Raw genomic sequence first — 288,358 nt, 5'->3', positions numbered from 1 at the left:
GAGTCTGCGTAAGGTTATTCGAAACGTCCAGTCTGTTTCATCCTATTCGTTCTTTGACTGGCCCTTGACTTCACCTAAATGATATCTTGCAATTCCTCATGTGACAGCTCCACTATCTTTTGAAATTAAACCGTAATTTTGCTGTTAAACGTGCATTGGACTCAAGATTGCTGGCGATAAGCAGCTTCAGCGTGACTTTTTTTTTAGTTTAGAGCGAAATAGCGTGATAAACTTGTCAAAGCGATCCTCGTCGCCAGGTTAGCAGATTCCTGCAGCCACACTCCTCACTTCATTTGCAAAACAGCTCTGTTATTTGGGACAGGTGAAAACTGACGCACATCCGATCCAGTAGTTCTTACACCCTTCGGGTCGTCCATGCCATTGGGTGGTTCGCCATGGCCCGAGACAAAGAACGGAAGTTGTTCGATTTCAACGTAACGATCGCTTTAGTGCGCGGCGAAATATACCTCTTAATAATAATAATAATAATAATAATAATAATAATAATAATAATAATAATAATAATAATAATAATAATATAACTTATTATTATATTAATAATATATAATAATAATATAATAACTTATTATTATTATTATTATTATTATTATTATTATTATTATTATCGAACTATTGTAGTTGGATTTGTTGAAGGTTTTGCCGCTGTTGACGTCAAAATATGCGAGTGCTTTGTCATGAGTGGACCTTTAAAATACCCACTCGTACACTGCTCAATTCAGATATTTTAACGCCTAGCGCCATTCTATCCTTCTTCCAGGCATTTTTTTTTTATGCGTTCATGGTGCAGGCTCCATCCACTCTTCTTGACACTCATATAGTGTTTTGTTTTTTGTCAGAGCAGTTATAACAAATATTTTAGCGTTATGGTAGAACACCAGCTTATCCCGCCGACGATCTGGGTTTGATCGTCACTCGATCTGAGCAGGATAATTTTGGTATTTATTTTATTTGCATCTTCCTCAATATTTTCGGTGATGGACTAGATGATTTTTCGCGAACAACCAACGACGCCCACTTCTACACCAATGCCGATGCCGGAATTTCTGCGAAATGACATTGTTAACGCCGTCACGTTAACAAAATATCCAGATTGGCTACATTATTCGGGTAGTTAGCATTTATTTCCTGAGGAACGGATGTGCAGCCTTAGTTAATTAATTCATATTCGCGCTGCTAATATCTGCTCCACAGGTTAGTTTAAAGCGTCCACCTTGGCGAGGCACTCAGCTGAAGTTGGAAGCCTGCCAGCGTACGCACGTTTCGTGAATAATAGGAAGTTTTTCATTCTGAGAAATCTGTGTGGATTTCCTTGTAGATTTGTGCTGCAAGTTGGTTGTCCACAGGTTTCAGTTGCGTGTCCCTTTACTCACATTGCTGGATTTCACGGGACTTATTTGCCCTAGCCTTGGTCCAACGTCCAATAACCATAGACAAAAAAAAAACGGACATTCATTAGGATGATGGACGTTTAAAATGCAATTTCACTCTCGAAAGCGTTGTTTGTGCAGAAATGACACCAGTTTCTCAGCCTAAACTTGATGCTACAAAAGTGGCCCCGTATCTGCATGTTAATCTGCAAATGTCGTCGAAAGACGATAGTCTTGCGTGTGGAGAGAGTCAACAAAACATTGTTCTGCGCAAGAAAATTGGTTAATGGTATTCTGGAGGCGCTGCGTTAGAGTGCCTCGAGCGTGGAGCGGAGGCGAACGAGCGCATCAAGTCACGTCACACGTGAGACATGAGCGCCATCTGGCAGTTTTCTTGGAAAATGAAGTGCGTGGCTCTGAGACAGGTGTGCGCGCCCGTCTCAGAGGTGATAAGGCGTAGAGCGCAAGGTGATGGGTAAGTGCCACCGCCGTCTCGTCTTAGCAAAGCGTTGGAAACACTCGCCTTTTCGTGCAAGCGTTGCATGGTCAGCGCAGCGTGTTAAGCGCTATGGTTCTTGAAATTACTAATGTATGTCTTTTCTAGTAAAAGACGCACATGCAGAATATATACGTGTTCTTATGGTGCCCAAGACATGCGTAATAATTGTTTTTCATTTGACAATTGCACAAATATGAACGCTAAACCTTGAGCAACATTGGTGGGCGCTGCGAATGGGGTCGGCCGTTTCAAGTACTTGGTGCTTTTAATAGTATCCAAATAGACAACTGCACAGACAGACAGACGTCTTTAAAAAACAGGCTTGCTGCCTGCCACAGGGCGTGAGGTCAACGTCCTTCACACAAGGTATTCTTTATTGAATGATTACTTCGTTTAGCCCGAAGCCACTGTAATAGGGGGACTGGCATGGGAACTTGTGGTGCTCCACTTCCACTATGCTTTGCGGTCATGAAATAGAGAGCCAATCATTTCGTACCAACACGGAATCTCTACGTGACGTATATAGGACCGCAAGACGTTGGACACAGTACTGCTCGCTGCCCAGCCCCAATGCATATGTCACTGCACCATCATGAAGCGCCACGTGCACAAAGTAAGGTTATACGGGTGGAGTTCGTACGTTTCGGGTTTATTATATTTAGGTCAGCATATTATTTGTTTGAATGCCTCTAGGAGAGTGAGAAAAAATTGCCCCAACAATAGTTATGTTTGAAGAACCTGGAAATGAATTGAGATATATTTAAAACTTCATCAGACCTCATCTTTTGCCATGTCTCCTCGATGACATTCTGGCTCTCTTCTCAGTATTCATTGCATCATGACTTGTGCGCGCCGTTTTTCTATCTTATCGTTGAACATCAAGAAAGATGCACTGTATATTTATATCTGGCTGCCATAACATTAAAAAAAACATGATTCCTCCGTTATAAGAATAGGTAAAACTCGAAAGTAAAGCTATATCCTTACAGAAGTAGCTCAATGTTTACTGCATACATTATTATAAGTGGGCTTCCACATGTCCATTGGTGTTTGAAAGCTATAGCACCATTTAGCTTGGATGCATCCACATTGACGCTTTATCATATATCTTCAACCCATTGCTAACGTCCAGCATTGGTGATTACACAAGCCTTTGTGGTGAGCACGTGGCTGCGGCGGCTGCTTTTTCGATTGGAAACGAAATTGTTCGAGGCCCGTGTACGTAAAATTTGGCGCACGTTGAACACCAGGAGGTCAAAATTTTTGGAGCCCTCCACTACGGTGTCTCTCATAGTCACATTGTAGTTTTTGGAACGTTAAACCGCGCATATTATTATTATCATCGAACCCTCGTGGTCATAGATGCTTGTGGTAGCTGTAGTAGTTAATGGTGAGAGCGGAAGCAGAGAAAGCAATGTGACAGTCACAAGAGCTTCACAGATTGGACGGCGAACTTGGGCTAAGGTAGCCTACTCGCGGCATGTTGAAGTTATGGGACACTTTCTGCCCAACCAGATGCAAACGCAACGGGCCGTGTCATTCCACTGACCAGCCGCGATTGTTCGCAGGGCGAGCGTAAATTAGGAAAGTGGAGTTAGAAGCCTGCGGGCGTCACAGAGATATTTTTGTTATAGACGAATGTCATGAGCGGTGCCGATGCTTAGGGTAAGGTCACCGCTTGTAGGTGTGTTAAGGCACGTACAAAATTGCACTTTTCCAAACGGAAACGTGCCGAATGGCACTGGTGCTTAAAAATGACTCGTCGATTGAAGCAATTGTGGATGTCACGGTCAAAAGGCATTACTGCACTTTACGAAGAATGCTTCGAGAAGACAGGAGTAGATATAAAAAGCGTATAAGTAATACTAGCAAAGTATGTGTCCATTGCGCAGTGGATAGCGTTGCCCGCCATCTGTCATCACGGACCCAGAGGTCACGGGTTTGATTTCTGTTTACGGAAATGTTTTCCTTTGTCTTCTTATGGTGGGTATTTTTCGGCGCCATTTTCGTAGTGAAAATACGTCACGTAATTCTGGGTGGACACCAGCATGAAACATTTCCGTGTTTAAAAACATATTGTAGATTTCGCAGTGCATTACTCAGCCAAGCCTTCCTGCAGCCATGTACACCACCTTCGAGTGACAACACGGAGGACATACGAAAAATCCTCTCTCTCTTTCCACTTGTTTCATCTTTCCTCCTCCTCCTCTTAAAGCATTTGCTTCGCGTTTAGTCAATAATGTTAGCAAATAAGGTGCTCTAATTGTATACACCTGTCCGATTAGGCAGAAAAATGCCACGCACGTGCAGTGCGACGGGTGGCAGCGTGGAGAACGCCCACAAAATTTGGTCCCTCACCACTAACGGACTGCCTATCATCGTCCCACAGTACAAAGCAGCTAATGTCATGAGGGCTTTATACGATGTGCCGAGATGACGAAAAGTCTTCGGCGGGACACCCACTATCGTAATTTCAACGATGTATATACGCGACCCCGTAATTTGCACGCAATAAAGTCATCGTCCTCAGTTCCCGCGCGTTGAAACCGTGCGAACGTGCGTGCAGGTGGTGTGTACACAGTGAATGCCTCGCGTTTGTTCGACTACAAAGCGCTGCCACACAACTCCCGGTCCTCGGCGACGGCCGCGAGAAGACTTCTTGCGGATGGGAAAAGAACGGTCACGCATACCGCGCCGGTCAAGGGACACCCGACCTTTGGTCGCAGAGCGAGAACGCCGACCCCGACAATCTAGCCGGAACGTTGTGGACGCAGGTGACACGGTTATATGCGACGCGTACAGTAGTTGCGTGCAATATACTTCTACCACTAAGAACCCCACTTCGTCCTAACGGAAGTGAACAACGTTCGAAGGCGCTCAAATGTTACTGGTACTTGTTTATCATTAATGCATAGTAGTTTTTGTCACCTGTGTAAACCGCGCTGTAGGTACAGAAAATGAAAGAGCTCATAGCGGTCGGCTTCAATTTTGAAGAAACAAAGAAATCTGAACAGGCACATCAGGCTCTAGAAGTTCGTTCAGACATCCTGTGCTTAACGACTTGTAGTGTGTTATGTGATGTGACTACATTATTCCAAAGGACGACAGACAAAGAAACCTGGGACCGACTTATTTCATCACCCGTTTTTTTTTTAATCATGCAAAAATGTTTATCATAAAGAAGCATAAATTCTCTTTACGCCCTTTGTAATGAATGTAACTGGTACTTTATAATATGATCATGGTGTTTTCTTAACGTCCATACTAGGGAACGTAAAATGTGTAAATGCTGTTTCTATACCCAGCTCTCCATTGCAAACAGCGCTCTTTTGTATTTCGGTTTGAGTCATTCCTGAAATAGCGATTTCTTTTTTTTTTCTGGCGCGGCTTATCCCCAAATGTTTGTTGTTTCATTTCCTCCATTACTACAGAAGCATTACCTAGAGAAAGAAAGCCGCCTCTGCAGAGATAGCGGCGCATCTTTGGCAACGCAGCACGCAAATGTAACCAGACCAAGTGGCTAGATGCGGGGAAGACATTTCTCGCGCTTCGCTCGCACCAATTAGAGAGGGTTCCCACGACGAGCGGTTGGCTTGGCTACGCGCTGCCCCCATCGTCACGGTGGCAATGGCGGCGGCAGTCCCGCCATTGAGTGAGGCGACCCAAGGGTTCAATTGTTTCTTCGGCTTTCCATTGTGCCGCGCAGTCCGCGCACGGCAGTGGAATATCCGCGCGTCGACGCACGCCAGCGTGCGCACGCAACCAGCGGGGCCGAACCACGTGCGGAACAACAACGACGTTTTGTGTGGTCCCACGGCGACCACGATGCAACCTTCCGCTGGAATCCGCACGCCACTTCTGAGAGTGACTTAGGATTATCGCGTCAACTGCCGGGGTGGCGTTGCTGTTGTGGATTCCTGTGCCATAAGCGAACTGGAAAATAGAGACTGCCCATGTGTTGTAAAAGACAGAGGGGCTTGAACAAGTCTTCACAGAGGACAGATGAGTTCTTTTGTTCTCTGACACTGCAGACAGGACGTAAATATACACGCGGATGGGTAGAAGCAGTTTTTTGTAAGAATAAACCTACTTTTGCTCAAAAGTACCATCGGTGGTTCAAATGCTTAGCCGGGTAGCTAAACTACCGGTATCGGGTTTGATTTATGGCACGACAGTCGCATTATGACGAAGCGGAATACGAAAGCGGTCATGCATCTTTGAGTTACATGTTAACAAAACCCGGAAACCCGAGATCATTCCGAAATCACCCGCAATCCATGTCAGTTCGCACACGCAAAATTTCCCGTTTTGATGTTGCTATAAACATGTAAGACCCACGAGAACACAGCACTGTGCCAACGCAAAATCATTACAAAAATACTTGAGGGTGTGCTTGGTTTCGCGAGCGCATTTACATTGAATAAAAATGCATTTCCCATATCTACTTATAACGTGTTCAGTGCAAATATTTTCATTCATAATAAAATAATGTATTCTACAAAAGGAAAGCACCATCACATCGCTACTTATTCATTACCGTCGCAAGTATATTAGATAGGTTCAAAGGCTTCAGGTCCGGATGTCTTTAAACCGCAGTGGTTCATTAGTTTCACTGTATTGTGGAGTAAGCCATCTGGATTTCGGACGTCTGTGGTTATGTGGTGTACCGGAGAATTCAAAAGCTCCCAGGCTTTGGTGCAATATGATTCCATAGAACAGTGGCCTGAGAACATTTGATCATCCCTGAACGTCCGAAGCTGAAACCACACGAATTTTTTTTGTCCTTGTGTTGAACACTGGCCATATTGAGGTGCTGCAATATGGCCAGTATTCAACCCTACCACCTATCGTGGTGAGCAGCAAGACATGCCGAAGATATACAAGGAAGCAGGCTGAGCACAGTAGTAGCGTCAGGTGTAGTGACAATACAGCAAGTTCTGTTCGCTCAAGGGAGCAACACTTTCCGTATACACGAACTGACGTGCAGTCCACGCCACGGCTTCGACTGCAGTGCCATCGCCTATGCTGCGTCATATCTTTCTTACTTATTATGCTTTCGTAACTAAACAAGAGCAACGACCAACTCGACAGCCTCTACAGCGCCATCCACAAGCCGAAGACAAAACGCGGACAAGATAAACGCGCGACCGTTGAGCAACGAAAGAGTACTCCGCGACGCGAAGACCCGTGAGGGACTCGCGTATGACGCAACGAGGCAGAAAACGATTACGCATTCTGCGTTGCGAGCGGGGCATGAGTACGAGCGCATTTTCTTAAAGGCAGGCTTCTGCACCATAGCCATGCACCACCACTTGACCAACCGAAGAGAGTCGTGAGTTCGTGGGAAACACCCATCAGCGTGCATGCGAGTCGCTGCTTTGTCACGAGAACGCAACTGCGCCACTGTTTGGCGGTCCGAGTTCACTGAAGCCGTCGTTGTTATGCGGGCGACTATTAGACCAATGGCTTTTCGATGTGTCATGCTTCCTGTTGCATGCAAGTGCACGAGAAGAACGTTTGCAGTGAAACTCCAAGGTTCATCGAAGTGCCAACACGTATTTCTCGTAAGGTAATTGATAAGAGATGAGGAGTCAGTGAACAAGAGACATCACTGACGGAAATGTTCCGACGAGCTGACATATATGTACGCCTTGGACACTGGCTCTTGGACCTTCGAGTACTTTTCATAAAAAATTCAAGGCTTAGTGTTCTTCTGCGAATCCGCCTTGTCATGAGTAAATTAACATACAGCTTGGGGTGCAGCATATGACGACCAAGTAGGGCTCGCAATGAGTTGAACCTTAATGGCATTTAGTTATTATTTGGTGATGAATAAACGATGAGAGAAAGTGAGCGTGATGTCTTTGGCGAAACACCAATACATCGATGGGTCAAAAAAAGATACACGTCCGCTGTAGTCAGGCTGTCCGTCTGTCCAATGACCACGTCGGGGTTATCGAGGGGGTTTCTCTTAACCTCAATGAGTCGGCTCACAAGGATGCGCGGGGCTTTACCGACCACGCTACCCTCGGATAAGACGACTTTTACCCCGGACACAAGGACGCACCTAGCACTCACAATGAAATCACTAAATTCCTTCACTTGGAGAGCAGAGTCTTCCCGCCACCTCATTTTAAGCTAAACAGGCCGCAGGCGGTCACGCTAAGAATCCTGCTAACTAACTCGTACCCAAATCCGGTGACCGTCAATAGGATATATATGGACATTTACCCCAATAGCTCTTGCCCAGCCGGTGGCGAGGCTGCCGCTTCATGCCATATGCTTTGGGAGTGTGGGTCGTTGGGCCCTATAGGTTCACCAAGGAAGAGTGCAATGCGCTGCTATGAAGTCCCGCCCATGAAGCCCAAATCCTGGCAGGCCAGACTTGCCCGTGATCGCGCCGGCAGGCCAGACTTGCCCGTGCCCTGCGGTCGTGGGATTAGCCAGGTGCGCGTTTTATTGCGTTTTGCTGGACCCAATAAAAGTTTCTTCTCTCTCTCTCTCTGCGTGCTACGCGCGTATCGGCCCCAGTTACAGCCATTACTTACAGTTCTACACAGTGCGTAGCTTATGCAGTAGGCAGATTGATGCGCCCCCGACACGCACTCGTAACCTGGTCTTATGCTTTCCGAGATGGCACTGGTGAGTCAACTGGTGACCCTAGACTGGGCGCATCGAGCCGCCTTGGCCAGTGGGGCTCTAGAGGTCGGCGCTGACCAGGATTAACCAGGCAATATCTTCACGCCATAAAGTTTTTCTTCCAACTGTATTCGTCTTTGGGGCCTCGTCATGGTTGCGTCAGCCACTGCTACACGAATGAAAAAAAAAAGCATATACAGGGATAATACCTTGCTCAGCAAAGTGTTCTGATCTATATCTACTACGTTCGCCTCAGTGCAATATTCTCTAATTATGCTGGAACAGATATGCATATGCGTGCACAGGGTCAAGATAAATCGCTTCACAATGAATGAAAAAATTAAAGTGAAGCCTGCGATGACGTGCTCCTCACAGTGGCCTGTCTTCGTACACTAGATTTCCAGGAATAAAGATAAGTAAACAGTTGTTGGAGTGCAATACCAGTGGTCTTTAGAAGCCATTGTGGCTATAACTTGCGCGGCTAAAACTTTGCTCGTTAAGTTTTAATTGTACATGTGCGATCGAATAGGCGTATGAAAAAAGAATGCTTTTTGCCCCCCCCCGGTATGAAAGCGGTGCCCCCCCCCCCCATGTGCACACGTCAATGCATACACTTCTACGTTAGTTATAACCCTCTGTTGGTACTCTTTCTTCAGCATTTTTTCACTAACTCAGTAATGAGTAACGCAACCACGCATCGTTCCCTGCTCTGCCAAGCTATTTAATATTTCCGCTTCATTCATACCCTCGGTCTCTCTTTGCGAACGAATTGTAAAGGTCAGTGTCCTTGCCTCCACTGTGTTATATTCGATCAATAACCAGATGAGACTTTTTTTTTTAGACTAGCTGACACTGTCAACGTAACGTGAACGCGCAAGAGTTCTAACGTAAACGCACAGGACATTTTTTTTTCCTTTTTTATTCCGTACAGTTTGAGCACTTTTCGTAATTACGCAATCTTTGTACCACTTACTGAATACCTACCAAACCAACGGACTGATCAATTCATTATGTTTTCAAGACCACTGTTTTTTCATAACTTGGTGCTTTGCTTTTTTTTATAACTTGGTACTTCATTACTAGTAACACAGCGTCAAATAAGAGGACACAAACATCAAATTGTAGCTGTTACAAAATATTTTATTACTTAAAATGGAGATAGTCTGGCGAGAAGCAGCATCACGGTGTTGAAGACATCGACTCAACATACCGTTTCAGCATTAACCAGCTCCAGTGCAGCTGTTGTGGGAACGTGACTGGTTTCTTTCTTCATTCTAAATTATTCATATGTCCTACTCTCCTGCATAGGTGCGATAGTGTCAATAGGTAACGTGTCGCATCATCACGGAAAAGCGAGCAAGATTCCGGAAGAGGCGCCTCGATCGCTCGTAGGCGACCCAGACCTGGGCATGCCCACCACCATTACGTTAAGCCCTTTTCAAAACTTCTACGCGCCGAATACTGGCGTGCTGTAAAATCGTTTCTGTCGTTTAAGGGCGACCGCATAAAACTGCCCCTTAACGAGCGTAGGCCGACTGGAAAAGCGTTCACTCGATGGTGATCTGGCTTAAGAAAGCAGCGCCACAAAAGCAAGTTTACACTCGAAGGACCTGGAAGAGGGCGTCAAGAGGGTACAGCGCGCACAACGCGAACCCGTTGAGCGGTCCGTCCTCATTAGCGCCTCTCCCCCATGCACTGCCTCTCTTTTCGTAGCGCCTTCCGTGCAGGCGGGAGTCGCCTCTTCCGAGTGCCGAACGAGGGTGGCATCCATTGTGTCGAAACAATGGCGCCGCTCTGTTGCGCCCGCCGAGTGCACACGTAGTACTCGAGCCCCGTTAAGACGGGCGTGGGCGAAAGGAAAAGTTTCGCGCGGCCTTGTGACCACCACCACGGCGGACGGCCAGCTCTTCCGCCGTGCAACTTTCCCTGGGAAGCGATTGCGCAAGACGGCCGCGAAACGCCGCACGAACGACAGTGACTCGGTTAACGACGCGTGACGTGATCGGGCTGGACATCGGCCGGCTTTCGACGTAATCTAATGGTTCTACACGCCCACGTGCCCTCGCAGATGAGGCGGGAGAAAAAGGAGGCTCCACATTTCAACCAGCTTACGCGGGTCTGTTCAAAATGTAGTGCTATTTTGCCGCAGAAAAGAAAGTAAGCTCTAAGCGAGAGAGAGAGAGAGAGAGCTCTTTATTGAAAAGCAGAGAATTTGGCCGGCCTGTGTACATCACCAACTTGCTACTCTGCGTGGGGAAGGGGATTGGGGACTTAAAGACAAGAAGAGAGAGAAAAGAAATGTTGAAATATTCAAATGGAAAGTGAAAAAGTAAAAATATATATGTATACAGACATTTTTTGTCTCTTGGGTGGGGACGGGGGCTGACAGAATGACTTATTACGAGTTTTAAAGATGCCCCTACGTTTTGTCTAGCTGACCTATATTGTCTAAATACGTGAATAAAAGTTTCATCGCACGCCTCTGTTGCGTGATGGTGGGGAATGGGCCCAAGACACAATCAACTGATAAAGTTCGAGTTTACAGATGAATGCAGTGTTCATGGAGCGCACGCTCGGCACTCGAACAAAATAGGTTTTACTGTTTCTATGGAGCCACAGTTATTGCAGCGTGGACTTTTTACTTGACCGAAGCGGTACCATAAGTTGTTTCAATAAGCCCTGTTCAGCCGCAAACTATGCTTGAGAGTTTCCAGGTGTCGAGGGATTCAGGATGCGAGTCTAGTTCTTAGATGTGGGTCGATGGAGTAAAGTAAAGCATAACGATACTTCGGGAGGTTCCAGAGCCTCTTTTTTTCTTCGGAAGCAAGCCTTTTAGCCAGCTTGGGAACATCTGATTTAGTGAAATATGTTTGCCTGTACTTTTGCTTTAGAAGTCCTTTGGAGGCCGCTTCATCTGATTTTTCATTGGCCAGTATACCGCAATGAGCTGGTATTCATTGAATTGTGATAGTGTGACCTGCAGTAATAGCCAAATGCTGTAGGTACGCTATATCGAATGACATTGAGTGATAATTTGCTTTTATTAAGAGGGTGAACAGTATTTGTACTGCTTCCTTGGGTCGATGAAGATCCCCCGTCGGTTCGGCGTTTGACGCAGGATGTAGAAGACTGCTTCTTTAAATTCATCATGTTCTGCTATCGTTGATGATGTCCGGCGTTGTAGCTGATAAGATCCGATTTCCTGGAGAGGGTACACAGAGCCCATATGCCGGAACCTCCTGAGTAGTTGAGGCATCAGGATAAATATGAGAATGCTGAGTGTAATGCTGGGCTAAGTGGAAGATAGTAGCCTGCAGCAGTGTGGTCTGTGCACTACGTCTCTTCGTTTCATTGATTCCTGGTACACAGGGTTTAATTTCAAGAGAATAAAGCATCCAGGGAGTAAATCTTGGGAGCATAACTTCTTTGGCTGTCTAATAGCAGTAAGTTGCTCCATTTGTACAGCTTGGCCGAATGCTGAATTGGAGTAGGTGAGATTTGCGCGGTACAGAAAATTCTTTTTCCCATGTAAGACGTGGCGGCAATGAGAGCGCAGTATTTCTTGAGTGCAGATGACATCTAGATGGAGACATCCTGCTTCCGCTACAGTTCCCGAGGTTGATGGCTCTTCAGAAGACCTAGACAGATTTGTAGGCAATTCTTTCGTGCAGCTTCTAAAGTTCTCTTGTTTCCTGGTTTTAATCGGTGAATAATTCGAGGCAATAATTCGAGGTTCCTTGGATATACGCTTTCTCAAGCAGGACCATTGATCGGCACTTACATTGCCATCGTGTTCCCGCCATGAATTTCAAGAGTTGTGGTGCTGCAGCGAGTCGCTCAAAGTTTCTTCACCTGAGGAGACCAGGAAAGACTTTTCTCGATGACTACGCCAAGAAATCGCTGATACTGTACATAAGTCAGTGGCCGGTCAGCGAGGAGAAGCGGATACTTGGTCATTTTATTTCTCGTGAAAGCGATTGCTGTGCTCTTTTCTGGAGAAAGAAAACCCCGGGGAGCCATATACGTGGAGAGGTTCCGTTTGATAGCCTTTGTTTGAAAGCCTTTGTTTGATAACAAAACTCGAACTTGAAGCACACCAGGTACAGATATCATCGGCGTAAATTGTGATGTGTGCTCCTCACGGCAATATTTTTGTTATATGTATCAGGGTGATGTTGAGAAGGAGTAAACTGGGCATTGCACCCTGGTGTGTGCCCTTCTCTACTGCATAGAACTGTTTGGGACCATTTGGAGTGCACATTTATATCTTCCGTTATTTCAAATAGCTCTCAATTCATTTATGCAGTCTTCCTCCAAGGCCAAGGCTGACCATGTCTGCAAGAATGGCATGGTTAAAGACGGAGCCAAAGGCTGCTTTGATGTCGAGGAATATAGCTATTTGGGTGCGTCCAGCAAAGAGGTCCTCTTCAAGTGAAGAGACGAGGGTGATGACATTATCGATAGCTGTTCTGTCTTGGCTGAATCCATTCATTTCTTGGAAAAGTTTGTCGTGGCTTTCTAGAATTCAAGTCAGTTGTTTATGAACCATCCGCAATAAGCTTGCCAACGCGACTCGGCAGGTCGATGGGCCGGAAAGAGGCGTAGGTAGTTGGCTGCTTTGCAGGTTCCAAAATGGCCACTATTTTAGTGAGTTTCGATTTTGCGGGAACCTCGCCAGACAGCCATGAAGAATTATAACAATCATGAGTCATAGGCGGGAGGTGTCGGGTAACTTTGCGATGGCTTCATAGCTTATTACGTCGTGACCGGATGATGCGTGCATGTTTGATTCGCTGATTACGGTGTTCAGTTCTTCAATTGTGAAAGGCAATACTAGTGGTGGCACTGTCTCTCGTGAGTAGTAAGACTTGTTCTCTGCGGAAGAGCTTCAGGGCATTGATTCTGATGATGAATGTGTGCAGTATCCATCTGACAGCTCTTTGGGGGATTTCCGTTCTTGGAGGCAAAGTGCGGCGAAAGGGTGAAGCTGTTGAAGTGGCGTGCGCATACCTCTAAAGAGCCGCCAGAATTTGGCTACCGGTTGACGAACATGTAGTGTGTAGCAGAAGTCGTGCCATATTTGCCAGCTACGTTTATCCGGGTAACATTGAATATGACGCTGCGTCCGTCAGCAGGCTGGAAGGTCTTAAAGACACCTTGCGTGTAATACTTTCCTTTCAGCTTGCCTGCGAATAGCACACAGTTTATAAAACTGATCATCATTTGGCGGAAACCTGTCATTATTAGCTGAAACGCGTGCGCATGCTCTTAGGCAATGAGACATTGTAGTGAGTAGTTCTTCATCCTTGGTGGCAGCAGTGATACATTTACTAGCGGAGATTTTGTATACATCCCAATCTGTAGATCTTGTAACTAATTTCTTTGAGAACATCTTCGCATCAACAGCTGATATCATGACTGGGTAGTGATCACTCCCACGTGTTTCAAGTCGGTGCACCAGTGAAAGTTGCGGGAAGCTGAACTGGTTGCGAAGGTCACGTCGATGCTTATGCAAGTCGAAAAGCCGTGTAGACATGTGATACTGCCGTCATTCAGAGGTTCAATGGAATGTTTTGAAAGTAGTTCTGCGAGCTTGCCTCTTCATGCACAAGTGTCAGATGCCCCATATTTCATTGTCAGCATTGAAGTCTCCACAAATAATTTGTGGAGAAGGTGTCCTTGAAATGAATTTTTCAAGTCCTGAAGTGTCGAAAGGCTTGCCTGCAGCTCCAGGTAGACTCCAATGAGGGTGTATTATGGTTTACCTATTACTGTGATGGCACACACATATTCATTATTGTGGGGTGGGATGTCATCTCGGAAGCCGGAATATCTCTGCGAATGCCTATGAGTAGTCTGTTGACATTATCAAGTTGTTTTGAACGATGAAAATAATACCCGTTCATTCTGAGATGTGGTCCGACTCGTGATTCAGAGATGACGATGAAAGGGAATAGGTAGCTGTCAGAAATCAGAAATCTTTGAGCGAAGCCCGCAAGCGTTCCACTGGAATATGGTGCATGTGCAAAATATTTCATGGATTGTCGGTTCAGGTGGTGATGTCGTTGGGGGCGCCATGATTGCTACTGTGAAGAAATGCGCCCCTGCAGTGCGTATAGGACGTCGACACTACAAGCTCCATTGCAAGAATGCTTATACCTCTGCAATACTTCTTGGTGAGCGATTTGCGTGGACAAGGGCTGTGACGGCTGCAAACAACATAGGAATCACTATGCGTGTGACATCTTGGTCGCTGTTTCTCTGTTGCTGTCTCTTGCAGATCTCCTTGTCGTGTTGAGGCGACTGAGACTGGTGACGGTAGAGCTGGCTTGGTGGGTCTTGTGAGGCACGTTGTGACGATTTTGATGAAGGCGAAAAGCCCATAGTTTTCCCACGTTTCTTTTTAGTGACATCTGTGTACGTGTTACCAGATGTCTTCTGGATTTGTGGTGCTTGTTTCCAGGAGACGTCTATTATAATCGCGAATACCACATATGTGTTAGGCGGTGGTTCGTTCCACCTTGGTGATTTCCCTTGTGCATTATCCAACGTGCGTGCGAGTGTAGCAGCCTTCTTTTTAATGCATCCCCCATATGAAACAGGGTTAGGACCACCACACTTTGCACATTGGGTTGTGCTCATGAGGTGAATTCTTTGTGCGAGTGAGACCCAGCACACACTTTGCAGCGCACCGGGCTTATGCAGTGTCTCAATATGTAACCATGCCTTTGACACTTGTAACACTAGATTGATATGTGGGGTTCAACGTCCCGAAACCACCATACGATTATGAGAGACGCCGTAGTGGAAGGCTCCGGATATTTCGACTAGCAGGGTTCTTTTTAACGTGCACCCAAATCTGAACACACGGGCCTAAAAAATTTCCGCCTTCATCAGAAATGCAGCTGCCAAAGCCGGGATTTGATCTCGTGACCTGCGGGTCAGCAGCCGAGTACCTTGGCCACTAGACCACCGTGGCGGGGCACACTTGTAACACTGTGCAGCTGCCCCAACGTACTCGGCAACCAGGTAACTACAAAAATCCAGTGTAACTCTTTTGGATAGTAGTGAATCCTTGCCAAATTTCAAAATGACAGATCGACGACGTACTTCTTTGACTTGTCCTACCTCCTCGAGTGTGAAGGTGGTGAGCCTCCTCACTAAAACGACCCCTTGATTCCACAGATAGTCTTGTAGTTCTTCATTTGAGTAGCTCAGAGGGACATCTAGCATTTTTTCGTAGGTCTCCGTGTATGAGTACGGAACACGGGCTACTACAGCTACGCCAGCCAGTTCAGTCACAGTAAGCAAACGGTTTGCAGCGCGAAGTGTCGACACTGTAACCACTAAGCTTCCATCCTTGTTGAGGTGATGGTTGAGAACTTTCTCTTGAGCCAACGTTACAATGTTAGGGTTCACCTTCCATAAGCTTCCTTCTTCCACGGTAGGTTAAACGACAACAGGAATGCCAGTACCTCTTTTTTTGAAGCAAGGGCGCTTGCTTCGTATTGCCACGTTCCATTTCCCAAGTTTTTGTTTTTTTTTAGGATTTAACTGTTTATTTGGGCGAACCTGTGCCCGGTAAACTGAAAGTCCAATTACAGCAGCAGTCTCAACGCGTTATGGATACAGTACTGGCAGGATTGAAGTGGCAGACTTGCCTTGTGTACTTGGACGACGTCGTCGTGTTTTCCTCGAGTTTCGACGAGCATTTTCGGCGCCTTGAAGCTGTACTTCAAGCCATCAAGACTTCCGGACTCACACTGAAGCCACAAAAGTGCAGATTTGCGTATGAGGAGCTCTTGTTTCTGGGGCACGTTATCAGCAAGTCTGGAGTTCATCCCGATCCACGGAAAACAGCCGCCATCGCCGACTTCCCGCCGCCCACTGACAAGAAAGCCGTGCGCCGATTTCTGGGCCTGTGTGCCTATTATAGGCGGTTCGTGAAAAACTTCGCCCGCATCGCCGATCCTCTCACTAACCTTACCAAGGCCGACGTGGAGTTTAAGTGGGGAACGCCGCAGGAACACGCTTTCCAGGAGCTTAAACATCGCCTCCAGACGCCTCCGTTACTTGCCCATTTCGACGAATTCGCCGAGACAGAAATACATACTGACGCAAGCAGCGTAGGTCTTGGCGCCATTCTTGTGCAGAGGGCTGACGGACTTGAAAGGGTTATTAGTTACGCCAGCCGATCGCTATCCAAAGCAGAAGCAAATTATTCCACAACAGAAAAGGAGTGCCTCGCCATCATCTGGGCTACGTCGAAATTTCGCCCCTACCTCTACGGCAGGCCCTTCAAAGTTGTGAGCGACCACCACGCATTGTGTTGGCTAGCCACCTTGAAGGACCCCTCAGGTCGCCTCGCACGATGGAGCCTGAGACTTCAAGAATATGACATTACTGTCATTTACAAGTCCGGCAAAAAACACTCCGACGCCGACTGTCTCTCTCGTGCGCCTGTCGACCAACCGCTACCCGACGACCCGGATGACGACTACTTCTTAGGAACGATAACTACCGACGACTTCGCTGAACGACAGAGGGCCGACCCGGAACTTAAGGCCCTAATAGAATACCTCGAAGGCAGGACCGCCGAAGTCCCGAAGATATTCAAGCGCGCACTTGCGTCGTTCTTTCTACGAAACGGTCTTCTACAAAAGAAAAACTTTTCACCGCTTCGAGCTAAGTACCTTCTTGTGGTGCCTTCAGCTCTGCGACCAGAACTCCTGCAGGCCCTTCACGACGATCCGACGGCAGGGCACCTCGGTGTTTCTCGCACGCTCGCGAAGATACAAGAAAGGTACTACTGGCCACGTCTTACCACCGACGTCACTCGTTATGTGAGAACATGCCGGGACTGTCAGCGACGCAAGACACCGCCGACAAGGCCAGCGGGACTTCTGCAGCCAATTGATCCACCTTGCTGACCTTTCCAGCAGATTGGTATGGACCTACTGGGGCCGTTCCCGACGTCGGCTTTCGGAAACAAGTGGATCGTGGTAGCTACCGACTACCTCACCCGCTACGCCGAGACAAAAGCCCTGCCAAAAGGCAGTGCATCCGAAGTAGCTAAATTCTTCGTCGAAAATATCGTCCTACGTCACGGCGCGCCAGAGGTCCTTATCACCGACAGAGGAACGGCATTCACTGCCGACTTAACTCAAGCAATCTTGGCATACAGCCAAACAAACCACCGCCGGACGACGGCGTACCACCCACAGACCAACGGCCTCACCGAGCGGCTTAACAAGACGATCGCCGACATGCTGTCAATGTACGTCGATGTCGAACACAAGACGTGGGACGCCATTCTTCCGTATGTGACCTTCGCATACAACACGGCAGTGCAGGAGACGACGCAGATATCGCCATACAAATTGGTCTACGGAAGGAGCCCGGTAACGACGCTCGATGCCATGTTGCCCAACGTCACCGACGAAGAAAACCTCGATGTGAGCGAGTACCTTCAACGCGCCGAAGAAGCCCGACAACTTGCGCGTCTCCGTATCAAGAATCAACAGACGACCGACAGCCACCGTTACAACCTTCGACGACGCTTCGTGGAATACCAGCCCGGTGAACGTGTTTGGGTGTGGACGCCGATACGCCGACGTGGACTAAGTGAAAAGCTTCTGCGACGGTACTTCGGACCGTACAGGGTGGTTCGACGTCTCGGCCCACTTGATTACGAGGTTGTCCCCGACGGCATCACGAACTCTCATCGACGCCGATCGCGACCTGACGTCGTCCATGTCGCACGCCTCAAGCCGTTTCATGCGCGTTAACAAACTGAAACAGTGTTTTTTTGTATTATTGTTGTATCGTAATTTATTCATTGTACTTTCTTGCATTATTATTGTACTTTCATCTTTAGTTAAAGCATCGGGACGATGCCTTTTTTCAGAGGGGGGCAATGCCACGTTCCATTTCCCAAGTTTTTGTTATCGTCCGAAAACACCGCACGATTCTCAGCGCAAACCGCGCCTGCAGTTTTCTAGAAGGTTCCGGACTGTACTAGATCATTTCGATAAGATCACGCCCACTGTGCGAACGGTACAGATTGTTCTGGAACCTACCCCACCGCCAGCGATAACGCTAGAACATTCGACGGCAAGAGTATAAATGCCGACGCGCTTCGCCGCTTGTGAGTTGTTGATCGAAGGCCGACGCTCCGTTCGCCGCTATCAGTCCGAGACTGCTATCTGTGCGAGACTGCTGCTGTAATTGGACTTTCAGTTTACCGGGCACAGGTTCGCCCAAATAAACAGTTAAATCCTAACACGAAGTCTCCTGTCTTCGGCCACGTCACGACCCCGTGACAGTATCCTCTCCATTTTCCTCCGAAGAATCGGAGCTGTCCTGCTCATAGGGCCGTTGCTTGTTTACAAGGACATGGTCTGTAGTTCTCTCTACGGAGCTGCAGGAGTAGTGCCTGCCACCACCGCCATAGATGTGGCACCGAGTGCATTTGGCGGTGATGTTCCGTGTTGTGGTGGGTATGGTGCAGTGTGCCTAGCAGTCCGCCTCACGTGTTTCTCCAGATGTACGGGAGCGTCCCGGTCGTTACCGGTGGAGTACGAAGCTCAACAGAGCGATAAGAGCTGTCAGACTAAGGAGAATAAAAAAAAGGAAGTCGCCTAACACAGTCAATGCATATGAACTTCTTCGTCTTCTTCGAGCTCAGTTTTAGAGTTGAAATATCCCATTAGGGACATGCTTACTGAGTGGTGGTATCACCTATCTGGTAGAACAATTGGTAATGTCTTCAAATAGCGATCAGTGTTGGTCTGCTATGCCGCATACTGTTATCTAAATGGGTCACTTAACAGCAGATAAGCGCTCCACTTAGTATTTGCATGAGCGCAGGTTAGAAAAAGTTTTTCGGTAAATTCGTAAAGATTTGTTCAGATGGTTCGGAGCCAAGGTCCTATGAACCATCCATTTATACTAAATTTCTGGATTAACATTTGTACGGTAGTTTATGCTTTTTGTTCAACTTCTAGCTGTCGTAAAAGCCCACATGTTCACTTTTCTAAGTTTCTAAGCTGATGCTAGACTCTTTGTTACGTAGTTTTTCTTTTTAGGTTGCTTGCAGGTCACTGTTGGGGTTGGCCTATTGTTTCTAGGTTTTGTTACACTTGATAATTGTGCCCAACTTCAGAAGCCATGCCCGATTTCGCGCAGCTTCACCATTTTGGAATTTCCTCCTTTCGTTTTGTCTCTGTTTCTTTCTCTTCATTTTTTTCTTTCTCTTTCCTTTGCTTATCTCTTTCTTTCCCGTGTTTCACATATTCCACTTCACCGTGCAGAGTTTACGTTTGATTGATTGATTGATTCATTCATTGATTGATATGTGAGGTTTAACGTCCCAAAACCACCATATGATTATGAGAGACGCCATAGTGAAGGGCTCGGAAATTTAGACCACCTGGTGTTCTTTAACCTGCACCTAAATCTGAGCACACGGGCTTACAACATTTCCGCCTCTTTCGGAAATGCAGCCGCTACAGCCGGGATTCAATCCCGCTACCTGCGGGTCAGCCGCCGAGTACTTAGCCACTAGACCACCGCGGCGGCGTGGAGTTTACGTTTAACGTTCGTCCCTGCAGTGCTCGGTAGTGGCGCTTGCCATAGTTTCCTATTTCAGCAACGCATGTAAGCAGCTGTGAATGTTTGCACAACAAAGCCCGAATTTTCGATAGGTTACACACCATCACTGTAAAGAGAATAAAGAGAGAGTGCCCTAGTTAACGATGATGATAGGTTTTCGTACCCGTACACACCAATGTTCCAGCGGCTGGATTATACAGCATAGCCGTTACAACGTGTAGGCTTCGCCCACATCCAGTTATGAAGGAATATTAACTACGGCGTTATTTGTAAGTTACGTTTATGTCGTGAGACAAACTAAAGTAATGCAAAAGCTAATTTATTTTACAAGACACGATTTTTGCTAAGTTAGTAGAAACCAAAAAAGCAAAACAAAATCTTTAAACCCTGCAGCCTGTCTTCTCTAGCAGTAGCCTTTTGCCCACTACACTGTTATGACAAATTTTTGTATTTGTTTATAACTATTTATTTTACATGAACTGAAGCAGCTACCTGCTTGCAAAATATTGGTTCTGTAATATACCGGCATTGAGTCACCTTTTTTTAGCCTCTTTCACGTTTGACATCCCCACCGGCATGGTCCAAAATCTATAGTGTCCAGTGATCACGTATCACTTCTGTTGTGCTTCCTCTTCTAACATGGACAAAGGTAGATAAAAAAGACTGCGCCAAAAAGAAGCAAAAGCATTCCGCTTAGCTCTTCTCGTATTGAAAGCTTATGGCTGTCATCACTGTCGTCCAAGAGGGCCGGAACCCCACAAAGGAGCATCCTATGACGTGATGCATGAGACGTGAAAAAGCAGCTTACGCCAGCGTGATGTGAAGTGTACAAAAATAGGCCTTCATCAGAATGAAAACGCCGTTATAAACCAGGAAACTTGGCCGGCCTCGTTAACTGCATGCAGACAGGGTCTACTTTCTCTCCACAAATGTAGGCGAAGTACCCGTACCAATAGCAATGAAAATGAAACGGTCGCGTATTTCCCCGAGTAACCTGCTGACTTCTAGAGAAGATATAAATTTACGGAAGCAGCGCTTGACAAGTTACGGATTCCCACAGCGAGAGGTGTGCCTTAGTCGTGACTACGGGAAAAAGTAGGATTGAGACATACATCTTTCGAATGACGCTACGTGGTTGCTGCTGTCAGTACCGGAATAATGCGCTTCTCAAAGTTTTTAAAGCCCTGAAATGTAGGCCGGAAGCAACGTAGTACTTTTTTTAGGTTTTTGCCTTTTTTTAGTTGCATTTGGGCTATTTTGAGAATATGTGAGCTTAGGCGGTAGTCAGCAACAGCGCTCTACTTTAGTAGATTTCTAGGCTTGGTATCGCTGTTACATAAGCAGTTGAGAGGTGTTGGCTGCAGTACCACATTACTGTAACAGCTATTGTCGACCTCATACGTACATGTATACTTATGCGCACGACATGTTTCAGTGATACGCACTCCGGGTGATGATGACTTTGAAAGCTTGTTCAGTTTATAGCGTGAAAGAGACGAAATCGAAGTGCAAAATTAATTCACTGGCGAAGAAATATTACTGCTCATGATTATTCTTGCACTTAGCGGCTAAACATCAGGTGAGTAAGAGTGGGTGGGGTACTTGAAGTAAAGTTTGATGTAACCTGGTTGCGAAGGCCGCAGTTGCGCTTGCTCTTACCTACCGAGAACCCGACTTCGGAAGCTATGGGAACACGCAGCAGATGCTGTATTATTCTGTAACACACCATTCTTTGAAGACCGAACGACAAGTCGTGTCGAAGGCATTACAGTGTTCGCCGCGCTCGCAGACCACATAGCTGGCTTCCAGTTCGCCCAGGAACGCGCACGTCAGCAACAACGCAAACGGAAGCCGTCAACAGTCGCGATCTTGGCCGCTGTCATTTGTCTGGCGCGTATAAAGGGCGACGGGTCGACCTGACCACGCCGAAAGTCGAAAACCCTGCTTCACGCTTTCTCACCGCCTTTTTTTTTTTTTTTGCGCTGGCCGTTCCTGCAAAGACCCACCCACGGAGATCAGCCTTTCATCGCGTTCCTGAGTGGCCGACAGTTTCACGATCTCTTGCTGCTTGCTGCCTCGCGTGACCTACACACCCTTTTGGCCTGCACCGGATGGGATGGAACTGAAAGCGTGGTCAGCCTGATTGTGCCTGGTTCCTTTCTGTGAATAAAATAGGGAAAGTACGAAGCAGCAATAGAGAAGCGAGATCAAAGTGAAATATACCGACGAAATCGCCCAGGCAAAGTTCGCCCAGCCACTTCTGTTGCGCGCAGCCAAAGCATTGTCGCACTCTTGCATTGAACGGAGCACACTTTATTGCCGCTCACGCACGCTCGACAAAGAGAGCAGGTGCGACGTAGTGAGCCCATGGTTCTTTATATCTTCTTTTTTTTTTCCTTCCTGTTCAATACGCCTTCTCTCACTCTTCCTTTCTACGTTATTTAAGTTGAGTGGCGGAATCCTTACTAAAGAGCAATTTGTATCAATTTGGTGCCGTAATTACAAATTGACACAACAGGATCAACTCGGATCCTATCACTGCCTCTCATCTGTTTTTTTATATGGTCCACGAAGAGTGTCTGCTGCCGCGGATACTGTAAGCAAAAAGGCAAAACCTACTAGCTTAGCTCAGTCATTAAAGCGTCTTTAGTAGGCATTCTGTTAAATTGCCTTTCAGCGAACGTGCCTTTGGCGTGCTTGCAGCAAGAATGGCAGGTGTCCTACCCCTCGAACTCCATTGTTCTAAAATGCGACTCCACGTCGCTGGAAGTGAAACGGTAAGCTTTTCCGAGGTCACCGGCAGCAACAATGGAACCAGGTTTACATACGGCTGCACCAGCTTGGATTCCAGTAGGTAACAGCAAGGACCAGAAGCTGGCGTTGTATTCCAGAGTAAGCGCAAGTACGGAAAGCAATGCGTCTCTGCGTTGAAGAAACGGAAGCATTGTGTAACCCGAGCTGCCAAGCCAACCTCGCCCAGTGTCCCGGAAGTTCGCATTGTTATACCAATGGCGCCTTGTTTCATGTACTCAAAAATAAAGAGCGTGCGAATCAGATCCAAGAACTGTATACAGTTGGGAACAATATATCACTTTTACTGCCATTTTTGACAACAGCAATTACCATCCAAGCGCCATCATCCGAATGGTTGCGTCATACACACAATCAGAAACGGTTTCGAAGCGAATTCTCTAAACGGTTCCAATCTGCAGAACCGAAAAACAATTTTTATTGTTTGTTACCATTAAGCCATCACTGTACCTTACGGAGGTTCTCGAATTATAGCGCAGAATGTTATTGAAGAACATTGATACTGTGGAGAAAGGGCACTCACTTCGTCCACAGTGCCACCATGGTCAGTGATTTTAGCACTGCCATGCACCCTGGCATAAAGGGACACTTGATGCCAATTGAAATACGTTTTGTAAATTGTTCTCTTATTATCATACAGTGGCACATTTACCACATTACTCTGCTTACCGAACAGTGATAAAAAAGAAAGTCCAACACGACGAACAAGTGACGGTTCCGAAAGAAACCTCATGGAGTCAATCAATGTCAACGCATTGGCCATGTGCCGTGAATCCGACGGGCGTGCGCTGGGAATCGCCGTGTGACCAATGCGAAAAGCGGCCTCCGCCCAGCGGCGAAGGGCAGCCCTGTGGCGGCAATGAAGACAAACACCGGTTGTTTTCCCACGCAGCCGCTTTCGCTCCAGAGGCTGACCAGATGCCGGCGCCTTTGTACCGGCGTGGTTGCAGGGGCAGTGCCCGACCGTCTCGTAGAGGCATGCATACCACCGCTACGACGACCTCGGCATCGAGCCTTTGCAACGTTGCGCGTGAAGTGTGCTTTTAATGATTTACATCGTCGACGCCGCGTCTCGTCAGCATGAACCGTCACCACTCACTGGCCATTATCGTTGGGATCTGGGTGTCCAGAGGCCAATGAGTCAGTCACTGCTGCTTCATATTGCACGCGAATTGTAGTAATGGCTTCAGACATTAGCAACCAAGAATAGATTTTTTTTTTGCTGGTGGTTGACGTGTACGCTGTCACAACGACGGTAATGCAGACCAGTCTACCAATCTCTTAATGACATAAGACACTAAACAGAAAACACGGCAAGCGGGGTCATTTCGCAATTATACATATGGGTGTGTAGTATGCACTATGGACTTGTGAGCTCACTCGATCTCATTAACACCGATTATTATAGCAAAGACCTCGCGTACGTACACGACTACCATGAAGTGACCGGTCGCGAGGGGCCTTTAGGACAGCAAAGCGATTTCTCTTCTGTAGCCGCCCACTCCTGCGAGTCTGTGTAGCTACCTTGCTGAGTCTGTCATCAGTGCGATATCAGAACATCGCCTTCATGGGCTAAACGTTATTTCACGTGATTACGGCAGGGCGAGCATACGTGAAAAGGACAGTAAATACGGAAGATCGTCGAAAAGTGCGCCTTCGTGTTCACGATATGCAGTCGCGCTTGCCCATTTTGATAGGCCACCGAAAGTTGATCCATGATTGGCAGTCACGTACAACGGTCGACTTCAGGCCGGAAAAAATGACTAAATAAGCTCTTTAAACACAAAAGAAGAAACTAATACATTCTATCGGTGTTTCTTATATATTCACCGCGTTTACACGGTACATCGACGCGCTCAAGTAAACTATACGTTCAAGCGCCTACCTTTTGGATGCCTTTTCAACGAACGCTTCCTGGGAGCGTCAATAATCACGAAAGCCCCAAGTAAATATGCGTGACTTCCCTCCCATATATCTAAAAAAACGCACATATGCACTGGCATGCCCGATTTCGCTGCGTCTACTAGCTAGGCTATATGCATTCTTGTGCTATCGTCAGATCTCGAAAGCTACTTTGCCGGGCGCCAATAGTGTCTTCCGGATACCAACTGCACGTAAAGACGATGCCACAGTTCCGGCATTCTCAGTAGGTCGAAATTACTCCTTTGTTACGCAGACACCCCACTGTGGAGGATTATATTCGCCACGTTGCCCTGCTCAGTAGCGTGACGAGGGGTGCCCGAGTTAATCACGGATCGACAGAGGGGGAAGCGTAGCTCCCGCCCCCCCCCCCCCCCTCGAGTGCTGTTGAAATATTCAAAGGAGTTCACGGACACTGCATACTGCTTGCTTTAAGGTTTGTGGCCCACTGTAGAGGCAATAGCACCGCAGCTCATTTTCTTTTCTCATTTTCCTACGCTTATTTCGTTCTTCGCTTTCTCTCCCATCTTTCTTCCCCATTCTCGCTTTCCTTAGTGCAGGGTAGCAAACCGGATGCTCCAATTTCTCGTTAACCTCCCTGCCTTTCCCTCACTTTATTCCCTCTCTTGTGCCACCAAGATGACACATACTTACCTCAGAACAATCTTTCTAAAGCCTGTCAAGTAAACCAAAATTTCTCCAACCACTAGGGGCTACCCTCATTACAGACACTTCGCTACAACAATAAAGTTGAGTGTAGTCTCTCTTTTTTTAAAAAAATGTCAAATGTCAACGATGCATATTACTGCTTGAAAAAACCCCAGCGTATCCCACATCTACGAACAACAGTGTTTAGAACAACGTATGAGCAATTCAAAGCATTATATACACGCCGCAATAGATCAGTGGTTGAGCAGTCTCTAGATTATAAAAAAATGTGTTTCGGAAGCATTTCACGGAGAGTTTTATTGTACACGTGTGTTAAGAAATGTTCTTCGACAATTTAGAGCACTTAATACTCTGCTATTTGAGAGCATTTAGCCGCCCCATTCAATGAAGGCAATGTTCATATAATGTGTTTAGAAAAAGTTAACAATTTAGAGCATTACGTAGTACTACTATGGGAAAGTGTGAACCCGTCCCGTGGGCCTCACACTCAGTGAGGCCGTGTTTACAAAAACATCACAGCATATCCACGGAGTGAATGATGATGAGTGGGGTGAAGTGTCCATCTGTCTGTCTGTCTGTGCGTCTGTCTGTGCGTCTGTCTGTGCGTCTGTCTGTCTGTCTGTCTGTGCGTTTGTCTGTGGGTGTGTCTGTGCGTGTGTCTGTGCGTCTGTCTGTGCGTCTGTCTGTCTGTCCATCTGTGCCTCTGTCTGCCTGTGCGTGTCTGTGCGCCTGTCTGTGCGTCTGTGCCTCTGCCTGTCTGTGCGTCTGTGCGTCTGTCTGTCTGTGCGTCTGTCTGTGCGTCTGTATGTGCGTCTGTACGTCTGTCTGTCTGTCTGTCTGTCTGTCTGTCTGTCTGTCTGTCTGTCTGTCTGTCTGTGCGTCTGTCTGTCTGCCGGTCAGTCTGTCTGTCTGTGTCTGTCTTTGCGTCTGTCTGTGTGTCTGTGTGTCTGTCTGTGTGTCCGTGTGTCTGTCTGTGTGTCCGTGTGTCTGTCTGTGTGCCCGAGTGTCTGTCCATCTATGTGCCTGTCCGTACAAGCGTTCGTCCATGCATCAGTAGATCTGTGCATCCGTCTGCCTGCCTGCCTGCCTGCCTGCCTGCCTGCCTGCCTGCCTGTCCATCCGTCCGTTCGTCCGTCTGTCTGTCTGTCTGTGCGTCTGCCTGTGTGTCCGTGTGTCTGTCCATCCGTGTGTCTGTCCGTCCAAGCGTTCGTCCATGCATCAGTCCATGCATCATTCTATCCGTCTGTCTGTCGGTCTGGCTGTCTGTCTGTCTGTCTGTTCGTCTGATACTGCCGGTTACGCCTGACGCAGAACAAGATTAGAGAGAGAGGAGCTTCGCCCCTAAAATTATGCCGTGAGCTCGCTCACGGTGTTATGTCACTTGTGGCATAACTTGACGCGCACTGAACTTTTAAGCTGAGAAACGTCTGCACAGATGTTTAGAACAAATGAACGACGATTTAGAGTAAGATGTACTCTACTATGAGAGGTCAATAGTGTGCTCAGAATAAGAGTTGAATGATTAACGGTAGCCCCGCCGCGGTGGTCTAGTGGCTAAGGTACTCGGCTGCTGACCCGCAGGTCGCGGGTTCGAATCCCGGCTGCGGCGGCTGCATTTACGATGGAGACGGAAATGTTGTAGGCCCGTGTGCTAAGATTTGGGTGCCCGTTAAAGAACCCTAGGTGGTCGAAATTTCCGGAGCCCACCATTACGGCGTCTCTCATAATCATATTATTGCGGTACAGCGCGAACCAAAGGCAGATAAACGTTGGCACAGTGACTCTCAGCAGCCGAACAGCAAGATCACCTTCTTTATCTTCGATCAGCCAGAGCTCCACTACCTGGTGTCCGCCAAATCCCCTTATCGTCGTTTTGGTCCACCAGTACACACGCGTCATTTCCCCCCTCATTGAGCATCGCCCCGATGCTAAACCAGTAGCGCACTTTTTTGTCTATTCTTTAAGAAGTGTCTTGCGCAGTCACTACCTTTCATAGGGCTTCATGCGCACAACGTGAACTCGTTCAGGACGGTGCTGGCGAAGCCTCGTACTATATGAACTGTCGGGGACGACCTCATAAGTAACATCACTCAGTCATCACAGTACTAGATATGGCCCAAAGTATCTCCTTAGGAGCTTTGCAGAGAGTCCTCGTTTTTGTATGGGCGTCCATACCCATACTCTGTCGCCGGTCTGGTAAACGACTGTTCTGCGGTGAGAATTGTAGCGGCTCGCGTCGTACTCTTGTTGTTGCTGAATTCGCAGGCGTGCAAGTTGCCTTGCTTCTTTCGCTCGTTCTGTAAACATCTCGGCGTCCGGTTCGATGTCGTCGCATTCGTGCGCTAGCATCGCATCTAACATGGTTCGTACTTCCTTTCCGTGAATTAAGCTGAACGGGGTCATCCGGGTTGTTTCTTGCTTGGCAGTGTTGTATGCAAACGTAATATATGGCAAAATTTTGTCCCAATTTTTGTGTTCGACGTCTACGTACATTAAAAGCATGTCTTCAATTGTTTTGTTCAGACGCTCTGTAAGCCCGTTCGTTTGCGGGTGTTAGGCGGTGGTCTTACAATGGGTTGTTCCACTCAGCATGAGGACTTGATCCAAAAGAGCTGCCGTAAATGCGGTTCCTCTGTCTGTGATTACGACGCTTGGTGCACTATGCCGCCGGACAACGTTCTCGATGAAAAATTGTGCCACTTCCGCGGCTGTACCTCTCTGGATAGCCTTTGTTTCAGCATAACGGTTAAGGTAATCAGTCGCGACAATAACCCAGCGTGTTCCAGCAGTAGAAGTAGGAAGTGGGCCCAAAATATCCACGCCAATCTGGTCGAATGGTGTTCTTGGGACCTGCACGGGTCGCAGGAGGCCAGCTGGTTTAGTCGGCGTTGACTTCCGTCGCTGGCAGTCGAGGCAAGTACGAACATGGTGTTTTGTGGCTATGGTCAGTCTTGGCCAGAAGTAGCGCTGCCGTATTCTGGCCAACGTTCTTGTGTAACCTAAGTGGCTTGAAGTCACCTCGTTGTGGCATGTTTCGAGTACTTCGGAGCGAAGGGCTGCTTGGATGTCGAGCAAATACGCAGATCCTGTCGAAGAGAAGTTTCTTTTGTATAGTGCTCCACCCCATAAGCAAAATGATGACAGTGCTCTTACGAAAACAGTTGGTGCCTTCTGAGATTTTTCCCTTCAGGTAATTAATTAGCGCAAGTAACTCAGGGTCGCCACGATGTTGCTGTGCAATAGAGGTTGAGTCAAGCACACCAAGAAATGCTGTTTCCTCCTCATCGGATAGAGTTGCCGATTCAATGGGTGAGCAGGATAGACACTCGGCGTCCATATGGCGGTTTCCTGACTTGTGTACGACAGTCATGTCGTACTCCTGCAGCCTGAGACTCCAACGCGCTAATCTCCCGGTAGGATCTTTAAGATTTGTCAACCAACACAGCGAATGGTGGTCGCTAATGACTTTGAAAGGGCGGCCGTATAAATACGGGTGAAATTTTGTGACCGCCCATACCACGGCGAGGCATTCCTTCTCAGTCGTGGAGTAATTAGTCTCGGCACGTGTTAGTGTTCGGCTTCCATAGACGATTACTCTTTCTGTGCCGTCTTGCAGCTGCACAAGCACAGCTCCCAAACCAACATTGCTGGCATCAGTGTGTAGCATCGTTGGGGCTTTCTCATCAAAGTGGGCAAGCACTGGAGGCGTCGGTAGTCACTGGCGGAGGTTCTTGAAAACAGCTTCCTCTTCGTTGCTCCATTGGAAAGCAACGTCTTCTCTCTAGAGGCGGGTTTAACGGTGATGCGATGCGTGCGAGTTCTGCGATGAATCGCCTATAATACGCACATAGTCCGAAGAATTGTCTGACAACCTTCTTATCAGTCGGCATCGGAAACTGTGCAACAGCTGCGATCTTTTCAGGATCAGGATGAACGCCTGTGTGACTGACAACGTGGCCAAGAAATTGCAGCTCTTCATAGCAAAAGTGGAATTTTCAGGCTTCAACGTCAAGCTCGCGGACCGTATGGCTTGTAAAACTGCCTCAAGTTTTTTAAGGTGCTGGTCAAATGTTGCGGCGAAAACTACGACATCATCAAGGTAGACCAAGCAGGTTTTCCACTTCAACCCAGAAAGTATGGTATCCATAAGTCTTTGAAAGGTAGCAGGCACTGAACATAAACCAAAGGGCAAGACTTTAAATTCATATAAGCCATCTGGTGTCCCAAAAGCAGTCTTCTCGCGGTCTCTTGGGTCTACATCGATTTGCCAATACCCCCTCCTTAAGTCAATCGATGAAAAGTAACGAGCATGTCGAAGTCTGTCGAGAGAGTCATCTATACGAGGAAGTGGATACACATCTTTCTTTGTCACCTGATTGACTTTTCGGTAATCTGCACAGAAGCGCAGGCTATACCGTCTTTTTTCTAACGAGGACTACAGGTGACGCCCAGGGGCTTTTTCAAGGCTGAATGACGTCGTCTTCTAGCATTTTGTCGACTTTCTCTTGTATCACTTCGCGTTCCTTTGCAGCCACGCGATAGGGGTTTTGGTGAATTGGTCTCGCCATGTCCTCGGTAATTATCCGATGCTTGGTTAGAGGCGTGCGGCCAACTCTTGATGTTGTCGAAAAGCAGTCTTTGAATTCGGCCAGTAGCTCAAGAAGCCTCTTTCGCTCGTTCTTAGGCAAAGTAGTGCTAACGTCGAGAACTGGTGTTGAATCAAGTTTTGGTGCCTCGTCGACTACTGCCAAGCAGCCTTCTGCGTCTGTGATATCGTCGAAGTAAGCGTCGGCCATGCCTTTTGAAAGGTGCCGGCGCTCATCACTAAAATTTGTCAGAAGCAAGTCCGTGCATCCAGCGGCGACACTGACGATACCTCTTGCGACGGAAATGCCATGTGTGAGGAAGAGCGAGGTTATTCGGTCTGCTACTCCACCGCCATCAAACTGGACAGCGGCTGCCGCAGAAACAAGCGTGCATGACCGAGGAGGGAGAACCACATCGTCATCACTTAGACGCGATTGGTTTGGTCGCGCCTGTGTACAATCAGGTTCGCCCGAACTGTTGCGGAATGTAATCAAACTGTCTGGGATATTTATGACGGCGCCGTATCCTCGTAAGAAGTCCATACCATAATTAGATCCTTGCAGCATGCGGCGAGAACGACGAACGACGCAACGAAAGAAGAACCTCCTATGTCAATTCCCGCTGTGCATCTTCCAGAGGGCATCAATAACTGACCAGCTGCCGTCCTTATTTGAGGGCCTGTCCACGGCGTCTTCACTTTCTTGAGGCAGATGGCGAGGTCCTGACTGATAATAGAAAAGTCGGCACCGTTGTCGACTAAGGCTGTTACTTTCTGGCCGTCAAGAAAAACGCTAAGGTCGGCGGTCACAATGTCGTCGCTCTCATGTCTTGTCGGATTTACAGCGTCATGTAATGGGGGCTTCTCATCATCATCTTCATGGCCAGCAACCTTACCCCCAGAGATCGCCGCCCTCAGTTTCCCCGGCGCGGGCTGGGTGACCTTCTTGCGTTAAGGTCCGCGGAGGTACGTCGGTGTGACGAAGGTGAATGAGCGGGAGAAGGAGAGCGGGATTCACGCCCCAAACCTGGCTGGCGGGTAGGTATTGCCTCCTCGTCAGAGGTGTGGTATTCGTAAAAGTGAGAACGGGCTCCATGGAAAGAGGCATCCTCCCGGCGTGGTATGTGTTCTTCGTTCGCTCGTCGATCGTCAGACCATGTTCGAAGAGGGCGGAACGAATCACTGCGGTGCCAGCAATGATGGCCAATATGACCTGCACCTCCGCAGTTAAAGCATAGTGGACGTTGATCTATTGTGCGCCATGCATCTGTTCTTCGGAGCGGTGGACGTCTGAGCCTCCCTTCTTGCGACGATTTCCATGGTGCTGCTGTGGACGCCTGGTGGTACGTCGGTTGGCTCGGCGGTCGGCTCAGGGTCTGCTCTTGCGGCAGTGACCAAGGGGCCGTCGGCACTGGGTGATATGGCGGTGATGTACCAGATGGTGAACGTGCAGAGCGTCGGTGTAGCTCATGGAACGGTGCTCGCCACCAGGACCAGCGGTAGAAAATGCGTGGCGGATTTCGTCGCGTACCAGTTCAGCGACGGACGCAACGGGGGTTTGAGCAACTGGAGTCCGGAACTTTTGCAGTTCTTCGCGAATTATCTCCCTAATGAGGTCTCGCAGGGAGCTTTGATCCTCAGGTATGGTGGCAGCATTGATTGGGGCGCTGCTAGACATTCGGTGATACTGCCTGCATCGTTGATGAAGGGCCCGCTCGATAGCCGTAGCCTCCTTGATAAAATCAACTACGTTACTTGGAGGGTGGCGCAGTAGCCCCGCGAGAAGTTGCTCCTTAACGCCGCGCGTGAGGTAGGTCAACTTCCTATCTTCACTCATGTTCGGGTCAGCTCGACGAAAAAGACGAGTCATATCTTCAGCAAACACAGTAACGCTTTCATTGAGTTTTTGAACCCGAAGCTCCAACAGCTGCTTCGCACGGTCGCGTCGATCGACATCGGTGAACGTATCGACAAGCTGCTGTCGGAAGTCGCCCCAAGTCAACAAACTAGCTTTTCTGATCTCGTACCAAATTTTCGCACCGCCGTCAAGGTAGACATAGGCGCGTGAGAAATTTTCTTGTTTAGGCCACAGATTAATCTTGGCGACACGCTCATAGTGCTCAAGCCAGTCGTCCACGTCTTCACGGGTGCCGCCACTAAAGTTATCGGGAACCAGCGGTTGAACGATGGTTACCTGTGAAAGCTGTGTCGGCGGGGGGCCTTGGGGCACCGGTTGCGGACTGGCGTTGGCCATTTGGAGAGGTAATCGGCACCTGCGAGGTTCCGTGGAAGGAGTGAACTCTGGAGCGAGGCCTATCAGCCGCCGACTGCACCAGTGCACGAGAGTTGCAATGGGTGACAATGCATCCGAGCTAGATGTACGGCTCCCAGTGGGAGTATGGAGAATTAGGTAGGGTTGCGCCCCAGCCCTTCCACCAGTGTCGCGGTACAGCGCGAACCAAAGGCAGATAAACGTTGGCATAGTGACTCTCAGCAGCCGAACAGCAAGATCACCTTCTTTATCTTCGATCAGCCAGAGCTCCACTACCTGGTGTCCGCCAAATCCCCTTATCGTCGTTTTGGTCCACCAGTACACACGCGTCAATATGGTGGTTTCGGAACGTTAAACCCCACAAATCAATCAATCAATCAATTATGATTTAGAGTACCCAATACTGTACTACGGGAGAGCTACTTAAAACAAATGCTCGACGATTCAGAGTACGATGTACTGGGAGAGTAAAAAAGGGAAGTTTCTTGTACACTTAATTTGCGTGTTCAGAAAATTTTATTAACAATTTACAGTACTTGGGACTCAACTATGGACGAGCATAAAGCCGTATCGTGGGTATATAGCCATGTAGGAGACAATGTCAGATGGAGAAAGATTTATTTTCTGCCAAACCGAACAGACAATATTTTAGAAAGGTACATTTCAGCTGAAGAACCGGGAATCTTCCAGAGATAATACAACACCTATTGTCAAAACGGATCACAAACTATGCACCAAATGCTTTCTGTTGGCTTATCTCAACACAGGAACACACAGGACAAATATCTTTCCTAAAAAATAAATATTACCACTTGCTATACATATACAAAAACACAGTCCAACACATCATATTGTACGTCTATGTCAAAGGCCACGTCAGAGAGATTTGTTAAAAGTGCAAGACGTGCGGCGTTTTCCACATGCCACTTTTCACGCTTTTGACATGCGATGGCCAGATCAACTGATAACGCTAACGTATTGCCTTTCATATTTACAGTGTCTGAATTTTATTGGGGTACCCAGCAGTGTTTTCGCCGCTACGTAGGATTCTTATCAGATACCCTTCCATCGCGAATACAAGAGAAAGAAATGTGCTAATCGATAACTAGATTTAGACAAATTTCGCACGCAAGGAGTCCTCAAAAGGAAAATGGAGTGAGGAGACCAACTCTACACAAAACTTCCATGGTTGGGTAGTTGAGCCAGGTGTTTATTAACACATAGTTCTAATCATGGGGTCTCAAGAAAAAGATGTTTAAACCACCTTGGTTCAAATCAAGGAGGCTAATATTTCTATATAGGCACCCGGCAATGCAGTTTACGGGATCTGATGGTAGCGCCAGAACACACAGCCTAGCAAGTAGGCGCAGCAAAATCAAATCTCCCAATGCGTAGCCTAGCGAGTAGACGCAGCAAAACTGGACTTCCACGTGCATATTCTTTTCTTTTTTAGTTGCTAGCAGGGGGGTTAAGGCTGGTTATGTAAGTGCCAAAGACGCGTTCTTTGAAAACGTGCCAAAAAGGGCACTGACACTTCAGCGTCTTAATGTGTTCAGTGAGAGTTTCATTTTCTTGGTATCCCTGGTGGTCGGTACCAACAATGCTGAGGCGTCCCAAAAAGCTTCTTCGCACCCTCTGGTTTACTGTCGGGTGCCTATAGCAAAATATGTTCGCGCCCTTAACCTGCATTACTTCCATTTTCTTAGTCAGCTGCATCTCGCAAGCACCCAAACACATTTTAGCAGTGAAGTTTTTGAAGCTCTAGGTAAAACGAATGACCTCAAACAATATCATTATTATAAACGACTAGGTACCACAGAAATTTGGCACATTCCACTACTCGCAGTTTGTCCACCAAAAATGTATAAGCGAACACTTAGTCCACCAAATATATACCTGCATAGTGACGGTTACCTATGCAGGTATATTGCCTTTCTAGGTGACCCCGAGTACGTAAAAGCAGAGAACACTAGGTGACCAGAAAGGCAACGGCGGCTGCGAGCAGAGCTTGGAGCGATTAACGCCTTACGCCAACGACGACGTGCACGTACATCTATGAGAGGTGCGAACGCTCGGTTTCAGCGTGACTTTCAGTCTCTTGAGCTTCGACATCTTTGTTTTTTTTATGACTCTCCAGGGCTTACCTCAAACCTCATTGCGATCATAAGTAGCCTAGAAACAACCTAACTTTGCCTGGCAACAACCTAAAGAAGCAGCCAGGTTAGACTGCAGAGTCGTCCTGTTTCGCTGTTTCAAACCTTGCACGAGTTGATGCAAGCATCGTCGTCTTTTGGGGGAGGGGGGGTGGAGGGGGGGGGGTTAGAAAGAGGGGGTAACGATTTAGAGCACAAGGCACTCTACTATGGGAGAGCTTAAAGCCGTCCCGTGACACTCAAGCCATAATCGACGAGAAAGCCACAACCATGGTTTGTGCACTGTGCTAGGTGGAGGGGCGAAGCTCTTTAAAGCGGCAACCGTTCGTCCCTCGTAGTAGTAGTCGTAGTGTGTAACCAGTCTCAAACTTTGACCTCCAAGGTGGTGCCGGTGAGAGATTTCTTCTGTGCGTTGTTGAACAGTAGAAGATAGTGCTCAGTGTACATGCCAATGGCTGCTAAAGGGGAATGAGAGACAGGAGAATTCGGCTTTTAGTTAACGCGCACGCTGCGAATTTTTAATTGTTCAACAACGCACAGAAGACAAGAAAGGGTTGCTACGCTATACTCGCTGGGCGCCACCTCCTAGGTTTTAGAAAGGTTTAGCGAGCGTTGGGCCGCAGTGCCATGAATATAGTGAACTAGTATATACCATGAACCGAGGTGGTTAAAGGTGGGAAGTAGACACGAAGCGCAAGCCTTAAGAAAGTGTGTGTGTGCCTCCTCTCGTTCAGTCCTTGGAATGTCCGTTGGATGGTGGTGCTTCTATATGAGGAATGTATGATGAAAATATGAGAGATGGTAGTACTTGGAGTGTTGAATAGGTGGACCAACGGACACTAAGACAGATGCATGAACGGACGCACTGATGGCTGCACGGACGGATGGACGCATGGACGGACGCAAGAGCGGATGCATGGACGAAAGTAGGGACGGACGCACAGATGAACGTGCGGACGCACGAACAGACGCACGCACGGACGGGCGGATGGACGCACGGGCGGCCACACAGACGCACGCATAGATGGACGGAAGCAAGAACGAATGAACGGACGGATGCTTCGCCCCACTATCTGACATTCACTCTGTAGATATGCTGTCATTTTTTAGTCTAACATTTTTTGCGTAAGCCGTAACCGAGAGAAGAAGAGGCGAGAAAAAAAGGAAGGCAGTATCTCTCGAACAGTATAATAAACGGCGCTGACTCACAGAAATACATACAAACTGCAGTTGAGTGAGGCCAATCTAGATGGCACGGTGTTATGCCTGCGAGTCCGCAGCGAACGTCCATGCCTCGGCAAAAGGAAATCTGTGTCAAGGCCGGCACGCGAGCCAGCCTGACGCGATCAACAACTCAACGGCGTCATCACGCGACGGCGCCTTTCTGGCGCGCACGTGCAGTGAGTCACCTCAGCCCGCGAGCCCATCGAGTAAACAACCAGCGCCTTCCTGTCTGGCGGGTCTGACGCAATGCCTGGTGACGTCACTCGTCCTTAAGTGCAGCCACCTGCAGCGCAGCCTCTCCAGATTCGATGAGAAATAATGACGTGTCCCAGCGGCGACCCCATTGGAGGATTCCGATCTCACGACCAGCGGCGATTCTGGTTGGCCATTTCGTTATTCAAGGAATCCACCCGGTGCATATAAAAGAAGCCCTGCGGCGCGTCGCGAGCAGCAGACCAGTTGGAGAGCAGTCATGTGCGAGAGCAGACATGTGTGTCAGAGAAGAGAGCTATGTGATAGAGAGTTGAGCTGTGTGTCAGAGAAGAGAGCTATATGAAAGAGAGTTGAGCTATGTGTTAGCAGATCCATTTGAGAGCAGACCTATGTGTTAGAGAGGAGAGCTCGGCTCTTCGGGTCTCTAAGTTGTTGGCCCCAGTGCCGAATTTGTAACGCCTCTGTATATATGCTGTACATAAACCTTGTTTAGCTCACCGTCGTCTCGTCCGCTAGTCCATCAGCTCTGCGCAGAAGCAGTCGCGAGCTGAGAAACCTACGCTACCAAACGGCTGGTGACCTTCCCGGCGGAGTTCGAAGCAGTGGCGCCTTCGGGACCGTGTTGGCGTCGCCGTCGTTCGTTACAACGGGTACCGCTACTCTTAGATTGGTTGCTGTGTGGGTTGTGCCTGGGCGCGCGAGGAAGGAGTGGCTCTCTGTCTCCTGGATCGCCGCCGTACTTGACGGATCGTTGGTGGGGCATGGACGAACCAGAGCGGCTCGCTCACGTCGCCTCGATGGTGGGGCATGGACGAGGCGTAGCGGAGGGCCTCGCCGGGTTATCGACAGACATATATATATATATATATATATATATATATATATATATATATATATATATATATATATATATATATATATATATATATATATATATATATTTATATATATATATATATGTATATATATATATATATGTGTGTGTGTGTGTGTGTGTGTGTGTGTGTGTGTGGCGATGGCGTAGTGGTTAGCGCATCCGCCTCGCTTGCAAGAGGTCCGTGGTTCAAATCCCGGTACCGCGCAGTTACGAACCGGAATAAAAAAAATGCGTGTGTTGACGGAACTGCATTAAGAGGCCTGGGGTGCGACCTCACCGGCAAATACCACCGAGAACGCACTCCCCCACCAGAGAAGGATTGGCCACCCTGGTGCAGTATCTGGCCACTACCTCCCACATGCTTACGTCAAATAACTCACGGCCCTCAGTCCCCAGAAGCTGCGAAGCAACTGACCACGGCGGTGGTCAGATCTGCAACGCAGCAGAGGGTGCTAAGAATCTCTGGATCCGGACAGGCCGCCATTGGAACCTGAACTTGGCAACGTTTAACGCTAGAACCTTATCTAGTGAGGGAAGTCTAGCTGTACTATTCGAGGAGTTAGAGAGTGTTAAATGGGATATAATAGGGCTCAGTGAGGTTAGGAGGACAGATGAGGCCTATATGGTGCTACAGAATGGGCACGTCCTTTGCTACAGGGGCTTGGCAGACAGAAGAGAACTGGGAGTGGGGTGCCTAATTCACAGAAACATAGCTGGCAACATAGAAGAATACTATAGCATAAATGAAAGGGTGGTAGGTATCGTAATTAAACTGAGTAAAAGATACAAGATGAAGGTAGTACAGGCTTACGCGCCTACATCCAGCCATGATGACGCTTCAGTTGAAAGCTTCTATGAAGACGTGGAATCGGCAATGAGTAAGGTAAAAACACAGTATACTATAGTGATGGGCGACTTTAATGCAAAGGTAGGGAAGAAGCAGGCTGGAGACCAGGCAGTAGGAGATTATGGCATCGGTACTAGAAACGCCATAGGAGAGCTACTAGTAGAATTCGCAGAATGCAATAATTTACGGATTTTGAATACCTTCTACCGAAAACGAGAAAACCGCAAGTTGACATGGAGTAGCCCTAATGGCGAAAATAAGAACGAAATAGACTCTATAATGAGTGCACACCCTGGAATCGTGCAGGATGTGGAAGTGATTGGCAAAGTACGATGCAGTGACCATAGAATGGTACGGTCTCGAATTCGCCTAGACTTGAAGAAGGAACGACAGAAACTGACACGCAAGAAGCCAATCAATCAGCTAGCACTGAGAGGGAAAGTACAGGAATTCAGAGTGTCGCTGCAGAACAGGTACTCGGCTCTTAGTGAGGAAACCAACCTTAGCGTAGATACAATGAATGATAATCTGACGAGTATCATTACGGAGTGTGCAGTGGAAGTTAGAGGCAGGGTAGTAAGACAGGACACTGGCAAGCTTTCCCAGGAAACGAAGAACCTAATTAAGAAGCGTCAAATCATGAAAGTGTCAACTACAACAGACAAAAAAGAACTGGCAGAGCTTTCGAAGTTGATTAATAGACGTAAGGTATGCGATGTAAGAAGGTATAACATGGAGAGAATCAAACACGCTCTGAAAAACGGAGGAAGCGTCAAAGCAGTGAAGAGGAAACTTGGGATAGGCAAAAGTAGGATGTATGCACTAAAGGACAAAGAAGGCAAAATAACTACCAATATGGATAGGATAGTTAAAATAGCGGAGGAGTTTTACAGAGATCTATACAGTAGCCGAGACAACCACGACCTTAATTCTATAAGAACTAGCAGTAACCCAGATGACACCCCACCAGTAATGATAGAAGAAGTCAGAAAAGCTTTGGAGAGCATGCAAAGAGGCAAAGCTGCTGGTGAGGATCAGGTAACAACAGATCTGCTGAAAGATGGAGGACAGATTGTGTTAGGAAAACTAGCCACCCTGTTTACGAGGTGTCTCCTGACGGGAAGAGTAGCAGAGTCTTGGAAGAACGCTAACATCATCTTAATACATAAGAAAGGAGATGACAAGGACTTGAAGAATGACAGGCCGATCAGCTTGCTCTCTGTAGTGTACAAGCTATTTACAAAGGTAATTCCTAACAGAGTAAAGAAAACATTAGAATTCAATCAACCAAAGGAACAAGCAGGATTTCGAACAGGCTACTCAACAATTGACCACATTCATACTATCAATCAGGTAATAGAGAAATGCTCAGAGTATAACCAACCACTATACATAGCCTTCATAGATTACGAGAAGGCGTTCGATTCAGTAGAAATATCAGCCGTCATGCAAACACTGCGGAATCAGGGCGTAGATGAAGTATATATAAACATTCTGGAAGAAATCTACAGGGGATCAACTGCTACCATAGTGCTTCATAAAGAAAGCAACAGAATACCAATCAAGAAGGGTGTAAGGCAGGGGGACACAATTTCCCCAATGCTATTTACCGCGTGCTTACAGGAGGTTTTCAGAAGCTTAGAATGGGAACAGTTAGGGATAAGAGTCAATGGAGAATACCTTAGTAACCTGCGCTTCGCCGATGACATTGCATTGCTGAGTAACTCAGGGGACGAATTGCAACTCATGATTACAGAGTTAGACAAGGAGAGCAGAAAGGTGGATCTTAAAATTAATCTGCAGAAAACGAAAGTAATGTACAACAACCTCGGCAAGGAGCAGCGCTTCGAGATAGGTAATAGTGCACTTGAAGTTGTAAAAGACTATGTCTACTTAGGGCAGGTAATAACCGCAGAGCCGAACCACGAGATTGAAGTCACTAGAAGAATAAGAATGGGGTGGAGCACATTCGGCAAGCACTCTCAAATTATGACAAGTAGATTGCCACTATCCCTCAAGAGGAAGGTATATAACTGCTGTATCTTGCCGGTACTTAGCTACGGAGCAGAAACCTGGAGACTTACAAAGAGGGTTCAGCTTAAATTGAGGATGACGCAGCGAGCAATGGAAAGAAAAATGGTAGGTGTAACTTTAAGAGACAAGAAGAGAGCAGAGTGGATTAGGGAACAAACGGGGGTTAAGGATATCATAGCTGAAATCAAGAAGAAGAAATGGACATGGGCAGGGCATGTAGCGCGTAGACAGGATAACCGCTGGTCATTAAGGGTAACTCACTGGATTCCCAGAGAAGGGAAGCGGGTTAGGGGGAGACAGAAGATTAGGTGGGCAGATGAGATTAAGAAGTTTGCGGGTATAAAATGGCAGCAGCAAGCACAGGACCGGGTTAACTGGCGGAACATGGGAGAGGCCTTTGTCCTGCAATGGACGTAGTCAGGCTGATGATGATGATGATGATGATGTTGATGATGATGATATAAATATATAGATAGATATATAGAAATAGAGACAGACAGACAGATAGATAGATAGATAGATAGATAGATAGATAGATAGATAGATAGATAGATAGATAGATAGATAGATAGATAGATAGATAGATAGATAGATAGATAGATAGATAGATAGATAGATAGATAGATAGATAGATAGATAGATAGATAGATAGATAGATAGATTTGTGGAGTTTAACGTCCCAAAACCACCATTTGATTATGAGAGACGCCGTAGTGGAGGGCTCCGGAAATTTTCACCACCTGGGGTTCTTTACCGTGCACCCAAATCTGAGCACACGGGCCTCCAACATTTCCGCCTCCACCGAAAATGTAGCCGCCGAAGCCGGGAATCAAACCCGCGACCTGCGGGTCAGCAGCCGAGTACCTTAGCCACTAGACCACCGCGGCGGGGCCACAGACAGACAGACAGACAGACAGACAGACAGACAGACAGACAGACAGACAGACAGACAGACAGACAGACAGACAGACAGACAGACAGACAGACAGACAGACAGACAGACAGACAGACAGACAGACAGACAGACAGACAGACAGACAGACAGACAGACAGACAGACAGACAGACAGACAGACAGACAGACAGACAGACAGACAGACAGACAGATAGATAGATAGATAGATAGATAGATAGATAGATAGATAGATAGATAGATAGATAGATAGATAGATAGATAGATAGATAGATAGATAGATAGATAGATAGATAGATAGATAGATAGATAGATAGATAGATAGATAGATAGATAGATAGATAGATAGATAGATAGATAGATAGATAGATAGATAGATAGATAGATAGATAGATAGATAGATAGATAGATAGATAGATAGATAGATAGATAGATAGATAGATAGATAGATAGATAGATAGATAGATAGATAGATAGATAGATAGATAGATAGATAGATAGATAGATAGATAGATAGATAGATAGATAGATAGATAGATAGGCAGGCGGGCAGACACACGCAGAGGCAGACAGACACGCACACACTAAGGCTGACACACAGACGAACGGACGGGTGGACGGATGAACGCTTCCCCCAAATCATCATCCTTCACTCTCCGGATATGCTGTGAATTTATTCTTTTTCTCCTGCAAAAAAAAAGTTTTGCGAAGGTGGAATTTTTTTAATTTGTTTACAGGGGCGTACCAACTCTGTCGCAAGGGGGGAAGGGGGGGGGGGCCAACTTACTTTACTCGTCAGCGGGGATATATACATATAATCAAGAGAGAGAACTTCATCGACGCGCTCACACTTTGATATGAATTCGCATACACAGAGGTGACACGACGCGCTTTCTTAGATACCACGAAGTTCAATGGCGCCCTTAGCGCGATTTTCGCGTTCAATATGCAACGCTCATCTTGCTAACACGCCTCTTTCTCTGATTATGCTTTGGCGGTTAACATCTACATACACCACAATAGCTTGTTCGAATAATTTATCATGGATGTTAGTCGTCAGGATGGAGATGTACAATACGTCAACGAGGATACATACGCAATGAAGGGGGCTATAGCTGCGAAACACCAAAACATACGTTCGGCAATTCTTCCTTTATAAATGTACAGTAAACATTTATGCACCCCTGTGAAGGTGCGTTTCACTTTCGCGTTATACGCCGATTCCCGTGACGGGAGGTATCAATCATGTTTTTCCAACGAATGACTGCTGCTATATTTTTTATAATAAGTATTCCACTTTCTTGCATATATTCGGCCCTGTGTGTACTACAATTCGCCTTCTTTCTTAATAGTCTGAACACTGTTTCTAGAGTGTTCAAATATTAATAATACTGCTATTGTTATATATATATAATAATTTATTATCAACTTCTCCTACCTTTACTTTAGAAATGTATAATTTGTGGTTTTAGAGGCGTACTACACTGTTTACATTGGTATTAACATTTCCTAAGGGGCCCCCATGCACGTGCATGAATACGCATGGGCATGGGGGCAAAGTTTTGCTTCAAAAGAACTGAATGTGGGTGAGTATAACATTAAACTATCCCTATCCCTCGTTGCTTCCTTTTAAATGGACGTTATCTGTATATGATTGCTGTAAACAGTCTATGTCATGCACACAGCACCAGCTCGTTACGCGAGGCAACAAGTGACGAGAAAATGATCCTTCGCGTAATGACCACTTATGCTCGACTACGTAAGTTATAACAGCATGAACTATTTTCGATGCGGCATGTACCTTGCCATGTGGTCTTCGGCGTTTAAAATTTTCCGAGTGGCACAAAATTGCCTGCTTCTAACGTGACATCACGAAGCCGGAGAGCATGTCTTCCTATATGTAATTCGAATAGACTAGCTTCCAATCACTTAAGTATCAGCTGGCGAGATGAATTATGAGTATTATAAAATATTGCCATTTGCAACATAACGGTGCTTAGTAGTTTGTGCGCGTATACATCTCTGCATGTGAGCTCATACTTGCTGAGAGAAAGAGGAATAGAGAGATATAAGCAGCGCTGCGCGTGTGTGCTTCTTTGCTGCTCGAGGTGTATTTAGAGCTGTAAAAGACAATTCAATTTGAGTGAAACCAACTGGCCCGACTCTTTGACTAAGCCTCCATAGTGCTAAAAAGGAGAGCTCGTGCTTGAACCCCCCGCCCAGCTAATACGCTTTTGTGTGTACAAACCTCCATATCGTCTTTACATGCCCTCATATATTTGTGGGCATTTTTTTTCTTGGCAATGAAGGGATACCTATGGGGGTTGAACCTTTGCACAGGTACTCCTACACGAAGTGTACCACTATGAAAAGCAATGGCTGTGCAGGATAAATGAATCATTGATATGTGGGGTTTAACGTCCCAAAATCACCATATCATTATAAAAGACGCCGTAGTGGAGGGCTCCGGAAATTTTGACCACCTGGGTTTCTTTAACGTGCACCCAAATCTGAGCACACGGGCCTACAGCATTTCCGCCTCCATCGGAAATGCAGCCACCGCCGCCACTGGGATTTGATCCCTTGACCTTCGGATCAGCAGCCGAGTACCTTAGCCCCTAGACCACCGCGGTGGGGCAGGCTGCGCAGGATAAACGCTGCATAGCATTTGATTTGTGTGATCAGGCTACCATTAGTCAGCAAAGTTTGTCGCAGATTTCTTAGGCGAATAGAAAGAAGCATTAAAAGACAAAATGAGTCCGACGCTTACGTGACGAGGCCGAAGGTGTTTAGCACTTGAAGGTCGCGTAAGAGGCGAGACTTTTTCATGCGTTCAGAAACGCGAAGTAAAGGTGCAAAAACTAAACAAATACAAATATCTTTCATACTTATACAGCATCCCGTGTCAGAGTGTTTCATATAGAAAACGAAGGTATTTTGTTAGTTTTTTTTTTAGTTCTGTTACTACGAAAACATAGACGCATTCCGGGGGCTACATTTACTAGCGTAGTGTTGACTTGGCTTTGTCCGTTTCGCTTCATTTATATGAAAAGGTGTCTGCGAGTAGAGGTCTTATTTTATCACCCCAAACTATTTCAGTGAAGCTTTTAGGTCGGGCTCTCCTATAACATTTTAATCGTGCCGTCGTGTTTTTCAAGAGGCATACCGAAATTCGCGAAAAACAGCATACTCTTTTCTAGTGTGCATGTGCCATAAAGACAGCCGAAAGCCATGACAAAATTATCTTTCTTTTGAAAGCCTAGCCATGTAAACCAAACGTTCAGCAGATGTCAGGAGCCTACTATACCTTTTTTACTTTGTTTTTATCACCACTGGGATGAATTTATGGCGATGAGGTATTTTCCCTCTGCTAGCGTGCGTGTGTGGCCGAGTAGGTAAAATACTTGGCTATGATTCGAAGTCGAATACTGCCAGGAGAATCATTTCGTTTTGTGCAATATTTCTACATGGCGGTTCTTTTTAAATGCGAGAAGGACACATAAAAAGTTGTCCCATTAGTCTTCACACACAAAAAAATCTTGTACACTTCAAGTGCCTCCCATTCTATTCTATCGATTATCATTCAAAATCACTAAAACTTTGAGTATAACAGGGCAAAATGATGATATAAGTTCATAATGTAGGCCTTAATGTCAGGAACTCTTAAACTTCAGCGGTGCTTTCTAACGTTTTTTTTTTTTTTTCTAAATTTCAAGTATATGGTTCTGCTTGTAATTTCACCTCCAAAGAAAAGCGGGCGCTATAGCTGGAAATTCAATTCCGCAGCCGAGCTTTTACATATGCTAAAGTTTTACGTGCACATCTACTCTCAAGCACAAAACCATCGAATACAGCAGTTAGCTTCATAACAACAATAAAAAAAGGGGTTGACGTATAATTCATGCGTTCAAACGCAGCAAACTTATTATAAGGTGGGCATAGTTTCTCTAATATATGCGACGATGCTTCCAAGTGTCCTAGTGCGAAGATTGCGCCCACACACAAAGCCAAAGCAGACAACGGGCCGTATGGTGTAGTGATCTGTATTGGGCAACTCCGGCGAGCAACACCTTTCGCGCCCACCAGCGATTACCATGCACAAAACAACGCCGAGGTATCATGTATCTTCATAACAATACGGCGAAGGTCCTTCGGTGACATGTGCTCTATTAACCGGTCTGTTGTGTGTTGTGTACACGCCCTCGAGACAGAAGAAACGGCGTTCTCCATTCAATGCAGCCGTGTGAACAATGAGAACGGATAGGGCAAACGTCTTGGCGATTCTTGTCGCATCGCCGGAAACGACCGGCACTCCTCCCTTATCGCTGACATCCGGAGACCTATCCAAACGCCCACCCCTGGTTTAGCGAATAATATTGCAGGGACTACGCGGGTGAAGGCATGTAGGGAACAACAAAGCCCCTCGTTCGAAGGCCATGTAAATCAAAAGACAGTTCTCCTACAATCTGCGATTCGCTGTTTGTGGTGTGCGTGTGCGTGTGCGTGTGTGCGTGTGCGTGTGCGTGTGCGTGTGCGCGCGCGCGTTTCCTTTTTTTATCTTCTCCCTGGCTACGATGCAACTCTAAGAGCGGAGAACAATACATAAGCCTTAAGAGTGTTCTTTTAATGTCGGTATATCAAACACCTTCAAATAACTATGTAGCATAACTAAATCAGACGACTCAGTCATAATAATGAACCGTGTAAGCCACAAGTTTAGGGAAACTTCTGCCAAAAAAATAAATATCAAGTGTCCTTCCTTCCTCGTCGTTCACATTTTTTCATGAATTGTGAAACAAGAAGCTTGACAATGAACAAAAAAATACAAGTCACAGTAGCCTTTAAGTACCCGCAATCAGTAGTCTTCGCACAATTAATGACAATATTCTTCGTATATTGCTTCCACATTGTTTTTCTCGCAAGTCACCATATGCACTTATTTTTTTTAATAAAACAGCAGTTCAGTCTAAAATACTGCTCTTCGATTGCGTTAGTAGCACTCCAGTTCTCATTGAGCGGTTTCTGCATATGCCAAGGTGATAAATCAGAATAAATAGACGTCATTCTTTGCCTTACGAGGTACACATTAAAAAAAATTGTCGGCAGATCCACGAGGTGAATGATGATGAGATTGAACGAAGCTCCTTGAAGTAATACCACGAAATTTTCTTCCGTTAATTCGCCTGGTGATATGCGCTCTTCCTCGCCGCTTCCCATTGTCGAAAGTTTTCAAGATCTGCTTCACGACGTTGACATGCTGCCTCGGCCTCTCGTTCCCGTACAGAAGGATCTTGCCGACGCTGACGTGCCGCTGCAGCTTCTTGTTCACGTACAGCGGGATCTTGCCGACGCTGCCTTGCTGATGTGGCTCCTTGTTCCCGTGCACCAGGATCTGCCGACGCTACCTTGCTGATGTGGCCTCTCGTTCCCGTACGGAAGGCTCTTGCTGACGCTGACGTGCCACTGCAGCTTCTTGATCAGGTACGGCGGTATCTTGCCGACGCTGTCTTGCTGATGTGGCTTCTTGTTCCCGTACAGCAGGATCTTGGCGGCGACGTCGCGCAGCTCCCGGCGCCCTTCTGCCTCGCGTGCTCTCACTTCAGGGTCCTGTCTGCGAGCGAGCGCCGCCACTGCCCTGCGCACCCGCCTTTCGGCGTGCTTATTCATACGAGCACACACCGACGGCAACGAGCATCAGCAACTACAAACCTGTATGAATATGGTTTTGATTATAAAACCATTGCTTTAGAAAACACCTGGCGTCTTTCGTTAAGCAGCTGGCGTCTTTCTTTTGTTTTGCTTTAGAAACATGTGGCGTCTTTTCGTTTTGCTTTTAGAAAACATCTGGCGTCTTTCGCTGGTTTATTTCATAAATCAATGGCGTTTTGAACAAAATTTTTTTATTGTTTAATCACGCACAGGAGAAATCTCACCAGGCACTAACTACCTTGGAGGTAAACAATGGCTGCTACTGGGAATGAGATACAGCAGAAGTCGGCTTTTAACACTTCTGCTTCTACTAACGTTTCCTACTGGAACATGCCAATTGCTGCTAATGGGGAATGAGAGACAGAATAATTGGGCTTTTTGTTAACGCGCAAGCTGCGAATTTTTTTATTGTTCAACAACGCACAGGAGAAATCTCCCACCGGCACCACCTTGGAGGTCAAAGCGTAAGGCTGGTTACACACTTCGACTACGACTACGACTACGAGGGACTAACGGGTGTCGCTGTAAGGAGCTTCGCCCCTAAAAATATTGAAATCGCAAGCTGTAGTTGTGACGCTGCGGCAAAAGACCGAGATATCATGTGCCACTTTAATGGTTAGTCATTCCTTGTTTCATAATAGCAATTATCTTTGCGATTGACATGTTAGTGCCTCTAATTTTCGGGGACCTATACTAGAAAAAAAAAGTTGCATTGTCGATAGCAGCACTGACTGATGATTCCCTAATAAAATACGAAAGCATAGTGTTTCCACTAATAAATAATGTCTAAACCCGAAGTGCTTCAATAATCTCTTCCTACAAGCTCACTGATGAATTATTGTCCAAACTTATTAGAGCTGTCAACATTTTCGTTCTCACAGAGTGTTAACATGTGCGAGTTGCTTTAACTCGCCACGGTGGTCTAGTGGCTAAGGCACTCAGCTGCTGACCCGCAGGTCGCGGGATTGAATACCGGCCGCGGTAGCCACCTTTTCGATGGAGACGAAAATGCTCGAAGCCCGTGTGCTTCTATTTAGGTGCATGTTAAATAACCCCAAGTGATACTGATTTCCGGATCCCTCCACTCCGGCATCTCTCATATTCATATGATGGTTTTGGGATGTTAAACCCCAGGAAAGGAGAAACAAAAAGAGGAAAGACAGGGAGGTTAACCGGATGAGCGTCCTGTTTGCTACCCTGCACTGGAGATGGGGGGATGGGAATTGAAAAAGAGAAGAGGATGAGAGCACTTCGCGCACTAAGATGTACAGTCAGTCAGTCACTGAGGCCGGAATTATTCTTATGACGAGTTGGTTTAGGTGAATATGCGTTTTTGATGAGAAGAGATTGTACGAGCTCATATTTATTTCCAGCCCTATTACGTTATTTTTCATCGTTAAATTCACCATTGAATTAACACTCCTTCTCCGTGAACTCCTCGTTGATGTACAGATGTACGTTATTTCAAGTAGAATGGAAGTAGATGCATGGAGCGTGAGCGCGCTTCCTGTTGCGCGTGCCATCTTGCGGGATTTACAGGAGGCAGGCACATCGCCAGGCCTTGTAGCTTTTTCGCCGGTTCTCGAGGAAAATTTTGCCTCTTTTGAAGCTTTTTACCTGAAATAAACATGAACATCAACTATTTCGCTACACCATTATGAAAGTGACAAAAGTAGGGCTCTATCGATATCATAAATTGATAAACATTACCTGCACTTCAGATTATTATTTTTATGGTACTGTTATTATCAGAGAGTGCACGCTGTCTGACTGATTTCATGAACGCGAGTGTTTTGACGGATCATTCCCACTGCTCGCCATACGAACATGTATTTTTCTTCGCAACAATTACGGTAGACTAAGTTAAGTGGTAGTGAGAGGTAGTGAGAGACAACAGCCAGGTATAATTGCTCACGATCAGTTTGTTAGCTTGTTCGCTTCTCGTCATACCCGGTACCCTTAGACACGTGCGTAGATAAAGGCAAAACGATAGTAGCGTAGAAGGAGATGCACTGGCGCCTAGTTTGTCTTGGTATACAGCCAGCGCGACGAGCGAATACTTGCAATGAAGTGGTAACCACAACGTGCGCACAGTATGCAGTGCGCAAGTACAAGATGAGTGCAGCTTAGTCGTCAGGACACGCTTCGCCCTGCACTTGACAGAACGAAGAGCATCGCGTGGAACTGTTCCAGCCGGCGCTTCTTCCCCCCCACCTTATTTCCGGGCGGTCCTCCGTGTGAGGCAAGCGAAACTCGCGGCAGGTCCGCTCAGCGCCCGGCGCACAAAGCAAATACCGCGCGCTGACGCCTCGGAGGAAGGAAGCCGCAACGCAGAAGAGGAGGAGGTGCGATGACCATCCGGGCCGCCGCGAAGAAAGTGAGCTTCGGTCGTCCAACGTGACGAGTCCAGGCTGCCAGCGACTTCGCGCGATGAGTGACCCCCCCCCCCCCCTTCCTTTCTTACCGCGCTCTCCACGATGATCTCAACAAAGCGCTCGACGTGCGAATAACTGTATGCCAGATGCGGGGAGGGATGGCAGAAAGAGGGAAAGGGAAGGGGTGTTTTCCTTCGAACTAGGGCAGGTCCAGTGGTCCACTCGCTGCTATAAAACCCGGGCCCCTTCCCACCGGACGTCACACGGACAGACATATACACCCACTCCTGTAACCCCTGTGAGCGATCGCGATATTTCTTCGGAAGGACCCCCGCCAGTCGTCGGCGACTTGACGCATTCAACGGAAGTAAGGATCCCGCCAAAGAGGAGCTCCACGATGTACACAAAGGTGAGCAACGGCAACGTCGGTGACCGTATACTCACGGCTGCGCATGGATTATGATTCGTCCTCCTCTCGTGGATACCTGCGGACTGTAATGGCGCCGATGATCAAGCTGCATGCGTGAAGGGCAATGCTCGGCGAACGCTACAAAATTTTGAGTGATACTATATGGCCTAAACTGGAGAGCCAATTCAAATATACGACTAAGGCTATGTATGAATTATACGTTAACAATTGAAGTTAAGCTGAGATAAAATTTGGAAGGCAAATTATGCTGTTGAGGGGCGAGTCCATTGGGGATTGGTACAAGCCACGGCAGCCTAATGGGGTTCTGTAAAAATAGGAAAATGGTAGTCTAGTGTCGAATAAAAGACGTGGATTACAATTTGAATTGTTGACAGTTGTACATCTAATGACTCTCACTTTGGGATACTGCAGAAATCTTGTTACGATAGGAAAAGGGAGACCTAACAAATTCATTGTTGTAGTGGCATTTGATTTTCGCTCAACTGCAGACATTTTACAAAGAACTACTCTGAGGAGCCCAAATTATTCGTGGAATGTGTATAATTTATCAGTAGGTGTAATCTCGAACAGATGCAAGGGTGTCGAATATGCATGATGGGCGCTTGCCTCTATTAATAACACTCGTGCAGTAAGACTAAACGGAATAAATGACAAATGAAGCATTTCTTAGCTGATTGGAAGTTGTTTTTATCAGCGTACCAGTGTTGAATTTCAAGTATATCATCATACTCATATTAATGTTCGACGTCCCTTGCGACTGTAACTACACATACCGTGAGTAATCTTCCTAGAGGGTCACGCAGACGTTCCGCGCAGTACGAAGGAAGCTCTGAATCGAGGACTGCTACTCACCAAATCTCGAAGAAGAGATTCCTGTTTATTCTATATATTCAATAAATACGCTGAACCAAACACACAAATAAGGGAGGCAACGAGGAACACCGTACGAGTATCGTCATTTTTTCTTTCATAATTAAAGCTCAAGCAAGCCTAGATGAGGTGAAGAAACGACCAAGCTTGAAAATACAGAGAAACTGAGAAGGCTGCATTCAATGACCCGTGTGAAAATCCGGATCAAAGCTCCAAGGCTTGTCCCGGAGTTAACTATGTTAAAGCCAAGTCCTCGCAAGGGTAATCCTGCCTGGTTTCGCGTCTTGTAATCGTTCCTCGCCACTTCGCATCTTGTGTGCCATAACTGATTGCGATCCACAGTACATTCAGACAATATTCAGATGTGCAAAAGTGAACAGCATCGAAGTTAGCGCTAAATGTTCCCAAGCTAGTTCAAATCTTTTCACACGCGTGCTGTGCCTCACACTTATTCTAGGTAAACAAATCTTGCACTATTGGTCGGCACACTTCGTTGGTGTACTGTTACTTAAACTTGAGAGCTTGATCAAGAACGTTTTTCTGCGCCTATGAAAGGTCTCGTGCTTAAACAGGAAGTATATCATCCGGTATTCGTGGCAAGCAAAGCGATGAACTATACTAACCTATCAGCTGTCGTTAAATATTTCTTACCATGAATTTTAGTATGAAGCAACCACTTATTGCATAAATGCTAATTAGAGAATTTTGCATGGTGAAGTTACACACAAAATACCTGCGAATTGATTCTCACGTTTAATTTTTATCTCTTTTACCTCTTGATCACAATTATTTTATACGAATGAATATATCTATAAATATCCGTACTACTATCTACATATTTCAAACAATTAATTCGAGCGCAAACACATGGCACAATCACTCACACACACCCAGTCTTCTAACACGCACAGCACTGAATTGGGCAGTTTTTAAATCATTTTCATTATTATTTATTCACTTAATTATTTACCTTATTTTATGATTTTATTATTTGTTTATTTATTTATTTACTATTTATTAACGAAGCTCACAAAATAAATTTTGAAATGTTCTACCCACCAGCCCAACAACAGGTTCTGTTACTATATACATAGCTTACTTTTTTCACGTTGACTCAGTGAACAACTGAAAACGTTCCGTACACAAACAAAATTTACATTGCTGATGGCACCAAACCATGTATTCTTGCGTTACTTACAAGCCATGTTTCTAAAAGTCTTCTCTGTGGAGACATGACTTGGGATCTTGTAATGAAAAAAAAAAAACTATATGTCGCTATATAATACAAGCGCTAGACCAGATACCGTGAGTTCAAGTTGGACACAAATGTGGGCGGGTAAATGTTTTCTTGCAGCGTGTATGAACTGCTCTAAACAAACTGTTCTGTGGTCCGTTGCCTTGTTGTTTTGTTCATTTGTTTGAGATTACATGTTGTTCATTTAGTTGTTGTTTTGGGGGGCAGGGGGAAAAACCATTTTTTCCGCTGCAGAACTTCTCCACGGCAAGTCAATTAAAACAGAAGATAACTCCAGTATCGCAATACGCAATAATTTACTATAATGTATCAGTATGATGTCATATGATGTTAATATGAACAATCGTATCGATATGATATCATAGGACATTACATACTGCACAAGTGTGGTGACTTCTATACGAAAACCTTTTCACGCTCCGCCAGTGGAGCAGAAGTAAATGACGAAGGACTGAGCTGCAATATCTTTGAAACAATGCGGATTCGCAATTCTTCATTTGAAACTCACGAGAGACGTTTTCTTCACAAAGGGTGACTTTTGTAAACTCCCCTTACATTTATTAAGGTTAAAGCCTTAGCTGGCCTGTGAAGCGCAAGAAGTGGCCGCCGGTATAGGCAACGTCATTGTTATTACGACAGCTGCAGAAATTCACATGATCAGAAAACACGTCCGATGACGCCAGTGGGTGCCATCATTATGAAGTCACATAACGCGGCCTCTCCAGATGATGTCACACGGTGATGTGATTATACGCCATCAACGCGTGCTTATAGCTAAGCCAATCCAGAAAGTAGGGAAAAACTATGCTGAGTGCAGAAAACTTCCCAGGCGGGAAAGGGGGGCTAGTTTAGGATTATGATAACAACACTTTATTGCTTGGAAGGACTCCGCAGGTAAGGCCGAAGCCCTCCTGTAGAGCCTAATGACTGCAGTGGCTCTAGGGGCATCATTTACCTCCCTAGTTCCCTAAAGCTTTGTCTAATGCACCTATGAGAAAAAGAAGACGAAGATAATTTTCGCCTTCTAGTCGTCTTAGTTTAAGGCATAAGGCATCACGCGGCTTCTTTACTTTGTTGACCTGCCCAATTTAGGCGTACACTAACTAAGCAAGCTGCGAAAGCTGCGCGATGGAGTTTATTCGAAGCTCTGATGAGGGGTTAACAAAAGCCATTGAATGAATAGTCAAGTGGTCGTGGCGCTACTTCCGCGTCCTTTGTCACGGCTTCCGCTACGTAGAAACCGCAAGGCGCGTACAATATGCTAGGTCTTGCCTACAGCTATATCTGTATGCTTGAAAGCAAGTATTGTTAGCAACGTTCTTCTTTTATCTCTATTAGTGAACAAAGACACAAAGACACAGTACCAGTTTTCAACTCTTACGTGACAGTTTCTACTAGACCAGTGGTTAGTATTACGAACAGTGGTATTGCAGAGTGATTCTTTGTATACATTTTGCTCTCATTAGCAGTCTGCCACTGGTCGAAATTTCTGGGCAGTGACATTGATGATGAATGAAGATGAATACTGGCAGCAAAAAGATTATAAAATATTGCGGTACTTTTAAACTAACAGTGCCAAGCTTGAACAAAGAGTGGAACTGTATCGTCAGGCCTGGCACTGCTAGTGCGAAGGTTTTGGGACTTTATACTCCACATATCATCAATCAACCTTTCCACCATTGACGCATAGCACATACCCGCCTGACACATACCCGCCTGACACATACCCGCATAACACGGTCCGTATATGCAGATATGGGCCACAGGTGACATAGTATATATGAACCCACAAATAGCGAATATAAACTGGAAGTTGTCACGCGAAAGCGGTTACACGTGACGAGAAAGTCCAGTGGACTAACCAATCTTGATGAATGGAAGGAATAGAAGTACACTTACAGCCTTAATGTGACCCACCCATGCTGCCTGATCGTCAAGTATTCCACCATAGAGCCAAGCCAGTGCTTCAGAATTCTTTGAGAAAAATCGATGTGGCTCAACTCAGTTATGCATGGCTGTGCATAGCGAGTGGTGCAGTTAATCCTATCGGACCTATTTGGTTGGACGTCAGCCACAGCTTTCCGGGCACAGCCTGCCATATGAAATGGCTCGCAGGCTGCGTGTGACGAACTCATGTGGACGCTCAATTAAATCTGTCTATTGTTCACTTTGGTTAACTAAATATGTCTATTGTTCTCTTTAGTGTATGGTTACGCCTCTCGAGGCGTGCTGCTCATTCTTCATCTGTCTGCTCAGCTCGCTGCCTCCTCTTGGTTCCGACGACGAAGCCTCGCTTCTTTCCGTCTATCCGGCTCACATTACATATCTCCCGACGACTCGCTTTCAACTGCAAACGAGTTAGCAAAGGGACTGCGCTGGCTCCTCCTCTGACGTCTTGCCAGATGACACGCTCGCCATTTCGCTCAGTCACCGGCGACATCGAAACGGCGGGAATACAGCCAATGTAGCTCTTGCCTCAAGACACCCAACGCATGCATCTTGTTGCGGCAACGCCGGTTATGGGGGCAGTGTTGACCAGCCGCTTTATTAACATTGTAACAAACATACCCGATATGGTCACGTTTTGCTCAATTACGCCGACGAATAATCCTTGTCACGTATTAGTACATTATCCGTCCTTAGCGTACACTTCCATCTTTGTTTAAACTTGTATTTTTGCTTTGAGGTAAGTGCCGAAGTTATGTCGGCCCATTAGTTACTCATTATCCGCCATAGTACTCAACATGTCTCAGAACACGCACAGCATGCAAGACCAGTACTTGCGCCCAAATATTGAATTTACACGCCGTGACATCAAACCACCCTGCAGAGAAGCTCAGCTAAGCTGTTTCCCACAATACGTTGTATCTGCCGATGTTCTTTCTTTCTTTATTTCTTTCTCTGTTTATTTCTTTCTTTCTTCAACACGAAAGTGTTTCTTGCCGGGGTCCACTAAGGCTCCGCTGACGTTTTTCTGTCAAGGATATGACGTACAATTTATGATAAGAGGTTTGAAAGAAAAATGATTGCTAAAGTATTCCGTACAAATGGTTAACCAGTGACAGTTGTAACTTTGCGGCGCCGGTGTTTGTCTGTAGGTTCAAGCCGATATGGCACTGAAGCCTTCCGCAATTATTAGTTATATTTTCATGCTTCTTAATTAGGTTAGACGCCCTTTCGCCTTGGGTTTATCACAGTGTTTATTTCACGTGCTGTACATTGGGCCTCACATGACCACGATAATGAAGGAGTGCATTAAGCTTGAACCTTCCCATTGATGGCAATGGGGAATTTCAAGGCGGCAGCTGTTGCATGACCAAATGGAAAGATAGACGCCAATGGGAAAGTTAAAAAATTAATATCTGTCTTAAAACAAAAAAATAATAATAATTGCCTTATGAAAAAACTGCTTATTTGCTTTTTATTTAGGTATAAAAGTAAGTTTTCTTAATTGGACTACCACATGGTGGGAATGGCGTATCAATTAGTCAAAAATGACGATTTTCGCAAATTGTAATTTTTCTCATAAACTTTAGTAGACTGAAAGGTCTAAAATTATTTTTTCCTCAAAATACACCTTCTGTGGAGTAAGTATTCACTACTCAGATAGTAATGCAAAGTGCAAGTGAATGTGGCAGAAAAATTGCCCTAATTGGGCTTCTAACACCTTACACAAGCAGCTTTACTTAACATGTAGACTAAATTTGGTATAAAAACAAAGAGCGGTACTTCTAAAATAAAATTTTCCACAAACAACACCCCAAATGACATTCGAGAAAGTTCAGAAGGCAGCGACGTGACCAAAAAGATTTTTCTCTGTGAAATATTCTATCAGTTCACTGTCTTCAATGCAGTTAATCAGCCATTTTTTAGAATACATTCAAAATGGACAACAAAATGGCTAGGACGTTTGGCGTGGGTTAGCCCAGCTCCAAAAAATTAAGGAAGCAGTGGTGCCAAGTCTGAAGGAATTGCGGACCTGCCCCGCCCTATTAAAGACTATACTTTCACTAGGAGACCTTCGACGCCAAAATTTCGACCTGTCTGTTCGTTCGCCGTAACGATTCCACAAACGGCACTATGCGGTACCCCAAGCGGCCTACCGCCTGCAATATTGCTCAAGTTTCAGCGTTCATACTTGTGCGATTGCCAATTAAAAAGCAATTATTGCGCATACCCGAGGCACCAAAACAACACGTCTATACATTGCATGTGCGGCGTTATACTAGCGAAGGCACATTCAAGTAATTCTAAGGACCATTGCGTTTATCACGCTGCGCTAACAGTGCACTGCGATGCTCAAAAAGGCAAGTGTTTCGAACGCTTTGCTAAGACGACGCGGTGGTGGCGCCTGCCCGTCGCTTTGCGTTCTACACCTTCTCGCCGCCGAGACAGGCGCGCATCTTTCTCCGTGGTTGCGCACGCCTTCCTTCGTTTTCGAAGATAACTGCCAGATAGCGCTCGTGCCTAACGTGCTTCGATGCGCACGTTCGCCTTCGCTCCACGGATCGAAACTCTCTAACGCTGCGCTTCAAGAAAACAATTCACTGATTTTCTCACGCACAACATCAAATAAGTGTTTTGTTCACTCTCTCCACACGCAAAACTATCGTCTTTCGACGACATTTCACTGAAACATGCAGATACGGGGCCAATTTTTTGTTTCTATTTGGTTTTTTTCTTTCTGTCTTTTCCTCCTCCCTTTCTTTCACATTCTGTTTAACTTGACTGCGTTTTCTTTCCATTGTTTCTACTTATTTCTATCATCACGGTGCTTGAAGAACAAACTTATCTTGGAGAGGAAGCACGCTTGAACTTTCATTCTACATGTACGTGTGCCTGCATTGTTATCGTAACCTATAGGCGCTCCAAGAACAGGACTTTTCTATCGCTCGAATGAGGGCTACAATGGCTATACTATTGTCTTTTCGCCTGCGTTACGCCAATCTACGACAGCATACTACGGTGTGAGCATATGTCAGCATATGGCAGCCCAGCCCCTAAATTGCTCCGCCATTAAATGTCACGTGGTTTCTTATGCATTCACCTGAGACAACTCGAAGGCAAAAGCCATCTTTGTTTTCTTCACAGACGATTGTACTGATCGCATCCCGGAGATCTCGGCATTATTACGTAACTTTAAATTGCCTCCGAGATTGGTACAAGAAGGGACAATGTTATAGAACTACGACATCATGTAACGTCACGTTATGATGCCACACGCCACATGGCGATGACATAGTTGCATCACTCGTGCTCATGCCACCAACACCGGCTGTCACTTTTTTTAAGTTTGTTGAGGCATCCAAGGCTGCTCTATTAGTAGGCATTGTTCAGCTTACAAACGCCTGGACGATAACCTTGAATGTCTCAACAGGTACAATACTTTCACGGCAGTTTTGCAAATAAAGCTGCTCATTGCTCGTTGTTTATAACAGCAGCTACTGAACGTCTGAGATGTAGCAGTTTCCAATTAGAAGCTCGAGAGTGATCTAAAGAGGCTGGTGTTAATGTTCACTCTGCTTTGCAGCTTATCCTTCTGTGCATGGCAGCAGGTGCTTATGCCGGCGGACGCTTCGGTTTCCACCATGGAGGATTCGGAGGACCCGTCTTTGCCGCCGCAGCTGCGCCTGTGGTCGCTAAGGTCGGCCTCGCCGAGCCTGTATATGTAAGCATTGTCTATTACGCTTTCTTGACTAGTCTAAGCATCAAAGCTTTCATCTCTACGAGCCTTTATTCAGTGTCAAAACAAGTTCAATACCAATTTCTATCAGCAGTTGGCTCGTCGTGAATCAATCTGAACCAAAAAGGAAACTGGGTTCCGATTAGGAAGTTGTTAACAAGTATGAGCCCCATCTTATCTCGCTTTACACTCACTTGGATAGGGATATTTTAACTCGTGATAAAATAAGAGTGCATGTTTAAATCAAGCATCTATGAGAGATACAAGCTTCCGTGTTTAATAAAGTCATCCGGTTCGTGACAACGGAGCGGGTTCTCGTTGTGACATCGAGAAGTGATGATATCGGTGATCAAAAATACGTGCCTTAAGAGCTCAGTTCACAAACAGCTTTCTCAGTGACTCTGTTCACTTCAGAAAAAGGACACGTGTTTCCTGAGCGTCTTCAGCAAGATCCATAAAATAAGGATGACACAAGGAATAACGGAAGTTCTTATAAAATGGATAATCCATGATTGGCTTCTTTATCACTTGGCCTACGTGCCCGACATAAAATGAGAGTGAATGAATGAAACAATTTCCATTTACTAGGAAGTACTAATTGTCTGCGCACTCTCAGAGTTCATAAACAGCAAAGTTATGTGGAGGCTATACTTATAGCGATATAGCTGCAGACTTTGCGGCACTGTACCAATTGCTTACTGTTAACAGCTGAAGCAGGCACCCGTGCGTTGTTATAAAAAATGTGGAGAGATGTATGTGGCACTTTCTTGATTATAACTTCCCTGTTTTTACTTCACTGCACATTACTATCTTCGAATAACGGGCTATTTTTACGGAGCAGGGAGATGAGCATAAATACGTTCTTTATTACCCTCGTGTCTCATGCAGCCAAGAAAAAACTTCCGTAAATTACGCAAGAAAAGGCCATTGAAACGCAAAGAGCTCCTTTCACACAAACTTCGGCTTGGTGAATGTGTCATCGTTCAGAGCGAAAATTCAGCGTTGTCCTGGGTGGGGAATACAAGATAGATGAAAATGGACGTTTAAAAAAAATTCTGTGTCCCTTATGTGTTTGCATAGCACGACTCAAAGGTGAAGGCCATATTTTTCTTCTCAGTCGATGTACTTACCCCCGATGTAATACGTTTGGAACATATAAGTACATTTAGACGTCACAGACTCGCCGATATAATGCGAGTGGTGCGGGCAATACGTGTTATGCAGTAAAACGTCTAGCTTGCTTAAAAATTCTTTTGAACTAGCTGCTGCTGAAAGGCGGTCTGTTTTTACTGTACATGTTTAGTGGCAGTCTCTGCATAGAAAACACTTCTGCAGACCAAGTTTTCAGTGCATTAGCTGAGGTGGGCCGAAGCTCTCGAATTTCAAATTCTTCACTAATGCTCAGTAAAAATGTTGCAGCCTGCACGTCGCTCGCTTGGCGGCCTGGTCAGTAAAGTAGATGTAGGAAGTAGTTAAAACTCACTCTTCCACGTTCTCCCGCCAAGGCAGGCGTCGACTGACGTCTGCATGGGATTAGGCGCTGGCAGTGGTGTTGATGAGCCTGTGAGCGTCCTTAACGAGGGGAGCGCAGTCGGAGACGACGTCGTCGACACCTCAACTGTGCACAGCTGCCACCACGTGGCTTATCGGCAGTAAGGCAAAGAAAAGAGCTTATTCAGAGTTGCAAGCGATATAAATGCATTAGGAACACAGTGACGTTAACATCGCATGTTAGTGGTGGGGGGGGTATCAGGATGATAGACCAATGTGGCTACACCACGGTGTTCGAATTTACTGTGAGGTGTGTCTGTGTGTCATTGCGCACCATGCCACTTCTTTTCAACACGAGGAGTAACGATTCTTATTTTCTGTTTTCTTTCTCGCATGAATATAGAGCAGTAGCAGCTATGTTTATTTATTTATTTATTAGAATACCCTCAGGGCCCGTAGGGCATTACAGAGGGGGTGGGTACAACATTTATAACACACAAGAAAAAAAAGAAAAAATAAAGAAACAAGTGTCAGATGCGCAAATCAGGAAGGCAACATAAGTCAACTAAAAATGTATAAGTAAGAATTCAAGCACATACAAGACAAAGATAGATAATGGAAACTGCGTATAGTTACAAGCATTGCTGAGAAATTGCAGTCTTGAATAACAAAGGGTCTGTTATTGTTACAACGGAAGAGGGAAGGTGGTTCCAATCGGCGGCTGTTTTCGGTAAGAAGGCTGCTGAAAAGAATTTGGTGCAGCAAAACGGAATGGCAACCTTATGCTGGTGATCAATGCGCGATGAGTGGTATGACGGTTGTGAAATGAGGTCTCGCTTCATTGATGGATTGTGAAAAAATATCTTATGAAAAAAATGCAGTCGCGCCAGTTTCCTCCGGACAGTTAAATTGGGTAGGTCAAGGTTAGATTTCATTTCTGATATGCTAGCAGTACGGGAATAATTGGAACAAATGAACCGAACTGAGCGGTTCTGAACAGATTCTGACGCGTTAATTAAATTTCGCTGCACGGGATCCCATATAGCGGACGCGTACTCAAGCTTTGGGCGAATTAGTGATCGGTATAATAGAATTTTGAATGTTAGTGCCATTGCGCTGCCAACTAAGCAATCGATGCTTCTTCCGTTCCCTTTCAGCCTCCACAACCGTACACATTCGGCTACGATACTGTGGACGAGTATGGCAACAAGCAGTTCCGTAACGAGCAGAGTGACTCGAACAATGTGAAGACTGGCTCGTACGGATACACGGACGCGAACGGTCTGTACCGACGGGTAAACTACGTCGCCGACGCTCACGGCTTCCGCACCACAATCGAAACCAATGAGCCCGGAACAAAGGCAGGCGCCAGTGCCGATGCGGTCTACAATGCCAACCCAGTGGTCAGTGGTCCCGTGGTCAAGGCCGCGGCCGCCTACCTGGCGCCCACGTACGCCAAGCTCACAGTTCCGGCATACGCGTTCGCCGGACACCACCATGGCTATGGATCGCGCTACTAGATTACTAGATTTTGCACGGTACCAGGCTCCACGTACGAAATACAGAGCGAGATAGAAGGAAGGTGTTGTGTGTAGAACTGTAGCATTAGTAGCGCTCCCACTGAAGACCACAAGCATCCTGGATGGGTCAGAATTGATCGTTCATTCGTCTGTTCAGCGGAGGTCGTGAAACGGGGGTTATCGTTTGTTCTCTGCTGCGTGTGACGTTTTGTAAACTGCCAGAGTAGAATGAAAGAGGCCTTTCATTTAGCAGCCGGACACTTTCTTTCAGAGTGCCACTGGGTCCGCGGCCATGCGCTTTGACGAAACAACCACTACTATTTATAGAAATTATGCTAAACCACTCTGTAGTTGCCACGGTAGTGCAGCCACTAGATAGTTAATAAGATCTAGTGTAAAATCTCAGCGTGTGGTACAAAACTGAGAATATCCCCGTTCTTGGTTTTCACGTGATTGTCACGTCATTTAAAGAAAGCTTCCTGGGGAAATAAACTGAACAGTACGCATGACTACGAAATAAGCATTACAATGACAAAGCAATGTTCTAGGTTACCAGGCTGTATGTAAGGTACAATACTCCGATTGACAGGGTATAGCAACGAATGACTGTTTCACACAATACCAACAACGTTCCTCGAGATGAGCAAGTGAATGTAAAGAAAAAAAAGAAAGAACAGGTGGACAATAAAATGAACAGAAAAAAAGGCGTGTGTCATAGACGCTACTAGTTCTACAGATTTACAACCATTTTTAACCATCTGGCTCTGTGTAGCTGGCCTTGTCAAATTAAGCCTTGTTTCGCTTTGTCATAGCCATATGCGACAGTATTCGCCCCGCATATGGGTACTGTACCAAAGTGGGTCGCTTGGCCACGAGCTTTCACAATATTCAGCGCTTTCAGTCACGTATGTCGCCTGGTGTTTTGGTCGGCACATTTTTATCTTCTGATCTTTTTTTTTTATTATGTGCGCTCTTTCATCATAATCACCACGCTTATATCGCATCTTTAGACTGGCCACTCTATGACAGTCTTTTCGGTCGGTGGTCCTTGAGAACCAAACTGTTCTGACAAATTCACAATTGAACATAAAAGTATATATTGCATGTAGTTGCATTGTTCTTTTTACTGTAGGCATTAGGAAGGATGCAACATTGACATATTGATGAGAAGTCTTGAGTTACCGGCACTACCTCGTAAAGATGCCTACGTAAACGGGGACATCTGTTATTTGGCTTCGCGGGACATTACTACCGCATATTTCTAGTGGGAACTTTATTGTCGCTTAACCATGAGTAGCATTTCTTCGGCTGAAATTATTTATCGAGGTAACATAATGAGACACGTTGCACGTTGAAGTGATTGTGCATTTCTTACGACTAATGAACACTGCACTAGGTAGGCATTTCGTAGCGACGCCTTTGCCAGTGTTTGCGCTTTTTCGTGCTTTTCGCGCATGGCCGATGGTCAAAGCGACGGTCGGACCGCGTTATTGATGGTTGGATATGACCGTGAGCGGTGGATGAAAAGACTAGCACAGAATTCAACTTGAGGCATCACTACCAAGTACCCAGAAAACTGGTTGTATTACGCAGGGATTCTCTTCTTTCGATTATATTATTTAATTAGCACGTAGCGCGGCAGCTGCGTAGCACCACCGCTAATAATGACGACGCCATGCAAGCGAAAAAACGAATGACAAGAAAATAGGAGGAAAATGAAAGCATTCCTTAAATAATACGGCTCCTGCTTAACCACTAGCTTGTCTACGGATCAGCCGTGTTTTAGTAAGATTGTCGTTATTAGGAATCGGGTAGTGCCAAAGCCTATGTGGACATGGATGCTTTAGAAGGCTGCAGGCGACACACAATCTTGTGTAGTTTTGGACATACCGCTTCTCTTCAAAGTTCAAAATGCAACTTTAGCCTCCAGTAAAATGTGTACAAAGGCTCTGTCTGTCAGATGTGACTTTCTGGTGGTGGGTTCCTTTGTTACGCACCGTATATCTATACCACATTTATTTGAGACAAGTATGCGGAAGCAGCAATGTCACTACTCGCACATCGCTTCCACTTGTGGCAGCTCTAGAAGTTCTACATGTGCATTGAGTTGACCTGACGTATGTGCTTCAACAGCTGATGATACTCACATAAGCTTCTACGGATATTTCTTTTGATATTCGATATTGCATGTGTGAAAACTTTCATCAATCTTTTGGATGTGTCCTGGTAATTCCAATGAATCTTTCTTTGAGAGGGTCAAGTACAGCTCATTTATTTGCATTTATAAAGCACTTTGTGATATCACTGACTCATAACCAATTCACTCGAAAACATTTCGTTTTCTTTTTTTATAAGAACTTCGGTGCACTCGTAAACGTTCATGTGAGGCATTCACAAGGAAGCAAGAGGTTTAGAAAAATGAAAACTTATTTCAACACCAGTTAAGATAAAGATATAAAAACTTTTGAAGTATATTTCACTCTGTTTATATATGATGGTAACATTTGGTGCTTGGGACGATGTAGAATTGAAGTGTTCTTTCATTTTCTAGAGTTATACCAAAGTAGCTTTCATTTCTCTTTGTCCAAGGGTTTTTTTTCGTTGTGTTTGTGTTCTTTGTTACGTGTTTCTTTCCTAATCCTTGTACGTGTCCTAGTCCTTGTTGACGTTCTTTATGTTTTCGCTTTGTGTTGTTGCGGTATGCAGGTGGATAAATTGCATTTAAAAGGCTCGCAAAGCAAGCCTAGGTGCATTGGCGCAAGAACGCTGCGAATATTCATTGTTTGATACGTCAGCTTTATTGCAATAAAAATGCTGGTATTTCCGTTTCTGCTTTCTAATGTCTGGTCAAACTTATTGATTTTATGAATGGTTGTGACAAAAAGAATAATGAAAAGTGGCATGCCTGCGCGGAGCACGCAGCACAGCCACAGCAAAAGTTAGAGGAGTGGCCATTCTAGGGAATATTGTAAATTCTCTTGAGACGACTACTACACAAGTATAGTTGCAAGGTATACTCACCACTACGCCATGTAAATCAGAATAATTTGGCGAAATATAGAGAGAAGCACCCACTTCATCCTTCTTCGGAGAAGCGAGGTAGCTGCTAGCATACAAATCTCCAAGGAATTATATATATGCACATTGTTGATGCTGTGATGAATGGCAATGAAGAATTGTGACTGAGCCTTTTGTAATGGGCGGGAAGCTTGTGAACACCCAATCGATGAGCAACAAACATTGTTCGACACGTGGTAGTTTTTTTTCCGGCTTTTTTGCCATGATATCAGGGCATTTATTAACGCGATGTCTTGTCATACATGACGCCTTTATACGGATATTTTGAAAAAAGTTTCAAGCATCGGGGTGAGTTTGTGGCGGAATACTCGACCACCACGTAGTGAGATTGGATTCAAGTTCCGTTCGTTTCTGGATATGTGTTTTAGAAGAAATCGTTGACGATTTAGGGAGCACTATAAGCTCTAGTAACCATACACAACTGTCACGCCATCATTTCGCACTTAGAGGCACCAGCGACCGTAGAGGCAACGTCGGCGGTGGCGTACAACTATACGCCACCAAAACTGGCTGTTATGATCTCATAACAGCTTCGCTGCAAAAATAAATGAATAAATAAATATATAAAAAAAACCCTTCCGAAAGGAATAAACACCTCTATGCAAAAACTTAGCTCGCTCTTCGACCAGTAGCGAAGTGTAAAGCGGCAGTACTCGTGACAAGAAATGTAGCTAATCCGGAAAAAAAAAACTCGCTTCATTAATCGATGGCTATGATTTGCAATGCTTGTTGCAAATTTCCTTACTCCTGCCCTTTGCCTCGACTGAAGTCACGTCACGATTACTGCCTAAAGACAGTAGGTAGCCTGAAGAATGAGGTGGATGACAAAAGGCGTAAGAATTAGAGGCCGAATTCAGGAAGGTTCTTTTGTTAGGATGGAATTTTCTTCTAATTTATCGGCGTCCTTCGATAACACTTTCCAGTTTTTCGTTAGATAGTGTGCATTGAGTATCGGGAGCTCCCTTTTGGTATGTAAGCTTTGGTATGTAAAGTTATCGTAACGATTCGAGACAGTGATATCCCGTGAGGGAAAAATGCCAAACTATGCTTCCATACGAATTGTTGCTCTTCCAGCAGCAGCACACGTCAGCGCTTTCTTGTTATTTGTTTCCTGAAGAAAACGGGCAGTGTGCGTGGGTGTGCGTGTGTACGAGCGAGAGAACGAAAGGCAGAGTGCGGAACAGATCCAGCAACTCACGTCATGGGGGGGGGGGGGGTCACCGTAAATAACACTGGAGAGGGAGGGCGTGGTCATGACTTTCACGTTTAGTAGCAGAAAAAACACTTTCATAGCATACATACTGATAATGCCTGCTCACAGTGGCTTCACTAATATGCACTAATTCATGATAGGAGAAGCACTGAAATGAGGAGGGAGGGGGTGCTGCTGGCGCCCAGCTTGGGGGTAAGGGCAATCGCCCTACCACCCCCCACCCTCTGGATCTGCCACAGGGTTGCGTAGAGTTTCGATAGCGAAGTTCACGATTTTTTTCGTTGTCAGTCAGTACCATGACTGTGCGCACTTTTCTTGATGCGGTTCAAATCGAGAAGCGTAAGATCTTCCGCTGCCTAGTGGCGAAAACGGGAAGCTGCATGGCAATTCAGTGCATGCATTGGCTACAAGGTGGCACTCACTATGCCGTCATCTTTACTGCAATGAGATTTCGTACTGAGGATCCCAAGGCGGTTATAGTTATAGTATGACCTTCTTGGAGGATCCCATGCCTCACCCGTATTCTGGTGCGGAACATGAAATAAATATTTTATTATCACTGTCATGCCTTCTGTATTCACTTGTTTTTTTTTGTATAATCAATTTATTAACACCAGGAGTCTCGGGCATCACAAGTGTGTGCAAGAATTCACTATCTTACGTCCCACTGGCCTCTAAGAGCAAAAATAAACAAAAAACAAAAGACGAGATTACCGTAGTTTTCTGAGCGTCATCTTTGCTACCAATCACACCTTCGTTTCAGTATCGTTGTAGATACTACCCAAATGAATGTTTTATTAGCACTATTTGCTACAATTCAATGGCGTAGTCAGAAATTTTTATTAGGGGGGATAGGAAGTAAGGGGATTAAATCATGAAACAAAAACAAGCGCACCGACGGGAGCACTTCATTAAGTTATATATATACAAGAAATGAAGTTATTTCGGAAAATTTTCGTAGTAGAGGATGAGTTGGAAGTCCCCATGCCTCTTGGCTACGCCATTGCTCTTTATTAGGCCAAATACGTTCCAAAAAAGTTTATGCCATACTTGGCTGTTTCACTACTTGTTTAAAATAACGAGTCGTGGGAAATTGAGCCCATGGGCTCATTTCCTTTTAACATTGTTGAAAATGTGTGTTATGCGCACACTTTACATCCTACAAGATCTAGAGCCAACTCGTCCACCGACAACGTTTATTGGAACGTTATTATGTTACTTACCTAGAAATGAGATGTCATGAAAGTTTATTCAACTCAGGGGTATTGCTACGTCAAATTTGCTTGGGCTAAGCATAAACTGAGTGTTCGATATCAATGTAGATGATCCCTGCATACACAAACAGTAAAAGTAGCTGCTCTCAGTGATTCCTATTCTTCTTTGTTGAATCGATGGAAGGGACCTCACACACGTGACCGGCATAGGAACCACCGGGACTCGTTTATGTTTTATTAACAAGATGAAATTTTGGCAAAAGTAGCAATGAAAAACAAGTTCTCAAACTACAGCCACTCAATCATCGAACATACGAACATTTTACCAAAAAGACAGTTGTGCAGAGCAACGTTGAACTTAAAGCAATCGAGTTATAAGTACTAGTGGCTTGAATCTACTTCCACATAATATTTTCACGCAACCAGCTTAGCCACCGTAGTAATGATATAGGAAAGCTCATCACCACCTTGTCACGCTTTCTTCACACTATATAGGGTTTCATGTTTCCGGATTGGTTTGAAATACTCTGATAAACACTCCCCGGTTAAATTATGTCAACTCCGATTTCAACGACCAGTTGATATGGCCATGTTCCATTCTTTATCGAAAAAGCATGGTGTGAGTGGTCAATTGGTGCGTGGGGTGGGTTAGGCTAATATAAACTCTACCTCACGTACCATGCAGTCTTGCGAGCGCTGTCATAACTGTACCAGCCTGATGGGCCTCTTATATACAGCAGCATTTTTCAAAGCCAAAATTTGGCGGCACACACCATACCTGATCGAGTAGTCAAATATATATCGGGAATACCTACATGAGGTCGCTGTGGACATTGTGACGATCCTAAAGTCATTCGATGAAAGAGCACCTTATTTTCATCCCCGTCGACAAGTCACCACAAATCCGCAGGCGTCCAGCAGTGGCGGTGCTACAACCACATACAACGACGAGCTACCTGGGCATTGAAACCTCATGGTAGACTTCCAAGTGTAGTTGAGCAGTGTAATGTAGTCTCAATTGGCATGTTGGTACAAACCTCTGGTCACGCGGTTGGAAACGCCTCAGCCGAAGTTGCTGTGCTGTGCTCTGATTCGAATCTCCGAATAAACAATCGAGAAGAGCACCCTTTTAACAGTGACTCCTTAGTAAAGTGTCTTAGAAAAACTTGTAGCTGGGCCAGTTGCTGCATAACATTGAGAAAAACTTTGTCGCCTAACGATCACTCCCTTTTCTTGTGTTGTTCTTTCCGCTGGCGGTGGTTCTTAGGTGGCTGGGCCTTTTTCAGAGCTGGTAAAGCATGTAGATGCACAAAGTAGATGTTTTCGTAGAAGTGTATTTGTGCTTGTGCGAATGGATATTTTGGCTTTTAAACCATGCAGACAACTTAAATACCCTTAATGTGTTTTGATGTTATCGTGTTCAAACGTTATTTTTTGTAGAATTAGGAATAATGCGAAATTTTTAAGAGCTCAAAATTTTTATAGATGTGCATAGCACAAGGAACAGATTCCCAATAATGCCAATTTATCGACAAAAAAGTAAACTCCAATCCTAAAAACATCCTCGAAAAAAAAATTATCTCCAAAAACACCGAATGTTAACATTATCCTATTTTCTAACGATTCGTTTTTTTTTTACTTTTTTCTTTAAAGGAGCAGTGGCACGAATTTCACACTCAATATGCGGCATTCATTTGACTGCTTAGTATGCATACGTTTTCTTGTCGTTTTTTTTTTTTTTTTTGTGTAGCGAAGTATGAATCGCGTATGTCTCGTAGAACCTATTCTATTTCGAGTGCAAGGAGCGTTCAATGCTCAGCCGGGTGTTGCCGGTCATGAGACAACGAGAGTATTTTGACGCGTTCAGCAAGCCTAGGCCACGATCATGTAAGATACAAACACCGTGGCCACAACTCAGGCATCGAGTGATGATGAGCCTGGCGGCGACACCTGGCTGCATAGTGACGGCTTCGCTTGCTTTATTTTGCTTGGTTCGTGCAGCGCGTTTGCGTGAATCCTGCGTTTTCCTTGTGCCTACGGTCATCGCGGTCATAGCGATCTACGGTCATCGCGACCAAGTGACACGCACGCAGCGTCCATGTGTTTTATCAGACAGCGTGGGACAAGCATGAGTCTCCAGCTCCCTCGTCGCTACTCGGTCCGGCGTCGATTGCAGAATCACTGCTCAGAAGAGGATCGAACCGAAAATGACCATGCCGTGAATTACCGCGATTCCGTATTCCTCTGTGCTATCGTGGCTAGTGAACAGTGCTCGCAGCTGCGACGGCAATGGCGGTGGCGATGGCATGCCTACGCACGTGCGCGCCGAGCCAATGCTACCTAGATTTCAAGGCCTGCTCTGCTCACTGCCACCGTGACGTCATGCGCCTTGACCGAGTGTACACGTGTGGGAGGCTGTGAAGCCACTGCAACCATCGTCTTTTGGGAAAAGATAAAACGTTCTTGGCCAGTTTTACATGAAGTACATGCATGCAACAGCTTCAATTCGCCGTTTTAGGGGTGAGGCTCTTTATGTCGTGGATCGTGCATCTACGATGTATGTAGCAGTAGTAGGAGTCGCAATGGTAGGTAGTCACCTCACGTTTAGTCCTTCAATACGCACCAGCCCTCCTTTCCATTTATAAACAAATTGATCGCAATTGTTACTATGAGCCCACGGTGCTATGAGCAAATAGCGAGATCTTTACCGACCCTCAAGAAGAAACGCCTCTCGCCCCACCCATTTATTGCTTCCTTTTGATGTGTTTGGAAAGTGAACTGAGGCACCTAATTGATTTCATTGATATATGGGGTTCAACGCGGCTTTAAGATTCCAAATCCACCATATTATTATGAAAGACGCCGTAGCGGAGGCTTCGAAGATTTCGACCACCTGGGGTTCTTTAACGTGCACCCAAATCTGAGCAGACGGGCCCAGCATTTTCGCCTCCTTTCAACATGCAGCCGCCACAGCCGGGATTCGATCCCACGACCTGCGGGTCAGCAACCGAGTACTTTAGCCAGTAGACCACCACGGTGGGTCAACAGAACTTCAAACACTCCTTTTGCTGCGCTTGTGAAGTCGCTTAAGTGGAGCGTGCAGGTGTCTGCTTCGTTGCGCCGTCGTTTTGCAGCCCCGCCAACCGCGTCTCGACAAACGCCCTCGTCAAAAACGCGAATTATACACAGTTCCAGATACTGTCTCGCGACGATACGTTATCGCGAGGAAGAGCGCCAGCGACACTCAGGTAAAGGTGTGTAATATCAAGGCTTTCGCAAACAAGTCAGAAACACACAATACATGATTTTACAAAAATAACCAAACGTGCTAAAAGAGATGCTTTTAAGAGAACGCAAAAGCAAGTGTACTACATATACATACACACACATACCTTCGAATCACGGAGAGAAGGCATATGAATGTCATCCCCATGAACGGCAGGCTCTCAGTTCATTTTCAACTCGTCCTTTGGGAACAAAAACACTCGAACTTTCGGCACATTCTCAATACTGGTGACAGTTGAGCCCGCAGCGCTGCCCCACTGCGAGATTGCCAGTGTACACTACGCGAACAGTCACTGAAAGTAGCACATTACATCACCACGCAGCCCTTCGAGGACGCTGAAAACCACGGTCCTCTTTGTGCTGTCACCCGAAGGAACACCAGCACTCTACGATAGGCTTCACAGGCTTAGCAATCCTGCTACCTCGGAAGGCAAGAGCATGCATGCGCACTTCTACTCGGCACGAGACAAGCGCCGAAACTGAGTGACGTCACAGGCCGTGCCCGGAGTAGTGAGCAGGCCTGAATTATTTTTCTAGGCGGCACTGGTCCAGCAGACTAAATGACAACTGAAACTGGCGTCACCATTTCGTGTGGCCACGAGATCAAATGAGGCTGGACTGCGGGAGGTGACCGCTTGGCACCGCTAGCATCGCTAAAAATCGGCGGTCTTTGCACCTGTTTTGAATTTGGTTCAATACTGGTCATACTAATCAATGTTGCATATGTTAATTTGTCCCCCTGTTGCATATTTAGTACGGAATCATTACTAGGAGATCGATAACTATGCGTTGATGCAATAAACGTGACATGTACCATGTTAATGTCCCTACTCCTTTAATATTGATAGCCGATCACGCTTATTCACAATTACCGGAAACACGAGCTACGTGTTACACCCAAGTAAAGTGCAAAAAAAAAGGAATGAAAAAGAAAATGTTTGACGCTTGAACGGCCTCTCATGTATTCTAGTCTTGTCAATAAGCTCTTTATTGTGGCCCTTGTGCATTGGAGGGCTTCAAGACAACCGCACACACTAATTTATAAATTTATAAAAACATGGCACTGTCATCTGGCCGTTTACCTAACCATCGTTCCCACCCTTTTGCTCACCGAATGCATCATTTCCATTCTTAATTAAGCGTTCACACACTCACTGGCATAATCGGTACCTCATTTCGAAATGATGAGTTCTAATTTCGTCCAATGAGCCTGTCGTAAAACACGTGACCCAACTCCTATATTTATGATATGTTCATATATGAGAACACTTACGGCGAACCTAATTAAATTATAATCCGCCACTGGCTCAAGTCTTGGGTTCTATCCTCGCCGTAGCTGCCACATCTAGAAGTGCTAGAATACCGCGAACTATGCGATTTTGGTACAGGTTCCAGCCGCTATTTTGCAACTATGCAGGGTTCTTTTCCTTGGATTCATTCGGTATAGCCTGCCTGTGTTAACCAACGCAAGTAAAAGCAGTGTACGAATGATTCTAAGCACTCAGGCTCAAGCACTCCGGATTTGTCAGGCTTATTTCAAAGTGCATCAACAGTGGCTACTAACGCCAATGCAAGGCACCACCTCATCAACACCCACATTGGTGTTGCAGTGCAGTACACATATACGACACCTTGCTCGAAATTTTCTCCTCAACCTATAGCCTCTCTACCAGCAACCAACCACGCACATCTTACTGCCAAACAGTGACCGCACATGGTGAACCGATCCCAACTACTTCATTCTCCCTTGCCGCTAGACCTGTGACTCCTCCATGGGGCCTCGCTCAACCAAATATTAACATTACCATACCTGGCGTCCAAAAAAAAGCCGATTTGCCGTCACCAACTCTCAAGCAGCTCACAGTACTTCCCTTGTACGAAAAATACCAGGACTCCACACACGTATACACTGACGGATTGGTTCTGCCGAATAACTCATCCGGTGCAGTCACGATAACAAGGTTGGTCACGATGATTAAATTCAAGACACCTCACACAACAGCATAAATGGCAGCAGAATCGGCAGCCTTTCGTACCGCATTACGATTTGTCTTTAAAGCGGCCTTGCAGTATCTACTATCAGCCTTACGCCAGGGACCACACGAGCAGTTGGTACTAGAAATGGCAGAGGTAGTACGCTACCTAACTGAGAAAGGGCACCAAATCACGTTTCAGTGGTTACCTAGTCACTGCGGAATCATGGGCAATGAAGGGGCCAATCATGCTGCCCAATCAGCCCACACGAAAGACAATTAACTGCTACTACCGCTTTTTAGGACCGATGCTGCACGGAAAATATGCTGGCTTGCTCATCAACAAATCACGTCACCATGAAATCAGCCGCACTTCGAGCATGTCCGACTGTACTCGCTTGACCCTACGTTAAGTGTTGATGTACTGTCGAGGCTTGTCTGAGCAGACGCGACCCTATTATGCAGGCTGTGTTTCGGCGTTGCGTTTACCAACGCCTACGCTTTCCGCATCGAGATGGCCGACACCACAGCCTTTGTTTGGCCCCTGTGGCAACGAAGAAACCATCCGACATATCTTTTGTGACTACTTATACAGTATAGCAGACAGGGACTACGCCTTCGCAATGAGCTCAGCAAATTAGATAATCAACCTCTGTCGGAGGATATAATTTTACAATATCGCCAGAATGCAACATCACGGAAGAAGGCCTAGCAAGCGCTACTGCCCTTTTTGCGATCGACCAGTCTTTCTAAACGGTTGTAAGCAAAAAGCCCTTCCTTTGTTTGTGTGTGTGGTTTATTTTTATTTTCTCCTGGGAGCACATGTCTTTTTTATCTTTTTTTCTATATCTCTCTACACCTTCTTCCTTCCTGGACAGCAAACCGGAAGCCAATATATGGTTACCCTCCCAGCTTTCCTCTTAATTCTCTCTCTGTCTTTCTGGTATAAGTTGAAAGAGCCTCTAATAAACAACCTCTGCAAAAATAGGAAGAACGAACGCATTATTCCCTCCCAGCGTTTCCAGCCTTTTCGGCAGAATTCGCCACGCCAGCTATTGGCTCACTGACTTCAGGATGAAATAAAGTCACGATTAGTCGACAAGGGGGATATCTATTGTGAATTTTCTCTTACCCTGCCTGGCCGTACATTCGCATGCCCGTTCTGCCTTGCCTCAGATGACTATCGCGTGCAATAAGGTGATTTCACTTTCTTTTCAGTGTTTCGAGTGCGCTTGCGCAGATAGTAACGTGTAGTGAAAAACCGTGAAATCCTGACCAGCTCAACGCTTTTTGCTGACTTTTAACATGTTGTACGAGGAAACAAGCAGCGAGCATGAGATAGCGCTTGTGCGCATGGGAGAGGCTAGAGACAAACTACGATTGATTGTTTGATTATTTGATTGATTGATTGATTGATTGATATGTGGGGTTTAATGTCCCAAAATCACCATATGATTATGAGAGACGCCGTAGTCGAGGACTCCGGAAATTCTGACCACCTGGGGTTCTTTGACGTGCACCCAGATTTGAGCACACGGGCCTACATCATTTCCGCCTTCATAGGAAATGCAGCCGCCACAGCCGGGATTCGATCCCGTGACTTGCGGGCCAGCAGCCGAGTACCTTAGCTACTATAGAACACCGCGGTGGGGCAGACAAACTATAGTCTCACCTTTCAAGTTCGTGTGGTTTGGGGGCGCTCTAAGGGGCACTCGACGGCAGAAGTATCTACAGCCCTTGGATTCCTATGAGGCGCTTCTGAATTATGTCGTGCCTTTCGCGCGTGAAACCCCAGATATTATGAGAAATAGGCCGTAAAAATCGTGTTTAAGGAAGAAACGTCAGAAAAAATAAACGTGTGTGAATAAAGGTTGTTGATGCCCACTCCACGTACTCCTAATAGATTGTTTTTGAAAGTGACGGAGCTATTTCGTAGAACGACTGTCTGGTACTTTCGAAGTACCAAAGGTAGGTCAAAGCGGGAATGAACCAAGTCTCAGACACTAATCGGGAGTGAACTATAACTTAGCAACTCCATTGCAAATTATTGGTTAGTTGTTGTAAACAACTGCCATATCTCTCCGGGGTAATCAATTTTAGATTGATGATAACGAATATTTCAACAGCACAAAGTAAAATATATAATGCGCTAGGAACCGTTAATGGATGACACTTGAAGCGGGAGTTCGTTTTTGGTTGAGAAATATGTGTATTTTACCACGTAAATCTCTCATTCATACATGCTGGCAGTATAATTGCCAAAAAAATTAAACAAACCTTAGGCTACGGGGCGTTCTCAACGCTTTGTAATTTTGGGTCACTGCAAGGAAAAAAACACACAAAAGAACCAGGAGGCGGGACGTTTGCACGCAAATTCTACCATGTAATTTTTAAACCTTGTCATACGATAATAATTCAAATATATTCAAGCAAAGAATCACTGAGAATAGTACTATAGAGTCAGGTCTGGCACCTGGTTTTCACTCAGTACCTCTCTGCGTTTCATAAACTACAATTATGGTTATGTACATTCAACTTTCACGCAGGTAATGATACTGCGTTTCAAAGGATCCATACATTTTTGTAGAGCTAGTTGTTTCAGTCCGTCAATTTGCCTATATTAAAAAGTGCCACTCCTGGACATTTACGAGCCCTCTTGCGTTTCGGGTAATTTATTAATAATAAATGACACTATTTTGGGTATTATAATTGGGGCATTGGTGTGGGCTTGCAGTAAATCAATTTCCCTGACATTGATGTACCTTTCCTCTCCAGCAAACAGAAACAAGGTTCATATGGCACAACATGAATTGAGGTTTATTGAAACAACAATGCCGCATCGTTTGAGCGAACATTTCACGCAGACTGTTACCGATGAGACCAATCACAACACAATGGCACGCAGACTCAGGTGGGCCTTGTTGTACCAGCACAAAGCACGCCAGAAAAAAACAAAACGAAAATCCCACACATGCAAAGCATAACGATCGAGAAACAGCCCGCTGACAGAACCACGCACCAGAGCATGAATATTTACAAGCGACGTCACCGGCGACCACGCACCACAGGCACTCAGTCGCGCAAATTACCCCGCCCATTCCATTGGAGGTACCTCTTGTACCTCGAAGCCACACCGGTCATGGCGATGTCGTACGACTGTGGTCGCTCGAATGGGCGGATCACGTCCTGTGCGTTAACGTACGTCACGCCCACGGGAATTCCGTGCTTCTGGGTAACTTCACCCGAATCCTCAGTCCCCTTCTTTGAGCTCAGTGTCGGGAACTGGCGAATGGACTTGTAAAGAGGGACCGCATTCGGCACGGCCTGGTTTGAGTACGATGGTCGGGGATAGTGTGCGTAGCCCTGTGCTCCATATTTGTCAGCGTAATTATGTATCCTCTGCTGCTCCGGATAGTACACGAAGTCGGCAATGCCCGCATCGGGCACTCCCTGGTGATCCTGGACCGGAACTGCATCCTGTCGACTGTAGTCTGAGGGAGCGTAACCAGAGCCGGACAGTCGTTTCGAGTCGAACGACGGGTAGGTGCCAGTGGCGATGTCGATGGCTGGCACTGGAGCCGCGGTTCTGGAAAGTTCGTACTCGCCGGCATCCGATACGTGGAAGGCAGGCACGGCAGCTACGGCGGGTCTAGCCCCTACACCCCCCGCAGTATGGACGGGGTAAACGGGAAACGTATCGTGTTGAGTAAAAGCAGGCACAGCTGAGACCGCAGGTCGAGCGGGCATGGCGCCTACGCGATCGGCGACCGTGTTAGGTTTTGCCGGAGGTGAGGTGGCCTCATCGACGACCTTCGCGGGTGGCATCTCGGCCGTTATGCGGACGCTGGCGGGCTCCTGGTTGGTGGTACCTGGCTCGTTGGTCTTGATCCAAGCCCTGAAACCTTTCTTGTCGGCCACGTACTCCACGTGGCGGTACACACCGTTCGCGTCCTGGTAGCCGTAGGAGCCCCTGCGGTTATTTCTCACGTCGCTCTGCTCGCTGTGATGTTGTGAGTTGCCATCAGAGTCCCTAATCTGGTACGAGAAGTGGTACGATTGCTGCCGCGTCAGTGGCATATTTCCCTGCGGGAAGAATTCGAAAATCACCTGAAGTAATTCACAGAAGTCTTGGCGTTTAGGTATGCTACTAGAAAGCAAGATAAAAATATCGGGGAAGAAATTCTAAAGGACTAGAGCAAACTCTTCAATGAAGTGTTTGTTATAAAAATGAGAAGACCACAAATGAGAAAATTGTATACGTGTGTTGAGCCTTTCCTTGCTTGTCTTTTTTGATTATTCAAGCCTAATTATCCTGTGACAAAGCAATTGTTTCGTTTTGTTTCATTTTAGCTACATTTGGTTGAGACCCGACTCGGTAGTGAATTCACGTCAAACTCCGTGTGTTATTTTAATGTTGCAAAATTATTTCTGTGGGAGATGTGTCTACGCACAGTTACTCGTGACTACCAAGTGCAGAAAATAATTTCGTGTATTTGCGCTCAAAATGAAATGAACGTATAATAAAACAACATGACTTCATTCGCTGACTTCCAAACATTCTCTTATCAATGTGTTGTGATATGTGCGAATAGGTGTGTTTTTGCATATGTGTGATCGATTGTTCTATTTTCCATACACTGCTTTGTATGTTTTCCTTTAAGATATGGGCTCAACTTTCACTCAAGGGCTAAGTAATAGTCGACGTTATGCTTGTGCGCCAACATCTCTTTATATAATAAATTAATAAAAATATCTAAATATGCCCATATTTTGGCAACATGCGATCAGATAAAGTGATCTATAACGTTGTGGGATACATTTGTTTTTGATAGCAGCAAGAGGCACTTGAAGCAGCTCGTTTGAGCTAAGTTTAAGGGATATTGAAGAAAAAGTGAAATTTAAAACCGTTGTAAGTAAAATCAATAGATAATATAAAGTATTACTCTCTCCCTAAGTTTCCATGTTCACGAGTGATATTCGGAAATTTCAGGAGGTGAGTCACCGATAAAACGTATGACCTAAAACTGGAGGCATCATTTGATTCCTTCCGAATCTTGTAGCCAGTGTGAATTAGGTGCTTTGATATCTGTGTTGACTTTTAATACTCGACTATGTTCGTTCATACATTTCTTCGGCACGTGCTTTTAACTATTAATCGTTTTGAATACCCGAGTAAGTAGCACCGCACCACACGTCATGCATCGTCTCGCGAAGTGCGACACGTCTGAAATAAAGAATAGTACAAAAATATCTGGGGTTTTGCGTCCAAAACTACGATATAAAAATGAGAGACGCCGCATGGTGTTCTCTAACGTTTACTTACATCGCACAGTACACACGGGACTCTACCGTTTCGCCTCCATCAAAACACGACCACCACTGCCGGGATCGAATCCGTTACCCTTGGGTCAGCAGCAGAGCACCGTATACCCACTGCTCTACCTAGGCGGATTGGAAAACGAAATATATCGGCATACATCTCAACCAAGTAAACATAAAGGCGTAAATCTAGTTTGCCACGGCATTTTATGGGCCATGAACACTATGTTCGTCGTATGAACATCATGAATACTGATGGATTCCTAGAAGGTAACGCTTTGCCCAACTGCGTCAGAAAAAGGGAAAGACAATGTGAAGCCTGTTCTAATTATCGCGCTCTCGGATCTTGCCAGATACGCTAGCGCAATGACGGCTCACACATTTGTGTCAAGAAAGACAAATTTCTTCAACACTTCTATCGGATGAAGGGTGTGGTGCAGCGACAGGCGCGACAAAGGAAGAAGAGAGCCGCTTCGCTCGTGATGCGCGAGCAACGTGATGATCAGAACGTTCTAGCTCTAAGACCCGCTGGGCGCGTCACCCACAACCGCTTTGGTCTTTCTCTTCTCCCGCGTCCCAATAATAAGCTGCGACCACGGCATGGCCTCATCCGGCACCGTCCCGTCTCGTTCCTCTACAAGAGTATAGTCACTGAACGTTAGGCGCTTTCGCTGCCAAGGCTTCGGTTTCCACATCCCAAACAGCATTCCGCTGGGACTTTGATTGCGTGAAATCGTTGATAGAAACACGGCCTGTACAGTACACATGAAGATTTGCCTCAGCCACCCAACGGTACGGCTACGGCCATATTGCTCTGCATCTATGAAGCAACGTAGGGCAAGGTAAGACCTGTACGCGAGGGACGCACAAGTGAAACAACGATCAATCTCGCTGGCGCGAAGTCGCCCTTCACGTCACGGTTCAAGGCACCCTGTCAAAATATTGTGATGAGTGCAAGGCAGACAAAGATTCAGATCTGTGGCCTTCCGCGATGCTTTTGACAGGTGCCAGGCTGAATATGCTTTCACTTTCACGCTACTATGTGTGAGACTCAGAATACTTGACCCACATAGCCGCATTCAAAGCCTTAGCTGCGCTGCATTGACAATACGCCATTAAAAGACCTTTCAATGGTGAAGTGCGGAAAGCGTAACAATGATGCCTATAGTAATAGCTTTTCATTCCTTTGAAGGTGTTAGCGTATTCATATGTCTTTCGTTTCTACTAAATTAGCTCTATTTGCATCACATTATGCCATGTCTCAACTGCTTTCATCGAGGTGACGTGTAATGTTGTGGGCAGATTGCCTACTTATTCACATAGAAATATGAGCAATGTCCAGCTAGCCGAGTGTAAAATTATATTCCGGTTGTGGAAGCAGGACTGCGCGCCAAGGAACAGTACAGTGCTAGCTATCAAGAATCGAAACATATAATGAGTAAGCTTTTAACCACAGCCACGCTACTTAAAGAACGTTTTTGGGATGATGCTTGTTTCTACGCATGATTGTAGTTTGAGGTATCTGAGCGAACATTGTGAGCGACGACTAAATTGTCAACAAGTGGCTGTAATCCGACTGTAGGTGCTTAGTCAAATATTTTCACAATGAAACGGATGCTGTATTTGCGCTAAGGCACTTGGATCGCAACACACTCGAAGTTGGCCTTTTATGTGACGAACGAAAATCCTTGATCGAGGGACTTCGCTTCAGCTCTTCGGAATGCTAAGAACGAAATGATGCAGACAATTATGATACTGGTAACAGAGCCAGCTGCACTGGCAATAGCCACACCGGCAATAGCCTGGCAGCACTGGTAATAGCACTGGCAATAACCATACTTTGCACGCGCAGCAGCCAGGATGTCGAAGCATTGCCAGTGGTTTTTTTTTTTCTTTTTTTATGTCTAGCTGCTCTTTGTCGAACCATTATTGAATGCTTAGTCCTGTTGTTTTTTACATCATTTGTAGATGCGCGCTGTAGTCTAGTAGCGATTTTTCGCTGCAGGAGTACCCTATACTGTGATGGTGTCTTTATTCCACCTTGTTTTCCTTTCAGCCTCCTTATCTCTTAAGCTATTCCACCTTTCTTCTTTAAGAGTAATGCAGCAAGCCGAAATTTTTGTTATGGTTAATATACTTTCACTTCCTGTCTTTCTGCGTCACTATCGATTTCTTTGTCTCTATCTTTTTCTCCTCTCGGCCGTAACCAACTTGAGATTACAGGGTTAAGCCTTTTTAAAAGACTAAGTACGTCTTGGCATCTGAGAACCAAGATGCCATTCAGACGACCAGCAGAAGTGTTTTACTAATTCTGGGTCCCGAAACTGGTGCAGTATGAGGACGTTGCGAACAGAATGCAAGGTATATCTGCCCGGTTTCTTCGTGATTACAGTTACAACAGATGTATAGTAAAATAGTAGCTCAAAGTTGTGTTCAGAGTCTGCAAGGCTCCATAATACACGGTGAGCTTCAAGACAACTTATGATCAGTTAAGTATTCTGAGTAAGGTTAAAGGTACCGTTATGTTTTCCCCCTTTACGTAACATTTTGCAGTTTGCCACAAGCGCCCTAATGAGATCCGATGAATCAGTGTCAGTCACTAAAGCGGCTTGGCAAAAATGTTTGTGTTTCGTTCGTTTGAAATGATGTGTGTTCATGCTAAAGACACATCGCCCGATGATATAGTGAATATATGGGCCTTCTGCGGATATCGTACGTTTTCCATCATGTCGTCCATGTCGTCTTCCTGTGTCGGCACATCGTCCTGTGGATTCTTCTCGTCTTCGAAGGCCGGGGCCGCGTGCACTGCCGGAATGCCCGAATTGGAATCCTCATCAAGCGGCTCGTACGGCCGCAACGCCCGGGCTCCATGGGCGCATAGGAGTGAAGTGAGGAACAGCATCTGCAGTCAGAAGATAACATCAGAGAAAAACGTTGTCGTATAAAGGCTAACAAAATCCACACACTACAACGACATCTTACGGCCAGTAACCAAAACATGTTGCCAAGCTCAGTAACGTGTACTGCCCGCGAAGTGTTACGCGGAAGGTTTGCCGAGCCTAAAAAATGCTATGGTACCATCAGAAAACATTTGAGCAGTGATCTTAAACCAAGATATTACACGATCAAAGATGTCTTGAAGCTATGGCATTGTAACTTAGCGGGAAACATACAACACGTAGTGTGAGCTGTACTGACACGATTGCTTTAAAGCGCTCGTTCGCAGAAATTCAGCGCTCTGGGTCGGCGACGGCATCCTTAGTCAGGATCAAAAAATTATGGTTCCTCGTGATTGAAAATTTGAAGTAGATACAAATAAATATATATTAAAAGACTTCGGTTCGATTGGAATCAGGAAATATAAGGATACAGAATTGCAGATATCGAAACTGCGACCCTTTGGCAGCATGGCACCACGCCTTTAGAAAAACGACCACAATTAATACGCCCTGTAGCAAACCAACGACGAGGTATTGTTGAGTAATCACCTACAATTCATTTGTATTCGTTAAAATTGGCGTATTTTGGAAACATCAAACTAAATTATACACCTTGCAGCCCTTCTAAACCAAATTTAAGAGACAGAAATTCAAACGCTATCAGAGGGCAGCATTTATTTATTTATTTGTTTATTTATTTAAATAATTAAAATTTATTTATTTATTTATTTATTTATTTATTTATTTATTTATTCATTTATTCACTACTGCAGAACCAAGGACCAAGCAGGGTGGGAGTACAAATACAGATATAAGTAAAATAGCAGTTTCAAACTTAAACAATAAAGGGCGAAGAAGGTTGTCTGGTAGGGCGATTCATTCATCACAAGTATTAGAAAGGCAGTTCTATTCACATATGGGGGAAACTTAAGTAGGTCTGTGCGAGCAAAATATGGGGTCAAGTCTTTTGGGTGTTGGTGCCGGGGGGGTAAAGGGAGGTTAACCAGGCACATGCCCGGTTTGCTACCCTACGCTGGGGGAATAGGAAGGGGGCATAAAGACGAGAGAGAGAGAGAGAGAGAGAGGAAAGAGAAGAGAAAGAGAGAGAGAAAAAAAAAGGAGGATTGTCAGTCAATCGGCGCGTATGCAGTGGTGGCACTACATAAAAGTTAAAGGTGGTCACATAGGCCTGTAGTCGTCAAAAAGCACAAGACAGCTTTGCCTGCTTTTTAAGCCGACGAAAGGCGATGACGCTGTTCCAGTAGCATCTGCACAGAGAGTGGCCGATCGTCCAATTGTCGCAATGCATCCGAAAGCTTCTGTCTTTCAGAGGCAAATCGAGGGCTGGTGCCGGGTGGGCCGGCTACTTAGGGGTGTAAAATACGGGGATGAATCTAGAGCTACTTTTTGTTCAAAAGTTAATCAAGGAATTCTAATCTAGCTTTTTGGATAGTTATGTGGGGTTTAACGTCCCAAAACCACCATATGATTATGAGAGACGCTGTAGTGGAGGGCTCCTGAAATTTCGACCACCTGGGGTTCTTTAACGTGCACCCAAACCTGAGCACACGGGCCCACAACTTTTCCGCCTCCATCGAAAATACAGCCGCCACAGCCGGGCTTTGATTCCACGATCTGCGGGTCAGCAGCCGAGTACCTTAGTCACTAGAACACCACAGCGAGGCCTAGTCTAGCTTTTTGTCTTCGCGTCTGCAATTAGGGAATGTTGTTGGCTAGCATTAAATCTGAGGGTGAGTCTAACTTGGAGTACTTGTTGAATATAAATCTAACAGCTTTTATCTGAATGCGCTCAAGAGTGTATATATTACGTTTTGTATAAGGGTCCCATAATATGCTCGCGTACTCTAGTTTTGGTCGCACAAGGGCAGCGTAACAAAGTAGTTTATTATTCGTAGGATCACTTCTAAGTTTATGTTTAGGCAGACATAGTTCGCGAAAGGGAGATGAACTAACATTATAAATATGGAGATTCCAAGATAAGTTGGAAGTGAGTGTTACACCAAGGTATTTGTAGGAGTTCACTTGTTGTAGTGGTGAAGACCCTAATATGTATGTATATGATTGTGGATTCTTTTTGCGAGTCACTGGAAGGCAAACACATTTGCTCGCGTTGAGGCACATTCCCCATTTGTTACTCCATTCATATATCTTGCAAAGACTAGTGCTCAGATTGTTGTAATCATTAGTGGAACATATTTGTTTGAACAAAACGCAATCATCTGCAAATAATCTCATTTCTACACTAGGATCAATAACATCAACAACATCATTGATATACAATAGAAATAGCAAAGGGCCTAACCAACTGCCCTGTAGTACGCCCGACGTGACCGGAAGACAGTCCGAATATTGGCCCCCTACCTCAACCTACTGTCCGCGAATATTTAAATACGCAGAAATTCAATAGACAAATACTTCAGGTATACCTATTGTTCTAAGTTTGCAAATGAGGTCACTATGCAGAACTTTATTGAAGGCTTTGCCATAATCTAGGAAGAGCATATCTATCCTACCGTGTTTATCGATGCTTAACGAAAGAGAGTGAAACAGTGTGACGAGTTTAGTAACGGTAGATAATTCTTTCCGAAATCATGTTGATCCTTGGTTAATATAGATCCATCTTCAAGAAACTTGGTCATAATGGTAGCCATGATGTCTTCGATTATTTTGCAACATTGTAAAGTTAGTAAGATCGGACGATAATTCTCTAGTACTAAGCGGTCGTTTTTTGAAGGGGGAAGCTACTTAAAACAGCACCCGTTCGTCCCTCGTAGTAGTCGTAGTCGTAGTCGTAGTCGTAGTCGTTGTGTGTAACCACTCTTACGTTTTGACCTGCAAGGTGGTGCCGGTGGGAAATTTCTCCTGTGCGTTGTTGAACAATAAAAACTTCGCAGCGTGCGCGTTAATTAAAAGCTGTATTCTCCTGTCTCTCATTCCCCATTAGCAGCCATTTACATGTACATTGAGCACTATCTGACATGAAAGGGTTGCTACGTTATACTCGCTGGACGTAACCTCCTTGGTTTTAGAAGATTTAGCAAGTGTTGAGCCGCAGTGCCACGAATACAGTGAACTAGTGTATACCATGAAGTCGAGGTGGCTAAAGGTGGGAAGTAAACACAAAGCGAAAGCCGTCGAAAGTGTGCGTGTGTTACCTCTCGTTTAGTCTTTGGAATGTCCGCCGGATGGCGGTGCTTCTATATGGGGAATATATGATGAAAAGATGCGAGATGGTCGTACTTGGAGTGTTGAATAGATAGACCAACGCACACAGACATGCATGGACGGACGCATGGACGGATTATATATATATATATATATATATATATATATATATATATATATATATATATATATATAGGAGGAACACTGAAGATGATTTTACCAGTGCCCTTAAATATTCGATGTAGAGACGAAGGAGAAAATTGTGGTTCTCGAGCTCCGTGAATGTTTTTTCTGGGCTAATAGCGTGACCAAAAAATGAAAAGTGTAACCTCGATAGATATGAATCTGTTAGGCAGACATTGTCGCTGAGGACTTTAGTGTCAACATAAGCAATGCTCACTGCAGCTTTCGTGAACCAGTTTTTTGTCATGATCTGTCCCAACTGTCATATGCACGAAGGAAACAAAATGTCACTGAAGCGAAAGGTCACGTCCTGAAGCAGAGCTCCATAACCCCGCGACCATAGGCGACGGCGAGGTCACGTCGAGTCATTAGCGCACGATTTGAGAATTATAGACGACACCCTCTTGTTGGACGAAAGAATGCCGAAAGGCGGGTACCGGATACACACCGGTCTGACAGGCGTTAGGTGTCGACGGATGACGAAATTCTTCCTACGTACATTATGACGCAACAGTCAACAATCGATGCCAATTTGTTCCGGTTGTATAGCGAAGCGCAGCACGTAAACCTGTCAGTCAAAATAAGGGTAACACTAAACATCTTCCTCTCCTGGCAGTGCTACAGTTCAAGGACTACACCTGATATATTCAAATTGAAAATTAAACTTCCCGATGGCAGGGCCAGGTCAGAGGGCTTCGGTCACGCCCAAGATCCAACCACCTACACTCCTACAACATAAACAAAGGTCTCAAGCATCGCCAGCTGGGCAGTGTTATGCAAGAGTACCTTGTAAAGTTTACTGCTTGAATGACATATCATTGCTCCAGTGACAGATGTCACGACCATTTTTCTTTTCGGCATGCCTATAGAGTGGCTCCACTTGCACGTACTTTAAAGGATTCCCTAACTTTTCGCTGTTAAAGAAGGCCAGCTTGTCCTTCTCTGTGTACACCGTTGTAAAGTATAAGGCTCGTACGCTGCAGTTTTCTTCACATGTCTGATTTATTTGTCACTTCTTGTTTGATTCACCAGTTAAAAATTCGACTGCTAAACTGCCGCTTGTGAGTGTGTTACACTCACTGCCTCACTTATTGATTGATTACACTCACTTATTGATTGATTGATTTGTGGGGTTTAACGTCCCAAAACCACTATATGAATATGAGAGACGCCGTAGTGGAGGACTCCAGAAATTTCGACCACCTGGGGTTTTTTAACGTGCACCCGAATCAGAGCACACGGTTCTACAACATTTCCGCCTCCATCGAAAATGCAGCCGGCGCAGCCGGGATTTGAACCCGCGACCTACGGGTCAGCAGCCGAGTACCTTAGCCACTAGACCACCGCGGTGGGGCAACACTGACTACTTAGCTCCTACAATCACGTCGTTTGGTGGTTTCTCAAATTTTGCTCAATTTGAATATGGAATTTCTGAATTCGTGCTACATTACGTTCTACGTTTTGTTCTTTGTTGTTCTCTATATGTGCGAAGCGGGGCGGGGGAGAGGACTTCTTTCTGCCTCTGTGTCCTGGTGTATTTCTTAGAGTTGCGAAACCAACCTCCGCGAACATCGCCAAATCACACGCTCCAAAGGAAGGTTCGGGACTTTCTATCGAATTTGGCACCGCGAAACAGGCCCCTTAATTTTATGGCTTTTCATTCCTGGCAAGCGCACTCCTTGTAGCTGCACTTCCGCAAACATCACTTGTTCTACGGGTCATAACAGTCCGCAATCACAACATAGTAGTAACACTTTACGTGCCGCTACTTTAAAAAAAAAAATTCCCACTGAAGTATGGCTAGGCCTCCGAGTTGTGCCCACGATAGCGAACTGCAGAAGCCATAGCAGGCCACCCGCCAGTCTTACAAGGTGTGTTGCGTAGGGCCGTCGAGCTGTGGGCGTCAGGCGTGGGAACAGCTATCGGCGCCCCATCGGCTCCTATCGAGGCCGGAAGATGTGTGCGCAGAAGAGGGTGGACGTGACGGTGGCCGGTCGATCCAACAAGTGGAAGACAAGAAACGGGTTCACCCTCTGCTAGTCACTGTCCTCGCTTGGCAGCCATTTTCACTTCGGCCTGTTGCCCAAGAGCGTGTCATTCGTACGGTATTTGGGCTCCACCATATAAAAGCATAAAGGTGGCGAAGAAAACAATGAATTACGCCTGCTGCTAAAGCTGTATCAATACAGTATCTTGGTATTTCTTCCCAATGTTTCGCAGTGGAAGCATATAGGGGAGCACATTCCATTCAATCAATTAGGGGAGGAAAAACGAGTACGATGTGTCCTTATTTCAATAGCTCTAATTGCAATTAGTAATACCCAATGCGGCTATGAAATAGATCATTTTCGACGGGATTTCTTGTGCAATATAATCTGGCAGGTCGGAGGTTCAGTGTTTTTTTTTTTTTTTAAGGCAACAGTCCTTATCGCGAGATCACTTTGAAAGGGTCCCACAAGACACACCACTGATAGGTCCGTCAATTAAAAGAACAAAAATGCTGCTTCGTAGCGCTACCAAACAAAAACAAATCTCATTCTGAAAATTAATTATTGGATCTGAGCTATAACTAACGACATATGTTGAGTTCGTTGCATTTTAAAAAAATGTCAAGCTAGCTGAAAAGTTTTTTTGACTGGCTGGTTTTCCGAACGTTTAAGCCTACCATGCTTTATGGACCATTCTCGGGTGATGGTATGTACAGAGACAAAACAACGCACAACCCTTTCCCTTGGCGACAGAAACTCTACCTGTATTTTGTGCACTCGCTTAAGACGACTAGAAGATGAAAGCTATCTACTTGTTCTTCTCAGTCAGTGCAATGATCCTCTCTCGACACTCTCCCAAATCTTTCCGCCCCGAACATGCTTTGCATTGCCTCCAGCGTTGAAGCCACTGTGAATTTTGTGCACCTGACCCGGTGTATTACTGCCCTGCATGATTGGCCCATTTTTACCAAGTGACAATGTCATGTAATGACGCCGAGATGACGTCACAAATTTTCGCTGTTTGTTACGGCATGTGGACGTCCTCGCACTGTATCTTTTTTTGCGTAAGTCGAGTTGACACCAGCGTTAATTTTTTCTTTGAATGAGCTATCTAGCATTTTCATCTTCATAAATAAGTAAATGCAAAGGCAGGCTATTAAAGGTGACAAGCATTGCATGAAAGGACGAAAAGGGGTTCACGCGATACATAATTCCTTCACTATCTCACACACCGGTTCTCGGAAGAGTGGTGCGACCGCAGTCATTGAACCTGACCACGATCGCTGCGGCTGAAATTCATGGGCACCGCTCAACCGGTTCATGCTACCTGTTCCGGTATAGCCAGTCCCGCCATCAATAACCGTGAACTTTGGGGACGCGCCTCTGTGACGCCGCTCTTTGTGACACCGCGCACATCGTTGTGTATTCACGGTCGACTGCACCGCATTACTTTCGCAACACCGCCATCCTCCGTAACAAATGGGAAACATGAATAGATAGCCCGATAGCTTCGATTCACTGCGGTTGAACGAACGGGGGAAGGTGCATCGATAGAGCTTATGTTTATTCACGATGCTTGCATGGCGTCTCGTTTACGAGCCTTCCGCTCGTTCATTGAACCAGCGACCCCCTAATACGCGTTTGCTGAACAGTTTGCAGCCACTGCCTCGATGAAAAAAAAGTGCAATGACCAGCAAGCCTTGCTTTCGAGTTCAAGGTGCTATTTACCATAACAACGAAGGTTCGTAACGAAACAAATAAAAAGGCTTACTCTGTTTTCAAACAGCAACTACCCTAGGGAAAATAGTGCACAGTAACACATATTTCATCTTCCGCGATTTATTGAAAATAAAATGGCGTGTTATTTGTACTTTCACTTTGTCCATCATTAATAAATGTGTCAATTGAATGAAAATTGTGCATTCGAATTACGATAGTGACTATAAAAGTATTAAAAGTGCCCAGCCATCACACTAGACAAATCAGCAATATGGAAATTTTTTGCATACAAATTTCTTCAATGCGTATATAAAACTTTCTTTCGATGTGCATTCGACAAGTTCAGGACAATGTCATTCTCACAAGCTTTGCCTTGTATGACCAAACAGCCACGCACGTACGGTCAAAGCGAAGTTGAAGCACGTGCGTTTTATGGTCATGTGACCAAAATACTTGCGAACATTAGAGCCAGCTGTTTGTAAGAGAACCCTTGTGCAACGTAAAAAAATAACCAGCAAGATGCTGGTTGGTTTACGGGGTTTTACATACTAGAGCGAGTGAGGCTGCGAAAGAAGTCATGACAAAGAGCTCCGTATAATTTCGACCACCTGGCGTTCTTTAACGTACGCTGCCATCGCACAGTCTACGGACTTCTAGCATTTCGTCTCCATTGATATACTTGAGACGAGATTGAACACGAGTTTTTCTGATCAGAATTCAAGCACCTTTAACAGCTGAACCACCGCGACGACTGCAACAGAACGCAGAGCATGGCCGAGAGTTTTGTCCAACAAGTACAGACCTAACTATCAACGCTATCACCACGCTACGTAAGAGTCGTCGTATCTTCTGAAGGAAGCAACACGCGCGAACTTCACATTTCTCACCCGTCTCATTTCCTCCTTGCCGGAATCGAACGCGTTACGTACGGGTTAAAGCTCCCCAAGAGCATCTCGCACAAAAGGTGCGCCAGCAACCGGTGTTACCCGCGTTCGCCACACTATGGTCCTCTTCCTCGGTCGAAAGAGGATACGAAACGTGATGAGAGATCCTCGCTTGGTGAAAAATAAAATACAATAAAAGGTGAAGATGCACGGGGGGCTGTTTGGCGGCACTGAATGGTATAAGCGGTGGTGCTGAACCGGGATGCGGAGACATCGAAGTCTCTCAGCGAGGCGCACAACACTGACGAGGAAGGGGGGGAATATGCCGCCGTTGATACTGCGCGGCCGTGGATCATTATTATGAGCGGCACGTTCCTCTGACACTTCCATCGGGTGCGCGCCTTCGAAACCACCGAAGGGGTCCAGGAAGCGCGGTTCGTGGGGATACCTCACCGAGCGTGGTTTTTCTTGCCTTCCCGCACGACTCGCTTCAATAGAGAACTACCAGAAAGAGGAACAGCAAAACAACGCCGCCGCTCCTTTAGCCCGTAAAAATGCCGAGAATCATTGGAAAGAAAAAGAAGGTGCAGAGGAACATCAGTCCCATTCTTCTTCTTTCTTCCGCTTCGATAATGGCCTCCTTTTCTATGGAAGGCCAAGTCTACGTATAGAGGGAAGACGACACCGGCACGTGGACAAACTGTGACTCTGGATTCATTTATTGGCCACCAAAACCGGGAAGGCACGCCAGACTGTGGCTTCAGAAATTTCGAAAAAAAAAGAAAGAAGTACTAAACATGGGGAAGATTCTTTTCGTTGGCGTTGTTGTTGCTGCTGCTACTGTTCTTATATTGCCATAAACTTTGGCATTGAAGGATGTCTCTGCATTTTAAGGAAAGTAACGCCGAATGCCCTAAATTTGCGACATTTGCCATTCTGGTTTTGTTTCTGAGGATTCATCAATATGTGGGGTTTAACGTCCCAAAACTACCATATGATTATGAGAGACGCCGCAGTGGAACACTCCAGCAGTTTCGACCACATGGGACTCTTTACCATGCACCCAAATCTGACCACATGGGCCTACAACATTTTCGCCTCCATTGAAAATGCAGCTGCCGCTGCTGCGATTCGATCCCGCAACCTGTAGGACCGAGTGCCTTAGCCACTAGACCACTGCGGGGGGGGGGGGGGGGTAGCTTGTTTCTCAAGAGCCTTGGGGGCACTGACCTCACGTATAACATTTGTGAACGTCTTTTTGAATGTTGTCATCCCATCTCCTATCGTTAACTTGAGATTTGCATGATCGTAGAGCGTTTATGTGATGATTATATTACACTCAGCCCAAAAAATACACAAGTAACGTGTAATTGTACAAATGAACAAAAATAGCCCACTCTGTTCACCCTACGGAAATCGTTGTAATAGTTTCACTCCAGTTTCAGCAGCAGTGCTAACTTTGACGTAATCTCAAAATAAAGGCCATTCTCTAAGAGTGATGACTGCATAAAGAAGCAAATATCTTTCAGCTGTGCCCCAGTGACAAAGCCCCGCGTGACAGGTATTTGTGCATTTCAAACACTGAACACGATCTGAATGGTTATTCCAGAATGTTCCGATAGAACAATCAGACCAATCTACATAACTGCGTGTGTCGCATTGTAAACGTGTTACACTCAACGCAGGTTAGTAAGGTTCAATCTTGAAAAGGAACCTAAATTGAGTTTCACGCGTTGCAGGCCAACATATGGGTAATTATACAGTGGAAAAGAAAAGTTTTAAGCGTAAAATAAAGTGATTAGCAAATAGTATTAAGAAAACGAAATTATTAGGCCCCTTAAACCGCTGCTACACGTTTTTTTTTTCCTTATTGCTGCTAGTGTCAAGATGTCTTGAATATGTTTACAGCTATAACTGCGGTCGAGTCATTAATGTGTCTGGTAACTTTGATTGGGGAACTAACTACAGTTTCTTCAACGGCTTTGCACAATGAAATGATTTTACTCCTAATGAACGTCTTCTCGTACTTCGTATTCTTCGTTGCCCAGCACATGATCTTAACAATCGTTCTAACAAGGAACAAGAGAGTATGGATTACAAATAACACATGAGCGAGTTGGTCTTCATGTTTTGTTAAGAAAAACCAGTCTTGTACTGGCTGTCACAATGGTCTGAAGTGGTGTTTCAATACAGGGGGTAGATTCACTTCGTGAAGATGGCGGCTTTTTTGTTTAACTTATTTACGTATGAAAGCAGAAAAGTGGGCTGCAATATAGCTGGCTGTCCGAAAATCACGAAATAGACACCCAACTAACAAAAAAAAGTTTCCGCAAAAGTTATAATCGAAATTGCCAGGCAGAAGTACGATCACCGGTTTGCAAAAAACGCCTGCTTGCTTCAAAACCTTTTGTAATAGAGGGCTAGACAGTGCCTTAGCAGCAAAATGAAGGTGATGCCACTTACACGCCATGTTTAGAACACATACACAATGTTTAGGAGCAACTGAACACGTAGAACTCGATTGTCTTTGTTTCCTCGACTCTACAAATACTGGTGATGTTTTTAGATTATTTGTCTCACGGAAGGGAATAGTTATTTCATACCTACTTTTCTTTAATTGGTGATTCGTTTCCCACTGTTTTATTCTGTTTCTATTCACAGAATAAACTGAAGTATCATGACGATCTCGTAAGCGGAGCGACACAGGGACAACTTCTCATGCACGTGTTTCAAATAGCGCTGAACTTTATCCCCGGAACTCATACGCCATAAACAGCGCCAATACCTAGAAAGACCAACGCAATCTACCAACAGGATAACGCAGTGACAATAGATAACGTAAATGTGAACCTTAAAGCCTATTGGAACAAGAATGAGGCTGTGCTCTCAAACCATACACCCACCGTAACGACTCACCACTTCTTTCGCGAAAGAGTTAAATCATCTGCCGGGCTCACCTGAACAATCATGGCGATTTCAGTTCAGCAACGCCGGCCTATTATCTCCACGGAGAGGAAAGACGCAGCCTCCGAACACCGAAGCGAGAAGGCAGGCAGGTCCCGTACAGGTGTCGATTTTGAAGAAGGTCGGGTCGGACCGATCGGATGCGCCAGGCGTGTCGAACTCGCGGGGCTCAGCGAAGAAGCTGCGGAGGATGCGGCGCGCTCTCTTCCCGGTCACCCCTCCGATATTTCTTTCACTTTCTCGCCGTCCGGCGCGGCAGTTTTTATACGGCGAGGGGCAGGATGCCCTAGTTTACGTCTCCTCCCAACTTCAACCACTGCCGCCGGACGGGGCTCGCTTCTGGGGTGGAAAGAGTGCGCCGGTTGTCCCCGAGCGTACGAGCTACGTTAAAGCCGAAAAGGGAGGAGAAAAAGGGAGACGTACGACGCTGCAGTGAGGAATAACGAGCGAAAACACAAGCAGCATCGACATGCCCAGACGACTCACCTATGCACGCTTCGCAGCGCATCATCACCCTCGCTCGTCGAAAGCACAGTTGAGGTAGCCAAGTACAAAACAGCAAGGACCAAAGTTCGGAGACGACCTTGCGACCGTTCCTTCACCTTGTCAGTGAGATTGACCTCGTGAACTTGAAGAATCTTCCTTCCTTCTCGTTCACCCTTTCTTCGCCCGCGCGAAGAGAACGAGCTAAAACGAGACGTGCGGTTTGGTTGCACGTGGTGGTTAGGCAACAAGTGCGGGGAAACCAATAGGACAGCCAGAAAAGACGCGTACCTTAGTGACGAAGAAGCCGTAGTCATAAATATGCGATCCGCGTGGCACACCAAGTTGGGCGGGGGTTTAGTCGAAAAGGGTAGTTAGTCAGGCGAGTCGAGACTGAAGCCTCCAAAGGGGAGCTTCCCCTTATCGTGAAACGGTCGGGACCTTCGGTCCTTCCGTCGCTCTAATTTTGCTTTGTTCAATTTGATTGCTAGACCATTCTCAGGTTTGATGTAAGCGGGGTCCTACGACAGGAAAAAAACAAAACAACAACAACACTGTCCGCCTATTATGCCTCTGCGTTTGAAACAAGATCGTCATTCGCCACTACACCGCAACGTACTTCGGGGTAGAAGTGGCAAAAGTAATGGCACCACCCGTGCAGAAGAAATACAAACTTTATTTGTGCAAAAGACAACGTTTCCGCTGAAACAGGTCAATGTCGCGCTCATTTTTTACAGCTTCACGCGTGAACTAGTTTGTTGTGCGTCTAGACCCCATCACACTTTACACTCAACGACGAATAGTAAATAAAAGATTAGATAAAATTGACATGATGTCACGTAGGTAAGCTATTTCTTGAACTTTTAGCGTGCCCCGCCGCGGTGGTGTATGGGCTAAGGTACTCGGCCGCTGACCGGCAGATCGCGTGATGGAATCCCGGCTGCGGCGGCTGCATTTTTGATTGAGGCGAAAATGCTGCTGCTTTGTGTGCTCAGACATGGGTGCACGTTAAAGAACCCCAGGGTTGTAGATATTTCCGGAGCTCTCCACTACGGCGTCTCTCGTAACCATATGGGAGTTTTGGGAGGTTAATCTCCTCATAACAATCAATTGAACTTGCAGCGTTTACGTGGCGTCGACTATGAAGATGTGATGCATGTAAAAAAGGCCACTCTGCTGGATACACGATGGTTATTTATAAAACTTGGGATAACATTAAGGCTGCTACACCAGGCAATAAGCGATAACGTGGATGTTGTTAGTAACGACGTCAGCAATACACTTTAATTTGTTTACCATCACCATTTGATAGCTTTGGAAGACCACCGATGAAGAAAGAAAAACAAGCTGGTAAATTGAGCTCAATTTTGCCCTATGGCATAATCGCATGGTAGGTTGATTGATTGATTTGTGGGGGGCCCCTTTCGTGTCAGGTTACATATTTCTCTGCCGCGGTGGGGCAGTGGTTGAGGGGATCTGCAGCTGATCCGGAGGTCGCGTGTTCGATCACGGTCTTGGCAGTCGTATTTCGATGAAGGTGAAATCATATAAGCCCGGGTACAGCGTGACGCCAGCGCATGTTCTTTTGGAATGTAAAATCTCTCTGATTATTATTATTAATATTAATATTATTATTCACTCAGATGTTTCGAAATTCGCACGTATGAACCCAGCCTATACTTAACGCAATTTTTGTTTTCAAGACTTCTGCGCATGACATGCAGGTAGCGGTCACAAACACTTCAATTGCGCCAATTACGCGTCGTCCAAGCAGATCGGGTGATATCCCGCCTATAATAACGCTGACTAGTCTAAAGCTGAATTCACGATGCAGAAACCACTATTTTTTTTTTCGCTCGGTGCTTGTCTGCACTCTAACTGGGATATTGATTTCCACATTCTCAGTGCTCTCAACTCATCATTATTTCGTTTTGTGAGAGATTAGCTATCGCTTAAATTAAGACGTGCAGTCACCTGCATCATTTGCAACGTATCGTCTCCTCTCTAATATCGGGTCGTCTAGATCATTCGATGAGCCAATGACATTGTGGTTTCAACTAATGTACCAGTCCATGCAAAAGTGACGCCTTGTAAGCGTCCCAATATTTGTAACACCCAAACATGAGTCTGATAAGGAATAATTGCTGCTATTAATTAGCAGTGTTTTTTTTAGTTTATAACATCAACAAATGCATTCACTAATGTTTCGTAAATTTGAAAAATTCAGTCATCGTATTTATGATTACAAAATCAGCGTCTCTAAAAAAATAAGAATGAGAAACATTTTATTCAGGTGTCCTTTGAAGAATGTTCTCAAATAATATTATTAAAACTCACTGAATGCCTACACTGTTTGCATGTCAAAATAACGCAAAAACAGTTCACCTTTATAAAAAGGTAAGCAAACGGTCTGCAGCCACCCAAAAGCATTGCTGTATTTTTTAATATTGAAATGACGATTAGAAATTATTGGTATTATTACCAACAAGAACAACAATGACAACAATAATAATAATAATAATAATAATAATAATAATAATAATAATAATAATAATAATAATAATAATAATAATAATAATAATAATAATAATAATAATAATAATAATAATGTATTAATAATAATAATAATAGTTATACAATCGAAAATAATATTTGAAAATACAGTATAATCGAACACCACATGAACCTCGAAACGTAAAAATAAGTTCCACCATGAAGAGTGAGTAAGCGCTAACAAACAAGGTCATATGCAAAAACCAGACAGGGATAAAGCGCTACATTAAACTAATACTCTCAATGATTCTCATAGGCCTCAACAATTTTTTTTGTCATCCTTATATGCGCATTTTACAGATTCAAAGTGTTTCCAAACAAACGCGTGCAGGCAGAACGTCGGCAATGAGTGCCCAAACGACCTAAGATTGCTTTTTTGACAATCTAGTGATGCTCCTTTGTCCCCGGTGAATAAAAACACCAGCCTGACCTACATGCGTTCTATTAAACGAAAGCGGAACAGCATAAATTACGCTTCGAGTGACTCATATGACTCATATGAGTCATGTGAAACATTGTACTAAATGCTTGTTTTAAAGGTGAAGATGAAGCCGACCGTTTATTCGTGCGGATCGAACATAAATGATCAGCAACATGCACAGACGAACCCTCTCGTCGTTCCCTTCTTCCTCTTCTACTTTGGTTCCCGAACAAGTGCACTGATTCTACGGCGTGGGATGCCAAAACTCTGATCGGTAAGAAAACGAGTGCAGAGAAGACAAAGAAAGAGACAAAAACAAGAAGATAAAGAAAGAAAAAATTCATGGTGACAGGAAACTCAAACCCACGTGTCCACAATCCCAGCGCCTTAACCACTTGGCAATTCTGGCACGCTATAAACCCTTTCCCGGTTTACAAGCACAGGCCCTTGATGACATTCAAACTCTTCAACTGCTGTGCCTGAATAGCATCGGTGGGCAAGAAGAGCTTTAAAAAATAGCCCACTCATTTTCTACGCTTTCTTTCCCTTATTTGGCAAAATATATTCAAATAAAATTTCTTTTGAGCTACATAAAATAGATTCCTTAGAACTTCACGCACGTTCGTTTTATTCGAAAAACTAAAAAGAGAAACTTCTTACAAATAAAGAGAATTTAAAAACGTGCTCCCAGTTTCGGCGTTAGGAGCTGGTGAAGGAGGTGACCGGAAGTGTTCTGAGGTACACCGCTTGCAATCTTGAAACGATGAATACAGCAGAGCGTAGCTAGACCCTTTCGCTGTTTACAGCGTTGCTAGACGGCTTCCGGTTTTGTGCCCCAGCGTAGCCTAAAAGCATTGGCAGAGAACGAATGCTTTAGCACGAAGCCCGCTCCTTTCCAACACTTTTCTCGCCTTTGTCTGACAAAATAACTCAAATAAATTTTCTTCTAAGGTAGACGCAACATGATATGAGTTAGTCGTTAACTTTAAGCTCCTTCCTTTTATAAGAAAGCGAAAAGTCCTTCCTTACTCTGGCACAACCAGAGTAAGAAAGCTCCTTCCTATCAGAAAGCTCCTCCCTTACTCTGGCACAACCAAAAAAAAAAGTTTCCTGCTTCAGCATTAGAGAGTGATAATTCAATTAAATGGAAGTTTCTTGGAAAGCAACACGTGCTGCTGCTATTGCTACGTTGACATCAACCGAAAAGGTGTAGCAAGATGGTCGCAAAGGAAACGCAGGATTACGGCGAAAATTTTGAGAGTGAGGAGGAGAAAAGGAGCGGGGAAAACGGGTACGAAGAGATACTAAGAAAGAAAGACAAGAAACAGGGAGAAGGATACAAAGGCAGAGAAATACATGTAACGCAAGAGAACACAGATATATAAGTACGGAAGGAGAGAAAATGACTACATAGAGAAAGAGGGGAAGGAAGGAATCGGTCTACAAAGAAAAATATGCACAGAAAAGAAAGAAAGCGAGAAAGCGAGATAGAAAGTAAAGGTTAGAAGATAACAGTACAATGATAGAGCATACACAGACACGTATAGCATAGCGAAGCAAGGGGTGAGAGCGAGAGGTCAGAGCCCAAGAGCCTAGCCAAGCCAAGACTAGGCAGGTACCCAGAATCCATGCTGTGACCCAGCATCCCGTGATTTAGTGAAAGCTGCAGTAATCCTTTTGCAAGTGAATCTTCTCAATTTAAGCCATGCAAGAAATGCGCTTGTAGCATTGTGTAATTCACCAATTATGACAATTACAATCTGCAGTGACAGCACTGAATGAGACCTCGTTTTACGAAGTTCGTTACCACCTTTACAAATTAGTTCAGGGTTGGAATCATTGTTCTATATTACACACCTGTACTGAAGGCACCTTAGTGCACACGTCTTCACGTGTTCTCGAAACTGCTGCTTTAAGACTTTGTTATGCCCATCTCATGGCTCGTTTATTTAATTGTTGAACTACATTTTATCGATAACAACATTACAAGAAAAAGGCGGGCCGAGACTAAAAAAATGTAACAAGTAACTGTCCTGTCATGTTGTTTTAAACCTTAGAAGAACTAGCATAAACAGCAGGTAAAGGTAAAGATGTGACGGGAGGAAAACGAACTCTTAACTGTTATAACAAGAAGCATCTATTTTAGGGCATTGAAACTACGTCTTTGGGGTATTGAAACTACGTGTGCAGCTCATAGGCATTTATTTCTGCGTTGATCGGCATCGACGTCATCATTCACATTGCCGTCGGTGGCGTGACTGATATATAGGGAAAAAACAAAATCAAAAAATATACCCAGGACCGAATCAGAGTTCAAATTTGGCCCTCTGGTGACGGTCGGGTATTCTACCGCCGAGCCACGCTAGGCCTATAAACTAATTTCCAAAATACCCTATACAGTCATGTCGGGCAAGAAATATTGCGAATCTATGTTATAAAGCACGGCAGAAAACCATGCTGTAGCACTAGTCATCACAGAGAGCTAGTTGTGCAACGAGTGTGCAGTTTAGTATTTCCCACCCACTGCAAAATGCTCAGCCATAATCCTTCATCGTCATAAGCAAAAGCAGCATTAACAAAGCGAACATAGTACATCATATATATGTAGCGGATACCTCGCTTATTCGCAGAAAGACGAATAATGGCAGAGTGGGTGTTGTCCGACTTCACAACCATTGTGATTTATGGCGTAGTAGATACTTAGTTGGGAGTCGAAACTTCAAACACAGTTGGCAACAAGAAGCTGCGCTTAGAATTTTTATTAGGCAGTATGGTAAACGTCAGTGAATTTTTTTCTATTTTTTGCATATTCTGCAGTTCTCAATGCTCTAATGTCTAGAGCATTAGGATTACTTTCTTCATCTTTTATACAGGTCATTTGACATTGCGAGGTCTGTTGGTATTTATTCTATTTTGCTTTACTGCTTCCCTGTACGCATTTGCTTCTGGAAGATTCCCTTTTTCTACTTCATTCGTACGTATATTTTCATCGTGCTCCACAATGACATCTTTTAACAATCGCTGAACTGAAGCCTATAGTGTGAAAGTCGTGTAAATTGGAATAATTAGCAGCTGTTTGTCTACTTTTTTGATGCCAGACAAGACGGACTAACTAACACAGATCAAAATAAAGCAATTTTGAACAATTATTTTCTCATGCTTCAATTCATACTAATACAAATAATCGTCACGTTATAGTCACGCAGTTGTCATTGTAGTAATTAAATGGCCCACCACGGTAGTCAAGTGGTTACAGTGTTCGACTGTGGACCGGAAGTTTGCCAATTCAAATTCCGGCCATGGCGGCTGCATTTCATTCAATGATTGATATGTGGAGTCTAAAGTCCCTAAGCCACCATAGGATTATGAAAGATGCGGTAGTGGAAAGCTCCGGAAATTTCAACCACCTGGGGTTCTTTAACGTGCACCCAAATCTGAGCACACGGGCCTACAGCATTTTCGCCTCGCGGCTGCATTTCTCCTAGAGCTTAAACTGCCTGAGGCCCATGTATTTAGATTTCGGCACACCTTAAAGAACTCCAGGTGGTCGAAATATCGTAGTCGTGCACTGTAGCATTCATCATAATTATACTGGTTCTTGGGGCATTTAACCACAGCCAAAAAAAGACGAAGTATTTTAAGTAATTTCGCAGGCCTCTACGTCCTGTGTGATTTCATAACAATGAGTAATTTAACGTAACTTCCAATGTACACTGTTATGTAGGAGATGCTAGCAATCCGCGTTAGCATTTTACGTATATTTTACAACTCGCATATGTGCCTTTCACATAAAGCATCACCCACATCACCCACTTGTATTTGATTATGGCGTGTGCCACTGGGAGCTCCTCCTTATTTGGGCAATTGCTTTCTTCGGCAATCAGAGTATATGCGGCTGCACGTGCTGGCGTACCACACATCAAACGCACGCCGCAGTCTTGACCTGGTTATGACTCTGCATAAAGGGATGGGCCTCGAAGTGCACCTCCTATTTGATCGCCGTCTTCGCTCGATTCTCCATACGCACTTAAAGAATGCCTGTGTACACAATGTCTCCTGCGCTTAGCGTTCGACGAGACGAGTTCCGACGAACAATAGGCATTACATTGGTTCGCAAAGTTCGGCATATAAACTGTACACTTTACACTGCATTGGCCGAAGGTCACAGCGGTAAATGGTGGCATTGCAGACATTTTTTGCTTAGATGCTACAAAAGGTCTAGTGAGCACACGTGCGAATTGATGCCCGCTTTCTTCGGTGTATCTTGATAAGAGAGTAGCAGTTATTGGCGCAAAAATACGACTTTCCCGAATCTTTGACTCCTGAGTGGGTAGTGCACACAACACGCAGTTTTCGTTGTAACGTATACGAAAAATTTTGTTCACAAAACGAGAAATGTTAGGTACATAAATAACTCGCACATTGGTCATCACGTACAAATAAATATAGCAACCGGACATTGAAGGGATACTAAAGGCAACTATAAAGCCGACCGTGTTTGTTGAAAAAGCGGTCAAGAAACATCGTAGTGTTACTTTTGTGCCAGGAACGGGCTTATTTTGAAATAAAATCTCGTTTCAGTAGCCTGCATCGGGTTAGCGTACTTCATATTACCCACCTCGAAAAGCGGACTGACGTCACTGTTGCCATGCACAACGTTGCCCTGCGCAGTCGCCGGCACTAGTAGTCAAGACGAAAGCAGCGGGAGCCGCAGCAGCAACAACGGCCACTGATCGATTTCCTGCCATTGGCTCTGAGATGGCGGGCGTGTGTTGGTTCAACTGCGCCCAGCTAGAAGGCACAACCTGTCAAGTGTAACCACGCGAAAATTAAATTTTGGAGCCACTCGCACCATTCTATATAGTAACGTACGGTGGTTATTTTTCTCCATGAATCAGAGAAAAACAAACAAACAGCATTTTGTTGCCTCTATTGATGCACGGAAGGTTCTTTATTCAGTGCAGCAAGATCGATTACTAGTGATTAACTGTAGGCGGTTCGTCTGACGCCATCGGTATTATTATGAGAATGTCCTGCTGTGGTGCTTGTATGCTTGTGCATTTACTTTAATTTCTCGGTAAGTATACGGGCAGTTATTGATAATAATGTCGTTTTAGATGTCGTCATACAATGAGCTAACATGAATTCGTATATGACTTTAGTGTGCCTTTAAAAGGAAGCTTTCATAATAATGGGTGCTATACACAACGGACAGTTACGTATTCACGTACCACCGAAAATACACACCAGCATAGCATAACACTGACAATGTAGAATGACGTCACGTCGCAAGCCAAACATAAAAACTATGTTTCAACCGATTAGTGTGTGGTTTATTGCAATTAAAGCTTATTTAAATCGGAGCCTTGAGGTGACATTATTTAATCCTCTTTACAAAATGGACGCATGATCTTATTAGCAAAGCAACAGTCACTTTCAGGAATTTAAGTGGAGCCCAACATTCTAGCTGCAATTATGAGAAAATGCATGTGCGCCACATAAGTGATAGTCAGGTAGAACCAATAAATGAATACCAACAGATTGGAAGCGGGGCCGAGCACCATAAAGGATTAGATGGAGCGACAAAATTCAGATGTTCACTGTAATAAGATGGAAACAGCTGTACCAGATTACAGCATAACATGAATTGGAGATTGTTGGGAGAGGCCACAATTCGGCACTTGAAATAAAAATTACGTTAAAGAAACACGAAAAACAATATTTTTAATATGAGGGCCTAGTGACTAATCAGTAACGATATTTATGTTTTATAGAAGCACGAAAAAAGGGGAGTTGTTTAAGGGGATTCTTGGTTCTGCTAAACACAGAAAATGAAACTAACAGACAAGTAGGCCAAGGAAAGTAATTTATAACGCCAGACACTATTTTATATTCAATAGATGTATCAATAGGCTAAAGAGCGAACGTCTTGAAATATTTGTCAAACCACGCCTTCGTACATATCTAGAAAAATATCTCATTTCTAATACAGCACAATTCGCTGAATAATATTAGTATTTCAACCATATCGCCGTTTCTATGTGCTTGTTGCAATTCTTAGTTGGCAGCTTCGTATTCAGTAAAAACAATAAGGCAAGGAAAGGAAATTATAACGCCTGACACTGTTTTACATTCCATAGGTTGATCAATAAGCTAAAGAGCGAGCGTCTTGAAATGTTTGTCAAGCCACGCCTTTGTAAATATCTAGAAAAATACCTCATTTCGAATTGCTGCACCATTCGCTGAATTATAATAGTATATAACCCGTATCCCCATTCCTATGTACTTGTATGAATGCTGGGCTGGGAGCTTTGAATTAGGTGAAGTGGTGTATCGTGATGCCCTTGGTATGACTTGGTGACTGTTTCAGTATCTCATGATTTGAAATAATTTATGACACGTTTAAACATGATATTCATGACGTGCATCTCATGTAAAACATGAGTACGTGCTACGCTCATAGTGTACTCGCGTACGTTTAACTAGCTTCACATACATCAAATTTAGTAATACGTGACGTGAATGCATGACGAACACAAATGCTAGGCGCAAACATGATAATCATGACGTGGAATTCATTTACGGCATGACTTACGTCCACCTCATACCATTGTGGTCATTTTAATGTGACAGTTCAACCTTCCTCTTTCGTGCTTCAAATATCATCGATTTCCACTGTACGTGGGCTCTACCACTTTTTGAGACTATGCAGAGGTATTACACCACCTAACGGAGAAAAGGAGTGACATCATATTTCAGTGGCTACCTAGCCACTGCGGCATGATCTGTAACTATAAGGGGCCGATCAAGCTATCCGTTCAGCCTATACCACCACTGTTTGATATCTCTTTCCAGAAGAGGCGCTTATGAGATGCTTCGCCTGCTTGCGTTCCAATGCACAACATCATATTGGAATGAGCCCGCATTTCATGGAGACACAATTACGCTCTTTTGATCCAAAGTTAAGCCTTAGAAATCCATCAAGGATTCGTCGAAGTGACACTACCATTATCTGTATATTCTGGCTAGGCGTCACGTTTACCCATTCGTATGTGTTTCGTACACTGATGGCTCACACCACCATCTGTGAACACCGTGGTGACAAAGAAACAATTCGGCATGTTATTTGTGACTGTTCCAAATGCACCACACAGTTAAGCTTTCAACAGGTTAGACGACCAGCCTATATAAGAAGAAATACTTTCACGCCGTCGTCCAGACCTAACATCATAGAAGGCCTTACAAGCACCAGTAGGCTTCTTGCGAACTACTGGCCTACCAGAACGACTTCGAGTGCAACGCTTTCTTGTGTGTGTATGTGTGTGGCTGTGATAGTTTTTTTTTTACATTTTTCTCTGTCTTTTTTAATCCCCTATTGCTCAACCCCGGTGCTATATAGTTAGCGTGCCGCATACTACCTGCTGGTTAAACTTCTTGCGTTCCTCTTCTGTTTATATATCTCTCTTGTTCTTTTTACTCCTGACATTATGACCTCAAAATTACATAAAGTGCAAATTGCAGCACAAAAATTTGCCTAATTATCTGTATCTAAACCTATAGCTTTAGCATGGCTACCACCGTAACACTAACTTTCAACAACTAATTTTAAATACGGGATCACGAGATGCACATACTCCTGGTTCGACCGCTATTAACTATGTACTTGGATCATTCTCATAACGCCATTTGCGACAAGTATGAGGACAAATGTGATGAGCGATCATGTTGTGGGCAAGAATTCAGATAATTTTTCAGCTAATGATAAGGATGGTTCATTTGCATACGTGAAAATATTGTTTGTCAACATAGTACCCGTATATGTGGCGAATAGCGTCTTCTTGAGCATGTGTTGTGCGGCAGTCGAGTATTGAATATATCTGCCCTGCGAATTCTGAAATTAAATTATTTGTAGAAATTTGGTGTCAAAGATTGTTCATTTTGTACTCTCTCTTGTCCTACGTTAAGCTTCGGTGTTTTTGAGCTTTTCCTCGTCTTCTCTGTAACATGCTCGTGTTTTGCAGCTTCTCCTTCTGTCCTGCGTTTCTGAGCACCCCTTTATTGAAAGAAAAGCAGCCTCAATAACAACGCCTATATAACATCGTATGCAACCCAATTTTAGTCGTAATCTTAAGAACGTTTCCTTTTATTTGCAGAATTGCTGCTTTTTCTCGCCTTCCAGCAAGTAGTTCAATAGCTCCCTGTTGTCATTAGTGCTCAGCGACGGGTGTGCCAGCAGGAAAAAAAAGCGTGATTATTTCATTGGGAAAATTAGTATAGTATAAAATATCCTTAAAATGTTGGAAGCCTTATCGGTGAGGCAATCTCAGGAATATCTATATAAGGTAAAAATCAGAGCACAAACTTTTCTACGCATTGTCGATGTTGTTCATAATCAACGTCTGGATAAAGAATTTCAGCAAAAAAAAACGGTTCCTGAGATAACCGATTCAAGAGCTTCAGAAAGATAGAGACTACCTAACTGAATTGTAAACACGTACGTCTGTGGTACATTCGTCGAGAGCAGCAGCTTGAATGACAGCTGCAAAGTGAGAGTAGGTCACGGTATTACCCCGCATACCATGCTCTGGAACGGAGGAGACGCATTTGATGGTTGTCGGAAACCAACTTCAAAGGTTGAGTGTTCCAAGATTTTCTTTCCTTCCCTCTTTGTGCAGTACTCTGTTACATCAGATCTGTGTTGATAACGTGTGCCACGCGTTCCTGCTCTGCCTCGCTTTAAGAACACATGATGAAAGGACACGAAAACAAGCCAGTGACCACAATCATATAGCCTGTAATCTTAGGGGTGTCTTTCGACGTCGCTTTATGCAACGGAGGTAGCGCAGTTTTAATTGGCGAGTACGCACTTTCTGCCATCCGTCTGCTTCATAGAGTCGACTGTCAAAATCTCGGGATTCACTAGACCGGCCGCTTCGAACACCACGTTTCCTAAAACATGCAGGTGAGATCGAGAATGATGGGGGAAAACAGAAATTCACGAGAACACTGCAACTATCGTCACCACTAAAGGGCTGCCAATTAAAATTCAGCGCGCTCATCTTTCGGTATCAGGTTCCTCGTTGAGTTGGCAAGCGCGAAAGCCAGGCGAAATAGCGCGTGGAGATGCGACTCTCTTGCGACTCTCATGAGCAGATGGGGTCACAGTGAATTAAGTTTTATCTTCTGTCTGATCTTTGCAGCTGTAACGATGGAGCAGTCCGAAGACACGCGTGCACACGCGATCCGTGGACGTCGCCCGTTTGATGCCCTCAAGTGACGAGGGCGTGGTATCTATTCTTCTGGGAAAAAAGAAATGCAAAGCCCCACACTGTCCTCAAGGGTGACGCAACACGGACATTCCGGCCATGCGTTGCCTCTCGCAAACCTGTCAAACACGTTCTCTTGGATTGACAAACAGGGCACGCGGGTGACACTCGCCTTATCACTTTGCCTTTTCAGATATAACAACTTGCTCAGCTTTCTTTTTATTTACCTTCATTCGACCGTTTTGCTCGGGTAGGTTCTGCTATCATGCTGGTAGCGACCTAAAAGTGCCCTCTGTTAAACACACAGCGGTTGTCAAACTCTATCGCAGTGCGTTGCGATACTCAAAAACGTCTTATGTTTCACTTTTCATCTCAGAAGAAAGCAAGAACAATAAAACGGGGAAGTAATAAAGACTCGTTAAAAATGACTTGATGGCATTCATCTTCCCCGTAAATCAACTTTTATGACTTTGCCCGGCGAGTCCCTCACTAAACACTGAGTACTTGTCCTCTCCAAGTCGATCTATTGCACATAAGAGAGCAACGTTTGAATTCGACAAAATTTCAGGGCAAGAGACCCTGCCTATTAGCTCTATAGGATGGAGTCCCTCGATACTTCGAGCCACAGCTGTCATCGAATTGGTGGGAGGCAGAATGATCGAGGCGCGGCAGTAACGCTATATTAAGGATAGCTTATCGCAAACAGGGCTGGTTAGGTTCCGCTACATTTAGCGATTTCAATACTATCTATTGGTTGTCCGTCAGGCGCATCTACTTCATGCTACTTAACCCCAATCTTAAAACGGAATTCTGAGTTGGACAACGTCGGTCACTTTCTTGAAAGCAATGCTGATGTAGAATTAATTGTGGCAATCCGCTACAGTTATCGTAGAGCAGAGAAATACGGAAAGGTCACGTTTCAAGCGAGTACCACAGTGCAAGAAATGCGCAACATTTCTGTAGAAACGTGTAGCAGCGCACTCTTAAGATGGAAAAGGATGGATGTAATTTTGCGCACCTCAGGATCTTAAGGGTTGCCAAGTTCAGAGGGTATAAACTTTAAATTTAAAAACACTATATGTGCACAAAACTCCCTTTATTCGTAACCAAGTTTAGAGTGTAGCGTAGCCAGAAATCGTCACTATTTTTTTTTTGGAATAGAGAAGGAGGGGAAGATCTCATCGTACTTTATGTATCATCGTGCGTACGTTGCTATGTGCTTGTATATGTAACGAAGAAGGTAGCGATGGTTAGGAGTTAGAAGTAGAAGCCGAGAAGGAAGAAGTGAGAATGAATTAAACATGGTGTATGAGCTAGGCCACGTCGTCCATTCATCATAATGTCATATATATATACACATAAAAGCATGAAAAATTTCGCAGACGTTGTGAACCCCATCCAGGCACCAGTAACTCAGCGCTAGTTTCAGTTTCAAGGAACATGCAAGCTCGCAGTGGTGGGCGGGCATCCTAAGATCTAGTGTAATAGAGTGAGGTTATTGTAGATGTTCGCATTTATTTATTTTCACAAGTTTTCACAAATCGGGAAATTTGATGTCACTGTAAAGGACGCTTATCTTGTTTGCAGGTCTTCTTTATTTCTTATTTCGTCAATTTTAAATCAGATGAAGTGCGTGAAGTGGTTTACTTGAGTTCATGGCGCTTGCCTCCGATCCTTCTCGCCATTCGCTCAGCGATATTGCATGTTCGATCGCGCTCAGTTACTTCACTTGGTTGGCGCTTCCAACTACAAGAAAGACAGCATGTTGCGACGAGCACAAAACAGAAGCTGCGGTGAGCTACACAGATGAAGTCAACCATGCGTCCAGCAAAATTACTAAATCTGGCAACACAAGTGTTTCACCGCTCTGCGGTGTGTTAACCCGGAGATTTCCAGTTCCGCAAAGGTTTTTCAGCTTTCCTAGTGGCAACGGGTGAAGCTATGTACTTAGAGTTATTACTTTAGCAATTATTGATTCCTTATCAGTGCGTTAGTATAGCCAATTATCTGCAAGCATGCCTGCACTGACAGAAGTGCAGCGTCGCTAGACTAATTAGTCAAGATGGCAGCCAAGCTGCTGTCAACAAAATGCGTTGAATGAAAAGCTTGAATTTGTGTTGGCCTCGCTACATAGTATTTGCTTCTTTTACTTTTGGCAAGTTGTTCAATGAGGTCCAGTAAATATAGACTCCTTCCTGTTTACGAAATTAATGTGGCCATTGTTTCAAACTTTGTGACTTTTTATTTCTCATACTGTCACTCAATACATGTTGTGGGCTGTGTGCTGCTATAAGTCATTACAGGGAATGTCGCTGGATCTAGCGTTTTGACAAGTGAACTTTTCTTAGTCAAGGCAGCGCTGTTGACCTGACGAGGACAAGTCAACTTGCCAAAATACTGCTTCCAGCGATGTTCTTTCTTGAAAAATTTCTGATCGCTTCAAGCTTCTTTGTGCCTCTGAACTTCAGTCTCGTTTGATACTGTAGTTCCGTGAGAAAAGTATATGCGCCGTGGTTGAGTCAAAAAGACGCTTCCTATCCGTGATTCTCGATAATTTTTGCAATAATTCCAAAATTCTGGGTTCAATATTTGCTCATCATGTCCCCATGTCAGTGGTAATTTAAAACTGCTTTTATAGATAAGCACTCTTTGTTTTGTATGTATATATATATATATATATATATATATAAATATATATATATATATATATATATATATATATATATATATATATATATATATATATATATATATATATAAATATATGCAATGAAAAAGATCATTTTAATTGTGTCGATCGAGATTCGTGTACTGAAAAATTGGCCATCTTAACTTTCGCCACTTCAGAACACACGAACCAAATACATAAAGTGGTCGACAAAGTTTTACGAATGGCCACATCGCCCAAGTGACCAGTGTACCTAAAACAAGCGCGTTTCGCTTGCATGTGAAGAGGGAAAGGAGAGCTTTTGTGACAGCACTCTTCCTCTCGGTGTTTCGTCCTTCCTCACTATTTGATGACTTCACCAGTGACATCATGAAAGAAATGTACTCTTTGTGATTTCTTTGACATTTTCTTTGACAAAGAAATTCCATGTGGCAATGCCGCAGCGTATCGGCATGCGATAGCGAATACATGGGAGGTACAGAAAATTTGAACTTCTTGCCCCCCCCCCCCGGCAGTTACGCAAGGGATCCTTGTATTCGAGCACGACGCGTATGCGCTTCCGAATAAGCAGTGGAAGAGCTGCGCTCTAGGTTGCGAAAATAGCAAACCACCTCTATTTATCGGGCCGGTCGAGAATGCACCCGCTGGGAAGCATCGCGTGGTAAAGTTAGCTCGGTGCACACAGTTGTCGCCCGGCTATCTGTTCTGACGTCGCATGCCGAACATAGGCAGATTGTTATATAATTGTTGGAATTTGAGGTCCCAAAATCACCATATGACTATGAGAGACGCCGTTGTGGAAGGCTTTGGAAGTTTCGACCACCTGGGATTCTTTGACGTTACTGAGTTTGGGGTTTTGAAGATCCCACAGCTGCCATCCAGTTATTGAGGGTGAGGTGTTGCCGACTGCCCAGGTCTCCTCGCTGCCAGGCAGGCTGTCACAAACCACGCCTTCGCGAAGGGCTGCTGTTTGAGGGAACCGGACTGAAGAGCCAATGAAGAGTACCGGAGGTTTATTTACATATTTACAGCACGAAGGGCTGCTGTTGGAGGGAACCGGACTGGGAAGGAAGGAGGAAGCAAGAAAAAGGGAGAAGGCAGGGAGGTTAACCAGAAAGACATCCGGTTGGCTACCCTACACTGGGGGATCAAGGAAGGGGACAAGAAAAATTAAAAAGAGGGAAGAGAGGGAAAAAGGAGGTGGGGGAGAGACTGACAGTAATTTCACTGCAGCGTGTAGAACTCTACCGCATGTCAGAGGCGTTCACACAAGCCTGTCTTTCTCAGGGAACACAGCAGGGCTTTCACTGCCTTGTGGGCTGTCGAGGCATGTGTACGTTGCTGTAATAGCACCTGCACAGAAAGAGGCCGATCATCCAGTCGCCGCATTGCGTTGGCAAGTACTTGTCTATCTGAGGCAAATCGAGGACAATGACACAGCAGGTGTTCGATATTTTCGTTGGTGCCGCAAACATCGCACGCCGCACTGTCAGTAATTCCGATTAACGTGGTATAAGCTTTCGTGAAAGCAACTCCCAGCCAAAGGCGATAGAGAAGCGAAGCTTCACGCCGATGTAGGCCGGGTAGAGGCCGGAGTTGTAGTGAAGGGTCGAGCTCGTGCAGTCGTGTACGTCGTATGCTTGATGTGTTCCACTCAGTCAGTGTGAGACTGCGGGCCAGTTGACGAATCTGCCTCGCCGCATCCGCTCTTGAAAGCGGTATCGGAACGCTGTTCGCTTCTTTATGTGACGTGCGAGCCGCATGATCTACGGAATCATTGCCGCCTATACCACTATGCCCAGGTAACCAAAGAAACGATGTCATGGCCTTTTTGTATTAAAAGGTGGTGAAGTTTCACGGTTTTGTAGGTCAACTGGTCGTGGCATCCGCGTCGGAGAACTGATATCAGGCACTGTAACGCTGGTTTTGAGTCAGAAAACACAGCCCATTTACCTGGTCTTTCATCTGAATTGATGTGTTCCAGTGCATTGAGCAGAGCCTCGAGTTCTGCCGTCGTTGAAGTTGTCACATGTGAAGTCTTAAAACACCGAGTTACCCCTTGTGATGGTATAACCACTGCTCCACCTGAACTAGACGGCGTCGTAGAGCCATTCGTGTAAATGTGCACGTGGTTACTGTAGTTTTCTTCCAGTAGGAATAGACTCAGTTGTTTCAGGGCATGTGTCGGTAAGTCCGATTTTCTCCTCATTCCTGGAATCATTCAGTGAACTCGCGGCCGGCTCGAGCTCCAAGGAGGAAGCAGTGGCTTTGATGCAGGTGCGTATGTCTCAGCAAACGATGAACGATGCTTGTAGACAATAGTGCCGTATGTCGTGCGGGGCCTTTCAGCAGCTAGGCTCGCCAGGTGGTGAGAAGGGGTCCTGGCATAATACCTGAGGTGCATGCGCATTGTCTCAGTAATAATATGCGTATTTATGGAGTGATCTTGAGCGATGGCAATGGTTTCAGCCGTTGAAGCACTGCGGGGTACTCCAAGGCATATCTTAAGTGCTTGGGCTTGAATGCTCTGAATTGCGCGCAGGTTGGTCTTGCCGGTGTTAGATATTGCAGGTAAGCTGTACCGTAAGAATCCGATAAACAGCACTCTGTACAGTTGTAGCATGGATGGTATCGGTACTCCCCAATTCTTTCGTGCAAGGAATTTTAACATGTGTGTCATGGTTACGGAACGTTCGTCACTATGTTTGTCGATAGCGGACGAGAAAGGATTAACATGAACTTTTTATTTCATGGCATGGGTGGAACGGCTGACGGCGCACGGATACGCTACCGTGTGCAGCACCGTTGAGTCGGACGTCGCGGCCAACCCAGATGTCAGGGTCGTAACTCCGGAGGTCTAGGATCAGGCCACGGCTCACGAGGACCACACCCGGTAGGCCTCGCCCACGAACCTGCTCCCGGCCACTGCACCCAGGCAGGAGCCGTTCGGCAGGTCCCGGCCTTGGACCTTGAACAGACACACCGGAGCTCGACCTGGCCGACACGTACGGGTCTCACGTCCGGCTCAGGAACGCTGCTAGGAACTCGTCCTCTCGAGCGGCGCACTGCTTCCTCTGCCTTCGTGGCCTCAACCCTCGAGCTCTCTTTTCCGCACGTTCCTTCTTCTTGGCCAGGGCACCGCCAGGTACCCTCGGGTGCACATTGCAGCTCATGAGCTCGTGGCCCACGTCCGAGTCTGGCGCATCACTCGGCACCGCTCGGCGATCCTAGATTCAGCCAGCAACTTCCCTGGCACCTGTATCCTCGGCCACCCTGAATCCTCGCCCGGCTCCGTGCTCCTCTGTGCGCACTCCCGCGTCTCGTCCGGCAGAACATCTCGCTCGTCCCTTGCCGAAGTGCGACGCTCTGGTGACACCGGCGCTTGATGGCATGGGTGCGACTACTGAGCAGTCAACCCGCATCGGAGACGCGATGCTCCAGGCGGGGAATGGCCAGCCCGTCCAGCAAACAGCTTGCGTCGAGACGCGATGCTCGGCGCAACCGTGACCATTAGCCAGGTCACGTTCGTCGCTGTGCCGAACGGCTGACCGCGGAGACGCCTCGCCGAGATCCGCGATGCCCTCGGCAAGGAAGAGAACAGCAGGCCAGGCCGCGCCCCAAGATGCAGTACTCGTGCCGGCAACGCCACCCCAGCTGGTAGTTGACGGCGGTAGCGTGGACAGCCGCGTTCCCCGGCCGGAACCTGGATCGCCTGCGTCCGACGCTTCGGCCCGCTGTCTCCCGTCTGCCGCTGCTTCGGCTCGTCCCCAGCCACAAAGTCCACTGCCACGTGATGGTCCCCGTGGCCCAATCGTGGCACGCCACCTCTATGGGCCACCACAGGTCATCAGCTGACACTCACGCGCACATTACACGCGCCTTGCCCCGCACTTCCGTCGTTGTCGTTTTCTTCACTCATCACAATGTGACATGTTGCGATCATCCGCTTCGTCGCATGCTTCACGTGTAGAGTCCACGACAGGTTTCTATCTATTATGACTCCCAAGAACCTGTGGCTTCTGCTGAACGATATGTATTCTTCATTAATCGATATAGTGTAAGCAGTCATTGGCTTCCGCGTGAACGCTACCACTGCACATTTTCCGCAGGACACCTCGAGGCCTTGTTTACGAAGATAGCATGACGTCGTTGTAGCAGCCTTCTGAAGGCGGGCGCGAAGCTGAGGCCTTATCACACCTGATGTCCAAATGCAGATGTCATCAGCATAGACAGAAAGTTCTACAGTGCTAGGTAGCTGCTCGACTAGACCTATGAGAGTTAGGTTGAAAAAAGTAGGGCTTAGCACTCCTCCCTGAGCAACTCCTCGGCTGCTGTAATAATCAGGTGTTGCGCCATTCACTGTTATCACGTAAAACAATCTCAGCTGTAAGTAGCTGTACACCCACATATATATCTTGCCACCAAGACCTACTGTTTCCAAAGCACTAGGGATGGCTTCATGGGTGACATTGTCGTAAGCCCCCTTAACGTCTAGAAACAGGGTGGCGCACAGTCTCTTACAGGCTTTCTGGTGTTGAACATATGTCACCAGATAAACAACGTTGTCGATTGACGAATGGCCGCGCCTGAATCTGGTCATGGATACTGGATGGATTTCGTAGTGCTCTAAATACCACTCCATTCGTGTTAGAATCATTCGTTCCATCGTTTTTCCCACACAACTGGCAAGTGCGATAGGACGGTATGAGGCAATATCCAAAGGAGATTTACCAGCCTTTAGAAGTGGAATGAGGCGACTTGACTTCCATGCCTGGGGAACCGTACCAGTCTGCCAGGAGTCGTTGTATAGGCGTAAGAGTGCCTTCCGAGCTTCGTCTCCAAGATTACAAAGGGCACGATAGGTAATGTCGTCAGGACCGGGTGCTGAAGAACGTCTGCACAGAGCCAGTGCCGCCTCTAGCTCATCCATAAAAAACTGGCATTCCATACGGAGATCACGTGAGGGCGGTGGGTTGTCAAATGTTCCCGTTCTCGACACTGTGAAATTGGAATCACCGGCAATTCTTCTACAGAAAGATTCTGCGACGTCAATCTCTCTGCATCGAAGGTGAAGTGTCAGAGATGTAAACGGGTGTCGCTGACCCAAGGTTGTGCTAAGACCCCGGACAGTTCGCCATATCAGTGATAGGGACTTTCGTGAATCCAACGACTCGCAAAAGGATGTCCAACGTCGCCTAGCCAGTTTATCCATGTGCCGCTGCATTTTTTTTTGAATGCGTCTAGCCAGCCTCAAATCATCCATGAACTTTGTCCATCGGTACCTTCGTTCTGCACGACGGCGTATTGCGAGAAGTTTCTCAAGCTCGATTTCGAAGTCGGTGCGCTTGTGACTAATCAAATGTGTATGCGTGGTATTCTGCAGGACATCCTTTATCGAGTCCTCTAGGTTATATGATGAGCCGTCGGTACAGCAGTCTTCCATTAACATTTTGAATTTCGGCCAATCGGTGTACTTGAGCCTCTTGAGGACTTGGAGCTGGTGAAACCTTCTATACACAGGTAAGTTGGTATATGGTCGCTGCCCTGCGTTTCCAGATCCGAAAACCAGTGCACTTTCCTGGTAAGTGAGCGAGAAACCAATGTAAGGTCCAGGCAGCTGCTGTAGGCTGATCCGCGTAAATATGTAAGGCTTCCATCGTTACAAACGCAGAGTTCGTACTCCGAGGCTAAGGACACCAATTTTCTTCCTCTAGAGTTGTCCCTGGAGCTTCCCCATTGGAAATGATGGGCATTGAAGTCGCCAGTGATCACCCATGGCCTTGGAGTCGATGTCAGAATACCGCGTAAGCGCTCGCAGTCAAGGCGGCTCGATGGAGCTAAGTAAGCTCCGATAATCGTGAAAGCAACCTTATCCTTCTTCACAGTAAGGCACACATACTGATTCTCTTCATCAGGCGAGACTCTGTGGTGAACGTAAGTGAGGTCATGGCGCATGAATACAATTACTTTGCTGCAGTCTCCGTGAGTGGAGGACATAAAGCACTCATATCCTGACAGCATGATTGAAGCACACAGGTTGGGTTCACAAATCACGATAATGGGGAAGTGGTTCACAAATACAAACTGTCTAAAGTCAGACATGCGCTACTTCAGTCCTCTGGCGTTCCACTGAAAGTCAGATGCATTCTTGACTTCCGCCCGAAACGACGGCGCCTCGCTGGCCATGGTTTTACCTTAGAGCTGCAAGCACCGGACTCAAGGTGTCCAGCACATGCAGTGCGGTCTGCGCAGCCGAAGTCTTCATATTACTCAGTAGGACACGCATGGTACTTATCAGCGATTGCAGCAAGCTTATCACTTGATCTTCATTCATCGCATCACTGGTTTGAGGGGTCGTCGAGGGCGGCGGGATTTGATGCAGCTCCGAAGTAGGTTGACGTCGTGGAAGAGAGGGCCACTGTTCGGAAGGTGCGACTGCTGTCCCTTTCTTCTGTTTGGCAGTATCCGTCTTCAGTGAGCTTGGTGTTTGGGGGTCAGCCTCTTTGATAGAGGATTACATCTCTCTATCGGTAGAGCCGTTTTTCCGTGATGGTCTTCGCCCACGACGCCGTCGTCGGCGTAGTGTAGCGGCAGCTTCCCTGTGCGTTGAATTGTCCCGCACCATACGCCTGAGTACCGCGTGCTCGTTTCGCACCCGCGGGCAATCGTTGGATGAGGCCTCATCAGCGCCGTGGCAGTTTGGACGTCGTAGCATGGTGGCACTGCAGGCGTTTTTTGAGTGAGACTCAGCGCAACGCGGACACACAACTTTGTTCTCACAGACACCTTTTACGTGTCCCATCTTGAAGCACTTGTAGCATTGCAGTGGCTTTGGTATGTAAGGACGCACTGAGTGGCGAACATGGCCAACTTGGACATACAAGGGAAGGCTGTCTCCCTCGAACACAAGCCTCAACAGCGTGAGTTGCCGAGTCTGGTAATGTGCGTGATGCGGGTGCCTTCAGTCGCTGGCTTTATTAGTATTGGCAGGTCATTAGCTGAGATGGAAAGATCCACATCATAAATGACGCCTACAGTGCCATTACAACCTGTAGCGACCATTGGTCGAACATTCACGTTGCCGATTTCTGTTATGTGCCGAAGGCTTTGCAGTGCGCTACGGTACATAACGTCTACAGCAAGGACATTCTTTCGTGCATTGATCCTCACGTCTTTGATCTCATTCGGTGCGGTTTCCTCGAGAAGCGCAGAAATAACTTGCCTGTTGAGGAGTCGCAAGTTAGATGCAGGGTCTTCGGGCATAAACAGCATGGTGTGCGGCCCCCGCTGTGGTGCAGTCTTTACGGTGGAAACACTTGCCGACAATGCCGTCCGCAGCAGTCTTCGTTTTGTAGATCGATTCATGACGACCGTGAAGTCATCATCCGATGACTCAAAGCCGTCCGAATACAAATCGGTTGCCTCACTGTCGGTGTCGCTCGACGCGTTGCTACGCTTCCTGGACGACGAAGTCCGGCAGGACGGTTGCACGCCTGGAACATTCTCAGGTGTGTCCTGAAGCATCACCGCAAAGGAGGGAGCGGCAGCTCCCAGGATTTCCAGGAAAATAAATTGAAAATACTGAGACACGGGCACAAGCGTTCTGTGAGAGAATCAATTCGTCGTCGTCCTCCCGAACCGGACTGAAGAGCCAATGAAGAGTACGGAAGGTGGTTTTACATATTTACAGAAAGAGATATCAAAACAGGAATCGACTCTGGCAGTCACCTGCCGCTTTTTCTCCTTTCGCAGTCGGGAATCATGCTGCCGGCAAACGGGATGTAACGAGTCCGTCGTGTCGCTGCTCGGGCTGACCACCCGCACTGTCTAACGGTGGTCTCATAGAAGTGTGGCAGTTTGGGCTTGTTGGTATGACATGACCATAGTTATAGCCCGAGAACAGAACGTCGACAAAATGTCCTTCGTGTCCTTCTTGTCTCTTTGTCATCGTTCTGTTCTCGTGTTATAACTACCATCGTAGTCGCAGGCCAGGCAACTCCAATGACATGTGCTTGGTCATCTGGCGTTGATTTGAGCATCGGTGACCTCTCAGCCAGAGACGCACAGCGTGGTGGTCCGAGGTCCATCTTCAGCGGAAACTCGATGTCATGGCTTCGTTGTACAAAGGCGTCACGTGTCGCGTTTCCGCGCCGACACAAGCGACCACAGTGCTGCACGGAGTAATTACAACCACGCACCTCCCAATACATGAAAAACTGCCAAGAGTCTTCGCGTTCCTCCTTATCGGCAGCTGCCTTTCTTCCGTTTCGGCACCCGTGAAAAAGGCAGGGTCACCGATTGCAACAACTTGCACCTAAACCTAAACACACGGGCCTCTAGCACTGTCGCCTCGAACGAAAAAACGGTCGCCGCGGCCGGGATCCAATTTCTCGACTTGCTGGTCAGCAGCCGAGTGCCTTATAGCTGCTGAACCACCATGGAGGGTCTCGGCCAATGGTAACAACACAATCCTTAGCAAGTTTGTTTGCTCAATTGGAGGTCCGTTTGAAAGAAACATAGGAGGAGTCAGAATATATTGGAATGTTTTTATTGTAACTAAAACAGGAGCAAGTTGTTCTCAGTCGTTTTACATTTCTGATAATTCAACCTAACGAAATAACAATCCACAAAGAAGCAGCAATGAAATTCTTAGCGAAAACTTTGGTCAAACGTGGAGACAAAGTGCAATGCCTGAGTAATGGCACGACAAACTAACTGTCCGACGGCTAATGAAAAAGTTCTAGACAGAATATAGACTCTTAAAGAGATTTTTATACAACCTACAGGCTGTCTAGACCCATTTTCGTAAAAGGAGTTTCATGGAGTGAAACTGGCAGGAAATCTTATCGTTTGCCACGGAGCAATGGCATGATTTTTCCCCTGAAACAAGGCATATCGGATGCTTGGCGACAAGAGTTATCTGAAAATACTTTAATGAATACAGGTTAAATTCTATTCCGAGCATACCATAATGTGTCTGTTTGCGGGCTACACAATCGCAATCTTTTAAAGTTAAATTCAGCACTTCATCTCAGTACGCCCTCACGAGAGGAACTCACCGTCACGTCATCGCCATTATGGATCATGCCAGGCAGAGTATTCGGGAAACACTCGCCTTCCTAAAGCACTAACCTCGGAGGCACCATGGCTTCTTTCTATGTAGCAAGCGCAACACTAAGACATCACTGTATTGCACCTCTGGGGTGACTAACACTTAAAATAATCCCTAATGCCAGTTTCATCGCCACTCCTTTTTGGACTGCATATATAACTCAGTCACGATACGTATTGCCGGGGTATAAAAGCACCGCTGCCACATTATAATCGCCAAAAAAAAAGGAAGCCCTACAAGGAAGCTGTGAGAGGGCTCATCGCGGCCGGCTTGGTGGTTTGACCGCAGTTGTTTTGAACGTGAAGCACACTCACTCGCCGCTGTCGTTCTCGCCTATTCGGTGGCACACACAAACAGGCGGGCTCTTGCTATTCTGCTCTACCCAACACCAAGTAAAAAAAACGAGTGAGAGGAAATGCAGCGATGTTAACCCGTTTGGTATAACCGGTATGCTACCCTGCACAGGAGGTAAGAGATGGGGGAGATTGAAAGATTAGAGAAAGAGAGAAGGAGCGCACACGCACACACACAACGTTACCGCGCCGAACGGCAGTCTTGTGCGGTATACGGCATTATTAAGAGCCTACAGCCGCTCATGCAAATCTTTTGTTCCTATATATTTCAGCAATGCCTTCTTAGCTTGAATTGTCGATAACGTTTCAGTGTGTCATTGGAGAATATTTTCTAGTGTCACTGTTCTGTTTTCAAGACAAGCGAGAGCGCATGAGAGGGATTGCTTTCGCACAGCGTAGCGAGGACAGTCGCACAAGATATGCTGCAATGTCTCATCGGTACCGCATGCGTTTCTCTCCGTATCAAGTCTGTTTGTCTTCTTGCCTTCCGTTTTCTTGTCCACTGTGTGCGCCTCAAAGTCTTTCCAAGAATGTCGCAAAGACTGTTTTGGGCCCTCAATATCAGAGACGAATGTGACTTCGTGAAAGCCACTCTTTGCCACAAGCGGCACAGCTGAGTGGACTCGTTTCAGCGGAGTTCAGTTGGTATTTGACATCGCCGGAGGGTGTTTATGTGGTGATGCTAATAGTTTTGGCTTCTTGAAGTATTCTGTGCTGAGTGCGAAACATATTTTGCGAGTCTTTTGCGAGATATCTTTTGCTAAGCATGGCAGTACCATCATACCTTAAAAGAGGTACCGTCTCTTCTTCGTCACCATCTAACGCGTGCGTAAATGCAAGGTGACGCGTTTCGCATAGGGCGGGAAGGGGGGGGGGACGCTGCAACATGGGACCGCTGTGGCAGTGTTGAAACAATTCAACATATTCTGTGTAAGTTCCCACAGGACTGTTAACAGAGACAGGCGTTTCGCAATAAGTTTGATGAGCTAAACGACCTTAATCTTTTGGAAGAACCAATCCTGCGCCATCGACCAGATCTAACGTCTCAAAAAAAGTCAGTGCAAGCGCTGCTGCGCTTCCTGCGTTCAAGTCGCCTCTCAGAAAAACCTTGATCTGAACGTCCTACATGTGTGTCCATGTATGTGTACGTGTCTTTTTTTCGAATGTTGTTAACATAACAGTGGCTAACATGCCTTTTTTGTAGGCCGCAGGTCTTTCCTAAAGTGTTATATTCTTGTGTTATATGCTTACTAGAACGTTTTTTCATAAAAATTATAATGGTCTCGAATTCCTCTTCGTTGGCGCAGTTTTTCCTTGCCACTACTACGCTTTCTGTTTCAAATGTGAAGCATTTCTTAGCGATCTGAGGAAACTTTGAGCACATCTATCTATCTATCTATCTATCTATCTATCTATCTATCTATCTATCTATCTATCTATCTATCTATCTATCTATCTATCTATCTATCTGTCTATCTATCTATCTCACTGCTAACGTCTGGGTGCACTCGTGATCATCCCCTTATTTTGGTGTGAAAAAAATAGCATTGGAAAGTAGGATGGTTTGACAAATATAACGCGCTGATCTAGACACGGATAATGTCCCAATCCCACCGCGTATACGCCGTAAAACAGTTGACGCCACACGGTGGCACTTCCACAAGAAATTGTATGTGCCACTAGTGATTGACACTTATTACGTGCCCAGGAACGTTGAGAACAGACATGGGCAATTTTAACGCATGAGCTTTAAAATATATATAAAGTCGGCAGCGATGAACTGACAAAAGCAAACCATGTGTCAGGGTTCCAGCAGGTATCGAACCCCAGCCTTCTGCGTAGAACTGAAGTATTCTTACCACAGAGCCTCGCTGGATTTCTGAACTACTTTAAAAACAGGCCCTGATGTTCCTGAAACGTATATTGTGACCATCGTGCTGGCTATCCAGCTTTATTGATGTCTCGTAATCATATCGTCTTTTCGTAATCTCACTTTCGTGTAACTTCAATTATGTATGTATTGACATATAACTAAAGTGTCACTGCAATTTTCACACGATACGAGGATTTTTTATCCTCGTATCTTCTCTGTCCACCTGACAGACAGAGAGCACGTAATTGATGTACAAGTTCTGAGCTCCTAAGTGCAAAGCTCCATTCCACTTCGGTGATGCGCTGAGAACTCTGTAATGAGGGGCACTGCCAGAGCACATGGTCAAACGTAGACGTGCTGCCACAATGGGAGCATGTTGCATCAATCCTTCAATGAGCTGGTTGTGGGAATGAAGACTGGGTTATGACAAGGTTTGAACCATGCATGTGGAGGGCAGAAAGCTGTGCTTTTGACAGCTTCGCACGAGGAAAGGGGAAGGCCCTTCTGTTCAGCTAGCAGATGATTAATAATCCATTGCATCAGAAAGTTAAGGTGTCTGCTGTCATAGCACCCCTTAGCATACTCTTTGAAGGAACATTCGTGACTGACGACAGCAAGGGACGTTAAGCCAACTCCCACCGTGATTCCCAACTTCCAACTGCCACCGTGAGCAGAAAATAGCTTCTAAATTCTGATATAACATACTCAAGATGGCACTTTCGTTGAGATATGGCAAAGTCACTGTGCAGCACTTAGTGCTCTTCAAATTATCGTTTTGACGTCATCGTCACCATCTCATTCTGTTATCGGCAATGCAGGGAATTTACGAGCGCAGATGTATGTATCGCTTCCAAACACACGAGGTGCATTCCGCTGAAAAAAACAATGAAAGCATTCACGCAGGGCTTTTAGTGTCCACGTTGCTTGTATATTTGATTTATTTTCTAAATATAACGCGCATGTCTAAAAGGCTTGCTTACGAAGCGTGCGCATTGGGAACAAATGTTGGCGCCAAGCTTTCCGTACTTCATGCGCCTAACGAGGAGCTTCAGTGCCCAGGCTCCCAATATGTTTGCGTAAGCGATTTCTTGTGTTCATTTGCGTTATAATATATTCGAATGCGGCTTTTTAAACAGAAGAAATTTAGGAGATGTCCAGATAAAAACATGTGGCCCCAACAGCTAGGAGTCCCCGGCATTACTGAATCAACCTATAGCAGCACTTTCAACTCTTCGCTTCATTTACTCTGCGATGGAGCTACGTACAGCCGCATTCTTTTTTAAGATACTGTATCTAGAATTTTGCGCATGTACGGTAACATGGTACCCATTTTCTTGTTTAGCTGCTGTGTATATGCACTGGCTTGACAGGAAGAAACATGAAACTCCAGGCTATAGTTATCTAGCAATTCACTGCGTGCTGTCTACATCACCAACAGGTATCTGTCAGTGTCATATAAGACCCCTCCATTACGCTTCCACCAGCTGAAGTCCCATCACGCAAGAAGCGAAGCACCATGCCAGCTGTAAGTCTGACGTGCCCAGCGAGAATTCAGTTGTGCTGCTCTGATTCAAACGAAACCATCTTATGGTTTTGTCGCTCAATCCAAGGCATGGGCGCATATGACTTTCTGCCCCGTAGGTGATGCGTTCTTTCAGCAGAGCTCTTGAACTTGCGCAGTAACGTCATTCAGATGTGCAATCTTTTCAATGGTACATCTACTCCGTGCATCAAACCTAAGCAGCATCTTGCCGTCTTTGTTCAGGGCACTCACCAATAGTTCTTGTTGGTAGGATAATCCTTCAGTTACTGTTTGAAGTAAATCTCACACCTTCACTACTATTACCTCCTCTCCGTGTTGTTAAATCCTTTTATTGGGGTTTCAGAATAATTATGATTTGGGCCTGTATTCATAAATTAGCGTCTGTTAATAAACAGGATGAGATTTCTATCATTGATAACGATTCACTTTTATTTAGCCAGCTTCGGAGGAGGACTAACAGGAAAGAAAAGGAAATCAAGGAAGTCAACGAGACGTACACTCAGAGTTCTATGAAGGCTTTCGTTTACAAACAGACGGAAGTAAAAGCATATTTAAGCATAACCTTAGTGCTGGACAAGCCATTAGTGAAAACATCAATCTAATGGAAATCAGTGCTTATGAATGGCAAGCTTTGTGAATATGGTCACTGGATCCTTGGCGTGATTATCAGTCATTTCCAGCCAACAGAGTGAACTCGCCTGAAAGTTATATAATCTTGAGTGCGCGTAGATTCACACTTAGATCTCATTAGAGTTGGGCGCTCCATATTAAGGCATGTTAGCCACTTGATTAAAATTAATCTAAGATTTGTACTTTTTAGCACTCTTGTGTTAATGATGCATAGCACCCTTGTGTTAATGATGTTAATGATGCACTTGAATGATGCATAGTTTCAGAGATAACCACAGTGACAAAGTCTATGCCAAGTATAGTATTTTTACGCTTTGCAAGACTTCATAAGTTTCAATGGGGTAATAAGAAATTACTACCATGGAGTATGTTTCACGCAAACGAATATTTTAGCATTGATGCCAGGGATGCAAATCTTTGGTTTCATGCCGTGAAAGAACTACGTAGCAAGTTCAACAGTGGTTTCGAGCAGGAGGAAGAGGGTTCACCTCGCAAACGTGGTCTGACTTCACAACTACTAACAGAACAAATTAAGAAAAGACAAACCGGTCTAGACTGACTTGAGTTGCGATAGCAGCACTAAAACTGACCCTCTCTTCCGGGCAGCCAATGCCTTTTTCCCTCTGCGTCGCGCCCTGAGGGCACTTCCGTGAGTCGAACCTGTGGTAAAGTCAAAAGGCACAAAACAGTCTCGCTAAGCCGTTCGTCTTGCACTGCACGGTGGAGCTTAAGAACTGTGCGTACCACCGCAAAACGCATGCAATTTTTTTTTTCACTGGAGCCCTCAGCAGCCTTCGAGAGGACGTCGCGCTGTGCCCGGAATGTCGCATGTACGTGCTATCTTTCTTCGTGCGTCACTTCGTAGACAGAAGAGGAAAGCAAACAAATGAAGTCTTAAGACCCATCCCATTTGTGGACATCGTGACAGGGTAACCCCCAGTTATGCGAGCTTTGGTGAAGCCAGCGAGAAAATGAAAGCTCTTGGGTAAGGTCTTGGGCAAACGGCACGAGCGTGATGCTCCAAGCATCTCAATAGCAATCGCAGCGGGGCAACTATACCACCCGCCGAAGGAGGGGCATCAGTGGCATCAAGAGAGTCGGTGTCGTGCTGGCGGCGCGGAACTGCGGCCACCGTCTGTGCAGCGTGGTTCCGTGGTGGCAGCGCTCTGCCAGAGCCGGTTTAGCTCGGACCGGGCGTCCGGCTGTGCTTCGCCGGCTGCCGGTGCATGCGGAGCCCCCCCAATCGTTGGGCGACGCAACGCAATGCTGCCGATACTCCGGATGCTTTGACAGAGGAGGAGCCTCTTCTCTACCTTTCCCTGGCGGTCGACGACCTTCGTGGCTGCTGGAGCGCCGAATACCGGATGGGCCGAGTTGGCGGCGCAGGGGTCCCCAGGCGCTCCACTGCACGTCATCCCCGACGGCAAGGTCGGCCACCACAGGAGCAGCCGGCAGTGACTCCGCGTGAACCACCGCGTCTTTGGGTGAGTACTCTGCACTGTGGCCCCTTCATGTGCGCATCTTTGGCATTCTGTCATCAAACGATCGGCCCTTGGTACCTCCGCTCCCGTGATCTCGGGACTATAAGAACTCTGAGAAAGCCATCATGCGGCACTTATCGATCGCGGCATGTTGTGCCTCTGATTGAGGCCTGTGTAATGAATGGCATTAATTAAGCACCTTTCTTTACGTATCAAGCATGTCTTGATAAGTGCTGTTCTTTCTACTACTTCGCTACTTTAGGTGTATTCAGCAAAACGCTTGTGAATTGAACCTGCTGTTTGGTGGTAAATGTTTACGTGTGGTTCGCGGCGTCATCGTTATTTCCGACAACGTAGTCTCGGTCATTCAAGCCAACTCGAGGTGCAATGATCAATGCCGAGTTTGAGCACGATATCACCCACCGCTTACTGACATCCTGTGTGTGGAAGCACTTAGCTCCTGCTATTACTGATCTGATAAGCAAGTAAGCGATATGTTAAACCAGAGCACCCCCTTGGCTGCTAAAAAGAGTAATATGGCCGAACATGTCAGAAAAAAGAAGTCAAAAGGAAAGGTCAATGACGGTACTACGTACCTTCTGAATGCTTTCACAGATTTTACGCTCAAGGTAAACGGCTCTCGAGAACAGCGGAATGATCTAATTCGCAGAACTTCGCTTGCTTGACGCATCGTATTGTAGCCCGGTATTTAACTTTGTCTCGTCCCGCATTTGAACCTCCCAATTTTATTTTTTCATTTGTCGGCATTTAAAAGAGTGAACAGAGAATTAAATGCATCGCATTGACCTGAGGACCGAAACTCGATGATCTGAATATACGTCTATACTCAGCGTAGGTGTCATAATAATGCTAGTTATTTTCTTTAGTTTGCACTACCAAACGTGAATTAAATGTTGCTCGCTAGAGAAACGTTGAGCAATTTTGGGGAAAACGCAAAATCCGCGTATGGCAATGTCAACAACGCAAGATACTTAATTTGGAAACTTGGAAGCGCTGGAAGAATACTCCAAGAACACATCACAAAAAGAAACAAGGTCGGTGACCATAGAAGACGGGGTGCGTGTGTCCCCTTCTTTGGCCCCGCGTTCTATTGCGCTGTGTTATTTCCAATGCAACATGGTCATCACTTCATTAAACACTGTCTAAATCATTTATTAAATAACACCAGAGGACCCACATACGGTTCACCACTTTATCTGCTGAAAAAGTCAACTGATTTGAGTAAACATGAGCAGCCCGGGTCATTGAATGTCACGTTACAAAAAAAAATGTGCTGCATAGAACACTGCCTATTCAGGCTAGCTGGTAGTCTAAAGCCACGGGAAATATCGGCTTCATGTCGGTTCACACGGAGTTGCACGTGATAGAGTTGACTTCCAATGCATGGAGAAATAGCATGAAATAAAGTTACCTGTACGCATGGTTGTCGGCAGGACGTTTTCTGCGGTGGTGTAAACAAGTATTGGAAGGGTAAATTACTGCTGTGGCTTGGGTGAGTCTTGGGTGCTGATGAGGTGATTTGATCTGATCGATTGATGTGTGGGGTTTAGCGTCCCAAAACCACCATATGATTAAGTGATGAACTGAGGGTGGTGAGGCTTGACGGCGGCAAGTGTCCCTTTCGCACCCTCTGCCGATGCCCATGTCGTACGTAATATTGATGTGTGTGAATTAGCGAAATGGTGGTATAAAGCATGTTAACCAATAGCCGCCACCGAGATACATCACATCTAGTAAAGTTAGTACACTGCAAGGTTTGCAGCTCTCATGGTTTTTGGTCGACAATGGAGCAGGTCTGAATTGGAAATCAATCCTACCGAAGTGTAAGAAAAATACGCCCACCTGTCCATTGTTTACGCAAGCTTTGCCACTAGGGAATGGTAGTGCGTATACCATTATGGTTCGCTTGCGTCGACTCGCTTCGTAAACCAGTGCAGCTCTAAGCACCGAAAATGCCCTTCTGAAATGCTGCGTTATATTTTTCTTTGTTCGAAATCAAACATCACATCGAAAGACCTTCAGTGGTTTGTTATCTTTTTCTTTTCAGAGTAAAGTAACAGATCTCTAATTGCACGGTATGAAAACAAGACTTCTGCACCTTTTGATCTCTTGGTCATGGCTCTTGGGAACTGTCACCTGCACAAACTGTAAGTAGTAATCGATACGACCTGTTGCTTCTTAACATCGCACGAGAAACTGTTAGTTAGATAAAGCAATGTGTAAAAAAAGAATAAAACAAAAGAAGGAAAACAGTTGGGAGTAATTTTACGTAGAGTTATTGCCGCCTGACCCTATGAAACTTTCATTTCTCCTGCACTTTGTTTTTATCGTCTCAAACCGGGGAATCGAAAGCGAAGTGATCAAATTCATTCAATTAACTTTCTTTCTTAATAAATACCCAGCACTGTTCCTTGTACGAACACATAGGACCGTTTCACGAAAAAGAAGAACACAGTAGTTGCCGGAAATGTGACTGAAAGAAGCACTGCATAAATTCAAGCAGCCGCCGCTCTGGTGTAGTGGCTAGGGTGTTCGACTGCTGACCCGGAAGACATAATTTCGATCCAGGCCACAGCGGCTGCACTTTGATGAAGACGAAATGATAAAAGCCGGTGAACTTGCAGACTGTAACATATAAGTACACGTTTAGGAACTCCAGGTGGCCGATACTTTCGTAGTGTTCGCCTAAAGCGTGCGCTATTGTCGTATCATAGTTTCGACCTGTGTAACGCATCAATTATCAATAAACTTAATCAGAAGGAATGGAAATACAGCTTACTTGCGTACATAGTTACTCAACAGTGACTTGGCCACGTACGGCCGGTCTGAGCGGGGAAACGTTCATTTTCGAAGCAGTGCAAAAGTTTCGAGAGCAACGGAAATAGACGCGGCCGTTCTGTGCACGTATAAAAACTCGTATCATTCGTAACCTCGCGGTTTAAAATTTGACCACGTTGTACTCGTGGTATGACAAAGGCGGAAAGAGTGCTTGCGTCACGGCCCGTGTATTTCAACGCTTTGGTGAAAATCGTAACACTGGGCCTTCTGCAGCAACCGACGACGGCTCAAGCCTCCGAATCCAGAGGCAAAACAATGGCAGTACCAGCCGAAAAAATCCAGGACGCATCGTTTGCTACTACAGTGCTTGGGCGCTGTACCGACCGGAACCAATGAATTACGACATCGAGGACATACCGCTGGACAAGTGCACACATCTTATCTATGCCTTTGTCGGTCTCAGCAACCAGACGTGGGAGCTCTTCAGCATTGACCCGGAGTACGACTTCAACAAGGGTGAGCCATATAGACACAATTCAGAGCACTATCAGGACCTGAATACAAGCGTTAATGTATGTACGGTAACCTTCCCATGGGCCAATGCGTTTGCGATTATGAGGTGACCACACTTGCTATGCAGTCATACAAGAAAGTCTAAGGCAATTGTGCGCCCAATACTGCTCCTTGGTGCACCTTGTTTTATCGCTTCTGTAATAACATTCGCTAGTTGAACATATTCAAACGTGTGCTTCGGGACACGGCTAAATGAACGTTAGCTGCTGTACCCACCTACACAGTTATTTTGCAAATACAAAGTTGGTTTTTGCTCCCTCTAGGTACATGCCAAGTCTATAAAAATCACCCAATAACGCTTGATATTCGCTGATATACTCGCATTGCTACTTTGTTAGAAAGTTCTGTTAGCACAAAGGTAAGCCCACCGTATAGTCGTTACGATCATTCAAAAATAACAAATCTAATTTGGAGTATATTGAACCCAACTGACCCTCATGAATCTAGCACGTTGCCCTTGCTACTACTAGCGGTTTTGAGACTAATACATGGCCTCCACATACAATAACGTTAACTAGTTGAAGAATTTGATCAGTTCTCAAAAGTATAATCCAACATAGTGACCCTAATCACACGTCTAAGAGTCTCCTTCATTTCCTCTGCTTGGACGACAGCACTCCTTTGATTATGTTCAGCGCGGCCCCAATGTTACAGTGGCTTCCCCGCAAAATATATTTAGGCACTGCGCCGTGCTCCCGACTGGGCTGCAGAAATTAGGTGCCTTTCTCATCTTATAACAACTACCACCACCATAAAAATATATTTACCTCACCACTAGTGTCTAAAACTCACAACTATTAGTGAAGAAGTTATCAGCCGCACTGACGTGCGCACAACTTCAAAGACGATTGATGCGATCGCGTGTGTGTGTTTTTCCGCGAAACGCAGGTGGATACCGGCGGTTCACGGCGCTGCGCAAAAAGAACCCGCAGCTGAAAACTCTCCTCGCGGTCGGCGGTTGGGCCGAAGGCGGTAAGAAGTATTCGGAGATGGTCAGCACCACGGGCCGCCGGCACACGTTTATCAATAGCGCTCTCAAGTGGGTACAGACGTATGGTTTCGACGGCTTCGACCTCGACTGGGAATACCCAGGTGCCTACGACCGTGGCGGTGCCTACTCGGACAAGGCCAACTTTCTCCTGTTGGTCAGGGTACGAGCGCAGTCATCAGCTATTTTGAGCCCCTGCATGTCGGAGGGGCGTTCGGATGTTTGGTGTACGGTTAAAAGTGTGTCTCGGTAGCGAGCTGTTGTCTCACACATCATATTGGATTATTATTTATCCTTCTCTCTTATATATAAAAAGACAACTCTGCTTCACAACTACGCGATAAGGAGATCAAAAACGAATGCAAGAGCGATACAGTGAGATCAGCATTATATAGTTGTCTATCTTAATAGTCAAGACTGTCACTACAACGATGATATTCAAAGTTCATTGCATAGATTTAGGGTCAGTTTGATGACTAACAGAAAGCTTTAAAAAGAAATCCATACATAATTTTCATTACTTAAAATAAAAAGTACGAAAGACCAACTCGCCAACACTGGGTAGATCACAGTCGTCAAAAGGTGGCCCTTATGTTGACATCCACTCAGATAACCTCCAAGGCTGTTTAACGACTATGGTAAAGGTTTAACTTAAAACTATAACTTTCAATCATCGATGCGCTATGACAGCATGTGTCTGTATAACTCTGCTTTCTATGCATAAGACCAAAGTGGAGGAAGTAATAACACGTACAGTACGCTTCCTATAAGGCTTAATCAGGACTTCGTACATGTTTCTTCACCTTGAATCCCGCTCTTTAGAGTCCGGAATATACTTTCCAAGACTAAACAAGCTAACGTGAAGTGTTTAGTGATACGATAATTGTATTGGTTTAGCACCACTTTAGCACGAAAATGTTTTATGTCGGGTTCCACCAAAACTTCAGCGACGCATTTCCGTCATGAAATCAACGCGAAAAATACGCACGATCAGAAAGCAAAGGAAAAGTTCCGTCAACGTGAGTCGAACCTGCGACTTTTCAGTGCGTAGCTACAAAGGCCAGGCACACTACCAACTGTGCCAAGGCCACATACTATATAAGATTTACCGGCCTTTTATATTGAACACTGTCATTTCACCGTGCCCATGGTAAAGCGAAGTAATGCAGCGTGATTCATGCCCTTGTCTTTCACGGTTAGTTCAACGCGTTCTTTTACGTGGTCATCCCATTCAGGGCGTTTACAATACGAAAAGCGCAATATTGGCGATGCATTAACACAGTGCCATGTAGCGACATTCCCACTAGCTTAGGTCTCGCTTATAGCACCCATTCATACGAAAAATAGCTCTGCAGTGCCTGGCTGTAACTTCGCGTTTCCTACTTACGCTCGCCTCATGAAAAGTCACGGCTGGCATACAGCCAAGATACGACGTGCGTTGCGTTTCTCTCTATAGTGCGGCGGTGGCGATCAGTAGTCTAACATGCTGCCAGCAGGCGACCTTAACCCACGCTCAGCGTCCCTTCAGGGACGGCTCTCCTGACAATCACACCACTTTCTCTTGATTCCGCTCTCACCGTTAACTACTACAGCTACAGCAAGCTATGACAACAAGAGTTTGTTTAATCACTGATCATAGATCATATTCTTAGAAATGCAGATGTATCATTAAGCGTCCACGTGGATACATTCAGGATTAATGATGCAAGCGTCCTTTCACTGTTTCCAAACAGAGTGCCTTGATGGCTTTCGGTTTCATCATTGGATGTGCCCTAATATCATCGGTGGGCAAGAAAAGCTTTAGAAAATAGCCTGCTGATTTTCTACACTTTCTTTCCCTTATTTCGCAAAATATATTCAAATAAATCTTCTTTTGAGGTACATAAAAATTACAAGAGGTTGCCTTGAATTTTACGTACGTTCCTTTTATCTGAAAATCTAAAGAGAGACATTTTTTTCCATTTGAAAGGAAATTGAAAATGTGCTTTCATTTTCGACAGTAGGAGCTGGTAAATGAGGTGACCAGGAGATTTCTAGGGTACAACGCTTGTGACCTTGAAACCGTCTATACCAATGTACAGTGAAGATTTAGCTACTTCTGTGGGAACTTTCACTTTTGTGTTATACCCATTGTAGTGACGGAAGGTTCAACCATGTTTTGTGTGTGTGCTTGTTGCGAGTGTTGTTTAAAAACGTTGTGCAGCAAGCAGCACTTATTCTAAGTAATCAAATTCTTTTGAAATTAAGTTGTACTCTCTTGAAAGGATTTCTCAAAAGCACAAGGTATGGCCTAAGTACTTATGCAGGTTGATTCGTACAGTAAGCACAAAGACCGGTAGGGTTTACTTTGGCTCTATTAGCGAAGCACTGAAGACAGCGTACGATGTTCCATAGTATAGTACCTATAGTACTCTAAATCGTTACCCACTTTTTCTAAACACGATGTTTATGAGGTCTGCTTTGTCATCTTTAAAACCTATGTCTAGCACGGAAATGTTTGGTTGAAGTGCAATTGATGCTATCTGTCTTCGTTAACTTTTTCAGGAATTAAGGTCCGTCTTCAACCAATACAAGTTGCTATTGACAGCGGCTGTGCCAGTTGCTAAGTTCCGTCTGCAAGAAGGTTACGAAGTGGCAGAGCTTGGAGAGTAAGTGTATTTTTAACTGTCCCCATCGGCATATCATTCAAGAAAATGATTTTTCCTCACTTTTTCCGAATATGCGTATGAGAACATTTATTCAACATTAGTATCTCCTAAGAAATTTTTAAAATGGCACTTTCCAAGGTAACGAAGTATTGAACCGTCATCTGTCTAATTTTTTTTTCATTTTCAGGCTTCTGGACTGGATAAATGTTATGACTTATGATCTTCGTGGAAATTGGGCTGGATTTACGGACGTCCACAGTCCCCTATTCAGAAGGTCGTTTGATGAATGGGCTTACGAGAAGCTTAATGTTGTAAGTGCTGTGCCATGTGAAGTCTTATTTGCTTATTTATTAACATTAAGCAAAAAAATGTTTAATGTAAACATTGTCGGAACGATAGACTTATTCTTTGCGATCCGTTTTTCTTTATTAGAAAAATAATTATTTTGCTCCTAATCGATAATCGCGTGGGTGCACAATTACGTCCGCCACGCGTTACTCCGCATCGGTTTACCTGAACAATTTGCATTGGTTTAATTTCTAACTACAGTTCAAGAATCGAGCATGGTCTCAGTCATTAACGAAGCTAAATACGGATGCGAATACTGAGTAATGATCACTGCTTGTGAAAAATAATTATTATTGCCAATTCCTGAATATTCATTTTTACCAAGCATTTTTCGCCAAATCTCAGAAATATCTTTACTTAACTGTGGTTGGAGATGCTACATCTAGAACTTGAAGACCAATAACAAACGTATACTGCACTTCATCTAAGACGGGAGTAGTGATTTTCAAATAGGACAAATAAAGAGACGTGTGAGCCCCTCAAATGTTTGTATCACAGTGCGACACTTCAGCAGTAACTCAGGAGTGAAGAGAAAACAAGGGATTAAAAGAGAGAGATGTGCAGATGGGGAGAAAAGTAAAAGATTGGGAGACAGTCAGAGAAGTCTGTGAACGGGGCCCCGATCGGCAAGCGGTCATCGAAGAGATGCCATCGTCAGTCACGAAATCCGCCGAGCGTTTCCTTCATCTAAGGAACCCTCTCACACCACCGTGCATCCTTAAGTTATTGATTTATTCTTTTCAACACGCCGTGGCGTACATCTCCAAACAAGAATCAATTTTTAAATTACCAAGCCACACTTCATTAGAGATGCACAAGGTTGGATGAGGTATCCGACAGCGCTATCGAAGTTTGCCTCCCAATAACCTTGTCTCTCTGTTTTTATTAAAATGTTCCTGTAGTTCAATAAAAGTTCAGTGATGATTTTAATAAGATATTCTGTTCTTACTGAAAAGTCCGTAAAGTTGCATTAAACATCACTTATGATTTTGATAGAGTAATGATTACGTCATTGTTATTGCAGCACGATGGCCTACAACTGTGGATGAGCCTGGGAGCTCCGCGGGAGAAACTGGTTGTAGGCGTTCCTTTCTATGGCAGGACTTACACGTTGAGTGACAAGTCGAATACGGGACTTAGGGCTTACATCAACAAAGAAAAGAACGGCGGCATTCCAGGCCCGTACACGAACGCTACTGGCTTTCTCGCTTACTATGAGGTACGTGAAGAAATCTCTGTACTGCTCACTGCCAAAGTATGCATCCAGTGCCATAACCTATAGAAAGACCAGAACCGAGATAATTGCTGCTCATTAACAGCACATGTTCGTTCATCTATTACCTACATAAATCATTAGAAGCTCAATCAAAGCTTTCATTTTATATTTCACAGATCTGTCCACATGTGAACTCTGGAACATGGACGAAGAAGTTTGACGATGTGGGCAAGTGTCCATATGCCTACTATGACAACCAGTGGATCGGCTACGAGGATCCTGAAAGTATTTCCATAAAGGTATTACCTAATATTGAAGTCCGTAACATTCGACATAGTAACAATATATGAATGTCAAGACAGCTTTATCCTTTTAACAACCAATATAAGCTTACGCTAAAACAATCATAATTTGCCTTCAGCAAAGAATGAACCACTTGTCAAGTTTAAAGATTACTTGGGATAATCCTATCTTCAATTTGTATGACTGTTTGTACACTCAGAACTGTAATTCTGGCAGACCATAAATGCGTCCCGACGCATCAAAATTCAACTTTTCACATGACTGGATCGCGCTACTCCTCTAACCAGCAGAGTATTTCAAGTAGCTCACAATATTCCTCTTGACATTCAAAAACTTTGTGGAATATGTCTACGACGTTGACGTCTCCTACAGTAGTAGTCTCAAACTACCCCGGAGAGACGCACACGCACGCTGGCGCTGTTTTCAAGTGTTTAAAACACAACGCGAGCAATTTTAGAGTACCATGTGTAGTTTATGTGAGAGCAGTGTGTCATCCCGGTATACCAACACCGCCACGTTGCACAAACGTCGTACAAGTGTGTTTTAGTAGAAATTATTATCTACTTAGGGTACTCTAAGTGCCCTACTGAAGGACAACGGGGATTGTACAGGGTCTCACTGCTCACCACTGGTCAGGTTGTTTAAACCATCGTCACGGTACAAGTATATCTTGCATTTCTTGTCCACGTGACATTAAAGCGACTCTCTTCAGTAACATCACAAGAGTGAAAGAGTAAATTTGGCCCCATAGGTGAAGTATTGAATGTGACAGCAACAAATTTAACCATTATACGAAGTAAAGCTGGTACCTTTAGGAGCAGTATGAGTAGTAGTAAACATGAGCTTGCAATGTAAGCAAGGGCGCGTTGGCGCAGTTGGGCCCACATGAAGAGAGAGGTTTGACGGCCACGGAAGCCGCTTATATAATGTTGATACCGGTGACGAGTGGTTCCCGTCATGGCTTGGCAAAGTGTACTTTGAAATGGTATTGTGATACGATACAAGATGCTAAGGCCAAACGTATTAGAGATACGAGAAACATTCAGGATGGTTGTATCCAATAAGATACTTGTCCTGAGTATACCTTAAGATACTTCGATATATTCGCGATAAAGATGTAGCAAACGCTTGTGCTAGAAACGTTTATTCAAAGATTTCTCAGCTGCGACAACCTTTGTTGCATTTCAATGAAACATCTATTTGCATTCCCAAATTTCCGTCTTTCTGGCTCAAGATATCCTATAGCTTTATTCTGAAACAAAATATTGGGATTTGCTTGACTGCTTAGCATGGCAGCTCATTACGCGGTCAGTGGTTTTTTTTTTTTATTTATTAATGTTGCTGCTCAACTTCCGACGGGTTATCGGGTTACAATCTAGTTTTAAAAACGCTAATAAAAAACCACCACCCGATGGCGCAATTGCCGCTGTCCAGTTTTACGTTGTCCGAGCCCTCCACTACAGCCACGGTGGTTTAGTGGCTAAGGTACTCGGCTGCTGACCCGCAGGTCGCGGGATCGGATCAAATCCCGGCTGTGGCGGCTGCATTTTCGATGGAGGCGGAAATGGTGTAGGCCCGTGTATTCAGATTTGGGTGCACGTTAAAGAACCCCAGGTGGCTGAAATTTCCGGAGCCCTCCACTACGGCGTCTCTCGTAATTATATGGTGGTTTTGGGACGTTAAACCCTACAAATGAATCAATCAATCATCATCCCTCCACTACAGTGTCTCCCATAATCATATAGTTGATTTGGAGCGTTCAACCAGAATAATTATAAACGCCAAATTTGTCCTCTTTCAGATTTTCCCTCAGCTGCTTAATTTCGCAACGAAACAAGCGAAACCGTGCCCTGGCGATCAGTAAACGAGACAGCAACGGAGGGGTCACCCTTTAAAAGATTCCAAACCAGACAGCCATCACGTTTACGGGCACGATAAGTGAGAACCACTCGGTAACGTCGTGCGCTATGCACAACCGCAATATCAACCACTTACTGGCGTAACCGATGAGAAATAGCCAACTATTTATCGCCATCTGTCGCAGCCACTGGTCTGACAACAGACGTGTGAATCAACGTGCACGACAAATGCCGAATAGACAAAGCACCAGAGCGCGTGATATTTCATGCTCACGACAAAACATCCGCTGAATATGATTACGACTGTTTTGCGTCACAAAGGGTATTCAAGAGCCGATCAACGGCACTAATATCGGCGGTTATTTCCAGGCTGCACCCAGTGCTTATGCAGTAAACAAAACATGACGGTGATCGCTGTTGCCGACGCGATCTTTCTCACGACGCCGATGGATTGTCGCGAACAGCGGAGGTGGCCATTTTGGCGGAGGTCCGCACTTGAGTGCGGAAGTGCACGCTTTTTTATTCTTTTCGGGAGCTTTACGCAAAGGTCTGCCGTGACGTCACGATGACACGGCGGCGCCATTGGCCGGAGGGGGTCTTTTGACGGCGAAAAGCCGATTTCTTTTTTTTTCCTACACCCGAGTATAATGAATACTTGGGCTTAAAATCAAGGCGTTAAAGACATCGGTGTAGGCATAACACGTGTATTTTAAGCTCTAGAAAGCTTCACTATGGATAATTTCATGCATACTTAGCTTTCCTTTAAAGAGGTCCCTCCATTTATGAGCGATGCGCAGACAAGCGCAGCGTACAAGTCTGTGAAGTATTGATCGGATGGATATGTGCACTTAAACATCACTTATATCAAGCTTAATGCACTGTGCTTTTCTCCCCACGAGTCAGAGTACTGTCTTCAGCCACAGATGCTATCTCACACGCACAAGTGCCTCTCAGTAAATGCACTGGTTTCAACACCATTGGTCATGGCACCTCACTTTGATGAAATCATACAACGCATAATGCGCAGTTCTAGTTGTATAGTGCACTATGCACCGAAAAGTATAAAGGAAAAAAAGGAGGCACTTTTCAAGGTGTGGAATGCAGGTGACAAAAATTAGCTCAGGTTTAACTTCTGCGCACCAAGTTATGACGAGCGGAAGGTATGTTTGGCTTGGTCGCTTCTTCCTTGGTACTGCAGTGGTGAGGCTCCGGGCTAGCACAGCTACGAATCCTCTGTGCAGTAGATAACGTGGTGTGACTGGGAGCGAGAGACCCCAGAGACGAAAGAACAGGAGCTATGGCTGTAGCATTCGAGTTGGGCGAGAAACAAGTGCGGCTCTTCGCTTCCAAAGGGTGGCCGGACTCGCCTTTACATTGCTCTTGCGTTTTTCTGCTCAAGCTCTATGGGACGCGATGAATTACTTTGGCAGACATCAAGTCGTGGTGATATCGCTTAAAAGCAACCCTGCTCACGCTAGTTCAAAAGCAGGACGAGACATTGTGTGCAAAGGCAGTGAAGCTTCCTGTAAGATAGCAAGTCTATGCCGCCTTTCAATTTGTCGTATGTTCTTCAATAATGAACCAGTTGAAAGACATCTGCGGCCAGACGCCCACTTTAAGTGGTGTTTCACTACTTCCACTGTAAAACTAAAATGTTATGTGGTGCTTAGGCCAACGTCATTTAAAGTGGCAGGAAAACGTCTTCATAGACTTTACGTGTGGCCTTCCTGATATGTGTAAAACCCTTAGCTCATCATGACATAACGTATTACTAATGCAGGGTCATGCCATTTTCCCTCACTGCAACAGCAAAAAGTGCTGACCATGTCATACTTGACAAAAGCATCTCTAAAGTACCATTAGGCTTCAGAAACAACAGTAAGAGAAGTTGAGGAAGGCACAAGTATCAAGCTCAAATTTTCACAGCTTTCTTTCTTCATTACACTGGAGCGTTCCTGTGCGTGTAACAAGTTAACTATTGCCTCATCACAATCGTACTTTTAGGCAGTTCGATGAACTCGTCTACATATCCGTTAATATATACGAAAGCACCAAATTACGTTAAATGCAAAGCGTTTATTGTTTATTTTCTCTCCGTGGGTGATCTCTGGAATCCAGGAAGATGCGGGGTCAATGCGTCTGCAGCTTAACGATAACCTTGCTTACAGCCGATAACCCCCTGCCCGGCACCCTCCGAAATTCCCTTCGAAGTTTGGGGTCTTTACCGCTTAAATAGAGCGCCATAGATGGGCACCTACGTGACTTGCAAGGAAAACGCTGTCAATGTTAACAGCACTATCGCGGAAAACCTCCAATTCCTCGTTTCGCAGCAGGCGTCACTTGTTTATCTGCGCACTTTGCGAGTGGCACGTAGAGTCAGCATCAAACGTTCAGTGACCCTGAGAAACCAGGAAAGGCTGATTATTCCGACTTCTTCAGCAGCTATCCTTCAGTTTATACTTCCGGCCTGTTATAAAACAAGTTAACAATGTATGAACATGTTCATACCAAATTGATTATAAATATCAGACAAGGAAGATCCTCAGCAGAGTAAATTACAACTGCTTTAGATGAGGACTGCCTACCTTAAGCATGCAATTTGTCATTTTTTTATTGTGACCTAGACTTGCCCTTAAGGCATAATAACTACTGTCTCTGCTTCAGCTACCTCCAATATCAGCATTACAAATGTGTTTGGGTCAACGTCTGACGTACGAAACATGGTGAAAGCTCATAAGAAAAGGCGCAGAAGGGGCTTGACACAGAAAAAAAGCTTGGCGCACAGCATTCGAGTGTGTCAAGCCTCTTCTTTGTTTTCGTCTTGTGAGCTTTCACCCTGTGTCATGCTAAAGCAAGACGTCCACACCGCTACCTTAGTCTGATCACGGCCGGACCAGTGGAGCAGCACACGCGCACTCTCTTAAGGTCTGCGCACCCAAAGAGGGAACAATAAAGGATATTCTTCACAGCTCGTTACAGACGATGGTTGGGCCGCAGTGTCATGGATTAGGTGGGAGTTAGACACGAAGCGAGGGCCTCAGTCGACGCCTCGCTTCTGACCAGCCTGCTTCAGCAGCTATCCTTCAATCTATACTTCCCGTCTGTTATAAAGGATTGTTATAAAGGTATTTAATCGAGAAAGAAACCCGCGCACATTATTACTATATTAAAAAACAGTTGTTTCTGAGGAAATATCCTAAGAGACGAGTATCAGTAACTTAATTTCTAATAAAATTTGCCTTCAATTTGAGGCTTTAAAAACTTGTAAAAGAAGGACGCACTTTGAGCACTAATTGACGAGAAAAAGTTGCCACGTTAAACTCGCTGGGCGTAACCTCCTTGGTTTTACCAAGGTTCATAGAGCGTTGGGCCGCAGTGCCATGAACTTGCGGCGGCGAAAGGTGCACAAATAAAACACGAAGCGCAGGCCGTAAGACAGTGCGCGCGTGCCGCTCCTCTAGTGCGGCCATGGTCTGATGTACAGGTGTGGGCAAAAGTGTGCAGAACACGGAATCACGTGGCCGGAGGCATCGACGTGCCATCTAGCGACGAGATGCCTGCTGCGGTGAGCAAGCGCGCCCCGTCTTATAATCAGTTGGCCCCTCATATCGCTTTATCTTACGCGGTTGCGGCGCTCGCAGCCAAAACGACAATGAGGTGTTGCTTTCTTTGCTCTATCAAACGTATGCTGTTTTTTTGTTTTGTTTTAATTTACGTATTAGCGGTGACGGGGCTGGTTCCAGCGCCGGGTTTGTGTCGTTATTTATGCCAGTTAATTAGCATAACTAAGCGTAGCTAGCATCGCAAAACCAGGTGAGGCTCAGCACAAAAAGGGATAAGCCAAGTTGAACTTGAATGAGCCTCGTTAAGTCGATATAAGTGTAGCCGAATCTAATTAAGCTTATTTGAGTGGGGTAGCATCTAAACAAGTCAGATGTAAGTAAATTTAATTAAGCCCAGTCCAGCTTACTGTTTTATGATGCCCTGACGGCTAAATTATGTACACGCACGTTCAAATCCAATTAGGCATCGTTGAACACGCTATCATTTACTTCAGCCGAGCAAAATTATCCCACAAAAGGCCAACCTTATCGCGGCCAATCAATTCAAGTCGACTTCCCCATGAACCAAGAGAAGCCAAACCCAGGAAGACAGACACTAAACAGACCTTAGTGACTCTACACTAATTAGGCTCATTAATGCCTACTTATGGTTAGTGAAGATGCTTACAAAGTATGACTGATTAGTTAGCCTCTTATCCAATGAAGCACCTAAAATACTCCAGTTTCAGGTGACATAACTAGGCTAATTACACATAACTAAGCTATATTGGCAAAACCGAGGTAAGAATGGATAAATGTGACAGTATGGTTGATCATAGAATAATCAAACAAATTTAACTCTAAGTAAGTGTTATTCAGTAACTTCTCATTAAACACAATAAAGTAATGGAAGGCGAATTTCTATCAGCTGAAAAAATCCAAGCTGAGGAAGATACTAATTACTTCTGACTTAGTCAAGTCTCATTAGGCAAACAAATTAGTCACCCTCAGCACTGCTTATAATTATTACCTAATAATTTGTGAAACATACAAGTTCACCCGAGGTATGCAAGTTTAACGTCACAGAATGATGCAAATTCAGCCTAACTATGCCTAATTGAGAAATTCGTTGCTACATAGGACACTCTTGGGAGTAAATGTGTTTAATGTGGATTAATTATTCACGCAAGCTTGCCCAGCGCAAGAAGCCTGTACCATTGCACTTTTCTTTTCTCTGAAGATGTGCAAACAAAGTATCTAAATTACGAGTATGGGAAACAAGGCAAATAATGCGCTATCAAGAAAAGGGAACGATCGCCCGAGAACGCGATTTCACCTTTAGCGCCATGCAGCATGCATCAACAAAGGCAAGTTCAGCTCGGAAAGCTTCATTTTGTGTACTTGGTTTCACCAGGTTTTGCGATGCTAGCTACGCTTAGTCATTTTTATCAACACGTGTAAATAACGACGCGATCTCGGTGCTGGAACCGGCCTCATCGCTGCCGCTACGTAATTCGAAACAAAAAAAAAAAACAGCACAAAATCGATGGAGCTCAGAGAGTGACACCCAGTCGCCATTTTGGCTACAAGAGCCGTAATCGCATCAGTGAAAGCGACATGAAGGGCCAACCGATACGATGGAACGCGCATGCGCACCGCAGCAGGCGTCTCGTCGCTAGATGGCGCGTCGATGCCTTCGGCCAAACAATCCCGTGGTCTGCACACTTTTGCTCATGCCTGTACGTACTACGCATACTTATATAAGTACGTATGTGTAGTTTATACGCGTGCAATGTTGGGTGTGCCTACGTGCGTGCGTGTGTGCGAGTGCGTGTGCGTGCTTGCGTGCGCGCGCGTGTGTGTGTGTGTGTGTGTGTGTGTGTGTGTGTGTGTGTGTGTGTGTGTGTGTGTGTGTGCGTGTGTGTGTGTGTGTCTGTGTGTGTGTGTGAGTGCGTGTGCGTGCTTGCGTGCGTGCGTGTGTGTGTGTGTGTGTGTGTGTGTGTGTGTGTGAGTGCGTGTGCATGCTTGCGTGCGTGCGTGTGTGTGTGTGTGTGTGTGTGTGTGTGTGTGAGTGAGTGAGAATTTATTAGAAGGCAGAGAGGTCGGCCTGAGCTAGTTCGCTCTAGCCTGCTACTCTACACAGGGGATAAGGGAAAGGGGAAGGAAAGAGGGATGAAGGGTGATGATGGGGACAAGAAGAGGTGGTGCGTATGTACAGTAGCCACTTAGCATAGTACCCTACAGTCTAGTTTCTAGTCCAGTGGTTTTTATAAAGTCTAGAACAGCCTTTGTAGCAGTTTTTGACACTGTTTGGTCGTTCATTGCTGACAATATGTGGCTTTCACTTAATGGTGTTCGTCCAATGCTTGCCAACGTTGCAGTTAGCATTTTTCTTTGCGCCACGTATAATGCACAGTCACAAAATATGTGAGCTATCGTTTCGCGCACTTGGCAGCGTTCACAATTTGGGCTGTCCGCACGGCCAATTAGGTGAGTGTAGTGGCGAGTGAAGGCGACGCCCAGGCGAATTCGGTGCAGTATATTAGCATGTCTTCGGCTGATTTTATCTGGAAGACGAAAAGTCATACCGGGGTCTGTTTCCCGCAGGCGCTTGTTCCGGTGATCTGGTAGCGACCAGTAAGTGGCAGCGCATTCGCGCATGAGTGATCTCAACAATGTGTTGACGTCACCTCGCGAGTAGGGTACTTTGACGTACATAGGAGCGTTGTATATTGCCGCTCTTGCTTCGCTATCGGCTGTTTCGTTGCCAACCAGGCCGCAGTGTCCAGGAATCCATTGGAGTGTAATCAAGTGACCACTCCTGTGTGTTAGGTCAAATGCTTGGACGATTCCTAACGTTAACTCGTAAAATTCGCCTCTTCTTGAGTTAGAATAGATAGCTTGAAGCGCTGATTTTGAATCAGATAGAATCGTCCATTTACGCGGTGCTTGGTCGTTCACAAATTTTATGGCTTCTTGTATAGCAACAAGTTCTGCAGCTGTCGAAGATGACCTATGATCTAAATTGTACTGTCGGGAAATACCGAGTTGAGGGATCACGAAGGCTGCAGCTGAGGCGGATGAAGTTACGGATCCATCGGTGTAAATGTGTACAGAGTCACTGTATCGGTCATCTAAATGTGCCAAAGTGAGTTGCTTGAGGGCAATATGAGAAACATGTGACTTATACGAAATTCCACGTATGTGAAGGCACACCAGTGGTTTAGTCAATGTCCATGGAGGCACTGCAGAGACTACGGCAGGTGCGAAGCCTGACGGGATCATGTGCCTATGCATATCGAGGCATCGCGAATAGGTACAGCTTGGTCGGTCCACTTGTAGCGAAGACAAAGGGTGCTGTGCATGTCGGGTCAGTAGACGAAGGTGCACTCGAAGAGGCTCACAGGACGTGTAAACCTGTATAGGGTAGGTGCGTGACTCCTCTATAGTGCCAGAGGTAGATGTGCACCGTGGCAGGCCAAGACATATTCTCAGTGCTCGTGGCTGAAGGCTCTCTAAAGTGCGAAGGCACGTTGCCCGCATGCTGGAAAGCACAGGTGAGCTGTACCTTATATAGCCCACAAATAATGCCTTGTATAACTGCAGAAGACTTTTCTCCGAAGGGCCCCATCTCAGTCCTGCTATAACACGAAGGACATATACAAAACTGATTAGTTTGTTTCGCAGCACAGTCACATGCTTTGACCAGGACAGGTTGCGATCAATGACGACCCCTAAATAGCGGTGGTGCTTAACCACGGGAATCACTGCTCCGTGAGCGAAGATTGGGTACCGCGACATTGATTTCTTCGTAAATGCCAATGCAGCACATTTTGCTATTGAAAGTTCCAGGCCTTGACGACGTAGGTACTTAGATGTTATTGATGTGCCTTGTTGTAGCCTTGCTCGCAGTTGTGGTCGCGTTGCTCCAGATGCCCATATGCATATGTCGTCCGCATACGCACTGATCCTGACAACGTCGGGAAGCTCAGCTTCAAGGCCAATTAGTGTTATGTTAAAAAGCATGGGGCTCAGGACGGCGCCTTGCGGAACTCCACGGCTTACGAGGTGCCTGGCCGTGTCACCATCGGATGTCGACATAAAAATGGTACGTCCTCTGAGATAGCTCCCTATCCATGCGTGTAGTCGGCCACCTACGCCGATGTCTTCAAGTGCATCAAGAATGGCCTCATGGTAGACGCTATCGTACGCACCCTTTATATCTAAGAAAATGGCCCCTACCAATCTCCGACGTTGTTTTTCCTTTTCAACAGAAGAAACTAGATCTACAACACCATCTATAGATGATCGACCACTACGGAAGCCATTTATGAAATCTGGTAAGCCGACATTATTCTCTAGCAGCCATTCCAATCTTGCCAGCACCATGCGTTCCATCACCTTACCGATGCAACTGGCTAGGGCAATGGGTCTATAAGAAGACAACTCGTGTGAACACTTGCCTGGTTTCAGTAAGGCCACTATGCGGCTGCACTTCCAACTCTCTGGGACTGTCGCTGTTTCCCACGTAGAGTTGTAGAACGACAAGAGAGCCTGCCTTGCTTCCTGGCTGAGGTGATATAGAGCCGAATAAGTAATTCCGTCAGGCCCGGGTGCGGACGACCGTCGGGACGTCGTGTGTGTGTGTGTGTGTGTGCGTGTGTGTGTGTGTGTGTGTGTGTGTGTGTGAGCGAACGAGAAAGAGAGAGCATCGGTCTTGAAGCAAACTTGAAATTCTGCTACGCAATTGTGCACCGGATGGAGATACATAACACGGCAAAACGCCAAGTATTGCATGAGTGAACCTTACACCACCCTAACGCCACGTATTGCTATAGTTATAAAAACATGACGAACAATAACAGTTGTGAAGACACAACGGGCAATACCAGAGGAAATATCGAATGATTTCTGTAGTGGACCTTTGCATAATTGAAAGTTGGGTTAGAAAAGTATAGAGCCTCTGTCATGTAGTGATGTTGCATTGTCGTATGTGAGGAAGGGGAGGAAAACAATAAGAACTAAAGGAAGAAATAACGGGTGAAGTTATGGGCAGATGTAGTGCTTCAGTTTCAGAGGCATGCATGTAATTGCTCTGCCTGAGTGTGGTAAAATAAGCATGCGTAAGTGTAAGTCTGTTGTCACGGCATACAGAAGCATGGCTTTATATAAAGATATATATATATATATATATATATATATATATATATATATATATATATATATATCCGGTATCCGCAAGGTAAGAAAATTACTGCTGAAGTTAACTATTTCTCTCTACAGCGCTACACTGTTTGGTCGGTAGTTGACCTTGAAATCCGGCATACTTTCAGGAATATTTCTTTCTCCATGGTAACATGCTCAGCTATTTCAGGCTTCAGTGCATCATGAAGAGTCATGTGCTTCTGCAAGGGAGTTGTAGTGATTATAAATTACACTACATATGCTGTACTGAATGAACATGAAGATTACGGCGGCCATGCTATCTTTTAACGCTGAGATGCTTTCATTGACTCCCATGGACGTAGTGTAGCGAGGACTTCTCGCAATTCTTGTGACAAAATTTTAATCAATAGTGGTGACGAAGGTATTCATGCAATTTCTGCTACAAGAAAGAAAAGGCACTGTTCAAAAAACAACCATCATGACTAGCATATGACAGTTGAAGAAAGTCTTTTCGTATAATATGCGTTCCTTATAATCATATGTCTTCATATCGACTTTCATTCATTCTCTTGCAGATGGACTACATCATGGGCCAGGGCTACGGTGGTGCTATGATCTGGGCCGTCGACATGGACGACTTTCAGGGAGTGTGCGGCCGCAAGAACGCGCTGATCAACGTCATATACGAAAAGCTGGCTGATTACGACGTGCCTCAGCCGGAACCCACAACGACTCCACAACGCTCGACGTTCGACGACGGCCAGTGGAAGTCGACAACCACTCCGACGCCCAGCACTGAATTGACTACGCCCAAGACAAGCGCGACCAAGAGCTACCCGCGAGACTGCGACAGCCCCAACATTTCCTTCATCCCGCACGAAAACGACTGCACCAAGTACTACTGGTGCGTGTACGGGACGCCCATGGTGATGTTCTGCGAGGGAGGCACTGTTTGGAACCAGGACAATGGCAACTGCGACTGGCCTGAGAGAGTGGACAGGCCTGAGTGCAAGCACATCACGAGAAAACCCAAGCGCCCGCATAAGGAGATAGAAGATGAGAGCGCGTAGCACTGTTCACCTTCATTAGATGCGAAACGAAGCAGCAGTCAATGGGTGGTCTCACTGATGAATCAAGCGGAAATGGAGTCAGCCATGTCAGGAAGCGAAAGAATTGAACTGTATAATTCAAGCTCGTGGCATTTCGATGCAGTTTTAGTTTTTTGTTCATGTGCCATTTGTTGGAAATATTCATAGGTTGGATGGCATACAGTCCTCAAAAATATTCTCTTGGTGCTTGTTTCACTGTTTCGAGTAAACACTATATGTGGTTTAAATTTTTCACGCCACTTATACTAATTTATAACATATAAAATAAGGCTAGTAAAGCGAGGACCTTTTTTTTTTCAATGTCCACAAAGAGGATGACGTTTCCTTAGGGCATTCACCCCATTTGGTGGTATGATACTGACTAGCAAAGTGCACCGGGCACTGGATTTCCGGGCGCTGGATCACTATGCCTACTGCCGGAGCCAGCAATCGTATTTGGATATAAAAACATCATAGGTCATAGAGAGAAAAGTCTCCTAGGCGACTGCATCATAAATTGTCATTTGAGAATTGCACTAATGGTAACGGGCATTTACGAATAACATTCATCGGCACAAGCTTTTTATATACCTGTTTTCCGGCACTTAACGCGTTTCCATCTTACTTTTATAACCATCTAACATATTTCGACAGGGTAACGCAATTTCAGCTTCCGGCTTATGGTACTCGTCGATGCTGGGGAACTTTGTAACGATCACGTGTTTGCCAGAGCATTATTCACGTATGGTGTTTTGATGACGGAACTCCACTTTTCATGCTATGAATCTTGTTCGTTTATTGTTCCTTCGCGTTTTCATTTGCACCGAGTGTTTGTATTTATTGGAAGTTAGGATACAACAAGTGCATACTTTGACTTGATACGGCCATCATTACAGTTACTGCCTTTCTTCAACATCCTTACTGATCTTACGAAAGTTGTGCCCTACCACTCGCATGTTATAGGCACCTCAACATTTGTGTCCAGGTGCACACAAAACATTCACACAACTTGTGCAGCGATTACCTTAACCGGCTCCTAGAGATTCATGCGCAGCAGCAGACCCTTGAAGTGAATATCTGCTCAAATTTCTAACATTCTGTACTGAAACATGGCTTAGGAGCAACCATGCCACACGTTGTCGTCGGCCATCATGCATCGCGAAAATCACAGTTAAACCGATGGCTAGAACCTCAATGTGCGTAGTAGATTCTGTGGACAAGTAATATTTCAAGCACTCTCGCGCATCAACGGATCTAATTTGTCGTGTTTTGGGCAAATAAAAGTTCCAAATGCATTCAGTCTGACGCACTTCATAGCATCTTGATAAAAACAAAACGTGTCCAGCATTCCTACATAGATTGGGCAACAAATCTACATTTTTGCGTGAGGGGTGTCGTACGTATTCTAAAGTAAAAGAATATCGTTATTCTCATGCTTTTCGTCCTACAAATTAAAAGACAACGTTTAGTTAGACAGTGTCACAGTAGTTCAGTATCAAAGACAGCTTTCAAAGTCTAGTTTTTCTTTTTGTTCACTTTTTCCTATTGTATATGAACGCAAACCGGTTGAAAGTCAACTTTTATAGTGCGAATTAGCCACATTTTATAACACACGAATGGGCACCGGTGGTGTCCTTGAATCATGTACTTAAACATGTGCAGTGCGTTTCCCCTGTATGCGCGAGAGTTCGGTAATGATACCCAACGACAGGACATGCAGCACTCTTGCCATGTTCCAGTCGTTCTTTTTAAATGTGTGAATAAAGGTGTGTTTTGATGACAAGCAGTGCCCTTTTTTTTATATCGACCTTTTTATTCACATGTCAATAATAGAAGTATTTATCTTGTTTGGTTGTCCGGTAAACGCAATGTGCTTCGCTAAATACTGGCTTACAAGTTAATTGTATAGACATCTAGTGACGCTTCACACAGCCACAATTATCGACGCATTTGTTTGTTTTAGTCTAGTGTCCTTGAAGAAAAAAATGGCAGCATAGCCACGCTGTGAATGATGGAGAGTGGGGCGAAGCATCCGTCCATCCATTCGTTCTTGCTTCCGCTCGTCCATGCGTCCGTCTGTGTGACCGTCCATGCGTCCATCCGCTCGTCCGTGCGTGCGTCTGTTCGTGCGTCCGTCCCTGCGTTTGTCCATGCATCCGCCCCTGCGTCCGTTCATGCGTCCATCCATGCATCTGTCCATGTGTCCGTTCGTCCATCTTATCAACACTCCAAGCACCACCATCTCGCATTTTTTCATCATATATTCCCTATATAGAAGCACCACCATCCAGCGGACATTCCAAGGACTAAACGAGAGGTGGCACACGTACACTTTCTTACGGCTTGCGCTTCGGGCCAAGTTCCCACCTTTAACCACCTCGAGTTCATGGTATATACTAGTTCACTGTATTCATCGCACTGCGGCCTAACGCTCGCTAAACCTTTCTAAAACCAAGGAGTTTACGCCCAGCGAGTATAACGTAGCAACCTTTTCCTGTCAGATAGTGCTCAATGTACATGCCAATGGCTGCTAATGGGAAATGAGAGACAGGAGAATTAGGCTTTTACTTTCTTGCGGCTTGCGCTTCGTATCTACTTCCCACCTTTAACCACCTCGAGTTCATTCATGGTATATACTAGTTCATTGTATTCATGGCACTGCAGCTCAACGCTCGCTAAACCTTTCTAAAACTAAGGAGGTTTCACGCTGCGAGTATAACGTAGCAACCCTTTCTTGTCAGATAGTGCTCAATGTACATGCCAATGGCTGCTAATAAGGAATGAGAGACAGGAGAGAGAGAGAGAGAGAGAGAGAGAGATAGATAGAAAAAACTTTATTAAAAAGTCAGTCAATTGTTCAGACATGGCCCGTCACCCCTAGCTGTCGGCCGGAATCCCTTGGGACGCGGCAGCAGCAAGGGCTTGACTGATGATGTCGCGCTGGACGTTGGGATCTGGGCTGCAGCATTCGGTTTTCGCACACGCCGCGAACTTTTTATTGTTCCACAAAGCACTTGAGAAATCTCTCACCGGCACGACCTTTCAGGTCAAAATGTAACACTGGTTACACACTACGACTACGACTACGACTACGAGGGACGAACGTGTGCCGCTTTAAGGAGCTTCACCCCTAAAAGTGACTGAAACGGCAATGCATTTCATACTAGGTCACTGCCACGAATTCACGCTAGAAGGCCAGTAATGCTACGTTACAGAAGTAAGAATTTCATGCCACAGCTGGGTTATACTGAACCTGTGCATTCGCTTATTACGAGCTTCGCATTGGCTGTACTACATGCATGCCCGTCCATGCTTTAGTCCGTCCATCTGCCCGTTCGTCCATCTATCCGTCTTTCTATCCATTCGTCCGTGCATTTGTTCGTCTGTCTGTTCGTCCGAGAATCCGTCCACGCGTCCACCCATCTGTCTGTCTGTCCATGCATCCGTCCGCGCGTCCGTTCGTCTGTCCATCTGTTCGTGCGTCCGTGCTTCTGTCCCTCCATCTGTGCATCCATCCATATGTCCGGCAGTGCTTCCATCCGTGCGTCCGGACGGATATGCTGTAATTGTTTTTAATTTTGTGCTTGCCCTATATGCATACGCCCATATTCTTGACAGTGCTGTGACTCATTTTGCTCTTATATTTCCGTATAACAAGCCAGCATCCCTCTCGTCAATTTTCTGATTGTTAGGTTTGGTGCTGCTCTCTTGAGCACGCTATCTTCACAATCCTATATGGAGGCATACATTAGTTCGTGTCGTTCCTTACGTGTGACCGCTGCTGTAGCGTCTTTGTTCATCCCTGTCGAGTGCTCGCTGCGACTGCCTTACATCCACGATTTTCTTAAATAATCTGCTTGCCATGACGCACTTTCTTTTCTAACCAAGCTTGTCTTCTCCAAGTGTCTACTGTGTTACACTGTGTTATTAAAAATGACGAATGATGATGGTGATTATAGTGATTATGATGATGCCTCATGGACGATTGGCACGTGACCACTTGGAGGGATCGGCCAAGAATCGGGTGGATGTTATCTCTCCAGCTTACTGCATGACCGGCCACTGCTCATTTCTACTTTATTCCGACTAAGATGGTATTAACACGCGCTGGTTACTAAACTCACTGTGCTTTTCCTTTTACCTGTGACGTTGCACCAATCATTCTCCTTTATATGGCTGGCTGCGTCGTTCTCAAATTAAGGATGTACTAAAGAAAAAAAACGATCTCTCTCGTGAAACTAAATTACTCTTTATCGTTAGTGATAACATCGCACTTGCTGCGAGAAGACGCACAGAAAGAAAAAAAGAAAATGCGGGTGGTCTCGCCCCCATGAATTTTTCGTACCAGTTGTAATGGCGACAAATATATTTTGATGGGGTCTATACAAGGGCCGAATTCCTAATTGGTGAAAGTGCCGAAAGTTGCCTTCTGCGGGAGCCACATAGTTGACATACCAAGTTGAAGCCAATGATTCACACAAACGCCAGCACAAACACATAATACTTATAACATACGCTGCGGTAAAACCCTCTCCACCCCCCACCCTGATTGAAATATCAGGGTATGCCTGCCAATGCGGTCCGTGAACTTATGGGGTGAAAATGCACTTCGAAATCTGTGATGTCATCATAAGGTAAATTTTGAAGTGCAACTCTTCTCAATTATATTTATTTATTGATGAGACTGTGGGCGTGATGTTTACACGAGACGTTTCTGATTACATCCTATCAGTTCAAACATTTTGTTTCGCTCTTGCGTCCCTTTAAATTGAACCCTTTTCGTGAGTCTCGAGGTTTCTTTAGGTGTAGGTATGTAGTGGTAGCACACAGCTTTTACATGCCTTTCTTTTAGCGGATGCTGATAAGCTGCCATTATGATCTGAGAATACTTGCTAAAGGCATTCTATACTGTTATTGTTTTTAAATACAACTAGTTCTCTCTCGTGGTTCTGATGTAAAGACACTATACCGGCCCTAAGTAGATGCACAGCCCTTACCACCATTTTCTTCTCTCGCTCACTGCTAGAACTCTCACTCATTATGTATAGCAGTTGTAAAGTATAGCAGCAGGTGGCTGAACGAAAATTGTGACTCCTGGATTGCAAGCCTCCGTGGGCGACCAGTCACTCGGTGACTTGAGCGGGCTAAAACAATTGCGACATACTCGGTCACGCATTGACGCTGCTTTAGCTGAGACTGATAACGAATAGTAATGATGGAGTTGTTTCTGTGAATGAGTACTTTCATGTGTACGCTCATATTAGCTGCACTGTTAAAAGCACAAAGTGCAGCTTCGAGTAGAAAACATAACCGGAAGCGGCAAGAAATCGACAAATGAGAAAACTTTCACTCTCATTGCGCAACCCTGAACAGTAGTAGATGGCGTTCATATTCGCTCATTTTTGAATCAGCATAAATATTTTGAAATTACTGTATTCCCTCCCAATTCTCTCACGAAATTATCTTTCATGCGGTCGCTCTACTTTGGCAAAAAAGGTCCGCATAGGTGCAGATAAGGGAACTTGGTATTAAATTATTGCTGCTTACCGGAATATCTAACAAGGCGCAATAGCCAAAATCAACAACGCGATTTCCCAGTCAGGTCAACTCCACTGTGTGTAGGGCCTAATCATCGGCTATTGTATAGGTTGCATTCTAATGAGGTTCAAGGTCGATAAGCAATGTCACTGCGACAGCGGTTCCAGTAGAGCAATGACTCAAACTAACATATGTTTCCAAACAGTATAGTGGAGAAATAATGCTCAAGAGAGCAGCAGCAAAGCTAACAATCGGAAAAATTGACAAGCGGGACGTCCGCTTGTGTTACCGAAAGAAGATAAAAGGATGAGTCACAGGATTGACCAGCATATTGACTTTGCGGATAGGGCAAGCACAAGATAAAAACTCATGACCTGACAAGAACAAGCCGCATTCAGGCTGCATCGCGTGGGCAATGGCACCATTCAAGTTTAACAGCATTGTTTATGTTATAAACACAATACCACTGAACAAAGGTTCACGCTGTGAAAAACCTTTGGCATAGAATGTGAGATCACGTTCATGAAATTTCTCAATTTCATTGATAACAATTTCCTCCATGATAAACTTGAATTAAAGGAAGTGAGAGAAACAGGTGGGAGAGCGAAAGCAAAGATATGAACCAGTTTAGCGTAGCCGATGCATGCTATTGTGCACAAAAAGAAGGGAAGAGATGCTTGAAATAAGTGTAAAGAAAAAAGAGAGAGAGAGAAGGAGCCCAGAAACACAACGTAACAGTCTGGCGGTTGTGCAGTTTGTGGCATTATTATCAGTTTACAGCTGCTCGTGCAAGTCTGTTGTCCATAGATACTTTAACGATGCTTTTATTGCTTTAATTCTCGATTACTTTTCGGGATTAAATTCAAAGATAGTTTCTAGCGCCATCGGCCTGTGGTAAAAGCGAGGTAGCAGGAATGCGAGTGATCGTCTCAACACAGTGCAGCTAGGACAGCCACAGAAAATTATCTTCAATGTCCCCACGATGCAGACAAATCGCAAAGAACGTTGTCGACCACTCCAAAACCGAACGAAGATGACTTCGGGAAACCTACCCTTAGCTACCACAGACATAGCAACGTGGCCTGTCTCTGTGTTCGGTAGATTCCACTTTGATATTGAAACCGTCATGACGCGTTCTATTGGTGTTGACAGTTTTTACTACTTGCTGTCATCAGTGTATACAGTGCACGTAATGTACTTTGCGATCATTCAAAGCTTGAGCACAGCGTCAAACCTTAAAAAGTGTCCCCTTTTAAAGCCGATTGTACTCAGCTACAGGCTATTTGGTAAGCTATCATGCCGCAGTGACTTGGCAACCAGTAGAAATGTAGCATGTCACCCTTTCTGAGATGACGCATGAATGATGTTTCTAATATAGAATACCAGGTGTTCGTGAGATCCATGCAGCATGGCTGATAACAGAGATTGTAAGGCTGCCTCGGAGTGGCTATATATCGACCACCGATGTGGATGTTCGCAATTGTCAACAGAAGTGCCACGCGAGGAGCTGCAAGTGCTGCAGCCACAAACTAACTGTTAGAAGCTCTGTTTAGGCCAACCACCGCTCCGGATGAACATTGAAAAGTCGTTGAGTCATCAGCGTAACTATGTGCGAGGACAGAATACTTCTATGCAGTATAAGCAGGGAGAGCTGTCTCAGGGCAGGCGTTACAACTCAGACTTGTTTTCCTAATTGCTGGTGCACTGAAGTAGGCTGCCGCACAAAACAAACACCAAGGTGGAATTGACGGTCTGGATACGGGGCAGAAGCCCACCTGTTGCGCGATATAGTTACGCAGTGGGGTGCTTCATGTCTTTCTTAAGGCGATGTTGCAAGGTATAGTGGCAACGAGCTCAAGCAGAAATCTGGACAAGAGCTCTCAAGGCTTTGATCGCAATGTCTGTTTGTTTTGTATCAATTGGTCCATGGCGTTGCACTCTGATGACACAGATTTTGGCAGGACAAAGCATAGTCTGAGCGTCATAGCTTGTGCAGCCTGCAGAGCGCGAAGAGTTGTTTTGCAATTGCTGGTTGCTCCAAGCAAACTATATCAGAAACTCGAGAAAAAGTACTCCATACAATTTTAACATTGCACGTACCAACATAACCCCGACTCCGTAAAAAGACCCAGGAAGTTATACAATTGCGCAATTACCATCAGGTGCTATTGAAACAGCACCTAATGGTAAACACGCAATTGGCCACATACGAGCTCAACTGAGCGCTTTATCAATGATTACGTCCAAATATTTGTAGATTCCGGCAATTCTGTTCATGGCCAGAATAACCTAAGCTTACATACACATTGAGGTGTAGGACCTCTTGGCAACTATCAGGTTTAAGCCGCAAGGAACTGGCGTCGAGGCAGAACTATCAGGAGACGACAGTTCCGCTTACACAAATGGTCAAACAGCAGGCACCATTGACCACGCTCTGTGGTGAACGATTGTCCGCGAGAGCTCGCGACGGGCGCGCGTGAGAAATGAGCAACGCGCACAAAAGGCAAAATCCGGCCAAGAGAGGAGCACCGAATGAGCGAGGGGCGCGCACGTGCACAGGCGCAGTCAACAACAAAATTGTGCGCCGTCGCATGGCACGCTCGACCTTCGAGTGGAAAGCGGACATTAATAAAAAAAAACACTCTAGAGAGAACAGCTACAGAAAGACGAGAGAATCGCGTCATAAGACCTAAAACATGCGAAGGGCACTCGCGAGCACGTGGAAAGACAGCAGAGAGGAGAGGAGAGAACTGCCAGCTCGGCGCCCCAAAACACACTGAGAGGAGTCCCATGCAATCGCTAGAAGCAAAAAGCCGGTTGCCCGCTGTCGTCCATGTCTTGCCGCCACTAGGCAGCGGTAGCGTTACCACTACACCGGCTTCCTGCAGTAAGTTAAGATAACGCTGCCTACCACTGAGACGTTCCAAGAGGGAACGAAGAGAGATTACAGCGCATCCTCTACCTACCAGCATGAACTTCGTTGTTGCATTCACATCAGACGCCCCGCCCAAGACACCACGCTGTGCATCGTACTGGACGCAGTGTCGTAATCTTCTTGCTCATTAGGCGATCAATACTGCTTTCCTCGAGATAAGGGACAACTCTTCCTTGTGGGACCAGATCTGATTGGACCTACTGTTGCAGCCTTTCGGTGAAATCACACAGTAAGAGACTTCGCCGCTCCAGAGCCTAGAACACCCACACTTCGACCGCGCGAGCGCTGACAGGAGACGCGTGGACTTGGTGTCACTCTGCACTCGAGGGACCACGGAGAACAAGATGTGGCTCACGCTGCCGATTTGCCTAGCAGCTGTTTTTCTGCAACCAGTTACTGCAGTCAGCAAAGGTGTGTATTTCCGCCTTTCGAGACTCTCAAGTACTCTCAATTTTTTACCGCTTCTGTAGCTAACTTTTTTGCATAAAATTTTGTTAACTGCTGACTTACAAACGACAGATACTGAAGAATTTTACTTTCCATACATTAAGAAGAATATAGCTCCTGTAATCATTCTAAATTATAGGAACCGAGATCAGTGGATGTAGGTAAACGCTGTGCATTAGTTTCTTTTCTTTCTAAGTGTATCGATGAAATTTATGAGAACCAAAGGCTAACCAAAGGGAAGAACTTATTAAGACTGTAAATTGTTGTGAATCCGGGCCCACATTATAAAGCGCTCCAATAAAGTTTGTTATGCTATTCAATAATAAAATAACGTGTAGAATATCATTACAAATGACTAGTTTTCTGCGTGGTGCAGTTTGGGCCAGAAATTCTTCCGGCTGCTTATACAACGGTGACCTAGAGGCGAGCGGTGGTTTTCAAATTTGTGTTAAGTTTTTGCCGATGTTATTTCTACACGAATCTGGCCCGACAGTCTACTTGTTGTGACCTCGCCCAGCTAAGCACAAGGTTTCGAATGCACCAACGATACGACGACCGCATGTCCCGCAGGATGAAAACGCAATAACACCCGCACAATTAGGTTCATGAAGACGCTGAATAAAATCAAGTTGTGGAAGTTCTTATCAAGCCCCACTTCGCAGTTTTTCGTATTCACAAACATTCTCGCCCATAAATTTCACAATTTAATGCAACAACGAGATGCGCATGCATGCCACTCTGTGAAGTCTTGAGTCCGTCTGACTTTGTGTCTCCACACTTGCTCTTAGAATTACTTTATTTGTATGCACTGCAGACAACTTGCCTTCCAGGGTTCACGGCGATGAATATATATTTGCCTGGCACTTCTCGAAACGTTCGCTAGCGTCACGTGATAAAACATTTCCTCCGTTTCATGTCTCGCGGCAGGCAGTGATGCAATCCAGGGAATAAAGATTCCTCGGAACAAGTTCGAGGTGCCTGTGGTTTGCTACTACTACGGCTGGGCAAGCCGGCGCCCCAGCCCCATGAACTACCAGGTGGAAGACGTGCCGCTCGACATGTGCACCTTCGTGGTGCTGGCCTTTGCCGGCATCGATGACAAGACCTTCGAGCTTAAGAGCATGATTCCGGAATACCAGGAGGACAGCCGTGAGTTGCTCTTGAACAGCGTCAAGGCACTGGATGTTCTCGATAATACTCTGACAACTGCGCGCATTCGGAAGCAAACGCGAGCAATGCTTGGTCGACAGCCTAAAGCATCTTTCCCTTTTTTTTCATAAGCACATCAAAAGAGAAAGTGTTCAAGAGATGAGTGCAGTTCTCTTCCATCTGACCTTAAAAACCACGTGGCCTTAGTTTACACAATGAAATATACATTAACCCGAAATTCTTTCGCTTTACGTGCCCCATAAGCACAGTCATAATATACTGCTACAAAAAAATAACCAGCCCAATATTATAACCATGTCGACGATACAGACGGACGTATACAGTGTCAGGAGGAGTCGTGCTACCTTGACAGGAAGTGCCTATAACAAAAAAAAAGATGAAAGACAGAAGCTGCATGTATGAATAGCAACGAGTGTTTGCCACTCATCTCGCACAAGAGGGACTATACAAAAGAAAATAAATTATTTGGTCAAACTTATAGAGCACGTACTATACTAGAAAGGTATGCAGTCATTTGTGTGTAATACCTGAAGATTTATATCATTGCAGAGCCGTGGAATGAATGTACATATATACTCATGGCGCAAAAATGAATACATTAAAGAATGGAAAATGTGTAGCCCTGTATGTGAGAAGGATAGGAATTTTGATTACTGCACCTAATATCCACCAAGATTACTATGAGTAAAACGAAACCAACGCTTCAGTTCGAAAAACAGGCTGGTTTCACGATGGGTATATTAGGAAGGACGTCATCAGTCATATTAGTCTGTTAAGTCCGTAGAGTGCGACCAACGCCTCTTGAAGGCCTAAATATAATAGAGATTAACACTTAGTTCACTAAAAATACTGGCAGGCCAGATGCAACACTGACTATGTGCTGTAACGGAGTACTGGAAGCATAGTGTATACATTAATTAGTAAATGCATATAAAACTCCTACAACTCTCCTATCTATAAAATTATGAACCGCAATGTGGCCGAAAATACTAATCGATAAACGGGCTTAGCAACTACTATATTAGTAGTTGAATATTTAAAAATCTTAAACACATTAAACTGTCGGACGTGATAAGCGGAAAAAAGAGAGACAGAGGTATTTAATTTTTCCGTTCTTCATCTGTTAGCTTTACTTGGAAATAAACGCTTGCCCTCTTTCACGTTTTTCGTTGTTTAAATATCGAGTACCAAGTAGCCCAATCCAACATCTTTCTAAATGAAATTCAAATAAATAATTAGTGACGTTCAGCTGTTCGTAACTCAAGAATTTCCGCTTTCTGTGTTAAATCATTCTGCTCAGAAGTGGGGCCGCTGACATCAAATGTAGCTACATATACGCTTGCTCACAATCTATAAGACAAATATTGGAGGTTATAATACTCAAAATAAGTCGAAGTGCCAGCTATTTTGGTGCACAACATAAAACATATACTGAGAACAAAAAAAAAGCCTAAAGGCAGATTTAGGAAACCTTAACAATAATAAAAATAATTGTTGGGGTTAAACGTCTCAAAACCATCATATATTATGACAGACGCAGTAGTGGAGGGCTCCGGAAATTCCGCCCACCTTGGGAACTTTCACGCCCATCTAAATCTAAGCAACGAGCCTCAAGCCTTTTCGCCTCTATCGAAAATGTGGCCGCCGCGGCCGGGATTTGATCCCGCAACCTGCAGCTCGTTTACTGAACCTTCGCTCGCTGTGAACAGTTCAAGCATTCGCGCCCATTCACATGATGAACTGGCCTCAATTTACAGATTTTGAAAAATATTAGGATGTAACCACACTGAATATGAGACAGAGAAACGTTTTGATGACTGCATTGTAGAAAGTTTACATGACCCACTACGTGGCACACAAAAGACACCTGGGTTACAGTGTAACGGAAATAGGCTCTGCACGTGTGTAAAGAGCAGACATCACTATAAAACATATCCCTGTAAACATAGTTTGTATCACTATACTACATACATAGTTTACCCATAATACCAATTTGGTTTAAGATAAAACACTTCATATTCATTTTCTAGCTATAACAGCATTTTATATTCAATATTTAATCTTCGCCATAATTAGTTTTTAAGGGGAACTCGTTCGTAATACTTCATTTAAATATGTGTATGAAATAAACGTGATGATTATGAACCTTGCATGAAAAATGAGTAGTTGTTGGTTTGAAGTCATCCTCTTCAATATTTACGTTAGGTTTCGTTTACTCACAAGGAACTACGATGGAGAGCAGCAAATTTAAAGAATATAAGCCTTTCGGTTCAAGCACATGTGGCAGGAGTTATCAAATACTTTATGGCAGTTTACTATTACAGTTGAAATAAGAAAGCAAATGTTCGACACTTCTATTTTGCGGGTGCTAAAATATATGACAGAAACACGTGTCGTCATTGCGGCTCTAATCCTCTACAGCTTCTGTGTTACTAATCACATATTATCATATTAAGCCTTGTATAGAAAGACATATTTTTGTTAAACTATATATAGACATATGACCGTGTTACGGGACGTATTCTATTGCTCTTTTTTCTCGATAGTATGTAATTCAGATTATTGTCAGTTCTACACTTTGTATCTACTATGAAGATAGTGTCACAGTTTCCCTGGAGAATCGTAGTGGCCCCTTACGCAGTCTTCCCATCCAAATATTTTAGGTAGCTATTACATGACTAAGGAATTACATTGTAACAAGAAATTTACGAGAATGCTTAAAATGTGATCAGGATAACGCGCTCATAGCCGAAGAAAGGAGTCTTAAGACTCTGACCGAGACCGTCCTCAGCCCAAAAGGCTTCGAGAGCGTCGTTGCATTTCTTGCGAGCAACTGGTCTTAGAGGCGGACCTTAAACAGTGTCCTATATTATATTCTCTTTTTTCCTCTTTGTGGAGTGTTCCATTCTTATTAGACATTTCTTTTCTATCATCTTTTATTTCTCATAGTTCCCGAGCACAAGGTAGCCAGCCGGTCTGAGAATTGCCTAACCTCCCTATCCTGCTGTCTATTTCTCCCTCTCCTCGTCTCAGTGCTGCGTAACCATTCTGTGCAACACAATTTGTAGCTGCGCTTGATTCTCGTTTTTTTTCTTTGTCGAGCCTGCCCTCATCGTCATATTGCATTATACTCCGAAATACAGAGAGATACCTGAACTTCACCAACCTGAAGACGCAGCATCTGTACTTGAAGACTATGTTGGCTGTCGGTGGATGGCACCTTGGCGGCGAGGTTTTTTCGAAAATGGTCAGCACGCCGGAGAGCCGTGCAGCGTTCGTGTGGAGTGCCCTACGCTGGATGCTGGACTATAAGTTCGACGGGCTAGAAATAATCTGGAAATACCCAGGCTACGAGAAACGGGGTGGAAGGCCACAGGACAAGGAAAACTTCGCGCTTCTGCTGAAGGTATGCTGTCTTTTTTTTTTCCTTGAAGCCACATTGAAAAATCTGAAAGAGGCAAATAAGCCCCCATAAGATTTCGCCAAATCGGGTTCGACGACAAACATTTCTGTCTCTTTGATGTCAATGTCTTACTAGGTATATTGATCAAGGGTCCTCATAATTCATTTGGATGCAGAATGCATTCGTCTCTTTGAACGTATTGTTTCGCGAGTGATACCTGTCTACGTTTCGTAGGCATTAAAGTTTGCGGAGTGTTACTGAAACAGTGGAGGTGGATTTTGAGTTATACGATATTGAGGTTCGCGTAAGGTGACCACCACACCTGAGGCCCAACGTGTGTACACCAACAATATGGCTAAGTCCAAATGCATGTGACCAGTAATTTGTCCCAGCTTTCACAAGACTAAGATTTCGGAAGTACATAATCTATCTCCACCTCATTATTCGGAATCAATGTGCTGTAATCACTTAATGGCTATTATTGAAAAGGAAGTTTGGCTATAGCTATTCGGTTTATGATGTATTTTCGATTGCCGTCATGTTGCATTTTTTTTACAGTTCACACCCCCTAGTTTACAGCAAAATATATATATATGAGCATGAACGCAATTATTTTCTTTCTCGTAAAAGCACCAAGGTTAAAAATTTTCAAAGTTTTCCGCAATTATTTATGTGACAACCCGAAAATTAGAACAGTAGTTGCCCGTTTATAAATTTCTCTCTCAGTGACATGACTGTGTATATTGCTTGCGACCGTGCAGGGATGCACACGTCATAACCCCAGTCATAACTCCAACTGAGAAATAATATCTTCGCTCAAAAACGTATCCTCATTAATGGACTCATATTCACAATGTCCCGCAATGAGTAGTTTTACAGATGTAAAAGTTCTCTTTAAAGAAACAAATGTTAGTGTACATTGAGCACATGGGCGTAACCAGTGGGAGGGGCGGAATTTACGCTAGTCCAAAAGTGTTTCCATTTTGCTTTCACATATATACGCACACACATACAAACACAAGCACACAAACGAACACACATAAAGGTTGACCCCCTCTCCCCCTCTGAAGAAAGAAATTTATGGCTACGTCCCTGGTTGAGCACTCGCAAAGAGTACAGTCCTGCTCGTGTTTTTCGTTTTTTCAGCTGACGACCTTTATTGTTTATGGTGTTTTGATATTAGAGTGTACTTCAGTATATGTGACCATACGCATAGCTAGTACCTTTGAGCTTCGAGTATAATCATTTTTGTGCAAGTGTTTGCTACATTAGACGTTGGCTCACTTCCCCTTGTTTTGTTTTTTTTTGGGGGGGGGAGGGGGAGAGGGGGCTAGATGGGCCGTGCCAACTCAATCGTGGGACTTTTTTTCTCTGTGACAACAGAGTTCTGCCTGCTTTTGTTGTCATTGTAGCTAATAAATATTCGTCTAACACTCCTGTAATCGTCAATTGAAATGCAATATCAAGAAGTACCTAACGCATTCGAACAATATATTTATACGAATTGATTTAATAGTAATTACACGTGCTGTGCAACAACTTTTAAATGCGGCAACTGTCGAGGTACCCATGATGTCACGTCCAAGAAATGCCCAAGACTCAAGAAGCCTATATCCTAAATCAAATGCTCAGGATAACTCCACCCACATAGAATCATCAGAGAAAATCCAGCGTCAGCGTCGCCGTCGACGGATAAACCCAAGTAATAGTGGTGTTCATGCACCGCTACCGTCTACACCAGGATCAACTTCTAGTAGAAAACCGGAGAGCATAAGAATGCCTCGGTCGGCGAGTCCTCTCCCCCCTGACGACTGGCCGGCGCTTACGAATGCACGGCCTTCTCAGCAGCCTTCTCGCTATATTTCTGCTTCTATAGCGGAAGCCATTTCTGCTATTGGCGAGGCTTCGACAGTAAATCGTCAAATCATCCCTCTGCTCCGATCTATTGTGAGTGTCATAAGAGGTCTTCTGACAAGCATTGATACGCCAACTGCAAGGAGCGGGCTACAAGTGCTCGACGCGTTGAGTCCGGTCCTTGCAAGCCTCCAGTAAAGCCATGGCCGACAATCACAGGTCGTTTTGACAATAGGTCAGACAATTGTCGATTACTCGGGGGAACGCATGAAGTCGTACATCTCGCGTCTCTAATTTCTATCAGTTTGTTTCTCTATACCGATTTCTTATCATGGTCATGTGTGAGCCAAAATTATCACACCCCAATCAGGCTATCAGGCTACGATTCATTTTTTTTTCATCAAGTGACATCGAGCAATAGCAAGGTTGTATTTATTCCCCAGAAGCTTACATACGTCGTCCAGCCAGTGAAACCTTACAATGACAATCATTATGTGTGCTTAACTGTCAAAAATTGAAAGGTCACTTTTTGCACTCCTAGGTGTGTATCTGTCCCCATAAAGTCGATTCAACGCCAAAAGACAGGACGGCATCTCAAAGGCACCTCCGGATCCGTGGGTTATCACCGGGCACTTCAATGCACATCATCCGATTTGGACAAGGTCAAGGGCACGTCAAGGGTCAATTCAACGGGATGACGTTTAGCTTCATTATTTTCCAGACATAGTCTCGCATTGCTGAATGACGCAAGTCCTGTGTTTTTGCCAGGCACCACCACATATAGCAGCTGCCTTGACTTGTGTTTTTTCTTTTGTTTGCTTCATTTGTCCGTCATCTCTCGCCACTTCGCTACACTGGTACGGTGGTTTTTGGACATTGAAACACACGGAAGCGACCACATCCACACTTACCTGAAGATCAAAAGTATTTCAAACATGTACTCATCTACCAAGATACGATGAATAGATTGCACTATGTTCAAAAGCCAACTTGAGGATGCTTGCAAGAAAGGGCTCTCCCATGGTCTTCAGCAAGCTAATAAGGAAACTGCACAGGCGGCTATGCGCACACTAAATATGCTCTCTGAAGTACTCTGAATTCAACCTCGAGCTAAAGAGACTTCGAGTTATCCGCCGTCGTGCCGAAAGATGATGCCGACACACTAATTTCAATGACGGTATACGAACAGTCCGGCGCATCCAAAAGAAGATACAACGGCGCATCAATAAATTAGAGACGCAACGATGGATAAAATTTTGCGTGTCGCTAGATCCTCATAAAATACTCTCTCAAATAAAAAGAACTGTGAGGGGCCTACGTTCTGTTCCAGAAAAGCGCTTTCCGTTCCAGGCCATCGCTCTCTTTCATCGCCGACACGAAATTGGGCTGGCAAAAGATTTCTGTGCTATGATTGTGGACCAGGCAACGTGCACAAGCATGCATACGTTGAGCCATATTTCTTACTCATGGGACACGTGCATAGATCTACCGTTCACATTACGGGAGCTAGATGGGGTGCTCCTCCCATGAATAGGTCAGCATAGCCTGACCCGGATGACATATCTTACTGGATACAGTGCCACCTTGGTGAATCGACACAAGATGCACTTCTTAACATCTTCAAAGGATCCTCGAAAGCTGGCGTAATTTCACAACACTGGAATATTTACTGCTTGGTACCGCTTCTTAAGCCTAGCAAATCTACCCTAGAAATTACCTCTTACCAACTAATTGAGCTTTCAAGTTTCTTTGGAAAAGTAATGGAGCGAATGATACTGGTCAGACTTGAATGGTATCTTTAAAACTACGAGTTATACCCGAATGTCATGGCTAGTTCCTACCGCCACCGATCTTCCATTGACAATAAAATCGATCTTGTCACGTACGTACAGCATCAAATGACATCCAAAAGAATATCTGTTGCCATGTATTTTTTTTATTTAAAAGGAACATATGACAACGTTCTCCATGATTCCATCCTCGAAGCCATTGACTCAGTGGGCCTAGGTGGTCAACTGTACTGTTGGTTACCCTAATTTACAAAACTGGACTTTATTTGTGAACACTCCATGTGGTCCAACCTCCCAATACCTTACGCACCATGAAGTTCCGCAAGGTGGCATCTTGAGTTCAACCTCTTTGACCTAGTTCTCATTGGTCTTGTGGAACAAATAGCGAGTGTGGTAAAGTAATCTATGTGTGCCTACATCTGCCTCTGAGCATTTGACGTGACAAGACCTCAGGTATGTGCAAAGATTCAGAAAGCTGTGACGATGTATCAGTGTACCTCAACGAAGAGCGTCTGAAGATCTCAACGGCGAAATGCGCATTGATTGCTTTTAGTCGAAAGATAATGAGACCACACGCTATCTCTATCGACAGCCGAGCCATACCAAGTGTCGGGACGCACAGAGTTCTAGGCTTTTTCATTGATAGAGACCTCTGCTGGAGCCCACATGGTGTCTGCTAAAAGAAGAGGCTGGAAGACATTGCTAACGTATTCAAGTATCTTGGAGGAAAAACTTGGGAGACATCAATACGTGCATTGATGCACTTGTAAGAAACGCTTTTTCTCGGCCATTCGCGTTACAACTAGCCTGTGCTGACCAATACCTGCAGAAACAGCTTTTGTACTCCCGAAAGCGTCCAGGCTAATGATCTGCGAGTTTTTCTGGGGCTACCGTAATGTTCGTCAACAGCTGAGACAATTGTAATGGCAAATGACAACGCAGTCAAGACACACATCGTAATGGAAGCGCTCAGAGCACACGTGAGACATTTTGCTCACACCCCTGCCTGTCATTTAGCCTCACTGCCAGAAGACCGACGTCGTGCCTCATTTTGACAGAATGTTTTCTCACATTGTACACGCATACCAACGGGATATACAGCTTCGTCCAGAATTGCAACTCCCCCATGGTGCATGGCTTATTCGCGGGTTGAACTCACGTTTCCAGGCATATGGTCGAATGCCCGGCTCTGATCTCCAGCGCTAAAGCAGCTTTCTCTTATCTTCTTGCGTGAGAAGTACAGTGAGCATTACCATCCATATACTGACGCTCCAACTACAATATATGGGTCTTCAGGGTCAGTGATCCTTCCTGCAACAGCGACTACCACGAGTGTTCGGCTATCCCACTAGACGACATCGACAACTTCGGAACTTGCTGCTCTACGTATCGTACTGAAGTAATTCAACATCAACAAGTCAAGAGAAATGAAGCGTGTTCACGGACTCGAAAGCAGCACTACATTGTTTAGTATTCACCTTACGCCGGGGAACTCCTGAACAACTAGTGCTAGAAATTCGAGAGCTACTCCACCACCTCTTCGTCTAAAGACATGAAATCACAATGCAAAGACTTCCAGGTCATTGCGGCATATGGAACAACGAACATGCAGATGCAGCTGCTCGATCAGCACACGAAATTGGTGTAGGAAAATCTATCCTATTCTCAAGGACTGATGCTGCCATAAAAATTACACAGAATGCTAATGAAGGCGTAAAATACCTGTGTAATACAGCAAGCTTATGGCACACGCGACTGCATAAGCTAGACCCGTGTCGTCGACTTCGACATCGGTCAGGACTCTATCGATTTGGGACAACAGTGTTTTGCCGACAGTGGCTTGGCGTCGCTTTCACAAAATTTTTTGCCTTCTGAATCGGCATGGAAGACAGTGCTGCTTGCGATCATTGCGGCAGTGATGAAACGATAGAGGTCGTTCTGTGTCAATGCACTCGATACAGCGCGCACAGACTGCCGCTGTTGCTGCGTTAGCCCACCTTGACTCAGAGCCGTGTCAGAACAGTCAGGGCCCGAATGCCGACATGATCTGTCTTCGCACTGAAAATCAGTCAAGGCCTTATTGAACTTTTTGCGTGGCAGTGGCCAATTTAATAGACTACAGCACCCTTGCTCTAATTTTTTTTTTCGCATGTCGACCGTTCTGTTCGCTTTTGCTTCTCTTTCTTCCCCATTCCCCCTCCCCTTAGTGCAGCGTAGCAAACCGGATGCACCAATCCTAGTTGACCTCCCTGCCTTTCTCTCCATTTATTCTCTTCCTTTCTTCTTTTTTTCTTCTAATCCTAAAGAGTTTGCTAACTTGCAGTCATAGGCGTCGGCTGAAATTAGTCCTGGGGTGTGCAAACTCGTGCTGCATGGCAGCGCAGGAGGAGGGAATAATTGGTGTGACTTCGACGGTGAGCAAATGTTCGTGTAGGTTAGGGTGGAAGGGAGAAGGCAATTTTCGCCTTTCAGCTCTTGCCGACTTCCATGCTTCAGTCTAATTCACTAGCTCTCTACATCACTCAGAGGAGTTAGATCGCCTAATCTAGGCAGCTGTAAAAACGTTTTTCCATCTACGCCAATCCCTTCTGCCCTTTTGTGAGGTGACTACCACGCGTTCACGCTTTTATTCCGCAGGAGCTCAAAGAAGCATTTGCAGCCCATCCTCTATACTTGACGGCTGCTGTTCCTTTGGAGGAGAACTATCTTGACGATGGCTACGACATCCCGAAAATGCAGCGGTGAGCACATGCTTCTTCGATACCGTGTCAGAACAGGATAAATATTCTAGATTCATACCGGTGCATATCTTCCCGTGAGAAATAAAAAAAAACATGTTTGATCCCTCTGTCCTAAGAATCGGTAGAACACAAAAGTAAAACGCCTGCTTACAGAAGTAATTTAGTGTTTACTGTACATTGACATCAGATATTTTGCTTAATGTGTATTAGTGTATGACAGCTATAAGACCACTTAACACATACGCTTTTACGTTAATGCTTAGTCATAAATCTCCATCCAGACGACTAACAGCCATCAATAATTATTAAAAAACCCTAGTGGTCATAGGTGAGTACGGAAACAGAGAAAGCGATGCAGCAGCCAGAAGAGCACACCTGGTTGGACGCCGAACGTGGGCTAATGTGACCTACTCGCGACATGTTGGAGTTATTAACGTGATAGCGTTAAAGAGCTCGTGTCGCAGAAAACCCGCCGCCGGCGTCGGCCCCGTTGGTTGTGAGCGAAAAATCGTCTGTGCGTCTGTGACCGAAAAATCAAGTTACTGAGATAGCCGCGGGAGGCCGCTACTTGTCCACGCGTGCGCGTGTGATCACACTGAGAAAGCCGCGCATTCGAAGAAAAAAAGTGTTCAAGTTGCCCTGCCACCCCTCCCTGTTTAGCTTCGAGCGCTTTTGTCGGGACGAGAGAAGAGATAATGCAATTGCAGCATGCGACAAACCTTTGTGAGTCCACTCGCACTGGACGGATTCTTAAGATGTTTGAACTCAACGGCCCGAACAGAAGGAAGCACTATGCACGTTGTGTCTTGTATGTTGGCCAGCCATGATTTTTCGAGGGGCAAGAGTAAGCTGCGAATGCGGAGTTGATAGTTAGCAGAAAAAGTAAGCATGTTGCTTTTTGCCTTAAAGAGCTTTTTTTGTATGGATAAATGCTATGAGCGACCCCTACGCTTGGAGTAAGATCGCTACATGGGGGTGTGTTTGGCGTTGGCAAAATTGCACATACTCTTATTTAAACCCGCCATATGATGCGTACGCTTAGAAGTAGTGCTTTGAAGGAACTAATCGCGGATGCCACTGTCATTATGCACTGAACCAAGAATGCTGAGAGAACGGTGGCAGATTCAAAAGGCTTATCTTTAAGGGACAGGTGGCCATGGGGCAGTGGATAGAGTGCCCGGCATCTCTTGCCGGGGACCCAGAGGTAACGGGATCGACAACCAGAGACGGAACTTTCTGTCTACTGGTCATGCGTGCTTTTTTGATGTCCCTTCTATGACGAAAATACCTCGTTGAAGTCTCGGTGGGCCCCGGCATAAAGCACTTTCATGTTAAAAAAACACAGCAATACTGTTCAGAAGAGTAGATTAGGTACTTTACTCGGAATAAATGATAGGTGAATAAAAAGTTCTTTCGAGGAAGTTATAATAAAAAGCATATTACTCCATTCATTCTATAATAATTAGTTCATCCACTTCAAATTCTGAACTTTATATCAGCACTCGCTGTAAAGAAAAATCCACGCATCTCCACGAAGTAAATCATGACGAGGGGGCAAAGCTCTGGGTATTCTTTGGGTGAGTAACCGTACGTTACCCGAGCGTTGCCCCATAATATAAACTGAATCACATAAAGTCTATATAGAAATGTAAATTTATTTCGCATTTCACTCGTATTAGGCTATTCAAGGAGGAATGTTGGAGTGAAAGATATGCGTCAAACGTAAATCAAAGAAGCCGGTCAACTTGTTGGCAGATATATACTGCTCAAAGTGTGCCTTTGTGTTAGAGATTTCTTTGAGAAGTCTCAATATCTAGGCACATATTTGTAGATATCAACTCAGCGATAATCTTCTGCATCAATCATTTTCACTACTAACAGTAATCTCACACTTTATAATTAACATAGGTAGGTGTAGGTATATTGTAAAATCTTGTTGTCTCTCTCTCTCTCTCTCTCTCTCTCTCTCTCTGTGTGTGTGTGTGTGTGTGTGTGTGTGTGTGTGTGTGTGTGTGTGTGTGTGTGTGTGTGTGTGTGTGTGTGTGTGTGTGTGTGTGTGTGTGTGTGTGTGTGTGTGTGTGTGTGTGTGTGTGTGTGTGTGTGTGTGTGTGTGTGTGTGTGTGTGTGTGTGTGTGTGTGTGTGTCACATATGTTTCGACCCATAACCATAATAACGGCTCTACAACGTCACCACAACGGAAGGCAAGGAAGGAGCTTTGCCCATTACAAAAACTGAACAACCAATTAATAACGTATTTTCACAGGGACAAGCAAACAGAATCGAGACGGCGGATGCAAGAGAAACAAAATTTTGCGTGAATGTCATGGCTGTTGTTTGGCAGAAACTCTTTTTCTCGGTCTGTAGCATCATATTTCATAGTCCTAGTCAATGAAAATTTTCGCATAATGTTTAGGTAACAGTCCAAGCGTCGCCATGATAGGTTTCTCTATGCTGGAGGTGTACAAGTGGTGATATACCACATCGAAAGGAAACTGGCCGTACGCTCCTGGCGACCGATGGTGACGTAAAAAAAACATTAAAAAGCAACGCACAAGTCAACGGCTAAGCAAAAGAAAAAAACATCCTACCAGATTAAAGGGACTAAAGAGTGCCGCATTTATTCTTCCTTATACGCAGACATGTCGACTGGTTCAATGTCCTTGCTTACGACCTCCGTGGGCCCTGGAACCGGTTCACGGACATGCACAGCATTCTGTACAAGAGAGCCGGAGACTCTCCCTATTTTCAAGATCTCACCATTGTAAGTGCATAGAAGGGAGAAACGTTCAAATGCATTTCAGAGATACATTGGGCGTAGTACGCATAAGTTAATTTAGTATCGGACACATCGCCGTCTTATAAAATCATTGAAATCTTTATCAAATAATGCTTACCCTTGTTAAACATGCGTGTGCGCATTTTTTTCTTTATTGCAGTGTTACGTGGTGATCTTCAGAAAGATATAGAGGAAAGAGGACGTTTGTATAGGTTAACCTAAAGCTTTAACCATATGTGGTGGCAGTTTGCCTATAGGCATGCGATGTGTCAAATTCGATCAACATCAACTTTTTCATTTAATTCTGCTACGTGCGGTCCTGCAAGTCAAATACATATATTCATTACGCTGTATCTGTTCCCGCATTGTTTGTATTCTTATATGTACTATTAACTTGTTACTAAGGCACCTCAAAAGTGACATGTATTTTATGAGACCGCACATCTTATTGTGTGCATCTATGCATCCACGTGAAACTCACACACTCAAGAAGCGTGACACTGAGACGATACGCTTGTCCGAGTCACTTGTCCTCACTGATGACTGACTCGCCTTCACCACGCCGCTTTTCTGCCAGGGATCCCCATCATCATTGCCCTGTCAGAGCTGCAGCTGAAAATATAAGTGGAAAGGCATATCTTTTCCACCGCTACAACTGGCCGTTCAGACCATCCTACCTTCCTAACTATATTACCGCGCACATTTTATTTTCTTTCAGCCGTCGCTGTGGTCCAGTTATGGCTCTAAACTGCTGTCCCGAAGTCGTGGGATAAAGACCCGGCCGTGACGGCCGTGTTTCGACATAGCCGAAATGCTGGAGGTGAAATGCTTGAGACAAAGGCCCGTATTCACAAAGCAATCTTGGCCTTTCCTCCCGTTTTCCTCGAATTTCTGTACTCTCTACGTCCGTTATAAGCGCTCAGAAACGGTAACAGGGTAAAATATAGCAACGAGATTCAATTATGCATACTAGCATACTTTGTTCAGCAAGCGCGATAACGGCTTAAAACTGATAAGGAAAACTCGAGGTAAGGTTGAGGTTGCTTTGTGAATACGGGTCGTAGTGTTCTAGGCCCGTGTACTCAAATTTCGGGGCTTGTTAAAAACGCCACGTGGTCCGAATTTCCGGATCCCTTCAGTATGGCGTTCTTCATAACCGCATCGCGGTGGTGGGACGAAACAGTCGCAAAATTATTAGGTTCTAGTACACTTTTCACTTCATGGCGATTACATTGCAAAGCCTTAAACTTGTACATGTCTTATCGCTTCGCGCAGGCCATGCCTCTTCTCCCTTCTCGAGAATTTTAAAATGTTCAAATTAAATTTCACACAACATGCAGGTGTATTACTTTACTGTGAGTGGTTTGTTTTACTGTGCAGAGGTTCGCCCAATAGAGACTTCTATCTCTACAGGCTTGAATTTTGCGTTCCGCACATATGCATTCACGTGACCATATTCGGTGTACTGACTTTGTGTGTCTTGCAGGCCGAGGGTATGAAGCGGCTGGTCCGCATGGGCGCACCTAAGCAGAAACTGATGCTGGGCATGGCCTACTACGGTCGCACGTACGTGCTCCGTGACCCCAAGAAGAACGGAGTCAAGGCCCGCATCATACCTAACGGAAAACCAGAAGTGGGCCCTTACGTTGGATCTGACGAGCTGAAGGGGTATTACGAGGTGAGTAAGTTTCACTGCATTTACTCCTTTGAGTTATTTATGAAAGGTGTCGCTCACGAAGATCTCGCTTCTCATTTTTAGCTTTCATTGTATTTAATTGTAGCACTCTACATGAGCGAAGTTCATATGTAGAGCTTTGTGCTTGTCATTTTATTATTCACCTGTCTTTATTTGCAAATCTTAGCCAAAGTATGCTAGTATTTTCATGAGATACAGAAGCTACAATCATGCCCATATGGAGCAATATTGTAGGTGAGGGCTTTCGAAGTTCGGCACTAACAGAACGATCGATCTTTTACAGTGTGCACATACATTAGGCGTACTTATGCCAATATCAGCGTACGGCCGTGACACAACGGCATTCTGCTGCCGAAAACAGACAGTTTCCTGTATTCGACTAGCAACCATGACAGCCACATTTTAATGTGCGTGAAAAAATACTTCGCACATGAAATAAAGGAAACCCCAGTGGCGTACGTAAACCATAAGCCACTGACTAGCGCTGTTCTCGAATTCTTTGTATTATAATACCATAAAAAAGTCATAATGAGAACGACTTTTCAATACTGTCAGGTACCTTTTAACGTTTGGCAAAACATATTTTACTACGTCCAATTAAAATTCATGAGTTGTATGAAAAATTCTCCTATTTATTAAATTTTATCACTGACAGGTGATGTAAATTTACCTTTAAACATTTATCCCCACATATGAATACAAAATTATACTGTGCAATGAAGTGGTAAGTTTCATAGAATTACTTCTTCACGTATTCAGGTAGAGGGAGACGCTGAGGTGGTCTTTGGAACAAAGGAAGAAAATAGGAAAGAACAATAATGTATTACCGCTTCTGCTAGGCTTGCTGCTAAACGTCATGTTTCGGTGTTTTCAATTATAAAATTAAGGCCTCACAAAACTGTCTTGATTAAAGTAGGGATTTTTTATGCATTATACATATGGATGTTCATTCTGCATCGTGTATTTTCCTTTGTCCTGAACATTTCGAAGCTTTCTTGGAAAGTATCGGCAGCGTTGCTTGTGAAGCGGGACGTGAAAAAATTATGGCTCCGCTTGTGAAGCCATAATGTTTTAGCGTTAGTGTAAAATTACAAATAGTGAAGGATGATTCTCATTCTTAAAGCAAAGCGAAAAGTGATAAATTGAAGAATATTAGAGGTAACATAGAGAGAGAGAAAATTTTAATGCGGAAAGGCAGGGAGGTTAACCAGAAAATATATCCGGTTTGCTACCCTGCACTGGGGAAAGGGTAAGGGGAAAGGGAGGAAGAGAAGCACAAACACACATACACACACTCGCACACAGTAGTGTCACAATCGTTCTACGAGGCGGGTCGCTCGCAGAAACTTCATCAGCGCCTTCGTTGCTTTCTGGCGTGAAGCTCGATCTTTCCGACATTCCAAGATTGACTGCTCAGAAAATGGCTGGTTGTCGAGGCGAGCAAACACTGCTGAGAGGGACTGTCGCTGAGAGCTGTACTGGGGGCACTGACATAAAATATGTTCAATTGTTTCGTCATTGTCGCAATGGTCGCATGTAGCGCTGTCTCTCATTCCGATGCGGCAGGCAAAAGCGTTCGTGAAAGACACCCCAAGCCACATACGGCAGAGAAGGGTCGTCTCGGATCGGGGTAGGCCAGATGGAATAGTAAGTCGTAGGCATGGGTCCAGGCGGTGAAGACGGGTGTGGAGAAAACCGGGCGTATTCCACATAGACCTTGCGACATCCTGCGCAAGCGTATTAATCTTTGCTGCTGCGTCGCTTCTTGATAGTGGAATAGGTTCCATCACTCCATTTTCGTGAGCATTCTTAGCTGCATTGTCGGCATGCTCGTTACCGATGATGCCGCAATGGCCTGGTAACCACTGAAAAGATATGTCATGTCCTTCGTCTATTAGGTGATGGTACAGTTGTCGTATTTCGAGCGCCAATTGATCTTGAGGTCCACGACGTAGAGTATTGTGTAGACATTGGAGAGCTGGTTTCGAATCAGTAAAAATGCTCCATTTTTGTGGTGTCTCTTGGTCAATCCTGCGGAGTGCGCTGCGGAGTGCCGCGAGCTCCACGGCTGTCGATGTCGTCTTGTGTGACGTTCTGAACTGGATGGTTTCGGCTCTTGCTGGGAAGATCACAGCTCCTGCAGATCCTCCAACAGTTGTCGAGCCATCCGTGTAAAGTTTGACATGATCTTTGTATTCTTCGTGTAGCATGAGTAGAATCATCTGCTTTAAAGCTGGCGCCGAGAGCTCCGCCTTCTTGCGAATCCCCGGCACTGTCAAGCGCAGTTTTGGTCGGTCCAAGCACCAAGGAGGTGTTAGTATCCGTTCCGGAGGTGTGTAGACTGTTGGAAGGCACTCACGGAAAGTCAATACTCTCTTACAGAAGGAGGCACTCGGTCGATCTTCTGGAAGCGAAGCTAGGTGGTGGGCAGGGGCGCGAGCAAGGTGTCTAATATGAGCTCTAAGCACCTCCAAAGTAATGTGCACTGTGGCCGGATGATCTTTGGCGATTGCGATGGTTTCCGCTGTTGATGTACAGCGTGGTAATCCAAGACAAACTCTGAGTGCCTGGCCCTGGGCGTTTTCTATTGTGCGTATACTGCTTTTGCAAGCGTTCGTCAGAACCGGCAAGCTATACCGCAGGTACCCCAGAAACAGCGTTTTGTACAAATGCAACATCGCGTGCACTGATGTGCCCCACGTTTTGCCTCCGAGGAACTTGAAAAGTTGTGCGATGGCCGTTAGGCGCTTCTTTAGAGTGGCCACATGGGGACTCCAGCAGAGATTTCGATCGATCGTGACCCCCAAAATCCTGTGGGTCCTGGCGTAGCAGACACTGTGTCCATTGATGGCGATGGGATATGACGTCATTGCCTTCCGCGTGAACGCGACCAGCGCCGATTTCTCAGGAGAAATCTCGAGGCCTTGTTCTCTAAGGTACGCCGATATTGAATTCGCTGCTTTCTGGAGTCTCGCACGTACCTGAGGACGTGTTACACCTGATTTCCAGGCACAAATATCATCTGCATAGAGAGATATCTGCACGGAATCTGGTATGCGTTCAACGAGACCGATCAGAACCAGGTTGAACAGTGTGGGGCTCAATACACCACCTTGAGGAACACCACGGTGTGTATAATGTTCAGAAGTCGGCCCATCATCAGTTTGCATAAACAATGATCTCATATGTAGGTAGCATTGGATCCAGCGGTACACTCGCCCACCCAAACCAACTGACTCGAGGGCGTCAAGTATGGCTTCGTGAGAAACATTGTCATATGCTCCTTTGACATCTAAAAATAGTGCGACAGATAACCGTCTGCTCATTTTCTGGTGTTGTACGTAGGTCACCAGGTCAATGACATTGTCAATGGAGCTCCGAAGACGACGAAAACCGGCCATGGCGTCTGGATATATTCTATGGCGTTCTAGGAACCACTCGAGTCTGGCAAGGATCATTCGCTCCATCAGCTTCCCTACGCAACTAGCCAGCGCTATTGGGCGGTATGATGTCAGCTCTAGAGGCGATTTTCCAGGTTTGAGAAGTGCAACCAACCGGCTTGTTTTCCACTCTCTGGGGACCGTTCCATCTCTCCAAGACTCATTGAATACTTCCAGCAAAGCACTTCGTGCTCGATCACCGAGATTGCATAATAGGCGGTATGATATGCCATCCGGCCCAGGCGATGACAATCGATTGCATGAAGCAAGAGCCACATTCAGTTCTTCCATTGAAAAAGGCAGGTCCAGGTGCGGGTCAAGTGAATGTGGCTGAAAGATCGATCCTCCGTACGGTTTTCGGCGGGTGGTCGCTAGCAAAGCCTTCGATGGTGAGATAACTGGGGATGTGATCGCTACCATGTGTCTCGATGTCTAAAAACCACTTAACGCTTGTGGCGAAGCGACGTGACACGAACGTCAAGTCCAAACAGCTGCTGTACGTTGATCCTCGCAGAAATGTAGGGCTCCCATCATTAAGTAGAGACAGTTCATGAGTCGATACAAATGAAGCCAGCCTCCGGCCCGTGGTATTGACTTTTGAACTTCCCCAGATTGGGTGGTGGGCGTTGAAGTCTCCTATAATTATCCACGGATCCGGGACGCTCGAAAGAATGTCATCCAGTCTTTGGCAATCAAAACGGGCTGAGGGAGATGAGTAGACACCTATTAATGTGAAGGTGAGGGTTTTCTGCTTCACAGTCAGGCAAACATATTGGTTCTCATCATGAGGCGACACAGGTTGAATGATGTAGGTAAGCTCCCGACGAATATACACAATGACCTTGCTGCTTTCGTTTCGGGTTTTGGACGGGATTGATTCGTAGCCAGATAGCCTGATCGGGTTTGATAATTTCGGTTCACATATTACGATGATTGGGAAAAGGTTAGAAAACACGTACTGACGAAAATCGGAAATCCGTGATCTAAGTCCTCTTGCGTTCCACTGGATGACTGATGCTTCTCTGACGTCTTTGCGGAACGATTGTTGATCTCCTGCCATGACTCTACGCGAGGGAGGCGAGGACTGGGCTCAGCGCGTCCAACACCTGTAACCCGCTTCGAGCGGTTGGAGTTCCCAGGCTTCTTAGTATGTCTGCCATGACAGCGACGAGGGATCGTAACATCGGGATGATCTGTCGATCGACCCTTGACACATCCTCAACGGAAGTAGACTCGGTGGAAGGTGTAGGGCGGCGAGGCCTCGCAGGAGGCTCCTTTGCAGGCTGTGTACGCGGTAGCGTAGGCCACTCATCCGCAGCTGTGAGCTTCTCCACTTCTTTTCGCTTCGTGCTTACTACTTCACTCGTGCTCGGAGGAAATGGGTTATGCGCAACACTCTGTCCTCCACGCCTCCGTCGGCGACTACGTCGCCGCCGTACCCTTTCAGCAGCCTCTCTGTGGGTTGAATTGTCCCTAACCATTTGTTTGATAATGGCGATTTCCTTCTTAATCCGAGGGCATTCCTTGGATGCAGCATCATGCGGACCATCACAGTTTCTGCACTTCAGACTTGTTGCCCGACATGCGTCTGCAGTGTGCGGCTCAGCGCATCGGGGGCATACTGTGGTGTTTGTACATACACTCTTGATGTGACCAATTTTCATGCAGTTATGGCACTGGAGTGGTTTAGGGACAAATGGTCGAACAGGATGTCGGAAGTGTCCCACTTTGACATGCGACGGAATGGAATCTCCTTTGAACATTATCTTTACACATCGGGTGTTTCCGAGGCGAAGTACATTCGCGATGAGAACTCCTTCGTTCGCTGGTTTTATGAGAGTTGGGAGGTCCGAGTTTGCTATGGCCAAATCAATGTCGTAGATTACTCCCGCCGTGCAGGCACCGTCCATTGGAATAACCGGTCGTACTTTGATGCCTCCCAAATCTGATACTCTGCGAAGCTTGTCTATGGCGCTGGCAGTCATTGTGTCCACAGCTAGAATATTCTTCCGCGTGTTCACCCGGATATCCTTAATGTCGTTTGGTGCTACCCCCTCAAAGTACATAGAGAGAGCTTGCCTGTTTACTGCTCGAAGGCTGATGGTGGAGTCCTCGGGCATGAAGAGGATGGTGTGCGGCCAGCATTCTCCTTTTGACTGAGACGTTAATGTCCCTGCTGGTGAAGACGACTTGATACTTCTTCTTTTGGCCTTCCTGCTTCTCACGGTCTCGAAGTCGTCATCCGACGAGTCGTCGCCAGTGGCCGAGTACAGTTCCGTGTCCTCGCTGGTGCTCGAACAGGTGCTTCGTTTCCGCGACGAGCTTGCCAAAGGTGGTCTATGGTCGGACATAGCCGCAGAAGGCTCCACGTCCACAGCCATGATGCAGTGACTATCACCGTTGGCCTCACTGGTTCTGGGCCAGGCGCGCTGATTTACCGAGGAGCTCGCCATAGCAGACCTCTGGCTGGGCGGACCAGTGGATGACTCCGCGTCCGTCGCCTTGGGGCAGGGAGCAGCGTCTCCCGTAGAAAGCGAAAAACTTGATAACAATGCTCGGAGCCGAAAAAAAATTAGAGGTAACATAAATGACCACTAAGCACTAACCAAAATGAATGCTACTATAAATGCCTTGTTATACATCTTGGAAGAACTCCAGCATCATCTTGAATCTCAAAGGAAGGAGATGACAAAACTTGAAAGTTTACAGGCCCATCAGGCTACAGTCTCTTCTCTCCAAACAATTTACAGAACTAACAGCTAATATAATTAAGGCGGCATTAGAGTTTGATCAGCTAAAGGACCAGTTTTATACATCCCCTAAACAGTATACTGGGTGCTTGCTTATTTCCAACATGAATATTTGTACCCTATAATGTTCAAACCCTTAAAATGGTCGACTACTAACAAGAACGTTCTTTTGTCTTGAATCTCTACAGATTTGTCAAGATGTCAAATCGAATGGTTGGACACGTATGTTTGACAATGAAGCCAAGTGTCCTTATGCCTACAAAGGGGACCAATGGGTTGGCTACGAAGACGAAGAAAGTGTCGCTAACAAGGTAACTCAGCCCAAAAACTCGTGTCAACTAAGTGTGTGGGAGCACATTTTCATTTTCTGCATTCATTCCAACAAAACAAAAATTCACCCCTTTTTACAGCTATTCTTTACGTATACCTGTTTTACGCCAAGCAGATGTTAGCAAACCTTCCTTGAGAGCACTATAGAGAACACGTACAGTAGAAGGTTCTTAACTCTAAACTAGTGGGTGGTTATCAGGTGATTCAGTTTTAGCATAGTGAGTAAACTAGCTGTATTGTTATTCCGGAGTATACTATCATATCCTGGTAGTGAAACCGTGAGCCATAGCCTAATATAACGCTTACGTGACCCCTAAACTACTCCGCGTTCAACGACGAGAGAATGATTTCTTTTCTCGCTCTCATTACCACTCCTATAGCCGCCTACGACTTCTAGCTGCTTATTTCTTCATAAAACACGTGTACAATGCAGACACAAAGCATTGGGCCTCTTCGCACTTGTCGGCTACAAGCTATTATCGCTGCTTGAACAAAACTGAAGAAAATCAGCTGATAGCGTGCAATAGTCTTACGTGCTACCAGCTCGTGACGCAACATAACCAGACAACTGTCGTTACGTATCTTGCCATAAAGACAGGAAACACCAGAAAAAAAACAAATAACGGGCTTTCTTTTTGTAGCTTTAGAAGTTTTTTTAGGTGTCCTTCAAAAGTTGCAGTTTTCACTCACAAACTTCTTACAAGATGTAACTTTAAAAAGCTAAAATCTCAACCTGTACAACACGTGCGTGGCATCGCCATTTGTTGCAGATGGACTTCATCTTACGCGAGAAGTATCGTGGAGTGATGGTGTTCAACAATGACCTGGATGACTTCCGTGGGGTTTGCGGGCCCAAGAACCCACTCATGACGGTCATCTTCAACAAGGTCGGAGAAAAGGCTCTCAGAGAGATCAGAGCCAACAAGATACGCTCCGCATCCACCTGAAACAACCCCCCTCAGGCCCAGTATTTATGTTTCACTCGATAACTGCTGCTTTCACTTCTAGTGCCAGTTCATGTATAGATGGTAAGCATTGATGAAAATTTAAAAAAATAAAATCACTTTTGTTTTGCTTTTTTTGTACAAACAGTGGCTCGTGCATCGTAATAATTATGACACAACTACGACAATTACAACGTGTCGACAATTGAAACAACTTTTAGGGGCGGAGCTCCTCTTGGTCTAGGGCAGTCCATCCCTCCTGCGTAGCCAGTACAGCCATATCGACAGACGGCCAGACAGAACGACAGACGCTTCACCACACTCACCATCCTTCACTCCGTGGATACGCTGTGATTTTTTTATTTGAAGTGAAATTACGGTTATTTTTAGTTGGTACACAGCTTTAAGGCCAGAACTTTAGGGTGCACAAGGACGGATCACGAACAAAAGATCAGGCAAGCACTGTTGCTGCACTTGTCTCATCTCTTTTCGTTGCCAGTGTTGGCTTACGCTAAAGCTCTCACCTTAAAGGTTTGTTTGCACATGAATATGTCTCTCTGACATTTCTCTACTTTGTAACGTGATTTTCTACGCATTCAAGGTACCCCGCAGTATGAAGACGCCGGTTGATATTTTGACATTCACCAAAGTTGAAGTGCAGGGGGGAGTGAAATAACTTTATTAGGTCAACAATAGACGACAGTTTACTCAGTGGGGCGGTTTTTATTTACTTTGCTTCAAATTTATGCATTTTCCTTTCGTAAGTAAAGGAAACCATTCCTAATTAAAACAAATAATTAGTTCCTTCATTCACAACAAAAGTTTTTTTGTAGAAATGTATTTTATGTAAGAAGTCCTTGAAAAATATTTCCTAGTCATTACTGTTACAAGTACTAAAAAACGTCCTTCTCCCATTCCACCAACCAACATGTGTGGATCCGTTAAATGGAAGCTCCTTCCCAAAGCAAAAACAGAAGGCGACGATAGCATCTTCCTTTCAACACTGGGGGGGGGGGGGGGGGAGTGGAGATAAGGAGAGTACAGGGAGGAGCGAACGAACACAACCCTACACACGACACGATGACGTTGCTTGAGTTGCTGGCATATCGAATAAGCAAATTGGCAGGCGCATGCACCCTTGATGAGCACTGCGACACTACAAGTTCCAAAACTGGTTGTGCAACTTATGTCACATTAGAAGATAACCTCTATACCACTCTCCTACGGCACGTGTCAGTTGGTACGACACGCAAAACTAAAACGAAAGACAAGTTGACAAAGCACGTAGTATTTGCGACATATGTTTGAGGGCCTTGCAAATAGTGTCATAATAGTTGTCAAATAAGCGTGGCTAGTTTCTATACATGAATGATTGGGAGGGGGGGGTGGGGGTAGTGCTTGAATGTCACCATAAACTCGGAGTCCTGGTCATTGAAATGGGACCACTTATGAGAGATGCATTGTCTCCATAAGCGTAAGCTATGGTGGGGGATTGCAGGGAATGACCTCCTCCTGGTAACCAAAGAGGAAGCATATTCTTACATCTACGTTGATTTTAAAGGGAAGGGGGCGCTGCAGTCTACCTCTGCACCCCTCCCCACTTAAGGGGAACCCTGCGCGCGCCTGCGATTGCCCCAACTTGGATGGACTATAACAAACGTTTGTGAAAGAATGGCACTTGTGTAGAGGAATGCATCAGTCCTGACAAAGTGTAGAAGCACAACGCTTCTGATCAGCAGTGTTCGGCAGCTGCCTGTGCCGGCCCACTGAGGTAAGAACTTTTAACGTCTTTTTAGTGATATTGTTACGGGGAATAAAGTATACACTGGTGAGCAAAGGCGTACTGGCGAACATACTGGCGAGTTAATGCGTACGACGCTGCTACAGTCCGAGCACGTTCCCGTTCAGCACTTCGTCGTCGTCATCCTCCGGCATCTACTCAGCCCGTGACATTACCCGCCGGCGGCAGAAGCACCGTCCCGGTGCGATCAATTCTCGAGGCGTGAGAAGTATGGTTTAAGCCGTGAGACGTGCACTATATCGGTCGGGACTGAAGCTGGTACTGACGTGGTATGGAGTGGAGCTATCTCATAGGTCACGCTGGTGACCTTGCGTATGACGCGGTAGGGGCCAACGTAACGGGACATTAGTTTTTCGCTGAGACCAACACGACGTGATGGTAACCACAGCAAGACGAGTGACCCCGGAGAGTACTGTACGTCGCGGTGCCGGCGATCGTAAGCCCTCTTTTGGTTAAGCTGCGAGGCACATAAATGATCCCGGGCGACTTGGCGGGCGATGTCAGCTCGGGCCAGGGCATCACGAGCATAAGCAGTCGATGAGGGGGCGTCAGATTGGAGCATGGTGTCCATGGGCAAAGGCGGGTCATAACCGAACAGTAGGTAAAAAGGGGAAAATCCAGCTGTATCATCACGTGAACTGTTGTATGCGAAGGTAACGAAAGGTAAGTGGATGTCCCAATTTTTGTGATCCTTGGAGACGTACATCGCTAACATATTCGTCAAGGTACGGTTGAGGCGTTCCGTGAGGCCGTTGGTTTGCGGATGGTACGCTGTAGTGAACTTGTGGTGGGTAGAGCAGGATCGCAGGAGCTCGTCGACTACTTTAGATAGAAAACAGCTGCCGCGGTCGGTGATCAACTGACGAGGAGCACCATGACGCAGAATGATGTCATGAAGAAGGAAATCGGCTACATCAGTAGCACAGCTGGTGGGGAGGGCGCGTGTAACGGCATACCGCGTTGCGTAGTCGGTAGCAATAGCAATCCACTTATTACCGGTGGCCGACACGGGAAAGGGTCCTAGAAGATCGAGGCCGACTCGGAAAAATGGCTCATCTGGTACTTCAACGGGCTGGAGGGTACCAGCAGGTCTCATAGCAGGTGTCTTGCGGCGCTGGCAGAGGTCGCATGCCGCAACGTACTGTCACACAGAACGGTAGAGGCCAGGCCAAAAGAATCGGCGGCGAATGCGGTCATACGTGCGTGACACCCCTAGGTGTCCAGCGGAGGGGGCATCATGCAGCTGGGCCAAAACGTCTGAGTGAAGATGCACAGGAACAACGAGTAAAAGCTCAGCACCATCAGGGCGGGTGTTGTAGCGGTGCAAGATGTCGTTGTGAAGAACGAACAGTTGTAAGGAGTGGTCAGGGTGGGGATAGTGCAGACCATTGATAATAGCACGCAAAGAGGGGTCGCGGCGTTGTTCAGCAGCTATGTCAGTGAAGTCGGTAATTGAAAGAACGAGGGCCTCTTGCTCATCTTCCCTCGTGTCAGGGGGATCGACTGGGTAACGGGACAAGCAGTCGGCATCCTTGTGAAGTTGTCCGGATTTATAAGATACGGAAAAAGTGTACTCTTGTAAGCGCAGCGCCCAGCGACCAAGGCGTCCCGTAGGGTCCTTGAGTGAGGAGAGCCAGCAAAGCGCATGGTGGTCAGTAATAACTGAGAATGGTCGGCCATACAGGTACGGTCGGAATTTCACGATGGCCCAGACGAGAGCTAAGCACTCGCGTTCTGTGATAGAATAATTTTGTTCCGAGCGCGACAACAGTCGGCTTGCATACGCGACGACGCCGTGCATGCCTTGTTGCCACTGCGCGAGCACTGCGCCTATGCCGTGGCCACTGGCGTCAGTACGAAGCTCCGTGGCGGCAGATGGGTCGAAGTGTGCTAGGACTGGTGGATTGGTGAGAATGTCAACGAGCGACGAGAAGGCGTTTGCTTGCTGTTGGCCCCAGGTGAATGCGACATCCGTTTTGAGGAGGCAGGTTAGAGGACGGGCTACTTCAGCAAACTTCTCGACAAAACGAGGGAAATAGGAGCACAGTCCCAGAAAACTTCGGACGTCTTTGGCTGAGCGGGGTGTGGGGAACTCGCGAACTGCTCGGACTTTCGCAGGGTCTGGTTGAACGCCCGCAGCGTTAACAAGATGGCCGAGTACGCAGATTTGGCGTTGCCCAAAGCGGCATTTGGACGAGTTAAGTTGCAAGTTGGCACGTCGAAAAACATCAAGCACTGCGGACAGACGGGTAAGATGGTCGTCGAAAGTAGTCGAAAAACCAATAACGTCGTCAAGATAGCAGAGGCAGATGGTCCACTTCATGCCTCGAAGGAGAGAGTCCATCATGCGCTCAAATGTCGCGGGGGCATTGCATAATCCAAAAGACATCATCTTGAACTGATAAAGTCCATCAGGAGTCACGAAGGCCGTCTTCTCTCTGTCTTTGTCGTCCACAGCGATCTGCCAGTAGCCTGAGCGAAGGTCTATTGAAGAGAAATATTTGGCACCGTGCAAGCAGTCGAGGGCATCATCTATGCGCGGTAGGGGATAGACATCTTTCTTGGTAATATGGTTGAGATGGCGGTAACACAGAATCTCCAGCTATTGTCCTTCTTTTTAACAAGTACAACGGGTGAGGACCAGGGACTAGATGAGGGTTCGGTTATGCCCTTATCAAGCATTTTATCGACTTTTCGCTGTATAATAGCACGCTCCGGGGTTGGCACATGGTAGGGTCATCGGCGAATGGGTCGAGCGTCACCGGTGTCGATGCGCTGGGTTACCACAGATGTCTGGCCCAAATTACGGTCGCCGAAGTCAAAGATGTCCTGATAAGAAGCAAGCACACGGCAGAAAGTAGAGACTTGTTCAGAGGTGAGCTTGTCAGATAGCATTGGCTTGAAAAGGTCGGAACAGGAACATGACGAGAACGACGTTGATGAAAAATCGGTTGGCGAATCGGTGGTTAGAGCGGAAACTGTGTGGTCGACCAGTGGTGTAAGATGCGCAAGTTACATGCCGCGAGGAATAACTTGCGCTGAGAGGCCGAAATTGAGGACGGGAAGCAAAGTTCGGTTGTCCTTAACGGTAACCACCGTGTTGGGGAGTGCAACAATGCGTGTCATGGCGACGTCAGAAATTGGGGCAGCAACATAATCACCATCGGGTACTGCAGGATATGGCGAGAGTTGGACTTGGACTGCGGCTTGCGGCGGAAGTCTAAGGAAATCGACAGAGCGTAGACGAGGTGGGCTGGTAGAGACGGTCTCCGAAAAGGATGGTAGTTCGAGCCGAAGAAGACCTTTGGAACAGTCAATGAGCGCAGCGTGTGAAGTCAGAAAGTCGAGTCCAAGGATGAGGTCATGAGGGCAACGCACCTCCACCAATGATGTTACGGGGAATAAAGTATACACTGGTGAGCAAATGCGTACTGGCGAATATACTGGCGAGCTAATGCGTACGACGCTGCTGCAGTCCGAGCACGTTCCCGTTCAGCACTTCGTCGTCGTCATCCTCCAGCATCTACTTAGCCCGTGACAATATTGTACATTTGTACTGGTGCTTAGCCATCTCAACACAATAATTGGACCGTTCTTGCAAAGAATTTTTTTTTTCGAGAGAGCTTCGATAAACACAAAAATATATATGATACAAAAGCTCAGCAGTTAAGAACACAACTATACGGGAAAGAAGGTGTAAATGTGCGAGTAACGGACCACAGCCGTCATGAAAACGTACATGTAAGTATTATGCACTGAAGCTGAGACTGAAGATAAAATAACAACACAATGGCCACAATGAATGCCATTACATATATCCACATTTTTGTACAGCCGTCAGCACCTTTGACTCGAACGCTCCGTTGTGTGGCCTAGGGTAGCTTGGACTGAGGTCAGCACGGCCAAGCGTTGAATATGATATGCTTGCTGCAGTTAACGATAGATGTAGCGCGCGTCGGTTTTACCAGGAGATTTCTGTTTTTTGTGTGCCTGACCGGTGGGTCAAATGCACTAAATTCGCATCCCGTTTACTCCACGTTTCGCTCGTGCCTACTTTATCGAGAATGTCAGATTTGGGCGCGCGTTAAAGCACCCCCCGGGGTCGAAACTTTCGGAGCCCTCCCCTACGGCATCTCTCATAATCATATGGTGGTTTTGGGACGTTAAACCCCACATATCAATCAATCAACTTTAACGAGAATGCCAATGATGTTCGTTGTTGGAGACTTATCTCGACAATAAACCGTTGCTTGCGACAGCTTACGTACCTGACTTGATATGGAGGGTTTAACGTCCCAAAACCACCATACGATTATGAGAGACGCCGCCGTGAAGGGCTCTGGAAATTTTGACCACCTGGAATTCTTTATCATGGACCCAAATTTGAGCACACGGGCCTACAGAATTTCCACCTCCTTCGGAAATGCAGCTGCCGCAGCCGGAATTCGATCCCGCGACCTGCGGGTCAGCAGATGAGTACCTTAGTCACTAGACCAACACGGCGGGGCAGCTTACGCACCTTGCGAGTTTGAATTCACAGCAATGAATCACGTTTGTAAAAAAATGGCAGCATATCCACGGAGTGAATAATGGAGAGTGGGGCGAAGAATTCGTCCGTCCATTCGTTCTTGCTTCCGTCCGTCCATGCGTCCGTCAGTGTGACCGTCCATGCGTCCATCAGCCCGTCCGTGCGTGCGTCTGTTCGTGCGTCCGTCCCTGCGTTCATCCATGCAGCCGCCCCTGCGTCCGTTCATGCTTCCATCCATGCATCTGTCTATGTGTCCATTCGTCCATCTATTCAACACTCCAAGTACCACCATCTCGCATCTTTTCATCATATATTCCCTATATAGAAGCGCCGCCATCCAGCGGACATTCCATAGACTAAACGAGAGGTGGCACACGCACACTTTCTTACGGCTTGCGCTTCGGGTCCACTTCCCACATTTAACCACCTCGAGTTCATGGTATATATTAGTTCACTGTATTCATGGCACTGCGGCCGAACGCTCGCTAAACCTTTCGAAAACCAAGGAGGTTACGCCCAGCGAGTATGACGTAGCAAACTTTTTCAGTCAGATACTGCTCAATGCACATGCCAATGGCTGATAATGGGAAATGAGAAGCGGAGAATTCGGGTTTTACTTTCTTACGGCTTGCGCTTCGTATCTACTTCCCATTTTTAACCACCTCGAGTTCATTCATGGTATATACAAGTTCATTGTATTCATGGCACTGCGGCTCAACGCTCGCTAAACCTTTCTAAAGCTAAGGAGGTTACACCCAGCGAGTATAACGTAGCAACACTTTCTTCTCAGATAGTGCTCAATGTACATGCCAATGGCTGCTAATGGTGATCGCAGCCTGCGCGTTAACTAAAAGCCGAATGCTCCGGTCTTTCATTCCCCATTAGCAGCCATTGACATGTACATTGAGCACTATTTCTTATTGTTCAACAACGCACAGAAGAAGTCTCTCGCCGGCACCACCTTGGAGGTCAAAATGTTATACTTGTCACATACTATGGGGGACGAATGGGTGCCGCTATAAGGAGCTTCGCCCCTAAAAGCCGAGCAAACGCACGTTCATAGCGCTTGTAAAAGTTCCACAAGAAATAGATCTGAAATGCGGGGGCGTTGTTCATGTTCTGATTCAATATTTTCAGACAGCGTGAATTGAACGGAATTGAAAGAGTTTACATTCCTATATGTTCGGTTCACGCTGCACGGATGATGACATCTTGAAGCGCAATGTTTTTACGTGTTCTCGGCAAAAAAAGAAGCATAGATACAATGCAAACAGAGCAATGTTCAGCGTATTTATCGAATAAAAGCTTAAATTGTCATTTTATCTTATAATCAAATTGTCCTTCTGCATGGGACGTTAAACCCCAGATATTATTCTCCGCACAAATGTTGCGCTCCGAGACCACATCTCCCGCGCAGCGCGAATCGAGCAGGAAGGCACCCACTAACTTGCGAGAACAGTTCAGTTTCCTTATAATAATTGCTTTATTGATTGAATTGCTGGCCAAATTTTTGCTCATATATGTTTTCTTGTACGCACACAGTTTGCGTGTAGAAACTCACTTATGCTTACTTTTTTATTGACTTTTTACTTTACAATTAGCACTGTGTCATTTTGGCGGGTTTCGGGTTTACAGGAGCCAGGCGTCTTGTCAGGTTTTTATACATGCCGTTTCGCCAGCGCCCTAAGCAAATTGTATCTTTCTTTTTCTTTCGTTTTGCCTGAAATAAACGTCTACGTCTTATAGCAGATCTTCAGTTTCACAATAGCTCTTTACTCGTACGTTTGAATGAAATCCAGAAAGTTTAGTCTAAGTTTGAAGCATTTGTGCTTTTATGTCAATGCCCCACCGTCCACTAAACCAACGCCCTTACTTTCAGTGATAATGCTTGCCGCCAGGAAAACTTAGGACCAGTACAGAAAAAGTAAGCGATCTTGACCTACGAAGACGCCGGAACGCCGCCTGAGGCGGAGTATTTTCGAAACACCGTGACGTTGTATTGCGTGCGGGCAAAACATCCTGGCTTGACTCGCGACGGCACACGAGCGTCTGCTATACACGGAGCTTGCCTACGCTTCAGAGCCGGTTGTGCAACTTGTGACGGGGTAATCGCCACCAGCGCCGCTGCTGCCGCACGTGTCAGCTGGCTTCGTTCAGCAACTGGGAAGTCACGGCCGATGTCTCGGAGACAAAAACAGAAAAAAGGAGCCGTAGAAAGAAGCAACCATTCGCTGGAATGTACGGCTATCGCTTCAATGTACAGGGCATCTCCAAGTTGGCTCTCACTGCTCGTGTGCGCGTTGTTTTGATAAGCGTGAACGCGCAGGGGTAACAGCTTCGTAGCTGCGCGGTTCTACAAGGACAAACGTAATCTATCTGTCTATGAACATGCGAGAAGCATTGCGAGAATTCCTGGACTCTTTCCTACTCAATGTCGAGAGCGTAGTAAACAACCGGCGTCATGGTGTTGCTGGGCTGATTCTCCTGCTCGCCGCTCTTCAACAACAGGCGTCAGCGGTGACCAATGGTAATGTATGTTTATTAAGTGCACGGAAAACTAATTAGTGAATGTCTAGTTACAAAAACGGGTATGGGAGTGTCAATGCGGATCTTGAATATCTTGCAGTGTCCAAAGCGTAAGCGGTCAATTTTGATAGCTTTCTCTTTAAAAAAAGGATTTAGGCAGTCATACACCCTAAAGCAAAACGAGATCATGTCAGTTGTTTTGTGTCAATCGGATAACGTTCGAAAGACGTTCACCAGTACAAAGGATTCAAAGCACCCGTGTTTGAAGTTGCATCGTCCATGACGCGTCTGGAAAATTGATCGCTCTTCAAACAATTTCCAGTCCCTTTCTTAAGCGAAGGTACGCTTCACTAACATTGACGTACTTAACTAAGCTTAGTATACGTGTAATTCTCAATATTTGCGTTCAAGCTCGTCTTAACTGCTTCTGATGGTGACCACAATGTGAAAGTACACTGTGATACACCACTGCGCCCCTTTGACATCCTTGAAGTGACACGAAACAGAAAAAAAATGACTTGATTCAGATTGACTAATTGCACTCTGAGATAACTATTTGATATGTTTCGCTATCATAGGCTCATTATTAGCGAGAGAATCAATATTAAAGTAACATTTTTCAATTTCTCGGCTAAAACTCCACACATTACGGCAAAATTTTCAAAAAGTATCTTCAGTATTTTTGCGACATTGGGTTGATGAAGTTACCCGAAACTTCATATGCTAGATCTATGGCACCCGTGAATGACATTGTAATCCCTTTTTATTATTTCGAAGCTACGTGAGACCTACTAGAAGGTTTCAAAATTTATGATGTCACGGTGTTTGGGTGCGGGAATCTAGGCGGCGCCACCTCCCACATCTTTTTTTTTTTTCCTGCGTTTTCTCGCATACCAAGCTTCGTGTCGCGGCCGGCGGGGTGCTTTCGGGATTTAGCATTTGTACTTACGAATACGCGAAAAATCGTTTTGCTCTTTAGTGTCCCTTAATCTAAACGACTTTCTAAAGGACCTTGCCAAATTATTATTGTTTTGTTTGGCTAGTATCCCGTTGTGACGTCTGAAAAAATATATTCATACAGGCATTTATTCGCCGAGTGGATAATTTGGCTATGCAAGTCGGAGAAAGCCGGCTCGACGATCCACTCGGTTATTTTTCACCAGCTGAACCATTCGTCTACTGGAACAAGTACACAAAGCATGGCCGATTGACTTTTGACAGCTCTACTGGCTAATACATGAACATAAAAGCTTTGCAAAATGCTTCGAATCCCCACCCCTAATACTATCTTTTTCGGACACATAGCTATAGTGAACATATTTAATGAGCGAATCGATGATACGCCTGGGCAAATATTTGAACTCGTTAGAAAGAGACATCGGAACACAAACCTTGCTCTAGAAAACAACCGCCATCGTCTGCGCCGTAATGGAGGTCATTACCTCCAGTGGAAAGAACGAGGACCGGTTCATACGTGTACTTGGCTTCCAGGCACTTCTGAGAAAGACTTGAGTGCATCGCTACTGCTAAATATGTTGAAAGTTTTAAAATTTGAACACTTGTGGCTCTGTTGTGCTGATCATGTCTAGTAGCCTCTAGTTTTTCGATCTGCATTTAGAGTGGTTTATTTATTTGCTCAGAAAAATTGAATTGAAGTGCGGTATCCACCGCACAAAGCTTTGCTAAATAATTATCCTCAACAGAGTTAGTCGATACGCTTCACACATGCGACCTCATTTTAACTTCGTACAACGTTGCAAAGCTACGAAAGAATAAATCAAAAACGCTTTCTTCAATTGACGCTAAAAGAAGCAGCAAATCAGTTTTGACTTATATGTTGTTCTTTGAAAAATCTACTGCTATTATTGTCATCATCATAACTTTTGTTTCCAGTTTAACTTTTGAACTAAGCGCTGAAACTTCATATCCTGACTGTTGGTGTAGACGACCTCTGATTCCGGGCATTTTGTTCTTCTTTTGTTTTGTTTTCTTTCTTTTGTTTATGCCAACATTGGCTAGGTTAAAATATTTACAACTGCGAATTGAAGAGTATGGCCTCTATAGAAAACAATTTATTTAATTTTGATCGGTGACTACTGCATGTCTTTCCGCACGCGCCATTAAAGTATGTGACGTCGCGGTAATTTGGAGCGAAAACCTGAATTCACATTGCTATCGGCATTTTATTTTCACTGGTTTTCTCGGTTTACAAGTGTATTTTCGCGGCAAAAGGTATTATGAAATCATGATTAGCTAACGACAAAAATATTTTGGCTTTCTGATGCCCCTTCAAACTGATGGATTGAATAATATGTGAGGTTTAACGTCTTAAAAACACCGTATGATTATGATAGATGCCGTAATGAAGGGCTACAAAAATTTAGACCACCTGGAGTTCTTTAACGTCTACCCAAATCTGAGCACACGGGTCTACTGCATTTTCGCCTCCATCGAAAATAGAGCCACCGCAGGAAGGATTCGATCCCGCGATTTGCGGGTCAATGCCCCTTCAAACTTTTCTAACATTTGTTTGCTTGGGACAACAGGTCGCGATGCCGTTGAAGGAGTCACGATTCCTCGCAACAAGTTCGAGGTTCCTGTGGTGTGCTACTACTACGGCTGGTCCAGTCAGCGTCCAAGTCCGGCCAACTACAGCATAGAAGATGTGCCGCTGGACATGTGCACATTCGTCGTCCTTGCCTTCGCTGGCATCGACAACGGGACCTTCGAGATTAAGAGCATGATTCCAGAATACGAAGAAGATGAACGTGAGTATCACTTGCAAGTTTTATGACCCTCACATAGCGAAACGCAATGGCACCACATAGAATAGTGGAAAGCGTTATGAACAATCTTACAACAAGATCTGATTTGGGTCTTCGTCTATAGAACGGTCTGTGCGTTTACATATAATCCCATCGGACGCTGTTATGTTATGTGATTGCAACAACAGACGACTTGGGTGTCCTATAGTTATCCGCTGTGGCCACCGCCATCGTCAGCTGTATCCGTAACAACTGTCACGCGAAATGAGACAAAATGGAAAAGGATCGAGCGTGATTTGCACCCGGGCCCTGTGTACGTGGTAGGCGAGTATTCTACCACAAGACCATGCCGGTAATTGAGAGTCGTTCACCAGAAAAAAACGAAAAAAAAACACCTATATAATGTGTCACGCTGGCTAGGAATCATGTCAACGAATGTAGCTTGGTAGAAAAGTTAAACAGCAACCGGCCGTCGTACAACGTGAATAGCTCAGCGAGTGGGTGGTTCAAAGCTCAAAACCCATTACAAACGGCGCAACTGTAATTTTTCATCGTCATCAGCCAGAACATTATTTAAGTGCACCTAAAGTAGACGCATACCGCCATGAAAACTCATATCTGAAAGTTTTGGAGGTGTATCTGTGTGCATACATTGTTCGCGTCAGAAAGATGCCATAAATTATTTAAAAAAAACAATGGGGGCTTTGATTCAACACATCTTCCTCGTCGTTTGGCAATGCATCCTCATCTTCCCCTTGTCTCATAACCATCATTGTGTCTGGGTGCACTATGCTTGTTCGCTGCCTGGTCCTCGAGCCAAATGAGTGTCTGCCCAACTAAAACATATACGTGGTGGAGGTGCTGGATATTGTTATACACAGTGCTCCATCCGACACTTTTTTCATTACAGTACTCGTAATACAATGATCAAGCCCTCGCTTTGAACGCGCTTATGCCACAGGGAAATACCTGGCCTTCACTGATCTCAAGAATCGTCACTTGTATCTGAAGACGATGCTCGCCGTTGGAGGCTGGGATCACGGAGGTGAGGTGTTCTCCAACATGGTCAGCAGGCCTGAAAGCCGGGCTGCCTTTGTCGAGAGTGCCGTCCGCTGGATGCGCGACCACGAATTCGATGGCCTCGAAATCTTATGGAAATATCCTGGATACGAGAAACGTGGCGGAAAGCCGTGGGACAAGCGCAACTTCGTGCTCCTGCTCAAGGTGCCTACGTTATTAATGGGCCAGATGTTCTTCTTGCGCATCACGCTGCAAATTTTGTATTTGATGCAATTATTTCCATCGTTTCCAGTCCTGATGTTACTGGCATCAACTGAGTTTGGCGTGTGTCGTCAGTGAGTCTTTATGGAGTCGCTGAAGCAACGCAGTTCCTACTTTTTCCTATTTTGTTCCTTGATAGGAGAAAAAAATTCGGTTTCAGAATAGTGAGCAAATATTTTCGTATTCACAACCACAAGTGCGTGAGGGAAAGGTGCTGACAAGTGAATACGTAAAGGTAAAAAAAATGCGATACAATATTAGATGTCACATGCGCGTGGAGTAGCCCTCTTATAATGCGATATGACAGCCTAATTAGCTAGTTTGCTTGCTTCCTAGAAAAGAACATTTCTATGTCACAATCTAGAGGGATAATTCACTCAAATGGCAGCTGTAGCACTTGTTATACATATGAGTAAGAAAGGAAGCAAACGTGCAGTTGTCAATATTGGTGAGGAGAAGATAAAGAGCAGCTGCATGGGCACATGACACATTGGAACCACCTTGGTCCAATGCGAACGATGGTTCTATTCCAACTTAAAACGGTCATGGTGAGAATACTGCTTCTTTCAATAATGCGAGCATTCTCGCGATGTTAAGTACTCAGTGACTCTTGTTGCTATAAGGGCAAGTTTTTATACAACGCGTGCATACATTGATATTCCAGGAGCTGAAAGAAGCCTTCGCTAAGTACCCCCTCTACTTGACGGCAGCCGTTCCACTGGATGAACACTATCTCGATGGTGGCTACGACATCGCTAACATGGAGAGGTGAGCAAAAGTTTTCAGGCTTTGTCATTATGAACAGTGCTAGCAATTTGCGAAAAAAAAAGTGCCACAAGAAAAGATAATAAATGCGGCGTGTAATTGGCACCTACTTAAACATGTTAGACTGCAGGGTGGATGCGTGTAATCTTTTTGTATCCGGTTTGTTGCTGTCCTTCACGCAGGGTGAACCAAAACAAAAACCAGGGCCAGTCTTGCGTAGCAAATAGTGCAAGCGGCTGTTCTTCCTTTCGTCACTGGGGGTTTATGGGACACAGCGCTGAGTTTCTACTCGAAACCTTCTTCGCTCAACCTGTTCGCAGCATCAGCGTGTTTGCAAATTCGCATATATATAGACTTTCGTAGCTCCACATTGCCGTCCGTTCAGCCTACAACACCCAAAAATGGTGCCCTCTGTATACATGCGAGGCTCCATATCCCAGCCGCCCTCAGGGCACCCTGGCAGGTTTTTCACACGGACCAGCGTCGGCTCGTCGCAATCACAAAGGTGTGGTAACATTTCAGGATTGCTATTTTACAATCCTAGATTTCAAAAGACTGCAAAATTCATTCGTACATCTCATGAGCTTCCCGAATTAAAGAAGTATTGCAGATTTCAGCAGCGCAACATCACGGAACACCCAATGATCGAGAAGGATACACAAAGCGCTTATAGGTGTTTCGTCCTTTCGCGCAGGCACACTCTGTCATAAACATGAATCATCTCGCCCAAGCAAACTGTTTTAACATAGTAATCTCACACGAGAGGATGCTACTGCGGTGCATCAACTGCAGGCGAACACACTTCCGAACCCTTATTTCCTCCACATTCTCAATCCCACTTCTTACCCTGACAAACGCCCTGGCTGTGGAACGGTACCGATGTTATTTCACGTAACGCTGGAATGCCAGCGTTACGTGAACGCTGGAAGGCGCACTGCCAACTCCTCTCCTACTCCTACCTTACAAGACTGCGAGGTCATGCTGCGCGATGAAAGCCCGAGTGGCCAGTTGGTGCTGATTCGGCGGGCACAGGATGCAGGAGCGACAGTGAGAGCTCTGGACTGAGAGCCCCACCGGACATTTCACAGCGATTGAAACAAAAAAGTTTCTCCGCGCGGGGCAACCATTTGTTTAAACCCTGTTTTTTATTAATTTTTCGGTAAGACTAGTAGTCTAGAAAAATTCATTCCCCAACCGATATCCTCGGGACAGATTGCCAGTAAATATGCAAGAACAAAGGCGTTTAGTGGTAGTAAGCGCTCGAAATCTGTCTTATTTTACAGATACGTCGACTGGTTCAATGTCCTTGCGTACGACCTCCGGGGCACCTGGAACCGATTCACCGACGTGCACAGCATACTGTACAAAAGAAGAAATGACCCGCCATACTTCCAGGACCTTACCATTGTGAGTAGTCGAATGCGCGAAACGTAACGCGTATCCACCCAGATGAACACCATGAGAATGTGGCATACCACGCGTGCTTTGAAACAGTGAACTGCGAGGAACATTCCTGTGACATTTTGCACAAACAAACAGGCCCCTGTTGGGACTCCGGGTCCTGCCGGTCTCGTTTTCGGTAGCTGGCCCCGTCGCAGGATTGATCGTCCAACAATTCAGCGAGAAGAAGCGCCCGAACGAACGACAGAGATTTATTTACATGTGGAGAAGTGATCAACTGATCCAAAGAGAGAAGAGAGAGAGGGATACAAAACGTCTTCGGCATTTTATAGCGCCGCGTTGCCAACACTGGGCGCATTGTCCGCATCGTCAGCCAATACGGTGGCCCCGGCACCTCGGCCACGAGGGAGGGGGAAACACACCTCAAAACACATGGAGTGGCACAACCTAACACGACGTCCATATATGGTCACGGCGCCCTAAAAAATGCCCAAACATGGTCACGAACGCACAGCAGATTCCGGAATTCTCCCGGCGAGAGGGGGGAGCCTGAATGGGGAGGTGGGGGTCGACGACACAGTCGGCCAAGAACCGGTTCTGCCCGCAACTCCTCTTGCTTGGTTCCCTAGGGCCGGTCGTAACACCCCGTATCTGCATGTTATACTGCAAATGTTGTCGAAAGACGATACTCTTGCGTCTCGAGAGAGTGAATAAAACGTTTTTTGATGTTATGCGCAAGAAAATTGGTGAATAGTATTCTGCAGGCACTGCGTTAGAGTGCCTCGAGCATGCAGCGGAGGCGGACGAACGCATCAAGTCGCGTCACACGTGAGACATGAGTGCTATCTGGGAGTAATCCTGGAAAGCAAAGCGGGCGACGTGCGCGCCCGTCTCAGAGGTGACAAGGAAAAGAAAGCGATGCGACGGGTAGGTGCCACCACCGTGCCGTCTTAGCAAAGCGTTAGAAACACCTGTCTTTTCGTGCGAGCGTTGCATGGTCAGCGCAGCGTGATAAACGCTATGGTCCTTAGAATTTTATGCATGCATTTTTTGTAAAAAATGCACATGCATAATATTGACGTGCTGTTATGGTGCCTCAGATATGCGCAATAATTGCTTTCTAATTGAAAATCGCACATGTATGAACGCTGAACCTTGAGCAATATTGGTGGGAGCTCCGGATGAAGTCGGCCGTTCGGAGTATTGTTTGGTCACTTCGGTGCCTTTTAGGGTACCGTTAAGGGCAGACATACAGACGAACGTGCAGACAGACCAAAATTTTTGCGTCGAAGGTCCCCAAGAAAGGCTATCGTCTTTAAAACCCCCAACCTCACCCCTGTACCCAGCACATTCCAGAGCAATGGGATCCAGCGCTGCTCGGCTCATCTGACCTGATGGCTCAACGAGCCTTGGCTAAGCGTACCCGGGCCGCTGCCTGCGCCAATGGGCTCCCGTAAAGGGGTGCCCACCTGGTGTTTGTACGGGGTGGCTCCTTAAAAAGCGCTTCTCGCATTCCTTGTACGTAACTTAAAAAATAGATGTTTTTGCTCCGCCCATTGCATTGAATAATTTACGTGTTTATTTATTATTTGTTATTATTTTTTTGTTTTAATGATGATCTGGGAAATCTGATAACTATTTATAACGGTAGCTATGGCTTAACAAACTGACGTGTACGAATTTCTGTTTGCGCTTTTTTTAACGCTAAATCGGAAGCACACCCTGCCGCGGTGGTCTATGGCGCTCGATGGCTAACACGAAGGTCTCAGAATCAAATCCCGGCTACGATTGATGCATTTTCGATGGAGGCGAACATGCTGTAGGCCCATGAGTTCAGATTTCGGTCCTTGTTAAAAACGTCGGGTTATCTAAATTTCCGGAGTCCTCCACTATGTCGTCTCTCATAATCATATGGTGGTTTTGGGATGATAAACCCGTAATACTATTATATTATTATTATTATTATTATTATTATTTGTTGTGTTGTTGTATTGCAACCACACAATGATTCACATGATTGAAGTTACGTTTAGACTAACAAGAATGCTATTTTTTTGTTATTTCTTGAATCCCAGACGTATTGAATAAACAGCGCAGATAACTCGAAGCGACAAAACATGCCGTTTCTTCTTTATCGAAAACCATCCGCCCCACCTAGGATAAGGCTGGTTTTCTGAAGCTCACCAACGCAATATCACAGCCACTAATCTACAGCGGCATGTTTTCTCTTTACTCCTTGCGAACTACTAGAAGCCCAGAAACATATGCGATAATGTGCATCTTGCCATACATCTTTAGCTACGTCAGAAACTTTTTGAAGTTTGAAGTTTGAAGTTTATTTTATTTCTTTCTGATACAGAAAGAGGAGTAAGAGCTAAAGGCCGTATTGCCTGACAGAGGCTTCTGCTCCCATGCGCATTCGGCATGCGTGTACATGTTTGCATGCGATGCGAGTATACAGACAATAGAGCAACCAGAAAAATCAAATCATGCATGCACATAATTGCCACTGCAAATAAAGCATTACAGGTAGACATCATACATGAAAACTCTTCATGAAAACAAACATATCATACAGACACTCCGAGAATATATACCTATATGCATTAAATTGTGAACTTTCAAATTGTAGCACAAACTGTAAAATGTATATGTATGTAGTGACGAAGACATTCACAGAAAAATTACGTAGCTGTTCCCACGTGTACATTTCATAGCAATGTTTTTTTTTAATCGCCCTTTTTTTGTTCGCTTATGACGATGTAACGAATGTGTATTTAGAATGCACGTAAACAGTAAAACACTAAGTTGCTCATTTATAGTGCGTTAGAATTCACGCATACAGTAGTTCACGAAGTTGCTCACTTATAGTGCGTTAATGAGACATGGTTGCTATAAATGTGAAGGTTCGCTACCGCGATTTTATCTGCTCTGAAGGTGACTGTTTGCATTATAGATTTTTTTCTGCACTTGTGCAATTCAACGCTTTGATATTCTTAACGTCGTGCCGTCATAGATCCCTTTAGATGAAACTTAATAGCGCGCATTGTGTCGACCTTTGCAGGCGCAGGGAATGAAACGGCTCGTCCGCAGGGGAGCTCCGAAGCGAAAGTTGATGCTGGGCATCGCCTTCTACGGTCGCTCGTACGTGCTTTTGGACAGCAGAGATCACGGAGTCAAGGCGCGCATAAAGTTCAACGAACAAGCCGAAGCGGGTCCCTACGTTAACTCCACTGAACTCAAGGCTTACTACGAGGTAGTGTGAACCATGCGTCCTGTTCTTTTTTTTTTTGAGGGGGGGGGGGGGCGGGGGGCTAGCGAACAAAACTATGCCGCTGCATATACACAAGGCGCGAAGTCCCTGCCTTCACTCAGGTGCGGTCCAACCCACGTTTGATGTATGAATGCACGTATGTATGTATGTATGTATGTACGTATGTATGTATGTATGTATGTATGTATGTATGTATGTATGTATGTATGTATGTATGTATGTATGTATGTATGTATGTATGTATGTATGTATGTATGTATGTATGTATGTATGTATGTATGTATGTATGTATGTATGTATGTATGTATGTATGTATGTATAGAAGCTTTGGGGTGATTGTCCAAATTCGAATTTCAAAGTCATTCTGTTCTCGAAAGTGTAAGTTGCGGTGCTTCTACAGTGCAGCTGGAGCGGTCCTGCCGAAATTTGAGCAGTTGCTCAAGTCGTCTGAATGCTTTGTGCTGACACAACTGTCAAGTAGGAAAACGCGTCTTTGTTCTGGTCCACTTTCTTTCTATGGTTTCGTCCGCAGATATGCATGGACCTCAAGAAGGGTGGCTGGACGCGTGAATTCGATGACGTAGCCAAGTGTCCTTACGCCTACAAGGATGATCAATGGATTGGCTATGAAGATGAGGAAAGCGTAAGTCACAAGGTAGGTGTAATTAGTATACAAGACAACGAACAACATTCGTTCTATTCTACGAAAAAACAAAACGCCTGGAGTGTAGAAGCCACATTGAGTTGAATCATATCCTTGCATGATTTGCGGGCCACTTCAATTATTCAGACAATTTCATGTTACCTCGCGATGTTATAAAGTAAATTCTGAGGGTTTATTCCTAATGGCTAATCTCAGGAAATTTTGCCTGTTTCTTGTAGTGTGTAGATCGAAATCTTATGTCTGCTTGATTTTTGGTGTTAATGTTTGTACAAGTATAATGATGGCATCCATGTAACAGCCGCACGCAGAATTTCATTACTTTGTTTAAAATACCCGCCGAAATATGTTTGAAAATTTACTACATAATAGCTCCACTGTCAATAACTGAAAATGATAGCAATACGATACGTTGGGTGGTGTGAGAATTCAGTAGATTCTATCTGTTTTGTTCGTCGCTAGCAAAACAAGGCAGCAATGCCAAGTTTCCAGCACCTCCAGATAGAAAAAAAAACAGCCTCCGTGATTTAGCGGCTGCTTACGAGGTGCTTCCTTTCACCAAACAAAACAAACTATAGATGGTTGAACAGCTATAGGGTGTCTCTCGTGAATGTGTGCCTACTGCTTTTCGATCTCAGCACGAGGTGGGTTTTCTTAACAACTGCGTAGAGATACTTCAGGGTAACGGAAATCACCAAAAAGTCTAATGTATGGAGGACGACCCCACCTCAAACAGAGGCGAGTTTTGAGGTGCAACGATTAAACAGGAGCAGAAGGAAGAAAAGCGCCACAATTAATATTATTGCAACCACGGAAAAGTGAAAAATATTCTTTTTCTCGTCTCCCAGTACCAGCAACTACTGCAGCTCAACAAAAGAAGCTAACACGGAAAACATCGTGGCTAAAAAGATTGTCGTTTTCCCCATATACTAACCACTGTCACTATTTTCATTGCAATTCTCAAAACTAAAAATAAACTATGCCATTGCGCACGTTTGTGTGACATTTTCCTATGCCCGTATGAGCACACCTTTTCAGTTTTCTTTAATGTGAAAGCCTTTCATGCTTCACAAAACATGAAAATCGACCACCGGCGTCCCTTGGCATAGGCGTCAACACGACAGATGCCCAGAAACGCCATCACAGATAGCCAAAAACGTTTACTTTGTCATAACATCGAAATGAGGTCCCATGATGATGTCATTGCATTACGTTGTCGCTTAGTCAAAAAATAAACTGATCCCGGATGCAGCGTAAAACCAGCTGAGAGGCAGAAATCTTGCAGTATATTCGATCCAGAAAGCACTGCGTAGTGTCCATGCTAGGCGCAAACAGCTTGCAGAGGGTGGGGGTGAATATGGTGAGGGGGGAGGAGGGATTTTATGCACATATATGATCAAACACAGATTCGTAGAACTCATTAATTCTTTCTCTCTCTCTTTCTTTCCTTCTTTCGTTCAGTCATTCAAGAAAGCTTGTGAATTAAACTCAGTGTTTGACACTCTGTCTGAAGTAGCATCTTTCGGTATAGTTTCTCCAAAGCTACAATTATTTACGTTTGCTAAGATCGACCAGTAAACACTGTGTGGGGGTGCTAACCCCCTCTGCAAAGTCGTTTGCGCCTCATCGCACGCGTGTTTCGCACAGTGGCCACATTTTAAGTTCACAACTATCGAGCGGTAGGTGGCGCTGTGATCTCGAGCGTTTATCACCACCATCATCATCATGGTTAGAATGGTAGCGCCGGCGATTACGCTTGGTGGCAAGCCTGAGTGGTGGCAGATGAGAGAAAGTGGTTCTTTTTGGCGTTAGGCGGTTGGTGCCAATGCTTTTCTTTCGCGGTAGGCTCGTGAGGACGGCACCACGGGTCGTTGCTTCTGGGCCCTCGTGGTGAGTCAAGCATTCACCGCCTTGTGTATGTTATGCTTGAGTCTATGGTAATATTGTGTAAGGTTGTTTTAGCATTTTGATCACAATTGATGTATATTAATTCGGCTGGCGATATAGTCGTTCTAAAAGCAGTCAAATAAATGTGTGTTGTTTTGGTTCGTTCAGACCGCGTCAGCTGTGTTCGTTCACTCCAAGAGCGTGGAGCTCTTCACACCGAGACCCCACAACTGTCAGAACTAGTCTAACCACGATAACCATGATGTATACAAGAGAAAAAATTGGTTCCAAATCTTCATGTTACACCGCAAATGTAGTCGAAAGACGATAGTCTTGCGTCTGGAGAGAGTGAACAAAACGTTTATTTGATGTTCTGCGCAAGAAAATCGCTGAATTGTACTCTGGAGGCACTGCGTTAGAGTGCCTCGAGCGTGTAGCAGAGGCGAATGAGCGCATCGAGGCACGTTAGACACGAGCGCCATATATCAGTTATCTTCGAAAACGAAGGCGTGCAGCCCGTGGAGAAAGATGCGCGAAAGTCTCGGAGGTGATAAGGTGTAGAACGCAAAGCGACGGGCAGGTGCCACCACCATGACGTCGTAGCAAAGCGTTGGAAACACCTTTTCGAGCATCGCGCTGCACTGTCAGCGCAGCGCGATAAACGCTACATTCCTTAGAGTTACTTGTGTGTGCCTCTTCTAGTATAAAGGCAGACATACAAAACTTCAAAGTGTTGTTATGGCGCCTCAGATATGCACAATAACTGCTTTTTAATTGACAAATCGCACAACTATGAACGCTAGACCTTGAGCAATATTGGCGGGCGCTGCTAATAAGGTTAGCCATTTGATGCCGTTTAAGGTATTGTTAGGGCAAACAAACAGACGAATGTACAGACAGGCAGACAGACAGACCAAAATTTTTCTGTCGAAGGTCCCCAAGATAAGACCATCGTCTTCAAAAAATTACGCCGTCTCCTGCTCAAGGGAAGCCATTACGCGCGTAATGGTCCATGCGAAGCAGCGACGAGATGTTGAATGGCACCCACAGAAGCTCGTCTACGTCGCCTTAAGCAGGTGCACGAAAATTCAAAACCTCTACCTGACTCACGCTGCCGGTGACTGCTTGATGCCGGTGATCATGACTGACCATTGCTAAACGACTGGTCCCTCAACGCACACGCCAGAGATATCGAACGTCATCCCGTGCTAACCAAAGCAGACCTTTTCTGTCTCACGGAAAGGTGGAACGCCGCAGGACCGACGATCAATGGCTACGAAGTGATTGTGTGTACGAGGAAGCGTATTGTTGTCTTTGCCGCCGACTCGGGAGAGAGAGGGGAGCGTGAGAGAGGAGAGAAAGATATGTGGAAGGGGGATGCGCATGCTCAGTTGGGGTGAGGACACCGCGGGAAGGAGGGATGGACAAACCCCCGGCATAAGATGCTTCGCGTCTAAAATGTCTTATTTGTTTGCGTATTTGCTTGTTTCATATCATTGCAGATGGATTTCATCTTAAGAGAAGGCTATCGTGGCGTCATGGTGTTCAACAACGACTTGGATGACTTCCGGGGGCTCTGTGGTCCCAAAAACCCGTTGATGAAGGTTATATTCAACAAGGTCGGACAGAAGGCACTTTTGGAGCTCAAAAATCAAACTGGCAGTGAGCAACCACAACTTAATGCTACGAGTCGAAACGTTCTATTTTAATAGATAACAAAATTTACTTCCACAGATGACTTCTCCGAGACCACTCTTGAAGTCTGTTGACATAAACCAATACGTTCCCAAGCTGACCTACAAATTCAGGTATTGCAGACAACATCTCGACAATAAACAGAGATTGATAAAAACACAAAGACCCTTTGTTTACATTCGCATGCTACGTATTTCTATTTTTGTTGGTTACTCTCTAATCACCGTGGCCCAAGGTGAATATCGCGGCTTCTGGTGAAAGCTTTTTGTGGCCACCATTGTCTTGGTATATTTCCTCGTATCTATGTAATCTTTTGTCGTCATCGTTGTTCCAGACCTCATCAAGTCTCCAAAATCATAGACCAATTCAATGTATAGCGATTTGCGCGCGCGCGCGCGCGCGCGTGTGTGTGTGTGTGTGCGTGTGTGTGTGTGTGTGTGTGCGTGCGTGTGTGTGTGTGTTTGTGCGTGTGTGTATGTGTGCGTGTGTGTGTTTGTGCGTGCGTGCGTGCATGTGTTTGTGCGTGCGTGTGCGTGCGTGCGTGCGTGCGTGTGTGTGTGTGTGTGTGTGTGTGTGTGCGTGTGCGTGCGTGTGTGTGTGTGTGTGTGTGTGTGTGTGCGTGTGCGTGCGTGTGTGTGTGTGTGTGTGTGTGTGTGTGTGTGTGTGTGTGCGTGCGTGCGTGCGTGCGTGCGCATTCTATTATTAGCCATTTATGCCTGATCAACGCGGACATGCTAGCGCCAAAGGCAGAACATCACTGTTTTCGCTCCGGTGTACGAAAGCTCAGTAACATCAAAGCAAGTCCGGAGCTTTCCAAGATCCAAGAAACACACATCGAAACAAACAAACAGGCCTGCACAAGCTCATACGCTAACATACAGGAGGGCACCCACAATGACGGCCAAACACGCCTGCCCCCCCCCCCAAAAAAAAAAAAAAAAAAACTAGCACTACCAACACCACCTCTTTCCCGGCTTGCCTGTAGCCCACTGGTATATCGCTATGCGGTCGGTAATTACGTGTGTGCACGCAGACGGAATTCCATGGAATGCGCACTTTTTTCCCAAAGCAAACAGAAATCAACACACACACAAAACATTAATCGCGTCGCTCCATCGTTCTCGATCTCGTGTAACCTTGGGGAAAGCACGGCAGCTCCTTTCTCCCCAGCAACCGCAAGCGGACTAGTGATGGCTCGAGAGATGGCGTGCCCTCTGCAAAGGTAGGCACGTGTGAGCTCCCTGGGGCACGCCGGAGACGACACGACATGACGAAAAGATATGGAGACGCGTCTCACTGCGCGGAGTGTCCGGTTCTCTTAAAAGGGAACTTCTATCGTTCTTGCCCACGGCGCGGCGCCTGCAGAGTGTCCCTTTGTTGGCCGATCCTGCCGCACCTCATGCACCTATCTCTCGGGCGCGCGCCTGTTTTGAGCGCTCGCTGCTGTCTGGAGGAAATCCTTCTCGCCTGCTGGCTTTTTTTTTTTTTCGGTTACGCCCCTTTGCCGCTTCTTTCGCACCACTCGTGCAACACCGTCGAGGACGCGCACCCCTTTTGCAACAACCACTAAACGAAGGTCGCTGGACGATCTGACGCGTCAGAAGCGGCTTTCACGGTGAGTAGGACGCATCGTCGTGTGCACGCCTTGTTTTTCCTGCATGTCATGTCCGTGAGAACGCGCGCGCGGGCTTTACAAAAGAGTGTACCTCCCGGCGCGAGCGCGTGTGGGTTTGGCTAGTTACCTTCGCCCGTTGACAGCTTCGCCATGAGCGTGTAAAGCGTAAAATCAAATAAGGAACGACGTAGTGCAAAGCTGCTTACCTGTAAGCCTGAGCCTATTGCACGCCGGTGCTTGTCACGTCTAATGAGCGTTGCTCAACAATCTGCCCAGGACTGCATTTCGTTTTGTGTTCATTTCACAACTTTCCCAGTGGTGTTTTCTGGAATGTTTGTGTACTCTTAACAGAATTGAGATCAGTTTTTACTGTGGTTAACGCCAGCAGCAATTTAAGAAAAACATTTCGCAGCAGGTAGGGTAACTACGTTATCTTTTCTTTCCAATTTTTTTCCACATGAGTTCGCTCGCAGCCGTCTCATTTCGATGAAGGTGAAACGCTAGTGGCTCGTGCGATGTTGGTGCCCTTTAAAGGAATAAGAGAGAGCAACATTCACTTATTTTAGATTGACAAACTACACTCTGATGATGTGATTTGTGGGGTTTAACGTCCCAAAACCACCATATGATTATGAGAGACGCCGTAGTGGAGGGCTCCGGAAGTTTTGACCATCTGGGGTTCTTTAACGTGCGCCCAAATCTGAGCACACGGGCCTACAACATTTCCGCCTCCATCGGAAATGCAGCCGCCGCCGCCGGGATTCGATCCCGCAACCTGCGGGTCAGCAGCCGAGTACCATAGCCACTAGACCACCGCGGCGGGGCACAAACTACACTCTGAAAACTCTAATGTCATAAGTTTCTCTATTATAAGTTTATTATTAGCGGAGCAAAGCAAGGTTGAAGTTTCATTTTTAAACTTGGTGCCAAAATTCCTTCGCGTGACGTCAAAAATTTCAAAATGTATCGTCCGTATTTTCGTGACATTGATTCGAAGAAATTTTCCGAAACATCATACGCTAGGTCTACTGCACACACAGATGCCTATCCACTTCATTTTTTGTCGATCAGAAGCTGCGTACGACTTGGTAGATGCTCTTAAATTCAATGACATCGTGGTTTTTGGCGCGGGAATTTAAAGGGAGCATCTCCATGCGCATTTTCTTTTCGCGTGTTTTCTCGCTTACCAAGCGTCATCTCGCAGTAAGAATGGTGTTTTCGAGATGCGAAACTGTACGTTAACAAAACTCGAAAAATATTTTTTTCATCTATATTCTGTTTGAAGGACACCTGGGGTGAGAAAATTCCAAAGTCCTCCAGTGCGGTGGACTCCATAATCATATCATGGTTTTCACGCATGAAATCCCAGACATTTGTGTTTGGATTCACCTGGGCACGACATTGAAACCAATTGAAACCAACAACTTGCTATTGAATACGTAAATGGTCTTCATACTCACAAACGTACCAGTTCAATCTAACTTACGTTGACTTGCGTTTTCAGGAGTACGACCATGTTTCAAGTCCTCTTCTGCGGCTTCCTGCTGAGCTACGTGCTCCAGACAGTCCGTACAGGTAAATGAATGAGGCCTTTTAGCTACCACGAGATGAGCTACCTTAATTATTACTTGTATTTGTCACTAACTCAAGGACGAAACCGATGGCCGGAGTGTTTCTTTTCGTATGCTCACAAAACATTGTTTATAATCAAGGCCACGTGTTGTCAAGTTTAAGATATTTTGAATTATAATATTCACTACTACTTCCCATTTTTAATACCGATTTCCCAATACAACAATGCCGTAAGCACTCAACTGCATTTTTTTTAACATGCTCATGTGCATTTCTATACTTGCAACGAATCCAAGTAAATAACACCGAAAGATATCGGCACGCGATCCCAAGGTGCTTAATGTGACAGGAAGTGTTTTTGTAAATACAGCCCAGTGAATATCGATAGCAGTAACGCGAGCGGACAACGATATGGCGTTCTTGAGATCAAGTGATCCCTAAATTTGGTCAGTAGTACTGGAAAAACCTCAAGTAGTACATGCCGTTAATCGACATATCATTATTATGGAGGAGTGTAATAAATACAAAATCAAAGAAAACAAACTAACCCACTCAGCAAACAATTCTCGTTCATTTTGAGAACAATGCGTGCCACCGTACAGACCTTGCATATATCTTGCTTTCGCTCTCGCGTTTTGCCCATGCTGTACCTCTATTGTTTCTGTGCTTGTCAGGTTTTGGGGAAAATACTGGCACGCCCAGAGTAGACTCAATAAACAATGGCGAGTGTATGCCCAGGCTTTCTAGAGATAAGACGGATAAGAAAACAGACGTTCTAACGATAACCCATTTCTGCTAAAAGAACCACCGGTAAAACCAACTCCCAAAAAATTCACCATGTCAAAAAAGGGGATACAATTCAACTGACAAAAAGTCGCCATGACAAACTAGGGGATATAAAAGCCCCAATGTTATTCGCTGGATGTCCAGAGGAAGCATATAAACACTTATATTCAAAAGAAGTGGCCGTCAGACTTGACGAGAATGTCTCGGCAACCGACAATTTGCAGATAGCATAGTACACTTCACCGACGATGGAAATGAATAAAAAAAAATTATTGACGCGTCAAACCAAGAAAGTATCAGAGTAGGCCTAGAAATGAATATTATGAAGGAAAAATAACGTTGAATACCCTGGCGTGAAAAAAAGAGTTGCCAATCGCAAACCTTACGTTGGAGATTATACGTGAATATGTATACCTACAACTACTGCATTAACAGGTGAGCCTGATTGCGAAGTGGAAGTTTATCGTGGGATAAAAATGGGCAGGAGCGCGTTCGGGCAGAAACTCCCAAACGGTGTCAGGAAATCTGTCATTGTCACTAAAGCAACAAGTGCAAAAATCAATGCATACTGAATACTGCTGGTTATAACTACTGGCCTGAAAATGGAGGATAAGAAAGCAATTAGAGAAAAAAGATGAGGACCGCGCGCGCGCAGTGGAACGAAAAAAAAATGATGGTAACATTGAGAGATCCAATGACGGCACAATGAATCCGGGAACATACAAAAGTAGCAGATCTTCTAGTTGGCATGAACAGACCTGGGCTGGCCACGTAGTGCTTAAAATAGACAACCGAAGGACAGCAATTGCTTCAAAATGGTTACCAAGGGACTGTGAACGCAGTCGAAAAAGACAGGGTTAGGTAGAATGACAAAATGAAGACGTTTGTCGCGATAAAATGAAATCACCTCACACAGAATAGAAGAAACTGGTGATCCTTATGGAGAGGTCTTGGTCCTACATGGACATCAACAGGTTGAAAATGATGAGAAGGATGATGATGATGATGATGATGACGATGATGATGATGATGACGATAATGATGACGACGACAACAACGACGACGACGTCTGCTTGAGATATGGTGGTAGCTACGTTCTGACCGAAAGTAGATTTTAAAGTGAAGCTGATGATGCAGTTACCTGACGCAAAAAAAAAATGATTCCAAAGAAAAACAATCGCAAGAACTATTCAAGCAGCAAGAATATGGTATAAAGTGCAAAACAACCATAACAAAGATTGTGACAAAACTTTGTATCAGCCAATGACGGGAAGTTGTGTAGTGTGCAAATGACAAACGAATAAATATTGTGTGTGACTGTGTAGTTTCTAAGCAAATTATAAAGTTTGCACAAGAGCAAATAACACCCCACCGACATAAGGTTCAAAGTAATTCTGTGTATATAGCTAAACGCCTGAACACACCAAACAATTGAGCAAACATGTGTCTAAAAGGTAAAACACCTCGGTGCTAAGCTACACATCAGTGTAATGAACGCGAAAATTGCAAGTAATAAGTGTTTTATTCCAAATAAAGCCCCTTTTCATATATTGGGGGGATACTAGGAAATCACTCGCATGTAGGCCACGAGCTATTTATTTTTACAACTTACGTAAGTTTTTTATTCATTTATTATTAGCAGTGGTAGTAACCCACGGAACACAACACTTATTAATGATTCGTCAAGTTGAGTAGCTCAAAAAAGTTCCGCATTACTTGCGCAAGAAAGAAAATTGCATGATTGGTCAACTTAAATGAGAAAAGGCGGAACGAAGTGCAAGCAGGCAGGTTCATCACATATTCGTGGTTTTCTACCGTGTATAGGGGAGAGGGAGTGAAGTGGTAAACAAGGCGAAATAGAAGATAGAAAGCGCTCGTCGGGCCCCCACATGCATGTGCACTCCAAGCACTAGCGGTTGCAGATGCCAAACGACTTCAAGCACGCTATAGCAGCACCTTCGTTGCCCTTTGTGCCACGAAACTTGTCGAAATCTGGCCGAGTTTTCAAAAGATGTGGCATAATCGTGTGACAACATGTGTAGTGACTAGAATACTTTAATCAGCGAATTACGTAAGAGAAAAAAAGTAGAAGCAGCCATGTATGATCTCCAACCTCTCTTTAAACGCATTAAATAAAAAAAAACATGGCTGATCTCCGTCTACAGGAATCATTCTAACAAGATAGTGAAACTTGTCTTCACAGAGGTAGCTGAGCGTTTAGTGGGCATTGTTTCAGCAAAAGTAACAAATTTCAAAGTTACGTTAAGAACGGCAAGAAGCTCAAAACTTCCAGGGCACATCTCAAGCAGAAATCAAGCACACATAGGTACGAGCACGGACTAACAACTAAAACCACGTGGTTCAAACAGAAAGAAAGACGCACGAAACGAGCACACAAGTGATTGATTGATTGATTGATTTGTGGGGTTTAACGTCCCAAAACCACTATTTGATTATGAGAGACGCCGTAGTGGAGGGCTCCGGAAATTTTGACCACCTGGGGTTCTTTAACGTGCACCCAAATCTGAGTACACGGGCCTACAAGTGTACACAGGACAAGCGCGAACAGCTGTCGCAATTCTTCCTGCGCCGTGTGTCAGCAGCGCACTCCTTTCGTAAACGCGGCCGTGGCAGCGTGTAAAAGTGACCTCCGTCCTCTCCCGAATTACGGGTCTGATAAGCGCGCGCGCAGAAGAGACCACGCTCTGGGGAAGCAGCGCTTCGTAGAGGCGACAACATTTACAGCGTGCCTAACGCGAGCATGTCGCGCCATCTCGCCACTGATAACAAAAACGCCCTAAAGTTTCGAAGGTCTGAGGACAGCCAAAAAGTGGATGGTGTACACAGGGTGTCCCAGGTAACTTTAGCCAGAGTTTGAAAATATGCCGGCACACGCGAATACGACGTGACCAAATGCATATTGCTCACCGTTGCCTGGAGTTCGTCAGACTATTTTTTCGTGTTCTCAAATATTGCTTAATTAGACTTTTAAATATCTAACTTTCAAAAAAACGAGAATCGATAAGAAATTTCAAAGAAAAAGTTGTAGATCGCTTTGTAACACCTCCGATTAGACAGTTTTGAACTTTATATCTGTTAATTATTAGTGTTTTTCTGCTAATTACAAATCTCGCAATATACAAAAAATACCACATGACATACCTGCGCACGCGTCAGTGCGCACGATGATTCTAGTGCTATCTAACGTTCCCTGTACGAGCGACACGCTTCCCTCGCAACGGTTCATGACAGCGATAAGCAGTCACAGCGGTTATCATTTTTGTGGCCGATAGCAAAACGTGTTCATCGTAAAGCCACCCCCATCGTTGCGGCCCCGCCGAAACGGCACAATGGGGCAAATGCTATGGTCGTTCGTACGCGAACCGTTAGGAAGCACTAAAATCATTGTGCGCACTGGCGCACGAGCAGATTTGTCACGTGGTATTTTTTTTTGTATTTCGCAAGCAATTGTAATTAGCAGAAAAATAATAATACCTAACAGATATAAAGTTCAAAACTGTCTAGTCGGAAGTTGTGCAAACCAATCTACAACTTTCTCACTCAAATTTTTTATCTATCTTCGTTAGTTGAAAAGTTAGTTAAGTAAAAAGATCTAATTAAACAATATTTGAGAACATAAAAAATGATCTGACTAACTCCGGGCAACGATGAGGAACATGCATTTGGTCACGTCGTAATCACGTGTGCCAGCGTATCTTAAAACTCTGGCTAAATTTACCTGGGAAACCCAGTATAACGGCTTGCCGTTAGTAATCCTTACAACGCACGCTCTGTGGCGTAGTGGTTCGCGCTGCGAGGTGGGAGTCGAACGGTGGTTGGTTTGATTCGGCGTGATTATTGCTTGCTTACTAGTTTTTAAGGACGACAGTTTTTCATGGGATACTTCGACGCAAAAATTTTGGTCTGTCTTCCTGTCTGTCTGTGCATTTGTCTGTTTGTCCACCATAACGAAACTACAAACGGCATTAAGCGGTACCCGAAACGGCAAACCCCATCCGCAGCGCCCATCAATATTGCTCAAGCTTCAGCGTTCATATTTGTGCGATTGTCAATTAAAAAGCAATTATTGCGCATATCTGAGGCACCACAAAAACACGTAGATTTTTCGTATACGTGCCTTTAGATTAGAGAAGGCACACACAAGTACCTATAAGGACTGTAGCGTTTATCACGCTGCGCTGACAGTGCAAAGCGATGATGCTCAATAAGATGAGTGTTTGCAACACTTTCTTAAGACGGCATGGTGGTGGCACCTGCCCGTCACTTTGCGTTAGACACCTAACCCCCTCCGAGACAGGCGCGCATCTTTCTCCGTGGGTGCGCACACCTTGCTCGTTTTCGAGAATAACTGCAGCCAGATAGCGCTCGTGTCTAACGTGCCTCGATGCGCTTGTTTGCCTTCGCTGCACAGATAGAGACTCCCTAATGCAGCGCTTCCAGAATACAATTAACTGATTATCTCGTGCAGAACATCAAATAAACAATTTTTTTCACTCTCTCCACACGCAAGACCATCATCTTTTGACGACATTTGCAGTGAAACATGAAGATACAGGGCCAATTTTTTTTCTCTGCCATTTCTTAATATATATTTTTTCAACGTCACTTCCGTGACGGAAGTACGGCAGCAAGGACGTGGTGGACCTCGGCACTAAGTATTTTCGTGTTAAAAAGAATACGCCAGACTATGGATATATTGACACATTGCCGTTAGAAATATTCGAGGTACAGCCTAAGATGTTGTGTCTGGAATTCAACGGTATATACAAAGAGAAATAGATAAAGACCGTAAAAACGACTGTTTCAGTAAATTTTAACACAAACTGATCCCAAGTGTTTAGATTCTAGGCCTGCCATGCAAGGTATATGTACCTATTGCCCTCAATTACTATACATATTTTAGTTCAATCACAATTCTGTGAAGTAAAATGAATAAAGTTGCTTTGTGCTCATGGGTACCGTTAAGGACACGTCGCCATTATCCTGAAACAACAAAACTAGAAATGATTAGTGTGATCCTGGCGAGTTGACCCATTCGATAAAACTGCACGTTCGACGACAATGCGAATATGTTGGTAGGCTGAAAGAAGAAACGCCACTTGTGCACCAAGACTTTTTTGGCCTGTTTCGGACTGTTGCAGCGTGATATAACGTGGGGATTTACTGAAACAGTATGTGAAACTATATCGACAAACTGGACAATCAATACATCTTTTATGTGAATGTGCCTGTGTCTATAGTGACCTTATATTACTCGATAGGGTTAAATAGCTCGTTTCGCAAACATTCTGGCGTCGGCGTTGGTGTCGGCGTCGTTGGTTGTGAGCGAAAAACTATCAACTTATGCGTCACTGAAAAGTCGAAAATAAAATGCAAATAAAATGCAATAATGCAAATAAATTAAGTAAATGATAAAAAATCCTGGAGTATAGAGTGGGGACCGAACCAGAGTTGTTTGGGAACAAGTGGGGATCTGACCCGGGTCTTTTGCATGGCAAGTGGATGTTCTAACACTCTTGCATCTGCTTATGGAAACAGTTAAAAGAACTTCCCTCTGCTCGGAATTGAAGTGAAAGTAGCTTTCATGCTTCACAAACACACGCATTCTTTATACATGCTTCACAACGCAACATGAAAGGTTGCAGTAATGACGCGTAGTACAAGCGTCCATTGCCAACGGGCGTTGAATATGCGATTAACATATTTGATCCGTGATTGAAAGCCGGTACCCTGCTACAAAAGGCACACACGCTACTGCGCCTATTCCCTTAAGGCCACGTAGTGGGTGCATAACATAATCGAAAAGGTTTCATGCACTAAGTGTTTGAAGTACGCACTATAAACAAGATGTCGCTATTGCATTCAACTCCTGAAAGCGAAGCTTTAGGGACCGCTAATCTTTTTTTTTATTCCCTTTTTCATTTGCCGATACAAGTTAACCTACCACACCCAGTCTGGTTAACTTTATTCTATTTCATCTTGGCTTTCCTCAACCTCTCACAAACAACCACTCAATGTTCCTTGATTAGTGCTACTTTTCAATATGATGAAGCAGCAGGTTGGTATGTTTTAGTTGTTATATGTCGGATATCGCTTTCTAAAAAAATTGTCTAGAAATTTCTGTCATGCGATCTCAAAACGACGTAGGCTTGAGCACATCAATCGCGTCAAACATCACTGCATGCCGTTGCAGATGACGACTTTATCAGAAACGGCGGCAGCCCCGTAGTGTGCTACTACACCGGTGTGGCAGCAGACCGTTTCAGTCCGATGAACTACCGGATACGGGACATCCCGGGTGATCTGTGCACGCACGTGAACCTCAACTACGCCGGTGTGGACAAGGACACGTTAGGAGTGAAGGACCTCATACCAGCCTACACGAACAATTCACGTAAGCATGCGTCCTTTTCAACGAAATCTCATTGTAGTTCTACGAGCCCTGCGTCTTATTTCATTGCACGATTTCCCCATTCCAGATATAAAAACATAATAAACGTTGGTAGTTGCTGAACTATTTATTCAATAATTAAATCCAAATGTGGTAAGCCCAACTTAAAATTTGCCAGCTGTTTCGAAGTGCCAAGAAAAGCTATTCAAATTACAGTACGGAATAACATACAGTACACTTACTGTACGGAATAACGTAAATGCTAACTTATTCTTTGGCATTAATATTTTCACTGTTGCGTGCTATACGTTCACAACATGATAGGCGTGTGAAAACCAATACATTCATTGTTACCGAGACATAAACGGATGTGTTTACAAGCAGGCACCTGCTGTATCTAACTGCTTCTATTTACGAGCAAGAAATTGCACTATCGAAGGCAATTTATTCAAACGACGCGAACCTTGCTGGTACTATAAGGGTAATTACGAGGTGGATCTTTGCCAAGCTTGGCATGCATCCAGTGAACGCATTTTTTTTTCTGCGTGGGCGTTGAAGGAAAATAGTGAAGTGATTGCCGAACAGGTGTTCAACAAGTCAGACTTTCTGCTTCCTTGTTGCTGATGTTGAAACCCGTTACGTGCTTCGTAACTTTTGTGACCTGCAGATTACAAAGACTTCACAGCCATCAAGAAGAAGTTTCTATTCGTCAAAACGCTGATCTCTCTCGGAGGCTGGGAACATGGTGGGGAGTCGTTTTCGTACGTTGCAGCAGACCGGAACAGGCGGTGCAACTTTACAAGAAACTTGTACAAGTTTCTGAAAGACAACGACTTCGATGGAGTCGACATCGACTGGAGGTTTCCTGCGAGCGCCGACAAAAATGGAAAGCCGGAGGACAAACAAAACTACGTCTTGTTTCTGAAGGTATGTTTTCTTTGTCTACTGCTTTAGGGCAATTGGGAGCCGAGTGAACAAGAAGAAAACTTTCGTGGCCGTAGCATTCGACCAATCGGTCTGTCGCCAGTTTCGGTGTTCCCAATGAAGCAGCAGAGCTGTCATTATCAAACTTGTTCGTGTATTGTTTGTAGAAAATAATCATAATTATTAACCGGCACTTGCTCGATGATCTCCTAAGAATTCTGAGACGTGTCAACCAGATTACTGTCTCGTTAAGCTCCCTGCTTTCTTCCTCTTGCATTCCTTCCTTCCACCAGCAAAGCTGTGACCCTGCCTTGCGTGTCTTACTGTAAGCTAATGGGCTAAGTTTTTTTGTATACGATCGCAATTATTGGTGAACAGCATTTTTTTATTTGGAACTTTTACATGTACAAATAATATTCAGAATGTCTTTCCGTAAGTGCACGCTACACAAATTGGGTAGGGTGGGGTAAAAATAGACATGGGGCAAAACACCACATTTTGGCTTTGCCGACTTCTGTAGCTGATACAGGAAATACTTTTCCTTGTTCCTCTATGCCTGGTGCTGGTAGTTGCCTACCTGTCATTGTATAAAGGTTTGTCATGGCTTTCAGCGTTCGCATAGAAAAATCTAGACGACTCATGTCGCTGTGTTCATGACGCGTCAAAAAGTAACGAAATTCTACTAGGCCAAATTTTGGTTCCGTACATTATGAGGCCACTTCGACGTCAGTACAACTTTCGTATTTATTTTGTTACTTTTTCCTAGTAGCTACATACCACCAAAAGTTCGTTTCGTTTGGTGCACGGTGCCAAAACGGATTTTTTTTTTTTGTAGTTCGGGCATGTTGGAGGAGTGAAACACGACAAAACGGCAATGAAATGCCTTAGAGAGCGTCTCGTTGCGTGAACCATTTACTCATACTGATTACGTATTATATTTTTTGTTTAGCAGCGTTACGAAGTGCAAGGAAATATTATATAAAGCTTCATGGGTGGAAAGTGTCATCCAAAACCCTGAGCGCTGTTGAAAACAGGACTCATTTTCTTCACGCTACATTGAGGCTGTTCGCCGTTCTCAAGGATGCTCTAAGAGACACATGAAAACAATTGAAGAAGTCTTTAAGTGAAGCCGTTCACAAACACATCTTGGAATAGAGTTTTAATCGAATTTTTTTACTGAAATTGTGAAATCAAACGATATAAAATCTCAAATTTATCGGCCCGCAAAACCCGACTGACTAAGTTGAAAGCCATGAAATGCCCGTTGGGTTTTGCATCAAAACGGCAAAAAGAGGCTAAGGAGATACCAAATTTTTATAAGAGGAGCTTTCGGTTTTCGTTTTCTTCCAACACAACCGACATTATTTTGCACCAGACGATAAGAGGACGTTTTCTTTTTTTTTTCAAAGAACATTTTACGACTGTTTAGACTCATTTAGGGTATTATTTTATAGCCTTCCTTTTAGCACTGATGAACATGTACGGCATTGTTCGCTTGATAGCCTTCCTTCTTTTCTTCAAACTACATTTAGTCCTTCAGGCTCCTCAAAATGTGACCACAATCCACCTTTCCTTCTTTCTATCAGGCTCTGTGCAAACTACGAAAGAAAGGTCTGATCGTTACCGCTACAATTCCAATCACTCCTTATTATCTCGACGCTGGTTACGACGTCAGACAGATTGCAAAGTAAGCAAAAAAATAGTGCCAGTCTTGAACCCGCGTTAGACTACGAAAAACGTCAACGTGCTCACATTTTTTTTTATAGGTACTTGGACTGGTTCAACGTGATCGGTTTTGACCTGAGAGGACGCTGGACTGGAATTGCTGACGTTCACAGCCCTCTGTATGCCAGGTCTTTCGAAACAGGTGACACTCGGAATCTGAATGTGGTACGTGTTTTGTTTTCTGTTGGCGTGCTGTGGACTGCAGTCGTTCGCAGAAGCACAAACTTTGGCTAGTTGACGCGTTACCTTGGAAGAATGTAGAAAAGTGCGAAAACAAATACTTCGGACACACCAAATAGGGGCTTAACAATTTAGTTGTATTTGTTGCTACTGCATTCATTGCTTCACCTTTGTGGCAAAGCCGTGACTTTTTTCTTCTTCCTTTTTATTTCTTTCTTTCTCTATCTCTCTTTTTATGCTCGTTATCTATCCCGCAAAGTTATTGCACCCCTCGCCGAACAAATCAGCGCACGTCTTATGGAAGCGAAACAGAAGCAGAAAGAGATCACGACAACGAAAGCAGGTAACAAGATGGCGCGATATGGTCCACGGTGATTATTTTATATACTACACACGACCATCTTTATCCTTTACAACTCTGCTGTAAAAAAAGGCAATTCGCAAAACAAAAGCAGCTCTGAAATCAAACTTCGCAGGTAAAGCATATGTAGTATCAGTCTCTTCCATATCATATTCGAAACTGTAGCTGTCACCCTACTGTAAATGGCAATCGTTAACTGTGCTCAACTACGATGCTGCTCGTAGGCAGTGCTGAAGACCTTAGGAGGGCTAATTGAGTTTTCTATAGAAACCTCATTTAGTCCCTAAGGTCTTCGTATATCTATCAGAGTGCAGAAATGAAAGTGTCTGCAGGATATAAGATTTTAAAAAAATGGAGGGTCAACAACCAAGGGTTTGCCTGACTAGATATCACTCTGCATTTCACTGATACAACGAAGATGATGCAAAAACATTAAAGAACGAATATGAAAACCCGTGTCTTAGCAAAGCACCGTAGATTTAACTGTGCCTTTATATTTTATTTTGTTTTGTACTGGCCCGTAGGCTCAAGGGCTGAAGCGTCTTGTGGAACTTGGAGCCCCCAAGAAGAAGCTCGTCCTAGGCATACCGTTCTTCGGCCGCAGCTACGTCTTGGCCGACAAAGAGAAGCACAATGTTGGCGATCCCATTAAGGACATCCCGGCTGCTCCAGGACCTTTCATCGGTAGCACGGAAATCTTGGCTTACTATGAGGTAATTGCGCCCATCTATATGGCCACGTATGAGCATGAAGTTCAAGGAACTATTCGGCTGGCAAAATATCCTCTTGAGCGATATAAGGCAGTTAACTAAGTTTGTCATGTGACACTTAGATTAAATCAAATCAATTTTTGTAGTGTGTGCTCATAAATAACAATTCTTCGGGCGATATTGATGAATTCTCCACCACAAGCACACTCATATGTCGGCAAAACTTATGCAAATGTGGGCATGAAAACGAATAATATGTATGGTTCATTGAAGAAGTTGGGAGGGCGAATGCACAGAGTAATTACAGTACGCTATGTGATGGGTATTTTTCCTATTATTGCGATGGAAGTTATATGCACACTATCCGTACATTTTTGCCATACCCGTCAGGTTTTATATATGTATGCATATGGGTAAACATGGTACAAAAAAAGTTCTAATGCACCCGACCGAGGATTCGAACCAGAAACCCTCCGCTACGCAGCTCGTCGCGTTAGACAACCCAATCACGCGCGTTTTTTTTTTTTTTAACGGCCAGCTGTTTATTAACACCATTTACCGCTGGCTGTAAGCAGATATTGGATTTGCTTGAGCATGTCCTCTAAAACGCAACGCTCCTGCATTTTCTATTCATTTGAACGCGGTCTTTGAGACACTCGAAACAATCACAGCATATCCACGGAGTGAATGATGATGGGTGGAGCCAAGCGCCCGTCAGTTTGTCCGCGCTTCCATTCGTCCGTTCGTTCTTGCTTCCGTCCGTCCATTCGTCCGTCCATGCGTTCGTTCGTCCACCCGTCCGTCCATGCGTCCATCCGCACGTCCGTCTCTGCGTTCACCCGTGCGTTTGTCCGTGCGTCTCTGCATCCGTGCATACATCCGTCCGTCCGTCCGTGCGTCCGTCGTGCATCCGTCCATGTGTCAGACAGATGGACAGACGACGGACAGACGTTTCCAGCGGGTTATTGACGGTTTGCCGCATAAAAGCCTCCGAAGCTTGGCTTCACTCATCATCATTCACTTCGTCGATATGCTGTGAGGTGATGACTACATACATCCATACGTACAGGTGACGACCGACTCACGCCTTAAGGAGCTTCGATCCTAAAAATGGCCTTTTTCTGTACCCATTCGCGATGTGGAACGAGGAACAAAAAACGCTAGGCACACCTGTGTATGGATGGGAGCCATATGAAGTAACTCTAGGAACACCTAGAATTACTGTAGATAACCCTTATAGTACAAGTTGGTACAAGTAGGTACAAGTTTTTTTTAGACGCCACCGCGAGGCCGGAGTCACACAAGGGTCACTACACGCACCGCAGATTAAACGAAAAATAAATATCTATCAGCGTCAGGATCTTGTCTTGATTACTTTCCTTGCAATGTATAGTGGGAGTCACGAATTCTCGACGTATCGCACCTGCACAAAGAAATTCATTTCAGGCTTACTCATCCAGCCTTAGCGGATACCAAGTCAAACCAGAATCGAGAGTGGCCGACTTGGCTTATGGCACCTTCCCTTGCAACAACGTTATAGCATAACTCACTCATAAGAATATTGTAGAAAGAAACTCACTTCTCTGCTTTTAATTTTATGCTGTTTCTTTTTTTTTCTGTAACTGGAATAACGTTTGTACAACCATCGATGTGCACAAAGTCATGCCTTCTTCGTGATAAGTGAGAATGATCTGAAATCGTAAATGGTGAACCTTTATGGCTTAATATTGGCATCACCATCAAGCTGTGGGCGAAAAGGTCATGCATCAGCTAAGCACGGAAGGGCCTCTAAAGTAGATTCAAAATAGTGCACATTCTTGTGGCCATTCAACAAAGAATATCAATGTCACTCTTTAACTTTTCATGAGGAGGTTGTGCGGAGATTGTATCCCATATGCTAAAACGTAATTTTTGTTACATTGCAATAAAGTACTAGATTATTCCAGCATAACAATGACAGGAGTTTGGATAATAATTAATAATTCAATAAATAGGTTCAAATAACATTTACATTTCCATGACCAGCTGACACTTGAATGCACGCTGCATGTGTGCTTTCAACTGCCATTTCCGTACGCAATACACTTAAATTTTTTCTCCTCTACAGATATGCACCAACATTGAAGATGGTATCGCGACACGAAAATTTGACAATGAGTCAATGTGTCCTTACATGTACTACGAAGACCAGTGGGTGGGCTACGAGGACGAAGAAAGCGTTGGCATAAAGGTCAGCCCACTGCTTGGTGTCTCCAAGCCTTCATCCGTTTCACATTCACTTTTCATAACAATAGTGATCATGTCTGAACTAGCCAAACAAACGAATCAGATTCAATCTACACGCATCATTCACATTATAAGTGTACTAGATAGAGTTTTTAACGCGTAATTTGCCAGAATCTTTGTGGTCCAATGTCAGCTGTTGTGCAGCTGCTATCATATTCAGTTAGCTATCATATTCAGTTATCATATTCAGTTGCGTATAAATTGATATCTTTCATTAGAACACGCATACGACTGTCTCCGTGCTAGTAATTGCTATTTTAGTGCCATTTCATGCGAATTTAATCCTCATGATCCATTTTTTCAGAACTCATCAGTCTCAGTTCCGTATGTGATGAATGAACAATCCTTTTCGGCCGTTTCGCAGGTTGATTTCGTCATCAAGGAAGGCTACGCTGGTGTTATGGTGTTCAACAACGACATGGACGATTTCCAAGGCGTCTGCGGCACAACGCATCCGCTGCTCAAAGTAGTCTATCAAAAACTGTCTGAGGCATCCGAAAGTCGACGGCGGCGGTAATAAACTAGTTGACATGAACCGAAAAAAAATGCACGTACCATTCTTCCTGGTAACACGACTAATGCAATTTCAGCAGTTGTGTTGTCAGTTATTTCAACTCAATTTTCTTGTATTATTCTGCTGAAATACAGTAGGTGCAGACATATTATCCTCATTACTTCTTTTTCTCTTTTTACATTTTTCCCCTTTTTTTCTCTTGTCATTTTTATTATTTTTTCCCATCGTTTACCTATTTATTTTACTTTCTCGCTCTTCCTATTTTGCTTCTTTTTTTACCTTTGTTTCTCTATTTCGTGCTCGCTTTTTTTGTTTTATATGTGGTTTTGCCTACGTTACACCAAATGCGCTAGTTTTCTTTTTCTGCTGATGATGATAAGTGACCATCACCGAGGCCCTCGAAGAACAACAAGAACAATACTTCTCTTTGGCGCGGGCGTGCACTAAATATGCTACACATGTAGCGGACGCCAAGCGACAACAGCAGCATACTACAGCATACTGCAGCACATGACGGCGTCTGATAGCACGGTCCCTAAAAGAGCCCCGCACATAAAATGATATGCCTATTTAACGAAGAAGTGAAACCAGCTCTATGGATGGGACCAATCGGCCACACTGTTTTCACTTTAAAAAAACGTACCTTCGTTAGAGATTCGTGTGTGTGTGAATAAAACTGCCATTTATCGCTCAACACGAAAATTGTTTCAAAAAAGCGCCTTTTGTCCTGAAACCCACATGGCCATTAGGTATAGCCTGTCTTGCGATTTCCTCCACAGAATCTGCGGTTTTAACCTTGATAGAACTTGTTCAAGCTGTCACAAGCAATTTATAGCACAGACGTACGTACGCCGAATTTCCGAAGTAGTCCTTTGAAAAACGGACTGTTCCCGCGTGCAAACAGTTTCGTGAATCCATAGGCCCATGAGTGGAGTTTTTGCAATAATCAGCAGAGACGTCTTTCAGTCGTGATCTTACGAAATACAAAATCACGAATATTTCTCGCTTTTCTTCTATAGCACAAGCGCAGAAAATTGAAAATGCATGTCTTATGTGTATAACTTAGTGTGTTTTCTTTCTCTCTTTTAAGCTAAATGAGATAGAAGAAAAGGGAAATGATAGGTTTTCGCTCTTTGTCACCAATGTAACTATTGTACCTACGGTATTTTTCCTTTTTATATTCTACTTCTTATTGATACACAGCGCAAATATGCTGGATAAACATTTTCTTTTCCTTAAAAAAATAAAGAATGCATGGAAGTTTGAATTAACTCTGAAAAGTCCACATTATTTAAAAGCGAGCTACCTTTCAATTCCCCCGAGCAATCACAAATGATGAATCCGTAATTAGGTGGTTACGTAAACAAATATCACTGGTTACTATCTTGTCAGTTCAACTAGATGAAAAGACGAACATATTCACTCATCAGTCGATTTTTTTATTTGTATATACTCGTAAAAAGTATTGCTTAAGTGTCCTATGAATTCCCAGATAGCCAGCTTGAAATTGGAAGCTTCAGCTTATGCCAAGTCCTCTTTAATCCCAAGAGCGACAAATTTACATAAACCTGGTAGCACTGACTTCATAGCATTGACAAAAACAAGATCTAAAACTGAATTAGGCACGTTGCACAATGGACCACCTGTAATAGGTGAGATCTACAGACTTGACAATTAGTGAATGACAAATTGTCTAAACCAAGACGAGTTCGTTTTAAGTAATGCAAATCTATAGCGGGTCAGCGTCTGCTCTATTTTTTTCAGTCCCTAATTGAACGATCTACTCAAGTAAAGTTTTTTTTCAGGGACTTTATTCTCGAGCCGTTCAGCGCGACCTCTGCCACCGCTCGCCGCTGCCGCGTAGCGACGCTGGGCGAGTATATAGAATACGTAGGGTGCCTCTATGTTCCTCCGGGAGAGAAAGAGCATCGAAGTACCCTAAGAATACGCGAATATGGCGTGGAATGGTCGCGAGTATTACGAAGGTCTCTAATTATAGTTTCTATTCCTGTTTAATTGCACTCGTGCTTCACACAGGCTTTCACAGGTGTGTATTCCGCGTGGAATGTGCCTCACCGTGCTCCTGGTTTGATACTTGCATTCGAATTCGATAGCGCGGGCGTTTTATTTTCCACTTCAGGCTTTGCCAACCACGTGATCTGCATGTCTCTCAATGTCACACTGTTCTGTAACAATGTGCAAATTCAACGAAAAGAAATAACGATTGCCCTTTTAAAGAGAAAATGTTTTAAGTCAACGTAAGAACGTCTGCGTCTCACGGAAACCCAGGTTTCCATTGCTCGAACAGAAAAGAACGTAGGACCCGTCGTCGCCACAGCCATGGACGTGTTATCACTAAGCCACGCCCTGCTGCGGAGGCTCCTCGCGCAACCGCTTTCCGCCGCGCCGGCCGCGCTTCCGCCGTTCGATCAGACACAGTCATGCGACGTGCGAAGTACATACTCCCAAAGAAGAGTCGCTGCGTATAGTGTACTAGAATGGGGCAGTGTGCCGTCTTCAAAGCAAACCAATGGGAGAACGGCGGACCAGATAATAAAGAGTTTCCAAACAGCGCAACGCGAAGCTAAGTGTTTGCGTTGCGCATGCGTCGTGCGCTTACCTCTTGCGAGCTCCCATTCAGGGACGCTACCACTACGCCCACAAGTGTTGCGAACGGTATTCTAAATGTCTCTATAGACGTCAGACTCTGCTCAGACGGCACTGCGAAAGATGCCGCCGCCAGTACCCCCATTGCCGCGCCGGCCATTAATGGGTAGTGCGCAGAGAGCCCTCCGCAAGCGAACGTGCATAGGTCCTCCTCTTTTGTTGGTCTTTAGGCGCGGTTTCCTGAAAATCAAGAACCCGACAAGCTTCTTTCTTCAATCCACCCTCGCTTCTTAAAAGTAGGAAGCTCATCAAAACGAAATGCGGGCACAACGCAAACGGTGTTTCACTTATTTCGGCGTTCTGAAACTAGCAATTTAGGTGCAAGCGAGCATCGCATGACATCGAGTTAGAGACAAGCACTCCCACGTGCGTTCTGTATACTAGCTCTAAATCATGTCCTGGTTAAATGCTGGCTATGTCAAGGAAACTATAGATAAAAAATGTCCTGTTTCCTGACTATACCTAGCACTTCAAGCGGGACGTGAGGAAGTGTTCAATGCCTAAATGTGTTAAACTTGCGCATACACATGATGCCAAAGCGATGAAGTGCACGTACGAACAATCTATGCAAGCAATAGTACGAAGCTCACTTTATCCGGCACGAATGACCCTGGTGATTTTCGCTTTCCAGTTGAATTCTCCATCGATTTCTCGCTTAATTCCTGTGCATTAATTGAACTGTTTTATTACACATGCTCGAATGCTCTGTTGACGGTTGTCTTGAAATGAGGATACAGGCTTGTCTACTTTCTTAGTGTACAACGAAAGGCAAAACCGATGCCTCCGAGGTAGCTCCGGTAACCGCGGAGACCAACAAAAAAAATTATTGTGGTCACGATTGTTTTGCGATTTACCTGTATGACGCACGTGTTCGGCTTTCCTAGTTAAAGCCGGGAACTATAAAGCCTTCAAAGCCCTACGTGCGTAATGCTGTGTGGTGGCAACAATTTCAGATTATCGGTGGTCGCCGCGTGTGCGATGTTTATCGTGGGCGTCATCTGTCTACTGTTGCCCTTCACGCACCGCGGTCAGAGGGTCTGTTAAGCTTTATAATCAAAGCTACCGAGGTTCCGCGTCATGGCTACTCAAAATAATAACAGGAGACCTACATTATCACACTTACTCAAGTGAACGGCTGTGGAGAACGAGAGTAATACGCTTACCCAACACGTTCGCAATTTAGCATTCTCTCCATTCTGTTTTGCGAAAGCTGCGGAAATCACTAAAACTGAAGTCATTTACGTCCGTGGATATTCACAACGCAACAGTAGCAAAGACTGGGGTAATTTTGCGTAGATCGCAGAGCTTTAACGTCTGCTCTTGCTTTCGCCGTCGTTGAGACGAGTGAACCAGCAAGCACTTCACGGTGGTTCAGTGACGCGTCCGACTAGCGGAGAGAAATTCGTAGTTCTCTTTCGAGTGTTCAATGCGCAAATAATCTAATATTTAGCGCAGTCGTCGTGTTTCACACTGTAATTGCACCATGGTTGCGCAGCAAACTGTGCGAGGGAGTCGGGCTTCGCACTACTCAAAACTGCGTTGACAAGGTGGTGCTGCGTGTCCTCAAAACTCTAGAGTCGGACGTCTATTACGAGACTAATACCACTGCATGCGTAAAGGTATAAAATGTGTTTTTACAGCTCAATATCATTGTACGCATGATTTCGAGACACGTAGTAGTGTGGCACCACAGATTAATTCCGGCTATTCGGGGTCCTTTGACATGCAACCATGCATAGGCACACGGGTGTTCTTAGCATTTCGCCCCCATATAAAAGTGGGCACTGAGGCCGGGAGTCAAACCCGCGTCTTCGAGCTTACTACCGCAGCACACAGCTGGCAACTTTCACCCCGATGGGTGAAAGCATTAAGGGAAATAGGCAGCAAAGTTTCACCGACTGTTTATTTCTCAAACTTCATTACAATAATCCGAAATATTAAACTGAATCATAAGTGCACATTTGTGAAAAGTAAGCCAAGGACTTGTGTCAATTAGGGCAAAATTTTCAACTCCATGCATTTCAAATTACTCGTGCCATCACTGAGAATTAGGACGGAAATATGCAAGCGTGAAGTATGTATCTCTCGTTCATAGCAATCTGCTTTCACGTATTAAACTCAACACAAAATGCACTTCTAGCGAAAACTATCCGCTGTGCGAAATTACTAACACTTTATCCCACATCTGTAAAAAGTTTTTTTTTTCAGGCCAAGGCAATACAAACCACCGCCACAATGGCTACGAAACAGTTGTCGCACAATGACGAGTGATGCCAGACGAATGCCGTGACGTAACTTTAGCAGAGTAGTATGTAAGTACAGCGTACCAAAATTAAATATTATAGAGCACCTAATATGGGTAGCGTTCTTTTGCAAAACCAGCGCAGTCTAGCGCTATAGTTCTACTCACGTAATCGAGCTGCTGCAATGCCAAGAGCCACTCACATCGCCCGCGAGGGAACACCGTGCGGTGCGAGTCCATCTTGTTTCTTCGTCCCACTCGAGTTGCAGCATACGCACACACAACTGAAACGACCGTTACCGCATCGCAAGTGTTCTCATTGAAAGGCTAGCAAGCCCCTAGCTAACCATCACTCTTGCGGTCAGTCAAACCTTTCAACCAACTCAACGATGACGAAGCCGACGGCGTCCCATGCTGCGGACGCGATGAAGGCGAAGTAATCTCGGATGCATGCTGCGCCCTCCCACGCTAACAATGCAAAATAAAGAAATCAAAAAAAAATTTGCCTGTCGAGAGATCGCGCTACTTTCCAAAATCTTGTCGGTATAGTACGCATGGCTCGGGGTGTGGTCGTTTTCACGTGAGCTTAGTCAGTTCTCTAACTATGACCTTCATTACTATACGTATTTAGAATAACTAGCGAGCTTGGCCAAGCAGAAGCAACAGTGATATCTGTCTTGTGATTCAGCCGTGAAATGTAAAGAGTTGAAAAACAATGTCAGTGCCATCAAGCTCGGTCTTCATTCAGTCAGTCATTCTATGAGCGACTGAGCTCTGTATTAGGGTATATATGTGTAAGTACGTGCAGTACGCGACTTTTGTGACTGGTTCATGGTATGGGTTCTGTACAAATGAATAAATTGTGCAATGAGCTCAGTAAGTATGTGTACACGCGTATTAATTGGATATTTCTGTAAATGTGCAGCAGCCTATAGGTGCCCTTGCGTGATCCATGAATGGACCCACGCAAGGAGGTAATAAAAATTGGGGGACCTTTAAGTGTTATCTTCAATAACATATAAACTTTGTTTTTAAACACAGGTGCTATAGCTCTTAAACAATTTGAACTCTTCGCACTTACATTTACCATCGAGCCATTATATCATGCTAACCCACCATCGCGTTTGGCTCCCTTGCGCTGTGGAAGGGGCTAACTTGTAGTCGAAAATGCTTAACCTAATCGGGCTCGATAGCAATAAACATGCATATTTGACATGCACGTATATGCGATCCCGGCTCAAAAGTGTGAAAGTTGTGAATGCGCCATTCAGGCATGCTGTCGAGTGCTTTAAACATGAAACATAAGTTTAACTGAGGCAAGTAATTTAAGCGATTGCACACACACCTAACCTTTGTTTGTTTTTACGTTCCTTTGTAACGTCCGTGAAAAAAATAGGTGGCGCTAAATCTACACTTATAAGAGTTTAACGCAATAGCAATATTCTGTTCCCAGTGTGTACTTCAAATTAAAGTATCAAATCTTTACGAACATGCTATGCACCTGCTACGTGATCTTAAGGGTGCAGTAGCGTGTGTGCCTTTTGTAGTGGGTGACCGGCTTTAAACGATAAAATTATAATGATCATCTCATGTTCTGACTCTCAATGTCAATGTATACGCTTGTTTTGATTGATTTGATATGTGGGGTTTAACGTCCCAAAACCACCACATGATTATGAGAGACGCCGTCCCAAAACCACCACATGATTATGAGAGACGCCGTAAAGGAGGGCTCCGGAAATTTCGACCACCCGGGGTTCTTTAACGTGCACCCAAATCTGAGCACATGGGCATACAAATTTTCAGCCTCCATCGGAAATGCAGCCGCCGCAGCCGGGATTTGATCCCGCGACCTGCGGGTCAGCAGCCGAGTACCTTAGCCACTAGACCACCGCGGCGGGGCAATGTATACGTTTGTACCACGCAATATTAATGTGATATGAAATGCTGTAATGTGAACAATGTATACACAGATTCAGAACGCGTATGTTTGTAAAGCGTAAAAGTTATTTTTTCATTGCATTTCTAAGCAAATGAAGTTATTTACGCTGTATCCCGTTATACCCAGTGGCAAGAGCCTGGGTCTTTTATTTTTCTTTCTTTTTCATTTCCCCGCTATATTATATGTATTCACTTTCAGAGACGCGGCTATGTGGTAGAAAACCCGCTTGCCACGCACACGACCTTGATTCTACACCCACTCCAACCCTGAATTTTCAATAATATATTTTATTTGCACATTTCTCGATTTTTCGGTCACGCAAAGAGGATGATTTTTCACTCACAACCAACGACACCAGACGCTGCCGTTTCTGTGCAATGAGCTGTTTAACGCTATCGCGTTAAAAAAAAACCTCTTTGGGCCAACGTCAGCAACTGTCAGCCAAACAGCCACACTGCACTGCTGACTAGGAGCTACTGAGTCGCCCTCTAGTGAATTCTCTTTGATTGCGTGCTATAGGATACCACCGGCGCACTTCTCATAAGTTATGCTGTCATCGCTCTAGAAAACCATCTCGCGAGAGCCCTCTAGGACGTTTTTTGCAAGAACTTTCATAACGAATTGAGCACTTCACTGGGACAATAATACTTTTTGGCGCAAAGAAGCATGTATCTTAATGTTCCGTCTCTGTATAAAACTGAATGCCTAGTTCGCGTAGTCACCGCGATGGAGACCCTTGAGCCTGCTTCTTGCGCGAAAGGTGGTCAGTCGCCGAGTGGAAACTATGCGAAATATCTTGTTAGAGTATACACCGCCTGTATAACCAAATAGAGCCTAACACAAAAAAGCCTCAGGCCAGCGATCGCAAGCGTTCGCGGTGTATGGCGGTGCATGTACATGTATACATGAACGTCTCCATGAACGCACGAACTCAAATTTCGATTTCACCTCGAATGCACTTTGGCACCGTGCTGTAAATGTTAGATCGCAAAATATGAGAATGTGTGAGTACGCAAACAAATGCTGTTGCGCGGACGCTACCACGGCATTTCGACCACAAGTTCGGTACAACTAAGACTTACGTGCGCCTATGGCTACTTGTGACTTGCCGTCCCTAAAACTGTGTTGTTGTTTTTGTTTTTTACACATCTCTCATTTTGTATTTATCAGCCTTCTCAGCCGCAATGACCCCTAATTCTGTTTTTAATTCAGTAGAATCGTTTCATTTCGTGCTCACACAAATCGCGAGAAAATGTGACGCGTTTTTTGCATTTTTATTATGCTTCCTAATTATCGTTTCCTTTGCATTCCTGTGATTGATTGATATGTGGGGTTTGACGTCCCAAAACCACTATATAATTATGAGAGACGCCGTAGTGGAGGGCTCCGGAAATTTCGACCACCTGGGGTTCTTTAACGTGCACCTAAATCTGAGCACACGGGCCTACGACATTTCCGCCTCCATCGGAAATGCAGTCGCCGCAGCCGGGATTTGAACCCGCGACCTGCGGGTCAGCAGCCGAGTACCTTAGCCACTAGACCACCGCGGCGGGGCTTTGGATTCCTGTGAACTTGCCGCTCTCAGCCATAAACGTATTCATAAGGCTTCGCCACCGCGATGAGATGGAAGGGGAAGTGGTCTACGAGGCCAAACACGTAGTTTCATGCAACACGGCGTAAAAGAAAGAAAACGCCGCACACCTGACTTGTTTTGCAAACGTCGGCTGTGATAAAGGGCCCACATGAGCTTAAAATATTGACCCACCACTTTGGTACAGTGGTTCAGGTGCTCCACTGCTCAACCCCCAGTCAAGGCGTCTAAGCCCGGCCGCGACCACCGCATTTTCGAGGAAAGCGAAAATGGTTGAGGCCCGTGTGCTCAGATTCAGGTGCATGCGCTTACAGAACCCACCGTGGTCGAAATTTCAGAAGCCCTTCACTACGTTGTCTCTCTTAATCATATCGTTGTTTCGCGACGTTGAACTTCGGCGATTAATTGTTCTAAAAGTTCAAACGATCAAACTTCTTCTTTTCTTCTGACGCCATCGCAAGTTACAATCTAACTTTCATATCAATTAAGTGAAAGACCGATGAATTGCCTCAAGAAAGGCAATCGTTCATAAATTCTTACACTCGCCGCTCCCGTATATATAGATCCAGAGACATCACATTCGTTGAGAACACGTGAATGAAAGAACGTGCCCAGAATAACTTGTTTGTCCTCGTAAAAATAGTTTCCCAAGCAGCGAAACATGCGTGGCGAGACGCCGCGTGATGCAATCGGGCAGGCGGGTCCACTCAACACCGCAGCCGCAACTTGGCTACGCGAAGACCTACGAGCATGGTCTCAGAACTGCCTTGGCAGAGAGGTCCTGGGAATGTCCGCGTCACTGCCTACGTATTTCTATTCGACGGGTGTGCGTGAGGGGAGGGGGAGACAGCCAGTATTTCACCACAGTTGAACAAGCAGCACCTGCAGACCGTGCCGACGACGTTCTTCGGTCTTCTACGAAATGGTTAAAGCTTTTTTTTTTTTTTTACTCTTGGCGACGTCGGGAGAAGGTCTGCTTGCGGAAGATAGCGGATAAAGGACGACGTGCCTCTCGACACTACTTGTTACATTTATTATTGTTTTAGCGTCTCTGACGTAGCAACAGTGCTGTCACTTGCATGGTTCAGCGAATCTTTTGGTCTTTCTCTCGAGCATACGGATACAAAATGACGTTGAATTCGGATAGAAAACATGCGCCATTCCAGTTAAAGAGCAACACACTACTACGTGGTCTTCTAGCAAAAGTTGGAGGATAACACAATAAAGTTTTTCACCCTCCCACCTACTGCGATGCGCGTTTAATCGCATTAATGAATGAAGCACTCTGTTCTACACTAAAATGAATTTTTTTTCACAGTCAGTTTAGAAACGTATTTATGGCACGGAACTTTGCGAAAGATTTTCTTTGTGAGACCGACGTACAGTCACAGTGTCAACTATAGAAGATCATTCCCTAAAACTTGCTCATTAACTCCACACTAAAGAATAACTCACTACAGGCTTGATGAGAACGCACATCAACGACAATAAAGGTACGCTTCCTTAACAACGAAGAGTGCTACTTACTTGCATATAATATCAAGTTAGGTATGAAAATGTTTGCTTTATTATTTTTTCACATAAGAAACACAGTAAGATACAAAAAGCTAGAGCAAGATGGAATGTTCTCCTGTACAAAACGATTCAAATCATAGAAGCCAACACACTATACGTAGATATGACATACCTACTTCCTCCCCAGGCTATTTTAGACAATGCACTGTGAGGCGTAGCTTAATGCTTACTTGAGAAGTAAAGTCTTGTTCTTTGTCATATCAAACTACAATTCCTTTCTCTGTAGCAGCGTATTGTTATACTCTTTAAGCAACGACTTAGGTTCAGTTAGAGGAGCTGCTTCTCATCAACTGACCAAGAAACATATTTCAGTTGGTAATTATCTATCATTTTCTTCAAGTTTTTATTCCCACTATCTATCGTCAGTTAGTGATTGGGCGCGAGTAGAAAGATAAAACGACATACCGGTGTCGCCCAACGACAATGTTCCAGAGAAAGCCGCGTTCGTGCAGCTTTATTATTAAGCCGTACACTCAGGCATCATGATGGTAATTCTAAAAAGACACTGATTCGAAATTTTTACCTCTCTTGAAGGCCTTAGCCCGAACGCAATTCGGGGTCTTGAAACTTGCACTTACGTTATAACTTTACAATGTAAATAAAACTCGCCGACATGACAGTTTCTACGGGACGCAAGTTGTTAAACCACCTCTCTTTTGTTTTAGTTTTCATGAATTTTTCTACTTGCAATATCCTCTCATTGTTTGAATACCGTATTCGTATACCTTTATATAGCCAGCCAGCCAAGTGCCTGGTTAAGCTGCCTGCCTTTTTTTTTTTAATGCGAAGCATTTCTTCGCATACCGTGAGTACTTATGAGTAGCTATCTATCTATCTATCTATCTATCTATCTATCTATCTATCTATCTATCTATCTATTTATCTATCTATCTATCTATCTATCTATCTATCTATCTATCTATCTATCTATCTATCTATCTATCTAGCCGCTTACGTCTCAGTGCTCTTATGATCACCCCCGTAACTTGGGGTGAACCAAAGTTTGTATGGGAAGGTAAAATGTTTTCACGAATACGACTCGCTGGTGATGACATGAATAATGTCACAATCCCGTTGCGTACGTCGTCAAACACTCCCCCCCCCCCCCAAAAAAAAAAAAACGGCAGATCCCACGTACCTGGGAATCCACGTTATGCGAATCATGCGGAGGCAAGGTGACCATGTTGCTTTTTTTTTATTGAGCGACACATCATGAAATGACGCTAAATATATGTACAAATGTTGCACGCACAGACATATGTTGAAGAGTTGCGAATGTTTATATAACCAGTTGTTTCCCCTTGCACAACAATGTCAACTGGAACTCACGCATTAGCAACACTACAGGCCGATATGAAGCGCTGATGCTCACGAAGATGATGGCCCCGCAAACTGCTACATAAATCAACTTCAGCGCATGGCAGCTAACCACATCAGACGTTAACCCGACTTGATGTTTGTATCAAAATAGTACGTATGTAATGTTTATAAAATTGGGTAGGCAGCACTGCAACCACTATTAACGTTTCACGAAGATAAGCGTCTATTTGAAAAGTAGTTCTGAGACCTGGCATAGCTCTGTGGTAAAATGCTTCATTGGCACCCAGAATGCTTGGGTTCGATCCTAGGTGGGACTCGTGGGGTCGGCGCTACTGACGTCGTATATCAATCAACACTCGCGCGTTAAAATTGACCATGTGTGTTCTCGTCGTTCCTAGGTAGATAGGTAGTTTTTCTTGTCTGGTGAATTTTTTTCTATTTAATTTGTGTCGTCGTGCGTCTTTGGCACCCAGCACGCTCTGTACTGGTCCTCAAGACCTCTGCTCTGCTGGGGGGACCCTCCCTGCAAGTTTCGCTATGGAGGAGATGGCGGTGGACCTGCCTTGCGGCACGGGTAGACCTGCCACTGTAAGGAAGCGGCCACAGCAAGGAAGTTCTTCGGTGACATCAGAAGCTGCCGATTCCGAGTCTAATGCTACGTCGGATGCCTCGGATGCATGTCTACCTACTAAGTATCGAAGGCCAAGACGGAAGTCAGCGGCATCGTCCTCAAGTGAAGGGACCATTATATACAACAGCATCGTGACTACGACAGTTGCTTATGTGCCCGTCGACGTCACGATAAGCCTGAACGCTATCTCCAAACAGAAGCTTCATGGCTTTTTCTTCAAACTTGCCCCTGGTCTGATTCAAGAAGTTCGAGTTTATCCCAGGAAAAATATCATTGCTGTAGACACAACAGATGAGAAGATGGTGCAAACCCTGCTAGGTCTATCTCAGCTATGCAAAGTCAACGTGCGGGCTTTCGTTCCACAGATCGCGAATGTAACAGCTGGGGTTATATCGGACGTAGACCTAGAACTTTCAGACGACGTTTCGAAAAGTTTGATAGTTTGCACGCCACCATGCAGAGTCATCAGCGCTCGAAGGCTTGGCTTTTCGAAGTGTGTGAAGATTCTTTTCGGGAGCGAAAAGCTAACTTGTCACATAAAGGCCGGACTAGTGTTGTACCCGGTCCGACCTTTCATACAAAAGCCTCTAGAATGCCGCAAATGTCTCAAGCTTGGACATGTACAGGGTTTCTGCACAAGTGTTGTGGTCTGTGCGAAATGTGGCGCAAATCATGACGCAAAACTTTGCAACAGTGTGACAGATATCTCGCTGCCCTAACTGTAATGGCGAACACTTGGCAACGCACAAAGAATGTCCCAAGGTAAAGAAAAAATGCAAAGTCCTGAAAGAGAAAGCTAAAAAGATAGCATCACGAGAAAAGACGCCTAGCCATAGCACCCGTCAAGTAGCTGGAAACGACACAACTGAAGATGCACCTGTACGTCCGAAGAATAGTACAGTCAGAAAGAATCGAATCAATGAAGGGAGGCGCAATTTCAGCATTTCGGCAACATCGTGGTCGGCGCTACCATCAGAGCCGTCGGACACAACCTCCTCAAAGGTCCCGCCTCATAAAGTTTCAGAACCAGCTTCCCCCAAGGCCATGTCTTCAGTAGAAGATAATGCAAACAGGGCACCAGAAACGGCTCCTGCCAACGATGATGCCCAACTTGTAACCATGCTTAAGATGCTTGTTAACGTCGTTAGATCTCTCATAGCGGGTCGTCAAACGTCAGCAGCATTAGGCGCACAACAACTCTTAGAGGCTCTCGTTCCAAGTCCCCAACAGTCTTCGCTAAAAACAACAAGAACACCTGTCGTAAGCACCGTCCCTATGTGCTGCAATGAAACGTCAGGTCTCTACGACCGCGCCATTCTGATCTCGCTCTTAGGCTCCTTGCAATGAAGAATCCGCCGGATGTTATAGCTTTCCAAGAAAACAATGTGAGAAATGACGAGCTCAGACTTCCGGGTTACGTGGGCCTTCACAGCAATACCCGATGCACGGTAATAGCGTGTGCATCTTTCTAGTGTACAGATACCACGCATCCACGAAATGCTTCGAAAGCGTCATTGTACATACGACCTGGTGTTCATTTCGCATTGATCGACGCAAGTGACCTCTGCGACGCCGACTTTGAATGTGTAGCAGTTGCTGTTAATCTCAGGAACACAACTACGACTGTGGCAAGCATAGATTTTCGGCCCACGCGATCCTCGGACATCACAATGCTGGAGTGCCTGCTATCTCGGTGTGGCTCGTCATTTCTACTGTGTGGAGATTTCAATGCCCATCATCCTCGTTGGTGTTGTCGCCAACAAGATAATCGTGGAGTGTAAATCAATGAGCTTATTGTTAAACATGATCTGCAGACTCTTAATGACGTCTCATCCACATTTGTTGGCAGAAGAAAGGAACAATCCACCATTGATTTTGCCATATCAACGAGAGATGTGCATCTTGCTTGGTCAAGCGAGGCTGACCCATGGGGTTCAGATCATCTGCCCATTTGGCTGGTTCCAGAGAATTCTCCTAGCAGCCAGAGTTCTGCCTACACAGTGACAAATTGAGACAAGTTCCGTCAGCTGATTGCGGGGGCACCATCACATGAGAACCTGTTCAAACCAGTGAGTGAAAAGTCTACGGTCAAACTTGCTGCAGACGACGACTTCGCAGCCATCGTCTGCAGCAAGCTACAGTACGACAGCTGCGAAGCATAGACAAGCCAAACCCTGACCTAAAGCTCTTGAGACTACGTGCTTGTCGACGACGTGCTTACAGGAGGCCACAGCGTTCTAAAAGAAGCTCTGATTGGACATTTTATAACCGCTTAGATGCAGCCATTAGGCGGCACACAATACAACTTCGTCGAATAAGCTGGGCCCCATTGTGTAGCTCGTTGCATATGGCGAGTGGTTTCGGGAGTGTATGGCGCATACTGAAGGCTCTCCGAATACCTGAGGTCTGCAAGAGCCCAACAACAGCATTGTGAATACCGACTGGACGGTCTTCGAAAGTTATTGCGGAAGATTTTGCCAATATTTTCACCTGTCCTTTGTTAAAAGACAACGCCAGTTATTGTACTGTAACAATTTTATATGGTCCTCCATGCGAGATGAATGAGGCTGAATTTACCCTGGCCGAGCTGCGTCATGCACTTAGCCTCTGTTACCGTCGCACCGCCCCAGGCGAAGATAGTTTTACGTACCAAGCCTTGCAAAACATTGATGAGGTCTTTCATCAAAGTATCCTGGACGAATACAACAAAGTGTAGCAAACGAGTCTGATTCCAGCTGAATAGAAATCGCGTGTGGTGAAGTATGTTTTAGAGCCTGGTCACCCTGCACAACTCCTAAAGTCATACCGGCCAATATCACTAACTTTTAATTTTATGAAGCTGATGAGACGTATGGTGCTGTTTCGTCTGGACGCCAGATTACAGGAGCTCACTTTCTTCCCTGATGTCATGAGCGGATTTCGTTGCCACTGTTCAGCCCTCGACAGCATAGCAGATCTTGTATCATCGCTTGAATCTGCTCGAGCAAACAGACATTCAGCATACGTTCTATTTCTTGACATACAGCAAGCGTTTGACTCGGTGCCACATAAGGCGATTATTTGTGCACTGATGAATGGAGGAATTTCCGGTCGTCTGTTACACTTTCTCTGTGATTTTCTATCTGAGCGCAGAATGAAAGTGCGCATTGGAGAAGTACAGAGTCAACCTCTCGCTGTTAAATATGGCGTCCCGCAAGGCAGCGTCTTGTCACCGCTTCTCTTTAACAGCGTACTTGCTGGTCTTCCAGTCCGATTGCTGCAAGAAAGTGACTTTCCTATAGGCACAGCAATTTATACCGATGACTCCGCACTCTGGGTCAGTGGTCCGTCCCACCATGGTCCAAGTCTTCGTGGTATATTGCAGCAAGCTCTGAATGCAACTTCAGAATACTTGGTGGAAGTTGGCCTGCAGGTATCACCTCCGAAGTCAGCTGCCATCGTGTATCATCCAAGGCAACACACTCGTCGAAGCCTTAGCAGGCTTTACCTCGGAGACACATCGATACAGTGGGTAGACCAACATCGCTACCTGGGTGTAATCACTGATGATCGCCTTTCTTGGCCCCCTGCTGTTAAAACTGTGAGGCGAAAAGCGCTGCTGTTCAAGTATGTAGCCGCCTTGACTGCTAGGGGTGAAGGCATTGATCAGAAGACGGCACTACAGGTTTACCAATCAGCTGTACTCTCTTGCATGATGTATGCTTTGCCAGTCTTGAATGTGCCGCCTGCTTTAATGTCTCAGCGGGAACGGAATCATCGTGTTGCCCTCCGAGTACTGTTTGGCTTACCTCGTGAAGCACAATCCATCCCACTACTGACTGAAGCACACCAGTTACTACTAAAGCTGCAAGCTGAGCAGAGAGCGCTACATCGTATTGAGTGTCTGAACCGAGCCCCACATGGCAAGACACTCCTTAACAGGCTGTTACAGTGCCCACTTTCTCGGATGATTGAAATGGCGCCGTTGTTCAATGACATTACTGGCAATTCCGGCGAAACTATTCAGTTGCTAACATCGACAGAGCACAGGCCATGTACCTTCTCTGCCCATTTGGGAATTCCAGGAATACGCAAAAAGTGTGACCAACCTATTTCGGAACTATACCAATTAGCCCATTTACACTTGTTTGACAACTTTGAAGACTATGCAAAACTATTTACGGACGCTTCTGTACGCAGCAATGGCCTGAGCGCATGTGCAGCTTTCTTCTGCCCTTAAACCGATATCAGGCGGTTGTTTAAAATACCGCACCCCTCATCGTCGGTGACGGCCGAGCTAGCAGCAATTGATGACACCCTTAAGCACATACAAGAAGGATTACCAACATCGAAGGTTGTCATCCTCACTGAATCTCGTGGTGCCCTTAGCAGACTCACCAGCAAGGAGACCAACAGTCCTATTCTGAGCAGCATCATAGAATCCATTAACAATATTCTGTCACGTGGGGTATGCCTAGCTGCACAGTGAGTACCTTCGCACGTATCGGGGGCAAGAAAGAAGTGTATCACCTTGCTTCGTCATGCAACCATGATGACTGTGACTGTCCGGGAATTCTATGTACTGTAACGAGGGCAGTGGGCATGGAGCTCGAGTATAGAAAAGAAAGAAGACTTGCTGTGATCGCAGGCTTGCGTTCAGTTAGCCCTTGCACTAAATAAAGCTCTCGTTCGCCGAGTCAACTCCTGCTTGTTCAACAACCCGTTTCAGTACGATAGACAACGCTCGTCTGCTTATACGCCGACACCTCCTAAAGCAGCACCCAGACCAGCGTGTGGCGAATGGATCGTTCCCTCCCCGTGTTCGTGGCCGTGGCTTGCCTCGTAGTTCCCGAGCACTGTTGTACAAACTAAGAGTGGGCTCTGTGCTGGTGCGTGAACGATTACACCGTCAAGGGCGTGTGGACAGCCCGTTTTGCGCAGCTTGTGGCTCCTGCGAAACACTTGAGCATCTCGTAGTGCACTGTCCCACATTTTCTACGCAGCGGTCTTTGCTGATTAAGGAATATAAATTCCTAGGACTCGAGTGCGCGACTCTAGGCGACTACCTCTTTCCGAGTGGTGGTGCTTTCCGACACGACCAGGCCCACCGAGCTCTCCTTAGATTTATGAACTAAACGGACCTGGCCACCCGTTTATTGAGGTCTCTTTCTTTTTCTTTCTTTTTTTCCTTTTTTATTATTTTTGTTTATTTATTTTACTCATACTTGTCGAAGTCTTCGTCATTTTTTCTCTCTTCCTCATCTTCTTTCCTTTTCCTCCCCTCTAATTCTTGTTTTCTCTGTTTCTTCCCTCCTCCCGAAAGAGTGAGCAGGCGTTGTGCCCCTCCAGGTGGCAGTTGCCAGCATTCTCTCTCCCTCTTTTCTCTGTGTCCTTGTTTATCTGTGCATGAAAATCAAATAATAACAATAATAATAATAATATACCAAGTGTTAATCACCTGTGGCACATGCCAGCATACCTGCAGCGGCACATACCCGCCCGTGAGTATGTGCCACTGTCTGGCGGGAAGTGTTTGATGGCGTACGCGACGGAACTGCGACATAATTAATGTCTTGACAAGCGCGTAGTATTCGTCAAACCATCTTACCCTGTCGTGCTAATTTTGGTTCACGCCATGTAAATGGGGTGACCACGAGAGCACCTAAACGTAAGCGGCTAGGTAGAGAGATAGATACGCTCAAAGTCACCGAAGTTCGCTAAGAAATGCTTCGCATTTAAAACACTGGCACATACCCGTGGCCGGGCATGTGCGACTGGTATGCGGGTATGTGCCACAGGTATTTGACAGTTTATGTCTACCCAGAAATGGCGACAACACACATGGGTAATTTTTACGCTTGATCGTTAAGAAAAAGCAAACATCGGCAGCGTAGACCGGACAAATGCTAGGAATAATCGCCATTGTCCCACCATGAATCAAACCCTAGCATATTGCGTCGCAGCCAAGTATTCTACCGCAGAGCCACGCCAGATCTTGGAACTAGCTCTCGAGTAGAGCCTAATGTTCGTGAAGCTTCAAATTGTGGTTGTAGTGCTGGCTCTTCAATTTGATAAGCATTACATATGTACTCCTACTATACAGCAGTCACATCGGGTAAAAATCAATTTTATTCAGGTGTCATCTGCTTAAAATAATTAATGTAGCAGTGTCCAGGGCTACGATCTTCGAAGGCAGCAGCGCTTTATGTCAACTTACCGCTTCTGGTATTGCCAATATCTATATTGCTGTTGGCATTGTTACGCAACTGTAAACGACTGGTGACATGAAACATATGCGGCTGTTCAACGTAAGTCTGGCGTGCTTTTTTACATATCTTTAGAGCGACTTCGTAAGGATTCAACACAGTCAGCTTGCATTCGAATGCTTCGCATAACATCGATTCCCAGCGTACATGGGATCTGCCGAATTTCCTTCTTTCTTATATCTTAAAGGGACACTAAATTTAAACAACATATACCTCAAAGTGAAAGCTCAATGTATGACAATATCTAAAACGGCAATATTATCAACAACAGTGCCGTGCTTAGCGAGAAATTTAAGTGAATGCGCAATAGGACCAGCGCCCCCATATGGACATTTTCTAAATGATCCCGATGACATCAGAAGGACCGCCTACAATTAAATACTAGTAATCGATCTGACTACACTAAATAAAGAACCGTCCATACATCAAGAAACGCAATGAAATGCTGCTTCTTCGTTTCTGCTTCAATCATCGAAAAAAGAACCGCCGGACGTTCCTACGGGGAATGGCGCGAGTGGTTCAAAATTTCAATTTTCACGTGGTTACACGGGATAGGTGGCGCCATCTAGCGGGAGGCAGCTGAAACAAAAACGTCTGCAATCTCGAAGCCAATGGCAGGAAGTTGATCAATGGCCGTTGTTGCTGCTGTGGTTCCAGCTGCTTTCGGTCTGCTGCTACTAGCGCAGTAAAGCCGGGCAACGTTGTGCATGGCAACAGTGACGTGAATCGGTTCGGTTGGACCGGTATTGAGGCGGGTAATTTGAAGTGCGCTAACCCGATGCGGACCAGTAAAACTTGATTTTATTTCAAAATAAGCCCTTCCTTGGCACAAAAGTAACACTACGAGGTTTCTGGGCCGCTATTTCAACATTCAACGTCGACTTAATAGTTGCCTTTAGTGTCCCTTTAAAGTACGTGACGCTTATGTTCTGAAGTGTTGCAACCATCGTTGTCTGCAACACAACTTTCTTTCAGTTAAAACAGCAGCCACTCAGATTTTCTCACAATGTAATGACAGTATACCTCGCGTTTTACAAGTGTTACAAAAACCCGAGTTCCCAGTGAGCCCAGGCCATCCTTTAAATGTTTACGAAGCTACTTGTATCAACGTACACAAGCATATTTTCTGTTCATTCTAGTGAATAGGTTCATTGTCACAATTTTTATGCTACCTGGAAGCTTTAGTGCTTTTCTAGAACGTCGATCTCGGATATGTAAAAGGGTATTATTACTGGAAAGAATTCATGTACCCTTGCGTCATGGTAGCAGCAGACATGGTAACAAAACTACATTACCAGGATGACGGCTGATCACAGATAATGCACTAGCAGAACTTTTTTCGTGAATGCTACATCCTGTTTGCCGAGCTCAATTAAATGAAGGCGGGGCCCAATAACATAAAATGTCATGGTCCTTCCGCAGCGATAACGAATTTGTTTTCCTAAATGTCTCCGGGCGACAACACCGACCAGTCAAGTGGTGATGAGATAAGGCACTTTGTCTGGACCTGTTTGTCACAACGGATGCTGCTTGAGAAATGTCTTCTCCTTGCACCTACATTATGTGCACAGGATACACCTCAAAGCTGATATTACCCTTGGATAATAGCGGATAAACTAGACAGATCATGCGAGGCGTAATAGCACATCGTACGTCTTATTTATGTTATCTTCCTAAAAAAAAAAACAGTTTCCTTCTCAACTCCTGCTCTTCACTTGCCAGAATAAAAGTGTTGCAACCAACCGGTCACGAAATCTGCAAGAGTTGTGTAGCGGGTCTCACGGAACCAGGACAGGAGTATGATAGCAGGATTTTTTTTTTTTTTTCGGTGGAGCGCATGTAGCCTTTTAGTATACAGTTACATATGCGAGCCTTGGCTCACGTGACAGCAACATATTGCAGTCGTAGAACTGCGTGCAATAATGGCGTATTATCGCCAAATGATACCAGCGGATAATTGCGCTGAAAAACATACAGGGTACTTTGTTTGCATGTTTTACCGGCAGTATAGTAATTGTGACATGAATGGAAAGGAATTGATTTGGATGAAACATCAAGTTCCCGCAAGCAGGGGCCGAACGTACAATCTTTAGATAAGGCATCAGATGCTCCTTTTTTTTTTTTTGTCCTTTCTTGTGCTGTTCCATCTAATACAAAAAGCGAACGATCAAGAAAATGTTACATGCTTTAAGAAAACATGCATCTTTTTAAAGTGTTTATTGATTAGAATATCATAACATGGTATCCAGTGTCTTCCACCGCAGGGTATAGCAAAGCGAACAATGAGAAAATAGTAAAGTGCTCCCTGAAATTATAATTTTAACAAGCTTATTATTTTATTTTGTTTGCTTTGTTTATGTATTTTTATTATTTACCGGGATATTGTTATTTACCGGGATATTATTATTACCGGGAAATATTACCGGGATATTTGAACTTAGGAAGGAGGGCTGCGCCGAGCTGTTTGAGACCTTTCTTGAGCTTCTTGCGCGTGCTTCTATAAACACGTTTTGAGTATTGGAGCCGCTGTTATGAAAAGAATTCCTCTCAATAAATTCTATTGCACTTTTATCAATCGAAGTTCATGGCCGACCGGAACTGCACGCATTAAATCTAGCAGCAACAGGCGGCCGATAAGTTCTTCCGGTGTACTTCTTCTCATTTCCCTTCAATAAACTCCCTCCTTTTCCTCTAGCGATAACACGAACTCTGCGCCACTCGGATAACTAACGACGCAAGAAAAGGAACAGTATTGCAAAAAAAAAATCACTATTTATTTGCCTGAATTTTCGAAGGATGTTGGAGATAACGCTCCCGTGATATTTTGAAGTTCCCGTGATAGTTCTGGGGAAGGAACTTTAATATGGATACCATCACTCGCTGCGCAAGCCTTATTACGTGAATGTTTACGCTAGAGGATATAGACAGTAAATTGAAAATACGAAGCGCGAAGCTATATTTTGGACTCTTTCACAATTTCATTAGATATTGTTGCCGAGGGTGCAAATTAACGTCGGCATACTCCGATTTCAGTCCCACTATAGTGCTTTATATGCACTCAGCTTCGACCCTAGGGGTGTCAAGCCCGAAGAAAGTGTGGAGCTAGGCAACCTTTTTTTTTGTTTTTCTTTGGTTTTCTTTACATTTTTCTTCCGCCGTTTCTTGTTTTTTTTTGTTCTTTATCACTCATTTCCACCCCTTTTTTTCTATTTTTTCCTCTTTTTTTATCTATTTCTTTCTGTTTCCATTTTTCTTTATATTTTTTACATACCTCTGTTTTTCTATTTTGTGGTTGCTTGCATTTTGTTTTCATTTTTATATGTGATTTTGCCAGTGTTACGCAAAGCGATGACGACATCATGAGACCAAGGTATTGACAGCCCAGTCCCCTAACCCCCCCCCCCCCCCCCGCACTTAAAATTCACAATTTCCGTAGCGCTGCTCCCTAACACAAGTTTTCTACATACAGCTCACACCTGAAAGTACTGGTGAGTGGCGGGCCTAATAGTTCAACATGATTCGTCCTCGTGATGTAGCATTTCAGAAAGGGTATGTAAAGTGAAGTTTCTTTCAGATAATAGGAAAACGGCAACAATTTGACATGTTATGTTGCTTTTATTTTGTTAACCACAACAAAAGAATATCTCTTTCAGTTGTGATTTCCCATTTCCCATAAGATATCAACATTGTACGATGAACACAATTTCTGGCCTAGATTGAGTGCAAAATGAAGTATTTGTATCAACACATTTTCGTGTCAGAAGTTCCCGCCCATATGAATATGCGAATCGAGGGGCACAAGAGAACTTCGCCCTTCCATCTTCGGGAATTTGTGACTGGTATCGTGCCAGAGCTCTACTTCCGTGTAAATCACAGGCCACCTCTTGCAGAGAATATCGCATACCCGACCACTTCTGAAGAATAAGGGATTGTATTTCCAAAGGCAACCTACCGGGCAAGGCGTTGGTATACACTCTTGTCCGGTGAATGCGGATACAGGTACGGCTTGCCAAGCTCGTAAAACATGAAATCTGCTAATGTGAGATGCTTCTGTCATGTGCTCACATAACTGTCATAACTGTCATAAAGGCATTGTTAACTATAATTATAGAAAAAAATGTTGCCACACTCAAAACAACTACTCTTAAAAGGATCATAATGGCTTATGTTGGTATTTCTAGGTAATTCAATGCCTTGTAACCTTGGTGCGTTTACGGCGTTTTCTTCTTGAATTTTGTGTTACCTACAACATTTGCATGCCCAAGCCACTGGATAACGGTATGAGCCTTAGATTTTGAATATTTATATCAGTGTTATTTATAACACAGAATAGAAGACGGACGTCAGAAATCGATCCAACAGCATATGTTCAGTGCGTGTATTGTGTTCTTGCGCTTGTCAGCGTTCGCTAAGCCCAATTGTTGGTCCCATATTTAGAGCGTGCGCGCATAGATGCGACACTCCCGCTAGTCGAACTTCTGGTGCTCCCACACACACTGCTATCGGAGGTTACTGCCGCCGCCAACAGGGATACGGGGAACCGGACGGGCTGTTCATCGGCCGTCGCACGTGTAGGACAGATAAAAAAAAAATAGACGAACGCGACGCAAAGAGCGCGCATTTCCAGTTCCGCCAGCAACGAGCCTTTCTTCTCCGCTCGACATTTCGTTGCGCAAATGCATCGGCTGTGCTACGTCGCGCTCGCCAGCCTGCGTCGAGGGGCAAAAAGGGCTGCGGGAGAGGAAGGAAGACAAAAAAAAAAAAATGGAAGAAAAACACACGTAAAGTTGGCGAAGGCGAGTGAAAGCAAATGACGCGAACGCGCGTGTCGCGGGTCTTCCCCTATCTCGGCGTGGCGTTACAAAACTGGTCACCTTTTTCTTGCTTATAAACAGTGCGCTCGGTTCTCTTCGAAGCGAACCACGCTGCATTTCACTTTGCTTCAGGTAAGCGCCGTAGGTTTTGTCGGCCTCAAAGATTTTTTTTTTTTTTTTGTCATTCACGTTGTGTACATTGCATATCTTCCGACCAAGTCGACAAATGTATGTGACTAGCTGTGTGGCAGTGGTTTTCGTACGTATGCTTTGTGTTTGTGGCACGGAATGTATAGAGATGTTCGCCAAACGGACACGATGCTTCCGCCTGACGCTTCTGGTTCCTTCGAGTAGCGAACGCCACTTTTTGTGGTCACGCCAAATTAATGATATGTGGGGTTTAACGTTCCAAAACCACCATACGATTATGAGAGACGACGTAGTGGAGGGCTACGTGAATTTCGTCCACCTGGGGTTCTTTAACGCGCAATCAAATATGAGCACAAGGACCTACAGCATTTTCGCCTCCATCGAAAATGCAGCCGCCACAGCCGGGATTCGATCCAGCGACCTGCGGGTCAGCAGCCGAGTACCTTAGCCATTAGACCACCACGGCGGGGCCATGCCACACTAAATTTTACCATTTCCCCGAATACACTCTGCGACAAAAGCCAGATAGAACCGATGTAAGCATTTTAGTTGTTTTTTTTTGTCTAGCAGATTATGGCACTCGCTGTGCTGGCGTAGCGGTTATAACATTGGTCCACCAAGGTCAACGCGAAGGATTCCATTCTGGCATCGTCTGCCATGTTCCGATGAGGGCATTTGTAAAAGCGTTCATTTTGACGTTGATGAAGGCAGCAGTCCACGCGTCTCAGATGAAACTCTTGGTTTGGCCGACCTTGTGGACGGGAAACGGAAAGTCACATAACAGCAACTCACAGCGACACTGATAGCGGCGAAGAGAGCGTCGGCCATTGATAAACTTATACGAGTGGTCAAGTGCTCTGGCTTTCACATACATGTATCATCGATTATTTCACTGTTATAGCTAGCAGCCGCGAAATTTTCAGAACTATAGCTTTAATGTTCGCGTTCAGCACGTAATCTCATCGGAAGGTTCTAAAATTATCTACGTAGTTCCAATCATTCCGTTGCGCTTTCCGCAAGGTATTGTTATTTTTCGTTTTCTTGTTTTTTTTTTTCTCGTCTTTGCGTCATCAAAAATCTGATGGCGTAGTGTTATTGTATGACCAAATGTCAAGCTAGGTGACGCTACTTGTTTTAGTATCAGTTTTATTTTGTCTTGCACTGCCGTACAAGCACGTCTTTTTTTAAATGCTAATAAAAATTATTATTATTATTATTATTATTATTATTATTATTATTATTATTATTATTATTATTATTATTATTATTATTATTATTATTATTATTATTATTATTATTATTATTATTATTATTATTATTATTATTATTATTATTATTATTTGTTGTTGTTGTTGTTGTTGTGCCAGTCACACTTGCAACTGGGTCGTAACAAAAAATATGAATACGAAGGATGGCGTGTGTCAATATGACGGTCTCGAGATGCAAAATCCCATGAGTAACTAGAATAATGTAAGAGCTAGGGATTTACGCGCCAGAACTCCGACATGACTCGGAGGCACAATATGATTGCGAGGAAAATTTGAGCACCTTGGCTTCTTTAACGTGCCCTGACGTCACACAGTGCATGCACCTCCGCCATTTCTTATCCGCCGAAATGCCGCGGCCGGGATCGAACCCACGACCTTCGGTTGAGCAGCCGAGCACCCTAAATATGGCGGACCATCAGCTATTATAAAGCTACTGCGAGCGAAGATGCGTGTGCGCCTAAGAATCTTTGCAATGTGTGGTCCCTTGCATCTCGGCCGCATTTTTTTTGGCGCATTTCGCGAAATGCACACGCGTGAAGCGTTTTCGATTTGAAGTAACGATAGCAACGAGCATAGCAACAAAGAACGAAGGTGGCGACCCGTTTTCTCGGAATTCACCAGACTCTCTTTCTCAATTCACTTTGCAGCTCTGAACTCGGGCCAACGCACCGCCATGGAGCTGATCGTGCTCCCACTCGCCTTACTGCTGACCTGCGCCTTGGGCATGCCTCAGCAGAACGGTGAGCAATTGACTTGCAGCGACCATGCTGTTAATACTGGAGAAAAGCTGTCGACAGCACGTGCTGCCTATATGAAACTGGTTTTCCGGTTAGCAAAAGACAAATAACGTCATTTTGAGCGATGTAGTCCGGACAAGGTCTCTTTGAGCAAAAATATAGGTAATTAGGCGTAATTAGCAGCGTAATTAGCGCTTAGGCGTAATTAGCAGCGTAGTAAATGCAAGTTGAGAAACGGCCACCTAAACGCACCTCTACAAAAAAAAAACGTGTGTCTGCACGTAGTTTTATCGACCTGCTTGCCCGTCTTCATAATTTACAAGTTAGCATAATGAGGTTTATACCGAGGCACTGATCTCTGCTAAGCACTATAATGGTCAATTATTCAGGGCTCGTCCCTTCCCTACATCTGTGTGATTGATTGATTGATTGATTGATTGATATGTGGCTTTTAACGTCCCAAAACCACCTTATGATTATGAGAGACGCCGTAGTGGAGGGCTCTGCAAATTTCGACCACCTGGGGTTCTTTAACGTTGGTGTGCGTTGTACTGACTACACGAGCGAAAAACGGCTGGGCAATTCAATTTTTAGACGTTTATCCCGTTTAAGTGGCGCATGCAATGTTATCATGTAGCTTGGTATGAAAACAATGCGAACAATTGTCTTCCTTTTGTACTTCAAATTTTTTCGCGCACTCTGTTAAGATCAATAATGAGGATGTGCTAATAACAATGGTCGATCGAGGTTTTGAAGTTGTACTCAGAGGGGGCGAAGCTTGATGATTATTTAACCCAGCACGTGACTGTAGCTTGCAGAACCAATATCTGCGGCTGCAAAATTGAGGTGAACATCGAATCCAAAAACTCAAAATCTGTGCAAGCTGCGTCTATGAGCGGGAGCTTAAAACTGTCTTGCACCTTGCTGTGTAACTCGGATGGCTTTCTACTCTCCCATATTAGAGTACAGAGTACTCTAAATTGGCAGCTCTGTTTTAAGCATGGAAGCACTAAACAATATCATCACTATAGGTAGCAGTTTCATAGCAGAGACGACAGCCATTATTGTTCGAAAGACATTTGAAGATCCAACACAAAGCATGCGCAAATATTTTAAGGGGTGATGGCGCCAAAACGACGTGCATTGTTTCTTTTGTTTGTTTTTTTTCGTTAACTTGCAGTGCACGTTGCATGATGCTATTTGAATGGAAGCCCAGAAATGAGGATACGATCTTTTGTGATTACTGACATGTTCATTAGTTAAGCTTACTGAACGGTGAAGCAAAAGGCGACGTTCGATATTTCACTTGGTCAAGCCAGCACCGCAGTGTCAATAGGAAGGCTCTGTTTGACAACCTGCTAACAGAATGATTCCAAGTGCATTTGTAACGAAAAATGTGTCTCGAGGAAGGGTGAATAGTACACAAAGGTGCTCCAGGTCCTTGTTTTTCAACTTTTCATGCATCACTGAAGATAAAGACATGTGGGATATGTAGATGAGCAACAAGAAAGACGCGCAGCCGGAGAAATTTCCATCCCATACTGCGAGGATAACACGTATGAGCATACAAGCACCTAGACAAACATCATCAAAACTCAGCGTTGCAGAATTGTAACTAGAGTATCTATGTATTATTTCTTTTTTATCATTTAGAAAGCGGATCAACAACTTCAACGACAAGCACAGCGGCGAGTTCTTCGGCTTCAACTAACGCTACCACAGCGAGAACGGGCTCGGGCGCGCACCCGGGTCCGGCCCCAGTGGTGTGCTACTACTCTGCCTGGGCCAACAGCCGGCCTCACCCAGCCAACTACGGTGTCAAGGACATTCCAGGAGACCTGTGCACGCACGTCAACTTTGCCTACGCGGGCGTCAACCCTCAGACCTGGGAACTCAAGAGCGAGGTGCCCGAGTTCGAGAGAAACAGGGGTGAGTGGACACGGCTAGCTTAGACAGCGTGTTATATGCTCACGCTAAAGAGGTTTATTTTTATGCGAACTATAGCACAGGGCTAATGTGTCAGTGTTGTGATCACATGTGGTCGAGGTTCGGTAAGGTACAGCGTTTATGCCACATCAACACTATTGCAGAAGTGCTGATAAAGAAGTGAAGCTAATACGAAAATAGTATGCAGTCATTTTTTTTTTATATAGATGGCCTGCTCTAACGTCCCTCAAACCACCATGATGGCGCACCAACACGTTGGGAAGTGAAATTTGTGATGTCACGTTTTTGTTAACAGTACATCGCATGACTGTTATTTCACCATTCATGCAAAAACGTCAATTATCGTTCCATAGACGTCCTTATCACACTAAAGCAGGTTAATGGCAGTGTGGTTATACTACCTTGACGTCACTCAAGGCGCCATATATTGTAGCCATGTTTTGCGTCGACAACGTCACGAGCACGATAACAAATAGTGGCTTTTTTTTAGGTCAGCGTCGTGATCAGTTGGAAGCTTACAAGGTACCGGTAATAAGTGCGCAGTTTACCATATAGCGTCACTTGTAGCCGCAATTAAGTCGTTGCTGAACTTCTTTCGTGGTAGTGGCCTGTTGGACAGGCTATAGTACTCCTGCGCTGCACTTTTTTTTTTTCGAGCACCTGCTTTTCTTCATTCTTTTCTTTCCATATTTCCTGACTCCCCCCCCCCCCCCACGTAATATAGGATAGCAAACGGCATGCTATAACTGAACATATTTTAACACATCGCACGACTAAGTGGACACAAGAGAAGGGACAAACCGCAGCGCCGACTCCCTTCTTTTCATGTGACCGTGTAGTCGTGCGCTGTGTTGAAATATGTTCAAGTACTGCCACCAACCGACCTATCTTTTACTCCTTATACAGCATGTTATAATTCTTCTTGACCTCGCTGCCTTCCTTTTATTATCTCTCTCTCTACCTGTAAGCGTCAAACATCATGCCGTAGAAGCAGTCGAATACTAATGTGCGTCCTTCAGTGTAAAAAAAAGCATTGTGGACCACTATCTATAGTATCCTGACACCCGTCATTGCAACGCATAGATGGTGGTCCCACGTGTGCGCTAGGACTGCCCAGATGACGTAGATAGCACGAGGATTTTGTCTGAGTGGAAGTAGGCTTCACTCATGTATGGTGTATTCATCGCTGCAGGCACCTTGCTTTCCGAGGCCAAGCTTAAGCATGCACGTGTGTTTGATGTTGATAAAACGAGCGTTGACGCATACATGTATATTCTATGGTTTGAAATGACCTTACCAGTCTGGTGGATGGTGTAATTTCTTCTGGAGTTTATGGCCTCAAATTTAGCTAACTGCCACACTTTCTATAGAAAGAGAAGCTATTAAACGAATAGACAGCAAACATATGTCACGGGTCAACGTGAGTCTAAGGCTCAAAGATTCAGGGGTCAATTGTACAGCCTCCATAGCTTTAGAATCGAAAGCCGTGTTTGCCGTATAGGCCTCTGCATAGACGTTCTCTTCTCCAACACTATATATCGTTTGGACAAACAAAAGCATCTCGCCCAAACCATTTACTTTCGCATTTGACCATCACGAGCTATCAAAGTGACACAGGCATTCAGGAAAACATATTTTACTGTGAGGTAAAAAGAAATTCTTGACACGCACCCTAAACATACAGCAGGCCGTGTTCAGAAAACCTCCTCAAACTTCCGTGTTCAGATTCTAGAACACGGAGGCTGAACGCGGAGGTTTGAGGAGTTGAGAAATCACACAACCGGAAATGTCAGTGGGGTCAATGTTCTGACAAGTGGAATAATTTTTGTCAGACACACTGACAAAGACGATTCTCCTAATCAGAACATAGGCACCGGGTTCAAACGCTGTTCTTCATTCAATTAAAATGCGCATAGCCTTGCAATGACTTCCAGCATCGCTTACCCAACGACTTCTCATCACTCGACAGCCTATGCGTTTTGTGTACGCATTCTGTTGGTAATGTTAGGCTCTTAATTTTTCATACGTAATTTTACAGATCTCTTCAAGAACTTTACGGCCATAAAGACACAGTATCCGCAGCTGAAGACACTTCTGTCGGTTGGCGGCTGGCAACACGAGACCGGAATTTTCTCCCAGATGATCGCGAGCGCTGACCGGAGGGCGCTGTTCATCGAGAGCGTCCTGCTGTGGATGAAGGAGTACAACCTGGACGGCGTCGACATGGCCTGGCGCTTCCCCGGAGTCTCCTACCGCGGAGGATCGCCACGCGACAAGGAAAACTATGCCAGTCTCATCAGGGTGAGGAGGATGAGGAGAAGTGTGCAACCGTAGGAGCTGGGAAAACAAACGCTCGATACATTCAGTTCCACTAATTCTGTGCAGCAGGATAAATACAACTTAAGAATGCTCACCGGCAAACGGACGAATGCCACATTCATTTCTGAAAGCGCACTTCACTTGCGCTCGTTGTTATTCTCTCATCTCTCATAATGTTCCGGGTTCCTTGCAACACAGACAGATATAGAGTTCTGGTCCGTTGGACTGGAAATCAAATCTTCGCTGGTGGTGCAGTCATTTCCTTAGAAAGTGTTACAAGGAGGATTGCTCCTTACTCGCACCTTTGCGGATCGGGTGTTATTGTTATGCCTGTTAGGTCAGAACCCTAACTCATGTTTCTAGAGAGATCACATGTAAACTAACACAGACAACAACCACTATGTTGAGCAGAAGAATTATTTACTACTACATCCCACTGCAATAAGAGCAGCTTGGTGTTTGTGGTGTGTCCAGTCCGTCTTTAAAATATAAAAAGCGCCTTTCCCCAACTTTAACAAATCGTGGCACTTCTCTACGCAGTGTGTATCTCTCTAAGCTGGCTACAGGCGGTCAAGCATAGGTATGTTTCTAGGCCCTTTCAAGCCTTATAATTAAGGACAGAACTCATTCGGCTCGCGCCATCCAAACTCTCAAGGTTGCGCTGTTATTGCCACCGGACAAAGTGATTAACAGGTTGTCACGCAAGCTGTTGCGTCGCTTCGACGCGGGGGCAGCAATAATCTTGTGTAGCTCTCTTGCTTTCTTTCTGTTTGTTACGGTGTTACTTTTCTGCCCGAAGACTTAGCTTATGGTCACACGTGCTCAAAACAACGTGGTGAATGTAGCGAACTACCTCGCAAACACGAGTTATGAGAATCAAGTTACGAAACTAGCGGCAATAAGACTCTTGCCGAAAGAGTAGCTAGCGGGGGAATTCACGGGCTGGTGCATGAATGTCCATCGTGGTCGTTATTTACATTCGATTTGCGTGTGAGAATCGTGCCGGCACTTGGGTAACCTAACAATTTTAAGAGTGAACAACGAACATTAGTGCACAGAGTAAAGGTACATAGGGGTACTAGAATGTCCAAAAACTTCTTGCGAACTACACAAAGGCACAACAATTTGCATGAGAGAAAAGAGCGTTTCGAAAACCAACAACAAAATCCCGACATCGCTAGCTGTATTTAGGCGACTCAGTCTTTTGCAGAACAACGCACAAATGAACCGCGGTGTTCCCATTCGTTCTTTCTTTTAACATGACCAGTTATGCCAGATTAATCTTGTAATTGGTTACTTGCATTATAATCTCATTTTGTTCTCGGTGTTTCAGTCTTCGAAGTCAGCACATTTGATTTCTTATATAGAGTTAAAAACAGTTTCTAACACTTCAAGGATACAAATGTCTGAAATCAGGTCTATAAGCACTATGAACCCTTTTCATCCCATTTTCCTGAGTCTAACTGAACAATAAGTTATTCAACTTGCGTCTATGATCAGCGTCAAATGAAACGCCAACAGCGGCGCGCGCGGCCAAAACATTAGCAACGGTAGAATGCTCTCCATCCAGACGACACCTTTGAAAAGAGCGTAGCTACATCCTGTTTGGCAGCGCGATTCCCCTACAATGCATTATTTTTGCTTCCGTTCTAGTTCTGATATGGCGATACTAGGGGCCGACGCAGTCGTGCCAAGCGCTTTTGCTCGGTTTCACTGTTATTTTCTAACCCAGGACAACAACGAAGTGTCTGCCTAGCAGTACGCTGTTGGATTATCGGGGAGTCATTATGGCCGAACTGGCATATGTCATACTAACTGTAAATCAAGCGGCTCCCGGTCCGGTTGAGATTACAAACTATAGATATGATAAATTAAGGTTTAATTCCTATGCGGATGAGCTTTTGAATATTGTTAACTGCTCCTTACAGCACACATGAATTCCGAGCACATGGAAACTCGCTAATGCTGTGTTTTTGCGAAAAAATCAAAGCCTCACATTTGTCGTGCATCACATTCGGCTGGTCTCGCTTACTTGAAACGTAGTTAAAATAATTGAAAAAATTCTTCATGTCACGCTCAATGAATTTATTTTTTGTCAGGGTATATCCCATTTTCAAGGCAAATAGGGTATAAACAGGGTTGCTTTATATGGTTGGCTCATGTTGATTTGTGAAGCCGCATTCGACTTGCACAAGTATCTGGCGAGCTTCCTGCGTTAGTCCCATTAAGTATTGCAAAAGCCTAGGATAGTGTTGAGCAGAGTTTATTAATTTTTAGATTAGTAGGCTATGATGTGCCCAACTACTTTATATATAGCGTTCAAAAGTTTCTCTTACAGAGACAATTCTTTTGTTGCAGCGAGTCAGTATCTTTCCTTACTCATATAAGCAAACAAGACGTGTTCCGCAATGATCAGTACTGTCGCCTCTTTTATTGAATATTTTATTATTACCAATCTCAGTTCGTGAATATGTTCATCTTTACGTCTACACCAATGATATTGCTTTTACTGCGAAAGTTGTTATGAGATCCCAACTCGGCTCACGCGCAGTTGTCCGCCGCCGCCACTGGTGTCCGTAACCGCATCTCTCTCTCTCTCTCTCTCTCTCTCTCTCTCTCTCTCTCTCTCTCTCTCTCTCTCTCTCTCTCTTTCTCTCTTTGTCCTTGTCGTGGTGCGCTATGCCCATATAAATGATGAACCCCAACCAACCAGCCCGGCAACGTGCCTTAGCGAAAGAACAAAAAAACTTAGCACCAACGCTAAGTTTTCGAATGCAAAACTTTGAGAGCATCTGCATGTGTTCTGTGCAAAACAAAAGTGTGCGCGTTTAGTAAGTGCTGAGTATTTTTCTTTCACAAATAGGAGCTGGCTGGTGCTTTCCAAGGCAAAGACTTGCTACTCACAGTCGTCGTGCCAGTTGCCGATGAATTTCTTGATCCTGGATACGATATTGCTGAAATTTCCAAGTAAGTCCAAGAAGCCCTTTGCTGGCGCTAACCAGAACTGTTGCAAGTGATGTAAATCAGGCGTTAGCTTCTTGCTTCATTGATTCCAATACTGCAAGATCATCGTGATTCTTCCAGTTCTATTACATTTTATCTAATCGATTTACAGGAAGTGAATCATTTGAGCTAATCAGAATCACTAGTCTCATGTCCAGCAGTGCACTTTTAGCGCGCGTGAAGTTCTTCATTGTACCAGAAAGCAGCTTGCTTAACCAATGATAGGCACGCAATACCAAGCACGAATGCGCGGCTGGGAGGTTAAATTCGGTAACTTGAACACTAAAAGAATGTCAAAAACGAGCCGGTAGAAAGAATAGTACGAAAAATTTTTACTAGAGCTGTCGAGATTTGTACTGCCACTGGAAACGATAAGACACTCGCCCTCCAATCAAACGGATAGTCCAAGAAACCTTATTGTTAGGCTTCGCGTAAACGTATGTAAAGGGTAAAATACCAGCTGTCCTAGTATAAGTACTCAATTGTGAGTTATTGGGTGGTGATCGAAGTTTATGAGAGTGAATCGTCGTTGACTCCGGCCTTACAGGTTAGCATTAAATAAAGGGGCCGTGTTTGCGATCTGCCAATCCCCACAAATGGATGATGATTTTGATAACGACGTAAATAAGACAACGGTGTCTCTTCGTTTCAAGTGGCTCGCTCTCATCGATACAATGGTTCTCATTCTTCTCTCAGGCACGTCGACTGGATTAATGCACAGGCTTACGATCTTAGGGGAGCCTGGAACGGCGTTACAGACGTCCACACTCCACTCTTCCCCAGGTCTATCGACTTAGGATCACAGGCGACATTGAATGTGGTAAGAATCTATATGCTTATGCAAACAGACTCCATCGACATTAAAGCCCCTGGATTTCTGCTGCTTTTTTTATTAGATCATGCATAGTTACGCAATTTATTTTGATTCAAAGAACGCTTTTTTCACGTGTTTTAACATCATTTACCAATACAACAAGGAAGCATTTCATTGCAAAGGTGACTGGGCCTCTTGTAGCTCGCGACAGGAAGAGCTTCCAATATTCTTCTAGAGCAGTATACAGAGATGTCACTGGTGATTGGAAAAAAAAGCACAAGAAAAAAATTACCGGTGACGTAGAGTTCGTCGTCTTGGGTGTCGATATAATTACGCTAGGTTAGTAAGAAGCACCTGAAGCTTGTAAACTTACAATGTCCACCTTCGTTGTCTCATACTTGCCTGACTTTGTGCTGAAGGCTATAGCATAAAGAAACCAGCGAACTTACGCGATATTTCTTGCTTGCTGTGGCTCTCACACAAAAGAATACAGACTACTGCTGTGCGTGCGTCTCGGCAAAACCACTATAGATCAACACCAGCAAGATTAGCTTTATTCTAGGTGGTGGTGGTTGTCTCGGTGCATGCTTCACGCCCCCTGTTGTACTTCATTGGCATTACTGTGAGCTTGACGTGATGTTTGGACATTCCGTGCGTCCACTACAGGTTTTAATTATCAATGCATGGTAGGGCGAAATGTACGTCTGTGTCCTATACTGTAAACGTAGTAACCGATAAATGTGATTTTGTCCACCGGTAGTAAGAATTACCAAATTAAGAATGTATGCACTCAAAGTTATTGTAACCCTTATTACATAATCGCACAAAATCACATTTGTCGGTTTCCGTCTGAATAAAACAAGGTACTTAGTAGTTTTTTGGGCACTGCCAGCAATTCTGTGGTTACCTGGTGCCTTAGAGAACGCTCTAATTCCATTGCGCATATTTTTTATTAGTTTAGCCTATACGAGTCCCATCTGTCATCTAAACATTTGATTTTTCTTATTCGCAACGTAGAATGCAAACAGTTGCACGCACTGGTTGACTTCTAGACACATTCTTCAAAGGACTATATATCTGAAATACTGTTTATTTATTTGTTCTTAGCTAAGGTGCACACTGTCGTGTCTCATTGCCGTTGTTTACAGAAACAGAACTGGAAAACCACGCAGCTACCTCTGTCGGATTATATTTGTGTTGTTGTTGTTGTTGTTGTTGTTGTTGTTGTTGTTGTTGTTGTTGTTGTTGTTGTTGTTGTTGTTGTTGTTTTAGCGTTTCCACAAGAACGCGCTGTTCTACTTTGAAAGTTGGAAGCTGCGGCTGTTGTGTATTGTTTCGCGCTGCCTTCGGTGTACTAGCGTACCATTTCAGAGCATCGTGCCGTGGGGCACACCCTCGGCTCACGCGTGCCCCTTCGCTCGTGTTTCCCGCAGAAAGATGGCCTTGCCCGAATCGTGAGCCTCGGAGCGCCAAAGTCCAAGGTGGTGATGGGTATCGCCTTCTTCGGCCGGGGATTCACGCTGCTCGACCCTCAACAACACGGCCTCCACGCCCTCATCAACCGCGACGTGCCGCCGCACGCCGGGCCTTTTGTCAGGAGCAGCGAGATCTTCGCCTACTACGAGGTCAGTATGCAGTGCGACTCTGTACTGTCAATATCTCGCACAGCGCAAACAATCTACGTTCCCCGAGAAATGAAGATTAGGACGACCATCACTACCTGGAGCATGAGCCGGTGAATGGAGATGCGTTTTGCTGTGAGCAATCGAACACGAACACCATGAGACCAGTTGCTTAACTTTTTGCTAACATGCTAACGTCTTACAACTGGACATCAAAGACTCTAGTTGTATTTCCAACTTTTCATGATGTGAATCTTTTCAGCTTGCGCAACAGCAGGGCCCTTCAATAGGTTTGTGGTAACAGTATTATTTGCACACGCTATATCGTATCACAGGTTTTATTAAAATCTCGGTCGTTTTTTTTATTTAATATAGTTTACACGAAATAGCTCTCATTGAATCAGCCTTGTAAGAGTTATCACTTCTTGGTCCCTTTTTTTTTTTCAAACTGTTCGTTACCGACCTGCTCTCGTGGATAGCGCCCGCGTTTATCTATGCAACTGATTCTACAACGGGCAGACTGCCACGTGGCCTACTTGTGCGACAACTACGAGTGGAAGAATACAAAAATCTTCCTGAGCTGCTGCTTGACTATTCTACCCAACAAGCCTAATAAAGCAAGCTTGTCGTCAGAAAAGTGACAAAATTTTGGTAGACGTTTGCAGGAATATAATTACACCAATCATTGTATGACCTTCGTGTGTGATTCATTCTGTCACACCTCTCAATCTGTCAGCATACTGGTTGTTCAGGCCACGATACGCATTCTACACACACCTCGGAGACCGTATATACGACTTGCCCTTAAGCGTATAATTATGTTCGTATTCTGTTATGAGTGGGCCTGTTAAAATTATGGTGAAGAACGTGCATTTTGTGTTTGATCACTGTTTGGATGCGGTATTTTTAGAAAAACATTGCTGTAACTTCGAGGCGTGACCTCGCGTTTCACGGAAACCATTGCAAAAATACTATACTTTTTTTTCTTTTCTTTATATGCGTATTTGAGAAAAAAGGCTATAAGATAAGCACAGATCACGAAACGCTCGTACATACAAATCGGAGTGTTTCACTACCTCCAAAGCGTTGCAAGTTGTAGTGCCCAGAAGAGGTTCCTTCCAAGTTACTTCTCTGTTACAATGAAATTGGACTAATGAAGCTTTGCATGGAAATTCAGAGGTATGCTATACATATGAACTTATCGAACTTCATCATTCGATGTTCCAGATCTGTCTCAATCTGAAAGGAAACTGGAAACGAGAGTTCGACGACGAAGGAAAGTGCCCGTACGTCTACTACAGAGACCAGTGGATCGGCTACGACGATGCAGTCAGCATTCAGCACAAAGTACGCACCCTTCCTTATCTCAAAGCGGTAGCTTCATAATTTCGTAGCTTGTGACAATGGTTTTTCTTTAAACCCGTATTGCAGTAACGAAGAAGTGTTATCTTCACTGATAGTCGAACGACTAAATTCATAAACTTTAGTGGACAAGCAGAGATTAAGTATCAGTTATTTGTATGTCTTTTTTCTCTTTGGGTTAGAAGTCGTATTTTGTTATACTGATGTCCGTCATGAAATTAGCAACTTCACCCACACTCTTCAAACGCTTAAAATCTATCCGTGAACCACTAAATAGGGTGTGCTGCTTTGTGATGGCACGCGTGTACTTTACGTCACTCGCTGTGGTAGTTAACAATATTATTATGCGGAGTAGTAGTAGCTTGTAACTTATGGCAAACTTTACGGCAAACTTTATGGTAAAGTGTTACATGAATGTAACAGCCAGCCGCTGCACTTTTCTTCTACCGTTGTGGCTTCGAACAAAATCCGTGGCTTAGAACTCAGTTGCGAAATGACATAGACAATGAGCAACCACGCCGCATGTCTGATCAGCATGCGCTGTCAATTCAATTTCAACCAACGTCTACGTTAACCACTGAAACTCGTTTCTAAGTCTCCAATACTTGATACACTGTCCCACCGATTTACTTAGAAGCATTCGATGGCAAAAATTTATAGCAGTGCAATAAGGGCATTCGAAACTTTGGGCGTAATTTTCAAAAGCGGTGAGAGAAAGCTGCCAGAATAATAGCTTCCATTCAATGTTCCAGATTGATTTCCTGCTTCAAGAGGGCTATCGTGGAGTTTACGTCTTCAACAACGACCTGGACGATTTTCGCGGCTTCTGCGGTGAACCTAACATCCTCCTCAAGACTATCAAGAATGGTCTGACCGAGAAGAATGAGCTCGATGCCCGCCTCAACCAGAAGGAGTGACGTCAGCAGTGGCAGTCAGAACAGTGGCCACCTAGTCACAATGTCAAGCACAAAACCTCGCCGCAATGCTGAACCACTGTCATGCGAACCGACTGCATACTTTATTTCTTTCAGGCGTGTATACATCGGTTGCATTTTCATTGAATACACCAAAGTGAGTCAACACTATGGAATTCAACACAAAAAAAAACTTTGTGGACACATTTTTCATTGCCCTTTTTAACATGGCATCACAACGGTGCTGATACCACACAAACGAGGGTCACGAGTATTCATGCTCGAAACAAAGCACGTGTGTCTATAGCTTTGTCTCGCAGCGTACTTGCCTTCAGTGCGATTAGTTGTCTTACATTGTTTTATCTGTACTTAATGTCCACAAATGTCACATTGTTCGGTATGCCTGTTGCTACACACGTGTGAAGATTTATACTTGCGCCGTAAAGATCATTCACGCAACGGCAATAAAGGTATGCCTCAACGAGGTTGCATAGTCTTGTGTCCAGTGCATTCGCTAAAGAATCCTACTTTATCGGTGCATATTGCTGATAGGTATTGCCATACTGTTAATCTTATCGCTTTCTTGGAAAATGTCATGAATCATTTACTTATGTACCTAATAATGTGTTCAGTAGCAGCTACATAGTGAAGGTCGTTTTCTGGCACTGCTTGAAGCGAACTTCCTCCAAATTATTTGGCCTTAAACAAGTGTTGCTAGGAGAAAGCGGGGCACTGCCTCGTATAGCATCCGTCTCGCTAAGTAAAAAAATCATTGGAATTTCCGACAACAAGCTGGCTTTATTATATAAATAAACATCTCCTGTGCCACGTTGCGAATCACAATGTGAGATGTTGATGAAATACTTCACAATTATGCATATTGTGGGCGTTCACGAGACATGTCGTCCCTCATCCCATATGTTAATCACCCTGTATATACTCACTCATCATTGGCTGTGGGAACTTGAATGAAATGTGATCAACGTCTCGCGCTTCTTCACTTTGCCGTGTCTTTGGGGCCTAATAAAGGTCACGTTAAATGCTGCGCTACAATATGGGCAGTTTATAAATATACAAATATACATGTAGAAGAGAAGGCAAGAATAAGCAATGCGGCCTAAAAGAAGTTGTACGCATTTCTTATGCAATGATATCATTTCATGTCACTGTTGTTCTTGCACATCATACTGCTGCTCGGGTATAAATTTATCAGCCGTCATAATTGTTCGTTCATTTCACAACAGATCAATACTGTAATAGTTCGTCGCCACCGCTGATGCAGCTGATTCGTGCGAATATTATATTCGCACGAATCAGCTGTATTCAAAACAGAACATGCAAATAAAGCTTCTGCGCCTCCCAGAAGTAAATTGTGGCACTCGTAAACAGAAAGGTACACATCGACACTCAATCAATCCTCACTGGAGAGTGTGGCGCGTCGGTTACTGCCACACTGCGAACAGCTGACCGTCAATACACTTTACGTGAAACTTCTCCGTTGAATTCGTCGCACTCTTGCCAGCGAGCCACGCGTTGAAAGCGTTTCGATTCGCTGCTTCCTTTTCGGTGCGGCCGCTCGTCGTAATTCGTTGTTTCCTCGCCAAACTTGCCTCTGCAACACAATGCGTAAAAATAAAATTTTCAGAAAGCAATATATCTTCGTAAGAAGCAATCACCCTTAGTACCATGATTTAAAATTCTTTCTGACTGCCCCTCCCTCCCCCCCCCCCGAATACTTGCAAAACGTTCAACAAGATGTGCTTCACGGACACTGAAGGTGATGTTACTGCCATAATTCTGGCACTCACCCACAAAGGGGGATCAGCCAAGAACCGGGTGGAAGGATATTAGGTATCGAAAAACGTCCAATGTAAATAGGTCTATATAATCAAATTGTAAATAATGAATGAAAATGCTGCACGAGCGATTGGTCAGGCAATCCAATATAGGCTTGGAGCAGAAGATAACAATTATAATAAGCTGACAAGGTAATCGTTTTGTTTCCGTTACGTAAGAGAACACAGCAGAGCAAACCTACCTGGACACTGAAAAAGAGCGAAGCTGGTGGCCTTTACCATCGTCAGCATAACGATTTTTTTATGTTTTGCAAGTTATTCAAATATCTTGTATCACTACTCTATATAAACTCTCTTTGTTAAAGGGTCAGTCAACAGGCTCCCAAACGCGCAGTAAAAGCTCGCTCATCTTACGAATGCCTGACCAACCTTCTTCCACGCGCAGTGACGTCAACTCGACGATCGGTGACGTTGACATCATTACACTTTGTTGAGGTCTGGTTTAGACCAATCGACGAGCTACGTGCTGCGTGTCGTCACCGATTTCCGAGTTGACGTCACTGCGCGTAGGAGGAAGTTGGCCACGTGCAGAAAAAATGCGCGAGCTTTTCCAGTTTACAAAGATGCTTAAACTGTTTTTTTCTCCATTTTTACTGGACCAGTGCGTAGCACTGTTATGTACCCCATTTTTGCGGAGCACACTCATTTTTACTGACCATTGGTCGGCGAAAACTGTAGATCTCTCTCGACTCACTCAAGAAATATATTTTGCCTTTGGGGCTCACTCAGACTCAGACTTACGAAAGTCTTCCTCAGTCGAACTCACTCGGACTCAGACTCGCCAAAATTGGTTTCAACCGGGCTCGACCGGACTGAAACGTACCAGACTATTACTCAGCCGGACTCACTGACACTCAGACTCACGACTCCATCTGTGTCACAGTGACTCTGAGTTAGACGACTCATGATTGAGTCTGCCTACCTATGATGGTGATAGTAGTCACTGCTAGGCCACACAAAGGCACATACCGCTTTGATGACAACTTTGCTTCTTCATTTTTTGCTAAAGCGTTGGTGAGCAGAGGAATATACTCAATTTGTTTGGAACACACCCCCTCATGATCAGCGTTACCGCGGTGGCACACATGAACGCCACGACTAATAACAGTTTCGCTGCTAAAACTGTAGGCTCCGTTCATGTGTATCTCTGTGGCTAAGTTGTAATCCGCACATAACGATAATTAAGGTCACTAGGCAAGAAAAAAAAAGGAATTTAGACATCTCGGCACCTCAAAAGCTGATGTCCCGAAATGCCAGAAACTGTTTTTTTTTTTTCAAAATCTTGATAACTTCTCTTTCTTTCTTGTTTCTTTAAGCAACCATAGTTTTTGTTACATGCAATTCAAGCTGCCCTGCCCGATGAGCATTCGTCTAACTCTAGAATCGTAGTCTGAATACCTAAATCACGCATCACAAAAATGAAAGGATGAGTTCCTTATCTGTAGTGCATGGAAAGGGAAGGGAATGCGTTAAATTTAACATTATTACAGGTGCGTAAATGCCTGGTGTTTTGTTTCACTTTAGTGCTTTTTACGGCAGCGAATGTTTTGTGAGGCTTTCTAAAGCAACTATCTACATGTATATACCGCAGCTGATTGTGGCGCAGTGCTCCAAGCCAGAGTTCAGTGTCCCTACCCTCTGAGCTAACAGGTGCTGACTCACTCGGAGGCCGTGACTAAGGCGCTTTTTTTTTTGTTGATAGTCATTTTACCTAGAATAGTTGTTGCATTCCATACGCAGCCTGTCAGCTTTCCACGAATGCTGTTTGCACTCAATCACAGGATGAGGACGTATATATTCGCATTTTCGGCCCTTTTAGAAAGTTCTGAGGTACGATAACTGCAGCGCAGAAGCCCTCTTATATCCCCATTACTGAAACATGGTCACAATTTCCTCACTATCATCACTACGAATAAATTTCTTCAATGCTTCCAACACTAGGACTGTTTTTTAGCTTTCAAGAAATTATTTGAGTGTGTGTGCGTGTGTGTGTGTGTGTGTGTGTGTGTGTGTGTGTGTGTGTGTGTGTGTGTGTGTGTGTGTGTGTGTGTGTGTGTGTGTGTGTGTGTGTGTGTGTGTGTGTGTGTGTGTGTGTGTGTGTGTGTGTGTGTGTGTGTGTGAGAGAGAGAGAGAGAGAGAGAGAGAGAGAGAGAGAGAGACACGTTAGGCTGCAGCTATCGAAGCTCACATCACTTTTTCCACACTTGGATAATCGGGATACCGGTGTTTTTAGATCTGTATATTTGCTAGATTGTTATCACCAATAAGAACATTACCAAAGGCTATCTGCACCTTCCTGCCGCTAAATTTTGTGGCCGGTCCCCCAGACTGAATTATGCCGTTATGCTCATGAAATAACCAATCTTCACGAGGACTGATTAAACAAATAAGCTAGTGGCAACGATTGCTTCGCTCATCTTTCCTCTCCCTTTATTTCTTTGCTATTTTTTTTCATTTTCTATTCCTTTTCTATGCTGGTCGTTTTTTTTCGTTTGCTGAACTGTTTTATTTTTGGCTTGTTTTTTTATCTGACTAGCCCCGATAATTAACCAGTCCTTGCAAATCTGTGTTAGTGAAGCTGGATTAATTTTCTCAGTATAATATCCAACACGCGGACTTTTCCAGCGTGTTCATAAATCTAAAAACTTCTTGCATTGTTCCAAAAGGAACAATGCAATATTGTACTTCTCCCTCACTGAAACGTTGTCACCATGATCGCCAACTGAACCCTTGACCTGGTGCATTCCAGTGACACTTCTAATATTCCTCGCGTTTCTAGCACACCTTATCAATATCAAGTTCACTGCAACAAATGCATGCAAGAACAACCTAAACTTGCCCCGAAATACCTTCTCTGTACGGAAAAAATTACGTCCACCACAGCATTTGTTTCAGACAGTTAAGTTGAAACCACTATCAAAGTACCCAGTCGCGTATGCGATCACCTTTATGAACTGCCCTGTCAAGCGGGGACGTTTCTGGTGTCTCAACGTTTACATCGTGCGAGCACTGATGTTAAGTGAATAATTACTCAACACTAGCATTAGTCATGTGAATATATATTCGTGTGTAAATTTTGTAGTGTTTCATGATTACTACCAACTTCACGACACAAACTAAATTGTAAAAGAATAATAGCCGGAGCAACACCTATAGGCACCAATGTCTCCTCAAACGCAGTCAATCGAGGAAGACAAAGCAACAACCAAGATGTGGTGCATCCCTACCCTGCTCCACTTGCTTCCTGGCAAGCCATTCCCTGCACTTTCTCTCTGACAACGCACACGTTCGCGTTTCAGTCCGCTTTCGATCTTCATCAGCTTTGGATCTTCGGCGTCGCTCTTCGGCTCGCCTCGCCGCCTCCAGCTCGCTCTTCATGGCGCACCAGGCGGCAAAAGCCCTCTCGGCCTGAGACCTCTGCTTAGCCTTGCGTTCGGCCGTGGCGCGTGCTTCGCAGAGCGCGGCCTTCTGAGCTTCGCGCTCCCGCTGGGCGCGTCGCCTCCACTCGAGGTCTTTACGCAGATACCACATCGCCCATGCACTCGGTGGCTCGTCACCTTCATCGTGCATGCTTGACGACGACGTCGACGGAGCAGTAGTGGCTGCAACACTGTCAGTGCCCTTGTCGGGGACAAGCTTTTCACCATTGCTCATTCCGTCCTCGACGTCGCGAGTTGGACGTGACGCTGAGTCACGAGAAGCCATTGCCGAGATCATTGCCGAGGCTGAGGCTGAGGCCGAGGACGAGTCTGGAGGGTCAAGGGAATTCTGCGAGAAGCTGATGCCTTCCACCGCCGAGGGCACGTCAGCATCGTCCTCGTCATCGACGCTCGCAACACTTGAATTAGGTTCCTCGTAGATGGTGGAGATGGTTCTGAGAAGCAGCAGGCAAAAAAATATTAGCGATTTTTCCATTACTCGATATTGTGTATCACGAATAAATAAATGAATTGATGTCACTTTTTCTCTAGAAATAGATAAAAAAAAAGCAATGTGAAGCTAAAGAAAGCTCCTGGGGTCTGATAACGCTTCACCAGGGCCTAAATAGTTTGAGTAGAATAATATTATTGAGGTAAATAAATTAATCAATCACTACTATAATGCTTACCTAAGTAAAAATATAAATGGGTCACTAATTAAAGTGTGAAATAAACTATGATGTAAACTCAGCTTTGCAAATGAGAAAGAAACATGCACATTATACTTCGAGCCGCATGAAAATGAAAACAAGACGAAGAACAATATTTGGGTATTAAACTCTACAAACCCTCAGACTGCTATCACATAATCAAATTTGTGTATTATAAACCCATATCCCAACCTAAATTCGTACTTTCCATACCGGCACCGGAGCAGTAATTACAGGTGGTGTATCTACGTTTTGTTTCTTTAATCAGCAGGTGTTCTGTGGTAGTAAACTGCCACTTGGCGCTTGCAGTGGGCTGCGGAAGTACGTCAGAACACTTTTAAACATTCTTATACCTGACGCAGACTCTTCGCCATGTAATCAATTGACAAAGATAACATGCGGAAATAGTGTTAAGCAATTAGCTGTCATATTGCACCGATCACGCTATATCGAACAAGAATTATTGCTCACTCGCAACTGCCGTAAACCCCGCAGCGAAAATCTTACCGTGTGTTAAGCACGGCTTATATAAGTATTTTTATTATTCAAATGTACTCCTAGAGGCCTTCCTTTTGAGAGCGTTATATATCAGGGTGGGAGATGAAAGGAAAGGCATTTGCAACGCGAAGTATTTCAGTATGTAAACAGAAAAAAATGCAAAAAGGCAAGGACTTCGAGCGATCACCTGAGGCACCACCATCGTAATCGACAGAAAACGGGAACGGACAGGGGTTAATCCCCTCTTCCCCCACCTCGCCCGGTAAAACTGCCGGACTTTAAATAAAGTTTATTCATTCATTCATTCATTCATTCAAGACAGCAAAGCCTTGAAGGCAGTCAGAATTCACAAAGAGGCGAAACACTTTAAAAAGGGAGACAGAGAGAAGCAAAAAAAATTATGAATCATATAGCAAAGAAAACACATTTTGCAATGTTAGCAAACGTTTCGAACAATGGGTTAGCTCGTGCGTATACAAAAGTTTCTGATTCGAAGTCAAGAACGAAAACAGCCGCTCACCAGACACACTAGTACTGATGTGCTAATTTCGTCGTCATAGCTTAAGTCTCAAAGTATGCTTCCATAACTGGGAGGAGCAATGACACCAGACGGGCTTAGCACAATATTCATTCTAAGCACTTCATTCTAAGAAAAACCAGATTAATTTTGGCGTGCTTTATTTTCATAAATGTCTTGTCAATTCGACAGTGGCCCCATGTAGCTTGGGGGTGATTTTCAGCGCAATTTCGGCACTCTAATGCAACAGCGTGATGGGCTTTCTACATAATGTCATGTTCCAGTTCATACTCTTCAATGCTGGCATATCTGAAAAGAGAACTTGGGGTAGGGAGAGGGTGGAGCGAGAACACCAATTTGCCAGATTATGCATCAACTTAGGTGTATTGTGTAGCACTGGTATGCAATTCTTTGTGCTAATTTCTATGCCAGTTCGGAATTTTTGGGGTGTTCGAATATTTGGAGCATTAACATTGCCTTGTGAATCCAATAAAATGCCGACCTATAAGAATCGATTAATAAAGTTTCGAATATCCATACACGCCTACGTATGGTAGATTAAACGGCTAAAAACAGAACAGGCAAAAAGATGCACACATACGATGCTGTAGTTTCGCGTCTTTGTGTTCACTGCATTCGGCGCTGTTTAATTCTTTTTAAATGCCAGTTAACGAAACTACCCCTCTGCCATATCATTCCGAACATTTGGGTTTTGCCCTATCACACTGTTTCATTGTTGCAATCAAGTTATGTGCTCTGTTAAGTATAAATACCATAGTTATTTGTGCCACTTACGCACGCACGAACACCCACGCCCACGCAATCGTAGCATCACGTTCCTTGTCCAGCGTATTCCCTTAACCCACTTCTGTATACACACAGCGAAACACGTGGTCTATTGAATGCGTAGAGTTACACGTGCCGGTGAGAAAGTTAAAGGGTTACGATAAAAATTCACTGATAACCAAAACACAACATCTCCAGGCTATGTTTTACTGCCGATCACGACTGCACAAAAACATGCTATGCTTACCTCGAACCTGCTTCCACTGTGGCAATTTCCATAGTGCCAAATCACGTTGCACGTTCACTGGCCTCTTCCGGCCAGTCCACCCAAAGGGGCCTGGGACGGCGCGTCACCTTGGAGACGGATTTGTTATGCTCGCAAAACCTTCGATCGCTGCTCTTTCATCCATTCCTGGGCCCTGGAGTACACACACACACACACGTGTGTGCGTGCGTGCGTGCGTGTGTGCGTGCGTGCGTGTGTGTGTGTGTGTGTGCGTGCGTGTGTGTGTGTGTGAGTGAGAGTGTGTGTGCGTGCGTGCGTGCGTGTGTGTGTGTGTGTGTGCGTGTGTGTGAGTGAGTGAGTGAGTGAGTGAGTGAGTGAGTGTGTGTGTGTGTGAGTGAGTGAGTGAGTGAGTGAGTGAGTGAGTGAGTGAGTGAGTGAGTGAGTGTGTGTGCGTGCGTGCGTGCGTGTGTGTGTGTGTGTGTGTGTGTGTGTGTGTGTGTGTGTGTGTGTGTGTGTGTGTGTGTGTGTGTGTGTGTGTGTGTGTGTGTGTGTGTGTGTGTGTGTGTCGATAGCCTCTTGCAGGGCGGACTCAATGAAGCCATCCGACCCTGTGGGGCACCATATGGTTACATCATCCGCATAGATGGTGTGATTTAGCCCGTCGATTTTCGAAAGTCGTTCGGAAAGCCCGATCATCACGAGGTTGAGGAACGTGGGCGAGAGGACGGATCCCTGAGGAGTGCCCCGCTGTCCGAGCTCCACTTCTTCCGACACTGGGTCTCCTACGCGGAGGACGGCTCTGCATCGAGTGAGAAAAGGGCGGATAAAGTAGTGAAATCAGTGACCTAGGCCGAGGGCTGCGATCGCTTTCAAGATTGACGAGTGCGTTATTGTATCGAAGGCCTTTTTTAAATCGAGACCGAGTATTGCACGAGTGTCCTGAGTGTTTCCGCCATCTAGAATTTGATGCTTTAGGGGTAATGCGGCGTCTTGAGCGGATAACCGTTGTCGGAAGCCAATCATGTGGTGCGGGATGCAGTCGTTATCTTCGAGGTATCGACCAATCCTGTAGAGGACGACGTGCTCAGACACTTTGCCTTCGCACGACTTGAGAGATATGGGGCGTAGGTTATCTAGGCTCGGCGCCTTTCCCGGTTTCGGTATGAGAACCGTGTGATCTAGTTTCCAGACATCGGGTATCTAACCCTTTTTCCATATTTCGTTGATAGTGTTGGTGAAGTAAGTGACGGATGGATCGTCCAGGTTGCGTAGGAGCTTGTTGGTGATGCCGTCGGGGCCAGGGGCTGAGTGGCCATTGAGCTCATGGAGAGCTCGGCGCACATCTTCAATAGAAAAGTTGGCGTCTAAGTTGGTGTTGTCGCTGCCAGAGTAATCAGGGTGAGGGGTCACTGGGCCCGTGGGAAGCGGGAGATATTTTTCCACGAAGTTCTTGACAACATCTTCCGGTGACACTGTCCGTTTAGCCTGATGAAGTATCTTCACGATCAAATGATGCTGATTTGTGCGGGTGTTGGTTTCATTTCAACTATGATATCCTTAACTCCCTTTGACAAACGGGCGTTAAGGATATCATAGTTGAAATAAAGAAGAGGAAATGGACATGGGCCGGGCATGTAGCGCGTAGACAAGATAACCGCTGGTCGTCAAGGGTAACTAACTGGATTCCCAGAGAAGGGAAGCGGGTTAGGGGGATAAAGAAGGTTAGGTGGGCAGATGAGATTAAGAAGTTTGCGGGTATAAATTGGCAGCAGCAAGCACAGGACCGGGTTAACTGGCGGAACATGGGAGGGGCCTTTGTCCTGCAGTGGACGTAGTCAGGCTGATGATGATAATGATGGTGGTTTCATTGAGGAGGTGTTTGAGTAAGTTCCACGTTTTGCCATTACGAACCTGACCATCAATCGAGTTGCAAATTTCGTCCCCCTGCTGTTTTGAAAGGGTGCGCCAGTGATCCATCATGGTCTTGTTCAGCTGAGATATGCGTTTGCGTAACCTCCGATTGAGGCGCTGGCCCTTCCACCGGGCCATTAGAGACTGTTTGGCTTCAAGTAGGTGGGCGAGACGACTGTCCATCTTTTCGGTTGGAAGGTCTGTGATGATAGTTTTGGTTGCCTTGTTTACATCAGCTTTGAGCTGGGACGTCCACGTCTCGAGGCTCGGTGGGGTATCGGGAGGAGGTCGTTCTGCGCGGGTCTTGCGAAGGAGGTCCCAGTCGACCCAGGTGTACAACTTGGTCTTCCTGCTTACTGTGGGGAGATGTACGGCCAATATGAAGTGGTCGCTACCGAGATCTACCGCAAGGTTGGACCAGTGGGCGTCGGCGATATTCCTTACGAAGCATAGATCCGGCGTAGTATCTCTTTGCGTGGACGTACCAGTGCGAGTGGGGAAGGCCTTTTCCGTACTGAAAATACTAATACTTTTATAAATTACTGCATATTCAAGAATTACTTGGTGTCAACTATTTATTCACTATCTGATGCTTCTCATGAACAAAAAACAAAGCAAATTTGTGATGGTTTAGAAACTTCTAGAAAAAGGCGGAATTTATTCTTTAATCAAAGAAAGATTTTACGTTCAACCCTTGGTGGATTGCGGATTGTTCACGAGATTATACGAGAAGGAAAGCAGCCTGAAAAAGCTTACTACATAACCGGTGTCCGAAAAATAGGAGCAACTACAAATTATACCGAACTACATTCAAACACACAGTAACTAAAGCAAAAGAAGCGTATGACACTAAGTATCATGCTTTTTTTATCGAAAGCTAAAAATAAGAGCACATTTTTCAAATTTCTCCGTAGTAAAAAAATCCTACTTCGAACATAGATTCATCAGTTTTAACTGACAAAGAAATCAAACAAATGCTAAAAAGTATAGCGAATGGCCTAGAAAACCGATTCTCATCTCTCTTATCGCCTTACACTAAATATAAAACACAGAGTGATGATTTCATTGAGGTATCAATGACTGAGCTGGCCACGGTTATGCAAGGACTTTCAAAGTTTGCTCCAGGTGGTGGCAGAATCACTTTAAAAGTATTAAAAACCTTTTTAAAAGAGGCTCCTGATATTTTATTAACTATAATTATTATGAAATGCTTGTGGATTTTTTGTAGTTGAAAAACTGCTAAAATGATTCCAGTTATTAAAAACAAATGCGCAGAATACACCCTAGACAATATTATACCCATTGCGCTAACTTCTAATTTGGTTAAATTAGTAGAAAGAATTATTTATGCTCATTTCATTAAACTTGTAGAAGATTAAGAAATTCTGAGCTCCTTCCAAATTGGTTTTAGACCTGGATGCTCTATTTGGCGTACCCATGTGGACTTGGAGAGCCGAATTAAACAAGCGCGCCGTAACAGGCAAGTAGCAGCTCTGGTAACATTGGTTATTTCAAAAGCCAAAGATAGTTTTGAGCATAAATTATTAGTAGATCAATTAAAATATCATGGTATCCTTAACTACATGGTAAGGTGGTTTAGGGAGTTGTTAAGTGGAAGAGTGTTTTATTGCTCACTAAAAGGTCATTCCTCAAGTTCACATTCACAGTCACGAGGAGTTCCACAGGGAGCAGTTACTTTATCTCTTCTTTTTAATATATTACTAAGCACCATTCCAAGCCATGATGAAGTGTACAAATATGTATATTGAGACGACATAGCCTTTTCCGCTTCAGATACGGATATACATTCATTTTATACACGTTTACAATCGTATATCTGTGCCATTGAAAAATGGTTAAAGGCTATTTATTTATGTATTAATATTTAAAAAGCGCAATTATTGTTTTCCCTTTGAATGACCCAGTTATTATCAGAAAAACTTGCAACCTGCAGAATATACTACAAGAGGACTAAGTAAAATATCGGGGAGTTATTTATGATAGCAAGCTCCTTTGACATTCACACATTGAATACATAGCCAAGAAAGGAGTACGGGCTCTAGAAGTCCTACGAAGGCTATGCAACAGTCGATTGGAGATGCGGAGTAATTCACAAATTAGAATATACAAACTATACATATGCCACGTTTTAGAATTTGGATGTGTTTTATATTCGGGTGCTCTAGCTTATAAACTGCGTCATCTGGTACTCCTGAAAAGAGAGGTCCTAAGGTTATGTCTTGGATTACCGAAATTCGTCACCAATAATGTCCAGTATTCAGAGACAAGTTTGCCCTCTCTTTTGTGCAGATTCAAAATACTAACGGTAAGGACATTTTTGAAGTTTTATGAGTGCCCTATAAAATTAAAAATTATTTTTATGCCCCAGCCAGCGTTATTTTTTTCTATCTTATTGGCCTCGGTTCCAGGCTCCACAGGTGGGATACGTACAATCACTTGTTGGTCCATTAGATGTTAAACTCTGCGAAATCTCTTTCATTTGCATTGCAATGCAGAATCTCGAAATCATGTTTGACGATATATATCCAAATCATGCTAAAATTTGTCAACACATTTAATAAATGACCTTCTGGAACAGCATTTAGAAGAGATAAATATAATAAATATCATAGCTAAAGATGTTTCGCAATCTGAAGAGAAATCTGGCATTGGCATTTTCTCTGAAACCTTCAACTGGTCTTTTTCACTAAGACTATCCGATTTCTTGTCAGTATTTTTGACAGAATTTATGGCGGTGATTATGGCATTAAAAAAGCTCAGCCCGCATGTCTCAAGTGTGCCCATAGTTACCGATCTGTTATCTTTGCGTTCGGCACGTTTATTTATCTTTGCGTTTCATTTTCTGGTCCCAACTCATATAACTTTAATCTGATTGATCTGGGTCCCGGGACACAAGGGAATAAAAATGAATGAAATGGCGGACGCTCTGGCGAAAGCTGCTCTCAGTAGTCCGGTACTTTCAGGTATTCCCCCATCAGCACTCAAAACACATGACAGATTTCGAAGGCGCGTCATAACTGAAGACTATGATGAAACATTAATTACTCGCCAAAACGAATATCGACACCTTTTGTTCCCTTGACGTAGGAAGTTCTGGTCAACGCGCATAGGAGAAGTTATTTTTTGACGAAATCACACTGTAGAGTTCCAAAACTAAATTACTACATGCATAGAGCTGGTTTGGCTCCTCCCCCTCTTTGCTCATTCTGTAAGAAGAATGAAATGATCGAGCATTATATTTTATCATGTACTCGCTTCAACTCACTGAGAAAAAAACATTCTTAAAGCGGTTTTTAATCGGATTAGATTGCATTTCATTATTTCCAATATTCTCTCCTTGGAAGCCTCCTTATTAGGTCACTGTTACCGGGATGTCTGTTTTGTTGAACAAAGATTCTTAATCGAATCAAGGCAGCTTTGATTTCAAGTCTCTCAATTAGTGAAGTTTCATTTCTTCTAACCATTTTAAAATTCAATAAATTTAAAGGTAGTATGTGATCCAATATTTAAATAATCGTTTCTTGGCCAATCCAGCAGAGTGGGTGTGAGCCACTCGTTTCGGCCATCATCATCCTCATCATCATCATCATCATCATCACCATCATCTTTGAATACTGGCCCACTACACAAAAAGTTTTATTATTAATGCTGTAGTGGTTATCAAGCAAGTATGCTTGCAGCAGTTACTCATTGAGTATTTAGAAAAGGCTCTGAAGCGCCGCACTTTTAGCTTCCGCTGTGACTGTGCTGCGCCTTCCACGCAGGCTTGGCGTTTTTCTTTAAAGCGAAGACGTTAAGCGTTACATAAAGATGGTTGTTCCCCGCAGGGCCCCCCGCCGGACCTTTGCCTATAGCAACTACCGATGCCGCAGCTGCGCACCACCTTGTCTCGCCTCGCCTTCCCATAACATGCAGATTCATGGCCGTTTATTGTTTTTTCAAAGTAATTTGTCAAGATTACTGCTCTTAATGTGTCGCAATTTTCGCTTTCTGCACGAAAATTATCTCACTGGCTGAAGGTTGTTAGACATCCCTACCATGCGTATTTTGTGGCGCATTGTTGTTAATGTCCGACTTTGGTTCGATTCCCACTCTTTTCTTTATTTTCTGGTCTGAGTATTGTTTCAAGTACTGTTACTTCTTTTTAAATAATAATCGCGTTAATTCATCGGGGATATAACCATCACCTTCCTTTATTTCCAACGTGGAACGAACATCTTTCCCGGTTATTTCCGAAAACCGGCGCTTGGCGAGCAGATTCCGTTGTAAGCGTGCAAATTGGGTTTATTATCGCATTGAACAACCACGCTCGGCGGTGTTTTTGTTCCTTTGCATCCATACCACAGTTCCAACTGATATGTTATTACACACTACGTGATGTTCCCAAATCAATCTGTTCCAAGTATTTTTCGCGTCGCTGTTTAAAGGGGACTTGTGGGCTGATGCAAAACGTTATGCAGTTCAACACACAATGCATTCCAACACTGAGCCGCGCAGTTGGACAGTACGTTTTAGTAAGTCCGAAAACCACAATACCATTGAACAGTATGCATGTGGCTCCTACTTCGGGCCTACTTCTCCTGAAATGGCAGACGCAGGCTTCATGCGATCGAATCAGCGCCTTTAAACAGGAGGACATGCACGTCGCTTTCGTCCCACGAATGTCTGCTATTGCTATGCAAACGTAGACACACGAACTCTGGACAGTGCGATAGATACTCGTATAATGGTGCGCTCTCTGTAGCAGCAATCCCCTCCCGAGACAACACTTGTCCTGCGGGAGCGAAACGTATTCCAGTATCGTTCTCGACGATTAAAATGCGAGAGCGCCGAAGGCGTGGGCGTGACCGGTCATCTGGTTGCTTTAACTTGCAAGTTATGGCCGGTGCTGCTGCGGCATTGGGTAAACCACAAGGTGTGATCGAGTCGATGAAACGAATACGAAAGAATGAACGTGCATCTAGCAGCGTCGATGCATCCTACGCTGAAATAAGGTAGCCGTAGGGAGCTTGAACGCCGTGAACCTCGTCGCACATCAATATATATAAAAAACAACAAAAAACCTTCTCCAATAATTTCAGTAACAGGCCAAACAGCAGCACAATGTCGAGGCCCGTCAGCGTTATTAAAAGGGGCAACAACACAATAAATACATCATTACGGTTGTATTAATTGCCTCAATAGTGTCTGTACACGCTGCTTCAATAGTGGTGGTGAAAACCAACTATACACTTGCAGTGGATTTAGCGATGGGGGCAGCTCAGACCAGGGCTTCGCAGCGGCTGCCGCTCAGCGAGCCGGGTTGGTCAGCGAAAACGTCGACTGAGCTGATCGTCCCGGTTCTCGCTGGCCAGCGGCTCTTCCCAACGCTCCAGTGTAGGATGTTACGCAACGTGATTATCTCTTTAAAATAGGCAACGTTGCTCGAAACAATACTGAAAGCAGAAAAGAAATAGAAAGGTATAGCTCGTCAGCGCAATTAGCAATGAAGTCACACACCAACAACGAACGCATCATGTTGCACATCAACAACGTACCAAAAATCAATGCAGCAAGGCTGTCTAACAACTGGCACAAACAGCGGCAAGATTTTCTTGCAAAAAAGCAAAATTACAACTCCTTGAAAGCAGTAACGTCAATCTTGACACATTCCCACAAAATAGTAAAAAAATAAAACAGTATTTCAAACTGACGACCTGCGGCACTACACTTCCCCAACTTCGCGTCAACCTATTGCATCACCAGAACAGCTGAAGGGTTGGTGTTTAAAATTACTACAAATTTACAGCAACGGGCCCTCTCATTTTTATCATTACACTACGGTGACGCCCCCCCCCCCTCACCGTAGTCATCGCTTTTCGGTGACGGGGACCGTCGTTATATCTGCGTCGCTATTAATACGGGCCCCCTCACTGTTACGATTTCACTACGATGACTGGCCCTCTCACTCTAACGATACTACTGCGTTGACGGGTCCTGCCACCATAGTCACTGCCTTTATATTGTGCTTAATATTCACGCGCTAGACAACAATCGTTTATGTTCAGTTTTCTGTGTCAAGTTCTTAAGCAATCACAAAATCTGTCGTAGTACTTGTGCAAAATCATCGACAGAAAAAAAACGTAGTTTATTCCTCCATCACGGGAATCTGTATAACACGAAAAGTAAAACGTGTTTTTACAAACGTAGTTGAATGTTTACTGATATAAGAAAACTTGCACAGTGTATATCGGTCTTCGGCAGCTATAGCATTGTTGAACCTTGATGTACCTATGTAGACGCTTGTTAATCCATCTCGAAACGAACGACTACCCTCCATAATCAAGTAATAAACAAACCTTTGTGGTAGTTGAAGTTGTTGATGGTGAGAGCGTAATGACAGAAAGTTGTGTGGCAGCCTGAAGAGCAGAGCTGATTTGGCCTAGAACATGTGCTAAGGCAATCATCCCACAGCGTCCTTAATTAAAAGTTATTGAACACCACCACCGCACTAAAAGGAAATGCAAGCTTGACGACATATTGAGCGCTAAGAGACAGGGACAGGAGAGAGTGGACACCACAATGCGCTAGCGCATTGTGGTGTCCACTCTCTCCTGTCCCTGTCTCTTAGCGCTCAATATGTCGTCAAGCTCCCTTTACCAACACGCCCAAAAAATGGCACTGCGGAAATGCAAGGCACGTCGTGTCCACTCTTTCCCAGACACGATTTGTCAAATGGTGAGCGTAAGCGGTAAACGTGGAGTGAGAGCCGTAACTCATTGGTGTAATCACTCTAAATGTTTATAAATGTAGTTTACAGAGTCACTTTTTGGTGTAATCAACGGGAAAAGTAATCACGAAAGACGTTACAAAGTGACTCTTTGGTGATATCTAGGAAAAAAGTAATCACAAAACACCTCAGTTGTCTTCTTCGTGTGCCGGTTTCACGCGGCACAGAAGAAGAACAGACGCACGATACCTCGTTCACATGCGTCAGCGCGAGAAGAGGAGAGGAAGAAGAAGAACCAAGCAGCTGCGTTCGAACAGAAGGAGCAGCGAGGTCGTGGGCGATGCGGGGCTACGTGATCACGCTCCTTGCTGTGTTCGTCTTCCTGTTTTGCGTCCTCTACATGGCGCCCCTGGTGCAGACCGTGGCGCACACACTGTCCCTCGCCCTGGTCGTCGTAGTCATCTCGCACTACGTGGCCGTCTGGCTACTTAAGATGCTCACCTACAAAAGGGTCCCACCTAAAGGCAAGATCGTTGTCATCACGCGATGCGACAGTGGCTACGGCAACAGGCTTGCACTGCAGCTGGACCGGCGAGGGTTTACGGTACGCGGATCTCTTTACCATATCCTTTGTATTGATATTCCTGTGACAGCAGCAGGCGATGTACAAACAGTTCAAATTCGGACGCAGCTAACTAGTGTGAACCTGTGAGGCATTCCAATACAGCAGCGCCTATATCGAATGCCACAACCATTCTGTGCGACTTAAATCAGCATCATAATGCGCGAATAGGCATGAATCATCCGCTTAAGGTATACCCTTGAAGTGCGACAGTGCACGGACTGCGAGTAAAATGTGTATATAGAATTACATCTTGTGCGACATCGGCTGTCATACTGTAATAAGTGGTGTAAACGCATTGGTTCCCACAAGTCAACGCCGCAAAAAATTACGCTGATCTTATATCATATATAACTTATATACTATATAGGTGAAACAATGTGCCTGTTTTCATCGTGGGAGGGTAGTGTTAATGAAGCTGAAAGCCTTTTACACAATGTATTTTTGCGCTGGCATACATGATTTAGCGGAAAGTGGAGGAACGCAACTTGCATTACCACCGCATTGCTCTACACAAGGGAGTTATAAACGCAGTAGTGGAATGGATGCCTAATGTACGACCTCTACTTGTCGCACAGTCCTTCTGGTGACATAACAATGTAACCATGGGATCATAATTTAGTACGATCACGGCGAGTACGCATATAAGATGTTTCAGGCACGGACGCTTTCGCAATAACTGCCTCATGAGTATTTAGTCTTAAACAAATCTCATGAATGGATATCCCATTTAAGTTTTCCCTGACACACTCTCAGTATTGGGAGTCATATAGAGGCATATGTATGCAATTCATTATCTTTCATTATACATACATACATACATACATACATACATACATACATACATACATACATACATACATACATACATACATACATACATACATACATACATACATACATACATACATACATACATACATACATACATACATACATACATACATACATACATACATACATACATACATACATACATACATACATACATACATACATACATACATACATACATACATACATACATACATACATACATACATACATACATACATACATACATACATACATACATACATACATACATACATACATACATACACGCACGCACGCGCACGCGCACGCGCACACGCACATACACACACACAGACATACAAAAACTTCATTACTTCAGTATATTTAAACGGTATTTTCTCGCCTCATACTAACGGGGCGCTGTGTTGGATTAGTTTTTAGCCAGCCTACTTTTTTCAAAACTGAGGGCTAAGTATCCAGACTCACTTTTTTATTTCGCTTTCACTCGTGACACTTTTCAACAGTGCCATGATCTGCGAATATGGTGCAAGGAAAGTAACTTCACCGATAACCAATAAAAAAAAGTAAATCTTTGAGTCTGCACTTGGACATGCCTATGAAATTGTTCGTCACATCAATTTACGATTGACATATCAAACGTCGCTTTCAAATCAAAACCGGAGACGTCGTCGTTAATGGAAAACTTGGCATTATCGCATCGCTTATTGGCGTGCGCAGAAGACTGTTGCGCGCTTGAGCATTCATTCAACGCTTGCAGGTCGTAGCCGCCTGCGTGAGCGAAGGAAGCCCTGGTTCTCGACTGCTCAGGGAGCATGGCGACATCCACGTTGTCGACACGGACGTCACGCAAACTGAGTCCCTCGCCGAGTTCGAGAAATACGTGCGAGCACTGTGCAAGGACGACTGCCACCTGTGGGCCGTCATCATCAACCTGAGTGTGGTGTCATTGGGCGAGCTGGAATGGTACGATGACGACGACATGCGCTGGACAAACGAGGTCAGTCTAACTGTATAAGACACAGCTGTGTGTACGTCGAGCAGCGTCATAATGTGGTACATGTATGTTCTACGGTAAGGAAGTCTCCACACAGTGGTAAATCTGCAGCGACCACGAGAACTGGACGTGAACGAAGTAAACTTCAGGCTTTCAACCCATGAACACTGAACAAATTAGAAAAAAGGTACATGAAAGGATGAACGTAAAATGATAACAGGGCCGAGAAAAAAAAAGTCGCTGCAATCCTTCGTCTCCAGGAGGGAACGTAACTTGAACATTTATTTTTCTCACCATGCAGTCAATGTTCTTACGAATATGAGAGAGGCTGAACTGGTAATTGTTTGATCTTGGTGAGAAGTTAGCGCCTACAATATTTTATCTCTCCTCATGTGAGCATTATATTCCCTGCGTCCTGTTCCCATCCAAATTTATAATTGTGAGATGGGAGTAGCGATGTAATATATTACTCATGTCGATGCCTTAGCAGTCTTCAACGGCTCAGGCATCGAAACAGTTTTAATGACTTTGAGATAATTAGGAATTGATGACTTATAGCTCTTAACTTACAGTTAATAGCTGTATACAGCTAAAGACCAGCCGTAAATATGATCAGGGACGTCGCAGTCTGGTGGAACGCCAAATTCCAGTCCGGAATCAATAAACTTGATACCTCAAGTGACATTTATTAACATATGGCTCGTAGACAATAACGAAAAGTTAGGAAAACAGAAAAAATATGTTATTAAGAAGATTGCGGATGCTTCCCAATATGTCTTTCTTTGCGCACTTCACTGGAGTTCTACCGCGCAGTAACCCAGTAATTTCTATAGCTGAGCCTCCTTCAAAGCAGTTCGTTTCATCTTTTATTTATGGTGATGTGTTGATTTGATATTTTCATATCTAGGACGCATTCACTGGAAGTATTACGTTAGAGCTGTTTTTTTTAATATCGTCCCTAACCTCGACAAAAATCGTATGCAGGCGTTCACACGGTGTTCTAAATAGTGGTTTAAATTCCGCACACGTTTCCGTTCTCAGACGCTGAGCTATTGAATATTTATTTATTTATTTAATAATACTGTCAACCCTCCAAGAGGGTCATAACCGAGAGGACAATACAATTACATACATAAAAAATGTACAAGGTACATAAAGTTGCGTAACACTCGGCACTTCACAATGAAAACAGGTATTTCATTAATACAATTCAGAATACAAAATAACAATTCAAAATTCACTGACATATTCCAAAATAATGGACATGAGGTCGCTTACATCAAACTCAACACTCTCGTAAGTGTGCCTCTACAGCATTTTCGAAGTCGGTGACATTGTTTAAAACAACAATTGCGTTTGGTAGTTTGTTCCACATTTCTACGACATCCGGGAAGAAAGAATATCGAAACATGTCAGTATTTGTTTGGTATGGTTTTATGACGCAATCGTGGTTAGTTCGGGGATTTATTTTGCCTGGGGGGTGTAAATATTTGAACTTATCAATCTTAAGTTGCTCGTGAATTATTTGGAAGAATACCTTCAGCCTATATTTTTTTCTCCGCAGTTCAAGAGTATCTAAGTTGCATCTCTGTAACATCAGCGTGACCGATTCCTTTCTTCGGTATGATGAACAAATAAAACGCGCCGCCAGTCTTTGTATTCTTTCCAGCTTCTTCTTAAGGGTCGCTTGATGGGGACTCCAAACAACGGCTGAGTATTCTAGTATCGTCCTAATGAATAATATTAAATAAATATTCCTTAGATATCCTTGGCTTTACTCAAACGATGAGCCTTGTAAGCCTATTTACGATGTTTATTGTAGGTGTGCTAAAGAGGCAATATTCGCCAAAGGTGTAGACGACAAATACAGAAGGCTCCCTATAATTATCAACTAGTTCGCCGAGCCCCATGCACGCGAAGCACGTCAATTTACCCATAAATACGTAGCGAAACTGCGCTGCCTCAAGCTTGTCAATAATACGTTCAATTCTCCTATTACTCTTCACTTAACTTCTTATGGACAATATCAAGAATAGCAGGGGTTTAACGTCCATTAACCCCGATGTGATTATGAGAGACGCTGTAGTGTATGGCTCCGGAAACGTTCTCCTATATCTAAGCAATCGGGCCTCGGACATTTTCGCTTCCATAGGAAATCCGGCGGCCGCGATTACCTTCTTGTTGCAGCATCCTGTGTTTCATTAACTTTCCTTTTACTGCTTTTTTTTTGCAAGTGATTTATTGTAAGCTCCACAGTATCCCTTTAAACGATTGAATGCTAAGCGCAGGGGCATAGGCAGAAATTAAGGGAGGGGGTGGCACAGGCCTGGTGACATGACAAAACAGTTGCGCGCAGGTCATCTACGGATTTCGCTATTTTCTAAAAGCACTGTGACTTAGATTATCAAAAGACTATTGCGGTTTGACAGACCTTACTACGCCCTGAAAATCTATGATCATCATCAGCAGCAGCCGCAACATCGTCATCTCTGGACTGACTAGCGCCATGTCCAAGCAATGTTTGCACATCCACCTGCTGTTAAGAGGCAAGCGATATGAGGTGTCATCATTCGAGTGTTCCTTTTAACTGTGGACATTGGTCGCCGGCTGCATGCAGGTGAACGTGCTTTGCGTGGCACGCGTGGCCAGAGTGTTCCTGCCGTTGCTGCGCAAGTCGCCGTACAGCGGCCGGCGATTCGTCATTGTGAACAGCGTATGGAGCCGCATGGCCGTGCCGGGTACCGGACCGTACTGTATGAGCAAGTACGCCGTGCGCTGTTTCACCGAGGTCCTGCGACGCGAGCTGCTCAAGTTCGGCATCTACGTGGTGGGCATCGAGCCGAACCTGTACCGGCTGCCCCAGACGGAACCCAGCTCACTGCTGAAGTCGTACAAGTACATGTGGAACAAACTCCCTGATGACGTCAAGGACATCTACTCCAGGGTAAGTCTGGCGCGTCACGATTCGGAAGAGCGTGGCGCTTGGCACGCGTGCATACCGATTTTATTAGAAAAAAATTCGGCAGATCCCACGTACCGTGTGAATCGATGTTATGCGAATCATACGGCTACAAGATGAATGTGTCTTTTTTTTTTTGAGTGAGACGTTATGAAGTGGCGAGCAATGTACGCACATACACACGTTAAACAGCCGCATATGTTTTATTAGCTGTTTGCAGTTGCGTAACGATACCAGCAGTAACAGGATGGTAGCCTTCAACACTGCTACTCAAATCAACCTCGGCGGATGGCGCCTAACTACAATTGAAGTTAACCCGACGTAATGGCTGTATCATAGGAGTACATGTGTAATGTTTATAAAATTTGATAGCCAGTGTTGCAACCAGAATTGACGTTTCACGAACTTTAGGGTCTACTTGCAAAGTATTTTTGAGACCTGGCCTAGCTCTGTGGTAGAATACTTGATTGCCACGCTGAATGCTAGGGTTCAATTCCTGCCGGGACACTGACACTGACGTTCTTTGCATTCGTCTGGTCAACGCTGCCTACGTCAGCTTTTTCTTAACGCTCAAGCGTTAAAATAACCCATGTGTGTTCTCGTCATTACTGCATGGATATAAAATGTCTATCACCTGTGGCACATACCCAGCCCCAGGTATGTGCCACTGTTTTTTCGAAACTGTTTGACGATGTTCGCGACAAGACTGTGACAATCCTCATGTCATGACCAGCTTGTCGTATTCGTCAAACCATCTTACCTTCCTGTACTAATTTCAGTGTACCCCAAGTTAAGGAGGTGATCATGAAAGCACCCAGACGTAAGCAGCTGGACAGACAGACAGACAGACAGAGAGACAGACAGAGAGACAGACAGACTATTTGTTTACTTATTCATAAGAAAAGAAGTGTATACTCAAGGGCTCGTTTGTCCGTGTGTGCCACACTCATGGCCATGGCTACAGGTGGCACACACTGACACTCCCACGTTTAAATTTACATATATATACCCAATAAAGTGACTGGAGGATAGCCGCCGTGGTAGAGCATAGAACACGTTATTCGAAGGTCGCAGATTCAGTGCCTGCCCATATATATATATATATATATATATATATATATATATATATATATATATATATATATATATATATATATATATATATATTGAAAAGGGGTTTATTGGCGACTGTTGCGACGGTGGCCCTACAATGAAATTACGATCGGGACAGAGCAATGGTCAAGCAGATGCCAGCAATGATCAGCACGAGCCGAGCGAGAGAAGCCCAGCAGCCAGTACCCAAGCGGTGGCGATGTTGCTTGCCAACGATGCGTTTTTTTCTTCACAATTTGCCCCGCCGAAAAAGAGCCATCCTGGTGACCTAAGAGTCTGGAGGCAGAGGGCTATGAAATGGCTTAAGGCGGGCGACGTGGACGATGTCTCGTCCACGCCGGCGCATGTCGTCATACGGGGAAAGTGGCTCAATGAGAAAATTCACCGGCGAGGTTTGCTCCAAAACGCGGTATGGGCTCTCGTACTTTGGAACCTGTTTTGAGGATAGGCCGGGGATTTGGTAAGGAACAACCAGCCGTACAAGTGATCCCGAGGAATAGCTGTGGCTCTGTGAAGAGTTGGCGTTGTTTTCTTTCTGGCGCGGCTGTTCTTGTGACGTAAAGATGCGTGCGAGTTCACGGCACTCTTCCGCATTTCGGGCAGCTTCGGACACAGATGGGCATTCGGATGCGTCAGGACGGTATGGAAGGAGAGTGTCGATGGTGTGGGATGCTTCGCGTCCATAAAGAAGAAAGAAAGGTGAGAATCCAGTGGTAGACTGTGCCGCGGTGTTGTATGCGAACGTGATGAATGGAAGAATGCGATCCCAGTTAGTGTGATCGGATGTCACATACATCGCGAGCATATCGCAAAGGGTGCGGTTAAATCTTTCTGTGAGCCCGTTAGTCTGCGGGTGGTATGCCGTGGTCTTGCGATGAACAACATGGCATTCAGAAAGCAGAGACCTGATGACTTCTGATAGGAAGGCTCGACCTCGGTCACTTAGTAGCTCTCGAGGTGCACCATGTCGTAGTATGAAGCGATGAAGGATGAAGGATGCTACGTCCCGCGCAGTGGCATTTGGAAGGGCGGCGGTCTCAGCGTAGCGTGTTAAATGGTCCACAGCGACTATGACCCACCGATTTTTATCTGATGTTGTCGGTAGAGGGTCATAGAGATCAATTCCGATCCGATCGAAAGGTTTGGCAGGGCACGGAAGCGGTTGAAGCGCATCGGACGAGTGGAAAGGCGGTGATTTGCGGCGTTGACAGTCAGGGCAGCCTATAACGAATTTTCAAACAAAAGTGTACATTCTGTGACAGTAGAAACGATGGCGAATGCATTCGTAAGTTTTGAAAACTCCGGAATGACCACATTGGGGATCGTCGTGAAACGAGGCGCAGAGTTGTGATCGCAAGCTGTGCGGGACAACCCAGAGCCACTTACGACCTTCAGGGGCGTAGTTGCGTCGGTGTAGCAGCCGATCACGAATGGCGAAATGAGCAGCTTGACGTCGGAGAGATCGTGGTACCGCAGTGGTTGACGATCCAGATAGACAATCAAAAAGGGAAGCGATCCACGGGTCCTTGTGTTGTTCACTGGCAAAGGAGTCGAGGTCGAGACATGCGATGGAGTTGGTACCAATGGTTCCGCAGGCCGAGTCGGGAAGTAAAGGCGAACGCGGCAACGCGGCAGGGCGTCGGCGTCAGAATGCTTGCGTCTGCTGCGGTAGATGACGCGAATGTCGTACTCCTGGATTTGCAGTGTCCACCGAGCTAGGTGGTCAGAAGGATCTTTCAATGTGGCGAGCCAACAAACTGCATGGTGGTCCGTTACCAGGTTGAAAGGGCGACCGTACAAATAAGGGCGGAACTTGCGAAGCGCCCACACGACCACCAAGCACTCTTTTTCAGTGACGCTGTAATTGGCTTCAACTTTAGTAAGCGTGCGACTCGCATAAGCGACGACGTATTCGGAGTAGCCCGGCTTGCGTTAGGCGAGGACGGCGCCAAGACCAACCCCACTAGCGTCTGTGTGAACTTCCGTTGCAACTCTTGGGTCGAAATGCCGAAGAATTGGAGGAGATGTTAGCAGACTACGGAGTGTGGCAAACGCGACGTCGTAGTCAGGAGACCATGATGAAAGGTCTGCGTCACCGCGTAGAATGTTGGTCAGTGGTGACATGATCGACGCAAAATTTCGCACGAAGCACCGGAAGTACGAGCATAGTCCGACAAAACTGCGTAATTCTTTCAGTGTAGTAGGTTTCGGGAACTCAGAGACTGCTCGCAGTTTTGCAGGGTCGGGTAGAACACCATGCTTGGACACGATGTGCCCTAAGATGGACAGCTCTCGAGCAGCGAAGCGGCACTTTTTAAGGTTCAGTTGGAGCCCAGCGTTGGTTAAACACGTCAGTACCAGTTGGAGCCGAAGCAGATGTATAGGAAAATTGGGAGAGAAAACGACAATGTCGTCGAGGTAGCATAGACACACAGACCACTTCAGTCCACGCAGTGTGTTGTCCATGAGTCGTTCAAACGTGGCAGGAGCATTACAAAATCCAAATGGCATTATGTTAAATTCGTACAGGCCATCTGATGTTGTGAACGCAGTTTTCTGGCGATCAGCTTCTGCCATAGGAACCTGCCAGTATCCAGATCGTAAGTCTAAGGAGGAGAAGAATTCAACTCCTTGGAGGCTGTCAAGGGCGTCGTCGATGTGCGGTAATGGATAGACGTCTTTCCGCGTCACCTTGTTTAATCGCCGGTAGTCAACGCAAAATCGAATCGATCCATCCATCTTTCAAACTAGAACGACAGGAGATGCCCATGGACTATGTGATGGTTGAATAACGCGACGCCGTAGCATCTCTTCGACCTGGTCGTTGATGACGCGACGTTCTGCAGCAGAGACACGGTATGGTCTTTGACGCAATGGCTTGTGCGAACCGGTGTCAATGTAGTGGTGCACTGCGGAAGTCTGACCCAATTGCGGCTGAGAAACTTCGAATGAATTCGCGAAGTGCTGGAGAAGATTAAGAAGCTCGGCGCGTCCATGGGCACTTAAGGTGTCGGCGATGGAACTCGAGAAGGGGTCCCTCGACGAGCATTCCAGTGGGGAAAGGGCATGAAGTTCGGTCGAGGCGCTACTGCACGATTTGTCTGGCATGTTAAGGGATAAAGAGGAATCGAGGTACTCCACTCGACCGAGACAATCGCTGGCAAGTCGCGTAAGCGATGCAGAAAGGGGGTTGTGGACGAAAATATTGCTTCGGCCAGGCCAGCAGTGACGTCAAGTGTAGCGAAAGACAAGGAAACGGCTCTGTGGCTCATGAAAATGTCGGAAGGTGTAAACATTACTGTAGCATCGTTATGGTCATCGCAGCAAACAGGGACAACTGCAAGAGACGCTGGCGGAATTTCAGTATCTTCACGCACGACGAGTTTCGGGGACCACTCAAGAGTTGCTTGCAAAGGTTCGTCAGACAGGTGCGAAAATAGAACTTCAGCGCGTGTGCAGTCGATGACGGCATGATGATGTGACAGGAAGTCCCACACGAAGATAACGTCATGCGAGCACACCGAAAGGACGATGAACTCGACAACGTACAGAGCCTTGGATGAAAATGCGGGCTGTACAGGTTCCGAGAGGTCGAACTGGTTGTGCACTAGCCGTACGAATCGATAGTACAGAGAGCGGCGTGGTCACTTTGCGTAGGGAGTGGCAGAGCTGGGCGGCCATAACAGAAATGGCAGCACCTGTGTCGATGAGGGCAAAAGTAGAACCACCATCGACAGATATGGCGACGACGTTAGCAGGTGAAGTGCAAGGACTTGGGCATTTCGACGACGGCACAGCTCTTGCCTCTGGAACTGCGGCGTTCAGTTTTCCTGGTTGGAGGAAGCGGGTCGGGGACGCATTGGGGACAGGGATCGCCTGCGAGGAGACGGCGAGCGGGGAGAGTGAGTCGGAGATGGGGGCTGGGGTGACTGAGACTCGGGAAGGTTAGTGTAGCCATACTGCGGTGAGGGATAGGGAGCGGGTAGGTGCGTGGGCTGCGGGTCATACGGTAACGGCCAAGTAGCGTTGTGTTGTGATTGGAAGCGACGACGACAATATTGTGCCATGTGTCCTGGAGCACCGCAGGCGTAGCAGATCGGTCGATTGTCAGCAGTGCGCCAGGAATTGCTGACTCGCGGTGCGGCCCAAGGTGTCCAAAGAGGGGTAGAGTGGGGAGCAAGTGCAGACATGGGGGGCAAATGCTGCTGGCGGGGTCTGCTGCGTACCACCTGGGCATAAGTAAGAGGCGTGGCTACGGGCTGCATAGCCGGCACATGGGGAACAGGCATGGCCACATGCTGCTGGTGGGCAGTGACGGGAACAGCCTGAGCTACCTTTTCGGCAATAACGTCGCGGAGTGGTGAGGGCAGACGAGAGGACGACGGCTGCTGCGTGAATGGAATCAACGACACCTGCCGAGCTACTTCTTCATGCACAAGGTCTTTTAGGAGCGAAGCTCCTTAAGGCGTGGGCTGTGCGTCCCCTGTATGTAGCCACCTCTCGTTCAGTTCTAAGTATTACGCTAGCCACCGCCCGATCTAAAGGGTACAGCCATATCCATCCGTCCATCCGTCCATCCGTCCGTCCATCCATCCATCCATCCATCCATCTATCCGTCCGTCCGTCCGTCTGTCTGTCCGTCCGTCCGTCCAAAAAATGCAAGATGTTATAAACTAGACGGCGGTACGTGTAGTTGATTATGAAAGATGCGAGGTGTTATAAAATAGGAATGATGCCACATATGGCGCGTGTCATCGTTCGATATAGTGCGGCGACGTACGCTAGGGGGAGCGTTGCAATAAAATCGAGTGGGCAAAATGTACGGAGGATTCATGGTTTACCAGGTTTACCTCCGGAGCTTCGCCCACTCATCATCATTCACTTCGTGGATATGGCGGCATTTTTTTATCTCTTGCTGGGTTGGTGAGTGATCAGGAACAACAGTAAGACTGAATAGTGAGTCGGCGTGTGAGGAAAATGGCCGAGTCAGGGCGCGCTGCTTCCTCAACTCGTCGAAACTTTGACATAAAGTCACAAGTTCCGCAACGGTGGCAGGATTGCGCGCCAGGGGCATCTGAAATGCGCCGTCATTTATCCCTTTGAGGATGTGCTGAATCTTCTCCGACTCAAGCATGGCGGCGTTCACACGGTTACAAAGACCAATAAAGTCTTCGATGTAAATGGTGAACGATTCAGATGACTTCTGTGCGCGAGTCCGCAAGCGTTGTTCGGCTCTGGACTTGCAGACAGCGGGTCGGCCGAAAACGTCAGCAAACGACGTTTTGAAGATGGACCACGTCATAATGTTGTTTTTGTGGTTGTTATACCACATTTCAGCCACGTCAGTGAGGTAAAAGATGACGTTAGTCAACTTGTCCGCGTCATCTCACTTGTTGTTTGCGCTCACCAGTTCGTAGTTAGCGAACCAGTCTTCCACGTCGGTCTCATCAGCTCCGCTAAAGACCTTGGGCTCTCGCAAACGAAGAACACCGGGGTGGCTGGAGAATGGAGTGCAAAAGCCAGGTTGTGCGTTGTTGGTGGCCATGATGGGAGGTAGCGTTCGGTTGCGCAGCTCCAGGTTTAGGCGACGGTGAATGGCAGCACCCGGGTTCAGGCGACGGGGAGTGTCTGCACCCTCCACCAATAGAAAAGAGGTTTATTGGCGACTGTTGCGACGGTGGCCCTACGATGAAACCACGATCGCGACAGAGCAACGGTCAAGCAGATGCCGGCGATGATCAGCACGAGCCGAGCGAGAGAAGCCCAGCACCCAGTACCCAAGCGGTACCGATGTTGCTTGCCAACGATGCGTTTTCTTCTTCACAATATATATATATATATATATTTATATATATATATATATATATAGAGAGAGAGAGAGACGATTAAAATTCTGTTTGCTGCATCAATAGCATTTTCATCTTAAGTTATGACACATGTAGAACTGCAACCACCCTCCCGCTCATACTTTGTTAATTGGAAACAGAAATTTTCCACCTGTACAACGTGATTTCACCTGTTGTTTTCTGCACTCAGGCTTAAACATCGTTAAACACTTTATCTAAACACAGAGCGATCGGGCGGACGATGCCTGAGCTTCTACTGTGAGGCACACGGGACGACTTCGGGCTCTCCCATAGTCGATTACTAAGTACTCGAAACCGTTACCCACTTTTTCTGAACAAACATTTGTTTTGTCAGCCGTGATAGCTTGATGATGCTTTTGTTCCGCGAAATCGACACTATTATAGAAACTGTATGCGTATTCTTGTTATTATTTTAAGCTTGTACTGCACTCCTCTCACATTACAATGCCTAAACATTTGAGTGTGTTTCATGTACGCGTGAAAGTGTGAAATTTGAAGCTGTGCATGTACGCTTGAAAGTGAACTTTCGCTTGACATAAGTGTTTAGTGTCACGCAATTTACGATATGGTGATTTTTTTTTCTCTCGCAGGGCTACGCGGACGAAATGGAGGAAAACATCCGGCGAACGATCGCAACCGAGCCGGACCCGATCGTGTTAGACGTAGCCAAGAAGATGCTGGACGCCGTGCAAACAGCGTATCCCAGCAAGATCTACCAGCCCGACTTGTTGAGCTGGAAGATCCTGTACGCGGGATTTCGTCTGCTTCCTGACGAAATCACGGATTTTTGGTTCACGGACATTTCTGGATTGATGAAATCGTAATTATAAGCGCTTTTACGTCTTTGCGATGACTGAACACAATGCTCTTTCTTTGGGTACATTAAGCCGTTTCTAACTAGCCGTAACATCCAGGGATTTACAGGACTTTAGAAAACAAAATCGGCCATTTGCCTGCCCTACATGTACGTACAATGCGACAAGGGCACCAATTTGGACTAGTTAGTACATAACACACGTAATTTTATACTTTCGGGTTACTTTTATTGGCAATGAAGTGAAGGCTACAGGGCCATGTCGCGTGTATCCTACCGATAATGAATGTAGTCGTACAACTGAGTTTTTTTTTTTCTGCACGTGTTATCTGAAACAGGCCTTCATTTCCTAAATGTAGTTCTTTTAGACACCACGCAGACACGCCAGCGAGATATTACAGCCAAAGGTGTTTATGGCTAGGAGAAACGAAACTTCATTAGGCAGCGGTAAGCAGTCTTCATTGGCTTTATTATCAGTTACGTCGTTCTCAAGCACGCGCGCCATTGGCGGCGTTGTGAGTGACGTCGTCGCAACCGTGGCGCCGTGCCCGCGCGCGACAGCTTCTCCTGAGACCTCCCCGCCCAGTTGGCTCATGACGTCAGACGCTTGCAACAACGCAGCGTTGCGGCGTCAATGTGATTATTCCGGGAATGTGTTCACCGAGGCGAATGGCGCCTATGGTTCGACAATCGCCACTGTGATTAACGCATTGCCAAACGCATTTAACTGCTCATTACATTCTTTCATGACCGTGATCACGTGAGACGCAGTGAGCATGTTAAATAAACACTCTGGTAAACTCGACCGAAAGTTGTGTCTGATCTCATTAAAGAGAACGAACCTGAAACCTGAAAATTTTCTTCAGCAGGACTTGCTCGAACTCGGACTCAATGAAATACTATTCCTCACCCTGACTCACTCAGACTCGTGGCTTCATCCGAGCCCGAACGAGTGCGAGAGAGTTGACTAATGAGCGAGTTTGCCTACCTATGATAGTGAGGATATCCTTCGCGGGTTGTGCCATGATGGCAGAAAGAGAATGCGTGATCTGGCATGTGCTTGTTCTTCTTCTTCATGAGCATCATCGTCTGCGTGGGCTACGGCAAACGCCACCAACTACGTTTCAGAATCCAGATACGGGCACTATACTGCCTAGTGTGCTGAGCGCGGGCTGGAAGATGGCCCCGCTGATGACTGCCGGCGGCGCCCGCATGGTGCTCTGCTGTGCGAATGGGTGCATTTGCGTTCAATCCTTGCGCTCCGCAAGCGCTGCGAAGCCTGCAGTAGGCCGAGCCGCGCGAGGCCAACCATTGTTTTCTTGCATTTTCGGAGTGTTTTTTTTTTTTACATAATGCTGTATAAGAACTACTCGATTGCTTTCACAGTACTGGCGCCTTGCAATATCAAATGACGATCATTTTGTGGCGTACATTTCGCCATCCGCCACTGCCCGCAAAAAAAATGGCAGATACCACGTACAGTGGGAATCTATGATATGCGAAGCACGAGTACGAGAGGCTGATATGTCACTTTAAAATCAGCACAGCATTACGAGGTCGAGGCAAATGATGCCGTACATGACTTCCGTGTCATGGTTATTATGTTTGGATGTGTCGTTTATCTTTGTCATCTATTCACGTCAGGTGATACCAAATTTGGTATATGTGGAGCTAGCGAAACGGCCGCGAGCACGCTATTAGCGTGGTATGTTATGTTCTTCAATGATACGCGTGTCACCATTATCGTGTTTTCACCAGTCATATATTTCGTCATCCATTGACGTCGGGCAACATCAAATTTTCTATATGTGGAGCTAGCAAAACGGCCACGAGCGCATCATGAAGGGCCCAATGTAATCCAATGTACCGTTGACACACACGCACGCTGGGCACAGCGACGCTACGTTAGCAAAACGCGAGCACTCCATAGTCTGACGCCAAGTGCGACCGGCGCGACCACCGTCCGTCGGCGCGGCCCGATGGCAACCGGCACGAAATTCGCGACGATGCGTTAACCTGGCAACACCGTGTCTCCCTCTTTTCATGACGAAGGATGCCGGACGCGCTGAAACGCGCACGCATCAAAGCAACGCAGCGCGACGCATGCCTGCGAGTATATGGCACAACCGGCCCCTGGCTTGGCAACGCCGGCGTGACGCGACGAAAGGAACGCCGGCGAGCACGCGCACCGCGTCACGTCGAAATGTATAGGCACCTTGACTGTGGCATGTAGTCATGTTCTCACATGACACGCATCTCATAATTATCATGTTTGTACCAGTCACATGCCTTTGTCATTCATTGACGTCATGTAATACCAATTTGGCATATGTGAAGCTAGCGAAACGGCCACGAGCGCATCATGAATGTGGCATGTAGTCATGTTGTTACATGACACGCATGTCATGAGTATCATGTTTGCACCAGTATCATACCTTCATCATCCATACACGTCCCGCAATACCAAATTTGGTATAAGCTATAGCAAAACGGCCACCAGGACATCATTAGCGTGGCATGCAGTCATGTTGTTACATGACACGCATCTATGATTATCATGTTTGCACCAGTCACATACCTTCGTCATCAATTCATGTACCGTAATACCAAATTGGGTATATATGACGTTAGCGAAACGGCCGCAAACGCATCATGAGCGTGGCATGTAGTCATGTTACAGGACACGCATGTCTTGATTTTCATGTTAGGGTCTGTCGCTTGTGTTCGCCATGCAATCATGCCATACCATACCAGTTTTGCAACCTGCCATGTGAACGAAACCACCGCAAGAGCCGCCGGACCATGAAATGTAAATCGTGACATTCATGACATACATGTCATAATTTTCATGTCAAAACTAGACATACGTTCTTTATTATAATTTTCATGTCAAAACTAGACATACGTATGTTATGCCATACCAAGTTTAGTATTTATAGCATAATCGAAACGGCCAGGAGAGCTAAAATTTGTAGCCGGCTAGAACTTGGGAATCAATGCTATGTGAGGTGACTGTTGTAATTTTTTACTAAGTGAAACATTATGAAGTGGTGCTAAATATACGCGAGAAATTGAATGGTCAACACTGGAACCAGCAATTGCGTTTCACGAACATTCGGCTTTTCTTGCAAAGTATTTCTAAAGACCCTAAGTTAAGGGGGTGATCGTGAGGGCACCCAGAAGTAGGCGATCAGGCAGGCAGAGCAGGCAGGCAAAGCAGGCACAGACAGATTAGATAGATAAATAGATAAATAGATAGATAGATAGATAGATAGATAGATAGATAGATAGATAGATAGATAGATAGATAGATAGATAGATAGATAGATAGATAGATAGATAGATAGATAGATAGATAGATAGATAGATAGATAGATAGATAGATAGATAGATAAATAGATAAATAAATAGATAGATAGATAGATAGATAGATAGATAGATAGATAGATAGATAGATAGATAGATAGATAGATAGATAGATAGATAGATAGATAGATAGATAGATAGATAGATAGATAGATAGATAGATAGATAGATAGATAGATAGATAGATAGATAGATAGATAGATAGATAGATAGATAGATAGATAGATAGATAGATAGATAGATAGATAGATAGATAGATAGATTCTCAGAGTGGTTGCAGTACGCAAATAAATTAATTTTAAAAAAACCATTGACAGTATAACCACCAGAGTTATTTTTTGAAAACGTGCTTTGTTTTTGAGAGCAAGAATTATCACAGAAGACCCTAAAACCGTTACATCTTAGCCTGCATTCCATTAGAATTCAAGTGAAAACAAAGAATGATAACATGCCAATGAACAATCTGACACTCGCCGCATATGATACTCAAAACGTTGTTGGAACGGAAGTCCGACGTTCACATGGGAGAAAAACTGTGTGAATGAAATTCAAATGGGTGTTTTCAATTTTTAGATAATTATTGATATTTGAAATTATGCCTCAACGGCGATTTCGTTGCCGGCACAGTTCACCCTAATCCGAAAATATAGTTCGATAGAGTCACTCCCAGACTGCTTTTCTCACACGACAGCCCTCGGATTCAGCTTTCTGTCTGCCCTCTTGATCCTACTTTTTATTTCAGAAAACCGTGCTGGATCCGTTAGTGCGGGGAACAAGACACCTTTTCCTTGTTCGACCGATAACCTCTTTGACACAGCGGCACAATACACGTCATTTCTTTACATTGCCGCTTAGCTTTTAACATCTCAGGGTGTTGCAGTGTACAAATGGCGCCGTCGAACTTCACAGTAAATCAGATGGCAGCTGTCACACACTGATTTTAAACGTGGCGAGGCTCCGGCAGCAACAGGACGAGAGGAATTTCGCGCGTTCGTGCACCCTCTCGACACGCAGCGCCGCTTGTGGCATCTGAGTGCAGTCATCACATGCGGGGCCACCCTCTCTAGTACGGAATACGTGCGCTCAGCACACTAGCCAGTATATTTGTATACACTGTACAGTCACTTAGGAGATTCTTATCGGCATCGTGTTGGAATCCTCGCACCTAATTTCCTTCAAAAATTATCCGTATATGCGTCATAGGAAACGTTTATATCAAGTGGGAACGTTTGCCAACAATTTGCCCATACAAACACATCCCCTTCCCTTTTTCTGGTATTACGTACTGAACTAAAATGGCCCGTCTGGTACCTAACTGCGAGATGGTGGCCCGTTGGCTGAAGTGAGTTTCGGACCCCTGGCCTAAAGGTACACCTTTGATCAAGTGTAGACGTAATGTGATGACGTCACCACGTGACGCCACGCTATGAGACGTCATGATGGTTTCATGGGGGCGTCACGGGATAGTGTATCAAGTGATGATCTTTTGCAACAATCGTATTGACACAAATGCCGAAAGAGGTCACTTTTCACATTTCCTGAGTCATCTAAGACGTTCGCTTTAATAAATCAATACCATCTTCGCTGTGACGTTACACATTGTCACTATAATAAGGGAGAGCGACATCACAACGACAGTTTTACTTTATTTATTTTAATGTCAACCCTATAAGTCATCACAATAACCCTGACGAGATGACATAAAAAAACTGTTACTTCAAAGAGATTCAGTGTGGCATCATTCCTTAACAATATTTTAAGGGCCTTAGCAGAATATGCACAAAAAAAAAGAAAGTACATTATAAACGCTGCAGTAAACAAAGAGAATACAGTATACACCAAAGGGAACATAAAAACAATAATTCGCACACAATTATGTTCAACGTTTCTCTGGCATATTACATTGCTCATGCAAAATTACCGCTCTGCCTTTTGTATTTCACTGTCTTGAATATCACCACAACAATTTTTATCGACAAGCGAGAGGCCACTTTTGAATCAGTCATCCCGCAAGCTCGAAGGTGTCGCACGTGATAACCTATTGCCAATACATCGTGCTTGAGGTAAGCTAAAGTGTGGCAAATGCATATGCCATGAAACACTCGTGACAAAGGATTTTCCCCATGCTCACCGCAAGTTAGGAATCTCTAGCGAGAGAATTCTCAGCGGCTGAAGTGAAGTTTGCGACTTCTCTGCTGCTATAGCGTGTGACTCTGGTACATTTGCAGAAATAAGGCGTTGAATTGATGGCACGTCTATTAGAAATGAATTTAAATGACGAGAGATGGTATTGGAGCGACGCTTTCCCGTTCTATGCTTTTCGCGCTTGCTCATTGGTCGGAGTGACGGGTGGACACTTTACGCCATCCGTAGTTCGCCACACTGACGGTCTGACTCTCAATCTATGACCAATGAGCAAGCATGAAGAGGATAAAATTCTTTAACATCGAAAAAAGCATCGCTCCGCTGTATAAGCCCTCGTCTGTTTCTCTTTTCACTCAGCATGACCGTTCGATATGGGTATTACATAGCTCGGAAATGAAATAGCAGAACTTCACGTGTGTGACAAGCCCTCGTTTTGTTTTCCTTATTTGTTTCTTTGAAATTAAACAGTTCAAGCGTTAACGCGCGTGTCGATGCAAAACAAAGTGGCTTCCTTCGACTTATCATAAAAGCGCCAATTGTGGTTGGCACTTTTCATGGAGCAGTTGACAAACTGTGCCAGCGGTGAGTGCTATTGCCGTCGACATTATGCTAGGGCAACTTTTTTCCTTCGAGTGTTCAAATATTGAGCGCCAAAATGAATTGCGTGGAGCGTTTTAAGCACCCATGACAGTACATGCGCGGAAAATGGATAAAACTGTGTTAGCCTGCAAACGGCATTACCTGGCTGAACGAAAAAGGACACCCACAAACAATGTGCTTTTTTTTAGCGCCAGCGTATGCTACAAGCGTGTGCATTATCTACAGACGGAAGTTAAGGCATGATAGTTCTAACAGAGAAACTGCTTAGGGCATGGGTAACTTATGCTCCATCGTGCAAAACTGCTCAAGTGGGTATGCACCTCATGCATACCCCACGACCCAGTATACCGCAGGTGTGACTACTTAAAAAAACTGTGTTTGGTGAAGTGTAGGTTGTGGAACACTTGAAAAAAGGAAAAACGAAAGTGCAAGAGAAAATAGAGCGAGTGTGTGAAAAGTGAAAGAAAGAAAAACATAAAAATTGAGTGAAATAAAGGTAGTAAAGACATTAAAGATAGAAAGTCATAGAAAGACAAGGACAGGCATAGAAATAAACAGACAAGAAAAAGAGAGAAAAAAGAAAACGAATAACTAGAAAGAAAGAGGTAGCGATAAATTGTCGGCGTACAGATCGGGCTGCACACCGGAGATATTTTTCAGCAATGAGGGGAGACGAGCCATGGCGAAATTAAACATAAGAGGAGAAAGGACCTCTCCCTGTGGTGTTCCTCGAGTAGCTACCGGATATGAGTGATACTCCCCGTCATGGATGCGAATGTACGTCTTCCATTCCGTCAGAAACTGGCGGATCCATTATGCCCACAGTCTGTTTTGGACAGATGGCTAAGAATGATTTCGTGGGGAACGTTACCGAAATCACCTTTTAGATCTAAGGCGAAGACTACCTGATCATTACAGGGAAGCTCGATCGGCCCAATAATGTCATGATTAATTTGCAGGAGTATGTACCGAGTAGAGAGACGTGAAAGAAAGCCGTACACAGTGTCGGCAAAAGTGTGCCGGACCTCGAGGTAATGGGAGGGCCGATCCCTAACCACTATTTTCATAGGCTTTCCCACACACGAGGTTAAGGAAATTTGTCGTAAATTTTCGATGTTTATTGACTTGCATGGTTTGGAAATGGACGTTACCATAGTCGTTTTCCAATCTATTGGTAGTGTTCGTGCCCCTCCCAAGTTTGATTGAAGTAGCCGGGGAGGTGATGGTACGCCGGGTCTGGGAGGTTGGCTAGAAGCGTAATCATCATTCGATCCCGACCCGGCGTCGTTCCTCGCTTCATTTTGAACAGGGCCGCCTTCAGACCGTGAAGTTGAAAGCAACAATCCAAGTCTGCATTCTCCAAGCTTGCACATGAGAACACCGGTCCGATGTATAGTCCTGCAAGCCACGGATATTTATCCTTAAGAGCCTGTGCCAATTTATCCGTGTCACCAGTGTAGGCGTGAGACGCGCGTTGGAGATGTTTTTGCGTTTCTGTGCGCGTTTAGCTAGGGTTGATCAGGGCCCTACAAAACGTAACGTGTAGCTGTCGGACATATGCTTGGCGGCATTGTTGCAGCGTTCAATCCAATTGGAGTCAGCGAGCTGGGCTACGTACTCGGCTGCTTCCTGCGTGAGGGCGGCTATGCGGATTTTGAGTTAACGGTTATACTTTTTTCGGCGTCATTGGTGGACTAGGCTATGCCGAGGCGCAGGAGACGATTATCCACCGCCGCAGTGGCTTCTGAGAACTCAACCACCTGCTCGGTTAGGCGAAACTACGTCGCAACGTGGTGAGACCTATCAGCGTAGCCTTGTTGAGCTATGGGTACCGGAGTAGTGTACTCCGAACGGTACTTGTCCAAGTTCGGAATTTTCGCTTATTGGTGGAGACGGCTAAGAAGATATGTCCAAATTGTAGTGAGAAGAATGCAGTGGTCACTGCAGTGGGTTTCCTCAGTGTTGAACTATTCTGCATACTTGACGTGCTTGGTAAGTTTGAGATTGAATTAAGTGTCCCGAGTTATGGAGTTACCAATATGGGTTGGGTGTGCAGGGTGCGTTAGGATAGTGAGGCCCAAGATGGAGTTAGGTTCCACTACATTCTGTCACGCCGATTTTCCTTATGGTAACCCCAGTGAGGACTAGGGGCGTTGAACTCACCTACAGTGATAAGTGGCTCCCTGCCTGCCACGTTGAGGGCTTTGCTAAATACATCAGTGTAAGTTACATTGGGCGATTTGGGCAAACTGTAGATGTTTAGGACATGTAGGGATGCACTCGCGAATACTTTTCTTCTCGACCCTGCGTATTGTAGTTGAAGCCCAGGAGGATGTTCCGTCTGGCTCTGGTCAGGCGTGCTTTCAAGACATATTTCTGGTTATCGATACGAGAGGCAATAAACTTCTTTATTGCGCCATTCGATGATATCATTTGTAAACGTGTGGTTGAGTCCACCTAAAGGATTGCGCTTGTGCGAGTATATCGAAGAAGCCAGCGGATAAGTGGAATGTTAACAGCCATCGCTGTTCTTCGTCCTCTACGTGAACACGACACATCGCAAAAGATACGCTGTCGGAAAGTGTATAAAGAGCTCTGCTGTTAAACAGCCAAACCAAACTGAACCTAACAAATTGTTTCCAACTGAAACGACAATGTATTTTGAACAAGAAAGATAATACTTTTGAGCTACTAAGAGACATTCCATTCAAATGAAACAAAATGGCTCAGTTGTAAAAAAATTTTAGGCAGACATGTTTGTGTGCTATCTGGTGCTATACTTTAAGGATAAATACTAGCGAAATTGTGAATGCATCCAAGTACCTTAAGAAACAGTTGGCAAGTATCGTATCAGTAACAACTATTGTAGTAGTGTCATGGTAGCTTCTTTGATCGTACATAAATCTCGCCTATCA

The 288,358-nt window shown here is 45.1% G+C and overlaps 7 protein-coding genes across 11 annotated transcripts; 5 read left to right on the top strand and 2 right to left on the bottom strand.

Annotated features, from left to right (window-relative positions):
- Nucleotides 1–48,991: 48,991 nt before the first annotated feature.
- On the top strand, nucleotides 48,992–62,829 carry LOC119178694 (cuticle protein 16.8). Its single transcript, XM_037429925.2, has 3 exons — nucleotides 48,992–49,149; nucleotides 56,826–56,963; nucleotides 59,627–62,829. Exons 1-3 carry the CDS (start codon nucleotides 49,138–49,140, stop codon nucleotides 59,987–59,989), a joined length of 513 nt encoding a protein of 170 aa, XP_037285822.1. The 5' UTR covers nucleotides 48,992–49,137; the 3' UTR covers nucleotides 59,990–62,829.
- A 10,713-nt stretch (nucleotides 62,830–73,542) lies between these two features.
- Nucleotides 73,543–217,658, bottom strand: LOC119178401 (uncharacterized). Of its 5 annotated transcripts, none has more exons than XM_075889313.1 (4): nucleotides 217,444–217,572; nucleotides 98,010–98,196; nucleotides 78,788–78,973; nucleotides 73,543–74,835 (listed from the first exon to the last, which is right to left on the bottom strand). In XM_075889313.1, the coding sequence occupies exons 3-4, from the start codon at nucleotides 78,971–78,973 to the stop codon at nucleotides 73,825–73,827; spliced, it is 1,197 nt and encodes a 398-aa protein (XP_075745428.1). In that variant the 5' UTR covers nucleotides 98,010–98,196; nucleotides 217,444–217,572; the 3' UTR covers nucleotides 73,543–73,824. The 5 variants fall into 5 exon arrangements, with proteins under 5 accessions (XP_075745428.1, XP_075745422.1, XP_075745415.1 ...); XM_075889307.1 differs by having other exon boundaries at nucleotides 217,409–217,559; XM_075889300.1 differs by lacking the exon at nucleotides 98,010–98,196 and having other exon boundaries at nucleotides 217,444–217,658.
- On the top strand, nucleotides 120,180–212,363 carry LOC119178524 (putative chitinase 10). Its single transcript, XM_075872709.1, has 26 exons — nucleotides 120,180–120,320; nucleotides 122,386–122,485; nucleotides 123,390–123,632; nucleotides 124,578–124,840; nucleotides 127,222–127,325; nucleotides 127,513–127,636; nucleotides 128,698–128,892; nucleotides 129,066–129,188; nucleotides 140,335–140,825; nucleotides 149,553–149,731; nucleotides 150,695–150,916; nucleotides 154,081–154,343; nucleotides 160,622–160,725; nucleotides 163,364–163,487; nucleotides 164,989–165,180; nucleotides 171,577–171,699; nucleotides 172,489–172,663; nucleotides 196,681–196,861; nucleotides 198,366–198,436; nucleotides 205,434–205,634; nucleotides 206,299–206,558; nucleotides 208,142–208,242; nucleotides 208,322–208,445; nucleotides 209,346–209,534; nucleotides 211,639–211,761; nucleotides 212,182–212,363. The coding sequence occupies exons 2-26, from the start codon at nucleotides 122,416–122,418 to the stop codon at nucleotides 212,332–212,334; spliced, it is 4,398 nt and encodes a 1,465-aa protein (XP_075728824.1). The 5' UTR covers nucleotides 120,180–120,320; nucleotides 122,386–122,415; the 3' UTR covers nucleotides 212,335–212,363.
- Nucleotides 181,118–195,409, top strand: LOC142803691 (endochitinase-like). The gene is made up of 8 exons (XM_075889288.1): nucleotides 181,118–181,518; nucleotides 184,064–184,285; nucleotides 185,244–185,506; nucleotides 186,228–186,331; nucleotides 187,612–187,735; nucleotides 190,794–190,985; nucleotides 191,536–191,658; nucleotides 195,054–195,409. The coding sequence occupies exons 1-8, from the start codon at nucleotides 181,374–181,376 to the stop codon at nucleotides 195,258–195,260; spliced, it is 1,380 nt and encodes a 459-aa protein (XP_075745403.1). The 5' UTR covers nucleotides 181,118–181,373; the 3' UTR covers nucleotides 195,261–195,409.
- A 17,692-nt stretch (nucleotides 217,659–235,350) lies between the features above and the next one.
- Nucleotides 235,351–249,979, top strand: LOC142803689 (endochitinase-like). Its single transcript, XM_075889281.1, has 9 exons — nucleotides 235,351–235,490; nucleotides 237,424–237,516; nucleotides 239,167–239,442; nucleotides 241,499–241,761; nucleotides 244,643–244,746; nucleotides 245,479–245,602; nucleotides 247,030–247,221; nucleotides 248,446–248,565; nucleotides 249,333–249,979. The coding sequence occupies exons 2-9, from the start codon at nucleotides 237,450–237,452 to the stop codon at nucleotides 249,495–249,497; spliced, it is 1,311 nt and encodes a 436-aa protein (XP_075745396.1). The 5' UTR covers nucleotides 235,351–235,490; nucleotides 237,424–237,449; the 3' UTR covers nucleotides 249,498–249,979.
- A 716-nt stretch (nucleotides 249,980–250,695) lies between these two features.
- On the bottom strand, nucleotides 250,696–255,265 carry LOC142766480 (uncharacterized). The gene is made up of 2 exons (XM_075867997.1): nucleotides 254,578–255,265; nucleotides 250,696–251,106 (listed from the first exon to the last, which is right to left on the bottom strand). The coding sequence occupies exons 1-2, from the start codon at nucleotides 255,263–255,265 to the stop codon at nucleotides 250,937–250,939; spliced, it is 858 nt and encodes a 285-aa protein (XP_075724112.1). The 3' UTR covers nucleotides 250,696–250,936.
- An 11,222-nt stretch (nucleotides 255,266–266,487) lies between these two features.
- Nucleotides 266,488–280,112, top strand: LOC142766465 (short-chain dehydrogenase/reductase family 9C member 7-like). Its single transcript, XM_075867996.1, has 4 exons — nucleotides 266,488–266,751; nucleotides 268,343–268,582; nucleotides 271,197–271,523; nucleotides 279,109–280,112. Exons 1-4 carry the CDS (start codon nucleotides 266,488–266,490, stop codon nucleotides 279,340–279,342), a joined length of 1,065 nt encoding a protein of 354 aa, XP_075724111.1. The 3' UTR covers nucleotides 279,343–280,112.
- Nucleotides 280,113–288,358: the final 8,246 nt, after the last annotated feature.

The sequence above is a fragment of the Rhipicephalus microplus genome, chromosome 1, assembly GCF_043290135.1.
Source record: "Rhipicephalus microplus isolate Deutch F79 chromosome 1, USDA_Rmic, whole genome shotgun sequence".
Taxonomy (NCBI): Eukaryota; Metazoa; Arthropoda; class Arachnida; order Ixodida; family Ixodidae; genus Rhipicephalus; species Rhipicephalus microplus.
Note: the sequence above shows the minus strand (reverse complement) of the source record. Positions and strands in the feature narration are given on the sequence as shown.

What these genes read in the sequence shown, in the direction of transcription:
- LOC119178694 (XM_037429925.2), top strand. An exon ending in GCCTCGCCGAGCCTGTATAT is followed by an intron (nt 56,964 to 59,626) that starts GTAAGCATTGTC and finishes GTTCCCTTTCAG; the next exon opens with CCTCCACAACCGTACACATT.
- LOC119178524 (XM_075872709.1), top strand. Translation starts at nt 122,416, where the DNA reads ATGAAAACAAGACTTCTGCACCTTTTGATCTCTTGGTCATGGCTCTTG. An exon ending in GCTTTCTCGCTTACTATGAG is followed by an intron (nt 128,893 to 129,065) that starts GTACGTGAAGAA and finishes TATATTTCACAG; the next exon opens with ATCTGTCCACATGTGAACTC. An exon ending in GCTCCAGACAGTCCGTACAG is followed by an intron (nt 198,437 to 205,433) that starts GTAAATGAATGA and finishes ATGCCGTTGCAG; the next exon opens with ATGACGACTTTATCAGAAAC.
- LOC142803691 (XM_075889288.1), top strand. Translation starts at nt 181,374, where the DNA reads ATGAACATGCGAGAAGCATTGCGAGAATTCCTGGACTCTTTCCTACTC. An exon ending in ACTTCCAGGACCTTACCATT is followed by an intron (nt 187,736 to 190,793) that starts GTGAGTAGTCGA and finishes CGACCTTTGCAG; the next exon opens with GCGCAGGGAATGAAACGGCT. An exon ending in AGGAAAGCGTAAGTCACAAG is followed by an intron (nt 191,659 to 195,053) that starts GTAGGTGTAATT and finishes ATATCATTGCAG; the next exon opens with ATGGATTTCATCTTAAGAGA.
- LOC119178401 (XM_075889297.1), bottom strand. Translation starts at nt 217,480, where the DNA reads ATGGACTCGCACCGCACGGTGTTCCCTCGCGGGCGATGTGAGTGGCTC. An exon ending in CATTGCAGCAGCTCGATTAC is followed by an intron (nt 78,974 to 217,408) that starts GTGAGTAGAACT and finishes TTCTGACTGCAG; the next exon opens with ATGCTGTTCCTCACTTCACT. An exon ending in TGGACGACATGATGGAAAAC is followed by an intron (nt 74,836 to 78,787) that starts GTACGATATCCG and finishes TTCTTCCCGCAG; the next exon opens with GGAAATATGCCACTGACGCG.
- LOC142803689 (XM_075889281.1), top strand. Translation starts at nt 237,450, where the DNA reads ATGGAGCTGATCGTGCTCCCACTCGCCTTACTGCTGACCTGCGCCTTG. An exon ending in CGAGTTCGAGAGAAACAGGG is followed by an intron (nt 239,443 to 241,498) that starts GTGAGTGGACAC and finishes GTAATTTTACAG; the next exon opens with ATCTCTTCAAGAACTTTACG. An exon ending in AGATCTTCGCCTACTACGAG is followed by an intron (nt 247,222 to 248,445) that starts GTCAGTATGCAG and finishes TCGATGTTCCAG; the next exon opens with ATCTGTCTCAATCTGAAAGG.
- LOC142766480 (XM_075867997.1), bottom strand. Translation starts at nt 255,265, where the DNA reads ATGGAAAAATCGCTAATATTTTTTTGCCTGCTGCTTCTCAGAACCATC. An exon ending in CAGGAAGCAAGTGGAGCAGG is followed by an intron (nt 251,107 to 254,577) that starts GTAGGGATGCAC and finishes ATTGTGTTGCAG; the next exon opens with AGGCAAGTTTGGCGAGGAAA.
- LOC142766465 (XM_075867996.1), top strand. Translation starts at nt 266,488, where the DNA reads ATGCGGGGCTACGTGATCACGCTCCTTGCTGTGTTCGTCTTCCTGTTT. An exon ending in TGGACCGGCGAGGGTTTACG is followed by an intron (nt 266,752 to 268,342) that starts GTACGCGGATCT and finishes CAACGCTTGCAG; the next exon opens with GTCGTAGCCGCCTGCGTGAG. An exon ending in TCAAGGACATCTACTCCAGG is followed by an intron (nt 271,524 to 279,108) that starts GTAAGTCTGGCG and finishes TTTCTCTCGCAG; the next exon opens with GGCTACGCGGACGAAATGGA.